At 40.3% G+C, this 227115-nt stretch overlaps 1 protein-coding gene across 2 annotated transcripts; it reads right to left on the reverse strand.

Moving 5' to 3' along the window:
* Positions 1-20079: 20079 nt before the first annotated feature.
* SMCHD1 (structural maintenance of chromosomes flexible hinge domain containing 1) lies at positions 20080-205994 on the reverse strand. 2 transcript variants are annotated; one of them, XM_075213372.1, is made up of 48 exons: positions 205691-205994; positions 204007-204082; positions 200030-200191; positions 185908-185990; positions 185677-185807; positions 185244-185358; positions 181027-181146; positions 170512-170675; positions 170272-170359; positions 158714-158924; positions 149089-149212; positions 146344-146527; positions 141800-141997; positions 132815-132928; positions 130403-130509; positions 130240-130322; positions 129922-130035; positions 125604-125681; positions 123065-123184; positions 121489-121633; positions 119687-119780; positions 117321-117393; positions 115262-115401; positions 109365-109499; positions 101156-101383; positions 97750-97898; positions 94902-94990; positions 94618-94736; positions 94248-94406; positions 93494-93619; positions 83341-83420; positions 72217-72374; positions 57911-58026; positions 52089-52150; positions 49556-49643; positions 49284-49415; positions 48908-49060; positions 47976-48105; positions 45763-45882; positions 43888-43973; positions 43666-43788; positions 34692-34882; positions 29618-29727; positions 28126-28196; positions 26976-27147; positions 24708-24866; positions 22980-23109; positions 20080-21065 (listed from the first exon to the last, which is right to left on the reverse strand). In XM_075213372.1, the coding sequence occupies exons 1-47, from the start codon at positions 205844-205846 to the stop codon at positions 23009-23011; spliced, it is 5937 nt and encodes a 1978-aa protein (XP_075069473.1). In that variant the 5' UTR covers positions 205847-205994; the 3' UTR covers positions 20080-21065; positions 22980-23008. The 2 variants fall into 2 exon arrangements, with proteins under 2 accessions (XP_075069473.1, XP_075069474.1); XM_075213373.1 differs by lacking the exons at positions 170512-170675; positions 185677-185807; positions 185908-185990; ... (1 more) ...; positions 204007-204082; positions 205691-205994 and having other exon boundaries at positions 185244-185330.
* Positions 205995-227115: the final 21121 nt, after the last annotated feature.

Raw genomic sequence — 227115 nt, forward strand, 5'->3', positions numbered from 1 at the left:
ACCCCCCACCTTTGGGTCCTCTAGTGGTCCCTACAGCATGTTAGGCCCTTTACACACACACACACACCAGTCCCTATAGCATTTTAACTATTTACATACACACAAACCAGTCCCTACAGCATTTTAAACATTTATACACACATGTCCCTACATCATTTTAACCATTTACACACACACACACACACACACACACACACCAGACCTTGGGTCAGAGGTGTCTCACAGCGCTGCTCGGTCAGGGTCTCCTAAGTTGTGTGCTCACTCTGGGCCTTCAGAGTTGTGTGCTCAACCCGAGTTCTCCGATTGGTGTCCCCAGTCACCCTGGTGTCCAGTGTAACCTTTATTCCTCCTCTCTCCACTGTAACTGACCCACTCCCTTGTCAGTTCTGGTGCGATTGCGCAATATCTTTCCTGCTCTCGGGGGTCCTGGGATATGTAATCCCAGCTTGTACTGGGTTCTATATTTATTTTTAAGCTCCGCTTGGCGGCATATATTACACTATGTAAAAAGATAAAGGAGGGCAAAAAACTAATATTGTTAAAATGGAGCATAGCACGTAAAACAGAGAGGCGAAACTAATAAGTAGAGGCAGCTAAGGACAAGTGTTGAACATTCCTGATGGCTAAATTCTAAAATATTAACAAATTAGACATGATCCATAAATCGTATTTAGTAACACTGGCATCTGATAACGCAACACAGCTAGGGTCAGTTGTAGCCATTTCTGTCCTCAACCGTTATCTAGATAATAAATGGGGAGATTATTGTTTGAAAATGTTATTCATATTAAATGCTTAGCTGCATGTGGCTTAATGGGCCATTTTTATACAATTGTCTGTGTCTAAAATATTAGTGTGCCAATGTAAGTTGGAGACATAAAGCATAGTTCTTATAATTCTGAGACTGACAATAAGACATAAGTAATATAGAGGACCCCACTACCAAGAGGTTAGTGGAGTATTTATAAATATTTACCTTCAGTTGTGGCCTGTTGCTTTGCAGATGGAGGTCTATCATGTCAACTCCACCCAGTCCCTCAATCTGCACTTGATGGATGCATATTGCCACAGTATTGTTAATTGTTGCTGGGCAACAGTTCTCTTTGGCATGTATGTTGTGCTCTCTCAGTTTATCTTTAAACAGTACTTGAAGTCCTAACATCTTTATTTTATTACTTCTACAGGCCATCTTATGGAAGTCACTGAATTTACTGTCTGTGCAAATTCCATTCAGATAGCCAACTTGCTAGCTGCTGTGAGGTGTCTGATTGCTCTAATGAACTTGTCAACCACATTGTTCACTAGAATGTCCAACTCGTGATAAGATAAGTTCGAATATATATATTTTTTTTTTTTTGCACTAATGGTCGGCTTGATATGCCTAGATGGCTGGCAGAAGTTGATTGGATTACAGGGTTGGGTACGGCTTAGCGATGACGACAATTCCGACAAGTGTCATACCTACCAAAAAAAGCCGATGGCAGAAAAAGACGAACTAAATAGAAGCAGACTTACCTCAGAGATGAAGAGGCAGATGTCTGATGGCACAGCAGGCTGACAGGCAGTGATTCCGACTGGACAGCTCTCCGTTACTTCGGTGTGACGTGTGCACTACTTGCATGAATGGTAATTTAAAGCGGCAATGTCTGTACCTCGCAGGCTAAGTGTTGGTGTTGGTGATGAACAATGCCTTTACCAGCATGATGGAGCACCTTGCCATAAGGCACAAGTGATAAGTGGCTCGGGGATAAAAACATCAAAATTTTGGGTCCATGGCCAGGAAACTCAGTAGACTTTATCCCATTGAGAATTTGTGGTCAATCCTTAAGAGGCGGGTGGACATACAAATTCCCACATATTCTGACAAACTCCAGGCATTGATTAGGCAAAAATGGGCGGCCATCAGTCAGTATGTGGCCCAGAAATTGATTGACAGCATGCCAGGGCGATGTTATGGACTGGAATAATATCAGGCCTAGTGGGCGGTTCCCACGAAGGCCTGTGCACGTGACTCAGCTGATCAGGTTCAGGTCAGGATCATACAATGCTTAAATAATAAGAACACAAGACAATGGGTCTGCTTAATAAGTACTTCAATAAATAAGAACATAAGTACATATCAACACATGATAAACAACAAAGCACGATTGTAATGAGATGTTAGAGATAAGCAGATTGTCATATATAACATTACACCTGGCAGTAATGGAACACAAATGCAACGAAATCACAAGGAAGAAAAGGTTAGTTATTCACAAGGAACAGCAATGCTGCAAATCACAAGGAATATATACATAAAGGACATAAATACAAGTATCAATGAAACAGAGAATATGTATTGCACCCTCTGAGCACAGGAGTCCACGGCTGAATACTAGCAGGGTTCTGTATAACGAGAGTTGGTAGATCGCCACAACAGGACACAGTGAGATGACAATAGGCAACAGAGTTCTTTACCAGCATGGAATAGACGTAGCCACGTCAGAGCGCAGCACTGATGAATACTCAGCAGGTAGTGGGTGCCATGACAAGACACGTAATGGAGGTGACAGCAGGATTCTATGCACAACAGAATATGTTAATTAGCCACGGCAGGGAGTGGCAATGGTTTTGTGCTTGGCAGCGGTCTGTATGCAGCTTGGATGGGGATTAGCTGTGACAAGACATAACACGGATAGACACTAGCAAAGTTCTGTACACAGTAGAGATGATGAGTAATGAAGTTCAGGATACCATAGGGGTCTGGTAATTAGTAGAGATTATCACTATAACATATATGCAAGGTAAGAGTCTGATTACTGCAGTGTGTAGGAATAACAGCGTCAGCGGAACAGCCCGGAAGGTATCAAATAAGTTCTTGTACAGTAGTATAGGTGAGATGGCAGTTCAGTATATCACAATGATGAGAATCTGCCCACTTGGCATAATACACAAAGTCTTGTAAAATGATGCATAGAGATACTTGCAAACAGGAGAATCCCAAAGATAGTGCTACCAGCACTTGGTTGGTGAAGAAGGTTCACCCACAGGGAATATAATTGGAGAGTTCAGGAATACACAAGGATCAGAGAATACACTGGAGTCCATGGAGTTAGGCTAGCAACAAGTTGTACACTGAACAGGTGACAGCACCAGGTTTAAATTGAGCAGGTTGGAATGACCCACAATGTGGATGAGTCATGTGATCCACACATGAATGCAGAGGTATAGGGAAAGGTAACAAACACGGGTAGGATTGTTACAGGCGAAATGCAGAGGTCTTCAAAAAGAAGGGTCTTCACTGCAAATATTGACTCTTTGCATAAACTTAATGTAATTGTCAATAAAAGTCTTTGACACTTATGAAATGCTTGTAATTTTACTTCAGTATACCGTAGCAACATCTGACAAAAAGGTCTAAAAACACTGAAGCAGCAAACTTTGTGAAAACCAATACTTGTGTCATTCTCAATACTTTTGTCCATGACTGTAGTTCATCTAGGCTATACAATTTATGATTTTAGTGGCCATTTTGAATGTAACATAAATGCACATATTCTGTGACAAGGTGACCCATTCAAATGGATAAGGACAATAACATTAGTGAATATTTTATTAAGTGTAGCTATCCATCTGAACGTGGTCACCTTGGTGTCATATTTAGCTTTTCAGACTTTGTAATAAATGGCCATTAAGAGCCACATCTACGGCATAATAATTGTTTAAACCAGAATCCTGTGTATAAGCAAAAAAATACTATTATTGCTAGTGACATTTTTTGTGTGTGTCCCTGCTTTCTTGACCCACATACAAGATGCACATATTTGATTTGCAAGAAGATAGCACATATAATACATAAACATTCCTATGTCCCATGTCATATTTCACTGAAAGGTGCAACAGAAGTCACCTGCCCACATCTTATCCTGTGGTGGTCGACGATGATGTGGAAAATGAGAAACCTCCATAAACTGAGGATGTAGATGCCCCACCACTATGTAATGAGGAGCCCCTCATCCCAGTAGGTGAGGAGTAGCAGGAGTTGTATCTGGCCTTCTCCAACTCTGATATAGAGGTGGTGAGTATGGAGCTGAAGCAGGAGCCACCAGTGCCCTCTGTACAGGTCATTTTTATATAAATAATATATTATATAAGTGTAAGCATTTGTTGTGAAAATTAGTCACATATGATCATATATGTATCACAGCAGGTAATATTGTGTTAATTTGTTTGTCTAAAACATAATCTGAGGTGCTGCCTTATTTATTTAATGGGCACCCCAAATACACATTCATAAACTAAAACTAAGGCATCCATTTTCTACAGCTCATAAGACACAGCTGTAATTCATTCCGTCCGTCCGTCTCCCCCCCCCCTCCCCCCGCTTCCTTGACTTGTAAAGACCCCCACATGTACATAAATAATTCTGACACGCAATTGTCAGTTTACAAACCATTGTGTTTATTCAAGTGTTTGGATGAAAATATTCTGTTAATTGTTTATATGGTTGCCACATAAACTAATATACAAAATGATCTTATTTGTTTCATTGTTATGTTGTTTTCGATTATCTAACCACATAACGGTTGTTGAAAAAAGGGAACAAAGAAGGTGTTGCATTAAGTCAACATTCAAATTCATGCAAAAAATGATTCATGAACTATTTTTAACTATATATAGATATAGAGTAATATATTTATTTTGACTTGCCTGCTTCTCAATAATTCCATACAGTATAGAATATTCTGCCCCATGCGGGAATGTTGCTTTATCCCATATGATAATAAACCAGGCCAAAATAAGTTAGGTCGTCAAATGGCTCTCTGCTATAACATTCATTTTAAAAAAAGGTTTCTTTACACTATGCAATGTTAGAGTAAGTTAAGAGCAAGACATATTTCATGCCCTGGGGCCTGATTCATTAAGGATCTTAACTTAAGAAACTTCTTATTTCAGTCTCCTGGACAAAACCATGTTACAATGCAAGGGGTGCAAATTAGTATTCTGTTTTGCACATAAGTTAAATACTGACTGTTTTTTCATGTAGCACACAAATAATTGATAGCTTATTTGTACACTGAAATTTAAAGTTGATATTTGTGTGCTACATGAAAAAACAGTCAGTATTTAACTTATGTGCAAAACAGAATACTAATTCGCACACCTTTCATTGTAACATGGTTTTGTCCAGGAGACTGAAATAAGAAGTTTCTTAAGTTAAGATCCTTAATGAATCAGGCCCCAGGACATTTGTCTGAGAGGCATGTTGGTGTCAGTAGCTGAGAGGGGGTACTGGCACTGAATTGCTGTTTGGAGGCTTCTGGGGTACCTCTTTGGTAAGTTGGCTCTCAATTTAAAAACGCATATGTATGGCCCAAATATATGGGACTCTCATTGTTTAGAGTAGGACCATCCTATTAGCAAAAGCGTCTTGGCGTGGCGGATGGCTTAAACATACATTTGCAAATGTGTGCAACAAAGACTTTTGCATTTTTATCTACAGTAGAAATGGCAGATCTGTTGCTATCTATAGCAGTGTGCTGGGGGAAAAAATGTTGTGTGTATGTTCCTTGCAGGATAACCCCACCCTTTCAAGCACCTGTTATGGCCTATAAATTGATTTGAGCAGCTTCCACTTTTGTAAGATCCTTAATGAATAAGGCCCTTAGATTGTGACATGATTTATCTTATCATCAACTGGCTACCAATGGAGCCACCTCCAAACGGAACAATTAAAGATCCTGCTCTACCACCGGAGGTCCGTACAGGAGATGTGGGCCAACATAATACAATCAGTAGAAAACCTGTAGTGTTACTTTTTAATTTATTTGTTTTTGTTTTGTTTAAGGGCAGGAATAAATTTTTCTTTTGGTCTATCAGTAAAGTTTGTGGTTAAAAGAACTAAAAATGTGAAAATCTTGTAGTGATTTAGTGTCAGTTTCTCATGGGTAAAAAATTGTAATTGCAAATTTTGGATATATAGTACATAAGATATTTCATCAAAATACTTTTTGGGCTTATAGTGTATTAGGTGATGAACCACTTGGTGTAGTAAGAGAACGATTCCGACACAGTACACAAATCCACAACTCAAACTTAAATAGGGTTAATAGCTTAATTTGTGTAGTGATTAAGAGTTGCATCATAAATTTGTCACGTGCCAAGTGCATAACACAAACTTAAGTATCGTTAATCGCTTACATGTAGTAATTAAGCATTCTCAATTGCATCCTGGAATTTACACAAAAGCACTGCACAAACACAAAGTATGGTTAATTGGTCAGTTGGTACATGTAGTGTAAGCTAATATGAAGTATTGCATTTACACCCTGGCCTGTGTCTCCACACAGGAATATTTTGCGTCGGACGCATATGCAGAGGCAGAAGCAATAGCCGCCCGACACGGAACTTATACATATCTGAGCTGTGCTGACCTGCTCTTATCTTTAGAAATGTCCGGCTCAAAACATTGGGTGTAATGCATCTTTTTTCAGATACAAATTACGTCTGCACGGTTTACAGAAATAGCGTCCAACTCTACACGAGGCCCACAATGTCTAATTTTGCGGTCAGTAGAGTCTGTACAATGTGACTGCCAAACACACACACACACACATATATATATATATATATATATATATATATATATATATATATATATATATATATATATATATATATATATATTCTCAGTTAAATGTAACTAATTCAATATGAAACACAATTACCAATAGCAATATGCAACCATCCCCACAGGATTGGGGGTGGAACAGTAATTTAAATGGAGATTAAAAGATGTCAGTTTTCTTTCTAAATACAAAATGTTTAAATAAGGGGTGTCTACCTTGTTGGATGCGCTAATGATTAAAGTGATATCTTTTATATTTAATTGTATATAGTACTCACATAGAAACATTTGTATAGTAGTTTGAAAACAAGGCATGAAGAGTGAACCCTTTCACATGACTTCTCAGGCAGCAAGATGCCAAGGCCAACCCTTCACACTTGTAATTCAAACACAATAATGTCCCTATTTATCGTATAGAAGGCCAGTTGAAACAGATTGTTTAGATATGGTAGTATAAAATAATACTATTACAGTGTTCTGAGTATACAAAATGCATCAGTAATTCAAACAACAGCTCGAACTTAAAGAAAAAATTTACATTGTAGATATACACATAAGGTAGCTGGTTTTGATGGTAGACATCTGTTATGTCAGCATATCTCTAACATATCCCAGCATTGCATTAAATGTTAGTAAAATAAGTTTTGTTGTATCACAGATAAAGGCTACAAAGTAGATGCAATAGAGGTATAAATGGAACTGGTTCAGGCAATAAATACTCAGTAAATTATTTTATTTAATTGAAGGTGGTCTAACAAATACAGCTATAAATGCTGTTAATAGCACAATTCACTTGTAGGACATATTAGAAAAACAAAATAGTGAATCATTAGTCAAATTTCCTAATCTGCCAAAGCCTCTCAATTTGTACAGCTGAGCATCAAATTCCATTACCATGATGTGTGGCAATCAGATACCAAAGGGACCACAGCTAGTGTCTGACCCTGAATAGGATTGTCGACTTTTCATGTGGGTTCCTTATGTGGTACAAGACCCTCTTTTTGAAGACTGACAGATAAACCCACAAGATGTGAATATTGTCCAGTAGTAATTATTGTAATTTTATTTCTGTTGTGAAGTAATTCTGATATATAAAAATATTTATACTGTCTCTTGTCTTTTTTTTACAGTTGTATAATTTATAGGTTTCTCTCTTATTGCCCTCTCTTTAAGTCAAGGATATTGATCTTAATGTATTTACTCCATCACTGAAATGAAATGGTATTTAAATTCAAAACAATAATATTCCGGTGCTCAGACCTATTAAACATAGGTTCACATTTGACCAATGTTGTACGTTTAACATTATCTGGTCCTCTCTATTGTAGCTAATGACACCTGAGGTCAAAATTAACCAATACAAAAGTAATAATAAAACTGTATATATGTAACAGTGTGCTACTAAGATACCATCAACAACATCCAAAGCGTTAAAGTTCAAATTCAACTTTTATTTACAAGTCATCTGAAATAGAATACAAAAGTTATAACACACAGCAAAATAAAATTAAGATATATCTTAACTTTATTATATTATATATTTATTTATATTTATATTTATTATATATCTTGTCTTTCCTTACCACCCCCTTCCCCTTTCCTACATTTATACAGAAAAATCCAACAACATTGTACTTTTCCCAGCCTGGATTCCAGGATTAGATTCAGATCCAGGCATTACCTGTCAGACGCAGGTTTACTATCTTTCACCATTGAAAAAGTTATTTTGGAAAATGCTCCCTACTCTACGAATATATTTAGTAGCACATGTATAGACTCTATTTTCTAGCTATATAAATTATATGCAATAATGTCATTTTATTTAGAAGTCCAATATTTAATGCCAATTGCTTTTCACTTTATGTTCCTGTTGTTTTCGAAAATAAACAGATTAAAAAAAAAGTTAAAATCTCAATAACACTCTTTGTATTTACAATTAACCTTTAATAAAGGTTAGATTAAGCTACTTTGAAATAGTTACTTATGTCTTTTGTGCTAATGATTAAGTAATTTGAACTGGTCTGCTGAAAATATTATGCAATATTTTGCTGTTATAACCCAATGTTAATACATAAATTGTCATTCATATACTGTACTGTAAGTAAAAATATTGTGGTGTGTTAGCCACAATAACATTCATTACATATGTTCCACTTTGGGAGAGGATCTGCAAAAATGTGCTATAGGGTTACAAAATATATTCATTAAACAAAACATAAGAAATTTGCTATGGCAGAGGTTGCATAGAAGTAAAAATTACTTTTAGATGAACTGGTATTAGCTCCTTACAATATGAGATCAGAAATGTCCTTCTATTTAAAGAAGACATAACATTAACATTGTACTAAGATTTGCTAAACTGAAGTCCAGAGCTTCAAATATGCTGATTTTAAATTGTTTTTCGAATAATGTGATTTCCCACAGACTTGAACCATTAAATTTAAGCTGCACACAGTTATTTGATCACTGAAAATTGTAGTAATTCATCAAATTATAGTAATTACTGCCACACCCAGTGTGTTTTAACAAATTATCTCTAACTTTTAATACAAGTCAGTTTTAAATGTAGCTAGTGCTGGCTTGGGCTGTGCCACAGAAACTGTGGCTATATTACATTTGACACTTGACCCTGGTATACTCTCTTTTGCATCTAAAACAATGCACAATTCATTAATTGCAAATTGCTGCATAAAGAGAGATTATCAAAATATTTTACCTTACAAAAGACAGCACACAAAAATGTCCAAAATAAATACTTCCCCTTTAAAGGCACCTAATCTCGCTCTAATTTCACAAACGAAAAATATTACTATCAATTACCTTGTTTTCTTGTAGCGCTAGCGCCTAAGACAGCGCATGTTAAACAGAACACAGGGAGACTGCTTGGAAACTACATCCCACAGACTGCTTTGGGGTGGGACCGAGAGAGACACGCAGAGGCTGCCAGTGGAAGGAAAACTGTAAAGCTGGCAAAGGAGAGAGAGGAAGTTGAGAGAGAAAATCTGGAAGCCAGAAACCAGAGCCATTGAGAGAGGGAGAATTGGTGAAAGCTGCACTGTGGACCAAGAGTCAGGTTCATTTATCAGAGTCCCAATCAAGGAGAGTAAGGGACTGGAAAAGGATTTTCAGAAGTGTGAGGAGAAGGTCAATTGGAGAAGAGTGGATCAGGATGACACCCTCCATTGCTGAGAGGAGCCATGCTGTAAGCAGCATTTGGAGAACTTTGGAATAAATACTGATTATTTATTGAATTATCTATATGCTGGTCTGATATTTATGGCTACAGTTTAGTTAGACGGGGAATTGTGGGGAGACCCGAAGATATTGCTTTAAAAACCAATTTGCAGGACTGTGTTTTAGTTTCAAAGGCAATAGGCTAAGGGAGAGCCAGCCAGGTATTCTGGGACTGAGATATCTAGAACAAATAGCTTGTTAAATGCAAAGGAGAAGCATTTCACAGAGTAAACAGCAAGTTTAAAGTGTGACATACTCTGGAAGAAAGAAAGCAGTGATGTTTCATCATTATAGCTAATAAGGGTGCTGCCTTTTTGAAGGTTAGAGGGCCGTACCGTGTGGGCCTCTGGAGCCCCTGAAGTACCTCTAGCCTATCACTGTTGTAGGTTTTATAAAATTTGATGTGCAACAAAAATTTCAAATTATTTTTTTACTAGTTAGTTAATTACTAAAAAGCTCACAAACAAATGATAATTTTACACTATTAATTAAAACAATTTATCAAAATAATTTGATTGACAATGTTAAAGCTCTAACCAATGTATTGGATGCAACTTGACACCATGTAACAATGGATACAGATATATTATATGGTTTACTGCTTTACTGACTAGATTGCAAAACATACTATACACAGCATTCACGGATTTCCTTAAAATTAGGAAATGGATGCAAGGAAGTGTTTTTATATATGGTATGTACAGTCTATGACATGCTAATGTCAGAGATTAGTTGTCAGGTATGTAGAGTTGAAATATTTATTGGTGGAGACACATGCTACTATATTTCTGCATCCTTCCTGTCTTAATTTTGATTTTTGAAGATGTTTAATAACAACATGATTGCACAAGGCAAGAAAAATCACTTAATCACCATTAGAAATGATGCAAAAAATCTTTGCAATTTTCTACTGAAAATGCAATTTTCTACTGTTATAAACATTTCAGTATTTGTTAATATGTTTATGCAATTCTGTGCAAAATAACAACCAACAATATGATATACCCACATGGTTTTTTTCTATGCAGCGAGAATGCATAGAAAACAGGTGAATACGTGAAAATTGTGTGGCTGTTAGTTAAGCCTAGTGATGTAACAATTGTCAAGCTGCTATATGCATCATGAAGCAGGGATCCAGTAATGCAGATCCTCTGCATTAAATTTGTAGTGGCTGCTACAAGCCACCAGGGTATGGGCTCTATATTATATACTGGCCACACTGGCTTTGTGTCATGAATCGAAGACCTGTTTACATTACTTGGTGGCATCTTATCACTGTGCATCTCCTCTTCTGTTATAATGCAGCATTCTAAATCCTGGGACAAAGCGTGACCTTGTCATAACTCATGGGTGATAATGTCCAAATATTTTACAGTAAACAGTGCATTGTCCCTTACATATAATCACATTAGCTACAAAACTCAATTCTATGTTTTCAAACACATTATGGCAAAAAAAAGTGATAAGATTTAGAATTACATCATCACAATTCTGTTTTCATAACATCTGTTTTGGAAAAATAGCTGCTCAAAATAGAAATAACATGATTAAATTATATATTTGGGAAGCGCATGCAAAAACTCATGACAAGTTTGTTGCTCCCTCTGAGATCAATGCATTATCAAGGCTAATTTGGAACCCAGCTCATAATTTCTTTTCACTCTTAAGATACATATACTGTTCACTTGCAAAATTCCACATTTTATACAAAGTACATGTTCTACCAACTACAATGGTTTGTTTGATCATTTAACACATTTTTAAAAAAAAATAAAAAAGGTTGAAGTAAAGCACTCCTTTTTATAAACTGTGAGCATATTAGAATTTACATAATATATGTAGGGGCAAGGACCCTAAAAAATACAAAGACTATACATATATATTATACATATATTATATATATGTATGTAATCCTTCAAATTCAAATTAAAGAGCTTTAAACTATTGGCTAGGATGAACCCCAAAAGCAAAAAAATATTAAGTCATACGTCACATTTGACCAGATTTTTCCCACAGGAAGGTACTGCATATTCACATCTAATATGGCATTGTAAACTCTGAGTTACTGATATGAGGTGATATCAGACAAAATGCGATTAGCTAATTAAAGTCTTTGCACACTTTGTGGCAGATTCAATTGCTGGTGATGTGGCCTGCGGACATCGCGCCGCGCACATTGCCGGCAATTACGGTAGAAATCTTGGCTCATTTTCCCTTGCACCTCTATGTGGCGCAAAGAAAAATGAGCGGAGATTTCTGTCATATCTCTGCCGCATGGTGTCTCGCACACGTTCCGGGGACACCTCACAGCAATTTAAATACCCCCTTTGAGGTGAAATGTCAAAGAGCAGAATTCAAAACAGACCCGCATCAAATGCAGATCCACATACTCAACCAAAAGGCAGGTCAAAACCATGTGCAGAAAGCTACAGGTAACCTACAAGTCACAGAAAGCGGGTACTATATACATTTTTTCTTCTGTATAACTTTGATATTAAACAACTAGGCACATGAAACAATTTAGGGTTTAGTGGAATATGGAAAGTGGGATATCATCAACACCACTTCCATTTCAAACAAAATGGATAGCTACAAACCAACATAATATTTATTACTGGAATGAGGACATTAAGTGCATAACCCCATGGAAGCCCTTATAGGTATAGCAAGACATACTGTATGTTACCCTCTATGGCATTGATGAAGATGTTCCCAACTTCAGGGTGGCACCTGCTTTATTTAGAGCTTTTGAAAATGAAATACAATTGTAAATCAGAAACCAGTGTCTGTTGTTGCTGCGCTTAGGTACCCTTGCTTTATACTCCATATATCTTTATTAGAGAAATAAGCGTAAACAAATGCTTGATATTCCAGAGCAAGGTGGTCCCTACTCTTTTAAGGAGAGAAGAACTGACTTTGGTCCATACTATACAATGGGCTGATCATCTGGGAAGAGAGACAAATTACTTGACAGAATCACAACCCATGAATAGGTTTTATGTAGACATCAGGCAGCAAAGTTCTGTGCTGCCTGTTTGGAGTGTCAAATGGAGGCACCAAGAAAGTAACTTGGTCTCTTTAATGGACCCTATAGAGCATCAATATATTTTATTTTAGTGGTGGTAGACTGCACCAGTAGATATCCTGAAGCTTTCCCATTAGGTACTTCAAGTGCTAAACAGGTAGCGTCATGAGGATCTGGATATAATATATATATATATATATATATATATATATATATATATATATATATATATATATATATATATATATATATATATATATATATATATATGTGGGGAAGGGGTAGGATATCTTGTGCAGTTACTGCCTAATTTAAGGTACAGGAGTTCCCGACCTGTGGGTCAGAGTATGTTAGAGGTTTCTGTGACAAAGTTGCTTGTGGAGGTGTTGGAGTTACTGCCTAGGCATATCAGAGTGGAGAAGTAGAACAAAGGTTTACGATGTGCCTTGAATATTGTTCAGGCGAGAAGATGGAGTGGCGGCGGTCTTTGAAGGTTCACTCAGGACATCTCTTTACCATCTGTCCACTGGCCTAGTAGAGCAATTGTATATTGAAGGATTTGCTTAAAAGAGTTGTACAAACAGAATACATAAGCCAAAGTTCTACCATTCCTCCTGTTTGCAGTTCTGAAAGTTCCTCAGGCTTCAACTGACTTTTTCGCTATTTAAATTTGTATATAGCAGGAAGCCACACACCATTCTTCATCTCGAGTGAAAAATGTATTCAGTATGTGTTGAATATGCATAACAGCCTGTATTTAGTTGGTCAAAGAAAAACAAACTGATAAGGTATAACAAGGTTTAGGTAAGGTTGTGTCAAATGACAGCAAAATCTGATCGCTCTACCGCTTCCTTACATAACCAATAACAATAAAATGCAAAAGATTAGAACTTTCCTGTCTCCTTATGGCTGACTTGAAAATACATGCTAAAACACCCAGGGGAGCCAATTTCCAAACTTTAATAAATGGATTCAAACCTTTTAAGAGTTTTTTTTTTCTTGAGTAAGAATTCGGAGACCACTCACAAGAGTCCTGAAAATAAAAGTATATCATAAAGATGGAGAGTCCAGTTTTCCCTGGAAGCCATGATAGGAAACAAACTACATCTATTTCAGGACCCAAATAGCCCTCCCAGGCTTCTGAAACCGACACCTACCTGACTGTCCAAGGAAAAGACCTGTCAAGATCATGTACCCATGAGTGTTAACTAAACATACAGTTCCACTTTGCATTCACAGGTGAACCCAGTTACAAAACAAGTGAACATGAGCAGGTGGCTCATGTCTTAGTTTACCTACAATTCTGTAATTTTAAATTCTTTACACCTTTCCAACAGATTGCATGTCAGACAAGTGGCTATTTTTTTAACAGTGTCCTCTACTCATTCTAGACAAGCTGATTTCCTAATTATCCCATAACTCAGACCATATTTCACAAGACTAATTTGCAGTTCATGCTTCATGACTTAATATTTGATAAACCATATACAGAAGGGCTGTTGGGCTTCGAGCTCTGTAATCCTTGGCAGATATGCAGAATGTTTTCTGGCTTGGACACAGTAATTGATAGTGGCTACATTGGAAACATGGAACTATTTACTGTCCAAATCTAAAAATCCTCTAAATATTTCCCTGTAGTTTCCTTCATTTAGAACTCAGACCTTCCATCAGCATAAACAAATTAGACTTAACAGCATGATATTTAAAGCTCTACTTAGTCTGTGTAAATTGCTGCACATGGTAAGGGATCTGTGCCTTAGGCACGGTCTGCCCTGTGTACGTACGGACCCGCTCCTGCAAGAAGTTACTCACCAGAAAACAAAGTGTGTCTATCCAACTTGTTTCTTGAAGTAGCAAATATGTTAGCAAAAACCAATGGCATGGTGCATGTATTATCATAGAGTTTAGTATGTGTGTTTTCATCATTAACTGGATAGAAATGCCTCAGATAATAAAAGTTTTGCTACATTTATTCATCCCACTTTAAAGTTATAATTGTAAAACTAATGCCTTAAACAATGCAGAAATGTCATTATGTAGTATGCATTAACGAGAATAACTATTTATATTCTAAAAAAACTCAACAAGGTGTGTATATAGAGAATGTTTACAGTGCAAAACAAAAATCTGGTAGTTGCAGTGAGTGTCTGTGTGTGGGAGTGAACAGCATGAGCCCCCCCCCCCCCCAACATAGAGACTAGGCTACGAGAAGCTGGGATGATTACACTATAGCAGGATTACCCGCAGTTTAGGATCTCCCTATCATAATGTCACTCAGTCTAACAGACTGGAAATCAGGAGTACAAAAAAAGTGGGTCCCCTCCCTAGCCATTGGACCCCCACCCCGCCATGACCTCGTACAGCTCTCCCAATAGCCCACAGTATGTATCTTGTGTCTAAGCTTTACAATGTTGGCACATCAACCATGTCTTTCTGTCCTATATAAGTCTGCAAGGCATGCTCTCTTGCTTAAATTTCTTTCTTCAATTTTGGACATTGTTGTTTGTTGCTTTTTTAAAAATAGAATTAGATTGTACACTCTCAACTTTTTTTGGCCAGAATAGTATTCTAATGTCTGTGCCATTCTTCAAGTTTGTTTTGTGCCCTAGGAATTCCAAGTTCATTGTTTTCAATTACCGACTAAATAGGAGGTGGAAAAAATGGTAGGGTTCTTGTTGACTGGTTCCGCCTATTTTGACAAGTCTTCTTATAACATAATTTTCTCCAAAATACGTAACAACTCAGACTGCATTTCAGTACAATCCATTTTACTTCCTCAAAAGCATCTGGAATATCACCTGCGGGAAGAAAGGCTAGCAGCTTGCAAATGTCTGTTTTAAAGCAATTTCGCTGTTTTCTTCATATTCTGTTGCACAACCAGAGGACTTAGCACTTTTACAAATATTTTTTTTACAAATTAAATAAACATTTATGAGTACTGCTTCCAAACGCCTGTTTTAATAATATATCAAAATCGGTCATAATATATTGTGGTGTTAACTCAATATTATAGTCGGCTGCATAATTTTGAAAATCCTGCAAAAATCTCGTGCAACGTTCTTCATTTTTACTTGAAAGTCTCACATACACTAAAGGAACAAGTCTTTGAGTCACCGCATTTGTTACAATCATAGCATGAAGTGTAGTGTTGGACAAGTTTTGAATGTCCCATTCATAATCCAATAAGGCGCTTCTTGCAGTTTGCGGAAATTACTTTCTGTTTGAAAACAAAAAAAATTCTTACATTGCCAAACATTTTGTTTCTTTCAAGGAAATTAATGCCATTTATTTATTTTAAATTGATTTAAATCTAAGGATATAGGCTGTGCAGACATGTCTTCTCTCCGGATCCTCTTGACAACTTTGCTTAAAGGACCTCTGTTAGGCATATATTTTGTAATATATTTATTGTAGGCATTAATGTTTTAACAGCTTCTATAATTTAAGCAGGGGACTGCTGTTTTTTCACACATTTTTTTCATTTGCCCCTTGCATCTGCTATATCACTTTTCTCCTGTCTTGGTACATGATTGTGCATTTTTTCTGATCGTAATCCAAGTTCTGCTCCAACAAGAATTATACTATTTCTTTCTGTACAATGCCAGTACCAAAGATCTCATCTTTCTTTGAGTAAACAGATACCCTTTCAAATTGAGCAACGTATTACCTTGCTGAGTCAGCACATGACAATAAACTTCTTCAGATATTATGATAATCATGGGCAGAGGTGGCCCTAATTTTTGCAGTACCCTAGGCAAAAAAATAAAATAAAAGGAGCCCCATAAAACAATGTCATGTTAAACAAAATAATTTTGAGCTTCAGAGCTCACAGAACAGCCAGGTAGATGGATTGACAGATATATGATAAAAAGATAAGAGATAGATGATAGAACAATGTGAGATAGATATTAGTTACATATTTGTGATATATACAGTATTTACAAGATAGATAGAATATAGACAGATGTGAAATAGAGACAGATAGATCTGTTTGTGTTTACATTTCAGACTTGAGTTTGTGTTGTAAACTTTACATGAGCGGTGTACTAGATCTGAAACATTCACCAAACCATCATCTAAAGCAGGCCTGTCCAACCTGCGGCCCTCCAGATGTTGTGAAACTACAAGTCCCAGCATGCCCTTCCAGCTATCAACAGGTTGTGTATTGGCAAAGCATGCTGGGGCTTGTAGTTTCACAACACCTGGAGGGCCGCAGGTTGGACAGGCCTGATCTAAAGCAGAACACACTGGGAGGGGCAGACTGGAAGAGTCTCTGAACCAATAATGTAATATTACCTGGTTTACCACGCCTACTGGGCAGTGATTGGCTGTGCTGAGCTGCAGCAGCAGAATGTCTTGTGTCTGCCTGTAATGTAATCAATTGCACTAACCCAGAGGTGGACAGCAGAGCAATGCTTACACAATTAGGCCACACATTTTGACTATTGACATTTCAAATGTGTCAATATAAGGTTGTCATTGCGATTGTTGACATTTTGTTTGCGTTGTTTCATACCAGACCCCTGTAAACCTGTGATATTCTTATAGTATTAAAAGTTGATAAAATATCTATATAACACAAAGTGTAAACAAAAATAATTTTTAAATAGGGGTGCTAATGATTAGAATAATAATTAAATTGGGTAGAAACAGCAGTTGCTTCTTAGGAGCTCTGCAACCACCTATATAGTAATTCTAATAAACAACAAGATAGAGATGCTCTGCTTAATTCTACTGTAAATATAAATCATATAAAACTATATTAAAAAATAAATGAGGATAATAGTTTAAATAGTATGAATCATCCAATGGACTGATTTAATACAACACATAAAAATTAATGATCTCAATTTAATTTGATTAGTAAAAAAACTAGATCATAAAATTCACTAAGCTGCAATTGTTACAAACATGTAGCTAAATACATTCTATAATCAAGGATAGTAAAGTTTATTGTCCAGGGGCCCAGAGAACATGAGCCCCATGGATCCTGAAATATAAATATATCAATGATCCTTAGATCAGATCATTTTTAATTGAATTGTAAGAAAACCAAAACATGTGTGGTTGACAAAAGATTAAATACAATCAGATTAAGTCTGAACCAAACAATAATACGATCGAGAATAGTTTTAATCTTAAATGGTCAAATATCTTTGAATTGTGCTTGGCAAAAGTCTAACAATGTTATAATGTGAAGCGATTGGTCTTTCTTAATCTGATAATCTTTATAGAGAAAAAAAAAAAGTGATCATGTCTGCCGAAATTGAAAAATGTATCCAATTTTACAAAAAGCTAATTGTTTATTCTAAAATTTGAAAAAATGATTGTGTCTATGGTAAGCCGTAGTCTATTCACTTATGTCGCCTTATCACTAATTAAAAGATCAAAGTGTCATTATATTAATAATAATGTAATTTTAAAATGTACAAAGTGCGGCTTCTAATGTGTGTTTTTGAGTCCTCTCTCAGAACTCCTACTGGGCAAACTGAGATGCAGAAGGAAAACAAAAACAAAAGCAGAACAAACTAAGAAACCACTTTGTTAGGGTAAAAATACAATGTAAATATAATCCAATGTAATGTAAACGTTATATTTTCATAGCGACAATCACGCTAAAGGCTGCTTGCGTTTGGTGCTAGAATAGAAAACAATAGTGCTACATTAAAAAATGTGACCACTTCTGTAGGTGTAACACACAGCTTAATCACTAACAGGCAAACAAAAGCGGAGTTATTTTGAGTTAGCATATTTATTTAAATGTCAGTTTCCTGTTATACTACCATGGATGTTTTATGAATGCTTTGTCAGAAGAAAAACGATCAGAGCAAATCTGCTCAAAAATTGAACTACAACTTTTTCAAGCTGCATTTTCTCTCATCATACAATACCCCTACAGAAACCAACTGTAGTATTTAGAGCTCAGATAACCAGAAAGTGGTTTCTTTTATTTTTGATTGGAAAAATAAAACATTATATGTCTTGAGCAAAAGCTAATAAAAAAGTCTACTAAAATACTAGGCTACGTACACACTGGATGTTTTTCCACCAATGATAGGGTCCATCACCTCATAAACGACCGCTTGGCCACATATCACGTGTTAGTAGTTGTATACTTACACAATGTACGACAGTCGTTCGTTCCAAAGTGCCGATTGTCATTTCATTTCATTCCAATCCTGCAGTGTGTATGCACTCACGGTCACGATCTCCATAGAGTTTACAGAGTCATGATCTTTTCAGCTGATGTCTGCAATTATCATGCACCGGTGAAGAAACGTAGAGAGTGCTGTAGCTGGATTAATTCGTTTGAAACTAAATATTCAGCCCAGAACGAACGAACAGAGTCACAGAAGTTAACGAAATGCGTAAGAACATGTGGATAGCTATAACAAGGTGGTTTTAATCCCTGTGACAGGAATGAATGGAGTGACTATTGTGATGTCATTCTTTAAATGACTAAAGGACCAGATGAAGAACACAGATCTGAAGGTAAATCGCATGTAGTGTGTAGGCATGAATCGCCTGACCAGTCGTACCTTCAGTTGTAGGCACAGTCATTGTAGATAACAGATTAGTCAGAAAATTCTCCAGTATTTATCTAGCCTTACATTTGCCCTCATCACAAATTCTTATGGGGATGGCAACATATATATGTATGCAATAAAAATCATTTTTAATCATTGGCAGTTTAAAATGATTGCCAATTATTAGATAAGGAGGTCAGCATCTCTGGGCCCAAAAAATGTTGCACTGTATCAATCATAGTGATTATTTATTCCACTTGCAAATATATTCCTTTATTCAACATTATGACGCAAAGTCAATATTTTTTGCTATTCTTGTCAATACTTTTACTATATTAGCACACAGAAATAAGAATGTTGGAGCAGCACAGTGGCTCGATCAGTGTAGAGTTTTTCCCCCCAGATACTTCCCACTGGAGGACAACGGGTTGCTTACTAAAATGGACCCTGTGTTTGTGTTAGGGAATTTATACTGTAAGCTCCAATTGATGTGAGTGATAAATATTCTCTGTTCTCAGTTCTGCATAGTATGGTGGCTCTATATAAATAAATAATAACATTTTTAAAGAAAACTAAGGCCCACTTTACTTCATGTTTTTGGCTATACTTTTGATTTTCAGTTATGGAATATTCAACTTTTTAATCAAACCATGACATTTAATTTAATGAAAAAGAAATGCAAAACATTCAGCTTTAACACTGTTTATTTTTTATTATTCAATCATTCTATTTGAAACTTGAAAAAAAAAAATAATTCTGCAAAAGACATTTGCCTTTGAAAATTAAGACAATGCTTATACCTGGATATTTATTTTCCTATCTGGATATTTATTCTTCTATCAAGACTCCATAACATTTTTATAAAAACAGCACATATTTAACAATGCTACCTGCTGAGAAACTGTATTCATTACTTATTCTTACACTGTAATGCAGAGTATTCCAAAAAATAATAATTGTGAACAAACTTTGAGTATTCTTACCAGGACAGTATTAAGTACTATAATAAAACAATTAACGATTAGTTAAAACAAATGTCCACAAAACAATTTTAAAAAAATTGTAAAACAGAAAAGGAGGAATTGATGTGCTCCTTATACAAAATTAAGGTAACCTTTCAGGTGTTTTCCTAGCGTGAAGAAAATATGCAGACCACACGGCATCATATTGCATATTTTACTGCAACAAACTCCTGCAAGATGATAACTAAAATAAAATGTGTGCGTTTTGAATTCAGTTTATAGGATTAGTCTACCATTGTGGACTGTCAATTCAATGTCTATCTTTCGCTGTCTGACACTAACAGGTTTGAAATAACTGGAGTAGATTATGCTGCAATATGTGCAAGCATGTATGAAGAGGACTGCATGCAATCCTTAGAAGAAAACAGAAGAGTCTTCAGCTGCGGGTAATATTACTGTAAAAGTTAGGCAGGGACTTGTAAATACAAAATAAACACAATATTTATGGTACCCAAAAAAATAAGCTTGTGAACTAAATTATTTTGACGAATACGAAGTTGTTTCTATAGATAGCATAATACAGAAATGTAGAAGCAATGAAACGGACAGTGCTACCAGCACAGGTTAAATCTTTAAATCCTTTTAATTTGATGTTCTCCCTTTGTCTTGTGAGGTGGCACATCCGACTTTTTAATATACTAGTTTTTCAACTGTGGGGGGGAGAAAGATAAAGAATGTAAACTGATGTGTATTCTTATTTTAGGTAATGTAGAAATATTTAAATTACAAGACAAAATTATTTTTTCTTAAGGCAAGATATGGGGGGCAAAAATATTTTGAACAAGACAAAAGGAGGCATGGAGTGATGCACTGCTGCTGATAAAATAAGGCACCAGAATACCTTATTTTATGATTTCCAGATTGCGACAAAAACATTTATGTAGGTCTAGATATCTATAAATGTACTGTCACCACTTTAGTATTTATTATGATCATCTGTATAATAAAAGGAATATTACCGTATACTCCTTGCATATTGTAAGAATATGTGAAGATACCTTACAGATCTGTGTCCTGTATATGAGCACTCAATTTGAGGGGTATTACTTAAATATAAACATAGACCTCCTTGGTGACATCTTTATAATTTAGAACAAAAAGTAAATTGCCCCATATTATTATCAAAATTACATCACAAATTTGGTAATTATAAATTTAAGAAGCACATCAAGATGAACTGAGATGGTGATTATTGTACAACAGTGTAACATACGCATATACTCTCATGTCACCAATGTCAGTCATGTTGGTGCACTAAACTTGAAAGATGACAGCAGCAGGACCAAAGGAAAGCCAGTCACTGCTGTTTGATGAGGCAATGACATCATTTGACCCACTGTTAAGTGCCAGGCAGCAGGAACAATGAGTGGTTGCTGGTTACATAAAAGATGGTGTCTCTGACCCAGTGAAGTGAATAGCATTCAGTACTATAGAGAGAATGGGGACACTGGCTGCTATTCTATAGCGAGTGGACTGGTATGTATAATGTACGTGGGATACTGGCTGGTATGATGGCAGAGGAGGCACTGGTATACTGTGGTGACAATAATGCTTGTCCAATATGTGGAAAGCAGCTGGCCAGTTTGGATAAGCCATAAAGATCAATTGCCTGTATAAAATATTTTTCAGAAAAGCCCTAAAGTTTGCTGATGGTATGCTTGTGGATTGGTAGATTTTTCTGGCTCTTAATATTTGGTCCTGGCTCATAGCCCTGTTTATCCCAGATAACAACTATATTTTATTTAGCATAGCAAGGAATATTAATTTTGTTCATTTTGAATTATATATGAAATTATAAAATCTTTGAAAAACACCACAAACACAATTTCTAAGTTACTACAACACCACATATACATACCTACATTTATACATGTACATTATTGGAGGACATGTACATTATTGGAGGTTTCACCTAGGTGTGTGGGTGATAATACAAAGGATATGTATTTTTCTTATAACATATTGATATTGTATGTTTCACTCTGTTTGGTATAACAAACCTTGGATGTCGGTGAAATCCACAGCCTATATTAGAGCATCTTACCATATACTAACTGTAAGTGCACTGTGGGAAGCCAGCTCTAGTTTTATAAGACAGACTATGTGTCTGCCAACCTCTGGAAGCAAAGAGGTGCAGATGTAGATTGTACAACTACAGCTTCCAGGCAGTTTAACTCAATTTAAAGATTATTTGCATTACAACGGTTCATATGATTAATTTGATGCACTAGTTATAGAAGTTGTTTCACTGGAATGATGTAGTGTTAGTGTGGCCTATTGCTTTCTGAATTTCTTTAACCTATACATGTGTGGTAATTTCATAAATATATGCAGACTACAAAGATGTTCCTGCATTCTGAAATAAAGCAAATCCAGCCCACCAGCATTTACATTGCTTGCCAATGCTATATTTTCATGTAAATGTTCTGCTCCACTGCAGCTGTAGTTTTCACACTAGCAGGCCTTTGTTTTTAGCATAGTGATATCAACTGGTAAGATCCTAGTTGGGAGCTAATAAGGAAAAGAACGGATAATTTAGTAATTGCAAATAGCATACAAAGTACCTTTAGGAGTTGTTCTTGATCTTTTTATGCTATCTTTTTTTTGCACGTTTAGAAGGAATTGGACAGTCAGACATTTTAAGACCATTAGACCTATCTTCCACTCCTGAATCTTGAAGTTTTGGAGTCAAACCTGGAAGACACACTCCATAATTTAAAATACAAATACATGAGTGACGTGGCTGAAAAGGTTCAGTAAGGAAACAATATACTATAGAACAGAGGTGCCCATCCTATTGAACCTCCAGTGGGGTCACAAAATACATTTATGAATGGCAATTATACAATACGTTCTATATGGAATCCCATGAAAATGTTCAGCACCACTGCCACACAAGACAAGAAAAAAAAAACCCAAACAGAACTCCCTCACAAATAAGCTTCATCCTCCTTCAAATAAAACACAGTGTTCAAGATGGCAATAACATTTCTACTGTATGCAATTACACCGTCATTCATACAATATCCATATGATACACTTAAATTTCTGTTAAACCATTAAGACAAATTGAATAAATTGATAATTATACTACACAGCTTCACAATTGTTGAAGCAGCAACACAGAAACTTAAATTTTTCTTTATGACATATATTGCTTTTCTCGGAGAAAAAGGAAATAAATGCATTACTTCTCATCACACAAACATTGCTGTCATAGGAAAGGTTTGGATTCTGGTGCTATCCTGTGCTATTTATAGCACAAGACAGCACCAGAATACCTTATTTTATGATTTCCAGATTGCGACAAAAACATTTATGTAGGTCTAGATATCTATAAATGTACTGTCATCACTTTAGTATTTATTATGATCATCTGTATAATAAAAGGAATATTATACTCCTTGCATATTGTAAGAATATGTGAAGATACCTTACAGGTCTGTGTCCTGTATATGAGCACTCAATTTGAGGGGTATTACTTAAATATAAACATAGACCTCCTTGGTGACATCTTTATAATTTAGAACAAAAAGTAAATTACCCCATATTATTACCAAAACTACATCACAAATTTGGTAATTATAAATTTAAGAAGCACATCAAGATGAACTGAGATGGTGATTATTGTACAACAGTGTAACATATGCATATACTCTCATGTCACCAATGTCAGTCATGTTGGTGCACTAAACTTGAAAGACGATTTTTTTTTTTGCTTTGATAAGTTTGCAAGTTAAATGCAAAATAAATAAATAGATGTGGATAATTCAACGGTCTTTGGCTTTTGGTTTTATGGGTGCTTTGTGCTTGGAGCACTTGTAGTGTATTGGTGCTCTTGAGACATGAACTCTATATTTACATTGCATGTTCTGTGCAGACAACTAGAGAGGATAAGTATTTGAGTTACGAAGGATAAAAACTATGTAGGTGCACAAAGCGCCTGTGTGAAATTAGCCCAATTTATAAAATTCATAAAAGTTTTGTTTGCCAACTCACACAAACAAACAGTCAATGATATTTCTTATCCAAGCCACAATATCTATTGCTGAACCTGTTTATTGTTATGTGGAGATTTTTCTACAGCAAATACTTTTCATTAGCTCCCTCCTCTAAAAAAGGAATTTCTATGTAAAAACTTACAAAAACACAACATCTAATTCAAGTGAAAAATAATTATGATTACTACTAACTACATGTTTACCCGCAACAAACACTTTGCATGGTATTGTATGTGTGTAATCATAAAAACCAGATATATCTCTATGTGGAAGCAAGAGTACAACACATACCCAGTTTTCTTTCAATCTCTTTAAGAGACCTCTCCTGTTCATCAAGCTCTTGTTTTTTCTGCAGCATATCTGGAGAGTTCAATGTCTTCATATGCTTGTTAAGGTCTTGACATACGGACCGAGATCTGGCAACCGCTGCACAGTACTGCTGTAACAGATCTTTATGCAAATCATAATTTTGTCAGCATATACAAGCATGTGCACAGATAGATGATACTTTGAGGAAACAAATGTAACATATGATAAAAGAAAATAGACTGAAATTGTTCCATAATGATTGGACAATATAGTTGTCAAATTGATCAGGCTATTTAGGTATTAAAGCAAAGCAGTATACACACTAGGTCCAGAACCAAAAAAGCACTATAACATAAAATCAACAGTTGAAGTAGAGACCTATAGGTTAGACATGGCAAAAATAGGAAAACTACAGGCTTTTATTTTACTAATGGAAAAACACAATTTACTCTCATAAACATTTGTTTAGAAAGGCCTGGAACCTATTCTTTAGTACTTGGTACATCTACACTTATGGACGGCTCTCCAATTCATGCCATAGGTGTTCCATGGGTTTAATACTGCAGACTGCGATTGCCATGACAAAATGTTCATTTTATTATCTTGCAACCATTCCTTTGCTGCTTTTGAGTCATGTATTCAAAAACACACTTGCGCCCTCTTCCTGCTCCATTCAGCACTGTAGTGGTTTTGTATAGGTATGGCAGGAATATATATGAATAAATATGGAGCAGGGTTTGTCAGCAACATCACAATATGGAAATCATCATTTTTAAGATGCTTTACGCTCACCTAAAGGTGTGGCTGAATGGATGCCAGATCATTAACATACCTTCTCCATTAAAATACCTGCTCCATCTATATATGCAAAAAGATGATCTGATTAAGAAAATAACTATATGTTTCACTTAAGATTTATATAAAAAAAATAAACCCTGCTTACAAATCAGGTATTGTTCATCTTTAAAGCTTCATAAGCAATGAAGTGAAGTAGAACAAGGCTCAGAGATAAGGTACATAGTGTTTAACTAATGATTTTGAAGCTGCATCAGCATGAAAGAGTGAATAAAGATTAGCATTGAGCTATATAGCAGAAACACTATCTGGAAGTTACTTTTATGATGGGATAACATTTTTATAGATTTTGGATAAGACAATGCTGGTCAGTTTGATAGAGCCATAGATTAGGGTTTTTATGTTATCAACCAATCTGATTTGATCACAGATTGGTAACTAATGTGGACTAAGGGCTAGATTTACTAAGCTGCGGGTTTGAAAAAGTGGGGATGTTGCCTATAGCAACCAAACAGATTCTAGCTGTCATTTTGTAGAAGGTACTAAATAAATGAAAGCTAGAATCTGATTGGTTGCCGTAGGCAACATTCCAACTTTTTCAAACCCGCAGCTTAGTAAATCTAGCCCTTAAGAGTGTATTCTCTAATTTTACTGCTTAATTGAGGCCAGTAACCATTAAACTAGTAAAGATAATGTTTTGTACAGTGTGGCATAAGCTGATTGGGGTGCACAGATACTAATTTAGGGAATAAATTATTACCTTTTAGGTCTGTGCAGTGCAGCACAATCTTTAAATGAAGCCTTCAAAGTACTCTGTACATGGAAGTCCTGCAGTGATATAATAGCAGCTGCTACTATAGTATATAAATGTCCGCTGCCATGCTCTTCATGTTATGCGAGCACGAACTCTCATGGCTGATAAGCCAAAAATGGAGCATTCTGTACATGGAAAATTTATGCCATCACAGTCAGGGAAATGGAGGCAGTAGGGACATTTTACAAAGGGGGATTTAAGCAAAAATAATTTAAATTTAGGTTCACCGATCCTTTAAGATATGTTGTCTTCAGTTACTGAGCCTTTCACTTCCACCTGTTTTTCAACAAACATTTTCTGTTTACCGCTTCCTTGCTTACAATGGTAAAATTAATTGCAGAAGTCGTCAGTGTGACAGAAACTAGGAGATAACTTCCTGAATACACTACTGTCCTTGGCCTCTATTTGTTACACTGAAAGTTATATTTTCAAAACTGTGTAAAGGACATGTAAGGAAAGTAAAAATACCTGTGTACCTGCCAATATTACCTTTTTATTTGCAGGGCAGTCTAGGTTTTCAGCATCCACAAAAGGTATGACACTTATTGGAGAAGCGGTGCAGTTTGGCAAGGCTAATTTGTGCCAATTTTTCAAACAGGAATGTTGATAGATATACAAAATAATTAGTGTTTTATACACACCTATTTCAGCAGAAATGATATCATATTCTCGGGGCAGTGGCGCTCCAAACAATATTCCTTTAAGTTTGTCCAAATCAGGAGCTTTATTCTGCAACCCCCCAAACTTTCCATTGCTGCGGATTCTGTCTCCATCCCTGGTCAGTAATGTCGGGCAGTATGAGAACTCAACAAGCTGAGTGGAGCAATTGATTTAAAAAAAAATAAAAAAATATATATATAAGAAAAAAAGTTACTTCAATGCAAATAAAAGTGTTAAAGAGGAGTCTACCTAAAATGTTTATTTACTTATTATAAGCAACAGTATGCCCCTAAACTTTCTCTAATTTGGTTGTATAACGGTTTTCTGTTAATCTATAGATACTTAGGTGTCAGATTCTGCTTTTGACTTTCACACTCTGCCTTGTACTCTGAATGTTGATCTCACTTTTGAGTCACTTTTGCTCTCTCCATTTGGATGCAAGAATGTGAATCGTCAGCACTACATCCTACCCTGTCTATCTATCACCTAATAGCCCAGCTGGGAGAAGGTGAATGTGGCGTGACACGTTAAAGGTGGGAAGCATATGTCCACTGATCTCACTGCAGCCTGTGCTTAACCATGTATTGCAAATGTGCAATATTTTCAAAACAGGTATATAAATTGTACTATGTGATTCGTATAATGGATTTATTTGCTATAAAATAATAGTTTTACTGCATTAAAATACATGCCTCCAGAGTTTGACAGAAATGCAAAATCCAAATTGTAGAATAATGCACTCAAACTGCGGTCAGCTTCTAGCAATGTCGTAATACCCAAGAGGTTTTGTTCACACTAAAGCAATTTTTGAGCAGTTGCAAGTTTTTTTTTGTTTTTTTAAAAATAGAATAAAAAACAGGACAAAATAAAAAAAAGATGATTATTTTTATTTCAAGACATGGAGATGAGGCGAATGTTTGGACTCTCAAGGCTCAGAAAATATATGGGATGGTCTGTAACTTGTATACTAGTATAAACTTTATTTGTTTCTATCTGCAATTAGAGCAATTATAAATAATAATGTTATAATAATAAATAAATAAATAAATGTTTTTGCAGCTGGTTTCCACTTGGTGGTACAGTTAAGCAATCATATGTTATGACAGATCTATGTATGCTGTGAATCCCTACCTGCTTTCTGTATACATTAGCTGCATCTAGGTTATCCAGAATGATTGTATCTCCTAAAAGCATCCCGAAAACTAAAAAAAAAAAAAAAAAAAGAATTGAAAAGAAATTAATTACATTTTGCAAATACCCAGAAAATCAATTTGAAAGTGTGCAATTATTAGTCATATGTCACATAATGGGGATACTTTAAACTAAAAAGTTATTGTCTTGCTTGTTTACATAACTTTAAAATGGTGTAAACAAAAGTGTAGTTAAGTCAAATAAGACTATAAGCACCGTGTTATATATATTCTATGTTTATGCGGCTATTTTATTATACAGTTTTGCGAAAAAACAAAAACAGCATTAATTGAAAAGCCAAAGTAGATGCCTAACTGGAAGGCCTAGCTATTAAGCCCTTTATGACTGCCGTGTTTAGATACATTAATACACAGTGTGATGCCCCAAAGCTTCATACATGGAAGCTAGCAATCAATGACAGCCTTTGGTTCTATTAAAGTTGCCTGTGTGATGCTTTTAAGATAAAATATATTTACCTATATATCCTATCTAAAAAATAGTAAACGCCATCTATAACGTAAAATACAATAAGGTCACAGATGTATAAAATACTCAGATCATGAAGGACTTCATACACATACTGTTCTTCATAAAGTCATGTAAAAATACGTCCTGTCTCTTTCTTGTAGTATTTGATACCTTAGGCACAATTTAAATAAACTTACCAAGACATCCTGCCAGCCCATCTGCGAAGAAAAAATATTTTTTGTAGCTACATGCCCCCTTATGCTCTCTAATTAGAGCGGGTATCGGAAGAAACACAGGAGTAAAAGGGATCAGCACATACGCAAACTCAGGGCAAAGGTGCACTGGAGATCTCAGCTCTTTCTACCATAAGAGTTTTTTTTAAATTATTTTTAATCCTTCTGTGGACACCTGGGTGTAAATGTGTCAAGCTGAGAGTTTTCTGGTGAGTTTGAAAAGTGGAGACGTTGCCTATACCAACCAATCAGATTCTAGCTATGATTTGGTAGAATGTACTAAATAAATGATAACTAGAATCTGATTGTTTTTTCAAACAAGCCGGAAAACTCTCAGCTTGATACATTTACCACCTGGTGGGTAATGTATTTATTTACATTTATGTTCATGCATGGCAATAATTTTGTTTTCAGAGACATCTGAAAGAGAACACTATATGCTATCCAGTTGTTTTCTGGAGCATCACTTTAAATTTTGCTCAAATAGTTTCTGGCACCTCTGAGCCAGCCAATAAGCACAGAGCAAAAATGCTAATGTCCACAGTGGTGGAGATGCCAGTGTATTAAATAATTTAATTAATCATCAGATACCAAGACATGAAAGATAAAAAAAAACCTAGCTTTGAAACCCTTTAATAAAAATGAAAAGATTTCACAATAAATGACTAGCGATAACAGAATAAACAGCAACATTTAGATTACATAAACATACTCAATAAATGCGATTTTACCTATTTGACAATGTTCTTTGTTTTCTGGGAATATCAGGAGATCTCTGGCAAATACTGGATTACCTGTAGCATCAAAGCAGCTCTTTCCATTACGTATGTGTGGTAAAGGCCTTAAAAGAGAGTCAAGATTACTTTATGTTATTAAGTATGGAATCACTGATCATTTGAAATAAAAATATTCAATATAAGATATTGCAAAATCAAACCAGACCAAATACTGCTTAAACCCTTCTTCATTGAGGCCTGTGAGGATTACTGCCCTATAAATATGCCAGCACAATGCCATCTGACTGTACCTCATGATTATTCAATAAGTAAAAACAAACATCTGAATGACCCATGGATGAAGACTAATCAAATGAAACAGATACAACAAGTGGTGAGTGACCTAAAGGTCTACATAAACTACTTGTTGATGTCTGTAAAGCTGTGATAGCCCGGAGAACAAGAGGTCTATTGCATGCAATACTTCTATATGAAAGGAAGAGGATGCTGGGGTTCATGAAGTTTATTTCCCAATACTTAACTCCGGGGCTGAAGATTGCAGAAGTGTCCTGTGCATGTTGATTCATTAACATAGATGATCTCAGTCTTTGTCTTCCCGAATTCTAACAAAAGATCTATACAGTGTGGGAGTAAATTTATGGGAAGACAATGTTTCTCAAATGGCCAGGGTCCATGTAAAATGAGATGTGAAACTTGTATTTAAGAGTCCAGGGGGGGTAAATGTGTCAAGTTGCGAGTTTCCGATGGGTTTGAAAAGTGGAGATGTTGCCTATAGCAACCAATCAGATTCTAGTTATCATTTATTTAGCACATTCAACTAAACGATTTCTAGAATCTGATTTGGTTACTATAGGCAACATCCCCACTTTTCAAACCCGCCGGAAACGCACAGCTTGATACATTTACCCCCAGATGCGTGGAAGCTGTGAGCTGATGTGTGAATCCATCAAAGAGTAAAGTAGAGTACAGAGGGGGGGGGGGGGGGTCGGGATTCAATTGGCTGTGTTACTGTAAAAAGTAACGCAACACCTATATTATGGTAAGAGTGTGCATAATTACCGTTAATATGGTATTTTCAACGACAGCTTTTTACTCATGGTTCCGAGCAGAAGTCTGTGCTAAAATTACTGTATAAACAGTAATCTACCTAGCGCCCTGTTGTATCGGGGGGAATTGAATTCACTCTATGCATTTTACAAGCTGGAGGAAAAAGACCAAGCAGCACACAAATTTCTAAAATCTATTCCAAAAGCACATTCATTCATTCATTCAGAATAAGAAGTTAAAGTAGAAGAAATAAAAGGCAGCTCATTTGGATTTCTTGACAGCTTCTTCAACCCTAGCAGTCAAAGACATAGACAAAGATGATCATGAGATGCAATTGGCTCTAGATCCTGGGTACTTGGCCTACATCAAGTGGCATATTAAATTTTTTTTTGTGGTAGGAGGTTATGTTCATTCACCTGTATAGTGCGGTCTTATGGATGTATATATGTACAGTTGTGGCCAAAAACATTGGCATTCTTCTAACAATTTCCTTTAAACATAAGTTGAAATTAACAACCGTAATTTGATCTCTGTTAATATTACATAACCTTGGTATTGATTCTGTAATTAAATGCTGTATATCCTTTTAAATCAGAAAATAAAAAGAAATTATTGACACCCTAGTCTTAATATTTGATAGTACAGCGTTTGACAGAGTTACTTCAATCAAATGCTTCCTATAGCCATGGATGAGCTTCCTGCACCTCTCTACTGATAGTGGTCTACTCTTTGTGTGTAAACTGTGCTGCAATCTTCAAACAAGTTTTCTCTTGTTTTCGCTTTCCAATGAAGTTAGCTACAGTGCCATGGACATTAAACTTTGTAAGATCATTGCATACAGTGTAAATAGGAACATCAAGGTCTCTAGAGACTGATTTATATTATTAATCATTATAGCACTGATCATTGATCAATGTTGTCAATGATTGACCTCAATCATCTGATCTCCTTAGACAGTTCTCTGGTTTTCTTTCTTTTTTCCCCATTCTCAATGCAGTACACACAGTGACACAAAACATTTATTGATTGAGGTTTATATTGCAGGCACCTGCTACTCTTCACATATGAGTTCAGTTCCAAAGTGAAGGAGAATAACATGCTTGAAATCTAATGCTTTCTAACAACTTCTAAAAAGGTGCCAATAATTTTGTCCGGAACATTAAGGGTTTATGTGTGGAATAAGCTACCGCTTACTAAATATTTCTGCTTTTTGTGTTTTATTCCACTGCAAACCAAAGAAATACATGTGAATACCAAAATATGTTTTAATTTCAACAATTTTCTGGAAGAAATGGTGCATTATTAGAAAGGGTGCCAATATTTTGGCCACAACTGTAGATGCCACAGATCCCCAAACAAATCACTGTTGCTGTGCAGGAAAAGACATGGTGGGGACTGCTCAAATTACTTCACAGGGAACAGTGGGAGCTTGAGTAACAGGTGCCAATGAAGATGCTGGCACATACTACTTCACAGTAGTAGGCCTTGTGAAGTGTTAGCGGATGTGGAATCCCGATTTGTGGTCTGTGCCATTTTAAAAAATCCCCAAAACACAGCTGGGAGCAGCAACTGTGCCTGAGAGGCTCTGGTATTTTTGCTAGTGATAGAAAATGGAGTAGTAGGCAAGTAAGAGGGGAGGAACAGTAAATGTCAAAAGCTTGGGAAACACAGGAGATCGAATCAGGGAGACCCATTTGAGATGTGCAGTGACTAGTTCTCATCTTTAGTCCCAGTCATAATCAAAACTGTCAAATAAACTGCCAGGACTGTGAAGAATATATTTCATATATAGACTTAAAAGGTATAAGGCTTGCACCATATTTTTTTTCTTTTTAGACTTGGCTACAGTAAAGATTGCCGTGCCAACAAATTAGCGGAGGATCTAGCAATAACCCTCAATGCCCCGACCTCCCAGGTAATGCAAATGAGACAGAAAAGCTACAGCATTAATACACTAAAGAGAAGTAGTTCTTCATGTTGTTTTGCCTTTCAGTGAAGAAAAGATACCTCAGTTATCTTCACGAACATAAGCTAAAGTAAGTAAACATATTTTGAAATAGAATTCCACTGATAAATACCTCCTTATCCCATAGCACTCAGGTGCGAGTTTAGATTTCTCATTAATATTACTGAGCAGCAAAGAATGATCACTTTTACAAGCTAAATTTACAGATAGGATTTCATTAGTTAGACTCCCTGCTTAGTTTTAATATGCAAAGTAGGATTTGGATTTGTTATAGAGGGAAGGACACACTCCTAACTGGATCCTGAGGGAATGTACAGTTGCAGACCCAAATAGATCACATATATGAGAGATAATGCACACAAAAATCAACATATACCCATATGAACGAAACAATACAAGAATAGAGCACACTTTGCTACTAATAAATTGATTGAGCAACTTGCCTTTTATTTATATTATCACTAGAATAGACATTCATTGGTGGTTTGCATCTGCCATTTGGTGCGGTCAGTCTAGTGCCTGCTGGGGTACATTCTGGCGACTCTTGCTCCCATTTTAAAATATATTCATATACTGTATGTCACCCAATGTTGGTACTCACACTACTTAGATTCAGGAGCATCCTATTTGCAAACATACCTTATAAAGTAATAGTGGATGGTTTACCATATATTTGTAAGTATCAATTGACAAGTATGTCTTAATTATTAGTTTAAAAGCACATAAGTGGGGCTGTGTAGTGGTGAGGTCTTCTTATCTCCACTTATTGAAATCTTTTTGGATATCATGAGGAATTCAATTTTATTTATCTCCATATTGTATGTTTACATAATAGTGGCAATAAAATAATATTGAAAAGAGAGGAGACAGTTACAAAAGTAAGAAAGTTGGGATGTTTAGGGAACAAATGTGGTTTGTGGATAATTAAGACAACGGTTAAACAACGGAAAATGTGGTAATTGCACTTGAGGGAATATGATGTTAGAAATGATGAACACTAAGTTGATGAGATGTTTGGAATGGTTATATGACAAACATCTATCACTGAATAGGATGAGCATTAGCACTCATAATGTATGAGATAGAAGAGTGTTGTTTCATAATAGAAGATAAAGAATAAAGCTATATTTTAAATATACCTTTATCTCCATATTGTATGTTTACATGAATGATTATTTTGCATGCTTCAGATATTGTGTGTTCACATAAAGAATGATTTATTTTGCATGCTTCACATTGAGACCAATTAGATGAACCACTGTGGTTTAAATTTACTAAACCGTATTATATTTTTGTGCTTTATCCAGTTCTTTATTTCGGGAGAATTATCATTATTTGTGTGGACGTAAAGAATAAAATTATCAAGCAAATAAGAAATATTACACCCGTAAGGAATGTAATGCAATTTTTTTATTAACTGTTATGAAGAACACTTTTGTATTAAATTTGTTTTATTGTGGGGTACAAGAGCCAATTATTTATTACTTTCTTTTCATTGTTCAATTGCACTTGTATGAAATCAGCCTAGTGGGCAGCACGGTGGCTTAGAGGTTAGAACTTCTGCCTCACAGCACTGGGGTCATGAGTTCAATTCATGGCCTTATCTGGGTGGAGCTTGTATGTTCTCGCCGTGTGTTTCTTCCGAGCGCTCTTGTTTCCTCTCACAATCCAAAACATACTAGTAGGTGTTAATTGGCTGCTATCAAATTGACTCTAGTCAGGATTACTTTCTAAACCTTTTTGTCTCGGTAGTGGCAATAAAATAATATTGAAAAGAGGGGAGACAGTTACTAAAGGAAGAAAGTTGGGATGTTTCGGGAACAAATGTGGTTTATGGATAATTAAGAGGGGGTAAAACAAAGGAAAATGTGGTAATTGCACTTGAGGGAATATGATGTTAGAAATGATGAACACTAAGTTGATGAGATGTTTGGAATGGTTATATGACAAGCATCTGTCACTGAATAGGATGAGTATTAGCACTCATAATGTATGAGATAGAAGAGTGTTGTTTCATAATAGAAGATAAAGAATAAAGCTATATTTGAAATATACCTTTCCCAGCTTGGCAGATTCTTCTGATAAATTGAATCCAATGGTAGGACCTGTTGGCGGCCCTGTGTCTCATTATAAATGCGACGAGCTACATCTGTGGTCAATGTCACCACGCAGTCCATGTCACTAGCCAAGTGCCAGGAGATTACTTTTGCTGCTTCATCATCTTCAATGTATGCTAAATGAGCAATCTAAAATAAATAACCATAGAGAAAATGCTAAACACACACTCTTTGCTTGGACAATCCATAAAATCAGAGTAATAGAATCCTCCAATTTTCCTTTTTGTAACCAAAGTTTGTCTAGACAAAGACCTTTACAATTTGTATATCAATGAAAGCAACTGATAAACAAAAGTTTAAAACAGAATGTTCCTTCTCTTTTTCACAGACTTTTAAAGAGATCAGTCATCTGCTCTCCAATCCCCTAGTCCACCCTATAGCATGCACAATGAGTAATGAAGGATATGTATATGGGAAAAATGTTGCGTATGGGACCAGTCCAGAGACATACAAGGAAGTTGTTGATATTGATATAGTGATACATGAAAATGCCATATTGATAATATGGATTAAATAATATTGTAGATTACTATGCTGAGAGAATGATTAATACTGATAGATGTGTAAGATTGTTCGTACTGAGGTTGATGTGATATATGCATTATTGGGAGAAGTGTGATGTGATTACTGGTAGCAGTGATTTGGTACTGACTGTTATGAGAGCAGAGTAATAAAGAAATAGGTTGTTATACTGTAACGCTAGGATATTGCTGCTACAGAAAACAAGCTGAGGTTGATGTGGTGCACACAGGATAATATGGAGGCTGTGTTGAATATAGGATACTATGGGGACTGCGCTGTATATAGAATAACATGGAGTTTGTGATGCAATGCATATGGTATTCAGTGGAAACATTTGGCAGTATTTGAAACTACAAGATACACACACACAAAAGTAAACAGAGTTAACATCAATCATAAACCACCCCCTATTAATGACACCAGTTGGTATGGAAGGGGAGAGGAGGGCTTGAACACGGCTGCTTCTTCTGGCATATCTCAGTCACAGTGAAACAGCAGGCCAAGAAGGAGGTTCTAAAGTTCCCCCTCCCCGGCCCAGTAAAAAAATGTCCAGCCTTCCAAGGGACAGCCCTTTCCACCAAATTAGGGCCTAGTAAGGGATTTACGGTCATAGTAACCCCTGCCTGACCTGGCCCCAGGCTAACGAATAACTGGTCATCTATTTATTTTCTATACATTTTTTTTCCTTTCTTTTTTCACATCAAACAGTGCCAATATAGCAGGGCTACCTACAGATGACAGCTCCCCTTATTCACATACATAGTTTCTTTAAGCTGGAGCCTCACCGCGACTTGTGCTAATAATCTTCCTCCCAGCACTCTGCAGTTACTGAGCATAACTCCTAATCACTACCTGAGATGGCAGTGAAAGGATCCTCCCCGGAAGCAACAGACATTGGGAGCGGGGAAGCGGCATCTGAGGCACGACTCGGCACCTCCGCTCCAGTAAAAATGTTTGCACGTCCAGTAACAGATCCAAAAGTCTCTAGAAGTAAATGGACAATGCCGAAATCTGAACTATTAGGGAAGCCAAATGCAATCCCTTATCCAGACCATCCTGAAGGAACGCAAAAAATCGAGGCACCCTAAAGGAAAAAGCAGGAACGTTTTTCCACTCACACCAGCTGTCGTAAACATAGAGAACTTACAGTACTTTATAACGGTTAACCCATCACGTAATTGTGGAGGATAAGGCCTAAATCATAACTGCAGTGGAAATATAGGATATTAATTGAATCCATTGATACGTTGAACTACTAAAGTGTAAAATGTGAAGGCAGAAAGTCTGTTGTATGTATATTTGATGTCTCTGCACATTCCAGTGTGAGAAGATAGGAATGTCTCCTGGGGCAGCTTCAAAGAGCCCCTGTTGTGAGATATATCCTGGCCTGGGATGGAATTTCGACACCTGAAAAGACTTTTAGGATCCGCTCGCATTGGTGTCTGGCTCACAGGGCCCATGTGCTGACTTGGCTATATGTGATATAAACAAAAATAACTTAAAATATGCCACTTAAAATTAATAAAAGTAGTGATCAACCACATATTCCTCAATAGCATGATGAAGGGCAGCTCATATGTCAAATTAAGAATTCTGCCCCACAGAGAAGTTAAGGAAATGAGTGTAAGCTCTACGAATACACTGTATTTAGACGTGTGGTATCAAAAGATGGACAAATTCATAGGAAATTTATTAATAATAAAATTGAGTCTGTGTGACGCTCCACAAAAAAGTTAGGTGACATAGTAGAATTGGGTAGTAAATCAGACAACATGCAAATGGTGATTGAAAAAAGTATCACAGACCACAACCCCCAGGAGGTGGGAAGGTGTAGAAGTGTCTTTAAAAAGCTGAGACCAGTTACAACAAATTGTCAGTCTTTTGGGAAAATCAATCCACATTGATAAGCTGTCCATCTTCCAAGCCAATTTCCCATGGCACAGATTATGCAACTCATAAGTGAAACTCTGAATGTAACCTCTTTTATTTTAAACTGCTTTGCTTGTGTATGTTATATCAAGTTGTTTATTAATTGTTTTTCTTAATATCTGAATACCATTTACTTTTGTATATTGAATCTATAATTTAATATGTGGCATCCTTGACACTCTAACAAATCTATTAGCCTGTTAAGAATATATCTCGATAAAGTTAACCCTTTGAATGCTGGTGTGTGATTTGTTGATACATTTGATTAACAAGCTTAGTGTACGCTTGCATTTACAATTGTGTAACAGTCTGGAGGTGTGAAGAGTTAACCCTTTGTTTGCTGGTGGGGGCCTTGTTAGCCTGTGGTAGCTCGAAGCCTTGTGTGCCAGTGTGGGACAGTATATTGGGATCCTATTGCCCGTATACAATAGGTGGTGGCAAACCTGAAGTGTGTGGGGTTGCGAGCGCTGTCTAGGGGCGATTCAGTAGGTCTATAACCTGTGTGATAGGTAGAGAGAGACTGCGGGCTGGAATCGTGTGCAACCTCATACTGCAAACACCCAAAGTCACAGCAGCTGGGAGCGTGTTCGTGACACCAGCCAATAAAGATTTCCAGATTCTGTGGTAATTACTGGAGTAATACTACTTCCTAGCCCTGAACAATGTGCGAATAACCTTGTCTGGCAGACCTTTATTTCTTAATATTAACGTCTCAACCTCCAAGTCATCAAGGCCAACCATGCCAGGTCTTGGTGGAAGAAAAGACCCTGGCTGAGCAAATCCTCTTTCAGAGGAAGACGCCATGGCAGTTCTACCACCATGCTGAGAACATCTGTGTACCAGGACATCCGAGGCCATTCAGTAGCCAGCAGAATTACTGCCACCTGCTCGCTCCTAACTTTTTTAGGACCCATGACAACATTGGGATCGGAGGAAACACATACCTCAGACAGAACCGCCAAGGAACCGTCATGCCGTTCATCAAAAATGCCTGAGAGTCCCTGGTCCTTGCACAATACCTGACCACTTTGCAGTTCAACCGAGAGGCCATTAAGTTCATCTCCGGTAGACCCCATTTGTTCACAATCAGGTTGAACACCTCCGGATAGAGGGACCACTCCCCAGATGCATGACATGGAGACTTAAATAGTCTGCCTTCCAATTTTGGACATCTGGGATAAACACTGCCGAAATGATCAGAACCCGCCGTTCTGCCCATTTCATGATTTTAGTTACTCCTAATATTGCCAGTGAACTCTTGTTTCCTCCGTGATGATTGCTATAAGCCAGTGGCATTGAAGGACTGGACCTTGAGAGGCCAGAACCACAGAAGAGCCTGGGCCTGAATTAGCGCATTGAAAATGGCTTTCAGTTCTAAGACGTTTATGGACAGCCGAGCTTCCTGGAGAGACCAGGTGCACTGCAATTGGAGATTGAGAGTGACCGCCCTACAGCTGGAGGGGCTGGCGTCTGTTGTCACCACCATCCAAGTCCCACTTAACCAGGTGGCACCCCTGGCTCAAGTTCCTCGACCGGAGCCACCACAGGAGAGAATGACGAGTTGCTGCTGACAAGCTAAGGGACTGTCCCTCCAATTCAGGATTCAATCTCCACCATTTTGCCAGAATCTCCAATTGAAATTTCCGAGAGTAGAATCTCGCAAAACCGAACCGCTTTGAAACAAGACACAACTTGACCGATCAGTCTAATGAACTGCAGAACTGAGATGGGTGTCAAAGGGAGTAAAGACTTCCCCCTGGAGTTGAAGCGTTCCATTTTTGTCCAGTGGCAGAAACACCTTCTACGCCTCGTGTCAAATAATAGACCAATAAACACCATCTGCTGTGTAGGAAGCATGTTTGATTTCTTTACATTGAAAATCCAGTTGTGCTCCTGTAAGAATTGCCTCGTCAATTGCAGATGAGAGCTCAGCCGATCTACCAAATCTGTTTTCAGCAATAGATCAACCAGGTAGGGGATGATCACTACACCCTGTAACCTTAATTGGGTAGCCATGAAAACCATTACCTTTGTGAACAACCGAGGGAGATGTTGCCAGCCCAAAGAGAAGAGCCCGGAATTGGTAGTGTTCCCAGGTACACCGCAAACCTCAACAGGTTGTGATAAACCTGCCATATCAGTACATGCAGATATGCATCCTTCATTTCCAAGGATGCCAGGAACTAGTCCTTTTCCTTGGAGTTTATAACAACGTATGGACTCCATACGAAACTTTGGAAACCTCAAATGCGTGTTCAGGTTTTTCAAATTTAGCATAGGTCAGACGGACTGATCTGGCTTCTGAATCAGAAAAAGTCGTGAGTAGTAACCCAGTCCCCTTTCCTGTTGTGGGACTGGAACCACCACCCCGGAATCCACCAAAGACTGTATAGCATTTTTCTGGTCCTCCCTTCTGACAGGATCCTGGGAAAGTGGAGTGTTGAGGAAACGCCTGGGTGGCGGTCCTGCCATATCCAGAATGTATCCCCTGGAAACTAGTCCCCTTATCCATGAATCGGTAATGGAATTTACCTACCTGTCGTGAAACCCCAACAAGCGAATCCCCCCACCACCGCTCTCGACGTCTGACAGGGTGGCGAGTCATGCAGACAGCTTTTCAGTCTGCTTGGATGTCGGGCGACGGCCTGTCCAGGCCTTCTGCCTCTCTCCTCAAAGTGCTGAAGGATGGCCTCTGGCAGAAGCAACTCTGAAATTCCCAACATATTGTAAGGAACGAAAATGTTTACCTTTAGCTTTTTGAGTGACCACTGGACTCGTTTGGATTCAGCATCCGCAATCCAGGACTCGGGGAAAAATTTTGCGTGAGATCCCCCCAATTTTCACTTTAACAGCACTAGGCAAACCAGCCAGGGTTGGCGGTACTATAGCAGTGGGACACGCGGCAAGGGTCCCACTGCCATAATGACTAACCAACCCTAGACTGTTCAGCGCTGGGCTGGATTCCCTAGGGAGTGGGGTCCGCCGAAAAAAACGAGCAGGCCCCCCCACTAGAAAGAACCAGCCCAGTGCTGATAGCACTAGGGCTCTTCCTACTACCCCTGGGCTGTGCGTAGTAGGGTAATAACGGCTAAACTAAGTAAAAATAATAAACGGATGCCATTTTGTTTTGTGGAACTACAAGTGCCAGCCAGCCAGGTTGCCCAAAACAGTGTGGGCATGCTGCTGCTTGTATAACTACAAGCACCAGCATACCCACGGCAGCCAGGGCATGTTGGCACTTGGAGAACCACAAGTGCCAACATGCCCTGACATCCCTGGCTTGCTGGGACCTGTAGTTCCACAAACAAAAACGTTAAATAAACACCTTGATAATTACCACATACATTTAATAAAAATAAAAAACCCACAATAAACACAGTAACCTCCCTCATGTACACCATAAACATTTATTAAAAATAATAACACCCAAAATACTCACCGATGAAGTCTTCATTGTGGTCCAAAAGGTCCTTGCTTGTCCCAGTCCCAGATTAATTATACCTTCCAATTGTCCTGCTTGCCCCAGTCCCAGATTAATTATACCTTCCAATTGTCCTGCTTGCCCCAGTCCCAGATTAATTACACCTTCCAAAAGTTTGCCTTAGTGGCCTAAGTCACGACTAAGCACGGCCAGCGAAAGGCGCGTCAGCGTTCCGCTGGATGCACTGCCTTATTTGTTACTTCTATATGGGCATTGATATCGAGACAGGATAGATCTGCTCTATTATGGCCAGAGTTAGTAGAGCATTGATTGACTAGGTATATAGCAATCCACCTCCCATAGCTATATTACTCTACTATTGAGCTTCATTTTTTCAATTTGATGCTAATAACCATGGGAAAGTCTTTGGTGAGAGATACTTAACACAGAATATATTACAGGAGGCTATTTTCCATTTTTTCTAGCAAAATCTCCTTTATTTTTGCTTGGAGATCTATCCTGGTCGTTTAACCCACTATCTGACACAAAAGGCAGTAGTGTGTCCAGCTTGTTTTAATTTAGCATTGCTTTTTATGGATATATCTCTTTTAGATATTTTGCTGTTTTAAATTGAATAATAAAAGTTATATTTTATTTAATCCACTATTAATTTGATACTATCTCCCGCAAGAGCCAGTGTGCACCTATCCATTCTATTTCTGCTTTTTGTATATACGCATCTGTTACCTCAGAAGTAGGTTGCACCCCATAGGACCTATAAATAAGGCTTATTTTTTATGTCCATATTGTGTTTGGTTCATCACTGGTGCGATAGGATTAATTTCCTTCTTTGTCTTTTTCTTTTTGACTTATTTTTGATCACCTGAAACTTAACGTCTGGTTTTAGTCTGGCCTCACCCCAAACTTCCAAAAGTTGAGGAGATGGGGGAAAAAAAACCCCCAAAAAAACAGTCCCTTTCTTTGCTCTTTTGAACATAGAAGTCTTTGTTAGGTCATCATCAGAAATATGAAGCACCTGTATCACCGCGATTAGGTCTTCAATTCTCTGTCTCGTGGCCGGATCTTCCTCCCCCCAAGACATGTCCTGAAACTCCGATTTGGCATAAATTTCACCCTTCTCCTGCAAGTAGGGATCCGTATCAGAGTTTAAGTGTTAAGTGTTTACACTGTATGCCCACACTGGGGGGAGGGGGTTAACATCTTCTCCAGAGAAGATGATACTCTGACTAACTCTTGGACCAATCTCTCCAAATTTGGAGTCCTGGGAGGTTCATTGGAAACCCATGAGGCTTCGGCCAGTAGCGGAGATGACTGACCCAAGGGAAGGGCATCCGAAGACTGCATACTCAAAGAAGAGTACGTAAATGTATCAGCACTTACCAACCCCAAGCGTAGGTTGTCTATCTTAAGCTCCGCAATGGACTGTGCCAGTTCCTTGGCCCATGCAGTTTCCACCAGGTTTATCACCTACCTAGAAGAACACTGACCTAGGCCATCAGACTCACAAGCAGTGCATAGGCCCACCGGGTCTGACTCTCCACCAGCCATCTTTGATTGGCACCTGGAGCAGGTGAAATAATTCACAGGAACAGCTTTGGACTTAGAATCACTCCCTCTTTCTGATATCATGAAAAAGGAAAGAAGCAACCAATATGAAAGACACACTGTAGAGCAATCTATAAAAATAGAGATCTAGCAGTATATTTCTTTCCAGTGTAACAAAATGAGGAAAAACTTGCTCTACATACTTTATACTGTATATCAGAATGGCAGGACAGAGGGAGAAGAATATGGCAAATTAATGCAGAATGTAAAGAATACAAACAGCACAATCACACAGACAGAATATCACAGATCTGATCCAGAGATATCCAACAGTTCTCCCTCCCCAGGGAACACTGTCACAGAATGCAGGAACCTGCAGTGCCTGGGAAACAGAGGGGAGTAATCATTCCTCCCCTTCCTTAGCCAGTCTCTGTGGAATATGACCGCCCATATCTACAGTGAAAACTGGTGAAGACTGCACTCTAGCGACAGCTCCTCACCAGATTTGATGCCACCTATACCTGATCACCTCCATCGCTGTCTGTTCCAGCCGATTAGGAGTCAGTTTTGTAGGCAGGGCATGGACCGCTGCATATCTGTCTCCCCTCCAAACCGGAGACCAGTATCCTGTTGTCACGACCCCCAGGGCAGTCAGCGACAATGTGCTGGTCAGCAGACGGATCCCCGTGCCTCTCTAATAGCAGGTGATCCTTTTCCTGGGGGTCCGCATGATGACGGGGGGCGGCACTAAAGCGGCAAAAGGCGATCTCCCTGTCAGGATCCGCGACACTCACAGTGTGAATGCCGGTAAAAACTAATGAAGCAACAATTTAGTGTAAATTTCATTACAATAGCCACATTGTTAAATAGATGTGTTTGCAGAAAAATTAACTCTCCGAGAGATTTAATTTTTCTGCCTTAATTGGATAATTTACTGGAATACTGCTGGATACTTGAAAATAGGAATTCTGCCTGAAATCACCTGCTGCAAACATTTCTGACTCAGAAAGACTATCGCCATTATCTAACATGTAAGTTGTGAATAATATTCTTTAGCAAGATACGTAATCAAACAAACTGGGAAACACTTATTGTTTCAAATGCTAAACAGTTGCTCAAAGAAGGTAAGCTATTTACAGCCAATTTGTCAAATGACAACAGTCTGTTTCAGAGATTTGAATAGATGCTTTCAATCCTTTTTAAAATAAAAGGAGATATTCCAGTATGAGTACCAAGCATGATTTTTAATTAGGCAAAAACATTAGGTGGAGTTACCCTTTAATAGACATACTGCCATCATATACTGGTCTCTGAAGGAACAACATATGTTTAGAAAAGAAAAACAACATGGAGAAAACAAGCCCTTAAAACACATATTTAAATTATTTGCTAATGGACTTTCATGTTCATTTTATAAGTAGTCGAAAAGATTATAAGAAATAGTCCAAATTACAATCTCCAGGGAAAAACTCACCTTTCCTAGGACATCACTATTGCCCGTTGGGACAGGGGGAAGAGAACATTTCCGCCTGGGCTGATTAAAAAGAGCTTCTGCTTCTGTCCTCTTCTGTTTTATGAGGTTATTACTACATTCTATCTATAAAACAAAACAATATCAGTATTCTATGCTAGTATATATATATAATTCAACGAACAGGTAGTCCAAAATAGCTTGTCGTCAAAGTACAAATGGTACCTGGTTTTTCAGCGGCATCCCAAGTTTTTTCTTATTTAGTTCCTTCCTCAGGTGTGTTTCTTTATCCTTGGCTTCTGCTGATTGACCTAAGCAATTACAACACATTTTTTGACAATTTTAAATCCAAGAATTTAATAAATAAAAAAAAAAAAAAAAAAAAAAAAGGGGGGGGGCTTAATTAGATCACATTACCTTAACCTTTTTGTGTTAACTGAATTTGAAACACTTTTCTCCCAAGCCAATGGGAGGCACAAACTCATTAATGAGTTTAAGTTCCACCTTCAGGAGCAGGGCAGTTGTCAAATCAAATACACACAAAAAAATGTAGGCTTTTGTAACTCCTTCTGAATAACTGTTAGTGCCAAAGAAGAGTCAGTATGTGTTTGTGTAGGTATTTGTATTCCTATACTTGTGGTGACATTGACCTGTTTTACACACCAGTACTGTGGAGACCTCAACCGTAGTGGGGACACAAAATGAGGTTCCCATGAAATGGAATATGTTAGTTGTTGCAGGAGACCCTGCCAATATATCCAGCCACACAATATGGCATGTCTCACATCATTGGCTATCAGTGGAACAGTATGCTTATTTGATTACGTGTCCTTTGCCATGTAATAAAACTGCCATGGTCCTCATTGCACCAGAAGAAAAAGGAGATTGCAGCTTTCCCTGCTTTTTACACATAACAGGAATCAGAGAGAGAGAGAGACTATCACAGCCTTGTCCTAACGAAAGAAAGGTAAGAACAGTGGGCTATGACAAAGCCCAGAGGTCTAAATATGAATATACTCAAAGACATTGGTATTGGCTCCAATTATTGCCTGGAGTGCAGTGGAGACGAGTATGTCCCTGACCCTTCAGAGCAGTGGTTCAGACACCAGCAGTGGTTATGTACACAGAGACTTGTTCTACACACAATTCTCTACCTGATGGAAGCAGAGTCTTCAACACTGAAGGCTGAAATCTGATGCTGTGTCCTTAAAAACTCTTTCCAGAAAAAGTGATAGATCCAAGGCATATAAATAAAAAAACAGTACTGCCTGTACTTTGAGAAACCAGTCATAAAATTAGCCTGGCATATCAAGCATCTTCACCGTAATGAGACTGAATTTGCCAAACTCCTGAATATTCAACATCATACATCAAATACTCAGTAATGCTAAATAATACACAGATTGCAATGCGCTAATTACAAAAGATTAACTTAGTGTTGACACAGACATAGAAATAAGTGAAACTGTTAACAAAACATAAAAACATAGACAAGGGTCTTAGGGTAATATATAAAACCACAATATCTGTTTGCGACAAACCGACATCCATCCATGAACTATTTTATTTCAACATCCATCCACCTCCTTGACATTACAGAAACCTTACCACCTCTGACACTACATCTCCTGCAACTGTCTCATATGTGGCACTCGCCTCAGCTACATTCCCAGACCTGGAAACATACGAAGTGGTGGCGTAGGCATCCTACTTTGCTCTTTTATGTCAACTTCTGTTCAGTGTCTCGCCTCACCTCTGGGATGTACCTCTAACTTCTGTCTATAATACATTCCTTTGCTGCTACCTACTAATGGAATTCCCTACCACACCAGATAAAACTCTCACACAGCCTTCAAATAGTTAAACGTTGGCTGAATACCCATCTCTTTATTAGAGCTTACTCTACTCCCACCTATACTACTCACACTGATACACCCTCACACCACTGTGTCAATCTACACTCAGCCACATTTTCTTCTCTTGGTGGTACCTCATGCAGGAAAGAGTTTATGTCCTTTTAGAACAAAATATATGATGACTTTATGTGATGTGATTAAATCCGATTGAATAAAAATAAAAAATCAATTATGTAACACTTACATTTCATTTCGCTGATGAGCTGATTTGTTGCATCAAACAAACATCTATAAGCCTTAACCGATTTGGATAACTGGTCTTTTTCCTTTGTAAGCTCTGCCATCTGCTGCTGCTTTTTAAAATCTGGAAAAAAAAAAAAAAACATGGTCTGTATCTGTATGTGATGCACTAAGGTATATCAAAAAACAAAAAAATCCAAACATTTGTAACTTTTTAATTATACTTGTGCTATCTTACAACACAAAATTATTTTTCAGAAGATGATTTACTGCACACCACATTTCTGTAGCACAAATTAAAGTATTAACCCTACCACAGACATTTATTTTTATATTTCAGAGTACGAATCCATCACTGACTGACCATGCACCAGAGAAAGACCTTCGAAGGAGCAGCTAAACCTTGTTTGTTGTTTAGATTTCATGTCATTGTTGCCTAAACTAGTGTGAAGTTTCAAATACATACAAAACTAAGTTCCAAGTAGTTATCACAAAACGCATTTATTCATATTTGTCAAAATGATAATTAGCCAAGAAACTGATACAAATTCCTTGGCAATGCAAGTCATAGTAAGTGATGATTACGCTAAAAGAATTATAAGCGTACTACACTTACTAAATACAGATAAGCAATCATCCCGGCTCTGTGCATTTGTAAGTTGCATAACACTATGAAAAGATATCTTTATATAAATATAGGTCAAATATTAATATATGGCATGCGGTTCAAATAAAACAGTAAAACTGTTTACATTGTACTTGGGAACGCTGCGCTAAACCTACACATCTTAAAACAATAACACAAGTATAACAAATAAATATCTCTCTCTATATATCTATCTATAAACACTATAAGGACAAAAGTGTTTGGATGCTTGACCATTACACAAACAGGGACTGAAAAGACATTGTAATATGGAGTTGATCTCTTTTGTAGAGATAACAGCTTCCACTCTTCTTGGAAGGCTTTCTACAAGATGCTGGAGTGTTTCTGTAGGAATTTGTACCCAATCATTCTGTAGAGCATTCATGAGGTGAGGCATTGATGTTGGACGAGAAGGCCTGGCTCGAAATCTCCGTTCCATTTTATTTCAAAGGTGTTCGATGGGGTTGAAGTCAGGGCACTGTGCGGGCCAGTCAAGTTGGAATAGAAAAGGGCCTTCCCCAAACTTTTGCTACAAAACTGGAAGCATAAGCATTGTATGCTGAAGCATTAAGATTGCCCTTCACTGGAGATAAGGGCAAGAACCCTGAAAAACAGCCCCATACCAGTATCCCTCCTCCAAACTTCACAGTTGGCATAATGCAGCCAGGCAAGTAACGTTCTCCTGACATGCGCCAAGCCCAGACTCACCCATCTGACTGCCAAACAGAGAAGAATTATTAGTAACTCAACAGAACACGTTTCCACAGTCCAGTGTGCTTTACACCACTCCATCCGACGGTCTTGGCATTGGTCTTGGCGATGCGAGATTTGCATGCAGCTGCTGGCCATGGAAACCCATTCCGTTAAGGTCCCGCACACTTTTTGTCTTAACGTTAATGCAAGTGGAAGTTCGGAATTCTTCAGCTATGGAATCAGAAGAGCGTTGGCGACTTTTATGCACTATGCGCCTTAGTAGTCATTGACACCACTCTGTGATTTGACGCGGACTTCCGCTTCGTGGCTGAGTTGCTGCTGTTCCTAAATGCTTCCACTCTCTAATAATATCACTTACAGTTGACTGTGGAATATCCAGCAGGGATGAAATTTCAAGAACAGTCTTATTGCAAAGGTAGCATCCTATTACAGTAACACGCTGTAGTCACGCTCAAGTCACTGAGCTCTTCAGAATGGCTTATTTTGTATTACAAATGTTTGCAAATGGAGACTGCATGGTTAAGTGCTTGATTTTATACACCTCTGGCAACAGGTCTGATTGAAACAACTCAAGTCAACAATTAACAGGTGTGGCCAAATACTTTTGTCCATATAGTGTGTGTATGAGAGTGAGAGAGATACACGTGTGTGTGTGTGTGTGAGATTATATATATATATATATATATATATATATATATATATATATATATATATATATATATATATATATATATATATATATATATTTCAGCTATCAATCACTTTATATAGTGATATATATCCTACAACTCTTCACTTGTAAGCAGCCATTAAAATAAAAGCACAATTTGTCAACAAGCATTTACATCTCATATTACCATTGTAAAACATAAACGGAAGACAATATGGTACTATATCCACTGGCTCCAAAGTTTGCGACACTAGCGAGAACATTATCTGATACTCTGTGCTGTCCTTTCCAGGGCTGTTTTTAGCAAGAATAAGGCTCTGTAATTAATAAATATAGTTGTTAAACATAAATAATGCAATTGTGAAAAAATAAAGACGGTGAGTTAAGACGGGTTAGACCATGGATTCAGAGCTTTTGATATGCAGTCTAGCTATGTGCATGCCCTGAACTGTAAAAAATATAATGTGCTGTATAAAAAGAACAAGTCAAGTGTTTGAATCTTGCACCAGTTTGATAGAAACCAGGCATCACTATTCTGTGCTTTTGGGAAACCCTGCTCCTTAAACGATCTGTCAGTCTGTGCCTCCCAGCTTGCCTCCAATTTCCCTCCTTTTATCATGACACTGTACATTACATACAGTCCTTCCCTCACTAACAATCACAAGTAGTCAGGTCACTGTCTCCCTCAAGATCAACACACTAATCTCTTTATGTTGCAATATCTATAGACGCATTATGAAGAAGTATTGCACTTCAAAACACATCATAGGGCACATGTTGGATACTGATCAGCTGTCTTCTACCAGGTTCATAGCTGCATGACAGGGAGTCAAAAGTTACCCAAGGAGTCAAAAGTTACCCAAAGAGTCAAGGGGGACTACCGAAGTGCCCAAAGTCTGCATGATTGAGCAATATTAGAAGTGGATACATTTAATGGTTTTATTATAGCCTACAAAAGGTAAGACAGTTTGAGTTGAACAAAAAAAATACACACACTTTAATTAAATTGCACACAAAACATTTCCAACCAATTATCCAGATTTGAGTGAATATAACCATTTGTTACCAGCATTAAAAGAAAAAAAACAAAAAAAAAAACAACTTATAAATGATGCTCACAGGGATGTCTGCAGATCCATTCTTGAAGGTAAACTCCATACTCTTCTTATTAGACTGAAACTCTGGAATCTCCTTCTCGGCCTCTGTAGTAGATATAATCTTGGCAATGATTTTGCCACTTAAGTAGACACCAGCTAAATTGTTGTGTTCATCCTGAGAATATATAAATCAATATTTAAAAGAAAATCCTTAAATATATAAAAAGGAAAGTAACATTTTATAAATTGCTTTTAGGCAGTTTTTTTGACTTTGTAGTATTTGTGATAATGGCTTCTAATTTAATTTAATCAGGTATAACTGCTGTACAATTACAATTATACTGAGATGGTAAAAAGATTATATAAAGCATAAAAAAAGAAAGGAGGAAAAACTTAACCACAGTCTTGAGCCATAGATTATTGACCAAAGTACGACCAGCTTCTGTTTTTACGTTAGACACAGTTGGGGTGGCAGGCTGTGGCAGCGGAACCAACTTCACAGGCTTATTTGCAACAACATCTATCAAAAACTTAAAAAAACAAAAACACAGAAAAATTAAATGATTTATAACCAAACATTCAATAGCAGATTTCCACATTGCATGAACAGTACAACATCAAATGTGCCAAAATACAAAGAGAAAATAAGTAATTTTAAAGAATGACAAACCTGCTCACTGTAGAGTACATTAGCCTTCTCAGCCATGTACATAAACTGGATACAATACTTTTCCACACGCTCAGGTATCATTTTATCCCTTTAAACGATAACAGTAAAAAATAAAAAAAAAGATTAGAAAAAAATAAAAAAATTGAGGTCTTTGTTAATGTTCTCTAGAAACAGCACATTATGAAGAAAAGTTTTCGTGACATACAGAAGGCCCCTAAATACAAGTGACACAGCCTCCCTGAGCATATGCATCACTTTATGGGCACAGTCCATCCATCTTCAAATAGCTACTGCTAGCAGTATAACAAGGCATGTCACGAAGCACAGGTCATCTCAAGCTGGTTCCACAAACATGACAATGAGTTTAGAGTACACCAATGGCTTCCACAGTCACCTGATCTCAATCCAATAGAGCACCTTTGGGAAGTGGTGGATCAGGAGATTTGCAGCATGAATGTGCAGCCAACAAGTCTGCAGCAACTGCATGATGCTATCATGTCAACATGGACCAGAATCTCTAAGGACTGTTTCCAGCACCTTCGTGAGTCCATACCATGAAGAATTCAGGTTGTTCTAGGGGCAAAGGGAAGTTCTACCCAGAAAAGTCCTAACTAGAAAGGTATACCTAATGCACCTGTGCCAACATTAGGGACACATTTCCTTGACATATATTGCGGTTTTATTTCAAGAAACAGTATAATTATATTGGAGCTATATCTCATAAAATATCTTGGGGGCTAAGAAACATGTGTGTGGAATAATTTAAATATATTTTGCATAAAATTGCATGTCTTGACATTGTAAAACAGGGGCACTTTGCTGCTCAGCAGATGCATGTCACAAGCTCTACAATCTAGACCAATTTTGTTGCGCCACAATCATGGCATGCTTACAAAAAATATGATTTTTACTCACTGTAAAATCCATTTCTCTTACTCCATTGGGGGACACTGCGCACCCTCCCTTGCTCTGTAAATAGTTCTGCTGTGTGAATTGTATGCTTCTATTTATTGCTCTTTACGGCTCCCCCTTCTCATACACTTGGTTAGTCAAAACGGAGGTATCCAGAGGAGAGAAGGGGCATAGTAGGGGAGGGGGGAGGAGAGTGAAGATCAAAGAAGTTGATAAGTGCCTAAACTCCTACATCAAGTACTATATCCCAGATCGATTGTGTTACAGGTTTGATTAACCTAATGTCTCGCAGTGTCCCCCAATGGCAGGAAAGAGAAATTGGTGTTAATGTCACATTTTTTGCATTTTATATAATTATCTTCAGTATATATTAGCCAAGAAGCATTTACATATAAGAACATATATGGCATGACGTAGAGTTGGACTCATTTTACATAAAAATCGAAAAATGTAAGAATAAAACAAACAAAAAAAAAAAACACATAACTAACCGAAGTGTCTGTCCTGTATGGTTAGGATTGAGGTTGAGCCACTACTAACCAATCAGAGTTGTTATGTTTGGTTAGTTACTGACAAGCCAGAGACTTGCCATTTGTGTCAGTAAGCAACATATACAGGTTTTTTATTTTTTCTCATTGGACTGCCAAAAAAACAAGAGAGGAACCCCCAGGATTCAGGTTAGAAATAAAGTGGCGAGTGTGTGGAGTGTTTTTATTTTTAATAAAGAACTTTTTAAATGGAGAGTGTGTTTAGTTTCCTATATTTTTCTTGTTACAGGTACACTACAGGTCCTGATGGGCCCTGGGATGCCATGGTATGTCCGCACTTGTAGAACTGCATGCTGGCAGTTATAGATATGCTGGCACTTTTAGTTCTACAAATGCTAGCATATCCAAACAGTTAAGGCATGCTAGGGCTTGCTGGGACCCGTATTGCACCTGCAAAGAAATGCATATTTAATTATTTCATAACTATTTTCATATTTAACTATTGTTTGTAGAGCCCTATGACTTTCAGCATGGGGCCGGATTTTTACTAGTGGAGGGCCCACATTTTTTTTTTTTTTGCAGGCTTGATTCACCTAGGAAATTCAACCCCATGCTGAACAGGGAAGTGATGGTGGTTGATATTATGACAGGGGGACCACACCCTAGCGAGTCCCATGCTAATGATGATAATCATGAACACTTAGGGATCAGGGGTTGAGCATCTGCAACAGAAACAGAGCCTACTTGCAAGCTATCTTGACCTCTACATAGTTAGCAAGTATATACAGTTAGCAAGTATATACATAAGTATATTCCTTTGCCATACTTGCCCTACACTGAAACGCCCCTTCCTTTCCTCGTTCTGCCTCTCTAAGCTTATGCTTTTCAGTGCGATTGCACATCACGAAAAAAACCTCTACATCAGTGAGAGTTACATACAAAATGCTGAATAAAAGGGATTACATTAAGAATTTCCTCAGTTTTAACATATAGGGACATTTCCAGTGCCAAACATTTCTAGACAAATTTTTAAGACCAAAGACTGTCCTTGGAAATTAGTGACATAAGCAAATCTATGTAATGTTAAAATCTCACATTACAAAAATTATGTATGAAGAATACATTTAACAAACCTGAAATAAAAGCAGTCATCTCTGTCCCCATCTCTTGGTTTATTGCAGTTAAAAACGGTTGCCTGCAAACAAATGAAATTATATTTAATTTAAGGCATGATTTAAGTTGTTATGCCAAGGATATAATTAAAGCAGATTATTTCTATTTTGATATGTTGTACAGAAGATGAACTATATAGTATTGCCTATCCTTAATATTAGAACAATTGCTTAAAATATCATTCAGAATTAGCTCAGATATTTATTTTTTTGTTGTTCATTGTGCTTCAAGTTATGGCTCTCTTAACAGCCATATTTATTTATTTTGAACATTTATCAAAATAATTTTAGACAATATGATTATGGGTTGAGAAATGAATGTGTCTTTATGCTGTAGAATATATACCATATATCTTTGATGCTCTCTGTAGTCATATTAGCCATCTGGATGACGTAGACTACGGGAGTTTGGTCTCACTCTCACAAAGCAACGCTTATCTCAAAGGATCGTTTTGTATTTTTTTTTCTTTACAAAACAAACATGTTTTTCACAAGACGATATGTCTGATCATTGTTTATCAGTCATGTTGTGTCTCATAACAGGAGTTTAGACAGGCATTTTGTCTTTCCCATCCACTGCCAATATTGGATCCTCTCCTACATATCCCTCACTTCCTTTGGGCAGCAAGTAAGATTATGCAGATACAATCTGTAAGTTTTGTTGTCCCTACTTGAAAGGCTTTATTTGTTACACAGAACTTGCTCTCTAGGGCTTGTTTACTAACAATGCATTAATGTGCAAAATTTGCCCTAAACCATGACAACCAGGCATTACTTTCATGGTCTTACTTGCAATAGACATAAAAATTAACTGGTGATTTGTTGCTACAGTCCAAATTTTGCACCTAAATGCAATGTTAGTAAAGTAAGTAAATGCATTGTGTCCCCATTAGGGATGCTCAGGGTCTGTTTTCCAAAAAACGAGCCCCCATCGAACATTGTAAATCTACTCCCTCCTCTCAGCTAGATCCCAACACCTGCAATCTATACTGTCATCATCATCGCCCTCATCAGTGTGTACATCATCCTCACACAATATTAATTCATCCCTGCTTGAATCCACCATTACAGAAGTCTCTGTACTTTGATGTAATTGCTGGTAAAGGCCTTCCTCGTGGAATTTGTAGTTCATTTTCCAGAAGAGCTGTCACGATTTTTGGGCAATTCTTTTAGACCAGACGAAATGTCAAAATGTTGTGCTAACTCATCTGCATCACCACTGGGTCTCTTGGGAAAGCTAGGTTTATTTCCTAGAAGCAGTTGCCAGAGAAACTGAAGGAGGAGACATCGTCATGTCATGTACCACCTGAGCTGTCAATTTGCTCACCAGGAGCTCACTGCATCTCTTGAGATCTGGGTCAGTTGGAAAGAAAAAAGACATAGCTCTTAAACCTAGGATCAAACACAGTCGCCAAAATGTAGTTATTAGATTTCAAGATGTTGATAACTTTGGATCCTGGCGAGGCGAATAAAGTACTTGATCCGACATACTTAGCGGAATTGCTTTGTTTCATCTCCTCCTTCAATTTCTTGAGCTGCTTTTCCAAAAGTCTAATTAGGGGAATCACTTGACTCAAGCTAGCAGTGTTTGAACTCCCTTCACATGTGACTACTTCGAGTGGTTTCAGCACCTTGCACAACACGGAAAGTATTCTTCACTGCACTGGACTAAAGATGTGAAAAAGATGATGTTCATCAAAATGAAGTATAAATTCCACAAGGAAGGCCATTTACCTCCAATTACATCAAAGTACAGAGACTACTGTAATGGTGGATTACAGCGTGGATGAATTAATATTGTGTGAGGATGAGAGTAAGGAGGTGGATGAGGACGACAACAAAATCTTGTCACTGTAGAGTTCATTGAAAGCACTGTTGGTAGCTTGTTTTATGGGGGCCCAAACAAACTAAGCACTTCAGCCACAAAAGCAGCAGTCCTTGCAGCTGAAGTTTGCTTGGTTTGTTAAAATGTACATGTTCTTTTTAATAGCTAACATAAGGGTGGATGGGAAAGCCCAAGGACAATTAGTAACCAGCCAGCTCGCTGCAGTCTAAGGGGGGTATTCAATTGTTAGCGTTAACGCTCTCAAACGAGCGCTCAAAAAATCTTAGCGTTAATACGGTAATTACTGGCGGAATGCGGCGAGCTGAAATTCCGCGAGTAAACTACCGTATTAACGCTTTTCGTGCGCAATATTACCGTATAAACGGTAATATTTTTTGAGCGCTCGTTTTTTAGCGTTAACGCTAACAATTGAATACCCCCCTTAGAGTTCATTGATAGCACTGTTAGCTTAGCTGCCTTAAGTCCATTGGTAGCTTGTTTTGTGAAGGCCCAAACAAACCAAGCACTTCAGCCACAAAAGTGGCACTTCGTGTAGCTAAAGTGCTTGATTTGTTAATCTGTACCTGCTACCCCTTTTGTTTCTGTTTGTTAAACCTTTTTAATATATGGGTGTGTGGGAGGGCCCAAGGACAATTTTATCTTGCACCACATTTCTTTTTTTCCACTGCTGTGTGACAATGTTTTCTAGATGTGCTATGAACAGCTGTGTGTTTGTGCCGTTGCACTGTCGCCTAGTATCCAGCCAGCTCGCTGCAGTCTGCAGATGATTTTTTGTGGTGTTTGGAAGCACAGTGCATAGTACACATCAGGGCACAGATGGTATGTCCACATCTTTTTTCCGCTGCTTGAGCCTTTTCAGCTGTATTAGGCAACAGATATGAAGAGCTAGCACATAGAACTTTCCCACCAGGAACATAGTCTAGGCACCAGTGCTTGTATAAAGTTCTTTCATTTGTATTTTACACCAAGGGTACCACAAAAATCAGTGGATCCTCACAGTCACTAAACCCTAGGTAACTTGGATATACTGTGCGTCTCATAGTGGTCTTGCTCCTCAGCTATAAGGAGCAGCTAGGTCTCACAGGAAGGGCCATTGCTCTAGCCCTTAACACAGAAGACTGTCTGGCAACTTCCCCAAGTTGCAGGACACAGTCTATGCTAGTTTCAGAACGTTCAGTTCACACAGGACATGTCTTGTAGAAATCAGCACTGTTCTGTCAAGGAACACAATACTTATTTACAAGCCTCTTCATCTTAATATATAATCACCTGTATATAAACCAGAGAAGTAGATCTTGCTCTCTAAGTACTAAATACTTCTGTATTAGGAAGACTATCCAAAGTAGCGATTTTTATATGGGTTATCCAGGGTTCGTAACCGGACTCAAAAAGCAATTCAATGGTAATTATTAATAAAGTGACTGAACAGAAGTTGCCTGCTCCCTTTATTCTCAATATAAAGAATAATTGTGCTCTAGTATTCCCTATAAGAAATCGTCATCATCATCACCATTTATTTATATAGCGCCACTAATTCCGCAGGGCTGTACAGAGAGCTCATTCACATCAGTCCCTGCCCCATTGGGGCTTACAGTCTAAATTCCCTAACACACAGACATTATGCCAACTGTGAAGTTTGGAGGTGGAGGAGGGATAATGGTATAGGGCTGTTCTTCAGGGTTTGGACTAGGCCTCTTACCTCCAGTGAAGGGCAATCTTAATGCATACGCATACCAACTTATTTTGGACAATGCAATGCTTTAAACTTTGTGGTAAAAGCTTGGGGAAGGCCCTTTTCTATTCCAACATGACTGTGCCCCAGTGCACAAAGCAAGGACGACAAAGATATGGTTTGATGAGTTCGGTGTGGAAGAACTTGATTGACCCGCACAGAGCCCTGACCTCAAGCTCATCGAACACCTTTGGGATGAACTGGAACAGAGGATTGTGAGCCAGGCCTTCTCATCCAACATCAGTACCTGACCTCATAAATGTTCTACAGAATGAATAGGCACAAATTCCCACAAAAACACTCAAACATCTTGGGGAAAGCCTTCCAACAAGAGTGGAAGCTGTTATCACTGCAAAAGGGGGACTCCATATTAAAAGTATATGTATTTGAATACAATGTCATTACAGTCCCTGTTAGTGTAATGGTCAAGCTTCCGAAAACTTTTGTCCATATAGTCTATCTAACAGCGTGTCCACTATTCCAGTAGTATATTACCTCAAATAAAGTAAAAAAGAAATAATTAGGGATATATAGCTTAACCAATGTGCTGGTTGACTAGTCACTTGAGGAAGAAATAATAATACTCATGCTGGACTAGTGATTATGGACAGCCGTTCATGCCCTGTGGCTCCTTCTTTGTATCTGTGTATGCAGGTAAGTCTAAAGTAATTGCAGGTTGAAATGTATGTAAAAAGCAAACTGATTAATTAATTCTAATACAATAACATTTAAAATCAAATGTATTCTATTTGTAGAAATAATCAGAGATACTTTGAGTATATCACAGAGGAAAGGGTCAACGCAGAATTCAAGGTGTTAGAATAACTGTAAAAGTCATTCATACAGATAATTTCTCTAAGCGTTCCACAGTGGAATGCAGAAGTGTCAGTGTAGGAAATGTAGTTGCTGATGAAATAAAGATACCAATGCATTACAGCTTCAGTTAACAAAGCCTTCATCAGGGATTTTTTTCATTAATACAGAGTGCTTCCTTTCGCACATTTATTTGAATTATCATATGACATTTACATTTATTAGGACATTATTTTCAGGACTGTACAAGTTTGCCTTTACAAGCCAGCGTCGCTTTAAATTTTAGCTGCAAAGTCGCCGATTTCCGGCGAGTTGAAAAAAACGGACTTTCATACATTTACCCCCAGATCTGTCAGTGTGCTTCACCGACTCTCCATCTGGCCGTACTGCTACACCTTATCTGGTCAAATATCGCTGTCATGCACCAACGTGACTACTTTCTAAACGCAAAGGATAAAGGGGCGAGGAATGGACTCTCGATAATGTAGCTCCTACTACTAAGTTCACAACAGAAGTAACTGCCAGATAAATTAAGGATTATAGATGAAGTTGTGATATAATTAAATTAGCCAGAGTTAAATTAATAGATATTCTGAGTTTCTAGGAGACACTAGAGTACATAACTCAAAGAGCAATATTTATAAAACAAGAGTGATTGATGGCAAATATTCTGCAAATCTGGGGAAAACTGTGCAAGTAAGCATCAACATATGTAACAATAGAATGTGTTCTACAAACACAGAAACAATCACAACACTATCCTCAGAAAACACCTCTCAGCACAGCTAATATGCTACTTGGGGACCAGGAAGTAATTATGCCTGTATATGCTGCTAAAGAATTCCAGAGCAAAAACACCAGTTAAAGTGCTTTAGAACACTTTTTAACCTGCACCTACATTTCACATCACTGGTATCATTCTAATGCAAGGATCGCAAACACGATTAATTCAGTAATAAAAAAAAAATGTACACTATCTTTCTTTGCACAGGTTTTATAAGAATTCTGAAAGTGATAGGATTACGCTTTCTGTGTCCATTTCTTTGTCACATCTCATTTTAGCTATATTCTGTCTCCTACGAATATTTCCCTTTGGTCCAGTACTGTATGAATTTCTCTAGCATCCTCAGTTGGAGACACATGCTTTATTGGATTTTAGTCTCTCCCTAGATCATCAGTCTAGTTTTACCTGGGACAGCAGGTGAGAGTAATTCAGAATGAGCACTTTTATAGAGACTGGGTTTATATGTGCTACTATCAAGACAACTAGAAGGGATACAAGTAAAAGGAAGATGAAATTAATCTGAAAGTGGAGTTTATTATTGAAGGAAAGGTACACATACTTTTTCCATTTAAACATACATTAGTCTGTACATATTACTAAGTACTTACAGTAGCTGGAGGCTTTCCTCCAGTGGTTTGAGACTTCCACATTTTCATGGAACAGTTAGCTGGGTTGAGTTTCTTAATGACATCTCCATCTTCAGACAGAATGCTAACCATAAAGTCTAAGTAAGCAGAGAAAAACAAAACTTATTCAGTTTTCTAAAACTGTAAACATATTTTCTAAGCAAGTAAAATAAGGACTACAAATTAAAATGTTTTTACCATAGTATAAAACTAAAATGTAATACAACTGCACTGTATACTGTGATTTATATATTATTTAAGCCAGCAAATTTAGAACAGTGAAGTGATTGTGGGATCACATGTACGGCTTGATTTAGAATTGAAGGAAAACTTGTGTTGACACAAAAACATATCCATACACTTACATTTCTGCAGCTGTATTTTTAGCTGCAAAAATCTTAAGATGTGTGCAACTTTAATTCTAAACTATGGATGTACCCAAAGCAAAAATCACCATATCCACCATCAACAAGAAAAGTGCACTAGCCATACGGGACGTGCAAATATAAGATTCCTAAAAGACATAATTTAAAGATATAAGTCAAAAAAGGACTCCATCCCATTACTGGTACTGAATTTACATTTCAGCGCTGCTTGCTCTGCCTTTCCATGTGCATGTAAGATACATGCAACTGAAAATACAGAGGTAAGTTGTATGCATGCGCAGTACAACAAATTTTATGCAAGCCACATACAAAATTGCATCCATCTCTGGATCAGGCAAAGACAATTACGAAAATTTATGAGGAGTGTCAATAAGAAAGAACAAAACATGACAATTAAAATAAAGGCTTTTCTCTAATATGTTCAAAGATTCTTGTGAGACTCAACTATCCTCACCCCACTAGCATCCTTTTCTCCACACAATCTGCTGGAATTTTTTTCCAACACTCAGAGAGTGCACTAAGTAAGGCGGCCAATGATTTAATCACTGTTAAATAAAAAGGTCACAAATTGGTTCTAATTGTCTGTGACCTGTCTGTTGTATTGGACACAATTAGCAACTTCTTATATAAATCTTTCGTATCCTAGGTCTTCACTGTGCTATTCTGGTTCTCATCCTTACAATCAAACCAGTTCTTTTCCCTGGATCGACTTCTTTTCCACCACCTGTATCAGTTAAAGCACTGAATGGCTAGAACTTCATCATAAATTTGAACCGTTTCGTCCGCTCTTTTTTGAGTACTTCCAGGTTCGACACTTCGCCATGTCTCTGCCCCCCCCAGGAGGCTCTCCGGGCCCCGACCTCCTTTGAGTACATGTGTTTACATTCACCTCTCACCAAAGGGATGATCTCCCTGATCTATAATTGGCTCATAGATTATACTTTCGATACTCCAGGCCGACATGAGCGGAAATGGGAAAATGACTTGGGTCCTCCCCCAGACGACCTATGCTGGGAGGAGGTCAGGGAGGGGATTGCCAAGAGCTCGATCTCCACACTAATTAAGGAAACTGCCTATAAAGTGTACTATAGGTGGTACTATACTCCTGATAAGTTGTCTCGAATGTTTCCTACGGCCACTCCGAGCTGCTGGCGGGAATGTGGCCAGAGAGGTACGATGCTACATATATGGTGGACCTGCCCTCGCATAGTTCCTTTCTGGAACATGGTTCTTACACTCATAAACTCTGTATCAGAACAACAGTAAAGATCCCTGGTCATTCCTTCTCTCTTGCCCTATACCTGATGAGAGTGCGCCTTCTAACAAGCTTATCTCCCACATTCTGGCAGCCGCTAAATCCCTAATAGCAAAGCACTGGAAAGACTCTAGGGCTCCCTCTATGCAGGAGTTACGGTCATACATAAGACATGTCGCAAGCATGGAGAGTAGAACGTGCTACCTCCATGACAAATCATATAACTTCGATAAGGTGTGGGCCCCGTGGTACTTTCTAGAAAGCCGTAGCGGTCTATCCAATACGGCTCCTCCTCCTGCAGATGGAACATAGCTTTTGGGCCGCCTCTGGACCCCCCCAGGCTGGATATGGTGCGCGGCTGGTGTGATGTTATTGCATTAGATATGCTTAATGTTTGTAGACACTCCCTTATATGTTTAAGCTTGGATCTTTAGTGATGGTCCCTAAGACCATGGGGAATGCTGGGAAGTGGGGGTGGGGCGGTGTGCAATGTACCCGGAGTCTGCAAATGGCTGAATAAAGAGCTCAGCAGTGCCCACCCATGCTTCAGTGTCCTGATGAACTGATTTACAAGTATATTAACAAAACATGGTGTCAGAAGTGGGATCAAAGAATCTTAGTACTGGTTGCTCTGTGATGGTCCGTTTCAAGTTTTGCCAACTTTCTTCTTGTTCATGTGACCACATCCACTCATTATTTTCCTATTAGATTGCATTTTAGACTGCTTCATTTTAGAGAATGGTGGTTTGCTTGGCTCTGTTTTCTTCACCACATGTACAGTAGTATCAGATTCCTTGTGTAACTGTTTGGCTTGTAGTCTGGTCATTTCTGCAGATCTGCACATAGTCATTGCCTTGTCTAGTGTTAGGTCTTGCTCTCTCAGCAATCTTTCTCTGAGTCCATTATCAGGTATTCCACAGACAATACGATCTCTAATCAGTGAGTCCTTTAAATCACCAAATTCACAGGTTTTGCTGAGTGATTGCAGTTCTGTAACATACTGATCAAATCCTTCTCCAGACTTCTGATCACAGGTGAAAAACTTATATCTTTCATATGTCACATTTTTCCTTGGCACAAAGTAATCTTCAAACTTTTGCATTATAGAAGATAGCACCATATTTTGCCCTTCAGCAAACTGAAAACTGTTATAAATGTCCAGCACATCCTCTCCTATCACAAGTAGAAGATGAATGCAAATCAGTGTTTACAGAATAAAGAGAACATTTCAAACTACCAACCAGAGATGAAATCATGTCACAATTTGCGGGAGCAAAATGGTTCAGTAAATTGGATGCATCTTCAGGATTCTGGCAGATGAAGCTAGATGAAGCCAGCTCAATGCTGTGTACATTTAATACCCCAGAAGGTCGATACAGATTCCTTCGACTACCATATGGGATATTGTCTGCTCCAGAAGTATATCACAAAAGGATACACATGATTTTTGAACACATTCCAGGTGTTGAAACAATGATGGATGACATTATTGTCTGGGGATCTACAAAAGAAGAACATGATTCTAGGCTCAGTGTTGTTACAAGAACATGAGGATACATGGCAACCGGTAATCTATGCATCAAGAGCATTGACAAGTGCTGAAACAAGATATGCTCAGATAGAAAAAGAACTTCTAGCAATCACATATGCATGTGAGCGATTTCATCAATTTGTGTATGGTCAAGCGTTTACAGTGGAAACTGACCACAAGCCATTGGTAGTCATCATGGCTAAATCGTTACATGACTGTCCCATGAGAATTCAACGAATGCTTATAAGACTACAAAAATATGATGTCCAATTGCTGTACTGTCCTGGTAAATACATGTACATTGCTGACACACTTTCCCGTGCTGTGGACAAAAGTGAAGGTTCCGAAAGTCTGATGGATAAAGAGATAGACGCATATGTTAATTTGATTGTAGCTTCTCTACCTGTGTCTCTTGCAAGACAAGAACAGATAAGAAAAGAAACAGAGACAGACATCACAATGAAAGTGTTACAAGACATCATTCTGAAAGGATGGCCAGCAGAAAAAAATGCGTGCCCACTGTCTATTCATGATTATTGGATGTACCGCACTGACCTTACAGTTGTCAATGGTATTATTTACAAAGGCAATAGAATTGTTATACCTGCACGACTAAGAAAAATTATGCTGTGCAAGATACATGAAGGCCACTTAGGAGAAGAGAAATGTAAACGGAGGGCGCGTGAAGTGATGTATTGGCCAAGAATGAACCAGGACATAGCACAGACAACAGCTACATGTGAACTGTGTCTTATGTACAGACCAAAGCAAAAAGTCGAGCCGCTGAGTCCTCAAGCAGTGCCAGAGAGACCATACCAGAAGGTAGGCGCAGATTTGTTTGATTGTATTGGAAAAACGCACATTGTCGTGACTGATTATTATTCTAATTACCCCGAGGTGCAGACTCTACCTACAACTACTAGTAAAGCCGTAATCAGTTGCATGAAGTCAATCTTTGCAAGGCATGGTGTTCCTATGGAAGTGTTCACCGACAATGGACCTCAGTTTTCCAGCGCTGAATTTAGACAATTTGCTGAAGAGTGGGAATTTGTCCATACAACATCGAGTCCCCACTATCCACAGTCAAATGGGTTGGTGGAAAGTTCAGTAAAAACTGTAAAGAGTCTAATGAAAAAAGCACAAGACGGCAAAGAAGATTTCTACAAAAGTCTTTTAATCTACCGCAGTACACCTTTACAGAATGGACTTTCTCCTGCACAAATGCTGATGGGAAGGAGGATTAGAGCAAATCTTCCGATAAGTGATGAACTACTTAATACGCATAACTCAGCATTGGTGAGACTGAGTAAGGTACGTCAACAGGAGAAACAGAAACTGTACCATGATAGGCGAGCAAAAAGCTTATCTGATCTAAGATCAGGTGACCAAGTCCGTCTCCGAGATCATGAGAAAGGCATTTGGATGCAGAAAGGTATTGTGCAAGCACAAGTAGCACCAAGATCTTATATTGTACGTACAGATCGTGGAACAGAAGTAAGAAGAAATCGGGTCGATTTAAGATCTCAACCCAACCATAGTGATGGCAACACGACTGAAGAATACCCTTCATCTGACATGTATGATGGACTTGATAATGGTGAACAAACCATGATGGAAGAAAGGTCCAACATGGTTGACGAAACACAGACTTTGTGTGAAAGACCCAAAAGAGAAATACGCAGACCTGAGAGACTCATTGAAACGTGTTAGATTATGTTCTTAATGTTATATCGTTGAATTGTTATACTGAAGGATACAGGGCTAATCTTTAAAGAAAAGAAGATGTGATGTTATTGCATTAGATATGCTTAATGTTTGTAGACACTCCCTTATATGTTTAAGCTTGGATCTTTAGTGATGGTCCCTAAGACCATGGGGAATGCTGGGAAGTGGGGGTGGGGCGGTGTGCAATGTACCCGGAGTCTGCAAATGGCTGAATAAAGAGCTCAGCAGTGCCCACCCATGCTTCAGTGTCCTGATGAACTGATTTACAAGTATATTAACAAAACAGCTGGTGAGTAATGTCTGTATGCCACTGCTCTTTCGGGCAGTCATTGTAACTGTGTGTCAAAGCCTTTCCTAGCAATGTTCCAAGTTTGTGTGCCTATTTATTTATTAGCAATATTGTTCATAATATTTGTGCCTTTCTACCCCCCCCCCCTTCCCTTCCCTTCTCACCCTCCCCACCGATAAGGAAGTATAAAACTCAGAGGATACACCTTGAATATTAAGATTTTTTTCTTGTCAAAAATGTTGTCTATACTGTTCCTGTTGTCTCCTCTTTAAATAAAAATTGTAAAAAAAAAAAAAAGCACTGAATGGCTCAGTCCTAGACACAGTCTATTCTCCGGATCTTCCACCATCTGTCTTGACCAGTGTTACTGGAAATTGCTTTATAATGTCATGTCACATTGGATGTCCTCTTTACACCTCAAACTCAATCTTTCAGAAACTGAGCTCATAATCTTTTATCAGCCAACTAAGGCTAGTTACTCAACATACATATTTCTGTCGCTAACATGGTAATAAACCCTACCAAAACAACCCACTGAGTCGCAAACCAAAATTGCTGTGGGATATCATAGACCACTAAGCACTTTTTCCCACCTGCAATCTGGCTGCACAAAAAGAAAATTGTTAGGCACAGGGAATTAAATTAACATAATCTCTACAACCTAGACCTTTAAGGACTGCTAATTATTGAACTTCCTTGAGAGCAGTTCTGCAGTGCATGTTTATACCAAGAGTAAAAAAACAAAAAGTTATGTGTTGAAATGCACCAATTGTCTGCCTAAAAAACAAAATTGTAATTAAAATATCACAGTAAATGCATACTTACCTACTTTCTTCAGCTCCCTTCCGGGAGCCAGCCAGTGGAGGGGGGCGTGAAGGGGCGGGGTGGCCGAAATCGCGTCATTTCGGCCCCGCCCCCTGTGACGTCATGACGCAAATTGCGTCATTTGACAGCGGGGGCGGGGCCAAACGCCGCGATTCACCGGGAATCGCGGCGTTTGGGATCTAATTCTGCCCACTTCACTAGGAAGTGGGGCACTTCCTAGTGAAGTGGGCAGAATTCGGGAGATTGCCACACTCGCCCGGGAGTCCGGGAGACTCTCACAAAATGCGGGAGTCTCCCGGACATTCCGGGAGAGTTGGCAAGTATGAGTAAATGTGACCAGTATTAGTAACAGTGTATTTCTCTTTGGCTTGACCGTGACACCAAAGTAACATCAGACTGAAATTTATCAGATGACATTCGGACACAGACGTAAATTAATCTGCTGACGACACTAAGAGGCACCGATGTAAATTTACTACTCAGCTCATGCTCTCAATAGCCAGCATTGTATAGTTTTGGCACAAACGTGTGAGGCCTGACTGGAAATGGTTGTCACATAGGCAAAATAGCAGGAAAGGCCAGAATAACAGGAAATTTCATTTACCAATCTAATTAAATGGATGGAATGTAGGATGGTTTTTTTCCAGAAATAATAGTAGCTGCGGCTATTGAGCAAATTATATAAGTAGACAAACAAGGAAATACAAGACTTTACCATTTACTAAAATATAACAAAAACAAATATTTTATGTTACAATTTAGTACTAATATTTTGTGGAAGAACAATCCCTCCTATACACGTTGAACCACAATAACTTCATGAGGAAAGGGCAAAGGAATTATTATCTTTCTTTTTTTTTTAAACTTTGTATTTATTGAAGAAACATGTACTTACACAATAACAATAAATATTATAGCATCAGAGAGTAGCGTTTGTTTTAATTTTGATATAAAACTGGGAGGCATGGGGGATGGGGAGGGAACAGGGGTACAGGTACAGTTCAAGGCAACAGTTCAAAATCTATTCCAACAATAATTTATGGGAAGTGCAAAATTGCAGGACATAGGGTAGTAACAAAACATCGAAATTAAATGAAATAGTTCATGAAGGTTCTTGTTCCATACGATCATGAGAAGGACCTGGAAGCGGCTACAGACTTGCACAAATAAGCAGCTACAAGGAGAGAGCTAGAGAGGCCTTGGTGCCCCTACCAGATGGCAGCCTGGGCGGACTTCTCAAAAGCACAGGGGGGCCATATGGCATCAAACTTAGCTTGTTTATCATGTAGGTAATAGGTGATGTTCTCCATGCATGCAAAGTGCCAGATGGAATTTTTGAGGACAGAGAAGGGAGTCCTTGTTGATTCCAATTCTTAGTTATTTGTGTTTTTGCAGCTGTAATTATATGAGATACTAATTTTTTTTGGGAAGTATGGAAGTGTCTTGCTTGAAAAAACTCAAAGAACATGGATCGATGAGGAGAAAATTTGCGAAAGATGCAGTCTAAAGAGGCACAGGTATTTTGTATGTTGACGTCATAAGCAATACCAGCTTGTCTACAGTGTTTAAAATGGGAAGCGGAGAGAGATCCGAGTGGAATTATGGATTGTCCCACAGTGGGATAATGGGGGATATTGTCGTAGATAATTTAAACTGAGATTTACTTGAGTCCCATAGAGACCAGCAGAATTTAAGGGAGAGGATAGAATTTAGTTTAGGGGCTTATGATGTTTAGGTTATCCCCAATTAGAGGCAAGATACTTTGAGTGAATAAGGTTAGTTTCAAGATCCACCCATACAATGGTAGAGGGCGGAGTGAACGGTGCTGCTACTTGGTTCAGGTGAGAGGCCAAACAGTAGACTTTAACACCTGGGAAGCCTCTGTCTTCCCTGTTCATGGGCTTCTTCAGTAAAGACAGAGGTTCTGGGATGTTTACCATTCTAGATAAATTTAAGAAAAGCCGAATGTAAGTCTTTAAATATTGTACTAGAGACTCTGACCGTTAGGGTCTGAAAAAGATACAACAGTTTTGGAATCAAGATAAATTTTATCGCGATTATCCTCTCCAACCATGAAATAACACATCTCCACCATGTAGTCAGGTCCAATATAATTTTATCAATAATTTGGGGGACATTCTCCTGATCTAGACATTCATAGAAAGAACTAAACATATACTCCTAGGTATTTTATTTTACGAGTTTGCCATTTTAGCATGATTTTGGTTTCAAGCTTTTCTTTAATAAGCTGTGGGATGTGTAACAACATGGCCTCCAATTTAGAGAAGTTTATTTTAAATCAAAAGAGACTGTCAAACATATCTATTAGTTCATATAACACAGGAATGAAACCTGGTGTTGTGTGAGAGACAAAAGTACATAATCCACGAATAAGATGATCTTATGTTGCTGGTCACCCACCTCCACTCTATGTATAGATTTGGAGCTTCTGATCAACGATGCAAGGGGCTCCATCACCATGGCGAAGACCGAGGGCAACCCTGCTTAGTCCCATTTGAGGATGGGATAGTATCAGAGAGCAAGCCATTGACTATCACCCTAGCCGCAGGGGAAGAATAGAGAGCAACAACTCCAGTGAGGAGTTCACCTGTCAATCCGAGATATTCTAGGGATAAAATGATCGCCGGCATTTCGTCTTATATTTCATCTGTACAAAATCAATTGCTCTTCTTGTGTTATCCCTGGCCTTAGGCCCTTGGATAAAGCCCACTTCATCATAATGAATCTTTACTGGGAGAATTCTGTTTTAAGCGATTAGCCAAGATCTTAGCACATAATTTAATATCACTGATAAGCAATGATATGGGTCTATAGCTCCCACATTCACAGGGATATTTTATTTCTTGGATTCAAGCATAGATTTAGGGAAGGAAACTCCCTGGAGTACAGCGATGAATACAGAGTGGAGGGAATTATTATCTTTTATTTATATGGTGACAAAAAAGGTCTGCAGCTCCGTACAACACATTTACAGTAGTATATAATAAACAGACAGCAACGATCCATAACACATTACAAAAATATAAAAATAAAATAAAAAGGACAGACATACGGATTAAACAAGTTACAAACACATAACATGACAGTGAGTGAGAGTGATGGTAATGTCCAAAGTTAAGTAGGTTTGGGCTCAAGAAGTAAAGGCTAGGGAAGCAGGCCAAGAGGTACAGAGGGTAATGGAATAGTAGAAGAAGAACACAAGAAAAGAAGGTTCTGTACATGAGAGCTTACATCCAATAGGGAAGGAGAAGACACAAATAGGGTGGGACAGAGTGGGGGAGCGAAGATGATAGCCGAAGAAAAGGAGTTAGGAGGAGGGCTGATAGGCTTGAATAAAGAAGTGAATAAATAAATAAAGAAGGGCACACTTGAAGCCTTGGAGAGTAGAGACTAACCTAAACCAGCATGGGAGATTGTTTCACAGCTGGGGAGCAGGCCAGGCAAAGTACTGGAAGTGGGAGCGGGAAGAGGTAATCAGTGAGGTAGCGAGGCGGCGGTAGATGTAAGAGCGGAGAGGGCAGCCACGAGTGTGGGTAGAAATGTGGTTGGAAAAAGGGCAGCAGCATTCAGGATGGACCTGAGAGCAAGGTTGGAGCTGGGAAGGCCAGAGAGACAGAGGTAACAATAATCAAGGTGATAGCTACCAAAAATCTTAATCATTCTTAAGCTAACATGGTGAGAAAGAATGGATCCTGAATATAGGTGTAGGCAGCAGGAATTGGAGAGGCACTGAATGTCAGGTTTGAAGGAAAAGCTGGAGTCAAGAATAACCCCTAGGCAGCAAACTTGAGGGACAGAAAAGAGGACTGTGTTAAAAAAAGAAAGAGAGGGGAGGGAACACTATAATTCCAGTCTTTGAAATAATAAGTTTAAGAAAGTACTGGAACATCCAAGATACGATGACCGAGAAACAGCAGGAGACATGATACATAATGAAAGGGGAGAGGTTAGGGGAGGAAAGATACATTTGGGTGTCATCGGCATACAGGTGGTTCTTGAGGCCAATTGAGCCGATGAAGTCACCAAGAGAAGAGGTGTAGAGGGAGAAGAGCATGGTACTAAGAACGGCTCATTGGAGAACTCGGGAGGTGGAGTCTGGTATAGATATTGAAAAGGAGCAGATGGTGAGGTAAGAGGAAAACCAGGAGAGGACAGTCACAGATGCCTATAGAGTGCCTTCTCTGCTGCTTTTGGTATCTTTGATGGTATCGAAGGGAGCAGAGAAGTTGACAAGAATATGTATATAAAAAAAAGAAAAAAGAAAAAATGGAATGGGTCAAGGAGGGACTGATGTGAGAGAAAAGAGGCGACACTGTTGTAGACAACCCATACAAGAAGTTTAGAGGCAAAAGGAAGATGCATCATCACTCCTAGCTACATGCGGGTGGAAGCATCCATGTATGGGCAATTATGTTACCGAACACGCATGTTTGCAGAGAGACATGGGAGTCTGGGTCTTCGGTGATATAAGTCGAAGTATAAAATTCAATCCTTCTCTCTGACCACCACTACAGAGAATACTCACTTGCTTCAGAACATTCACAGGTATACTATGCTACATTTACAATTTTACAAAACTCTTATTTCCCTGCAATACACTATGCTGTTTTAACATTACTTTTCCAGAGATTTACGGTGATTCAACCCTGCAATATTCTGATGTAACCATGCCATTTCTTATCTCACAATACCAACCATGAGCTGTAGCTATCTCTCAATAACTCTGCAATACTTCTTATTTATTATCCTTACAATGACTTAAATTCCTCCATGCTTTTATTCATTTACCGCCCCATGTTTTCCCATGCTTTTATAAATCTCTAACCATGCTCATCTCTCTCTCCTTGCCCTTCTATGCTTTTATCTATCTCTATGCATGTTCTCTAAAACACTCTCCCTCACGCTCTCTATCTCCACATACACGGTCACATATGCACTCATGCTCTCAGGCGCCATCACTTTCTCTCTCCCACTGTGTAACTCTTTACTAGAGATAAACTGGAAACTCAGTTTTAAGAGTGGTTTTGTGGTATTGAATAATATCTGACCTGCACAATTACACTGTATCCTATGTAAGGATTTATATCTACCATTTATATCACCTCGAAATTATTACGGTGAAGTAAAATAATTTGTATTTTGTATTTGTTTATGACAACTGAGCTAATTAGTGAATGGGTTGTCTATACTTGTAATACTTGTGGTTGAGTTCATGATTGGTCTGTATTCACATAGCAAATGACACGTAATGGTGGGTTACTTCACGGGTTTAAGATATGTGAGACATAGTATATGCCCAGTCAAACAAAAAAAGTGAGTAAGTTGCTCTCACGGACTTCTAGTTGGGATGCACTAAGTGTAACAGCTGGGACTTCCTGTCTATGGTTGTCGTGGTACAAGACAAACATTTAAGAAAGTTGCATAGAAAAATGTCACTTAAGAATAATTGAGATGTCATGGGTACCGTATTATTTGAGGTGACAAAAATAGAGGAAAAAGCCACTAATTGTATTACACCCAAATAATTACATAAGTTATTAAATCGTCATTAGTGTATTTTGTTTCACTATTAGCCCACCAGTGCATAAATAGTACACCCTTTAACACCTGTCATTGCATTATGCTTTAGGCATTTAATCAACAAAATGCTCAAATGTTACAAGCACATGTGTAATAATAATAATAATAATGATAATAATAATAATAATAATAAATATAAATATATATATATATATATATATATATATATATATATATATATATATATATATATATATATATATATATATATATATATATATATATATATATATATATATATGAGATGCTCCCTGACCCCCGTGTTTTGGTTTTGGATCTGGTTGACGTTCGGGTTTTGGTTTTGCCAAAACTGCCCTTGCGTGTTTTTGTTTTGGATCTGTATTTTTGTAATTTAAAATTGCTAAAATCACATAGTTTTGCTGTTTTTGTTATCCTACATTATTGTTAACCTCACTAACACTAATTTCAACTACTTTGCAGTCAGTTTTGACCACCTCACAGGTAACATTATTATTTTCATACACTTTTGGACCAATAATGCAGCGACCTGGCTGGATGCTAAGTGACAGAGCAATGACTCAAACACACGGCAGTTCCTAGCACATCTAGGACACATTGGCACACAGCAGTGGAAGAAAAGAAAAGGGGTGCAAGATGGAATTGTCCTTGGATCATGAAACCAGTTATGGTTCATTTGATCGCTCCACCTGTTTCTTGGATAAGTGAGGTAATTCTACAGCTAATACATGGCAACGAGCGCTGACCCCCCCGGGATGCGTGCTTTTATCAGGCACACACCAATACAGGGTGCCAGACAATGCACTAAAAAGAGCCATTGTAATTCCCAGAAAAAAAGCCAGTTCATCTGTGAGCTTCGAATCAGCCCCAATTCCCACAAAATTATAATCTAGTTAGGTACCTTTTATGTAGAGTGCAGATTACAAACACAACAAAACACGTGTGGGAGAATGTGGCCTCTAAGAAGCTGACTACTAGACACAAGCTGACTACTAGACACAAAGACATTGCATGGATGGCTATCCAGAGATGTCTGCCTCTCAGGACATTTATGCACTCCCGGAACCTGTGCCGATATGTCCACTGCCCCTTCTGTATCACCAGAAGGGACACAGCACAGCATATTTTTTGGGACTGCCCCACTGCACAGGCACTGTTGGATGCCTTGGAACATGAACAGAAGGACAGTGTGCCCAGAACTTGCCTTTCATACCATTCAGTATTTTATGGATTATTTCCTGGGACCCACATCACTGGGGCAAACCAGGAGGCCTGGAGCCTAATGAACTGCTTTAAGGACGCTATCTGGCTTGCCAGGAATCGCCTCATCTTGAAAAGGGAGAAGATGACCATCCAGGACTGTCGCAGGCTGATCCACAGCCTACTACTAAGAGACTATAACACCTTTGACAGCCCTGAGGAAGAGGAAGATGATTAATTTTCTGTCTCCCCCTTCTCCCCCTGTGTGTCTGTTTATTCAATATAAACACTGTTGAATTTGCCTGCAAATTCAGAAGACAAGCCTACTTGTCTTCCTATTCATCAATGACTCTTAGCAATGGAGCACTCGTCTTTGGGTGTATATTAGACCCTACACTTATTAGTGCAAATTAAGAAAAAAATCCTGCAACGACTTGTAGATTACTACTTCAGCAATGACAAAATGACCAACGCAGATCTTCTATAAGGGCGTATATCAGACCTTACACTTTGTAGTGCAAATTCAGAAAAAAGCCTGCAAGGACTTGTATATTTATAATTTGTATTTCTGCAATGACAGAGAAAGCTCCATTGCTGAATTTAACACTGCTACCACCCTCCTCTTTCTCTTCTATCACTTTGCCTGCCAAACTGCTCTATACTCTGGCCTACCCCTTCTCTGTCCCTCTCTCAAATAGCGCTAGATCGCCATGGAGGGCGGTATTTATAGATTCCAAAACTTGCGAGATCTGGCGACATCACAATGATGTTTTGCCTCGTTTTGGAATCCGAATAGGCGCGAGAGTACCAAGCCGACTCGGTACTCCAAAGTTCGGGTGAGTTCGGTTTTCACGAAACCGAGCCCGCCCATCTCTAATAAATAAATAATTTATATATATATATATATATATATATATATATATATATATATATATATATATATATATATATATATATATATATATATTATAAATGTCTAGTGGCGTGTGTTAGTCTGTCTGTGTGTGGAAAAAATAAAACCAAGCTGCAGCGCCACCTGCTGGGCGGAGTTATACACTGACCTACTAAATTCTTAGTGTGTGTGGGAAAAAAAATTCAGAAAGGGCTGAAATTTGGTATACCAAGATGTTTTTAATTTGTTAATTTAATTTGTTAATTGTTAAAAGTGTTTATAAAAGATTTAAAAAATATATATATATATATTTCTTGAAGGAGAAGTGACAGTTGGGAGTGGTTGGTGGTTGAGGCCTGGGCTACGGTCCAAATACATGACAAGAACCTTTTTAACACCTTTAGTAGCTTGATTTGACTAGAATGCATGAGTATCATGCACGGGTTAACTTATATATATATATATATATATATATATATATATATATATGATAAGTAGTGATCTGCAGTGAATAATAATAATAAGCACAGAAGTCTACTGCATTTCTACTTTATACAATACTAGACAGATGCAGGAGAGATAATTAAAATAACTGATATACTTACCAGGAAAAACATCTCCAGCTGTAAACTGCACACCTTTAGCAAATTCTGCAGAGATGTTGGCGGGTTTATCAGGATCAGGTATAACATTTATCTTTACTGGACGGCTTTCCAAGTTATTCTTATTATGTACAGCTTTACACTGCAAGGAATACACCCCCCTAAAAATAAAGGAATGACATTGCATATTTTAGGAAAAAATAAAACTGATTTAATATTGTTTACTTTTACAGATCATATTTCTTCAATACTATATGCAGGAGGGTTACACTCTATTTTTGATTTATGAGGAGCAGATATTAAATGGATTGGTTTAGTAGTCCAAAGTATAGTTTATACTATGTTGGAATGGAGGTCAACATTTATTAGCACTGAATTAATTTATGCATTTTAAGCCAGTGTTGGACTTTATCAGCAGTTTTATTTTGGTCATAAAAATTGTGACGTTAATGAATCTACGCGATATGCTTTTATTTCATGGTGTGTTATGTAGAAATCAGCCATTATAAAAATTGTCATTCTTTATTTTACTATACATTATTATTAATCTTTATTTATAGGGGTTCGCCACATGATTCCTGCAACGCCTCACAGAGAGCAAACAACAAGATAGTACATAGTATAAGAGTACAATAAAGTAAACAAATAACACTACAACTCACAACACAGCTAGTGATACCCTGGAAAAAAAGCTATAGGTAACGAGAACAGGAAGGGATAGGGCCCTGCTCACTAGAGCACACGATCTAAAAGAAAAGGGGCAGACAAAAGATTGACACATGTGGTGAGATAATGTAAGGGGATCTGAGGACAAGAAGCAAGCGTGGGAACAATGGAGGATGAAAGAAGATGAGGTATACTACATGGCAAAATGGTTAAGTGGAGGACTGGTAGGCTTCTCTAAACAGATTGTTTTTCAATGACCGGTTGAAGTTATACAGGCTAGGGGATAGTCTGATGGAACGAGAAAGATCATTCCAGTTGTGGGGGCCAGCACAAGAGAAATCCTGGATAAGGGAGTGAGATGTGGTTACCAGAGGGGAGGAAAGGCGACTGTCATTGTTCAAAGGGAAGGAGGGAATATGTGTGGAGATGAGGTTGGAAATGTAGGGAGCAGTGGAGTTGGAGAGGGCCTTGTATGCGAGGGTGAAGAGGTTGAAGAGGATTCTGTAGGGGAAGGGGAGCCACCAGTGTAAGGAGCGAGAATGGAGAAGGGGAGGCAAGTAAGGAAAAGGTTGGAGTAGTTGAGATGGGAAATGATCAGTAAGTGGATTTGGTGGCATCCTGGAAGAGGAAGGGTTATATACAGACAATGTTGCAGAGCTGGAAGGAACAGGATTGGGCAAGAGCTTGAATGTGAGGAGCGAAGAGGTGGGAGGGATCAAAAATGAATCTTAGGCAGCAGAGTAGGGGAACAGAATAGTGGTGTTTTCAACAGTGATAGAGAGGACGGGAGAGGAGGAGACTCATGAAGGAGGGAAGACAATGTATTCAGTTTTGGCCATGTTAAGTTTGATAAAGCATAAGGACATCCAGGAGGAGATGGCAGAGTGGCAACTGGATACCCGAGAGAGGAGGGAAGGGGAGAGATCAGGAGATGAGAGGTAGAGTTGAGTGTTCTCAGCATAGAAGTAGTACTGGAGTCCGAAGGAACTAATGAGTTCACCCAGGGAAGAGGCGTACAGACAAATAGCAGAGGGCCAAGGACAGAAACTGTGGGACGCCTACAGGAAGGATAAACAGGGGGAGCGCGACAAGAGTTAGAAACAGAGAAGGTGTGATTCGTGAGGTAGGATGTGAACCACGAAAGGACGGTGCCAGAAAAGCTAATGGTGTGAAAGGTGTGGAGTAGGAGAGGCTGCAGAGAGGTCTAGGAGGGTAAGCAGGGAGAAGTGACCCCTGGATTTTGCCTGAGAGAAGAATGTTGGTGACTTAGGTCAAGACAGTTTCTGCGTAGTGGAGGTAACGTAAAACAGAGAGGATCAAGGAAGGAGTTGTCAGAGAGGTGGGTGCAAAAGAGTGTGTTTAAAGTAGGGATGTGCACCGGCGACTTTTGAGGTCTCGTGTTTTGTGTTTTGGATCCGGATTTTCGTTATTTTTGAGGTTCGGATTTGTCTCGCAAAACACTTGACGAAAGGTCTCGGTTCGGATTTAAGGTATTGGATTCGGATTTTTTTTGAAAAAAACATAAAAAGTTTAAAAATCAAGTTTTTGGGCTTATTTTCACTCCTAGGCTATTATTAACCTCAATAACATTCAATAACAAGCATTTCCACTAATTTACAGTGTATTCTGAACACCTCACAATATAGTTATTAGTCCAAAACGTTGCAACAAGGTATCTTTCTGGACTGCGTAGAGGAGTGGGTCACCACAATATATATTAAAAACCCTGAACTTTTATGATTCGCACCAATAATTGTACCTGGACTGCGTAGAGGAGTGGGTCACCACAATATATTAAAAACCCTGAACTTTTATGAATCGCACCAATAAATGTACCTGGACTGCGTAGAGGAGTGGGTCACCACAATATATATAATAAGAAAACCATCAACTTGTTTGATTCGCACCAATAAATGTACCTGGACTGCGTAGAGGAGTGGGCACTGGGCACCACAATAAAATATATAAAAAACCTTCAACAGGTCTGCATTACACTACACATACGGCTGCTCCTCCATCCTCTCCATCATATACATGTTGGAGTTTTAGCGTGTGACAACCTCTTGTTTTTGATAATGTCAGTGCATTTTGAATATTTTTCAATTTGCCCCACACCACTGAATGTACTTTATCTATGATACGCATCTATCTATCTTGACTGCGTAGTGTGGTGGCCCCGGTACACAATTTGGTACCGGGGCCACAATAAAATAAATACACCCTCCACGTGTCAGAATTCCACCAAACAAGTATCTGGACTGCGTAGTGGGGTGGCCCCGGTACCCAACTTGATACCGGGGCCACAATAAAATAAATACACCCTCCACGTGTCAGAATTCCACCAAACAAGTATCTGGACTGCGTAGTGGGGTGGCCCCGGTACCCAACTTGATACCGGGGCCACAATAAAATAAATACACCCTCCACGTGTCAGAATTCCACCAAACAAGTATCTGGACTGCGTAGTGGGGTGGCCCCGGTACCCAACTTGATACCGGGGCCACAATAAAATAAATACACCCTCCACGTGTCAGAATTCCACCAAACAAGTATCTGGACTGCGTAGTGGGGTGGCCCCGGTACCCAACTTGATACCGGGGCCACAATACCTCCTCCAAACATGCTACAGACAATTCGTCATTGAGATCCCATTAAGTATGTTAAAGACAGACAGGGTCCAAGTGTTATTAGTTGACTTTGTAAAGAAAAAAACTGTCCCTGTTGCACATAGTCGTGCAATGAAGACTTACTTTTTCATTTAAAGGCACGATCTTTCAAGTGTAGTGTTTGTAAGTCTAAGTCATATTATACTTTTGGTAAAATTGGTTTTTTTGGTTCCTCTTTATGTTAATTAATTAGTAATAGAATTAAAGTAGGAAATAGAATTAAATAGAATTAAAGTAGGAAATAGAGTGGTATAGAGTTGTAGTGTGGTATAGATAGAGTGGTCCACACAATATAATAATAAAACCCTCAACTGGTCTGAATTCCACCAAACAAGTATCTTGACTGCGTAGTGTGGTGGCCCCGGTACACAATTTGGTACCGAGGCCACAATATAATTAAAAAACCCTCCACGTGTCGGAATTCCACCAAACAAGTATCTGGACTGCATAGTGGGGTGGCCCCGGTACCCAATTTGATACCGGGGCCACAATACCTCCTCAAAACATGCTCCAGACAATTCGTCATTGACAGACCCCAGACAGACAGGGTCGTAGTGTTATTGTTTGACTTTGTAAACCCAAAAAAATGTCCCTGTTGCACTTGCACATAGTCGTGCAATCAAGACTGACTTTTTCATTTAAAGGCACGATCTTTCAAGTGTCAGAAAGAGAGAGAAGACACAGGAGAGGAGAGTTGTAGCTGGGGACCTGGGGTGGAAGCTCCCAGGCTCCCCCAGCATTGCCTGGAAGTCTGAGCGTGGTGACTGAGCCAGGGCAAGGAATGTGTGCCCTGGATGAGGGGGAGAACTCCATGCCACTATAGTGAACCCAAGAGAGAGGGGGACACTGCACATGGAAGAGGCCCTGGAGTGAGGGCTGCTACAAGAGGCATGGTAGCTGTAGTGTCAGATCCTGAGGCTGAGAGTACACAGAGTGACGTGTCAGAGCACAGGAGACATTATCCCCGCAGAGGAGGGATGAGCTGCAGTTGAGAGGTCTGCTGTTGAAATAGGACATGCACACTTTAACAAACCAATCATTTCAGCGACAGGGCCTACCAAACAACTTTGACTGAAATGATTGGTTTGTTTGGGCCCCCACACCAAAAAAGCTATTCATCTCTCCCTGTACAGACTAAACAGGCTCTACTGAGGCAAGATGTCGTCCTCATCCTCAACCTCTGATTCCTCTCCCCCTACAGTGTGTACTTCCTCCTCATCACACATTATCAATTCGTCCCCGCTGGACTCCACAACCACAGGTCCCTCTGTAGTATCTGGAGGGCAGTGCTGTACTTCATTGAGGAATTGATTATTCATTTTTATAAACATCATTTTTTCAACGTTGTGAGGAAGCAACCTCCTTCGCCGCTCACTGACCAGGTTCCCCGCTGCACTAAAAACTCTTTCCGAGTACACACTGGAGGGGGGACAACTCAGGTAAAATAGAGCCAGTTTGTACAGGGGCTTCCAAACTGCCTTTTTTTCCTGCCAGTAACAATATGGACTGTCTGACATGTCTACTTGGATGGTGTCAGCAAAGTAATCATCCACAATTTTTTCTATTGTGACAGCATCCAATGCAGCGAGAGTAGACATGTCTGCAATGGTTGGCAGGTCCTTCAGATGTTATCAGCATCCCCGCCAGTGCCTCTTTTGGGAAAACTGAGCTTTTTCCTCGCAGCCATAGATGTGGAAGAAAATGAGGGTGGAGCTGTTGGCATGTCACGGTCCTCTTCAGAGGACAATCTCCTGACCAGCAGGTCTTTGCACCGCTGTAGATTTGTGTCCGCCGGAAACAGAGACACAACATACGCTTTAAACCGAGGATCGAGCACGGTGGCCAGAATGTATTCCTCTGACTTTAAAAGAGTGACCACCCTCGGATCCTGGCAAAGCGTACGAAGGGCTACATCCACAAGAGCTACATGCTTGCTGTAATCGCAATGGCTTACCAGCTCCTCCCTCACTTTCTCCAGCTGCTTCTGCAACAGCCTGATCAGGGGAATGACCTGACTCAAGCTGGCAGTGTCGGAACTGACTTCTCGTGTGGCAAGTTCAAATGGCTGCAGAACCTTGCACAACACGGAAATCAGTCTCCACTGCGCTTGACTCAGGCGCATCCCCACTCCTTTGCCTATGTCGTAGGTGGCTGTGTAGGCCTGAATGGCCTTTTGCTGCTCCTCCATCCTCTGCAGCATATAGAGGGTGGAGTTCCAGCGCGTCACAACCTCTTGTTTGAGGTGATGGCAGGGCAGGTTCAAGCTTTTCTGATGTGCCTCTAGTCTGCGGTAGGCACTGGCTGAATGCCGAAAGTGTCCAGCAATTTTGCGGGCCACCGCAAGCATCTCCTGCACACCCCTGTCACTCTTGAGGTAATGCTGCACCACCAAATTAATGGTGTGGGCAAAACATGGGACGTGCTGGAAATTGCCCATATTTAATGCCCGCACAATGTTACTGGCATTGTCTGACACCACAAATCCCCATGAGAGTCTAAGTGGGGTAAGCCACTGGGAGATAATTTCCCTCATTTTCTCTAATATGTTGGCAGCGTTGTGCCTCTTATTAAAGCCTGTAATGCACAATGTTGCCTGCCTTTGCATGAGCAGCCATTTTGTAGATGCTGCTACTGATGCAGCTGTTGCTGTTGCTGCGGAAGGGGATGCATCTACCCAGTGGGCTGTCACAGTCATATAGTCCTTCGTTTGCCCAGAACCACTTGTCCACATGTCCGTGGTTAAGTGGACAGTGGGTACAACCGCATTTTTAAGAGCACTGAGGACACTTGATCGTACTTCTCTGTACATTTTTGGTATCGCCTGCCTAGTGAAGTGGAATCTCGAGGGGATTTGGTACCGGGGACACAATACCTCCATCAACCCTCTAAATCCCACTCCACTGATGGCGGACACCGGGCGCACGTCTAACACCAACATTGCAGTTACAGCCGCAGTTATACGCTTTGCAATAGGGTGACTACTATCGTATTTGGTGGTCATGGCAAACGACTGTTGGACGGTCAATTGTTTGGTGAAAGACTTAGCGGTCTTACGACTTCCCCTCTGGGAAGATGACCGACTAACAGCAGCAACAGCAGCAGTGGCAGTAGTAGGCGTACCGCTGCAGGATTCCTCGGATGAATCCCGTATTGAGGAGGACTCAGTCTGGCTGGTGACTTGGGCTGCAGGACTGAATCTGATGGAGATTGTGGAGGAAGTTGACGAGGAGGGTGTTGCTGGTGTGTATCCAACTGGACCACGGGATTTAGGTGTCCCTGTACCGATGAGGGTCCTAGCCCCAGTTCCTGAACTAACCACTGAACTATGAAGGTTATTCAGGTGACGTATAAGGGAGGATGTTCCTAGGTGGGCAAGATCCTTACCCCTGCTTATTTGAGCTTTACATAAGCTACATATTGCCATACATTGGTTGTCTGGATTTGGATAAAAATAACTCCAGACCGAAGAGGTGCATTTTTTGGTCTTCTGACCAGGCATGACGATGGGCTTTTTCATCCCATGGACATCAGCTGTTTCCCCCCCTGGTGCCTCATTTACAATAACCACATCACCATCCTCATCATCAAGTTCCTCCACAGCGCCAGCTACATCATCAATAGCCTCCTCCCGAGCCACCTCTTCCCGTACAGTGATGGGAAGGTCAGGCTTGACAACCACCAACACGCTTGGACTCGCCTTGGGGATTTGTGATAATTTCTCTTTAGAAGGCAGAGTTGTTTGCTGTTTTGTTGCTGACAGCATAACTCTCTTCAATTTTTTGTAGGGGGGCGGAGGAGGAGGAGGGCTAAGATCCGTGGGTGAAGCTGAACCACTAGTCATGAACACGGGCCAGGGCCTAAGCCGTTCCTTGCCACTCCGTGTCGTAAATGGCATATTGGCAACTTTACGTTTCTCCTCAGATGATTTTAAGTTTCTCTTTTTGCTACTTTTTCTTAACTTGGGCTTTTTGGATTTTACATGCCCGGTACTACGAGATTGGGCATCGGGCTTGGAAGACGACGTTGATGGCATTTCATCGTCTATGTCATGACTAGTGGCAGCAGCTTCAGCATTAGGAGGAAGTGGGTCTTGATCTTTCCCTACTTTATCCTCCAAATTTTTGGTCTCCATTATATGTAGCACAAGATACTGCAGAATGTGTGAACTTGGTAATATTGCAGTACCAATGGACTTATAATGCTGGATTGGTTTTGCAAATTTGGTTATAATTATTATATATTTTTTTTTTTTTTAATTTTTTATTTTTTTTTACTTTTTTTTTATTTTTTACAAACTTGGGAATAATGGGGAAATAACTATGCCCTTAGAAGCACAGAGCACAGGACACAGCACCACTGGACTGAACAGGACACGGCACAGGACCCAGCAGCACTACGGAACTCAGCAGGACAGAGCACAGGACACAGCACCACTGGACTGATACTGCAGAATGTGTAAACTTTGTAATATTGCAGTACCACTGGACTTTTACTGCTGAATGTGTGAACTTGGTAATATTGCAGTACCAATGGACTTATAATGCTGGATTGGTTTTGCAAATTTGGTTATAATTATTATATATTTTTTTTTTTTTTTTAATTTTTTTTTTTTTTTTACTTTTTTTTTATTTTTTACAAACTTGGGAATAATGGGGAAATAACTATGCCCTTAGAAGCACAGAGCACAGGACACAGCACCACTGGACTGAACAGGACACAGCACAGGACCCAGCAGCACCACTGACCTCAGAAGGACAGAGCACAGCACACAGCACCACTGGACTGATACTGCAGAACACAGCACAGCACAGCACAGCACTAAACAGCACAGCACTAAACAGCACAGCACTAAACAGCACAGAACTAAACAGCACAGAACTAAACAGCACAGAACTAAACAGCACAGAGGACCACCTAACACACCCTCCCTCTACCCTGATCAATGCCCGAGTGAAGATGGCGGCGACTAGCGGGGAATTTATAGGATCCGAGTATCGCGAGATCCGACAACGGGATTATGAGTCAGAGCCTCAGTTTCACTTTTGAATTTGGCGCCAATACCCGGATCTGTCTCGGATCCGACTCGGATCCGCAACGTTCGGGTGGGCTCGGATTTCAGAAATCCGAGCGCGCTCATCCCTAGTTTAAAGTGGTAAAAAGACGGCTGTGATTGGGGCAACGTGAAGACGAGAGACTTGAAGGATTGTCTAGCAAAGGGAGAAAGCTGAACTGTAGGATGAGAAAATAAACATGAAATAAAGGCAGTCTGCCAAGGAAAGCGATTCCCTCCAGTGGCATTCGGTAGTACGCGTGCATTTCTGAAGGTACCAGGTAAATTTTGAGTGCTGAGGTTTGGGGTTTAGAGTGGCAAAGGTGGACAGAAGAGGTAGTAGGCCAATTGGCTGCTATTAAATTGACCTTAGCCTCTCTCGCTCTCTGTATGTGTATGTTAGGGAATTTAAGACTGTAAGCTCCAATGAGACAGGGACTGATGTAAGAGTTCTCTTTACATACACATAATACATATATACACACATACATACATACATACATACATACATACATACATACATACATACATAAATATACATGTAAACACGTTGGAATGCCTCTGATGCATATATGATCGTTTCAGGCCAATATGACCAATGGTTAACTCCGTACCAACTGCTGACTTTTGAAGTAATCAGCAATTATTTGGATTTGTGTAATCATCAAATAGTGTTTGCATTACATATGTTTTAAACTGTTCTTGTATGTGGGGATATATAATGACTGATAAACACATATGTACGCATCCGGTGAGCTTGTGAATCAGCTACAAATTAATGGAAATCACTGATACATTTATATAGTGATAACAAAGATATTTGATCCATTTTAGTTTGGTTTATCTTCATTATTGCTTTTAAAGGAGTTAGATGTTATATTTTAAACAGCTGTATAATTGATGATATGGTTGTGTTGGTGAGCTGGAGCTCAAAAAGTACTTAAAAGTCCAACCCAAATATACCACTTGAGAAATTTCAAAAGACTTCAAAGAAATTAGTTATGGTAAACGATTCTATTTATGAGAGTTTGACCACAGTTTACATGGATATTACTCCCACATTGGATCCCGCAGAATGCAAACCTTCACGGCGTGCATTGTCTGTGTGCACACAAGACCGTAAACAAGTTTAGCATTAAAAGAGAATGCAGCACAAATTGTATGTTGATACATTCCAATTTCTTTATCCAATGAAACTAAGGGATATTAATGTTCCTAACAAAGTGGAACGGTTACTGGCTTGGAGGCTAAAACTAACGTTTAATGTTTTTAATGGAGATCATCAAAATGAAATAAGATTGTAAAACATATTCCAGTGTTAAGCAAACATATACCTGCATGGGTTCTTCTCTGCACAAGTGGTATTAGTTTTAGCAAGTATCAATTTAGAACTTGGTCAAATACCTTCCTAACTCATTTGCTATTGTTTGTAAGGTGAATTTAGACTTAAGATCATTCTTTGGTGTTAAAAACATCACAATATTTAATGTAACATTAATTACATTAAGCTTAATTATTTGAGAGCTTATCCTACAGAATGATGTTATTAAACTATATTTCCATAAATAGAGGTAAGGTGTGAGATGTCAGTTTCAACATTATTTTCATAGACCATTTATGTTAAAATAAGCTTACCATAGATTATAAAATGTCATATCAGCAAACACAGATATACAGAGACTTTAGCAGCCAACGGGGGTAGATGTTGGGTAGACTCCCAGAAGAAGCCTAACTTAAAGTGAAACACATAGGGGGACAACATTCATTCATTCATTATTTTCATCTGCAGAGTTCTTCACTCTGGACAGAGGGCAAAATCAGGACTAAGCAAGGAATCAAGTGTTCATCAAAGCCGCTACCAGCATGGTAAAGACAGCTGGCACAATACAACAAGGTGCCCCACAGGAGGTGAAGCGAGTCACCATCCAGGACAATGTAACACAAGAATTATCACGTGCACATGGAGAAGAGACTTGTTTTAACTTTAAATTATGATACTGGATAATATAGGGGGACTAGTGTCGCACACCATCTAAAAGGAATTTAGTCTGAACCATTAAGGGAACCAGGAACTTTTTCACACAAAAGGGTAAATTTATTAAGCTGCGGGTTTGAAAAAGTGGAGGAGATGTTGCCTATAGCAACCAATGAGATTCTAGCTGTCATTTTGTAGAATGTACTAAATAAATGATAACTAGAATCTGGTTGGTTGCTATAGGCAACATCTCCACTTTTTCAAACATGTAGCTTGATAAATTTACAGCAAAGTCTTTTTTAACCTTATACTACAAGGCATATTAATGTCTTGATCTCTAAAGCAATACAGGCAATCACTTGCCAAAGTTTGTAATCTATTGTCTGTTTTACTATTTGATACAATTGTTGAAACATTCTTTGCTACATTTATTTGTTGTCTATGTATGAATGTTGTCGCTTTAAAATATTTTTTTCTTATTATGCTATTATGTCTTTATAGCCTTAATAAATTTTACATAAAACAGATCTATAATTACTGTTTACATAAGTATTTACAACAACATTTAACACCAGTGAATGATAACTGTAGGATATATATAAACACACATTGGTAGTGGGGATCAACATCTACCCCCCGTTGGCTGCTAAATCGAGTACTGAGGCAATCAATTTAAGAGACAGCACTGGTAGTTCTCTTAAATTTTCTAATACAGATATACAGTAAACTATCATCAGAAGTATTTTTATTTTATAAGTTCTCAAACTTACTTTGGTGCAGAAAAAGTAAAAATCCCCAAATTCGCTCTGCCTTCTTCATCTGTTTTTGATTGTTGAGCATGATGAGTTATCTGCAAGATTGAAAAGAAGGCAGATACTGATTACTAAGCGAAAAACACTGAACTCCATTGTTATGAGAAAAAAAAAAAAGATTTAAGCACTTGTTGCTTCCTTTGTAGTATAATAGATTAGATTTTTTTTTAAAACCTACAATTGAGGAAGAAAAGAGGAAAAATAAATCCTACTTAGGTTTTACACAATACACTACTACAGAAATCACTTTCATTTGGTACCAAAGCAGAATAGAGAGCCAAAGAACAGAAAAATCTTCACATAATAAGCCGTGAACAAGCAGACCAGCGAAACGCTAGTCGGTTTCGCTGGTTACATCTCACCAATTTTTGAATCCTAAATGTAGTCCTAATATCATTTGTTCAGAAGCAGACAGATATCCTCACAATCTGTATTTCAAGACATGCCGTTTTAGAGTGAGATCGTATAAGCGCTATACAATACAGCATAAACTAAGGCTATTCATAAGGGGTTAAAACGCCCATATACTGCTTTAGATTTAGATCGTATAAGAGCTATATAACAGAGCATAATCTAAGGTCATCAATAAGGGGCAGAAATACCTACAAGGGTTTATCAATTTAACAGGAACCGTGGAATTAGGATAATAGTTCTATGGAATATGTGTAACTCAGAGTTTAACACGCTGAATAATAAAAAATTTCAATATGCATTCTGAATATAATCTATTTTCTAAGGGACAAGTAAACACACTATGATACAATTCATGTTTAGAACTCAATAATTTATAAACAACATCTTTGTTATTTCTGCGCTCATAAAGAACGGAATTGTTCCTGGACCTGGATACGAGTAGGCGCTGCAATTAATTCATATATAAAATCAATATTGAATATATTTGAGCACTCAAGGCATATGTGTATTTATCATCTGGTGAGTGGATTCACATAAGAAGATAATTTTGAGTGTAAATTGATTACGGATTGAATATGTTTTAAGAAGAGTAATATTCATCACTTCACAGACAGCTTGTCATTGTAATATTATACTATGTTGTATTCTTATATCTTTTTATGACACATCATCATCGTATACAAAATGGAGAAAAAGATCAGAACACTGTGACACATGGATCTACTCTTCATTTTAAATGAAGTATTTTGAATATTTTACTTTATTATATTCACTTGTTACAAGGTGGGATTTGTGAATTTGCACTTTGGTCTACCCTTGTGATTACCATCAACACTGTTTAATAAACCTAGGTGGGATTTGTAATTTTGTATTTTGGTTTACCTATGTTATCACAATCAGTAGCGCTGAATATCCCCTATACATATATTTTTTTCTCTTAATCCTCTGTAGGAAGTTTCCACGTTAGTATGAAGGGGATTCTCTAAGCAGAGTGGCTGACAGACTTGTTCTCCACAGATTGGTGGATTTTTACACAATGGTAGGGACGGACAATGACTTCAACATGTGGAAGGGGCATAAGCAGTCAGAAATTTATTGGGAAGGTAATGGTTAAAGGCCCTGTTATTCAGTGACTTCCTGTTAACCTCTATTCCCACTCACTACATCATGATATTGCTTCTCATGAAATTGTCCCCACTTTCTAGAAGACCAGTAGGGAGGTCACTGGCTCAAAGAAGATCTACACTAATCTCCAGGAATATTTTGCTAGCACTGAAATCATCTGATTGGATACAGGTTATTCTATCTCTGCCCACTTCAAAAATGTGTACAAAAGGACAAGTAGGATATCTAGACAACAGACAGATGTTATGATCCTTGTGAAACACTTATAAAAGCTAAAACTTTAAAATATGGATACAAACGAATTACAGTAAGAACTTGCACTCACGAACAGCAGTGTCAACATAAAATAATTTGCTTGCATGACATTTTCAGTAAGTACAAAGGTAATTCTTCACTGCTCATGTGCAAAACAGCCACATGTTCACACCACCAAACACGATGACCCACATTTGCAGTATATTATATGGTTTAGAGATGATTGGAAAGATTCCATCATAGATGAATAAAAAACAGATTTCAAGATGAATTTTTTTTTTTTATAAAAATGCAGCTTATTTCAGGTAAAAGTTGATTTAAGTACATAGTGTAACACTGAGAAACGGGAAAGTCACAACATGTGGCCAATGAAATAGATCTGTAGACGACACTGCCAATATATTGGGTGCAAGGAGCCAGCAGGCAGTGATGATACATTTGACGGTATTTCTGCAGTGCGATGCATAAATTATATTGACTAAAAGGCTAGGGGTGAGGATACCACCCTTAGCTGGGATGTCAGTTACCCTCTGTGGGATTCAACTCACTCGGGTAGATCAGAATATATCCAAAATAAGACTTTATTATGACAGCACAACACCACAAGACGTTCACAAGTTACAGGGTAAATGGTAGCATGTATCCTCCAGCAGCCTCTTGCAGTCAGCACTCCAAAGTAATAATCTCAGTCTCTTTCAGAGTCTTATCCTCCCGGAATATTACCACTACCGATTAGCAAAACAGTTACTTGCTCACACAGACCCTGTCCTGGTAGGGTTTCCTCCAGCGGCACCACGATGCCTGGCCCAGAGTTCTTTTCGCTGATGTCTTGTACACCAGGATACTCCAAGCTAGAATATCTCCCTTGGCATTCTGCTCTCCCTATATTCTTCGCTGCATACACCGGAAGTAGGGTCAAATGTCTCAAACCTCTCCCTTACAGCAGGGGGTCTCTCAATGGACACTTTAGCTGCTAGACATACTGTCCCTGTTACCTTGATTATACAATGGAATGGCTTGACTCAATTAGCTATTTTGGCTGGATACACTAAAAATGGGGTTACAATATTACATCAGGGAATGACACTGCACGCTTACATGAAACAGGACTTTTGACACATTGTATCAGCAGTGTTACACCATCTGAGTCTGTGATACATTTCGATACAATTCGATACAATAACATTTATACTGATACATATTAATACATTTCCCAATGCTATTTCAGCCAGTATATTACTGTGGAGGCACATTGCATATTATCTAGAAGTTCTAACCTAATTACCTCTCAGATTACCTGTTGACCTAGCTAATTAACATGGGCTGCCAGCTAGTTAACTCAGACATTGTTCTGATTACAAACCAAATCTAAGCTGCACCTCATAACAATGGACATTTGAGACAAATGGTAATTACCTTAGCGAACACAAGCAAAATGACTTCTGCTGTCCTGTTATTTTCACACAGTATGGTAATATTCTTTATATTTCTACTACATACAATATTGCAGATAAGAGCAAGGGCAAAATGTACCTAATAACATGAAATAATAATACACATAATACACCAATACTCTGGAGTATATACTTAGACTGGGCCAAGGATTAAAAAGTACATTAAACCGTGAGAAACGGGTGATGAACACAAAGTTCTCAGTCCAGTAGCACCCCGTTTCCTCACACTAGGTATGCTGATTGACTGATCTTCAAGATAAAGGCAATGATACTTGAATCTACAATGAGAGACAAAGTAGAAGTCTCCAGAAGGAAGGTAAACCAAAATAAATTACTCATTCATTTGGAGGTGACAATAACTCTTAAAAACAGATTAGCTTCAGTCAAGTGCAGAAAGGCTGACAATCTTTCTGATGTAGAAAACCCAAACAGAAGCAAAACCTCATGGGACTAAATCCAGGTTACCGCCCTATTGAGGACTTTTAAGGGTGGAAACAAGATTAATCCATAGAAAGTAACCTATCGAAAGTAAAAAAATAAGAAAAAACTAGGAAACGTAAATCAGCTTCTATGTTTCAATTCAGCCTAAGTGTGTATGGTGTGATGCAGGGGAACATAATATGTATAGTATATGAGGATCTGCTATTTCTTAGCATTTAAGATATCTACAACTAGTTTTCATTTAACAAATGCATTCCTCTCCCTCAAAATAATAGAAACATGAAGTCCCATTTCTAGGACTACTACAGTGACTGGATACCCTCCTTCCCTATCCACAAATGGGAGAAGGAGAACTCAGGAGCTTCTTTGACTTAGAATGAAGATGCTGTACTTCTTGTGAATAATATATATATATGTATAATAAAGAGGTTTAAAAAAATTACTCAGCTTGGTTGTCTAGAGAATGTTGCTTGAGCTGCCTTCCAGGCCACTGAGAGGAAAGCCCTGGGAAACCCACAGTAGCTTCCATGAAACCTGCAGGAGCAAGTGAGTGAGGGGACGCTGGCAGTGTTAGGGCTGCTGCAACTATTCCCCAAGATGGTATTTGAAAGCAGAAGTACCAGACTCCTTTCCTATAGCACCGGACAGATTCAAATGAATCCAGATGGTACGCTGCCACCTGAGGATGCCAGGGAGCAAAGCATCACAGCCATGCTAAAAAGGCTCTAGCTGTAGTACCAGCAGGACTGCCACCCTGGGATCTGGCACCAAGCCTTATAATGTTGATTTTGAAGACCATTAAAGCAGAACCATTGGAAGTCAGGTTGGGCAGAAGATTACATCTTTCAGCCCAGACTTAGAGGAGCTGTGGACCGTTTTTGTGCTGTGACAGAACACCTTTTTCTGCCACTGAAAAGATAAAGCATAAGGCCAACTGAGCTTCATGATGGATCAGAGAATGAGTCAGGACTGGTCAAAGAGAAAAACAGGTGTATAACATTTTCACTACCTTTAAGTGTTGGTGCATGTGAAACAGAATCCACCTGCTGACGCTTAGGGGCATATTCAATTCCGATCCGCGGGATTGCGCCGGAACGGGCCGCGAACCTAATCCGCGGTACCGCAATAACGTGGATTTTCGTTCGCAGCCCATACCGGCAGTAGTGCGCATTTTCCGCGGATCGGAATTGAATATGCCCCTTAGAGCGTTCTTCTAACGTTGAAGCAGCGCTTTACTTCTAGGGACTCTATGGGGCATATTCAATTGTAGTTTTTCTGCGCCGTTATTACGGTAATAGTTAGCTGGATTTCAGCTCGCAGCTCAGGGAGCTGCGAGCTGAAATCCAGCGAGAAAAGTACCGTAACAATGTTTTTTTCACATTATTACCGTAATGACGGTAATAATGAGCGGACCGCGAGATGCTCGGCGGAAACGCCGAGAATTGAATATGCCCCTATGCGTCTGCTAAATTGGAATCCATGGAGGCACTACCGGAACCAGAGAGCTGCAGACAAAACATTGCTGCCTCCACTTTAAACTGCCTGGAGATAGTATCCATGAACTGCAGCAGGGTAGCTGTCCCATACTGGGCCTCTCCCGGGGACAAGGCGCTGGACCGCCAAGGAAATGGAACCCTCTAGTGCAGGTTCCAGCAAATAGAAACTGGAGGTGTTGCAGCATAAGTGTATATATATGTTTTAATACATTTAAACCATATAACAACATTTTATGCACAAGGCACTGTAGCACCAAGATTACCACTGTCACAATACACTACTTTTGCAGCTTTCTACACAGAAGGAAAGGAGGATTGATGGTGTCCGTAAGTACAGGAAAAGGCGGTGCATGGGAAGGAGGCGGCGCTATTGTGGTTCAAGTGGAAGAGGTGTCCATATAATAAATACATTTTTATAACAGTAGGGCATTTTACCAATTACTTTTCAACTTTCAACTTATCCGGCGGTTCCCAAACTGTGCGCCGCGGCTCCCTGGGGTGCCGCGGCGCTGTCACAGGGGTGCCGCGATCGTCTAGGAAAAAAAAGAAAATAGAAAACAGAAACAAAAAAAAAAATCCAGCGCCGGATCCTCCTCCTCACTGACTGCCGGGGGCGTGACCTCATCATGTCCGGCAGTCTCAGTGAGCAGCAGCAGAGAAGACGTCCGGGAAGAAGGTAAGTGAAGGGGGACACTGAGAGACACGCTGAAGGGGACAGATAGGCGCTGAAGGGGACAGATAGACGCTGAAGGGAGACACAGACATGCTGAAGGGGACAGATAGACGCTGAAGGGGACAGATAGACGCTGAAGGGGGCAGATAGACGCTGAAGGGGGCAGAGAGACGCTGAAGGGGGCAGAGAGACGCTGAAGGGGGCAGAGAGACGCTGAAGGGGGCAGAGAGACGCTGAAGGAGGGGGAACAGAGAGACGCTGAAGGAGGGGGAACAGAGAGACGCTGAAGGAGGGGGAACAGAGAGACAGGCTGAAGGAGGGGGACAGAGAGACAGGCTGAAGGAGGGGGACAGAGAGACACTGAAGGAGGGGGATAGAGAGACACTGAAGGAGGGGGATAGAGAGACACTGAAGGAGGGGGACAGAGAGACACTGAAGGAGGGGGACAGAGAGAGACACTGAAGGAGGGGGACAGAGAGAGACACTGAAGGAGGGGGACAGAGAGAGACACTGAAGGAGGGGGACAGAGAGAGACACTGAAGGAGGGGGACAGAGAGAGACACTGAAGGAGGGGGACAGAGAGAGACACTGAAGGAGGGGGACAGAGAGAGACACTGAAGGAGGGGGACAGAGAGAGACACTGAAGGAGGGGGACAGAGAGAGACACTGAAGGAGGGGGACAGAGAGAGACACTGAAGGAGGGGGACAGAGAGAGACACTGAAGGAGGGGGACAGAGAGAGACACTGAAGGAGGGGGACAGAGAGAGACACTGAAGGAGGGGGACAGAGAGAGACACTGAAGGAGGGGGACAGAGAGAGACACTGAAGGAGGGGGACAGAGAGAGACACTGAAGGAGGGGGACAGAGAGAGACACTGAAGGAGGGGGACAGAGAGAGACACTGAAGGAGGGGGACAGAGAGAGACACTGAAGGAGGAGGGCAGAGAGACACTGAAAGAGGAGGGCAGAGAGACGCTGAAGGAGGGGGACAGAGAGACACTGAAGGAGGAGGGCAGAGAGACGCTGAAGGAGGGGGACAGAGAGACACTGAAGGAGGGGGACAGAGAGAGAGACACTGAAGGAGGGGGACAGAGAGAGACACTGAAGGAGGGGGACAGAGAGAGACACTGAAGGAGGGGGACAGAGAGAGAGACACTGAAGGAGGGGGACAGAGAGAGACACTGAAGGAGGGGGACAGAGAGAGACACTGAAGGAGGGGGACAGAGAGAGACACTGAAGGAGGGGGACAGAGAGAGACACTGAAGGAGGGGGACAGAGAGAGACACTGAAGGAGGGGGACAGAGAGAGACACTGAAGGAGGAGGGCAGAGAGACACACTGAAGGAGGAGGGCAGAGAGACACACTGAAGGAGGAGGGCAGAGAGACACTGAAAGAGGAGGGCAGAGAGACGCTGAAGGAAGGGGACAGAGAGAGACTGAAGGAGGAGGGCGGAGAGAGACTGAAGGAGGAGGGCAGAGAGAGACGCTGAAGGAGGGGGACAGAGACGCTGAAGGAGGGGGACAGAGACGCTGAAGGAGGGGGACAGAGAGATGCTGAAGGAGGAGGGCAGAGAGACACTAAAGGAGGGGGATAGATAGAGATGCTGAAGGAGGGGGACCAAGAGAGAGGCTGAAGGGGGGTCAGAGTGAGATGGCGAAGAGGGGGACACAGGGTGTGAGATGGTGAAGAGGGGGACACAGAGTGATATGATAAAGGGGCACAATGTGAAGGGGTCTAAATACATCTTACGTCATTTTGACCCAACTACTTAAAAAACGGGACTACCCAGTAATTATTTTTGCTTAGGGGTGCCTTGGAAAAATTATGGTGACCCTAAGGGTGCCTCGAGCTGAGAAAGTTTGGGAACCACTGAACTAATCTATTCCTGCACAGTTTTCTAATGCAACAAATTTTAAAAATGTACTCAATAGTCTTCATCAAATATTTTGCAAACTTCACCCCGTAAGAACAAAGTAGTTAGTAATGCTGGTACTGCATTCCAATCACCATAGTAACATTTTAATAAATATGTTCTTTGTAAATAAAGAATAAGAAGAAAACACTTCAAAAACTTTTTAGCTTTAAAATAAGGAAGGCTGTTACTAAGTCCTTCAGTGCTAAGGAGTGGTATTTGTCCTGATCACATATGGGTCTCAAAGATGTCAAATTTATACTTACCAGTCCCCAACAGCTATTTCCTTTTAGTGGTCAATAAGAGAGGAGGCGAAGCTTAATGAAGTCATTGTGATATCATTAGGATCTGCTGCCTCACACTGTCTACAGATAAATAATGTGGAGCCAGGGAATAAGAAGAGGGTATTAAAAATTCTCACTTTCTTCTATCCTGGCACCCAGAATCTCAGAGGCACCCTTGTTTAAAATGAGGTGCCTCTTAATAGTTATTATCGGGTGATCACCAGAAAAGGATACCTTACACTATAGAAATTATTAAGAAGTCCATGGGATGAGGGAACAGATGTCGTCCATCTTTGAAAAATATCAGAGATAGTCTTATTAAAAAGTGGGTTACCCCTCTCCCTCTCTTAATACTTATTGTTTGGAGATTACATGCGATCACCCTACAGTTAATAAAACATTAAGAAGATCAGGGATGGGGGAGAGGTATTGTAATGCACAGATCTCCCCTGATCCTGGTACATGGAAATGTGGATTGATGCCAAAGTCAAGAACCATAAACAAATTTCTTGGTGGTGTTTAGAACATACACACATTTGGTTTTAGTTCACTTTCTTGAAATTTCAAATAAACACTTTTGGGCTAGATTTGTTTGCAGTGACATGAGGTGTGAGAATACTACCCTTAGCTGGGATGGCAGTTACCCTCTGTGGGATTCAACTCACTCGGGTAGACCAGAGTATATCCGAAATAAGGCTTTATTATGAGAGCACAACACCACAAGACATTCACAAGATACAGGATAAATGGCAGCATATACCCTCCAGCAGCCTTTTTCAGTCAGCACTCCAAAGTAATAATCTCAGTTTCTTTCAGAGTCTTATCCTCCTGTAATCTTACCACTACCTTTTAGTTAGACAGTTACTATGTCACCCAGTTTGCGAAACTGGCTCACACAGACCCTGTCCTGTTAGGGTTTCCTTCAGCGGCAACACGATGCCTGACCCAAAGTCCTTTTCGCTGATGTCTTGTACACCAGGATCCTCCAAGCTAGAATAGCTCTCTTGGCTTTCTGCTCTCCTATATTCTTGGCTGTATACACAGAGAGTAGGGTCAAATGTTTTAATCTTCCCCCTTACAGCAGGGGTCTATCAGTGGACACTTTAACTGTTAGACATACAGTCTCTGTTACCTTGATTATACAATGGAATGGCTTGACTCAATTAGCTATTTAGCTGGATACACTAAACAAAGTGTAACAATATAACTTCAAGGAATGACACTTCACATTTGCGTGAAACAACAAGACATTTGACATAATGTATCTGCAACATTACACAATTTGAGTCTGTAATACATTTCGATACAATAACATTTATACTGATACATATTAATACATTTCCCAATGCTATTTCAGCCAGTATATTACTGTGGAGGCATATTGCATATCATCTAGAAGTTCTAACCTAATTACCTCTCAGATTACCTGTTGACCAAGCTAATTAACATGGGCTGCCAGCTAACTATGTCAAGTTACTCAGACATTGTTCTGATTACAAACCAGGTCTACACCACACCTCATAACAAAGGGCATTTGAGACAAATGGTAATTACCTTAGCTAACACAAGCAAAATGACTGCTGTCCAGTTATTTTCACACAATACGGAAATATTCTATTACTAATACATACAATGTTGCAGGTAATAGCAAGGGCAAAATTTACCTAATAACATGAAATAATACACATAATACACTGATGCTCTGGTGTTTATACTTAGACTGGGTCAAGGATTAAAAAGTACATCAAACTAACTGTGAGAAACGGGTGATGATTAAAAAGTTCTCAGTCCAGTGTATCACCCCATTCTGTGACATGAGGTGTAAGAAAACTAATGTAATTTCAAAGTTTACTAATCCCATCCCCCACCCTAAAAACCCCAGAAAAGTGGTTAAATTGTACATGAACAATCTGATAACAGGCAGCAAAAAAATGTAAATGGATCCCAAAATAAACATACAGATCAAGACTACACATTTTATAACAAGCACAAGTCATGGAGTAATCTTGCTGACTAATGTAAAAATGTAATTTTTTATTCTAAAAAGACCAAAGTTACCTTCAGAAGATTTTCCTTTAAAAGTGTGACTTTCACATTTGGTTCTGGAGCTGGATTTCCCCATTCATCACAAAGTTGGATAATTAGAGGCTTTTGAGTCTTTTTTCCACAAACAACTGTAACAGACTGATTTATTAAAAATATTAGGTTATTGGATATCTCCTTGTAATCTGCATATATAAAATGTATATTTTATTTTACATCAAAGACATTCATATTCATCAATAAGCAACTCCTTCTCAGTCAATTAATTTTTTCTGCAAAATGTTGACTGTATATAATGTAGGTAATACCTTGGTATCAACTAGGGAAAGGTTTTATATGTAACAATGACAACTAGCCTAATACAATCAAATTATTTGTCTTAATACAAATGTGGTTTTTATTATTTGCTATGTAAGTAACAATATTATTAAAAAGAAAATTGTGTACGACGTAAGGGTTGCACATAGTAAATATGATCTATTCACCTGTATGTTACATTCAGGTGAACCACAGTAGGATGTACAACAAAATCAATAAAGGCTAACTACATAGGGACCTTAAGATAAAAACTTAAATACCCAGTTTGTTTTAAACTAAGAAATCTGGAGAGCTCCATCTGCTCTGCTTTTTGAGACAGTCTTTCTGGTGAGATACATAAAAGCTAAAGCAAATATGGAAATGGGGAGGTTATATATACACTATAGCATGTTGTAAAAATGTTGCTTACAAAAAAATAAAAATAAAAAATAGTGTAGCATTCAAAACTAACCTCAGGCCAGTCTATCACATCAAGTTTACATGGACGTCCAGCGACAAGTCTCAATTTCAAATATGTTGAAAAACTTCTCCAAGCAAAGCATAGCTCTTTATCCTCTAAGGGTCCAACAAAAAACTTTATCCCTTTGACAATCATAGACTGCTTTATTTCCTATATAAAAATAAATAAAAAAAAAAAAATCAGACAGCAACTATGATTGCTGAAAAATACTATTTATTTTTCAAATTTCTTTTGTTCGTCTGTAATTACACAAAACCTGCATATTTTTCACCTGAAACCCACTATTGGGATATAATTATTAACATGTATTTTACATGATACAATTCAAGAGAACATAATAGTAGTGATAAATAATACACACCTGGAAAGTGACTTTTATTTCATTTTTGTCAAGATTAAATCCAGAAACACCAAGGCAATCAAGACATGAAGAGGTCAGTGTTTGTACTTGATTTCCAAACTGGTCTGTCAATATTAATTCTGCAAGTTGCAAACACACACAAGAAACTTGTTGATTACACAGTAAAAATAAACACAAACCTGCTGTTCCAGTGTCTGCACATAGCTGACCCACTTTGATCCAAAGCCACAATTTATCAATAAAAATACATTTTATATTTATTAGTGAAAAAAAGTATTCCTTACCAATTTCACCTATTAGTTCTTCTCCCATGCGGATTACATTCGTCCCTTTTAAAGTGCATTTCAAATTTTTTGGCTCATCAGCAAGAGGTCTAAAATAATGGATAAAAAGCATCCAAATCTAAATATTGATATTAGAAAATATAAATTAGATATATAAAAGTTAGTGCTTCCATGGCTACCCAAAGGCACTTACCTCAAACCTTATATAGGGGAGAGCATATGCCAAGCACAAATTTTTGAGATCCCACTATAATATGTATTTGCATTTTACCAAATAGTGTTTAAAAGCATGCAAAATTACACACATATATGTGACACACACATACATGGGATGTTTTAGAGGTCAGAACTAGATATATACTTATATGCTGCCAACTGACCTGTATATTGGGGCTATTTCTGGACACGACAGTCAGTGGATACCAAACTGTACTCTGAATTGTTTTTCTGTTTTATACTAATTACACCTTACTTATCTTTGCTTCCACCTGATCTTTTCGATATTTACTTACATACAGTCAAGTCCATAAATATTGGGACATCGACACAATTCTCATATTTTGGGATCTATAAACCGTCACAATGGATTTGACATGACTAACAAGATGTGCTTAAACTGTAGACTTTCACCTTTAATTTGAGGGTATTTACATCCAAATCAGGTGAACAGTGTAGGAATTACAATGGTTTCTATATGTGCCTACCACTTTTTAAGGGACCAAAAGTAATGGGACAATCGACTTAAAAGCTATTTCATGGACATGTGTGGGCTATTCCCTCGTTATTTCATCATCAATTAAGCAGGTAAAAGGTCTGGAGTTGATTCTAGGTGTGACATTTGCATTTGGAATCTGTTGCTGTCGACTCTCAATATGAGATCCAAAGAGCTGTCACCATCAGTGAAGCAAGCCATCATTAGGCTGAAAAATCAAAACAAACCCATCAGAGAGGTAGCAAAAACGTTAGGTGTGGCCAAATCAACTGTTTGGAACATTCTTAAAAAGAAAGAACGCACCGGAGAGCTCAGCAACACCAAAAGACCCGGAAGACCACGGAAAACAACTGTGGTGGATGACAGAAGAATTTTTTCCCTGGTGAAGAAAAACACCTTCACAACAGTTGGCCAAATCAAGAACACTCTCCAGGAGGTAGGTGTATATGTGTCAAAGTCAACAATCAAGAGAAGACTTCACAAGAGTGAATATAGAGGGTTCACCACCAGATGTAAACCATTTGTGAGCCACAAAAACAGGAAGACCAGATTAGAGTTTGGCAAACAACATCTAAAAAAGCCATTATCGTTCTGGAACAACATCCTATGGACAGATGAGACAAAGATCAACTTGTACCAGAGTGATGAGAAGAGAAGAGTATTGAGAAGGAAAGGAACTGCTCATGATCCAAAACGGTAGATGGTAGTGTCATGGCGTGGGCATGTATGGCTGCCAATGGAACTGGTTTCATTGTATTTATTGATGATGTGACTGCTGACAAAAGCAGCAGGATGAATTCTGAAGTGTTTCGGGCAATATTATCTGCTCATATTCAGTCAAATGCTTCAGAACTCATTGGACGGCGCTTCACAGTGCAGATGGACAATGACCCGAAGCATACTGCAAAAGCAACCAAAGAGTTTTTTTTAAGGCCAACAAGTGGAATGTTATGCAATGGCCAAGTCAATCACCTGACCTGAATCTGATTGAGCATGCATTTCACTTGATTAAGACAAAACTGAAGGGAAAATGCCCCAAGAACAAGCAGGAACTGAAGACATTTGCAGTAGAGGCCTGGCAGAGCACCACCAGGGATGAAACCCAGCGTCTGGTGATGTCTACGTCACCAGACGAGTTCCAGACTTCAGGCTGTAATTGACTGCAAAGGATTTGCAACAAAGTATTAAAAGTGAAAGTTTGATGTAGGATTGTGTCCTTAAAAAGTGGGAGGAACATATAGAAACCGTTGTAATTCCTACACTGTTCACCTGATTTGGATGTAAATACCCTCAAATTAAAGTTGAAAGTCTGCAGTTAAAGCACATCTTGTTAGTTTCATTTCAAATCCATTGCGGTGGTGTATAGAGCCCAAAATATGAGAATTGTGTCGATGTCCAAATATTTACGGACTTGACTGTACATCGGATGACACAGACAGAAATATAGGCCTGCCTGTGTCCTAACATAGATGCTGAGAATGATGTTGAGTAACAAAGAAATAAATGAGAGAGGGAAAGATCCTAAATAAAGTTTTACCAGAACATTAATTTCAGGTGAATTAAGTTCTATTTTACAGTGTGTCTCTTGATTACTAGGCTATACAAGTGGCGACCATTTATCTGTAGACTAAAATAAACTGAAGACTATATAAAAGTGAACCTACTATGTCTTCTGCATGGGATCAATCTACCACTGTGTGTTTATAGTTATATAAATAGTGTGAAATCTACTAAGAAGTGAAGAGTTCGATTCCCAATCATGGCCTTATCTGTGTGGAGTTTGTATGTTCTCCCCGTGTTTGTGTGGTTTTCCTCCCACAGTCCAAAAAAATACTAGTAGGTAAATTGGCTACTGACAAAATTAACATTAGTTAAGCTCCAATGGGGCAGGGACTGATGTGAATGACAAATATTCTCTCTACAGTGCTGCAAAATTGATGGCGGTATATAAATAAATGGTGATGATGTGGATGATGTAGATACACAAAATACATAGAAATGATCAGTTTAACAAACATTTACATTGTGGTCTGATCACGGATTTATAAAATACCCCAGTCATGAAATAGTTAAACAAAAGAATACCACACATTTTATTAAACTTTTAAAATAAATGTTAAACAAGGTGAAACATACTTGATTGTGAATGCACTCTCCAAAGAAACATTTTCATCATGGAAAGTCACTTGGCAGTATCGAATGTCACTAACTGAAGTAGACACATCAACATCAGGTAAAAGACCTTTTAACAATCTCTCTTTGCTAACATTGGGTGTCCAATTAACCTGTCACAATTGTAGAATGAAAAAGAAGAATGTAAGTTATTTACATGCAATAATATAGATCATTCCACAACCATATTCCAACAAGTTGAAAAGGGAAAAATCATTCATTCTTAGGGGCAGACTCAATTCCACGTGTTGTTCTTTAGAACTCTGGGCACACATTATTTCCGTTACCTCCCCTCGCACTCACAGAGCATCTTCTCCTTAATGACGATACTAACGAGCTCACTAACATAGTTGATGTTATAATACTGAGCATGCTCAGCTTAAGTTATTTTTTATGGAAACTTCTGTCTCCAATATTGCGATAATAATGAATGAACAATGAATGAAATATAATGAATGTGAATAATGACCAATTAATTAAATATAATGAAATGTTTTATATTGGCTGCTTCCTTTATTAGAAATGTATATGTTTGATGATATTTTACATTCCATTGCCTTGCTGACCTAATAAATATTATATTATGTACTGTGGTAGCAAAGTAGATCAGAGTCAAGAAGTCTGGCCACACCTGCCATAAGAACTTGTTGCCCAACCTTACAAGCCTTGATCAGGTGAAGTTTGTCCCTTTTTTAAACAAACCTACACCAAGCAACAGTGAATGGCAGTAATACTCCGCACCACTAATGTGTTGAGTGGCTCTGCATTGAAGATATGCTGAAACAAATAGGCCTGGAACCCATTATGCTCAGATTCATACTCCACAGTGAAAATTAGAATACAGAGCTCCATCCTGATACACCTCAGAACTTGAACACAACTATGCTATCCCCTCTATCCTTTTTGATATGCATCTTAACCCTAAAGCCATTTTAACAAACAACAAAATTTCAGAGTGTTACAAACCAGCTAAACATTACAATGTATTTACATTCAGAGATTTATATTTTCTTACTAAATCAGTAACTTTCCTACCTATTCTCATTTCTGAGTTTTCTAATTTCATCGTTTTGTAAAAATTTTAAAATACATTTCTCCAAATATATCACATTTCCAAAAAGTAATCCAATTGTTAGATTGCTTCTAATTTATGTATTTGGCTAGAAATATTAATTATCTAGGCACACCGATATGCATTTCTGATCGATACTTTAAACAGTTCAAACTCTATGTTACAATGCAAGTCCCATGACTCTTGCACCCCATTCTTTACATTAATTAATTCCAACTTGTGTCAGGTGAGTCCCAGGTCTCCCATGGCTGCTAGTGCTAGGGAAAGACTTGCCTTTAAAAGCTGTGTGCAGGTAAGCCTTAAGCCGGCGGTTCCCAAACTGTGCGCCGCGGCCCCAGGGATGCCGCGGCGCTGTCACTGGGGTGCCGCGGGCCAGTCATAAAAAAAAAGAAAGAGCACATAAACTTACCAATCCGCCGGGCACCGGGACCCAGCAGCCTCCTCTCTCCCGCAGCTGTCACTGAATATCGACGTCAGTGACAGCTGCAGGAGAGGAGGCTGCTGGGTCCCGGTGCCCGGCGGATTGGTAAGTTTATGTGCTCTTTCTTTTTTTTATGGCTGGGAGAAGCGGAGGAGGACAGCGGGGCAGCAGAGGAGGACAGCGGGGCAGCAGAGGAGGACAGCGGGGCAGCAGAGGAGGACAGCGGGGCAGCAGAGGAGGACAGCGGGGCAGCAGAGGAGGACAGCGGGGCAGCAGAGGAGGACAGCGGGGCAGCAGAGGAGGACAGCGGGGCAGCAGAGGAGGACAGCGGGGCAGCAGAGGAGGACAGCGGGGCAGCAGAGGAGGACAGCGGGGCAGCAGAGGAGGGCAGCAGAGGAGGACAGCGGGCAGCAGAGGAGGACAGCAGGCAGCAGAGGAGGACAGCGGGCAGCAGAGGAGGACAGCGGGCAGCAGAGGAGGACAGCGGGCAGCAGAGGAGGACAGCGGGCTGCAGAGGAGGACAGCGGGCTGCAGAGTGACTGAGGGCTGCAGAGTGACTGAGGGCTGCAGAGTGACTGAGGGCTGCAGAGTGACTGAGGGCTGCAGAGTGACTGAGGGCTGCAGAGGGGGGCAGCGTGACAGAGGGCTGCAGAGGGGGCAGAGTGCATGGGGGCAGAGTGCCTGGATGCAGAGGGGGAAGTGTGACAGAGGGCAGATGAGGGGTACAGCGTGACAGAGGGCAGAGGAGGAGGACAGCGTGACAGAGGAGGGGGACAGCATGACAGAGGGGGCAGCATCAGAGGGGGCAGCGTGAGAGGGGGCAGCGTGAGAGGGGGCAGAGTGACTGGATGCAGAGGGGGCAGTGTGTCTGGATGTAGAGGGGGCATTTTTGCATACAACTAAATAAGTATTTCTGTCCTGACCTAAATACTTATTACATTTTTTTGACCCAACTACTTCTAAAACAGGACTGCTCAGTAATTATTTTGGAGGGGTGCCTTGAAAAAATTTGGAGACTCTAAGGGTGCCGTGAACTGAAAAAGTTTGGGAACCACTGCCTTAAGCCCAGATAAAATAGCATAGCATTTGATCATGTTAGGACTGACCAGAATGGGAAGACTTTGGTGTGAGTTGGTCAGCTTAAACATATATTGCAATATGTGGAACTAACATTCCCTGTTTTTTAATATAGAACAGTACTTGATATAGCATTAATTATGTGTTTTGAGAGTGCAGAGTATCCCTGTTTTCTTGTCTATACAATGTGGGCAACCCCCTCTTGCACCCCAGTCTGTACATGGTGAGTGCAGAGGACCTATGTCTGTTTTTGTTTATACAATGTAAGTCCCATGACTCTTGCACCCCATTCTTTACATTAATTAATTCCAACTTGTGTCAGGTGAGTCCCAGGTCTCCCATGGCTGCTAGTGCTAGGGAAAGACTTGCCTTTAAAAGCTGTGTGCAGGTAAGCCTTAAGCCCAGATAAAATAGCATAGCATTTGATCATGTTAGGACTGATCAGAATGGGAAGACTTTGGCGTGAGTTGGTCAGCTTAACATATATTGCAATATGTGGAACTAACATTCCCTGTTTTTAATATAAAACAGTACTTGATATAGCATTAATTATGTGTTTGGAGAGTGCAGAGTATCCCTGTTTTCTTGTCTATACAATGTGGGCAACCCCCTCTTGCACCCCAGTCTGTACATGGTGAGTGCAGAGGACCTATGTCTGTTTTTGTTCAAACTCTATGTTGTCATTGAGAGAAATAACAGCATCTCTTTAGCCACACGAATTCAGCTATTATTCCTTAATATGGTCAAAGCAACTGCTTACTAATAGGGTTAAAAAAAATAATTATAATAATTTGACTTACCTTGATTTTTTCTGCAAGTGCAGGTGTAATGAGGACTTCTCTATCCCCCTCATCATATATTTGAAAAATAAGATTTTGCATGGAGTCTCCTACAATCCACTTAATCTCATCTTTATGTTTAATTTGAATGGCCTTTTCCCCATCCACACTCAGTATCTGAAGTTTTGCAATATTGGTGCTTGGCTGAAGTTTAATAGATTTTTCCACTGCTTTCACTTCCTTGCAACTCTACATTAAAAAAATAGAGGCCATTAACACATGCAAGTTTTCTTTCCCGTTGTTGGATTGCTTGCATTGAAAGAAAACACAAGAGCAGATTATCTGTCTAGTGGATGCCTAAATTTGTCAGCTGAGCTATCACTTTTCAAGATTGACCTTGCAAAGAATAAAACTATTTAAATAATTTTAAATTGTATTTATAGCTGAAAATGTTTCACAACTTTCAGTCTCTTTCTCAAGAGTAAAATAAAAAACTGTCACATATTACTCTTGAGTAAGTGAAAGAGTAATTGTAAAGCTGTGGAATTTCACTAAACCATGTTATTCTCCAGGTATTCTACACTGAGCCTTCTGCAGTTCAAGTAATAAGAGCAGAATGGTATTCCGAATGACTGTTCAATAGAACATAGTTCCCATAAGAGTGGCGAGAACAATTCTACACTGGGTGTCACCATATATTGCTCAATATAATCTGATGAACTGGATATCTGATCATCCCAAAAGGAAAAAAAAAAAAACATTTCTGCACCCTTTCTTCGGTGCATCAAACTTTTGTTGGTATCTAGATGTACCATGGCCTGTGAAGTATTTACTAGGGATGAGCGCACTCGGATTTCTGAAATCCGAGCCCACCCGAACGTTGCGGATCCGAGTCGGATCCGAGACAGATCCGGGTATTGGCGCCAAATTCAAAAGTGAAACTGAGGCTCTGACTCATAATCCCGTTGTCGGATCTCGCGATACTCGGATCCTATAAATTCCCCGCTAGTCGCCGCCATCTTCACTCGGGCATTGATCAGGGTAGAGGGAGGGTGTGTTAGGTGGTCCTCTGTGCTGTTTAGTTCTGTGCTGTTTAGTTCTGTGCTGTTTAGTGCTGTGCTGTTTAGTGCTGTGCTGTTTAGTGCTGTGCTGTTTAGTGCTGTGCTGTTTAGTGCTGTGCTGTGTTCTGCAGTATCAGTCCAGTGGTGCTGTGTGCTGTGCTCTGTCCTTCTGAGGTCAGTGGTGCTGCTGGGTCCTGTGCTGTGTCCTGTTCAGTCCAGTGGTGCTGTGTCCTGTGCTCTGTGCTTCTAAGGGCATAGTTATTTCCCCAATATTCCCCTGTGTTTAAAAAAATAAAAAAAAGTTTTTTTAAAAAATACCAAAAACTACATTAATATTTTTTAATTACCACAAAATTTTCACAACCAATCCTGCAGTATAAGCCCATTGGTACTGCAATATTACCAAGTTCACACATTCAGCAGTAAAAGTCCAGTGGTACTGCAATATTACAAAGTTTACACATTCTGCAGTATCAGTCCAGTGGTGCTGTGTCCTGTGCTCTGTCCTGCTGAGTTCCGTAGTGCTGCTGGGTCCTGTGCCGTGTCCTGTTCAGTCCAGTGGTGCTGTGTCCTGTGCTCTGTGCTTCTAAGGGCATAGTTATTTCCCCATTATTCCCAAGTTTTTAAAAAATAAAAAAAAAGTAAAAAATAATAAAAAATTTAAAAATAAATAAAATATAATAATTATAACCAAATTTGCAAAACCAATCCAGCATTATAAGTCCATTGGTACTGCAATATTACCAAGTTCACACATTCTGCAGTATCAGTCCAGTGGTGCTGTGTCCTGTGCTCTGTCCTGCTGAGTTCCGTAGTGCTGCTGGGTCCTGTGCCGTGTCCTGTTCAGTCCAGTGGTGCTGTGTCCTGTGCTCTGTGCTTCTAAGGGCATAGTTATTTCCCCACTATTCCCAAGTTTTTTTTAAAAAAAAAAAAAGTAAAAAAAAATAAAAAAAAAAAAAATATATAATAATTATAACCAAATTTGCAAAACCAATCCAGCAGTATAAGTCCATTGGTACTGCAATATTACCAAGTTCACACATTCTGCAGTATCTTGTGCTACATATAATGGAGACCAAAAATTTGGAGGATAAAGTAGGGAAAGATCAAGACCCACTTCCTCCTAATGCTGAAGCTGCTGCCACTAGTCATGACATAGACGATGAAATGCCATCAACGTCGTCTTCCAAGCCCGATGCCCAATCTCGTAGTACCGGGCATGTAAAATCCAAAAAGCCCAAGTTAAGAAAAAGTAGCAAAAAGAGAAACTTAAAATCATCTGAGGAGAAACGTAAAGTTGCCAATATGCCATTTACGACACGGAGTGGCAAGGAACGGCTTAGGCCCTGGCCCGTGTTCATGACTAGTGGTTCAGCTTCACCCACGGATCTTAGCCCTCCTCCTCCTCCCCCCCCCTACAAAAAATTGAAGAGAGTTATGCTGTCAGCAACAAAACAGCAAACAACTCTGCCTTCTAAAGAGAAATTATCACAAATCCCCAAGGCGAGTCCAAGGGTGTTGGTGGTTGTCAAGCCTGACCTTCCCATCACTGTACGGGAAGAGGTGGCTCGGGAGGAGGCTATTGATGATGTAGCTGGCGCTGTGGAGGAACTTGATGATGAGGATGGTGATGTGGTTATTGTAAATGAGGCACCAGGGGGGGAAACAGCTGATGTCCATGGGATGAAAAAGCCCATCGTCATGCCTGGTCAGAAGACCAAAAAATGCACCTCTTCGGTCTGGAGTTATTTTTATCCAAATCCAGACAACCAATGTATGGCAATATGTAGCTTATGTAAAGCTCAAATAAGCAGGGGTAAGGATCTTGCCCACCTAGGAACATCCTCCCTTATACGTCACCTGAATAACCTTCATAGTTCAGTGGTTAGTTCAGGAACTGGGGCTAGGACCCTCATCGGTACAGGGACACCTAAATCCCGTGGTCCAGTTGGATACACACCAGCAACACCCTCCTCGTCAACTTCCTTCACAATCTCCATCAGATTCAGTCCTGCAGCCCAAGTCAGCAGCCAGACTGAGTCCTCCTCAATACGGGATTCATCCGAGGAATCCTGCAGCGGTACGCCTACTACTGCCACTGCTGCTGTTGCTGCTGTTAGTCGGTCATCTTCCCAGAGGGGAAGTCGTAAGACCGCTAAGTCTTTCACCAAACAATTGACCGTCCAACAGTCGTTTGCCATGACCACCAAATACGATAGTAGTCACCCTATTGCAAAGCGTATAACTGCGGCTGTAACTGCAATGTTGGTGTTAGACGTGCGCCCGGTGTCCGCCATCAGTGGAGTGGGATTTAGAGGGTTGATGGAGGTATTGTGTCCCCGGTACCAAATCCCCTCGAGATTCCACTTCACTAGGCAGGCGATACCAAAAATGTACAGAGAAGTACGATCAAGTGTCCTCAGTGCTCTTAAAAATGCGGTTGTACCCACTGTCCACTTAACCACGGACATGTGGACAAGTGGTTCTGGGCAAACGAAGGACTATATGACTGTGACAGCCCACTGGGTAGATGCATCCCCTTCCGCAGCAACAGCAACAGCTGCATCAGTAGCAGCATCTACAAAATGGCTGCTCATGCAAAGGCAGGCAACATTGTGCATTACAGGCTTTAATAAGAGGCACAACGCTGACAACATATTAGAGAAAATGAGGGAAATTATCTCCCAGTGGCTTACCCCACTTAGACTCTCATGGGGATTTGTGGTGTCAGACAATGCCAGTAACATTGTGCGGGCATTAAATATGGGCAATTTCCAGCACGTCCCATGTTTTGCCCACACCATTAATTTGGTGGTGCAGCATTACCTCAAGAGTGACAGGGGTGTGCAGGAGATGCTTGCGGTGGCGCGCAAAATTGCTGGACACTTTCGGCATTCAGCCAGTGCCTACCGCAGACTAGAGGCACATCAAAAAAGCTTGAACCTGCCCTGCCATCACCTCAAACAAGAGGTTGTGACGCGCTGGAACTCCACCCTCTATATGCTGCAGAGGATGGAGGAGCAGCAAAAGGCCATTCAGGCCTACACAGCCACCTACGACATAGGCAAAGGAGTGGGGATGCGCCTGAGTCAAGCGCAGTGGAGACTGATTTCCGTGTTGTGCAAGGTTCTGCAGCCATTTGAACTTGCCACACGAGAAGTCAGTTCCGACACTGCCAGCTTGAGTCAGGTCATTCCCCTGATCAGGCTGTTGCAGAAGCAGCTGGAGAAAGTGAGGGAGGAGCTGGTAAGCCATTGCGATTACAGCAAGCATGTAGCTCTTGTGGATGTAGCCCTTCGTACGCTTTGCCAGGATCCGAGGGTGGTCACTCTTTTAAAGTCAGAGGAATACATTCTGGCCACCGTGCTCGATCCTCGGTTTAAAGCGTATGTTGTGTCTCTGTTTCCGGCGGACACAAATCTACAGCGGTGCAAAGACCTGCTGGTCAGGAGATTGTCCTCTGAAGAGGACCGTGACATGCCAACAGCTCCACCCTCATTTTCTTCCACATCTATGGCTGCGAGGAAAAAGCTCAGTTTTCCCAAAAGAGGCACTGGCGGGGATGCTGATAACATCTGGTCCGGACTGAAGGACCTGCCAACCATTGCAGACATGTCTACTCTCGCTGCATTGGATGCTGTCACAATAGAAAAAATTGTGGATGATTACTTTGCTGACACCATCCAAGTAGACATGTCAGACAGTCCATATTGTTACTGGCAGGAAAAAAAGGCAGTTTGGAAGCCCCTGTACAAACTGGCTCTATTTTACCTGAGTTGTCCCCCCTCCAGTGTGTACTCGGAAAGAGTTTTTAGTGCAGCGGGGAACCTGGTCAGTGAGCGGCGAAGGAGGTTGCTTCCTCACAACGTTGAAAAAATGATGTTTATAAAAATGAATAATCAATTCCTCAATGAAGTACAGCACTGCCCTCCAGATACTACAGAGGGACCTGTGGTTGTGGAGTCCAGCGGGGACGAATTGATAATGTGTGATGAGGAGGAAGTACACACTGTAGGGGGAGAGGAATCAGAGGTTGAGGATGAGGACGACATCTTGCCTCAGTAGAGCCTGTTTAGTCTGTACAGGGAGAGATGAATAGCTTTTTTGGTGTGGGGGCCCAAACAAACCAATCATTTCAGTCAAAGTTGTTTGGTAGGCCCTGTCGCTGAAATGATTGGTTTGTTAAAGTGTGCATGTCCTATTTCAACAACAGACCTCTCAACTGCAGCTCATCCCTCCTCTGCGGGGATAATGTCTCCTGTGCTCTGACACGTCACTCTGTGTACTCTCAGCCTCAGGATCTGACACTACAGCTACCATGCCTCTTGTAGCAGCCCTCACTCCAGGGCCTCTTCCATGTGCAGTGTCCCCCTCTCTCTTGGGTTCACTATAGTGGCATGGAGTTCTCCCCCTCATCCAGGGCACACATTCCTTGCCCTGGCTCAGTCACCACGCTCAGACTTCCAGGCAATGCTGGGGGAGCCTGGGAGCTTCCACCCCAGGTCCCCAGCTACAACTCTCCTCTCCTGTGTCTTCTCTCTTTTTCTGACACTTTAAAGATCGTGCCTTTAAATGAAAAAGTCAGTCTTCATTGCACGACTATGTGCAACAGGGACATTTTTTTGGGTTTACAAAGTCAAACAATAACACTACGACCCTGTCTGTCTGGGGTCTGTCAATGACGAATTGTCTGGAGCATGTTTGGAGGAGGTATTGTGGCCCTGGTATCAAATTGGGTACCGGGGCCACCCCACTATGCAGTCCAGATACTTGTTTGGTGGAATTCCGACACGTGGAGGGTTTTTAAATTATATTGTGGCCTCGGTACCAAATTGTGTACCGGGGCCACCACACTACGCAGTCAAGATAGATAGATGCGTATTGCGTATCATAGATAAAGTACATTCAGTGGTGTGGGGCAAATTGAAAAATATTCCAAATGCACTGACATTATCAAAAACAAGAGGTTGTCACACGCTAAAACTCCAACATGTATATGATGGAGAGGATGGAGGAGCAGCCGTATGTGTAGTGTAATGCAGATCTGTTGAAGGTTTTTTATATATTTTATTGTGGTGCCCAGTGCCCACTCCTCTACGCAGTCCAGATACATTTATTGGTGCGAATCATAAAAGTTCAGGGTTTTTAATATATATTGTGGTGACCCACTCCTCTACGCAGTCCAGGTACATTTATTGGTGCGATTCATAAAAGTTCAGGGTTTTTAATATATATTGTGGTGACCCACTCCTCTACGCAGTCCAGGTACATTTATTGGTGCGAATCATAAAAGTTCAGGGTTTTTAATATATATTGTGGTGACCCACTCCTCTACGCAGTCCAGGTACATTTATTGGTGCGAATCATAAAAGTTCAGGGTTTTTAATATATATTGTGGTGACCCACTCCTCTACGCAGTCCAGGTACATTTATTGGTGCGAATCATAAAAGTTCAGGGTTTTTAATAGATATTGTGGTGACCCACTCCTCTACGCAGTCCAGGTACATTTATTGGTGCGAATCATAAAAGTTCAGGGTTTTTAATATATATTGTGGTGACCCACTCCTCTACGCAGTCCAGGTACATTTATTGGTGCGATTCATAAAAGTTCAGGGTTTTTAATATATATTGTGGTGACCCACTCCTCTACGCAGTCCAGGTACATTTATTGGTGCGAATCATAAAAGTTCAGGGTTTTTAATAGATATTGTGGTGACCCACTCCTCTACGCAGTCCAGGTACAATTATTGGTGCGAATCATAAAAGTTCAGGGTTTTTAAGATATTGTGGTGACCCACTCCTCTACGCAGTCCAGGTACAATTATTGGTGCGAATCATAAAAGTTCAGGGTTTTTAATATATTGTGGTGACCCACTCCTCTACGCAGTCCAGGTACAATTATTGGTGCGAATCATAAAAGTTCAGGGTTTTTAAGATATTGTGGTGACCCACTCCTCTACGCAGTCCAGGTACAATTATTGGTGCGAATCATAAAAGTTCAGGGTTTTTAATATATATTGTGGTGACCCACTCCTCTACGCAGTCCAGGTACAATTATTGGTGCGAATCATAAAAGTTCAGGGTTTATAATATATTGTGGTGACCCACTCCTCTACGCAGTCCAGAAAGATACCTTGTTGCAACGTTTTGGACTAATAACTATATTGTGAGGTGTTCAGAATACACTGTAAATTAGTGGAAATGCTTGTTATTGAATGTTATTGAGGTTAATAGCAGCCTAGGAGTGAAAATAAGCCCAAAAACTTGATTTTTAAACTTTTTATGTTTTTTTCAAAAAAAATCCGAATCCAATACCTTAAATCCGAACCGAGACCTTTCGTCAAGTGTTTTGCGAGACAAATCCGAACCTCAAAAATAACGAAAATCCGGATCCAAAACACAAAACACGAGACCTCAAAAGTCGCCGGTGCACATCCCTAGTATTTACTAGCACTGTAAGAACAAAAGAATATGTAGTCCGATGTTTAAAGCAAACAATATATAAATCATTATATGTCGGCATATACATAAATAGGAGAATTTTGTGCACAAAATTGCTATATTAGGATAAGCTCACATGCCAAAATCAAGGCATCTCCTGTAGGTGAGTCCCTAGCATGTGAAACAAATATATAATCATGTTGTCACATTTAAAACCATCTCTGAACCTCCATTTTCTAAAGCATGCAGCACCTCCTTTTAAAGACACATATATATATATATTGAGTAAAACTATGTTAAAATGTATTTATTTTCTCCTTTGGCATCCATGCCTTTTTTCTATTCATTTATTTTTAAGACTATCTACTGCCGATGGCTCCAGCGGACTCGCTGGCATTGCTGATTTAATGTCGACATTTTCACTGTAGCAAATCACAACGTCTGTATTTTATCAATGTTGGGCAAACTGAAATACTGGCATTGTCATGTCGGCAGGATAAGTGTCAGTATTTCTTCCATCGGGATTTCGTACCCAACCCTCTCAAGAATATATTTAAAAAGTTCATTTAGTGTACAAGTCCCTCAATGGCATGTTCTTTTACAGTAAGATTGATTAAAAATCATAAAATGTGGGCACTTTTACTCAAAAAAAAGTTGCATAACCTCTCGGAAACCACTGCTTTAAATAAAATATTTTTATGAGATATTTAATACGGAACATACTTACTGGTATTTCAAATTTGGCCTTCAATGTTTGCATTTTCTTTATGCTTTGAACTCTAATAGGACGCCCTGTCAAAATTCCATTTCCGGTATTGCTGCAATCCAGAATATAGACAGGAAGGTTTGGAGCCCCTGTGAACTATCAAGACAAAAAAAATCAAGTTGTTTGCTTAAAATAGAAAAAATAAGTCAGACTATGTAAAAAAAGGATTTTTATATTACCGATAAATCCCTTTCTCGGAATTCATCTGGGGGACACTGCTACCATGGGGTTGTAGCTGGGGAGTGTGGAGTTGACACTTAACTAGTTAAACTGTGGCTGCTGACAGACTCCTCCCCTCTGCAACCCCCTGCAGCTAGTCAGTGTAATTCTAAAGCCCTCAAGGAGAGGGAGTTGAACAACCAAAAAGCAAACAGCAGAAGAACAGAAGGGAGGGAACGCAGTGTCCCCCAGATGGAATCAGAGAAAGGGATTTATCGTAAGTATAAAAATCCTTTTTTCTCTTTCTTCCTATCTGGGGGACACTGCTACCATGGGGATGTACCAAAGCAGCCCCCAAGGGAGGGACCGTCCTGGATGCCCAGCTCGTAGCACACTACGGTCGAAGCTAGCATCCGATGACGTGAACTAACTGAACTGTTAGCCGAGGTCCCATTCCGCTCAGCCCAGGAAGCCCCCACAGAACTGGTGGAGTGTGCCATAACGTGGGTAGGCACAGTCCGGTCAGCCCTAAGATACGCCTGTGTTATTGTAAAGGTAAGCAATCTAGCAATGATCTGCTTGGAAGCTGGCCAGCTTCGTTTCCGGGAATCAACTAGGACAAAAAGAGTCCGTACGCCGGATGTCTGAAGTTCTTTGGACATAAATACATAATGCCCTGACCACGTCTAAATATTCTAAGGTGAACCTGCGGAAGCATCTTGGAAAACTGGCACCACAATTTCCTGATTAATGTGAAATCCAGAAACTACTTTCGGTAGAAAGGAAGGGACATTCCGAAGCACCGCCCTGTGATCATGGAAGACCAGGAAAGGTTCCCTGTAGGAAAGAGCCCCAAGCTCTGAGACTCGTCTAGCCGATGCTATGGCCAGCAGGACCACCTTCCATGTCAGAAACCTAAGGTCCGCTGACTGTAAGGGTTCAAAAGGAGATTCTTGTAGCATAGATGGTACCAAATTCAAATCCCAGGGTGCCGTGGGAGGAACAAAGGGAGATTGAATGTGCAGGACCCCCTGCAAAAAAGTACGGACTTCCGGAAGGTCCGACAGATCTTCTGGAAGAAGATGGAAAGAGCCGAGACCTAAACCTTTAAGGATCCCAGGTGGAGCCCTACATCAAGACCACTTGCAAGCAAACTTAGCAGCCAGGGCAAATGAAATTTACTTGTATTGTGTGTCCGGTCTTCATACCATTTAATGATGCGCCAGATTCTCTGATAAATGCGGGCTGACACTGGTTTCCAGGCCTGTAGCAGGGTATTCACCACACTGGAGGAACGACCTTTCACCGCCAGAGGCTGGCTTCAACAGTCATGCCGTCAAAGTCAGCCAAGACAGGTTCTGATGCTGAAAAGGACCCTGTAGATAGAGGTCATTGTGAAGAGGCAGATGAAGTCCTTGACCCACTGCAATAAAAAGGATGTCTGCATACCATACTCTGCGGGGCCAATGGGGAGCTACCAGTATAACTGGGAGTCCTCCCTGCTTTACCCGCCGGAGTACTCGGTGAAGCATTGGAATGGGAGGGAAAGGATACCCCAGCCGAAAATTCCAGTGCATTGTCATTATGTCCACCGCCAGTGAGTCCCTTGCTCTTGCCCAGAATCTGGGAACCTGCCGATTGTGTCTGGACGCCATAACATCCAGATCCAGAAGGCCCCACTTCTGGACTAATATCTGAAACACTTCTGGATGGAGCAAACATTCCCCTGGCATTGCTGTGTGGCATTGCATTTCAGTTTAGAATGCCTGGAATGAATATGACCGACAGAGATGGGATGAACTGTTCTGCCCAGGAAAATATCTGGGCTCATATGCCCATTGCCTTTGGACTTCTTGTTCCCCCCATTTGCTGACATATGCCACCGCTGTGGAAATGTCTGATTGCAATCGTACTGAGAATCCCTGAATTAGGGACTGAGCCCCTTTGAGAGCCATTAACATGGTCTTCAACTCAAAGATATTTATTGGAAGGGAACTTTCTTGTTCTGACCAAAGACCCTGAAGGTGCAAATGTAGCGTCACTGCACCCCAGCCCTTTATACTGGCATCCATTGCCAAGATGATCCAGGAGCATGGGGCAAAGGATCTGCCCATGCTTAGGTGTTCTTGACTCTTCCACCATCTGAGAGATAGACGAGCCTCTGGGGACAACAGTATCCTCTGGTGCTCCAAGTGGAGATATGAACCTGACCACTTCTTTAGGAGATCCCCCTGGAAGCATCGCAAGTGAAACCTTCCAAAGGGGATCGTCTCGAAGGTCGAGACCATCTTGCCCAGTAACCTCATGCAAAGAAGCATGGATGGTTTGTAACTGTCTAGGACCTTGGTCACTAGGTCTTGTAGCGAGCAAACCTTGCCCTGTGGAAGGAAAATGTTCTGTCTTCTGGTGTCCATTATAAGACCTAAAAAAATCATCCTCTGGATAGGTATTAACTGTGACTTCTGGACGTTTATCAACCAACTGTTAAGCTGCAGGGTCTCTAAAGTGAGGTGTAAATGCTGACAAAGAAGCTGATCTGAGAGGGCTTTGATCAGCAAGTCGTCGAGATAGGGTACTATACTCAACCCCATAGACCAGAGGCGGGCAGCTATTTCTGCCATGATTTTTGTAAATGCTCTGGTCGCTGTGGCCAGGCCAAAAGGAAGCACCCTGAAATGGTAATGGGCCGCTCCTACCGTGAAGCAGAGCAATGACTGGTGCCCTTACCATATAGGTACATGCAGATATGAGTCCCGAATATCTATGGACGACAGGAATTCTCACTGAACGAAGAGGCTCCATTCGAAACCTGTCTATACTTAGGTGTAGATTTAGAGACTTTAAGTTCAAAATAGGATGGAAGGAACCGTCCGGTTACTGCCGCTGAAAGAAGGGAATCTACACATTGCAACATTGCTTGCCTTCTGTTGTGGTCGAAGGGCAAGGAAGTTGCAAAGAACCGATGAGGGGCCTGACTTAAAAGATAGATCCCTTGCCATGATTCCCTGATTTCCAGGAATCTGGAGAGAATTTTTTTCACTGTTCTGTGAACAGTCGTAGACGCCACACCCCACTCCCGCGGCCGTGAGGAGAGGAGGGTAAAAGTCAGACTGACAGTTTCCCCGGAAGTCTGCCCTGGCGCCTGCTACCAGCTGAGGACCTTCCTCTATGGGAGAGGCCTCTAAACCCAGAAGGCCTACTTCTGCTTGTCTGGCCTCTAAAGGCGGGGCCTCCACAAAAAGGCTGGCGAAAGGAGCTAAACCTCGAAGTACGAGGCTTTATCACATTCACGGGAAGAGAAGTACTCTTCCCCCTGATGCCTGGGAGATAAAGTTATCTAACTCTGGTCCACCAAGTATCGAGTCCGAATAAGGAAGGGCCTCCAAGGCCCTTTTGGATTCTGCATCAGCTTCCCAGGACCGAAGCCTGAGAGTTCTTCTAGCTGCTACTACAGTAGCTGACACAGAAGATGACAAGGATGCTGCATTCTGCGCTGCCTCATACTGATACTCTGCCTTCATGTGTAAAGCCAGGGAAAGAAGGTCCGAATCCTGCAATCCCTCTGCCAGTCGGTCAGCCCACGTTTCCATCGCCTTAGCAACCCATGCAGAAGACAGCACGGGTCTAAAGGAGGCTCCCGCTATACTATAAATGGATTTTAAAAATCCTTCCACTTTACGATCAGTGACATTCTGAAGATTGGTGGTACCCGGAACTGGCAGTGTAGTCTGGCGCACCAGTCGTGCCACCGGTGTATCCACTCTAGGAACCTGTTCCCAGTGTGCTAGGTCATCTGGCTGCAATGGGTACAGGGACAGAAACCTACGTGGAACCACCATTTTGCAATCGGGCTGTGCCAGGCCGATTCAGCAATCTCCCTTAATTCCGGAGAAGGGGGGAAATAAATTACGTTTTATTTAACCTTTTTGAATAACCCGTGGTTAGCTGGTCTAGGCTCGTCAATGTCTACAAGACCTAAGGCCCGCCAATTTGCCAGAACCAGATCCTCAACACCTTGGTTTCTGTTAGTCATCCAGGTCTAAGACCTGTGTCTGGAAATGTGACTCATGCAGAAGTTCCCCGTCCTCCTCTGATGACACCGCAGAGTCAGAGACCGAAAATAGAGGATGGCTCACTTTGTGTCTTTTGTATCTTGACCCCGATGGTCCTGGGTAGTCTAAAAATTGGTTTAATTTATCTATACCGCTAAACAAAGCACTGACCAGGCCGGTTCCCCCTGGGAAAATGCCTGAAGAAGCCAATGAGGATGGAAGGCCACTTGGACCTACACCTGCAATCTCCTCTTGTTGAGACAATACTGCCGCTTGGGATACCCCAACTAACGAGGTAGAAGGGTGTTTCTCTACTAAAGTCTCTTTTGGGCAGCTCAAAAGCTGACCAGAGAGTCTACAGACTGTTGTAAAGACATTGCCCTCTTCAGTTCCTCCATGGCTATAGGAGCCGAAACCTGAGACTGCGCGGCCTGGGACCCCGCGTCACAGCCCACACAGAGGGAGCCCGGATCCTGTTGTCCTATAAAGTAATTTTATTTTACATTTTGAACAATTATAAAACTTAGCTTTGGTAGATTTTCCTTTATCAGACATGATTACTGAATAGGAACAGAAAGTATAGTATACAAACACACAGGTATACATTTACCCCTAAGAATACTACTAATCCCGGACAAAGTCACCAGTAGTATCTTAGATATTTATTTATTTGTAATAACTTAATTATATATGTATACATTTTTAGTGAGTAGAGAACAATACATTCAACATTGTAACTACAACACTATATCTCTTGTAAAACACAGTATACCTCCTCTTATATAGGAAGTATAATGTAATATAAGGATTAAATAATACTTAGCCTATCCAGGTTAATGTATAGCAGGCAGGAGGGAGTCCAGCAGCAGCCAAGTCTGTCCGAGTTTGACTGCAAAAGTTTTCTTCTCCAGCCGATGCTTTGGCCCTGTGGAAGAAACCAATCTGCCGATTAAGACAGGGGGAGCTCTATAATAACTCCTCCCTGTCTGCAGCGTCCAGCGGCCTCCTGACTGCTTATAAGAGTTTGTCTTCGGCGCTTCTCCTATCAAGCCCGCAGACTGCCTCTTCTTAATGCCTTCAAATCATTGTGTACTGTAGCTCCCCCCCCCCTCTGAGGAAGGGACTTGGTAGCTTCCAAGATGGAGGCAGCCATCGCTTCTGGATTGCGGCGCCCTATGCTCCTCAGAGCAGCGCCGGTCCTCAGGAAATGATGTGACCACGTCTTGTGTGCCAGCATCATGCAAAGAAGATAGGCGGTTTCTGTGAGAGCCGCCGCTCTCACTACCTGACAGCGCTGCAGTCCTGTAAGTAAAGCAGCAGTGCTGTCCCCTTCTATCTTGTTTCTACACTATTCTAGTGAAAAAAACGGCCTATACAATAAAATACAAGCAAAATAAAAGTCAGTCCAATTCCTTGGGCACTTAGACTACACTGACTAGCTGCAGAGGGTTGCAGAGGGGTGGAGTCTGTCAGCAACCGCAGTTTAACTAGTTAAGTGCCAACTCCACACTCCCCAGCTACAACCCCATGGTAGCAGTGTCCCACCGAGAGGAAGAAAGAAAAAATTAATAACAAAACACAATTATTTCAATTGATTGTTTAACAGATACAAAAAAGTACTGGAATGCGGACATTTTCTAGACTTACCTTACAATGAACAATTAGCTTGGGCTGAGATGTAACATTTTCTGCCTCATCTAAGATTTCAATGCGAAAGGGAAAAGATGACCCATTGTCAATAATAAGAACTTCAGTATTTGGGGTCACTTTAAGGCATTTTGGTGGCCCTATAAAATAAGTTAAAAACTCAATATATATCTGCAAAACTATGTTTTAAACACAATTTTTACCTTGTTCTTAAATAAATGAAATTACTCTACTTACTGTCACATCAATGTTTTATAACATATTAGAGCACATACATGGAAAATGACATCTACAGCCCTCATTTTATCTATAGGACAGGATACAATTGCCCATACTGTGATAAAATGTTAACTTGATGAAAAAAAAAATCTAGTTTATTTGATTGTACAGATGTATTGTTTCTTATAGAAATGTTATAAGTTGTACACATTTTACATGCTAAAACAAACAGCTTAACACAACAACCCCCTTACATTATTTTGGGGTGTTTTCAGAGTTTTCACTTAGCTGGATTTTAGACCAGGTATCTTGAAAAGTGTACTGGGACGTTCATTTACCAGGAAACTAAACTAGGTACTGTGAAGAATAATTCTATTTTTCAGGATGCAAAAGTTCCTAAATAAATTTCAAATAATGAATTCTGCCTACTTATCTTTTGTTTAATGTATTTTACAACATATAGCTTGCATTTTCTTTACAATTTGGAACATAAAAGAAAGTTAGAAGAGATGATTAGCAGTGCATCTGCATAATATTTAATGTCATTCTACTCAAAAGTGGAATTTCTCCCCTGAGTAAATCATATAAAAGAAATCATAACCCAAGCTGGTTTATATATTCCAGCTTAAGTTTTTATAGAAGCTGTACCTTGTACTGGAAAACTGAAAAATGTCTATTCCTAATCTACATCCACTATAGTGGATTAGACCAGGGGTGTCCAACCTTTTAGCTTCCCTGGGCCACATTGGAAGACTACGAGTTGGTTTGGGCCGCACATAAAATACACTAACGATAGCTGATCATCGAAAAAACCATAGAAAACATAGTTTAACATATTAAACTTACTTGGAAATGAAGTTAGTAAGAGTTAGGAAACCTGTTGCAGAATCATGATTAAAGCAGTAGTCCCATTACCAGCTACAATTTAACTTACCTGCATCTGTCCCTTAGTGGGGTTCAGGGAATTAAATGCCGAAAACTTTTTTTTCCCTCTCTTTCTGCACCCATGAATCATTTTTTTAATTGACCAGTTTGAAATGGTCACCGATATAGGTAGCATCAGGAGGACTAATAGAAATCTACAGAGATTTAAAGATAGGGTGGCGGGAAAAATGGCTCATGGAGCAGCCTCCGATGAGGGTAACAGTGGGTGATATTTTCACCCTACTCAGCACTGCACATTTAAAATGGTTTAAAATATTAAAAATACAATTATCTCTTAATATTTATATTAGATACATACAGAGAACACAGCTAGTTCATAATTGCATGGTGCAGAAAGTCCAAATTCAGAGTAACAACAATAAGATACTGGATAATCTTTCACTGCTGCTGATAGTTCGCGCGGGTGACTCCTCTGTGCTGCGCTACGCAATGGATGTCGGGTGTAATGATGTCACCCCTGACATTCACTGCGAGCGCCACACGGAGGAGGAGACCAGGGAGGGAGCTGGAGCGCCAGCTGACGTGACCGCAAGGTAAGTATTTTCTTTTTTTTTTGCAGGATTTTTTTTTCCAGCGCTGCCCCCTTGCCACAACCAAAGCTCCTGCTGGGCCACATTTACAGGCATGCTGGGCCGCATGCGGGCCGCGGGTTGGACAACCATGGATTAGACCATCAAACCATTCCTTACAATTATTTATAACTGGCAAATAATCTGTAGCACAAATTGCATAGTTACTTTTTAAGCACACAGTCACAACATGTTACAGACATTATTGCATTAAAATAAAGATTAAAATAATAGGTACGAAAACTCAGTGATCAATGGATGGTTCAAGTTGAATTTGAGAAATTTAGTAAAAGGACAGCAAGTCTTAAATCCCAAAACATACAGACCAGGAAACAGCTTTAAATTCACAGTCTGTGAGTCTTCTTTTAAACCAGGCAGAGTCACTTTTAGTGTGAAATTCTGTTGAGAAAAAAGAGCTATGAGACACCAGATATAGCCAGTAAATACAACAATAACTAAAGTGTTTATCTTATACATGGCTTTCCTGGAGAACAAGTACTTCATAATTAGGTCTAACAGTAATAAATAATACTGTGGTGTGTTATGATGAATGTTAGAAACCAGAAATTGTGGTGAATGTAGAACAAACCTTGAGTGTTACATGTATAGATGTAGAATGTGTCAAATTGTTTTTATGGTGGGTAATTCTGAAATCACTGTGTAGCCCATCTAGCACAATTTTTCCTTGTGTAATCTAAACAGTAAACTACGAATACATTTCACTTGCAATTAAAAACATAAAAAATTAAGAACCAGGCAGGAAAAATTTAGTGAAAAATCCTTTAGTGTTAGTGATTGATAGTGAGAGAGTGGGTTATGTTTTTTTTTAGTTATTTTAGCCACTGCCGTTATTTGGGCTATGGCAGATCACGAACAAAAAAAATATATGTATATACTTTTTTAGCATTAAAAAAAAAAAAAAATAATAATAATAATAATAATAGTGAATTAAGATTTTATTCAAATAAAATGAGAAAGAGTGACACAGTTGCCACTCCAGGGGTTCCAATCTTGTTATTTATCACATGCTGTACCAGCAATTTTCAGCATGAGTCCGATAGCTCCTGGGGGTCGTATGCTGTTATTTTTCTACCACCACCCCATAGAGGTAAAAGCCAACTACCCTGGAGATGGATTTGACCATAGCACATATAGTGACCTGGGCTTTACACAAAGTGTTGCTATATTTCTCCTCTAAAGAAATTACTTGTAGGTAATGAAACGCATCAGGATAAAGATTTACACGCTGTTCCACTAAATTGTAAGTTAATTTTATTTTTATTCATTTTTTTAATGACTGACCGGGACCCTTAGAAAACTTACTTTGCAGAAAGCTTGCAAGGATTTCTTATTACAGAATTTCAGCAATAAATTGCGTGAAGTGGAAATATCCTTTGTATTGTGCACATACTTGAAGGAAATAGAACATCTCATTTGCCTACTGGAACAGTATCTGACTTGCGACAGCAAGCGGACGGACGGATTAACCGCATGTCAGGTAATTCAAGTTCTTCATTAATGTGCCATATCTGATTGGAACTGGATTATTATATTCTAATTAAGAATTTTGGATGACTCATCACAAAAGGTGCACATTTGAATATTACATCATCATGCCACGACTTTCCCTAAGAGTCTCTACATGTCATTTTCTTAGTTGAACTCTCATTAGTGGAGATTACCAAATCAAATGAGTTCTTGAGATTTATAATTTTTCAAAGTTACTGGAACAGCGTTGTTATCACACCTTACACTTGTGTTTGTTTTCATCTTGAGCTCACAATCAATAATAATTTTTTGTGTGTGTGTTAAATGTGTATTTTTAAAATACTCATCTATTTAGATGCAAAACTGTTTATGTATAAATACATAAGATCTAATATACCTTTCAGCATTGTGTTTGGCATGATTAAATTTTGATCAGTTGCAGCTCTGTCATTTTTGCTCCTTTGTTTCTAACACATACTTGCCAAGTTGTGCTCCAGGAGATCGGGAGGAGGTGGGAGTAGGGTTCTACGAATCGCACCATTTGGCCCCACCCCCTAAACTGTCATCACATTTCCTGGCCTATTACAGCAGGGAGAGTGGCTCGATGACATGCAAATCGAGTCACTAAGCCGTCCACCCACCATGTAACTATTGAAGTGGGCTAAAACCCAGAGCTTGCCATGCTCTGACTGCAGGAGTTATGGGAGTCTCCTGGACATTCCGGGAGACTAGGCAACTATGCTATAGCATGAGTACCCCTGGCCTTCCTGTCATAGAGGAAACTAGCACAAGCTGTTTAGTGATGTGATTGGCTAAGAAGGGAGCATGCTGCTCCGTTGTGCCTTATTACTATCAGCAACTGTAGTCTGAGCGGTGGAAACTGTCAATGCTATTTTAGCTATCCATCTGTTTTCTGCAAGTGATTGAGTCACAACTGCCAAGACCACAGATGCTGCCAATTCATTCATTCATTTAAGCCAGAACACAAAACACGGTAATTTTAGTAAAAAAAAAAGGCACAGTACACATGTGGTCCATAATTTTCATTCAACCAACATGTGTAGTTTGAGTCTCTCAAAGTAATAAAAACGTATTGCAGGGAATGTCAATAGAAGAACAGAAGAATAATTAAATAAACCTGCTTGAAAACAATCTGTACAATTCATCACATATAGGTTGTGTAATTTATACAGATTACAGTTACCTTCCCCTGGTAGTTCACTTGTCCTCTAACGGTCACACCCATAATACATAATGTTGATATGCTGCTTAGCCTTTCATACTCAAGTGAAAGTTCGCTAGATGAAACAAAACAAATTGTGACGTTAAAAAAAATAAATCACTGAGATTCTTTAAATTATACTTTATTTATTAAATCTAATTTAGAGTTGTGCATTAAGCAAAAGAGTTTAAAGATAATATACACATATGCAAGGCAAAGAGAGGGGAGAAGAAATAAAAAAATAAAATAAAAAAAAACAAAAAAAAAAAACACAGATTGTGAGAAATTACATTCCAAAGAGAAAAATGGAACTAGCGAAATAGAAGTTATGCATTCCATGGAAGTTTTTACAATTCTCATGTATGGTAGACACAAGTGTTTACAAAACTTAAAGATAAGTATATTTAATAAAACATTAATTGTATCACAAGTAAAATTATGTTTTTATATGAATTATACTATAATAAAAGATCAGATTAAATCTTAGGCTTAGAAAAGCCAGACGGGTCTGACATTATCCCTAAACAGAAGAATCTATTTAATCTTTTTCACCTGGATAATGGGCTACCAGATAACATATCACCTTAACTGTATGTCATTTAGCAAAGCTATAAACAAACTTTGATCAAATATCTTATAAAATGTTCAGAAGGTGGGTTACTTGCTAATTAAAAATATAAAAAAATACATCTCTTTATAGGGAATAACATTTTATAATGCAATACATACACACACACGCACATTATATACATATACACACACACACACAGTCAAGTCCATAAATATTGGGACATCGACACAATCTATATATATATATATATATATATATATATATATAGTGCCAGGTAAGTTGCGAGTTATGCAAAATACCTCCACTTGATTTTTTACAAAAGCATTTATTGAAATTATAGCATCAAACAGGCGGCAAGCTTTAAACGAATATACTCATCAGAGCTGTGGTGTGTGAAAATATCCATGTGGGGTCTAAATTATTTACTGAAACGCTTTTCTTTTGGGGTTTCTTTGTGACTCCCCCTCTCTTCTTCTGCACACATTCTTTCTAGGGGGGATGCTACTTTGATATTTTCATTGAACATGTGTCCTCTGTACATGTACCTCGTGTGATTAGTTTGTGTGGAGGGATAAAATATTGCTGTCACTATTCTACTTAATTTTCTTCAAAGCTGCAAATCTGATTTAAAACTAGAGGTCTCACATAGAGGTGACTTTACAATCTTCTGTATATTTCAACACTGTTTAATGGGGACCATTAGGCAGTACTCTATCGTCAGAAGTCCGAAATGTGAAACCAGGTATATATAATTTGTCAATAGCATTAGATATTGTATCAAGCAAGCACATGTGCAGTGCATAGCTTACTAATTAGGAGGAACTATTTAAATACAGCCATAGTACAGAGACACATTGTTATCCCCTTGATGAAGTGTACTTATAATAAGGATGATACAATTAGTGCTTATTTTTGAGGGCCCTGAAACTTGACCTCTACCAATATTGCTGCAAGTATCTATTATTGGATATCCACTTGTTTTTTTTTATCAAAGGGCAAAACAATTGTGGCAGATCCAGATAAGTTTTATCTTTGAATGCACGTTTGTTGTATTTTTTTAGGTTTTGAATAAATTACATGTGCAATACTACATTACTGACTCCCATACTCACTATTTTCTGTAATTCTTCACCATATAAGGATTCAAGATTGAATAGAAAATGAGAGTGTATTTATTAGCACACATCAGATTTACAGCACACAAATAGATTACCTAGCTTCCAGGTCTGGCTTGAGGTCTGTCATGGGCAATGTAGAATGACCATATTCATCATGTACACTTAAAGGGATGTCAAATGGAATCCCAACTCGAATTGTAGTATCCATAGGACCAACAGAAAACTTAAATGGCTTACCCTCTTCAAAAAAGGGAAAAAAAAACACAAAAATGAAGAAACTTATACAAAGAAACTCTCTATTAAAATACTTGATAAAAGCTGCAAACATTGGTATGATGACACAATGAGTAGTGTTGCTGCCTCGCAGCACTGAGGTCGTAAGTTTGATTTCAGACCACGGCCCTATCTGTGTGAGGTTTGTATGTTCTTCCAGTGTTTGTTTGGGTTTCCTCTGGGTTTTCTGGGTCCCTCCCACACTCGAAAAACAAATTTGTATGGTTACTTGGCTGCTGACTAAATTGGACCTTAGTGTCCAAGCAGGGGCAAGCTGGGCGGCATCTGCCCCTCGGGCCGGTCCCATAGTGGGCTACCATGGGCTGAGTCACTGGACCACCTGGCATTTAAAATAGGCTTCTGAGTCAAGTCTTGCCCCCCGGGCTAAAGTTTTCCAGCCCTCCCCTGTGTCCATGTTATGTTAACTCCCAATGGGGCAGGAACTGACGTCAATTACAAATATTCTCTGTACAGCACTGAATAATTTGGTGACGCTAAATATCTAGACGAAAATACTAAATGCAATTGTTGGGAATTATGTATGCATTTTAGCAGTTGCATACATGTATTAACAACACATACATTTTGGTTGCAACTAACAGATTCTGGTCTTAATGGCACTAGTCAATGCAAGCAAATCATTTCTGAGGGGAAAAAAAGGATACTTGCTAAAGGCTGACCTCTATGGATAATGTACTAATAGAGACATGATTGTTACACTTTTCATGAGAGTTACTCAACATAAATCCCTCCGAAAGCAAGGTATAAAATACACTGGGAGTTCACTGAGCAACCATCAAAAAATAACTATGCCAATAGTCTCAAATTTGACATAAAACACCTGAACAATCAAGAAAGTTATAGGAAGTAGAAGGTAGAACCTTTTGTTGTATATGAGAAATGTTGTGATAGAAAAAGTAAACTATTGTAGGCTGAAGTTGCTTCGTAGTTTCAGATGGTGAAAGTGACAGAGAGAAGAATGAATTCTACATTGTAATTTGTAACAGCAGAATGATTGTACAAAAAATATCAGTACAACTGTCAGTAAGCTGAACCTGAACAGAATGTGGGTCAATTAACAAGACAATCCTAAAACACAAAATTAAATCCACAATAGTGTGATTTAAGCAGAAATATATATACATTTTTTTTCATTTGTGAATGGCCACGTTAATGTCCTCACCTCTGACTAAAATCAGCTGTAGAATCCAATTCAACAGTGACTGTACCAGTCAAATAATTATTACAAATTGGAGAATGGTAAATTACTGACAATTATTATGTAATTATAATAGAAATGTCAACATGGGAAGCTAAAAATAAACATGAGCAAATAATGTGGCAGTTATATCGATCAGTGTACTTTATAGGTCACAATAAATAAACAAACATACTCACCCACAATCCTAAACAGGATCTTTTTACATGGCAGAACTTTTCCAGCATATTTGTCAGCATTACTTTCATTTAAAACGACTTGAAGTTTTAAGGTATAATCTCCAAGCTTTGTAATGTTCTCTAAAAATGATGAAATCATTGTAAACATAAACAATATCAAGCAAAAACATAAAACATGCAATTGAATTACTCCTAAGGATCACAATCCTACATCTCCAGACACATTTGTATGTCACAATACCCCCGTCACAAAAATCTATATGAAAATAGGGATTTTTGTACTCTCTTTTCTCCGAGTCCAATGAAGGACACTATAAGCACTGGTGGTATAATGTGTGTCTGGCAGGGGTTTGGACACTTTTAACAACTAACTCCAAAACTCAGGCTGCTTCCCCTCTACACTCTGGAAGTCTGCCGAAATCTTCAGTATTTTTTCAAACAAAGCCCTGAGCACAGAACAAGATGGAAAGGAGAGAACAGTATGCAGAACAGTGAAAAATAAAAAGCAAGAAACGAGAGTGTAAAGGTTGCGTCAGTAGAATTCAGTGGAAGTGAGAAACATAGGTCCAGTGCCCTACCGACCTAGCAGGAAGGCTGAGGTCTTATGCGCTGCAACCCAGGAAGCACCCACCGGCCAGGAAAGATTTGCTGTTTCAGGGACAGGCCCCAAGGTAAGCCTAGCGAGTTACCCAAAGTAGTCCACTTGGCAAGGGTTTGCTAAGAGGCTGGTCAGCCTCGCCTGTAGACATTATACAGAAGAGGTCATCAGTCCTATACATTTAACGGGTTCTATGGGCCTAAGTCCTTAACCACATTCAGAGATTTTTGAGAGCCCTATTTTTCTGGAGAAACACAATGTATCAATTCACATGGAAGCTGGAAACCTTAGGCTACAAAAAAAAGTCTTAGTCCGAAGGGCAGCCCGGTCTTCATGAAAGATGACTTATAAGACAGAGCCCCCAAGCTCTGAGACTCTTTAGCTGTAGCGATAGCCAAAAAGATGGTTGTCTTCCAGGTAAGGAACTTTTAATCCACACAATCCAATGTTTTGATAGCCAGATGATGCAAGGCTATCAGTACCAGGTTAAGATCCCAAAGAGTTACTGGGAGAGGATGTATGGAGGAAGTACATGCATCATTCCCTTTCAGAAAGTCTACACTACCTGTAAAAGTACTAGTTTTATGCGAAAGAAAAGCGATAAGACAGACACCTAAACCATCAAGGAGCTAAATCTCCCATACAGACCCTCCTGCACAAAGAGAAGTAAACAGGTCAATTGAAAATAAGAGGTAGGAAACCCCCTTCTGTTCCCATCGGGAGATGTAGGTCCAGACCCAGTGATAATTCCTGACAAAACAAGAATCTTAAACTTGAGCATCTTCTGAACCACGCTATATGGAAATCTTCTTACGATCATGGCTTCAACAGCCACACAGTTAAAGTCAGCTGAGGTAAATGCCGGAGAAGAAAAGGTCCCTGACTGAGCAGGTCTGGTCTTAGAAACAGACAGATACCACAATGGGCCATCTGTCATGCTGAGAATGTCCGTGTACCTTCTCGTCCAGTTCGGTGCTACCAGAAAATAGGATTTCTATACTTGCGTAAAATCTATTTCTCTTAGTCCATTGGGGGACACCGGGGACATTGGGGTATAGAGTAGGGACAGGGCGAGCTGGCACAATAAAACTTCTGTTAACTAAGCCCTAGCTCCTCCCTCTCTATACCCCACTTCCTGTTTAGCTTCAGTCTAATTTAAGTATCTGCAAACGGGCTGTGTTTGGCTGCACTGAAGCCCAACGGGATTGATAGGGGTATGAATATCTTCCTCTGCAGTTTCAGCTTGTCGGACTATCTGGCTTAAGTCCTGGGAGGCTGATGTTGAGTCTAAAAAGGCTCTTGTGACAATTCCTTTTTCCGGGGGTGTTTAATGGAGTTAGCTTGACTCCATTATCAGTCAAACAACTGGAGGAAATAGCACTTTTCTTCCTGTTAATGCTCCCAAAAAAAAGAATGTCCAGGTTCCGGTCCTTTTGGTGTGCAGGCAGGTCTCGGGGTCAATAGTCCTTGAGCCAATCCTCAGCGCTCCGTGTCCCCCAAAGAAGGATAGAGAAATTCTTTTTTACCTACTTGAGGGCTCATGGAAGCATTGTTACTGGAGGGTACAGGTAACGAGGACAGAAGTCCCAAGGTACCCACATATAGTTTTAAAATATATTGGCTGCCATAGGCAGCCATAAACACTAGCGTCTAGCTTTGCTGGGTAGTTCCTGGATGGTTTCCAGAATATAGGGAGAAGAGGAGCTTGAGTTTTGGAGGTAATTTTTAAAGCAACCAAGCCAGTGTCACCACACTGTATATCCCAGTGTCCCACATGGATGAAAGAGAAGTTATGTTCAGCAGTAGTCAGATTATAAATCTATTAGAACCGATAAAGTTGAAAGAAAACGTGTGTGTATATATATTAATCATGCAGCATTTGTATCAGGAAGTGTAACACTGCTTGGGAACCACTGTTTCAGATGATATTATAGTACTTACCCATTTTTTTAAACCAGTAAGGCCATTTTCCACCATGTTGACTTATATGGGAAATTATTTCTTTATCTCCGCTTGGTGCTTTAACAAAGATGCAGTAACAAAACATTAACACAGAATCAAGTTCTTAAGCATCTTCATAGTAACCTATTTTAACAATAATGTATGCTACTTAATACAAGGCTTTTTTTTTTTTTTTAATAATAAAAAAAAAAAGTTTCTAGCATTCTAACACACAGTAACAATTGATGCATAGGTTTCACATGGGGATATTCATCACATGAAAAAGGAGAAACTATGGGTGGCTTATAAGATGTAAAAGAAAAGTGCCACCATTTTATAAACAAAATATAATTAGTAACAGTCAATTTATTTTAATGCAAAAAAAAAAAATTCTAATAGATTAAATCTTTGAAATGTAATGTCAAAACAAAAAATGTAATTTAAAAGCTCACTTTACATCAAAAAGTATGTTTTGTTTTTACATAACTTACTCTATTTGAAGTAGCATTTTTGGTGTGACATAAAAAAGATCACCATGTTTAGTTAAAAGCATATGTTTAACATTGTGAAATAAAAAAAAAATATTTAAATATGTAATAGACACAGGGCTAGATTTACTAAGCTGCGGGTTTGAAAAAGTGGGGATGTTGCCTATAGCAACCAATCAGATTCTAGCTGTCATTTTGTAGAAGGTATTAAATAAATGAAAGCTAGAATCTGATTGGTTGCTATAGGCAACATCCCCACTTTATCAAACCCGCAGCTTAGTAAATCTAGCCCATAGTTGTTTGCTGGTTTGAATTGCACAATGCAAAAAGTTGTCTCATGCTGCCAAAGTAGTGGCAGCCTTTGCCCATTCTGTAAAGTCCAAGTTCTCATGGATCTTTTCAATTACCGATACCTAGTAAATACACTCTGCTAGAGAGTGTTTCTGACCACTGTTTTATGATAAAGTAGGTAGAATTATTTGTAAAATAGACTATGGGGGTCTATAACAGATAAATATATAAACAAAAGTGCTCTGAAAAGTGTACGTCCTTTAAAACTAGTTTAAAAAGAACACCCTGTTTCAATGTATGAGAAAAGTCAAATAACGTAACAAGAACGGTGAAAATGGTATTTAATTGAATAAGCAAAATTGAATATAATAAAAATAATACAAAAGAGATATCTTTAGAATAAGGAACCTCCTCAGAGAAAAAACAACCATCCAACAAGAACATTAGCAAATGCAATTGTACAATTTGCTGTAATAAAGATAAAAATACCTCTATATTTAAAATGTTACAGTGATTTCCCAAACACTGAATCTATTAAAAGGTAAATCACCAGTTTTCCCAAAATCCAAAAAATAATTCGAACCAGGTGAATCTATAAATTTGGTGTTTCTACAGGTGCATTCTTGACCCCATTGACATAAAGAGAAGCGTTGCTAGCCTTATTGAAATGAACATACACATTGAAATTAATGTGAAAAGCTCTATATATGGTATTTTCCATTGGCAGCCAACTATAATATCTTCTTTTGGGAAAAGGTGTTGCAGTGGTTTTTACATTCTCAGATTTTTCTAACAATAATTTTTTTTTAATTTTTTACCACTATAACCTAATCTATATCACAGATGGCAAATCCTTGCTCTAGGAGTACTGTGGAAGAAATTATCTTGATCCATGTATACATAGAGCATCTCTTTCATGCAAGACACACAAATGATTACTTTGCATCAACCAATGTGTCTAATTGGTAATCAGGCCACTGGGTGCCTACAGGCTCACTGAATTTCTAAGCTGTGGCCAGGTCGTTCAGGAAGAGAATACTATGTGGTGTAGGACTTGGCACCCTGAGTGTGGGAAAGGCATAAGCAATATGTTCATGGCATCTAAGGCATTAATTACATCACTTGTTTTTAACAATCCAGGATTGTACCATGTGGTTATTGTGAAATATTCTATTTGGTACTGTTTTTTAAGTTCCAACTGTGTGTACTATTGTTAGATGCAAGCAGCTCGCACTTAATAATCAGTACAGTGTAAAGCAGGACATTTCTCCCAAATATCCTTGTAGTATGAACAAAGTCCAAGCGGGACAGTCCAAAACAAGACTGAGCGGGACGGTTACACAAAATTGGGACTGCCCCACCAGACTGAGAATAGTTGGCTACCGCTGCCCATGTATTTTGAGAAAGGGATGGGAGGAGTCGGAGAGGAGCCTAGCACTGTCTTAAATGTTAGTCACATCGCTTGCATACACACTGGTAGCGTGAAATATGAACCTCTCTATAAATCCTGCGCTTGTCCATGGCAGAGGCTACTGGTTGTTGTAATAGTATATAATAGCATCATAGATGTAAAGACATCTGAATTATTTAGTGGAGAAAAAGCAGGGTGCTGTAAGACTCTGAGGGGCATATTCAATTGTTAGCGGTTTTCGCAGCGGAAAAAGTATTATCATTATTACGGTAATACTAAGCTGGATTTCAGCTCACAGCTCTCTGAGATGCGAGCTGAAATCCAGCGATAAAAGTACCATAATAACGGCATTTACGTGCACTATTACCGTAATGATGGTAAAAGTGCGCGCGCCGCATTACTTTAGGCAGTAACGCCAAGAATTGAATATGCCCCAAAGAAGCACACCCCAAAAACAAATATAATTATTGCTTTTAAAATCCCAGGTGTTTTAATCTGCAAGCCATTGCTTTAGCACAAGGCCTTCTTACCTCTCTGTCTATATTACCAAGTACTCTTTTATTACAGTGTTTGCACCCAATTGTAAAGCGCTATGAAATTTGCTGGCGCTATATAGATAAATGATGATGAAGGTAGGAAGTGCATATCTACTTACTGTGGTGTCAAAAAGACAATAGGTGCCTTGACAAATGTTGTCTGGGTTCGGATAAAAATATGTCCACATGCAAGAGGAGGATTTTTTGGTCATTTGCCCAAACATGATAATTCACTTATCATGGGCATGAGGTGGTACCACTGGTGACTGACTTACTTTTACACATACATAATTCTCCTCATTATCCTGCCCAAGTACAACAAACTAACATTTTCAGAACCACAACTATCCCCTCATCCTGTTGCACAAACGCAAGTTCCAACGTAGAATCTTCAATTTCTATGTCTAAATCTTTGTCATTACTACTCATCCTCAAAATTTCCAAAAGGTATGCGGCCGATCACTACATTCATTCGGTAAACATCTAGAAAGTCGATAGCATGACATCGACAATTCAAATGTCGATCGTATTATTAGGTCTACAATTCTACTGTAGATAGTATTATATAGTTAGGGCTAGGGATATTATGTCAATCTAAAAATACTGACTATATTCGATGTGTCCCCCTACTAATACGGTCTGTCATTATTGTCAACTTTCCAACCCTGTCTATATTATGGTGTTGACCGTATAAATGTTGATCATGTAACTGAAAATAGGTATCACACCCAGAAAGAGGTAGTAACAAGACCGAATTCCACACTCTCTATCCTTCAATTTTCTCCAACCATTTCAGTTGTGGGGTGGCAGTTGTGAAGGGATCCTTAGAAAATAGACTAAGTGAATATTAATGCTATAAATCGTAATGTAGTAGCAAAAACAGCTCAAATTCACATGATTTTACCTATTTTTCACAATTTATAATTAAATCCAGATCCAAAAGCAAAACCTTTGAAGCTTTAGGGCAAAACCAGAACTAAAACACAAAGAAGTTTTAGAACCCAAACCAAACCAAGGGTGTCTGCACACATCTTTAACAAAGACCAACTTCCACATTTATGAATCATGTACTTAATTGCATTAAAGTATAGTAAAATGGAATTTTACACTTGTCTAGCCAGGATGTTTAATGAACTATTTAATTTGAGCCCTTCAGGTATTTCCATAGCCATCTGCATAAAATGTACTAGGTAGAAGACACATGGATATAGAATAAGCCCATTTTGCTCAGTTCCAAAGTTTGGAACTTCAATCCTGTATATTTTGCCAGTAAAAAGATCCAAACATGCATTTAAAACATACTTGTCAACTCTCCCGGAATGTCCGGGAGACTCCCGCAATTTCGGGTAAGTCTCACAAACTCCCGGGAGAGCATGGTAATCTCCCGCATCTGCCCACTTCACTAGGAACATATATAAACTACCACAGTAAATACAGAGATGAATTTAAAGTCATATTTAACAATCCTAAATAATCCACCAGCTGATTGCAGCCATTCAAAAATGAAGCCATCAATGATAACTACTATGAATACTTGAATGTGATATATGTGAACAGAAATTACTGTATCTTATTACACTTTTCATACTTACAATGCAATAGCACCTTCAACTCCACCAAAAGTTTTTTTGAATTTCCATGACTTGTACCTGGAAGTTTTTGCACAGCTTCTCCCTTCTTGTTCAGAATTTCAACTCGTAATGCTCCTAGGAACAGATCATGCAATGAAATATTAAAAATTGCTTTTATATAAATTTAAGGAGAGGCAGTCACATTAAAGAAACAAGCCATTATGTAACAGAAAAAAAGATCAGTGAACAAACCTTAATTAAAACATGGTGCAAGAGCTGCTAAGAATAGTGCTCAAATTCAGAGGCAACATATGTATAAAGATGTTGGACCACTTTTACCTATAGTAGTTCCTGCTAACTTCTCATCATTTTCCTCCAAAGCATCTCCCTCAGGCCATGTGACAGCCAATGTGTCAGGGAACCTTTATTAAAAAAAAAAAAAAAAAGCTGAAACCAACACTTTCAAACAGAATACAGAATGAGAAAAACTAACATTTCATACCTTGCCATTTCTTCCTCTATATACTTCTTGATAGTAGCCAGCGCTACATTACGATCAAGTTTGGAAATTGGCACATATTTTGTTTCATCGTGCATCTCTTTTGGTTCCTAAAAAAATGCCAATGTTATGAAAGAGGACTGTTATTCCTTGTAATAATAGATTTAACAAACATGAAAAAAAAAAACAGCGCAATAGTTGAAAAATACAAAATCATAAACTGATCAATACTGGCATTTGTAAGAAGTCTAAAAATACAAGAATCACTAGAACCACAATTATTCAGTTGAAAATTAACCACAATGATTAACTAGCAATCATTAATTCTGTTCAGTTCAAAATGTATAGATCTAGTGTAATGTCCACCATTCGCTTTTCAAATAAAAACCCGAAAAATAAAAACCCTTAAATGATCTTCAACAAGTATTTTCAACAAGAACTGCAATTGAAAGGTGCTGCAATATCACAGGTATAATGTCAAAATTGTGTTTTAGATATTATCACAACCATTTCCCCAGTGTAAAAATGAAATTTGCGATTATGTATAACACATGTAGATATTTGTATGAAGATCTGGGGGATAAATTTAATAAACTACGGATTTTGAAAGCTGCTGATATTCGGTGACTCTGCAGGGGAAATTTAAAACAGCAATGTCTTTAAAAAAAACAACTTACCTTTAAAGACATTGCTGTTTTAAATTTCCCCTGCAGAGTCGCAGAATATCGGAGTGTGACAGGATGGACCGCCTATGCCACCCTGTCTGTTGTTACCGGGAACCGGCTGGGCTTACTTTGCCACGATCACTTTCGCTATCCCAAATGCGCCCTCTGACTGCAGTAGGAGGGGCTTGCAAATGCTGCCACCACAGGTGCTGGATCCTCACACATCAAAAGGTATAATTAACATGAAATTAACATGGGTCTTTTCTTCAGACAGCTACAGAATACACATTCCCAAAGAAAGTCACAAAATCCCAAACAAGTAATTTCTCTACTCCAAGATACCCAAAAGACTTCCTCAACAAAGGCTTATTGTATCAGATATATAATGCATTTCCTCTAGCAAAGTTAAAACAAACTAATTTCTTCCCCTGGTCTCAGAAAAAAAAAAAGATATCTCTTTTACCAACATACACACAATATCAAAAATAAGTACATTTGCAATTATATAAACAAGCACCCTGCGCTATTTCCTTTAAATAAATCTATGCCATACGTTATTTATAAGTGATCCAGTCACAATCAGCAATTTACAAAATCCGCAGTTTAATAAATTTAACCCCTGATGTGTGTTCCGAGGTATTTTTTAACACAGTAGTTCAGATGGTTACAATATCGAGTATATTCATGGCTTAGCAGTACAGCTGCAACGCGTTGCCATCTCCTCTTCCACTTTATACACACAAAGCGAAGATGGATACAACCTCTGATTATGTACCTGAACTTCCACATAGCCCAATGCAGACCTCTTTGGGAAGTGTAAAATTATTTCAGTTTAAAAGGTTACAGCACTGAAATTAGTGTACTTGTTTTCGACAATTGGGCAGGACAGCCCAATTAAGTTATTGAAACATTCTGAATAGGAGAAATAAACTTTATACAAAAAAAAAATTGTAGGTAGGATCCTACACCCTTTGGATGCATCACTTTAACCGCAGGGGGAAAAAAAAAGTTTTTAATGAAGTTCTGGCAGATAGTGGTCACTTATCTCAATGCACAAAGTCCATACAAGGAATAAAATATTACCGTTCACTGAATAAAATAGTGTCTTGCACATTTCGTTACCAAGTTATCAACTTCATCAGATGGAGATATTTGACAAAATATTTTCATCGGATGAAGTGAAGTGTCCTATTTTTTACTTTGTTGTGGTTAATTTTCAGCTAAATAAGTTTTGATTGTAGCGACACGTTTTTTATTTTTAGACTTCTTTTAAGTGCCAATATTGATCACAGTCCTCATTATGCTAGAAAACCATCAGGACCATCCTTAGGTAAAGACAGAAGAAAATAATGCATACTCCATTTTCTTTTGTCGATACCTCATTTCAGTATGTGGTCAACGATTAGACAGACATTCATTTGGTCGACATTCAGAAAGTCAAATTCAAATGTTAACAGAATTATTAGGCAGACAATTGAAATGTAGACACTGTTATCAGATCAACAATTCAAATGTAAACAGCATTATATGGTTAGAGTTAGGGATAGAATTATTATTGTCGGCCTAATAATAGTGTATACATTCCAACTATCAACCTAATAATACCGTCAATGTCATTATTGACAACCTACCAACACGTTCAACCATACAAATGTTGATCATGTAACTGTCGAAAATATGTATCACACCCCCACACATTCAGTGTTTTGTGTTTGAGGAACTTGTGTCTTGTTTTCAATAAAATACATACCAAAGCAATAAGAACCTCTCCCCCTGTAGCATACACATCGCCATCATGATTTCCATAGAGGAGAAACTGGACTATGCTTCCATAAACTATAGGCACAGTTTTGATAGTTTTCACCTAAGGACAGAGAAATTGTAACACTACAATGCTGTAGATTAAAACATACTTTGGTGAAAGTATGTGAATCATTTAGAATTAGTCTGTTTTCTTGTACTGAATTGATCTAATCAAAGCTTTATTAATAAAGATAATCTAATTACACAACACACAAATCATGCTTGCTTAAATATTGATTGAAAACAATTAACATCAAAAGTCTCCCAATGGGGTGGGGCGGGGGTGGCTTGGATGCCAATCTATACAGATACACTAATCGAGTGTTCTGCCTGTTTCCGCACATTTTTTTTTTTATTATTTAAATTTTGTGATACTATACATGTTATTGAAGCTTAACAATAATAATATGCTAAAACTATACCCGTGCAGGGATAATAACAGTGTCAAAAAATCAAACACACAATATTTAAGAATCATGTAAATGAGAAAACAATAGGAGTCAAACACTGTATGCAATACAAGAATGAGGAAACTGACATAATAAATTTCATGTGAATTGTCCTTGGTTATCAAGAGTAGTTCTCTTCATAACATAACATATACTGCTCTGCCCATTTCCACCACAATCAAGGTGCACTGAAGATCCCCCATCCCATTGACTAAGGACTTTGTATGTCCATATACCCTTAAACCATCAGGGACTCCTTGGTTCTGTGTCCCACCTCAAAATATCCTGATGGGGAATGAACTCCAGGGGGTATATTTACTAAACTGCGGGATGAAAAAGTGAAGTGCTTATAGCAGTGTTGGCTAACCTGTGACACTCCAGGTGTTGTGAAACTACAAGTCCCAGCATACCCCTTCCAGCAACAAGCTGCTATATATTGTCAAAGCATGCTGGGACTTGTAGTTTCATAAACAGCTGGAGTGTCACAGGTTAGCCAACACTAGCCTATAGCAACCGGATTTTAGTTAGCATTTATTTAGTACATTCTACAAAAGTTAAAATCTGATTGGTTGCTATAGGCAACAACTCAACTTTTTCAAACCTGCAGTTTAGTAAATATACCCCCAGAGCTTGATAGGGGTTTGATACTGCCAAGGCCTGACAAACCTCTCCACAGGGGATAGTCAATGGTGTTCTGCTGGAAGACTAACAGAGACAAGGACCTCAAGACGTTCATTTCTTTCACTGACATTACTGCCCAACAATATACATTCATCCCTGCAAGGGGACCCCAGGGTTCCACCGGTGAAGGTCCATTCTTTAGCCTCCTTATGCCAGGGGACTGAGATCCAGGAGCATCATGCTACAATTCATATCAAAGATGTCAACTATGACAGAGAAACACTAGTAATATCCACTCCTATTTACACTGCATAGAAATTCTACATTGACCAGAATTCTGCTGCCACATACTGGATGACCTGTGAAATTGCAATTGTTTGATATCCTATTACAAGGTCAGATTCCTTAAGACCTGGCGGTTGCAGTTTTGCTAAAAAAATGTATTACTCTGGCTCCTATTTTCTCCCCATTACATCTCTTCCAAATCATACACTTCGAAAACTCCTAAAATAAAGGGGTGTGCCATGCTCCTCCCTCACGTGTTTTAAACTCACATCACACTTCGTGCTGTAGCCCACACCTGCCAGGGCTGTTCATCATCATCATCTATTTATATAGCGCCACTGATTCCGCAGCGCTGTACAGAGAACTCACATCAGTCCCTGCCCATTGGAACTTACAACCTAAATTCCCTAACATACACACACAGACAGACTAGGGTCAATTTGATAGCAGCCAATTAACCTACTAGTATGTTTTTGGAGTGTCGGAGGAAACCAGAGCACACGGAGGAAACCCACGCAAACACAGGGAGAACATACAAACTCCACACAGATAAGGCCATGGTCGGGAATTGAACTCATGACCCCAGTGCTGTGAGGCAGAAGTGCTAACCACTTAGCCACCGTGCTGCCCAGAGCTGCCTGTTCGCACTGGTGGTCAGTGGTCTAACACACACTGCTGGCTGTAGTGCTCACATAGAGCCTGTTCTAATAGGAAAAACAATGGTTTATTTTTCTATTTTAATAGGACTCTCTTGGCAAGTAAAAACTACCAGGTGGAGCACCTGGGAAATAGGTGATGGGGAGAACACTGAGCTCTCATCTATCAGAAGAGGTGAGCTTACAGTTACAGATAATTTCAATTCAGTTCTGAATCCATCCTTGGATAGAACTATCCCTGTAGCCTGTTCCCCAGACAAATCAGATGCCCAAAACACTAAGGGCTAGATTTACTAAGCTGCGGGTTTGAAAAAGTGGAGATGTTGCCTATAGCAACCAATCAGATTCTAGCTTTCATTTATTTAATGCTTTCTCCAAAATGACAGCTAAAATCTGAATGGTTGCTATAGGCAACATCCCCACTTTTTCAAACCCACAGCTTAGTAAATCTAGCCCTAAAGCTCTCTCTGATGTTCTAAAGTTGCATCACCCTTACCATTACTGGAGGGTTAGAGAACCCCTAAATCGGGGAATACACATTTCTCTCCCAGGTCCATTCATCTTATTCCAGAACTGATATAATCCTGCTCAGCCATGACTTGACCCTTAAGGTCCTTTTACCCAGAGATTACTCCATCACCTGGTCAGACCACACTACCATCACGGTGGATATTTCAGATTTCGCCCCCCAGAATCTGCAACCGGGAGTATTAATGAGGGTATCCTTTATAACCCATAAACTATACAAAAAATTAATGACTTACTTGAAGACTATTTCACTATCACTGATACCCCAGAGGTAGCTCCTGGTACTCTATGGGAGGCCCACAAGGCTGTTATCAGGGGCCATTTCAAAGACTTGACCTCTAGGACCAAGAAGGAGAGGATGAACAGGATGATTGAGCTGACTAAACAGCTTCAAGATCTTGAATACCTGCAAAAACAACCTTTAGCCCAGTGGCTGGCTGGCAGGCTTTAGCCCGGGGGAAAAGCAAGCAGCACTGGCCCATAAGTAGCGGTCCTTCCTTAAAAGGTGGTTTTCGGTACAATATATACTGATCAATATAAAAAGAGGCTATTTTAGTGTTGCTTAATCTAGTGATACTTTATTATTATAAATAATAAATTTTAAATTTAAAAATAAATAATGCAACAAAAAAACAGACGTCACTTTATATTGCATTTTATTTTATTTTATTTTATTTTATTTTATATGTTCCTTCTCCCTACACCATTTTTTTTTCTTTTACACATACCTGGCTGATTATAATGGGATTTATCAAAATGCAAAAAGCCCTATATACTAATAGGATTATTTGTTTTAGGGTTAACCTAAACCAAATAATATTAGGGGTGGTACTGGAAGGAGGAGTAGAGCACTAGGTGTCAATCCCACACCCTGGCCCAGAGCTGGGGGGCCAGGGTTTACTTGCGAGAGGGGCTCCCTATGATCTAACATAGTTATCATTTTAGACAAATACACAGGCAATACTGTGTGCCCTACAGTTAGGTGCAGTTCTGCCTTCACGAGCAGTACATGGTGAAGCGGGACATACCTCCTAAGTGTCCTAAGTGAGACAGTCAACCAAATTCGGGACTGACCCACCAGATTCAGCACAGTTGGCAGACTGTCCTGCTCTCAACTACCTGTTGTGGTCAGTTTCACCACTTGTGACTGCTGGTTTCTTAATTCATTTGCTGCTTGTCTGGATCCTGGAGGGTTGGAGGCCCTATTTGGAAAAAAAAATGGGTACATAAAATCTAGAAAACTCCAAACATTCCCAGTGTTAAATTAATAGCACTCACATTTTATAATTATGCCTTCCTCCAGCCCCAATATTAAAATAATAATATTCACATTTGCTGAATAGATCTATTTCCCTCCAACCGACCCGACATTAGATAGCAAACACGTTTAATATATAAACCTATTTAACTCCCTCCAAACAGCCTCACCAATAAATTAAATTGCACCCCACCACCCCAGAAACAAAATAGCACCCATTAAAGAACTATTCCCCTCCTACCTCCCACACTAAATTAAGACCCCACTTCCCTCACACATTGTATTGACATCTCACACACACACACACACACACACACACACACACACACACACACTGTACCGACATCTCACACACACACACACACACTGTACCGACATCTCACTCACACACACACACACACACTGTACCGACATCTCACACACACACTGTACCGACATCTCACACACACACTGTACCAACATCTCACACACACGCTGTACCGACATCTCACACACACACACACGCTGTACCGACATCTCACACACACACTGTACTGGCATCTCACACACACACACACACACACACTGTACAGACATCTCACACACACACACACACACACACTGTACCGACATCTCTCTCACACACAGACACACCCTGTACCGACATCTCACACACAGACACACCCTGTACCGACATCTCACACACAGACACACCCTGTACCGACATCTCACACACAGACACACCCTGTACCGACATCTCACACACAGACACACCCTGTACCGACATCTCACACAGACACACCCTGTGCCGACATCTCACACAGACACACCCTGTACCGACATCTCACACAGACACACCCTGTACCGACATCTCACACAGACACACCCTGTACCGACATCTCACACAGACACACCCTGTACCGACATCTCACAGACACACACTGTACCGACATCTCACACAGACACACTGTACCATCACACACACACACACACACACACACTGTACTGACATCTCTCACACACACACACACACTGTACTGACATCTCACACACACACACTGTACTGACATCTCACACACACACACACTGTACTGACATCTCACACACACACACACACTGTACTGACATCTCACACACACACACACACACACTGTACTGACATCTCACACACACACACACACACACACACTGTGCTGACATCTTACACACACACTGTACTGACATCTTACACACACACACACACACTGTACTGACATCTTACACACACACTGTACTGACATCACACACCTCTAACCTCATCAGCATAGACTCTGGGACCGCTACTAAGTGCCTGTCTGCATTATAGACAGCCAGACATCCCTGCTTCATGTGAGTAACGGCTACCAATTTCATTTTTGCTTGCATTTTTCATCATCACCAACATTTTTATTTTACAACTCTAGACATTATATTTCCTTACATTTTCTTTTTGCGGTTCATATCAATTGTCATTTCATATTTTAGTAGCTTGCAAGTGCACTCTAACTATATTTGCAATCACACTGAGTTTGTAGTGTTATTTACCATTATCATTGTTTTCGGCAGTGTCAATTGATGCATGTTAATTGTTTAACACATCTAAGCTGTCTCGTTCCGGCCGGAGCGTATTGTGGACCTATCCATATTAAATTGATATATCTTTCCTTTACAAGCGCCCAGAACCTGACTATTTTTATACGTATCACACACACACTGTACTGACATCACACACACACACACACACACACACTGTACTGACATCACACACACACACACTGTACTGACATCACACACACACACACACACACTGTACTGACATCACACACACACTGTACTGACATCACACACACACACACTGTACTGACATCACACACACACACACTGTACTGACATCACACACACACACTGTACTGACATCACACACACACACTGTACTGACATCACACACACACACTGTACTGACATCACACACACACACTGTACTGACATCACACACACACACACACACACACACTGTACTGACATCACACACACACACACACACACACTGTACTGACATCACACACACACACACACACTGTACTGACATCACACACACACACTGTACTGACATCACACACACACACTGTACTGACATCTCACACACACACACACTGTACTGACATCTCACACACACACACACTGTACTGACATCACACACACACTGTACTGACATCTTACACACACACACACACACTGTACTGACATCACACACACACACACTGTACTGACATCACACACACACACACTGTACTGACATCACACACACACACACACTGTACTGACATCACACACACACACACACTGTACTGACATCACACACACACACACACTGTACTGACATCACACACACACACACACTGTACTGACATCACACACACACACTGTACTGACATCACACACACACACTGTACTGACATCACACACACACACTGTACTGACATCACACACACACACTGTACTGACATCACACACACACACAGTACTGACATCACACACACACAGTACTGACATCACACACACACACAGTACTGACATCACACACACACACAGTACTGACATCACACACACACACTGTACTGACATCACACACACACACAGTACTGACATCTTACACACACACACACACTGTACTGACATCTTACACACACACACACACTGTACTGACATCACACACACACTGTACTGACATCACACACACACTGTACTGACATCACACACACACACACACTGTACTGACATCACACACACTGTACTGACATCTTACACACACACACACTGTACCGACATCACACACACACACACACACACACACACACTGTACTGACATCTCACACACACACTGTACTGACATCTCACACACACACACTGTACTGACATCTCACACACACACACACACACACACTGTACTGACATCTCACACACACACACACTGTACTGACATCTCACACACACACACACACACTGTACTGACATCTCACACACACACTGTACTGACATCTCACACACACACACACTGTACTGACATCTCACACACACACACACACACACTGTACTGACATCTCACACACACACACTGTACTGACATCTCACACACACACACTGTACTGACATCACACACACTGTACTGACATCACACACACACACACTGTACGGACATCTCACACACACACACACACACACACACACTGTACTGACATCTCACACACGCACACTGTACTGACATCTCACACACACACACGCACACACTGTACCGACATCACACACACACACACTGTACTGACATCTCACACACACACACACACACACACACACACAATACTGACACACACTATACTGACATCTCAACTGACACACACTATACTGACATCTCAACTGACACACACACTACTTACATCACACACACTACTTACATCACACACACACACTTTACCTGGTTTGTCGCACGTATGGAAAAGATCACACATTACCTCTATGATTGACCAGATCTTTTTACAAAGTATGGGTTCCATGGCTATTTAGGGTAGATAGGAATACATTTTTTTCTCCTTTTATGCGCCCTTGAGCGGTCCCATTTTCTCCCATTCTATGGCATTGGGCAAATCCACTAATTTGCACTCCCTAACTATAGGTGACCATTTAACTTAAGAAACACAAATCCTAGTTAAATTTTATTATTATAGATTTAAAAACAGCACACATCTCCTGTAGTCCTATAGAGTAAACAGTGCATATATACTGTAACATTAACACAAACATGGAGACACAATAGGAATGAAAAAGCTAATAAAAAAAAAAAAAAAAAAAGCTCACAAACTGAAAGAAAAAGGCACAGGGACAAGTAATAAAGGAACATGTAAAGTGAGGAGTATTATGTAGCAATGAACATTGAAGCATATACCGTGTTTGCATGGGTTTTTTTTTTTTAACATATGTGCATTGTCTGTAAAGCACTATTATGTTATTATTATTATTATTATTATTATTATTAATAATAATAATAATAATAATAATGACACACCAGCTTCCAAATACAGAATGTTCCTCCCTGCATCAACACTGGTAACCATATATCCATTCTCTTCTTTCACAAATCTCCAATTCTCTCCCATTGCTTTGTGGGACTCTTGATCGGTTTGTAGCAAGGTTACCCATATTCATGAGTTGTTTCATCTCTAATACCATCAACTTCAACTCCCTGGCAGTCATTTAAACATACCTATATCAAAACATTGCCTCTACCACAGCATACTTATATGGAGTTATCTACTTTACAAACATTCCAAGACCTGGTGACAGACAAAATGACAGTGCAAAAATTTCACATCATACCTCTTGGCCATTCTAGGATAGCATTTAATCCCCCCCCCAAAAAAAACCCCCCACTATCGACATTGAATACTGCTCCTACACTTACACAAATATCCGACCATTCCTCATTTGCTGTCCCCCTCTGTAGTTGGAATGGACAGCAATAACTTACATAATAAATTTCTAAGTGTTTACAAATCACCCCGAGAGTTTGCTCTCATGAAATCCACTTCATATGACACTTTATCCAACTCTCCTCAACTTTTAAAATCTTTAGAAAAACCTTAAAAAATAATTCCCAAATACTAATTACATTAAAAGACCACTACCCTGGTCATCTATAACCACTATTTCTATGCCACACTATCTTTCATGAGATACAACAACCATTATCCTTCTACGTTTAGTATTAAGAGTTCTCCAGCATGTTATAAGCTCACATTGGCAGAATCACATTGCCATTGTATGTAGATTGTTTTTCACAATATCAACGTAATGTACAGCGCTGCATAATAATTAAAATATTATACATCATACACCACACAACTCTCTGAACATATTTTATACACCCTTAAAAAGATTCTAATAATGAGACCAAAACTAACTGTCATAATGTATTCTAAATGTTTAATTTTGTGTAGAATACAGAGATTTTCGTCCCTCTTTATGAATTCAGGAAAACTATATTTGTCCAGACCTGCCAAGCAATACAAGTCATTTTGAACATTAGGAATATGCAATGTGCATCATGTTATAAAGCATACGCTTTATTAAAGAGTATAACTTACCAGCTGCCCAGCTTTGTAATGCTTTCCATCCCAATCTACAGACGTGTAAGTTGCCCAAGGAGATTGCATACGTTTTGCGGGAATATCACAACGAACGATTATCTCTTTAAAACCACAAAACTTTATTTGCTTGTCATATCTTTCATGACAGTCTTTTACCCACGATGCAAATTCTCTGTCAATTTTAACTCGCTGCTCCTGTCAAAATAAAAAGAAAAGGATATATAATTTAAAACGTGAATCCTATATTAAAAAGTTAACTAGTGAAATTGTGAAATGGCAAAAATAAGATTAGGTTTATAAGTATGTTGCCAACAATAGATCGAAATTGCATCCATCAAACAAAATCAACTTGTTAAGTCAGAAAGAAAAAAAGCTTTGAAGAAAGTTTAGACATTCACTCCGAAACAAACTTTTTAATACATATGAAAGGTTTGAATAAACAAGTTTCAGAATTGATTTGTCTAGCAGAGGGGAATTTTGTCTGAAAAACTTTATATAAAGTAAGTACATGTTCAAAGGATAATGGTCAGCTATGTTGTTGTGTAAATTGCACGGACATAAGTTTGCAATTACTCTACTGTTACCAACATCTCTTACACAGTGTTATCCAAATTCGACACAATTCTGTAGCACTTTTTTGCTGGAAACATCTATCCTCCTAGTGAATGAAATGCAAAGAACATCTTAATAAATATTCAACAGAAAGAACATTCTAGTGACCTCAATGCACTACAAAAAGCATTCATGTGACCTCAATAGTCCAGCAACCTTCATACAATACAGAAAGCATTATTGTGACTTAAATAAAATGCCTACAGCTTTCCAGTGACTTAAATATAGAGCATTTTAATGACTGAATTACACTACAGAGAGCATCTTATTAAAACAATACACATACAGAAAACAATTTAGTGACCTCTATATAATACAAAGAGCATTATCGTGACCACTAGTTGAAAACACAATATATATTAGTGGCTACTATTCAATGCTATCCCTTTTCTGTAGGCTACTATAAATTGCAGCTCCCCCAAATCTCTGGTGGCTTTACAAAGCACATACCTCAGATCTATGGTGACTTTATATGCATAGCCCCACTCTAATCTCTGGTGGCTTAACTAATGAGAGTCCAAATCTCAGGTGACTTTACAACTTTCTACACTTTCCCGAATCTCTGTTAATGGCAAAAACAGACCTCAAATATTTGGAGATGACCCAAATGAATAACTTACCCATTTTAAGAACATTTGTGGTTGTGCTGGGCTCCGATGTTGTAAATCTTAGTAGACTTAGAATTCTGATTTGTGGATAGCTGGAACTATTCACCAATCAGTGTGTGTGGTACGTCTAGCACCATGACTAGCCAGTGCTAGAACAACACACACCTGACCCGGACAATATCTCCGGAAGCCTTGACATTTGGAAAGAAGGTAACAGACAAGACCATCTCCTCAACATCACTTCAACCAAATAGGCATAAAGCTCATTCACCAGTATATTAAACTCTCAAAGCTATGTCAGGGGTTAAAAATGATCTAGGGCCTCATTCATCCAACATTTCAAATATAGAAAAGTTTGCATCTTCTTCATGGTATAGACAAGTTTTCATTTTTTTCTTGGTAAGCAAAGAAACTTCTTTCCTTAACAGCCTATGAATATTGGTCATGCCTGATAAAGAGAGTGTCCTCCTCTTAGATTTTTCTAAAAAGAAAGTCCGTCTTTTTGAAGCTTTAGCCAGTGTATACTGGTCCAGATAAGACTCCATTTCATTAGAGTAATTTTTAACTCCTGCTACTAGATACAAGACCTTGAATGCATCCCATAACATGGGTGAACACTTTGTCTGTGCATTAAAAAAAAGAAGTAGCCTTTGCATTGTCCTACTAGTTCAGAACCCACCTCCTTAAGCGATCACCAAAATGGATTGAGCTTCCAAAATCTCTCCCTTTGGGTAATGGAATGGGTAATTCAATCAATAACAGTGGTATTTTACCCCAATAATCAAGTGTACTATCCATCAAGACACAAGCAGTAAATCTGTGCTTCCATATATTTAACCCACCATACATTCACTAGTCCCAATTCATAAACAAGCTGCAAAAAATCTGGACCAGAACAGGACTAAGCTTAGGGACAATGCCACCACCTAGGTCAGTGTTTATCGATTACATTAAAGTCGCTCCTGCAAACAGGTGACTCCAGACAAAGTGCTATAAAAGCACTACACTGTTTTAAAAATATCACTGCTGTTGTGCGAGTACATAAATCACAAATATAACCAATGGAGACCAATCTAACAGTGCACAAATGAAAAAGAAACAGAACATGGGATCAATCTGTACCCGTTTCAAGACAAAGCAGAGAAGTTTCCATATTAACATTGATAAGTCCCTTTAGTAAGAGTTCTACACGGCATGATAAGACCATTATTTTTGTTAAGATTTTTGAGATATAAACAGATGATGCAAAGCTCCCTGAACCCGAAATATCCCCAGGAATTATACAATTAGGCTTCAAAATTATATAAAATTACCAGGGGATCTTCAACAATACTCTGAATTCCAGCCCAGACCTGCATAACTATATCCTGGTACAGAAAATGCAAAATAAAGTGACAGTAACAGTACACAAGAGCTTACAAAAAGTTATAAAACAGAAATAGCAAACTATACTAAGCCAAAACTAGTAATCTCAAAGATAGCCTAAACACCAACTAATGTATACCTGCCTCCCTAAAATAATACAGCCTCAAAACATAAGACCCCCAAGTAGTTGTGCTGTCAAAAAATGACTTTTACACTTACCCTACAGTCCTAATGCCCCATAGAGTCGCTTATGAGAGTGTGTGTGTATATGCGTATATGTAGTGGGGGGAAATTAACTCTCAGTGAAAGTGAACTTAGAGTCATGTGCTCTCCATTATAATATATTGCTACTAAACTGTATATAGGTAAATAAATAACTTAAATGACCCAACCTTTTCACAGAAGAACATGCCCAAGCATTGTAGTCAGCAATTAGATCAGGAAAATATAGCTATATAACCATATACATTTTACTTGTATAAAGAAGAGCATAGAGCACCCAGAACAATCAATGTCCATCTTGCTCTTGATCATGCATTCCATGGTCTCTAGGTGTAGGAAAGAAGTGAGACCTGTCATCATCCAACACCCTGGCTGGATATATAATGTAAGGGAGTTGAAGTTGTCTGAGTCTCCACTTGACCATACTAAACTGAGTGCTGCTGTTTTGCACATCCACGAGAAGTCAGGAAGGACCACCAGTGTCATATAGTAAAGGCCTCATTGTTCTGGTCAGCCATAGGTCGATATGTCAATCTTTAGAATGTAGAACTTTAGCAATACAATTTCAAGGAGTGGCCCCTGACAGAGGAACCTGCAATGGGACACAATGCAGCCTTTTCACAGTGAACTGAGCTAAGAAAGCCTCCTTGCCATCCACTTTTCAAAAAATAAATAATATCAGGACTGCATCTTTCAACCCTCTTAGGCAACGCCACAAATCTCAGCCTATTTTGCCTTAATTTACAATCTAAATCGGACGTCTTCTGCTGACCAGAGAGCATGGGTGACACTAGGTTGGCAATTTCCCCCTTCATGTCTGTTGCCGTATCCTCTAGTAGCGATATGCACTGCTATGTCTCACTCACACATTCTCTTGTATTTTGAATACCTTGACGTAGCAGGAACAAATCCAACTGAACTTTGTTCATTTCACCAGTTACTCTTTTCGGAGGAACTGATGGTCTACAGAATTTGCTGCAGAGAAGGCTCACTTTCAATTGGTTGATCTATGGGGTAGGAGTCAACTTAGACTGTGAGGCAGATGGCTGAGGATCCACCAAACTATTTACAGATTATAACCTGCCAAATCTCTGAGCAGCTGCTGTGTTGTGACTGGTGTTGTTCATATCTAGCAGATGACCTGGCAAACTATACTCATCCGATTCAGATCTAAGAATACCGGATAAAACAGCATAAAAGAGCCCATGCCGGCTAATCACTGTCCTTCCCTGTGTATCATTTTTTCACCCACAGTCCTCAATTTTTTGCCCACGTGTGCCAGACCTAAGCAAATACCAGAACACCAGATCTAAGCATGGTGCACAATATTACACCCATAAAAAGCACTTAATAGGGAATGTACAGAATGTCACAACATGTTTCGATGTTTAACCAATGAAAGCACAATAGACAACATACAAACACAACACATCTAAGTATACCAAATACATTTGTCATCTTTCAATGTCTAAACCTTGTCCTCATAAGTCCGCTGAGGGATTCATTCGGAAACCTGCAATATCACCACAAAGAAGGGCAATAAAGAAAAGGAAGGAAGACAAACAAAAACCCCCCAAAAAACCCACCAAATCCTAAAATTTCTTCTTTATTGTCCTGACTCCAAGTGTGAGGTCATAACCCCACTGTCCCCAAAATTGATAAATGAAGACATTACAATTTTAATATCATGCAACACAAAGTTATGAAAAGAAATATCACATACAAACTGCTTACCTGTCCATTTGCTATTCTTGTAAATATTGTATTTTTGTCTTGTAGCTTTAAGCCCAAGTCTAAGAAAGTCAATTTATTTGTGCTCACTTCAAACTTGTCGTTTGTGAATAAAACTCCAGAGATTCTGTTGTAACATTCAATAGGGACAAGTCCTCTTTTTTTAGGTGTAGCACACCAGTCAAAACTAAAAAGAAATCACAAAAATTAGGGGGCGGGCATTAGTTTGACAAGCTACTGAAAATATAAGAAATACTATAACGAATGTAATCAAGTTTTTTTTCACTCAATGGGTAGCTTTACCTTTTGGCATACCTTTTATTGTCATCAATTTTAGAATATATGCACACAATATGCATTTCCCTTTTTAGAGAGAAAATTATTTACATTTTTTTTATTTCGGCAAATAAGGGAAAGAATAGTCAGGGATCAGGGATTCCAATCTCCCACTTCCCTAATGTTCTCCTATTTCTCTCTCCCCCGGTTTATAACTCAACCCTGTAATCTCTATTTGACACCTTATCTGAATATTTCAGAATACCAGTCCATGACCATTTTCTTTTTGTATTCATGTCTACATTCATTTTGTCTGCCTTGTCTGTTCTTGCTTTACGTATGTTCTGTTGTATGTATGTCCTTGTCTTCCCTACTGTACAGTACTGCGGAGAATTGTGGCGCCTTACAAATCAACGATAATAATAATACTAATAATAATTTCTAGGTTTCTCCAACTTACTCTTTCTTGCAGCATAGTCACCATTTTTATGACTGATTCCCCTCATTGACAACTCAACAAACTTTCATCGGGTTAGCATGCAGCACCTTAACACAGACAGCTTCCCCTACTACTCTTCCGCTACGCTCCATAATTGTATCTCTGTGATCCTTCCACACATCTTACTGGCCCACCAGATGCAGACAATAATATAATGATACACAGAATAAAGGTCATATGAGATAAAAGTTAACAATTAAGTGCAAATCAGTGTGGGGACACATTTGTATGACACAATAGAAGTGTAGATGGTTCAACGAAAAGAACCACAAAAGAAAACATCAAAAGCATTTACAAATGGGTACAGTAATCAAATTGCTAGGCTTGTCATAAGTCATATCCAAATGTTTTAGAATGAATAAAACATTATTTTAAATAATAAAAGCCTACTTTTTGGGAATGTAAACAAGTGTGGGCTCACCAAAGATTTTCCCACTCTAGTAATTGTGAACCTAACAAGTTGGATAATTAAATAATAATAAACATTTTAAAAAATATCTTAAAAGAAGTTGAAGTTATGTCAAATATGAACATGTGAACTACATGAATTTCAATGTTAATTAAAAGATGCTTCCAAGATTTACCTTCATTTTTTTAATGTACCATGTATGAATCAATGAATGTAGGTATATATCAGATGATGTATTTCAAGTGGAACATAGCTCAGGCATTCCAGTAAACTTAATAGAGACATGCTTAGAAAATGTAGGTGTCAATAAAAGTCACTGAATACAAACTTTGATGCAGGATTCAGCCTAACACTTAGACCTAATATGTTATAAGAATCAGATTCAGCCATATCAGCCATATGTGTTATCAATTTTAACACATATGGCACAGAATTAGCCTTTCCAGGAGCTAAAATTACTGAGAGGTTTCTACAGTTCAATTTTAATATACAAATCAGATTGATATTATGAAGATTTATTTTTTTATGTGAAAAGATTCAGTAATGAAAGAAATTCTAAAGGATAACTAGTGAATCCCTAGGTATAATACAGTAATTGTCATTTATATCAGGTTAATGACCGATTATTTAAGTGACCAACTTAAATAATAAGAAAAGGTGCTTCAACAAACAATAGACTACTAGGAATCATACAAGTGAAATACTCCTTCCTCTGATACACTCAAAGTCACAGTACTTGCTATAAATTGTTATTTTAATAACCATAGGAACTAATTTTAACCAAAAGTTTTCACTTTAAATAACCCCTGTACTAAAGTCCCTTTCTTGGGTTCAACCATTTGCTCTATATGTAGCACCTCTATTGATCATCTTTCTCGATGCTCAGCTCTCTCCAGAGTTTTGAGATACAACGCATTGGCTCAAAGTAAAAGCCTTAGAGAACTGCTGTGTCAGAACTTCCCAGCTATGGAGCAGCGCCAAAAGGTGACTAGCAGTGGTCTTTGTTGTATGAGCACTGGGATGCTGCTAAACAGAGAGGATAAGGATCCACTAATGCACTATTATTGGGAAGGGATGGAATTCAATACAGGGACTGTTAAAAGTCAAAACCCCTTTAAACCTGTGGCTCTTGAGTGCAAGATACTGCTCAATAACTTAAGAATCTTAATTTTGGGGCATGTATTGTTTAGAGATATAGGGACTGATGCAGAGTTTGTCTCGTAATGGGAGAATTGATAAATAGCATATTTCCGCCGAGGTGCTGTAGACATGTTGCAATGTACCCTTGTCTGCATCAGCAGCATATGCACATGGTTACAACAAGTCATCGAATATATGCCTCCTGAAAGGCGTATAAGCGTATTTACACAATAACGCCGTTACTGTACTTGGCCAATGTTAGAATGCCCCTACACTGCCCCGCCCCACATGTTCAGGTGCAGGTGGGTGAAAGAGTCAGAATTGTGCCCACTTTCTAGGCATGCATACAGCGATTTCACACAAGACACGCTTCTCAAACTGGCGTATGTCACACTCTGCATCAGTCCTAGAGTGACAAGCTTACTCCTGAATTGTGGTATAAGGAATCAGCCTTCCATTCCAGAAACATTCAAAAATTGGCCTTTTTCCTCGAGCTTCCTTCTCCACTATGAAGCAATCATCATCAAGTTCAGTGTCATCATTGTTTCCTAACAACATAACGAGAAATTCAATATGTATTAATCATACAATTTACTTTGAAAATTGCCAACATTGTATTTTAGTGTACCTTTAATGAAGCAATGAAAAAGGATCACATAACAGTATCTTTTTACTTCAAACTAAAATTATCAGCCATATCATACTTTTAATTCTCATGTATTTTTCAAGTCTTCCTATAATTTTTTTTCTGAGGACACAATATTTTCACACACACTGTTAAAAGTGGTCATTCTCATTATTGTGTTTTTTCCATCAATCCCAGGGAAGCTAGTGCCTTTGGCAGTGTTCATATCCTACTATATAAATATTTTCAACTTCAGCTGATGATTCTCATGCCATGTTATGTCATGAATCTCTTCCTTACATTTTACTATTTATTAGGGATGTGCACCGGCGACTTTTGAGGTCTCGTGTTTTGGATCCGGATTTTCGTTATTTTTGGGGTTCGGATTTGTCTCGCAAAACACTTGACGAAAGGTCTCGGTTCGGATTTAAAGTTTTTGGGCTTATTTTCACTCCTAGGCTATTATTAACCTCAATAACATTCAATAACAAGCATTTCCACTAATTTACAGTGTATTCTGAACACCTCACAATATAGTTATTAGTCCAAAACGTTGCAACAAGGTATCTTTCTGGACTGCGTAGAGGAGTGGGTCACCACAATATATATTAAAAACCCTGAACTTTTATGATTCGCACCAATAAATGTACCTGGACTGCGTAGAGGAGTGGGTCACCACAAGATATATTAAAAACCCTGAACTTTTATGATTCGCACCAATAAATGTACCTGGACTGCGTAGAGGAGTGGGTCACCACAATATCTATTAAAAACCCTGAACTTTTATGAATCGCACCAATAAATGTACCTGGACTGCGTATAGGAGTGGGTCACCACAAGATATATTAAAAACCCTGAACTTTTATGATTCGCACCAATAAATGTACCTGGACTGCGTAGAGGAGTGGGTCACCACAATATCTATTAAAAACCCTGAACTTTTATGAATCGCACCAATAAATGTACCTGGACTGCGTATAGGAGCAGGTCACCACAAGATATATTAAAAACCCTGAACTTTTATGATTCGCACCAATAAATGTACCTGGACTGCGTAGAGGAGTGGGTCACCACAATATATCTTAAAAACCCTGAACTTTTATGAATCGCACCAATAAATGTACCTGGACTGCGTAGAGGAGTGGGTCACCACAATATATTAAAAACCCTGAACTTTTATGAATCGCACCAATAAATGTACCTGGACTGCCTAGAGGAGTGGGTCACCACAATATATATTAAAAACCCTGAACTTTTATGATTCGCACCAATAAATGTACCTGGACTGCGTAGAGGAGTGGGTCACCACAAGATATATTAAAAACCCTGAACTTTTATGATTCGCACCAATAAATGTACCTGGACTGCGTAGAGGAGTGGGTCACCACAATATCTATTAAAAACCCTGAACTTTTATGAATCGCACCAATAAATGTACCTGGACTGCGTATAGGAGTGGGTCACCACAAGATATATTAAAAACCCTGAACTTTTATGATTCGCACCAATAAATGTACCTGGACTGCGTAGAGGAGTGGGTCACCACAATATCTATTAAAAACCCTGAACTTTTATGAATCGCACCAATAAATGTACCTGGACTGCGTATAGGAGTGGGTCACCACAAGATCTATTAAAAACCCTGAACTTTTATGAATCGCACCAATAAATGTACCTGGACTGCCTAGAGGAGTGGGCACTGGGCCCCACAATAAAATATATAAAAAACCTTCAACAGGTCTGCATTACACTACACATACGGCTGCTCCTCCATCCTCTCCATCATATACATGTTGGAGTTTTAGCGTGTGACAACCTCTTGTTTTTGATAATGTCAGTGCATTTTGAATATTTTTCAATTTGCCCCACACCACTGAATGAACTTTATCTATGATACGCATCTATCTATCTTGACTGCGTAGTGTGGTGGCCCCGGTACACAATTTGGTACCGAGGCCACAATATAATTAAAAAACCCTCCACGTGTCAGAATTCCACCAAAAAAGGGTATGGACTGCGTAGTGTGGTGGCCCCGGTACACAATTTGGTACCGAGGCCACAATATAATTAAAAAATTGGGCATCAACAGTCAACGTTGTTTAATATCTGATACACCTCTATCTGGACTGCATAGTGGAGTGGCCCCGGTACCCAATTTGGTACCGGGGCCACAATACCTCCTCCAAACATGGTACAGACAATTCGTCATTGAGATCCCATCAAGTATGTTAAAGACAGACAGGGTCGAAGTGTTATTCGTTGACTTTGTAAACCCAAAAAACTGTCCCTGTTGCACATAGTCGTGCAATGAAGACTGACTTTTTCATTTAAAGGCACGATCTTTCAAGTGTAGTGTTTGTAAGTCTAAGTCATATTATACTTTTGGTAAAATTGGTTTATTTTGTTCCTCTTTATGGTAATTAGTCATAGAATTAAAGTATGAAATAGAATTAAAGTATGAAATAGAATTAAAGTATGAAATAGAGTGGTATAGAGTTGTAGTGTGGTATAGATAGAGTGGTCCACACAATATAATAATAAAACCCTCAACTGGTCTGAATTCCACCAAACAAGTATCTGGACTGCGTAGTGTGGTGGCCCCGGTACACAATTTGGTACCGAGGCCACAATATAATTAAAAAATTGGGCATCAACTGTCACCGTTGTTTAATATCTGATACACCTAAATATGGACTGCACAGTGGAGTGGCCCCGGTAGTAAATTTGGTGCCGGGGCCACAATACCTCCTCCAACTTCCAAGTGTAGTGTTTATAAAGACAGACAGCGTCGAAGTGTTATTAGTTGACTTTCTTAACCCTAAAATTGTCCCTGTTGCAAATATTCGTGCAATGGACAGTTACTTTTTTATTGAAAGACTCAAGCTTTCAAGTGTAGTGTTTATAAAATATAAACAACAATACAGTAGTTTTAGAGCACGTCAATACCTCTTGTTTTAAATTATGACACGGCATTTTACTTTTGGTTTAATTTCTTGTATTTTTTTAAATTTGGTTTTACTTTTTGAACATGGCAAACGACTGTTGATTGGTCATATAATGCAAAAAAAAAAGGTCCAAGAAGGAATTGTCCTTGGGCCCTCACACCCACCCTTATGTTGTTTAAATAGGACATGCACACTTTAACAAACCAATCATTTCAGCGACAGGGCCTACCAAACAACTTTGGCTGAAATGATTGGTTTGTTTGGGCCCCCACACCAAAAAAGCTATTCATCTCTCCCTGTACAGACTAAACAGGCTCTACTGAGGCAAGATGTCGTCCTCATCCTCAACCTCTGATTCCTCTCCCCCTACAGTGTGTACTTCCTCCTCATCACACATTATCAATTCGTCCCCGCTGGACTCCACAACCACAGGTCCCTCTGTAGTATCTGGAGGGCAGTGCTGTACTTCATTGAGGAATTGATTATTCATTTTTATAAACATCATTTTTTCAACGTTGTGAGGAAGCAACCTCCTTCGCCGCTCACTGACCAGGTTCCCCGCTGCACTAAAAACTCTTTCCGAGTACACACTGGAGGGGGGCGACTCAGGTAAAATAGAGCCAGTTTGTACAGGGGCTTCCAAACTGCCTTTTTTTCCTGCCAGTAACAATATGGACTGTCTGACATGTCTACTTGGATGGTGTCAGCAAAGTAATCATCCACAATTTTTTCTATTGTGACAGCATCCAATGCAGCGAGAGTAGACATGTCTGCAATGGTTGGCAGGTCCTTCAGTCCGGACCAGATGTTATCAGCATCCCCGCCAGTGCCTCTTTTGGGAAAACTGAGCTTTTTCCTCGCAGCCATAGATGTGGAAGAAAATGAGGGTGGAGCTGTTGGCATGTCACGGTCCTCTTCAGAGGACAATCTCCTGACCAGCAGGTCTTTGCACCGCTGTAGACTTGTGTCCGCCGGAAACAGAGACACAACATACGCTTTAAACCGAGGATCGAGCACGGTGGCCAGAATGTATTCCTCTGACTTTAAAAGAGTGACCACCCTCGGATCCTGGCAAAGCGTACGAAGGGCTACATCCACAAGAGCTACATGCTTGCTGTAATCGCAATGGCTTACCAGCTCCTCCCTCACTTTCTCCAGCTGCTTCTGCAACAGCCTGATCAGGGGAATGACCTGACTCAAGCTGGCAGTGTCGGAACTGACTTCTCGTGTGGCAAGTTCAAATGGCTGCAGAACCTTGCACAACACGGAAATCAGTCTCCACTGCGCTTGACTGAGGCGCATCCCCACTCCTTTGCCTATGTCGTAGGTGGCTGTGTAGGCCTGAATGGCCTTTTGCTGCTCCTCCATCCTCTGCAGCATATAGAGGGTGGAGTTCCAGCGCGTCACAACCTCTTGTTTGAGGTGATGGCAGGGCAGGTTCATGCTTTTTTGATGTGCCTCTAGTCTGCGGTAGGCACTGGCTGAATGCCGAAAGTGTCCAGCAATTTTGCGCGCCACCGCAAGCATCTCCTGCACACCCCTGTCACTCTTGAGGTAATGCTGCACCACCAAATTAATGGTGTGGGCAAAACATGGGACGTGCTGGAAATTGCCCATATTTAATGCCCGCACAATGTTACTGGCATTGTCTCACACCACAAATCCCCATGAGAGTCTAAGTGGGGTAAGCCACTGGGAGATAATTTCCCTCATTTTCTCTAATATGTTGTCAGCGTTGTGCCTCTTATTAAAGCCTGTAATGCACAATGTTGCCTGCCTTTGCATGAGCAGCCATTTTGTAGATGCTGCTACTGATGCAGCTGTTGCTGTTGCTGCGGAAGGGGATGCATCTACCCAGTGGGCTGTCACAGTCATATAGTCCTTCGTTTGCCCAGAACCACTTGTCCACATGTCCGTGGTTAAGTGGACAGTGGGTACAACCGCATTTTTAAGAGCACTGAGGACACTTGATCGTACTTCTCTGTACATTTTTGGTATCGCCTGCCTAGTGAAGTGGAATCTCGAGGGGATTTGGTACCGGGGACACAATACCTCCATCAACCCTCTAAATCCCACTCCACTGATGGCGGACACCGGGCGCACGTCTAACACCAACATTGCAGTTACAGCCGCAGTTATACGCTTTGCAATAGGGTGACTACTATCGTATTTTGTGGTCATGGCAAACGACTGTTGGACGGTCAATTGTTTTGTGAAAGACTTAGCGGTCTTACGACTTCCCCTCTGGGAAGATGACCGACTAACAGCAGCAACAGCAGCAGTGGCAGTAGTAGGCGTACCGCTGCAGGATTCCTCGGATGAATCCCGTATTGAGGAGGACTCAGTCTGGCTGCTGACTTGGGCTGCAGGACTGAATCTGATGGAGATTGTGGAGGAAGTTGACGAGGAGGGTGTTGCTGGTGTGTATCCAACTGGACCACGGGATTTAGGTGTCCCTGTACCGATGAGGGTCCTAGCCCCAGTTCCTGAACTAACCACTGAACTATGAAGGTTATTCAGGTGACGTATAAGGGAGGATGTTCCTAGGTGGGCAAGATCCTTACCCCTGCTTATTTGAGCTTTACATAAGCTACATATGGCCATACATTGGTTGTCTGGATTTGGATAAAAATAACTCCAGACCGAAGAGGTGCATTTTTTGGTCTTCTGACCAGGCATGACGATGGGCTTTTTCATCCCATGGACATCAGCTGTTTCCCCCCCTGGTGCCTCATTTACAATAACCACATCACCATCCTCATCATCAAGTTCCTCCACAGCGCCAGCTACATCATCAATAGCCTCCTCCCGAGCCACCTCTTCCCGTACAGTGATGGGAAGGTCAGGCTTGACAACCACCAACACCCTTGGACTCGCCTTGGGGATTTGTGATAATTTCTCTTTAGAAGGCAGAGTTGTTTGCTGTTTTGTTGCTGACAGCATAACTCTCTTCAATTTTTTGTAGGGGGGGGGAGGAGGAGGAGGGCTAAGATCCGTGGGTGAAGCTGAACCACTAGTCATGAACACGGGCCAGGGCCTAAGCCGTTCCTTGCCACTCCGTGTCGTAAATGGCATATTGGCAACTTTACGTTTCTCCTCAGATGATTTTAAGTTTCTCTTTTTGCTACTTTTTCTTAACTTGGGCTTTTTGGATTTTACATGCCCGCTACTACGAGATTGGGCATCGGGCTTGGAAGACGACGTTGATGGCATTTCATCGTCTATGTCATGACTAGTGGCAGCAGCTTCAGCATTAGGAGGAAGTGGGTCTTGATCTTTCCCTACTTTATCCTCCAAATTTTTGGTCTCCATTATATGTAGCACAAGATACTGCAGAATGTGTGAACTTGGTAATATTGCAGTACCAATGGACTTATACTGCTGGATTGGTTTTGCAAATTTGGTTATAATTATTATATATTTTTTTTTTTTAAATTTTTTATTTTTTTTTACTTTTTTTTTATTTTTAAAAAACTTGGGAATAGTGGGGAAATAACTATGCCCTTAGAAGCACAGAGCACAGGACACAGCACCACTGGACTGAACAGGACACGGCACAGGACCCAGCAGCACTACGGAACTCAGCAGGACAGAGCACAGGACACAGCACCACTGGACTGATACTGCAGAATGTGTGAACTTGGTAATATTGCAGTACCAATGGACTTATACTGCTGGATTGGTTTTGCAAATTTGGTTATAATTATTATATATTTTTTTTTTTTTTTAAATTTTTTATTTTTTTTTACTTTTTTTTTATTTTTTAAAAACTTGGGAATAATGGGGAAATAACTATGCCCTTAGAAGCACAGAGCACAGGACACAGCACCACTGGACTGAACAGGACACGGCACAGGACCCAGCAGCACTACGGAACTCAGCAGGACAGAGCACAGGACACAGCACCACTGGACTGATACTGCAGAGCACAGCACAGCACAGCACAGCACAGCACAGCACAGCACAGCACAGCACAGCACAGCACAGCACAGCACAGCAGACCACCTAACACACCCTCCCTCTACCCTGATCAATGCCCGAGTGAAGATGGCGGCGACTAGCGGGGAATTTATAGGATCCGAGTATCGCGAGATCCGACAACGGGATTATGAGTCAGAGCCTCAGTTTCACATTTGAATTTGGCGCCAATACCCGGATCTGTCTCGGATCCGACTCGGATCCGCAACGTTCGGGTGGGCTCGGATTTCATAAATCCGAGTGCGCTCATCACTACTATTTATCTATGATTTTCTGATCAGTTGGTACTTTTACTACTCTAATTACATACCCCTAAACTCCAGTATCACTGCCAAGCAGTGCACTTTAGTCTGGGGACTGCAACAGAAGGATGGAGAGCACATTGCCTACCTACAGTGTGTGCAGAGGAGGTCATGTGACATGGAAGCCAGTTGCTCCCATTCGGTGTTATTCTCAGTTTTGTTATAAACCAGAGAATAAGTCAGATTGAGAGCTGCTGTCCTGTGACTGCAGGTGAAGGCCATCATGCCGCTGGTGGCCTTCAGGTTGTCCACCACTGGTGTACAGGCTTGCCACAGCGACTCTACTGTGGTTATTTAATGTGGGGGTTGTCTGTTATTTTAGGAGTAAAAGACTGGAGTGGGAATGGTCTACATAACACAAGGGAAATAATGGGTGTAAACAGTGGGGTATCCTAGAAAGAGCATAGAAGTAGCGAGCGATACCATTTTAATAGACTCCTATTCCAAGAAGTGTAGCATGGTATATAGATCACATATTGTGCATTGTTATTAGTGATCATGATTACTTATATGCCATACAGTCAAGTACAGAAATTTAGTGAGTAGTCCTGTTCCGAGATACAGACACGCACTTACACAGGGTAGTTGAGCCGGGAGAAGGAATGACAGTGAAGATAACACCATAATGAATGAAGCTTTACAGTCCCACAAAAAACACTACCTTTCAGTGATAGTAATATATTGAGAGAACATATGCAGGACAGTCAGAGAATCAGTGTAGTATGAACAAAGTAGGAATCAGGAAGCTGCGAATTGCTGCTTGTCTCCAATCTCCTCTTTGCATTTTAACCTTACCCCTGTTACTTGCCCACTCATGCTCGCCTCCTCACCTGTAATATTCTGTAAACATTCAGTTAATCTATTCAATACAGGTTTATAACCAGTCACTTCAAAACTTGGGACACATTGCTGTGTTAGAAGTCAAGACTGATAACAGGATACGCTGAGAGTAGTCACATGCATTAAAAAAAAACATTATCCAAGCATATCTGCTCAACTTGGAACATTTCCCAGAAGCTGCTTATATCCCCTATGGATACATTAAGCAAAATATTTGCAAAACATGAGCATGCTTTAGCTAGTAATATATGTGATGTAATAAATAGAAATAACAATGTAACATCAACATAAAACAATGGTCATGACTTAAGTATATATTTATTTTATCTAAATACATCTGCCTAAGATTAATTTTAACAAAAAGTATTAAAACCCACCTGTCTCAGATTACTAACCCTTCCATATTCTTCCCATCGCAGATGACTTCACAAACAACTTCATTAAAACAATTTTCATCTACTACCAGTGAACCCATCTTCACCTGCAGTCAGCCATTCAAGCAGCACTCGAGCTGACTATTTTAAACACCAGGCTATTATTATGGGTGTAGTACCTATTTACGGTGCTGACTACCCTGACAGATGACAGCACGACATGAGTCCGACTGCAGAGTAGGCCGACCTGCAAAAAGAAGTACTATTTTCGGGGTTAGTGGTGTTCGGGATATTAGGGTTAATCCTAATCCTAACCCTAATATCCCTAACCCCGAAAATAGTACTTACATGTCATAAATGACGGGCAGCTCGATCCATCGCCGCCTTAAAGCCAAGTCGCGCTTGTGGACGACGTCATTTTCGTGAACAGACAACACAGCGAGTCGTCATCTGAAGACATCTGCATTCCGGTAAGTACTTCTTTTTGCAGGTCGGCCTACTCTGCAGTCAGACTTCTCATGCCGTGCTGTCATCTGTCGGGGTAGTCGGTATCGTGAAACTGACTACCACCAATTATTATGATACTACAGGAGCAAACCAGAGTCCTGCATTGTCACTGATTGGCTTGCAGGTGCCCCCGTCCTCCACCCTGTATATATAAAGCAATATGGGAATTTGTTTCCTCAGCTGTATTACACTGCTTAGTTCTGCATAATGAGGAAAAAAAAAGGAAAAGTCTTAAGCTGCTTCTTACGGGTCTGATCTTCTGTAAATCCTGAAAGAAGTGCCAACGTGATGAGAATGTACATAGTATTGTCACTAGGTGCTAACTTTTCTCTCAATGCTTCACTGTTTTAAAAGCTTAGTACTTTTAGTCTTGTAGTCAGTCACTAGATAGTTACTATGTAAGCATTGAAGTCCTTAAATGTATTAATATTTTCATTCAATGCATTGTGAAAAACAAATTTTACATTTTCAGACTTACTTGGAGAGAAGTATGGGTCATCTGGGTAGGTTTCCCGATCATACAAGAATGGATGGTAACGTATGATTCCTTCTACTACACCTTCTCCCTCAACAAGGGCTTTGAATTCAAAGCTTTCGGAGGCTGTTTTGATATACAAAGTCTGCATGTCTTCATCGATCTCTCTAAGGTTAAAAATTCTGGGTTGCTTTCCTTTTTCAACCATATAGATCTGCAAGATATTAAAACATAATATCCATTTACATTTTATTTTTACAATTTTACAACAGAGATGACACAATTTATAGTGCAGGGTGTCCATTTTAGGTCACAGTTTCTTATTTCATCTTTTGAAATGTTCTTACTTCTCCCTCACTCCATTATGTATTCTCCCTCAGTCATTTCAGTCAGCTGTCCTTTCTCCTTCAAAACTTGTTTTTAAAGTCTTTTGAAACAAAAACAATTCTTAATACTGTTTTTTGTGTGTGTGTGTGCGTGTGTTTTTTTTTTTACTTATGAGTCAATCATAACAGTTGTTGGGGCTGGGAAGGGGCATTTGCATGTGCGCTACGTCAGCTTTCTCCACGCTCACATTGCATCTAGATACATGATCCTGTGAGCTCTAGCCACACTTCCATTGTGGTCAAGAATATCTATCTCTTCTTATGCGACTTCACTGTTGATCACGTTAGCTCTGCCAATCTTCCTGTTCAAATCGAGTGAATTATTAAAATTTATTTATAAAAGGTGCCACAGATTCCATAGCGCCTGAAACAGAAGCAAGTAACAAATAGATGAGGTAATACATGTCAGTAGCACAGATTAGTGTAATGCTATGTGGACTCTCACAGAGTGCAGCAAAAGACGTGACAGGATGAATGAGGAACATAAGGTAGAGATGACCCTGCCCGCAAGGGCTTACATTCTAAAGGGAGGGGTGGTGAGAGACAGTAGGACCAACTGGGAGAAACATTTTAGATTTCAGACAAGGAAGAGAAGGTGATGGAGAAAATGGTTAGGAGGTGGTAGGATAGGCGAGCTGGAAAAGGTTAGTTTTGAGTGAGCATTTGAAGGACTGAAGGTTGGGAGGGGGAGGGAGGGAAAGAGTCGAGGGAGAGGGGTAGGGAGTTCCAAAGATATGGGGCAGCACGGCAAAAGTCTTGGAGGTGAGCATGGGAGGAGGTAATGAGAAGTGAATTGAGGTGCAGGTCAGAGGCGGAGTATAGGTATGTACCGCGAGACTAGATCAGAGATGTAAGGGGGAGAAGTGTTGGTAAGGGCTTGTGAGGGTAAGGAGCTTTTAATTAATTTTGAAACGGATAGGGAGCCAATGAAGGGATTTACGCAGAGGAGAAGCAGAAGAGGTGCGGTGGGAGTGGAAGATGAGAATAGCCGTAACTTTCTGTATGGATTGAAGGTCAGATGTGCGAGAACGAGGAAGGCCAGTGAGAAGGAGATAGCAATAGTGGAGATGAGAAATGATGAGTGAATGGACCATGATTTTGTTTGGTTCCTGAGAGAGGAAGGGACAGATTTAAGTAATGTTATGGAGGCAGAAGTGCATGATTTGGTGAGAGACTGGATATGAGGGGTAAAGCTGCGGGCTGAGTCAAGGGTGAATCCAAGGCAGGGGTCTTGGGTGACAGTGGAAAGAGTGACGTTGTCAACCAAGAGGGAGATATTGGGAGGGATAGCAACATTAGCAGGAGGAAAAATGATTTGGAGATGTAGAGTTTGAGGAAGCACTGTAAGATCCAGGTAATTACAGCAGAGAAAGAGCTAGATACCTGGGTTAGGGCGGCAGGAGAAGGGTCAGAGGAAGAAAGATTGACCAGCCAAGGTACCAGGGGTAAAAAAAACCACCTCAGCACAGGCTAGTGACAACATATGGGCTCCTTAGGACACGGCCTGATCACAACACCACACCACTGTTTTTGAGACAGAAACTGGCTGATCACTTAGAAGTCCTACAAACCACATTTACTTCTTGTCTTATTTCACTGGATTTTTACATTTACATTACATGCTTGTCTCTTACACTACTAGAGGAGACCAGGTACCTTGGGGTGTAGTATAGAATCCAGGCATGTGGGCATTTTAAATCTCTAACAGGTGTCCAGAGCTCTAATGACCTCAGTTTATGATTAATCAAACACAACAGAAAAGGAGAGAGCGAGAAATTAATAGAAAAGAAGAGGAAAAAGAACAGTCTCTTGAACAAAAACATAACACAATATTGACACAAAGAGAACCCAGATCATAAAGAGTGGGTGCCCTGTCCCCCAATGGACTAGGAGAAAAGAATTTAATGCAACCATAAAACTCATATTTTCTCAGGTATCCATTGGGGGACACCAGGTACTTTGGGGACGTCCAAAGCTGCCATCACTGAGGCAATGCTCAGAGGAAATTTATAAAACTGGAATCTGTGGATGCAAACACATTAAACTTGTAAAATCTGATGGAAGCCGGCCAGCCCTTCTTGTGTGCATCGTAGAAAAGTAAAAAGGATGCACGTCTGGAGTACTAGGCACATAAGTCCGCAAACCTCTAACCTTATCCAGAGAGGAAAGAGAGCCCCCCTTCCTCTGTACACCTACTTTGACCAGATCCTAATTACAATGGAAATTGGAAATCATCTTAGCTTGGAAGGAAGGTTTGGTCCAAAGAACCGCTCTGTCCTTATGGATATCTAGAACTGGCAAAACAGAAGACAGTCTTCCATGTCAGAAATTTCAGTGTTATAGAGTTCAAAGGGTAAATGCTGTAAAGCATTAAGGACAAAGTTGAGATCCCATGAGGCCACTGGAGGGACATACAAGCTCGTACGTGAAGCCCACTTTGCAAAAAAACAGAGCCAGTCCTTGAAAGAACCCCTCTTGTAAGAACGTAAGTAACCTTGGTAAACAAAAACAAGAGGTAGGAAACCCTTTCCTCTCAAAACAGGATATTATATGTTCTCCAGATTATGTGATAATTTGTTGCCAAAACCGGTTTCCTTGTCCAAATCATAGTTTGCACCACTTGCTCAGGCAAACCCTTTGCTTAAAGGATCATGGCTTCAGTAGCCACATCATTAAAACAAGCAACTCTAAAACTTGGTGTAGAAATGACCCTTGACTTAGAAAATCTGGTCAACCCACTGCCATGGAGAGAATGCTGTACAGGCTAGTCATGGCCAACCTGTAGCTATCAGAATGACCATGATGCCCTCTTTCTTCACCTTCCTCCGGAACCAAAGGGGAACAAGTAAAAAAAACAAAAAAAAAAAACTTAACAAGGAACAGATATTGTGTCTTTGAAGACTGTAAGTGAATCTCTTGCCTGGAAGCAGAAAAGCTCCACATACCCACAATCTAGCAAAAGATCTCCGGATGCAGAGAGCATTCACCAGTGTCAGGAATCTATCTGCTCAGAAAGTCTACCTCCCAATTCTCCACCCCTGGGATGAAGACTGCCAAAGTGTCCTGAACGGTTTCATTTGGCCCACCAAAAGAGACAGTGTATTTCTTGCATGGCTAAAGGACCCTGGTGCCCACCTGGTGACTGAGGTATGTCAGTCTCATGGCAGTGTCTGACCATAGCCCTTTCCTGCAGCAGATGTTCTGCATATCACCTAATTGGAAAGACATAGGTGAAATCTACTCCACATCGAGGAGTTCAAACCGTAACACCTTTGTATTAAATGGGGCAAAATGGCCCACCTCGATAGTCAAAACCATCTTGCCCAGAACTTTCATGCAGAAGAAGACTGAAGTCTATCTGACAGCCGTCTGAGAATCTTACTAATTTTTTGTAAGGCCTGAATCTTGTCAGGCAGGAAGAACACCCTCAAAAAAATCCATTTGGACATCTTGTAGTGCAGAATCCAGCTGTCATTACCTTTAAAATGGGACAAAAGTACTGACAGCGAGTCCACCTTGATTAGAAGATCGTCAAAGTAGGAAATACCGCAAAAGAGCTGCCATGATCTTAGTGAAGACCCTTGATGCCGAGGTAAGACCAAAGGGAAAAGCCCTGAACGGTAATGGTTGGACGGAACAGCAAACCAAAGCCACCAAGAACTCGCCTAATCCCATGCTGTATATCACTGGATCCCAGAATGAAGATGGAATCCTTGAAATCAAAAGCTGGGTATTTAAGGATATCAGGCTGAGAATGGGTCTGAATGAACTAAACAGGTTGCAGCAAACACAAAAATTTTAGAGGGTCCAGAACTGAAAAAAACTACCCCTAAAGGAAACCAGGGTGAATGGTCTTTTGCAGGCAAGACGCTTTGTCCGGTGCTTGGGAAGATCAGTGGTAAAAAAAAACCAAAAAAAACCCTATCTGGGTGAGGATCTGAGGAGATCATATATCCCGATTCACAATTCCTCTCAACCGGGCATCTGTGGTAGAGTGGAACCACTGATCCAATAGAAGATGGGCTTCAACCAGAGTGGATCCTGGGTGAGCAGAATGCCTGTCATCCAGCCTGCTAGTATGTAGGCTTGGTTTCTGGTCACCCAAGCCTGCCTCCTTCTCTGCATACCTCCCATAGGGGTCGAAGATTTGCCTTGGGAATCCTCGTTTTCCCAGAGAATCAAAAGGTAGAAAACCTGGAAACTTTGGACCTTGGAAAATTAACAGGAAGGAAAGCACTACTACCTTCTGCAACCTGACTAATACTATTATCAAGTTCAGGCTCAAACAAAACAGCTCCCAAGAAAGGAAGCTACTTTAGCATTCTCTTGGGCTCCACATAAACCATCCAGGCCTTAAGTCAAAGGGTTGGGCAAGCTGAAACTACCAAGGCCGAGATCCTATCTGCAATCAGCCCCACAACAAGAGCTGAATCCCCAAATCCTCTGTGGTTTGTTGAATTTGGTCCAGCAAAGTGAGTAAGTTTGATCCCGGCCTGCCAGTTAATAAATTATAAGAAAGCTGTTCAGACAAATGTTGCACAGTTTTATTCACCCAAGCCGAGGCTAAAGGAAGTTGCAAAGAGGCTCCATCCTCCACAAAAATGGACTTAAGGATGTCCTCAACCTTATGGTCCTCACCATTATTAAGTGTAGATGTATTGCTAATGGGTAAAGTAATTGTCTTAGACAACCACACAACAGGTGTGTCCACTTTAGGGATTGTTTTCCATTTTTCAATATCCTGACCAGGAAGTAACAAGACTGCAACCTACAGGACACCTGGAACTTCTGGTTTGTCTAATCGATTTTTCAACTGGAAAATGGAGGAAAAGGAAGCGTTCTTTTCGTCTTCCATTTAACCAAAAGTTTCTGCAACCTCAGGGACTGAAGGGACACCCCACCACCTCTGACTCATTCTGCATTTATGCATGGTGGCCCTGGTAGCGCATTCCAACTTTCTAAAGAGGAAAAAACTTTAACCAGGATCTGAAAACAAGTAACCAGACGTATTTTTTGATTGTAAGAGTATCATTATTTCTATAAAAGGTACAAAAAACATACGATATGATACATTAAATTTAAGTGTACATAGTACACCATGAAACATATTCATTCATACTTTTTAGCACAACACAAGGCATAAGGTACAACATATGACATCCTACAGTATACATCAAGTACTGCACTAACCATGCAAACTGCAACGACATAACAGATTCAAATAAGCAATGGATGTGAGGGGACAGTAGATGAGAGGGGTAGAGTGGGGAGATCACAAGCCCAAATCTTTATTGAGAGAGACACAAATAGAGGGAAGGGTGCATAAATTAAGGCAAGACATTAAACATAACTTCAAAAACAGTGATGGGGGAAGGGTTAGAGGAGGAGACACAAGCCAAGAGTAGTGGGAGACAACAAAAAATCATCTTCCTCAGGACTGTCAATGGTGTTATTGTCTCTTAGCAGGCTGTGGATCAGCCTGCGACAGTCCTGGATGGTTATCTGCTCTCTCTTCAAAATGAGGCAATTCCTGGCAAGCCATATGGAGTCATTAAAGCAGTTCATAAGGTGCCAGACCTCCTGGATTGCCCCAATAGTAGAGGAAATAATTAATAATGGTATGAAAGGCAAGTCCTGGGCACATTGTCCTTAAGTTCATTTTCCAAAGCATCCATCAGTGCCTGTGCAGCGGGGCAGTCCCAAAAAATATGCTGAGCTGTTTCCTTTCTGGTGATGCAGAACGGGTAGTGGACATATCTGCACAGGTTCTGGAAGTGCATGAATGTCCAGAAAGGCAAACCCCCCTGGATAGCCACACATGCAATGTCTTCATGTCTATTAGTCAGCCTCTTAGAGGACACATGCTCCCACACGTTTTGCTGCAGCAGGGACAGATTCCATAATGTCTTTAGCTCTGATGAGCTTGTGTTTTTTTTTTGGCTTCCACAAGTCTGGTTTAAGTCCTTCCAGATGGGGCTTCCTCACAAATTGTCCAACATCCAGTATATGTATGTCTATATGTCTGTGTGAGAAGGGGCCAGTATATGTATGTCTGTATGAGAAGGGGCCAGTATATGTATGTCTGTATGTATGAGAAGGTGCCAGTATATGTATGTCTGTATGTATGAGAAGGGGCCAGTATATGTATGTCTGTATGTATGAGAAGGGGCCAGTATATGTATGTCTGTATGTATGAGAAGGGGCCAGTATATGTATGTCTGTATGTATGAGAAGGGGCCAGTATATGTATGTCTGTATGTATGTATGTATGAGAAGGGGCCAGTATATGTATGTCTGTATGTATGTATGTATGAGAAGGGGCCAGTATATGTATGTCTGTATGTATGTATGAGAAGGGGCCAGTATATGTATGTCTGTATGTATGTATGTATGAGAAGGGGCCAGTATATGTATGTCTGTATGTATGTATGAGAAGGGGCCAGTATATGTATGTCTGTATGTATGTATGAGAAGGGGCCAGTATATGTATGTCTGTATGTATGTATGAGAAGGGGCCAGTATATGTATGTCTGTATGTATGTATGAGAAGGGGCCAGTATATGTATGTCTGTATGTATGAGAAGGGGCCAGTATATGTATGTCTGTATGTATGAGAAGGGGCCAGTATATGTATGTCTGTATGTATGAGAAGGGGCCAGTATATGTATGTCTGTATGTATGAGAAGGGGCCAGTATATGTATGTCTGTATGTACGAGAAGGGGCCAGTATATGTATGTCTGTATGTACGAGAAGGGGCCAGTATATGTATGTCTGTATGTACGAGAAGGGGCCAGTATATGTATGTCTGTATGTACGAGAAGGGGCCAGTATATGTATGTCTGTATGTACGAGAAGGGGCCAGTATATGTATGTCTGTATGTACGAGAAGGGGCCAGTATATGTATGTCTGTATGTACGAGAAGGGGCCAGTATATGTATGTCTGTATGTACGAGAAGGGGCCAGTATATGTATGTCTGTATGAGAAGGGGCCAGTATATGTATGTCTGTATGAGAAGGGGCCAGTATATGTATGTCTGTATGAGAAGGGGCCAGTATATGTATGTCTGTATGAGAAGGGGCCAGTATATGTATGTTTGTATGAGAAGGGGCCAGTATATGTATGTCTGTATGAGAAGGGGCCAGTATATGTATGTCTGTATGAGAAGGGGCCAGTATATGAATATATGTATGTCTGTATGAGAAGGGGCCAGTATATGAATGTATGTATGTCTGTATGAGAAGGGGCCAGTATATGAATGTATGTATGTGTGTATGAGAGGGGGCCAGTATATGAATGTATGTATGTATGAGAAGGGGCCAGTATATGAATGTATGTATGTGTGTATGTATGAGAGGGGGCCAGTATATGAATGTATGTATGTGTGTATGTATGAGAGGGGGCCAGTATATGAATGTATGTATGTGTGTATGTATGTATGAGAGGGGGCCAGTATATGAATGTATGTATGTGTGTATGTATGTATGAGAGGGGGCCAGTATATGAATGTATGTATGTGTGTATGTATGTATGAGAGGGGGCCAGTATATGAATGTATGTGTGTGTATGTATGTATGAGAGGGGGCCAGTATATGTATGTCTGTATGTATGAGAAGGGGCCAGTATATGTATGTCTGTATGTACGAGAAGGGGCCAGTATATGTATGTCTGTATGTACGAGAAGGGGCCAGTATATGTATGTCTGTATGTACGAGAAGGGGCCAGTATATGTATGTCTGTATGTACGAGAAGGGGCCAGTATATGTATGTCTGTATGTACGAGAAGGGGCCAGTATATGTATGTCTGTATGTACGAGAAGGGGCCAGTATATGTATGTCTGTATGTACGAGAAGGGGCCAGTATATGTATGTCTGTATGTACGAGAAGGGGCCAGTATATGTATGTCTGTATGAGAAGGGGCCAGTATATGTATGTCTGTATGAGAAGGGGCCAGTATATGTATGTCTGTATGAGAAGGGGCCAGTATATGTATGTCTGTATGAGAAGGGGCCAGTATATGTATGTTTGTATGAGAAGGGGCCAGTATATGTATGTCTGTATGAGAAGGGGCCAGTATATGTATGTCTGTATGAGAAGGGGCCAGTATATGAATATATGTATGTCTGTATGAGAAGGGGCCAGTATATGAATGTATGTATGTCTGTATGAGAAGGGGCCAGTATATGAATGTATGTATGTGTGTATGAGAGGGGGCCAGTATATGAATGTATGTATGTATGAGAAGGGGCCAGTATATGAATGTATGTATGTGTGTATGTATGAGAGGGGGCCAGTATATGAATGTATGTATGTGTGTATGTATGAGAGGGGGCCAGTATATGAATGTATGTATGTGTGTATGTATGTATGAGAGGGGGCCAGTATATGAATGTATGTATGTGTGTATGTATGTATGAGAGGGGGCCAGTATATGAATGTATGTATGTGTGTATGTATGTATGAGAGGGGGCCAGTATATGAATGTATGTGTGTGTATGTATGTATGAGAGGGGGCCAGTATATGAATGAATGTATGTATGTATGTATGTATGTATGTATGTATGTATGTATGTGTGGGGGCCAGTATATGAATGTATGTATGTGAGGGGGCCAGTATATGAATGTATGTATGTGTGTATGAGAGGGGGGCCAGTATATGAATGTATTTATGTATGTATGTATATATGTATGTATGTATGTATGTATGTATGTATGTGTGTATGTTAGTATGTGTGTATGTTAGTATGTGTGTATGTTAGTATGTGTGTATGTATGTGTGTGTGTATGAGAGAGGGCCAGTATATGTATGTATGTGTGAGAAGGGGCCAGTATATAAATGTATGTATGTGTGTGTGAGAGGGAGGGGGGTGTTAATATAATGTGGGGGGTAGGCTATTAATTTAATCGAGGAGTGCAGGTGGGGGCTAATTATTGGGTGCAATTTTATTTGTGGGGTGATGGTGGGGCTATTTAATTAAATAGTGGGTCCTATGAATTTAAGATGGAGTAATTGGACCTTTAATTTAAGGTTGGTGTGTTTTGGGAGCTATTTATTGATTGTGGGCTGTTTGTGGAAACTTAGATCTATTTATTAATTTGTGATTATGTTTTATTTAATGCCTGTGATTGTTGTTGGAAATGGTTATATTTGTTAAATGTAAATGCTATTTAAATTATTGCTGGGGCTGTTTGGAGGGAGGGAAATAGGTCTATATATTAAATGTGTTTGCTATCTAATGTCAGGTTGGTTGGAAAGAAAGATCTATTTAGCAAATGTAAATATTATTATTTTAATGTTGTGGCTGGAGGGAGGCCTAATTATAAAACGTGAGTGCTATTGATTTAACACTGGGACTGGTTGGAGTTTTCTAAATTTAAAGTACCCATTTTTTTTCCAAATAGGGCCTCCAATATTTCAGGATCCAGACAACCAGCAAATGATCTAAAGACACCAGCAGCCACAAGTGGTGACAGTGACAAGAACAGGTAGGAGAGAGCAGGACAGTCTGCCAACTGTCCTGAATCGGGTGGGGCAGTCCCAAATTTGGGTGACTGTCTCGCTTAGGACAGTTGGGAGGTATGTCCCGCTTCACCGTGTACTGCTCGTGAAGGCAGAACTATGTGCACCTAACAGTAGTGCACACAGTATTGCCTGTGTACTTGTCTAAAATGATAACCATGTTACATCATAGGGGGTTACCCTGTCTAAAGTGCCCAGGCCCCCCAGAGCCTTAATCCAGCTCTGGGGGGCATAAAAATATATATATGGATTAAACAACACTACAATAGCCTCTTTTTATATAGATAAATATATATTGTACCAAAATCCACCCTTTAAGGATGGGCCGCTGCTGTGTGCTTGCCCCCCGGGCTGGAATCTGCCAGCCCTCCTCTGGCAATACCCCTGGGTATAAAGGGGCGGAGCTTGTTAGTCAGCTGGGTAAATGACAGTCAATCCTGACCCGTTTCCCCGTTACTAACGGCTTCATCAGAGGGATCACGATTGTTTCTCTGGAGGATCTCCTCGTGGTATCCAGTTTTACATCTATCTCTACTAATTGGCCGCTGAACGAACTAAGTGCAAATCGATCATGGACTGAGCGAAGTAATCTAGTTACCATTTTTGATTGTTGCTGCAAATTTTTGCATGCCAAAGCTGTTCGAGAATTGTTGTACTTTATGGGCCATTGAGATAAACGGATGTTTCCATGATTGTAACTCCAGGTGCACATACAAAAGAACGCTGAATATACTGGCATTGATATTTCAGCCCCAAGCGGGATTTATACCCTGGGTTTCATTATCTACGTGTCAAACAGATATTGCAAATTAGGAAATCCTGTAGTTGGTTTGCAACTAACTACAAAAACTGACCACTGTCAGATTGTGGATGTTCATATTGGAATTCAGTTAAATCACCATGATTACTATGCATACTTATTTAATCTGTTATTGGTGTGTGGTCCTGACCACTTGAAGCTTACCAGTGAAGCATACACATGAATTAATAGAGATAGTCAATTATTGTCATAACGATATTGTCTATTCATACCTTAAGAATATATCTATGTAGTTTGAATGTGTGGTGATTCACCATAATCAGACATGTTCTGACTTGTGGTTATAAAAACTTATTTATCCAGGAGGTTTAGTCAGTTGTGTAAAGCTTACACACAATTGTGTGTTTAACTATTGTTTTAAATTGTTTATCTCTTAATAAATGTTACAGGTGGATTAGCGCTTCTCTATTTTTTTACATATTGTATACATATCATTTGGACAGATTCAGATATCTGCCTGCAGGGAGCAGCAGTCCTCTGTTTTCACAATTAATAATTATAAGATCCTCTAGCACCCGATTTACCTTTTTTATATACTGTAAAGGTGCCTAATTTGTCAGCAATAATACAAGTCTGCATGTACAATATCATTGACACCATTCACTCCAAACAAAATTGTTAACCCATGCACCATATTTGTAAAAAGGAGGAGTTTAGCATATATCCTTTATACCTTAAAAAAAATTAACAGTTATACATAAGTTATTATGTAGCAAAGTTCCAGATAATGTAAGTCACTCAGAATGAAAGGAATACAAAATGAAATATTACATTCTGACATATTAGAGTACTATTTAAGCTATAAATAAAAATTTAAAAATGTATTATGTTTACCTCAATATCAATATGGCAGGCAGGTATGGCTTTGGGTTTGCACAACACATTTCCTCTAGGCCCATGGACATAATAATGGTAGATGTGTCTGAAAAAAAAATTGTGATTACACAGAAAATCATTATATATCCACAACAGAAGACAATTTTAGATCTCCAATATTTATCTTAGAAAAAAATCAAATGTATAAAAACAAATCTCCAAAATAGTTTGGACACATAAACCAATGGTCAAACTTACGCTAATTGTCTGGCCCACAGATGACGAAAATGTTTTAAGTACTGTATGTGCACAGGCTGAACACCAGTTACGATAACTGCTGTAAAGCTATCTTTATCTTTTTCCTCCATTATGAGATTACGCATGTACCGCTCATCTTCTGTGACATGAGAAAAATCAGCTGGCTACAAAATATAACAACAAGTTAAGCATTTTTTTATGATATAAAGTTTGCTTTTACAAAATATTTATTTCAAACTATTTTTTACTTACATTATTTGTGATTTACTAATAAATTATTATTGTTAATTATGTTTCTTTAAACTGAGAAAAAACACTAATGCAAGGTATATAAGGCCACTCCGTTTTCCTTTATTTGTCTTCAGACTTTCCCAAAGCTGTGAAAATTGCTCAGAACAAACCAGATATTCAACTATAACAAAACAAGACATGGGTGGAAAAAAGACTGCCATGGAGGATATAAAGCAAACATAACAAACAGTAATAATTCAATAGTTTTCACTTCCTCTGCCATGGCAGCAGATTCTAAAAATTAATACCAAAGCAGTTACTTCACTGGGTGGGACCCTAATTTATGTCCAAATTTCTTTGATCTTATATACTACAAGGCCAAAAGTATGTGGACACCCCTAAGTGTTCGTTGGACATCTCATTCTAAAATCATGGGCATAAAAATGGAGTTGGTCCCAACTTTGCTGCAATAACTGCATCCACTCCTTTTGGAAAGCTTTCCGCTAGATTTTTGAACATGGCTGCAGGGATTCACATCCATTGAACCACAAGAGCATTAGTGAAGACAGGCACTGATGTTGGGCGATAAGGCCTGACTTGCAGTCGGCATTCCATTTCATCCCAAATATGTTTGATGGGGTTGAGGTCAGGGCTCTGTGGAGGCCAGCAAAGTCCTTCCACACCAAACTGCAAAAAAACATTTTTTTGATAGACGTTGCATAGTGCACAGTGGCACGGTCATGCTGAAACAGGAAAGGGCCTTTCCCAAACTGTTGTCACGAAGTTTGAAACACACAATTCTCCAGAATAGCGATACAGTACGTACCATTAAGATTTATTTTCACTGGAATTAAAAGGCCCAGGCCGAACCATGATAAACAGACTCAAACCATTATTCCTCCTCCTTCACAATTGGCAGTATGCATATTAGGTAAGAATCATTCTTCTGGAATCTGTAAAACCCAGATTCATCCATCAGACTGTCAGATGGTGAAGCATGATTTGTAAAACCAGATAATGTATTTCCACAACTCCAGAGCCCAATGGCGGTTTACACCATCCCAATCGACGTTTGGATTTGTGCATGGTGATCGGCGGATTGTGAACAACTGCTCAGCCATAGATATCCAATCCGTGAGGCTTCTGATGAACAGATATTTTGCCAACATTGCTTCTAGGAGTATTTTGCAACTCTGTAGTTAGTGCTTCAACAAAAGACAGTTGATTATTACAAAATGTCTCATTTATCAGCTGCTGGCCTGTTCTGTGAGCTTGTGGGGCCTACCGCTTTGAGGTTGAGCTGCTGTTGCTCCAAGATGTTTCCACTTCACAATAACAGCACTTCCAGTTAACCACAGCAGCTCTAGCAGGGCACAAATTTGACAAACTGACATGTTGGAAAGGTGGCACCTTATGACATTGCCACGCTGAAAGTCACTAAAGTCTGATATCACCTTGGGAACAAAAAGTAGGAATTGTACAAATATTCAGAAAAGGTTAAACAACCCAGAATACATGAAGCTCCAAAACTCTAAAAAGAGCACCTTCAAGGTAAGAAACAGGGTACATTTCTGCAAACGTTTAAATTGGTCATCCATAAGTATGTACTTTGTTCAGGTGCTGAAGGATACTGAAATACTATGGTTTTTGCTGCCTGCATGAATCTTATGATGCATTCAACCTCTGCTAATTTCTTGCGTAGTAATATCCTCCGATTCAGAAATTGGTACCTTAAAAATGTTGGAGTACACTTTAAATGTGGATGGTTTCTTGCCTTTACAAAAAAAAGGGGAGATATCATAGCTGTTCAGCCTTTGAAAAACATTGTTGTTTCATTAGTCTCCACTCAGTGTCCATGCCAACAATTTCAGGTATTTTGGATGCGGATGTCATACTTCTCTTTGATGCAGAAAAAAAAAAAATCAGACAAACAGGGAGGTACAATGGCTGTGTTACTGTCAAATGGATTTGCGGTACATGGTAGATGCCATGGCTCTGGCAGATTTAGCTGATGGAGTCCATTGAAGCTTCATAGATGAACTCCATTCCATTTCCTGGATAGTCTTCAAAATATCACTTGTTTGGATGTCATTCTGGATGTTAATTTCAAGGTCTTTAGCCTGAATTTAAAAAGACCATCGACGTTGTTGGAATTGCTACAGTCGATTTTAATGCTGCACCTGTGATGACATGAAGCTTCTTTGAGAGGCCTCCCTTTCTTTCTTCCTGTCCATTCCTTCACTCACAGGAGTTAGCATCCTCCAGGGGAATCTTACTTTTGAAAAGTCTGGCAACAAATGTGTGAACCTTAAGAATCTGATTGTATTACAAGGGAAAGGATACAGTAGCCTGGTTAAATTGTCTGGGTGCACACATTGACTGATAAAAATGCCCTTAACTGCCTTTTGGAAATTTAAAAAAAGTTTTGCTCTCACTTTCTTGCTCCCAGAATTAGCAAATATTGCTGGCTCTGTTTTTCAGCCACTTCTTTAATTTCCATTGCTTTATGGATGAATTTGATAAAGCCATCTACCAGATGCAAACTGAAATTGGCCTCTCGTGGAATTTCCCAAGACTCTGCTGGCAAGCTATCAGCTAGATCACACACACATTGTTTTAACTGCAACATGTCATCTTTCGAACCATTTTCCTTTATATCGAGGCTTCTCTGTGAACTGTATATTTTAGACTGCTTTTGCCACATATTCTGTTTACTTATAAAAGGAGTCCGCTAATGCAAGTTTCCTCCATTTGATTAATTCTGCCTTCTGAGAATGTGGCTGACCTTTCTCTCTTTGCCCAAAACTTGAATATAATTTTTTCAAAATGCCTTTCTGGGAAGTGCTGGGCACAAGTAGTTAAAAGCAAAGCTTTACTTTGGGAGGATCTCCAGTATAGGAGGTCTAAATTGAAAGTAGAGAGACAGAAAATTAAAAACTAGCTAACAAAAAAGAAAAAGACATTAGAAGAATGCCTCCCTGGGGCATACCCTGAATTTTGAGATTAAGACTTCTTTAATATATTTTCTTCCATGTTGTAGCACAATCACTTCTCACTTTGATTTCACTCAAATTCTTTATCAGGAGAATTCACAGATGGGTCCGACTTAGCCCAGCGTGCATGGTCACCACTGTTTCAGGATTCATGCGTTCACATACACAAATTTCCTGGTTCTCTCCCTAAAATAAAAATGATTGAAGCTGCCTCCAACGAAGGAAGTCTTTTTCCCCCATTAGGATGGTCCACCTCCACCCCGTTTAATAGTGACTGTACGGTAGTGGTGGGCAAAAGGTGACCTGCTGAGCCTCAACTTGTGACCCCAAAAAGAATAAGAGAATAAGAGTAATGGGAGCATCTGGCTTCCTTGTCAAGTGACCTCCTCTACACAATGCAGGGATGTCACACAGCACAGCCAATCAGATTAGTGGGAGGGGTTAGTGCATTGCATTCTGTGCTACATTCTCCCCTTCCTTCCTATGTGGACTTGACTGTGGAGTTAATTGTGAAGATGTTTGAGGGGAGCAGAGGCCGGTGGGGGAGCTGTGCAGAGATCTGTAAGGAGATCCAAGTGGCAATGGAGCAAATAGAGAGAACTGAGTAGCATGTGGGAGGTATTTGAATACTTATGGGGGTCTGAGAGCATGTGGTGATATTTTGGAGTTGCAGATCTGAGAGACATGTGGGGGAATTGTGGGATGAGTGATGTGGGGTGTTTTAGAAGTTCTTTAAAAATAAACGGTAATGTGCAGCCCTTTTAGAGATTATAGGGCAACACATGCAGCCCTTGAAGAATACTGGGTTGCTCATCACTGTCATGCAGTCTAGAGGGAATTCAGGAAGGAGCCTGGCATCACAAATTACATATCTTCCGATAAGCCCCTCATCATAAACAAAATAAAAAAGGGACAAAAAAACGTGTGCTTGAACTCAAGTAGAGAAGAAAAGACAAGACACAATTTTATGAAAAGGGAGTGGCTTTATATACATCTTACAGAGGAGTTTTCCTTTCGGTCCTAACTCCGCTAGAAAAGAGGAAAGACCCCTAAGTATCTGATACCATGGAGGAGGAAGAGGAAGATATATACTCTGCAGCACAAACAATTAAAGATAAAGGGCATGATTCATTAAGGAACTTAGACAAGAAAGGGGTGAAAATTAGTTTTATACTGTGCACATAAGTTAGACTGTCTTTTTTTTTTCATGTAGCACACAAATATATAAACTTTAAATGTCAGTGTACAAATAAGCTATCAAGTATTTGTGTGCTACATGAAAAACAGCTAGTATTTAATTTATGTGCAAAATAGAAAACTAATTTTCACCCTTTGGATTTTAACATTGTTTTGTCCAGGAGAATTAACTAAGAAATTTCTTGCCTAAGTTCCTTAATGAATCAAACCCAAAATGGTTAAACAATTGGACACTGCTAATTCAGCATACAAAAGAATAAACTGCACTTGACTTTGCAATAGTGTATATGTTTAATATAATGATAACCCAATGATCTGTATTTATTTAAAGGGCTCTTAGAGAGTCCTTCTGTGTTTTATTCATTGGTGCCATATACAGTTCATTAAAACTTTTTTCTTTCTTGCACATTTAAATTGTAGGCCATGCTTTTTTTATTTTGTATAATTATTCTGGTAGAGCCTGAAGAAGAATTTTTTGCAATAGTTTTTAAATATAGTTTGCAGGACTCTTGACATAATTCCGCTGACAAACAATAACTGGGTACTTCCTTATAATGTATAGTTTGAAGCCTTTTTATTTTTTTTGTTTTCCCTTTTAAACTACATTTATACTTCCAGAAAGTAGTTGAGTCTTAACCGAACAGGTCAGAAAGTGCAGTATGGGACCAAAAAGTCTGCCAATTCCAAAGCATCATCCGATCATTATTTTTTAGAAGTCGATCAAATGGATTTAAATAGTCACCTGTTGACCACATCAAACAATTTGCAGACATTAATCAACCACATTAGCTGTGCCATACAGAGTACAATCTTTCATACAAGATAAGGGTCAGTTGCTTATGATTTAGCTATACATACGTATGGTAAAATTGTTCATAGATCTGGCTGATTGGCAAAGGCTAGATCTTATTTTTTTATTATATTTTATTTATATGGCGCCACAAATTGTTTGCGGTTGCCATACACAGAGCATAGGACGTAACAGGACACTGTATACAGGGCAATTAAAAAAAAAAAAAAGTGCAGTAAATTATCAAGCCAGTTGAAAGCAAGTACACTGGACAAGGAGGTATGATTGAAGTCCAGAGCAAAACTGAGCTAGGGGTGTTATAGATAGTCTGAAAGAATGAGGGAGATCGTTCCAAAAAGGGGGGCAGCAGGGATGGGTGAGGCCAATTAGGAGGAGGCTGCAGTAATCAAGATGGGAAATAATCAGGGAGTAGATGAGAGTTTTAGTGGCATAGATGGAGAGAAAGGGACTGATGCGAGCTATATTGCGGAGATGAAGGGAGACAAAGAGACAGAGGATGTGACACCCAAGCATCGAACTTGGGGAAAAAAAGTTGGTATTACCAATAGAGATGGAGAGGATGGGAGGAGGGGGGCACTTGAGGGAAGGAAGACTATATAGTTCAAATTTGGCTATGTTTAAAGAAATTAAGGGACATTCAGGAGGAGATGGCCGAGTGGCATCAAGACATCTTAAAGAGGAGGGAAGGGGAGAGGTCAGGAGAAGAGGGGTAGATTTGAGTGTCATCGGCATAGAGATGATACTGGAGGCTGAAGGAATTGATAAGTTCACCTAGTGGCGTACAAACAAAAGAGCAGAGGGACAAGGACGGAGCTCTGGGGGACTCCAACGGGAAGGGAGAAGGACAGAGAGGAGGAACCAAAAGGTAGAAACGGAGAAACAGCGAAAAGAGTCACCGTTAGAGATAGGAGGGAAACCATGAGAGAACATTGTCAGAAAAGCCAATGGTGTGAAGGGTGTGCAGCAGGAGAGGGTGATCACCTGTGTTGAAGGCTGTAGAGAGGTCCAGGAGAATAAGCAAAGAGTAGTGGCCTTCGGATTTGGCAGAAAAAGAGATTATTCGTGATTTTGAACAGGCCAGTTTCTGTGGAGTGGAGAGGGTGGAATCCAGGTTGGAGAGGATTGAGAAGTGAGTTGTCAGAGAGATGGTAGTAGACAAGTCGTTTGTGCTGTCTAGAAGCAAAAGGGAGGAAAGAGATGGGGCAATATTTGGGTGGTGGGCAAAATTAATTGTTGTTTTGGTTTTGTTTTTTTTTAATAATGAAGCAAATTTTTGAAGGAAAAGATACCATTGGAGAGGATAAGTTAAAGAGGTGGGCAAGGTTTGAGCAGGCAGTAGGTGAGAAGGAATGGGATCAAGAGGTCAGGTTGAGGAAAGTGAGGACATAAGTAGAAAACAGACTTTCACCTGAGATGGGGCGGAAGGAGCACATAGGATGATGGGTGTAGAGCAATGGGATGGGAGAGGCTGGGGGTATAAGAAAAGAGGTAGGAGATTTCGTTTCTGATGGAAGTACTTTTGGAAGTGAATATGTTGGCAAAGTCTGTGGCATTGATGGAGAGTGAAAGGGGAGGAGAGACTTGAAAATGTATTGTCGTTCAGCAGAAGGTGAACATTTTTTAAGGAAGCGGGCAAGTTTAGACTGCCAAGGTTGGGTGTTGGGGCAGCAGAGGGAAATGGTGGTGGAAGGTTGGGACAGGTCAGGGTGGTTAAGGGGGAGAGGATAGTTTCAAAGAAGCAGGAAAGGACAGCAGTGTCAAGATTCTCTCAAGTTAGAGAGTGTGTTTAGGTGAGGGGTGAGGTGGAGGTAAGGGAGGGGTGGACAAGACAGTGGGTGCGGAAAGAGGTCCATTGTGATGGGCCAAAAGATGAGGAAAGAGCAAGAAGCTTGATGGAAGCTAGGTCAGAGAGTTTATCGATGGGGAGTCACCAAGATTGATGGGGGTGAGGTCCGACAAGAGGTAGTTGGTGAGTCAAGCCACAATGTTATCAAGGAATTGGGAGGTGGGTCGAGGGGGAGGTCAAAGACTGCAACATGGAGTTGAACAGGGTAGAAGAGATGTAAAGCGCTACGAAATCTGCTGGCACTATATAAATAAATGTTGATGATGATGATGATGATGAATGAAGTGGACCTCGAAAGAGAACGTAAGGGAAGGCTCAGGAGGGATGACAAGGAAGGTACAAGTGGAGGAAAGGAGGATGCCCACACTGCTACCAGGACTGTCCGGAGTGTGAAAGAAAGGCTGCCATAGGAGAGAGCAGCAGGGGAAGGTATCGGAGGAGGAAGAGAGAGTTAGGTTTACGTTGATGGCAAGGAGGTTGAGAGAGAGTTGAGGGAGAGAAGAGGTAGTGGATAGCTGGTAGTTTATTTCAGATGGATCTGGTGTTCCAAAGGCCACAGGAGCAAGGGAGAGTAGGAAGTAGGAAAAGCAGGGTTAAGGTTCGCTGGGGTGTGCTGGGTCTAGGATGCAGACAACAGGAGAAGGATAGTATGGAAATGGGACGTGAGCAAGGATGCATGTTATGAGGAAAAGGGAAGATGAGAGAGAAATGGAGGTGCTGAAAGAAGGAATAAAAAAAAGGCTTTAGCAAGAGACGGATGAAGGGTAGGGCGTGCTAGGTGAGGGAGCCACAGGGCATGTGGACACAGTAGGGAAGAGGAAGGGTGCAGAGGGAAGTGGAGAGAGGCATCAAGGGAGAAAGTGGGAAATAATTAATATCAGCCAACATGATACTGAGCAAATAGTCTGCAGACAGTAATGACAATAGGATACAGCATACAGTAACTTAAAGTGCGACAAAGGGAACTATACCAGATGCAGCATACGGTTACTTATAGTACAACAATGGGTACAATACCAGCAAGGAGGATATAAATAGTCCATGAGGAAATGGCAGGTGGGATATGATCTCACCTCATGGACTAAGTACAAGAGGGTAAAGTCAATGAGGCGAGTTCACTGATGCGTTCAGGAGGTCTGGGAGAGAGGAGCACAAGGAAAAGACTAGGCCACAGGGTGGCACAGGAAAGGGTAAGCCAGGGACATCAGACGAGAACGAAGTCTTGAGAGGATGGACAGCATTGGTGAAAATTGTACGGAGACATAATGAGCTGGTGTTAGGAGAAGGCTAGTGGATGGAGGCAGGCAGCAGGAGAGAGCCAGAGGAGGGAAACAGCAGAAGGCAGACATTAGGAGCGGATAGGAGCCTGGAGATAAGAGGGGAATGATGTAAGGCATCAGAAGATGTCTGGAGGTAGTATATGTGAAGACCAGGAGGTGGCCATCATGAAGCCGGAAAACAGATGAAGCAGGAGGAATGCATATGTTACATGTCCATCAGTGGAAAGCTTTAGGCCAGGAGGCCAAACAATGCTTAGATTGCTAGAGGATAGTCCAAATGCATCAGAAACTGTTGGCCAGCAAGACAGAATAAGGAGGGTAAAAGTATGAAACAGTGCGTTTTGCAAGTCACCAAATATCGGCGACTTCGCAGGGGGAATTTAAAGAGGAAATGGCTTTTAAAGGCAAGTTTTGCCTTTAAAATCTATGGGCAGGCTGGGCTACCTTGGGCTGGGCCACCTGTTTTTTTTTCCTTTAAAATGTTCTAATAAGATGTTGAGTCGAGTCTTGCCCCCTGGGATAAAATTTGTCAGCCCTGCCCAGGCCATTGCTGCTTTATAGTCCCACTGCAAAGCCACCAATATTCAGTGAGTTGCAAAATGTTCTGTTTCATACATTTCCCCATGGCAGTGGACCCTACATACATATGTTAAAGATGCAGACGAGGACTGACGGGAACTAGGCTGTAGCCACAGCCTCAAGTAGAGGATGAGGGCTGGGAGATGAATCGGAAGTGACACCAGCGTGAGAGCCGAAGGACAAAAGGTTGCAGGAGATGCAAGATAGACTGCTTGTATCGATGAAGAGTCTGGAATCGGGGACAACAGCAAGGCTCAGCAGGTGGCTAGGCCAGAGCCATGGCAGTCAGCAGTCTCGTTGGAAAACGGCTGCATTCATGGAGAAGGCGCCAATGTTGGAGAGGTTGGAGGCTGCATGAGAGCAGAGCCAGTAGGTGAGGAGAGCAGAGCAGAGTTGTTGAAGATGCAGGCGAGGACTTGGCCGGAGCTGTGATCTCAAGTAGAGGATGATGGGGGGGGTGACAAATCAGCTGTTCCCACCAGTGGGAACAGCTCCAACAGCACCAGCGAGAGCTCCGGAGGACAGAAGGAGACAGCCAGTTCACTAATTAATATCTTCTCTCTAATTATTCTAGCTCTCTATCTAAATTGAGTGGAGTAGTCTGAGGCTCCTGTAATACTAATTAAAAAATAACCTATATACAGAACTATTGTGGACTTGCTTGGCAAGCTTTATTCTTTCATATATGTCTCACATGTCACAGCTATTATTGCTAATATTGATGCAGAATTATCAAGTCTTACTTTCCTTTATTGCTCAACTTCTCAACCTATAGGGGCACATCTTTTTAGAAAACATTCTAGATAAAGTAGGCAACATAAAAAGCATGCAAATAAGGTGAATACAAGGCACACAACATGTAGACATGAAAGGAATCACACAAAATACACGTTAAAGGGGGCACAAAGAAAACAGTCTATGATCCCCACATTAGGCAGCTCGACATGGGAGAGCAGGGCAGTGAGTTAACAGATGTGGTGGGGCACATAGTAAATGTATTTAAACAGACTGTGCCCTGATGATTCTACAATGAATACATTTTTGGGTGTGACTCAACCAAGTCACATGCTTATAGTAAACTCCAACTGAATGCAATCCACTTTCCCTCTACTTTCTCATATTTTATTTCCTCTCCATTTAGGTCTCTGTTGCTCTATGTCTTTTGGCTGTAACCATAAAATGTGATATATGTGATTAACTGTTGCTGGAATAATATACATGTCTTGTACTCTCGAAAGCAGTGCTGTACTTTACCATGTGTATTAAATGATCTTGATAAACAAATGGGGAAAACTGTTACGTGAAAGGATAAGAAAACAATCCACTATTTTTCAAGATGATTTGCCTACTGTAAGGGCTTTTACATCAATGGTTGAGATTTGCTTTATATCCAAGAAATCAAAGCTTCTCCTGCTACCCATTCATAAAATAAAATGTGAAGAGGTGTTTAGATGTCAGTGGAGAACAGACAGCTTCCTTATAGCTCTGAACATCTACATATCAACAAGTACAAACAATACTTTAATGCAAAATTCACAAGAAGAAATAATTACAATGTTAACTGGAAAATATTCTTACCTTTCGATTTCTAATATAGCCACTGTAAATAGATTCCTTATTTTTTTCTCTCTTCTCAAAATCTTCTTTTGAAAGCAAAAATTCATGAACATCTTGCGAGTCTGAGGTTTTAGTGATAATCTTAAAAAAAAAATAAACAGCTATATTTTGATTTGCAACCCAAAAAAAAATTGTTAATATGATGAAATTACAATCTTTAGCATCTTTGTCCTAGTGGACAATAACCATTATTTTTGCACTTACCATTAACATACGGTAATTTCTATTTAAGTACAAAGTGAACATAGAACTATGGGGTATAGCCATACTGCTTAGAGTTAAAGGACCACTAGACTTATAACACAATCCGTTAAAAGAAAACTACCAACACAAATCCCATACCTTCAAAAAAATTGACACTTACTTTATAAGTTTTACTGATATCTTTTTTTCCACTAGCTAAAACCATGAGTAGGAGAAGTCAATCCCATCCATAGCTTTAAATAGCAACAGATGGTGTAGAGGACCAACCATAACTATCTAAATATTCTCAGTTCTGGTAAGCTCCAGATTTTATTTATAATATAATATAATATAATATAAAATATATATATATATATATATATATATATATATATATATATATATATACACATACATGCACACATATATAAATATATATATATATATATATATATATATATATATATATATATATATATATATATATTATATAAATGCTTAGTGGCGTCTGTGTGTGTGTGAAAAAAAAACAAAACAAGTTGCAGCGCCACCTGCTGGGCAGAGTTATACACTGACCTACTAAATTCTTAGTGTGTGTGGGGAAAAAAATTCAAAAAGGGCTGAAATTTGGTAGGGCTCAAACTCATTTTCGTGAGGTAATTTTACCTCATGAACACACATGTGTAGAGGCGTGTGTGTGTGTGTGTGTGTGTGTGTAAAAAACTATTTTCTCAGAAAGGGCTCATCCAATTGACCTGAAATTTGGTATACTGACATTATTTGACAAAAAAATTAGAATAGTCAAGTCAGTTAACTTCAATCATCCCCCCTTCCCCCCGTGGGAGGGGTAGTAAAGGCTAAATTTACGAGTTGAGGGGTCAAACTCATTTTCGTGAGGTAATTTTACCTCATGAACACACATTAAAAAGGGCGCTTGCGTCGGGAAGTAATGATCTTCCCCTGAGGAGGCCTGGGCTAGGCCCAAATGCATGACAAGAACCTTTTTAAGACCTTAAGTATCTTGATTTGACTAGAATGCATGAGTATCATGCACGGGTTAACTTGTGTGTATATATATATATATATATATATATATATATATAAATATATATATATATATATATATATATATATATATATATATATATATATATATATATACACACACAGACATACACACACATCATCATCACATATTTATATAGCGCCACTAATTCCGCAGCGCTGTAGAGAGAACTCATTGACATCAGTCTCTGCCCCTTTGAAGCTTACAGTCTAAATTCCCTAATATAGACACACAAACAGACAGACAGAGAGGGAGACAGAGACTAGGGTCAATTTTGATAGCAGCCAATTAACCTACCATTATGTTTTTGGAGTGTGGGAGGAAACCGGAGCACCTGGAGAAAACCCATGCATACACATACTAAATAGAAAGAGTCATAAATCTCAATAATCCATAAACCCTCTCCATACCTGAACAACAAACATGGATGGAAAGCCTGCCGGATTAAGGGACCATACAGAGAAAGAGAATCGTTACCCATCTGAACCTTCACATGGCATCCATAACTGCCATGATCTTTAAGAATACTGGCAGATTGGATGCCTGACCAGGGACAAATCCCAAATCAGTGAAAGTAGCAAACACACTGTCAATCTGAGAAGTCAACAGAGACCTTCCCATATAGGAATCTGTAGGTAGTAATGCTAATCCATGGACACCCTACTGTTTGGTGTAAGGGTAAACTTGAAGGTCAACTTGGACCGAAAAGATCCACCTGACTATGGACTAGGACGAAAAACCTTCGTCCCTTACTCTATTATCCTCAAAAATGTGGGACCCCTACCCGCGATTACAACTGTATCTCCGATTTCTTGGAAGCCAAACACTTAGCAAACTCAACCTGCTTTCCACAAAGTTGCCCTCCATGAAGGAAAAAGGACTGAGCGCTTGAAGTTGGACCTCCTAAATCTTTCAACAGCATGAAGGACCCAACCAGTAGTACAAAGATTCTTATCTGTAGAAATTTGACAGTGAAGCTCTTAGGTTATATTACAAAGGAGACAGCCCTAAAAGGAGAGTCCTACTTTGCCAAATCAATCCTAGGTAAAGGATGGGGTTCTGCCAAGGGAAAGCAACCAAACTGTTCAATACCACAAATCCTGCTATTCTGGATATCTAGTGTCTGTCTCATGATTTGCACTGCAGCCACTGCTCACTGTCCAACTAGGGAAAATCATATGAAACACCTGGAACCTTAAGTTACCTTGCCCCCTAAGAGGAGCATTCAGAGCCACCATGACTGAACAAAAACGGTCGTGGTGTTCTCAAACTAGGCACTGAAGCCTAGTTTGAGATGCGCAATCCAGCATTTTTACTTTGAGGAGGAACCTAAACCAGGCACCAAACAGACAGTGCTCTGCTGCACAGCAAGGCAGATATTTTGAAGGGATCACTTCAGCCTCAGGAAGCCCTGAAGAGTCATTCCACAATTGTATTCACAGTAGAAGCAGTATGAAAGGGACACGCAATCACTTCATAAGGGTGTGTAGTGAGCTGGGTGAGCTTGTCAAAGCCAGGGCCACCAAACTAGCCCACCCTGCTTCTGCCTTATTTTGTAGAGTTAGTCTGCAAGACAAAAACCTTTGCCAAGTTTGGAGGGACTACTCCATCCATAAAACCCACCCTCTATCTAATACTTCCATGGATATGTGGAGCATAGAAAGGGACAGGGCTGATAGCCGTGTCACAGTTCAGATGATAGAGAAATCTATTTTATTCACCAAGGTGGTGCAGTTAGGATAAGGGTACATCCAGCAGTGTTGCATCACAGCTCCTGTTCCTGTGAAAGTGAAACAGAGCTCAGCTGTGCTGGAACCTTCCCCCATTCCAAAGTGATCCAGTGGAGGGAATGCACTAGCAGCTAGACTGCTGCCACGAGGTCTGGCCACTTCTAGTCGGTGAGGGTCTGGTGGCATTAAAACGCTCTTCATCACTCGATAGTCCCATTCGGTGAACTTGTGGGGCCTAATGCTTTGCGACTGACCTGTTGTTGGTACTAGATGTGTTAACTTCTCAATAACAGCACTTTAAGTTTACCAGGGCAGAAATTTTACAAACTCACTTGTTGACCCATTCTACTACTAATGTTTGACTATGAACATTACATGGCTGTATGCACCTATTAGCATTAGAAGTGGCTGAAATGGCCAACATCACTAATTATAAGGGGTGTCCACATACTTTTGGCGATGTAGTATATATTACCTGAGATCTATTTGATTTCACAATCTAAGAGCTGCAAAATAAGAATGACAATATGAAATAAACCCTGCAGTAAAATAGAATGATATTAGAGGTCATCTTGTAGGTTTAAGAATATATAAAAGAAGAAGCCTACAGGCCGTGTACTTTAATACAGGTATTAAAATATGACTGTATTAATACAACATGTAATGGCAATGGAGGTAATGGTAACTTAACCCTCTATAGTGGAAGTACTCACTGACAGCAGTTTAGAAGGTAGGTCACAGGTTAAAATTACACTGTTGATTGACATTAATATGTAATAACATAGTGCCTGTTCCAATAGGAGAAAACAATGGTTTGTTCTATTATAATAGGACTCTGTTGGGCTAGAAGAGCCAGGTGGCAAGTAAAAACAGCCGGTTGGAGCAACTGGGAAAATAGGCGATGGGGAGAACACTTACCCTTTGTCTACAAATTGTGTTAGGATAATCATTTGCAAGAGGAGGTAGAGAAATTACTGTTGAGCATTGCAGGTGAACTCTTAAGTGCAGCCAAAATAAAATGCGCAGTTATGATAAACAATATGAAAAGTCATTCGATCTGCAATTTTTCCTTATAGTAATACTTTCAAAAGCTTGACTAGATATCATTATTTCTAATGTTTATTTTATTGTTATTTTAAATTCTTGCTAAATGTTTTAACATTTTGATAAAAGCAAATATTAGTATCTGGTGTACTTACACGAGTTGAATGACCAATAAAGAAAACAGCCTGCTTCCCCCCAACACCAAAGTAGGAGATATCACTGTTCAGACTGCGTGCAACAGGTAGAGGACGGACATAGCTTGTATCTTCACTAAAAGAAAAAAAAGGACATATTTTCACACATTATCGATAAACTAGAAATAACTTACAAAAATATAAATTAGACTGTGTGTTAGTTTACACATCAAATTAGGTAGGATATATATGAATTATATACTAGCCCACTGAACTCCAAGATCACAATCTTTTTAGTTGGTATACCTTGGATTCTCTTTAATTTTGTATTAATTAAAATTATACCCAAGGTGCTAATCTACTGTCTTTGCACTATACTTTGGAGATATGGAAATTTAAAAAGTTTGCTTTAAAAGAAAAAGAAAATAAGAAAGCAAAAACATTAATATCTAACCTGTAGCCTTCAGGTTTTCTTGTAAACTTTGACAAACGATATACTGCCCAATTTTTAAGTTGCACTGAACTCATTCCTTTTCCATTATCTATAACTGCGACAGCCGGTTTTCCTTGTGTTTCATCAAAAAGCTTTATTTTATTCAAATAAAAGTGGAGAGATTTAGAAACAAAATATATATAAAAAATACAAATGCTGTATATGGGTAACAAAACAATAAAAGCTTCTTACCAGTCTTATCTGTATATTGCGAATGCCAGAATTTTGTGCAGTTGCTGAAAGTGAATTATCTACTAACTCTGCAAGAGCAAAAGCTGTCAACACAATAGAAGAAAGCCATTTGGCAGTATGTTAGTGAGCATGATAAGTTGAGTGACATCTCAATAGAACAAAACAAAGCATTAAAAGAAGCAAATGTAAAAACACAAATTTATATATATAAAAATTGTATTATTATTTCTGAATTCAAGTCAAACTACCAATCATAAATTTACAAACAAACAAACACGGTGTGAGTAATTTGTCAGCATTTAATCTTAAAATTCATCAAGATGTACAGAAAAATGTGCAACAATAAAATTATGAATTAGTCACTTTAAGCTTGATATGTATGCAATGTATACCTTACAATATAAAAGTAATGCACCAGGTTCTACAAATAGAAAGAAGTGCTTGTTTCAATACATTAGATCAAAAGGTTTATGCAATCTTAAGAACTACCAATGGGTGCTCACCAGCTACTGCACGGAGTGCCACTTGTCACGGGTAGATAGTACAATCAAGAACTAAGCATAGCATTACTTTATGCAATTAAGGGGTCATACACTCATTATTTAGATCCATGTCGAGTAGAGCAAGAAGCATTTTTTTTAGGCTTATAAAAATGTATTATATAGTGTTTCACAATTCAATATTCATACCTCCCAGTGTCTGCACTTACTAGTTATTGGGAAGGTGAGCTAGTTTACAGGTATTTGTTGCATGAAGCTGCTCACTGGGCTGGTTCTTGTTAAATCAATTTTTACATGTTTGAGAATCTGCACCTAAATATTGTCAACTGTATATGGTCATTACATCAAATTATGCCAGATGGACCTTTAAGTGACACGCTATTTTACAGGATATTTAAGAGGTATATACCAAAAATACCAATTATTTCCCAATCAACAAAGAGTGATTAAGAGTTAATTTGTTAGTCAATATACATTGCAAATTCAAAATCGTTCCAAAACATATACCATCACTTCATTAAAATTATAACGTTAACAGGCTCTTGCATTAATTTTTCGGCTGCACCACTCCATTCAGAGAACATCTATATTTTAAAATAAGAAATGTCTAAACCAAAGCAATTTCTTTTATTATTCCTATTTGATAAAATCTTTGTAGACATTCTAATCAGGAAAATGAACTACACATACTACATTGAACAGAAAGGTTCTAACTAAGAGAAACTATAGAACGGAGTATTGTTCCACATAATCAATAGTTTATAGTGATGTTTCATGTCATAAGTCATTTTATACTTGATTACTGAATCATAATAATGCATGCAATGTTCGAGAGGAAGCTTCTGGCCTATCTATTCCTGAGTAGACTGTGATTCACACCCAGGTTAGAAGAACCAGGGCTGATGGAGCAGTTTAAAAGGCCACAGTAAAAAGAAAAAACAGTCCAATTTCAGGAGACTGTGCAATCAAAGTCAAAAGGTCTGGATATAGACATCAACCTGTCTGATTTGAAGAGGCTTTAAAAGGTCAAATATACATATAATATCAATAAATTTGCATGAAAAGTCTTAAGACTCTCCTTTAACATGAAAACCTATATAGTCAGAAAATAGAGTGCAAGGCCAAAGTAGAGTCCATCCAGTCCCCAAATATTTTCATACTTCAAAAGGGCATTTTCTGCTAGTACAGACTAAATGTTTGTGCCCCACCATAGCAATGACTAGGTTAAACCAGTTACAGATATGGGGAACAGCGTTAGCCATCCACAATCTGGCTATACTGACCTTGTCCAGCATAAACACATTAATAATACATTGACTCATCACACTATTTACAATATCCTCCAATTTCAAGCCAAAGAGACAGGTGCCCGGAGAATTCTACATAAATGTACTCCCAGTTTTATTGATAAATTAATTACACTGGTCCATAAATGCTTAATTTTAGTGTATTGCCATAAGAGGTGCCAGAAGGAGCCACAAGAGTCTCAACACTAATACACAAGTATTCTGTTCTGGTCTAAACGTAGCCAGTGTATAGGGAGTATGGTATTCTCTATGTAATATATAAATCTGAGTTTTGGGATTTGTGAAGCATTACTCCTCTAGTCCTCATCCTGAAAAGGTAAGAGATCCACCTGCCACTTCTCCCATAACAGTGCTACAGTATCAGTGGCAAATTCATTGATAAATAAGAGTATGTTAGAGAGGTTAGTTTCAAGTTATCTAGAGACTGAAGCAGGGTTTTCATAGGGGCTTAAAGGAAATGACTCCCTGCTCTAATAGCACTCAATTTTATTTTTGCTCTACTTCCGCCCTACACCAAGGAGGAATGAAACTGATCATATTTTCAAAAGAGATGAGGAAGAAAGACTGGCGCCCATTGTAGAACATAAGGAAGTTAGGCTGTATTATCCTTATTTTTATATCATTTTTTGTTTAACCCAAGTGTGAACTATAGATTTAAAAAAAAATCAATTTGGGGCTAAATATTCAGGAATATGTAGTCACTCATGTCATTAGAAATCCAGAAACCTAAAGTACTTAAAGTGGGAGGTCCACTTAAGGGGAAACAGGCTATGGGAGGGGCGCCTAAATCTGAAAATACTTGACTTATCCAAGTTCATTTTTTATCTGAATAGGTAACAAAAAGCATTGACTAGTCGAAGAAGTTTGCCCATGGAGTCATGTGCGTCATATAAAAGGAGCAACATATCATCTGCATAAAAGGCTACCTTGTCCTCCCTATGAGTGGTATTAATGTCTCGAATTGCAGAATTGTTATGAATTAAACAAGGGAGAGGTGCAATGGACAATGTGAATAGGGCAGGAGAAAGAGGGCACCCCTGTTGTGTGCTTCTACCCAATTTAAATGAACGGGACACATAACTTAGATTAAAGGAGTATGGTCCAACATTATACACAGAGCCCATTCCAAATCTTTTCATTAGCTCCCATAGATATAGCCACTTCTTGGAAATTAGAGGCTGCCATTTGTATGAGAGTAATTTCACTAAAATCTTTTTAATAAGTGGAGAGGCGAGAAATAGGCCTACTGGAGTCTAGGCACAAGACTTCTGCAGGATTACAATCAGTGCCTCAGCCATGGAGACAGACAACCTGATAGATTTGAAGAGTGTTGAAGGTGTCAAATAAGTTAGTGACATAAAACGCTCTGTGTTTATACAGTTCCATAGGGAGACCGTCCACACCATACCATTAGGGAAGGTCATTATGCCATTGTATACATCTTCTTGTGTGAAAGAAGAATCCAAAAATAGTCTGTCAGCAGATAATAAAGGGGAGGGCGGGTAAAAGATGACATATAAGTACGGGAGAGATCCATTTCATCATAATGTGCTTGTGAGGTATATACCCCTTTATAGAATTCATGAAAGACCTCAGCTATGGCAGGTATTAAGTAGCATATAACTCCCATTGTCTATAATCACTGGGACAGTAGTACTGGCACTATGTGCGCCAGATAGGCCAGAAAACTCCCAGCCCTATCCGCTTCCATATAACCGCCAAGGTACCAGCAACTACAGTGGTTCAGCACTCCCACCGCCTGTTGAGATCTTTGTCCAATACATTATTGAAGTTGTTGATACAAATGATGGGGGAGTTGGGAAAAGCACTATAAATTCACTACAGCGTTTCAAGACCTCGGTACTATATGGGGGCAGTATATATACAGGTAACAATAATAGTGGGGTAGAATTAATGTTAGCCTTCAGAAACAAAAATCTCCCCTGGGAGTCAATTTGGACATTTTCCAGTACAAAAGGGGAGGCGTTTATGAACTAGAACAGATATACCTGTGGAACTGGATGTGTTGTGAGTAGTATGATACGCCCGGTCAATCCACAGCATTTTAAGAGAGAGAACCTTGCCTACAAATCTGTTTCCAGAAAACATACCAACATACAATATCAGAATCATAATGCTTAACAAACCTGAACACCAAAGAGCGCTTTATTTTACTGCTCAACCCCTTAACATTCCACAAAACAACACAAAGATCTGTGGTTACATAGCGTGCAGGTACCATAAAATGTGATGCACTAATGTGACTGGATCACTGATAAATAACTTTTGGTATAATTGTATTCAAGGAAATAGAGCAGGGCGCTTATTTATATAATTGCACATGCACTTATTTTTGATACTGTGTATATTTTGAGTAAGGAAATCGTTATTTCTGAGACCAGGGTAGAAAAATTTTTTTTTCCTATTTTAACCTTTCTAAAGGAAATGCCTTATTTCTAATGTACATATCTGATACAATGAGCCTTTGTGGATGGGGGTCTTCTGTGTATTGGGATGTGTTTTGTATGGAAGTGTCATTATTTGGGGTTTGTAAGGTTGCTAGTGGAAACCTCCAATTAGGCAGTTGAGGAGGGAGTCTGATAGCAGGAATTGCTAAGTTTTGTGATGAAGTATCAAATGCCTGCTCTGGGGTCATTATTGTGTGGTCTCTTGTCAGAGTGCTCAAACCTTTCTGAACCTTGTAAACCGCATGTGATACAGGACACCACATCGTCTTTAGAATTTCATAAATAAGTGTAAATATTGTTGGCTTTGCAATGCATGCAAATCCATGTTTGTGTAAACACATTGCTTCCGGATTCCAAAAATAGCTTGCGTCCAAACTGTATAAAAGGCACTGGCTTGTATTGAAAAGTTGTTCTTCTGATTTCATCTGACCTGATCACCTGGTACCTTTAACCAGTATGAGAGCAAATAAACATCTTGCTTTAAAGACCTGCTTGTAAACATCTTCAATATTGCTGTATTTCTGTGACCTGCAAATTAGACCCTAAATGTTATCCGTTCCCAGCTGTTTCCAAGGTTGGACCCAGCTTTTCTGGTACCACCGCTCTGCCTGCTACCCTACAGCCCTGGTCAGTGTGATAGGCCAGGGGGGATCCATCCACAGCAACCCTGATCTATAGGAAGAGGTTAGGAGTACCATCCCAGGTACACCAGTAGCAGGGTACACTTGCAGCGTCAGTTACCCAGAAGAACCCCGGTTCTGGATGCCGGACAAGAGTCCAGTGGTGGCAACATTTGTAAGCTCCTCCTACTGCAGCAAGAGGGCACATTTGGGATAACAAAAGGGAACAGTGGCAAAGTAAGCCCACCCAGTTTCCAGCAGCAACAGACAGGGTGGCATAGGCGGTCCATCCTGTCACAACCAACATACAGGAAAAAAAAATTAAACATCCAAACCTGGATCCTAAATATTTCACAAAAACACCTTCCCAAAAAGACTCTCAAGGGGCCAGTGTTAATTTAAAACACAACCAAAAACAAAACAAAAAAAACAAAGGAGGGGGGGTATGTAGCAGACAGCACACACACAAACTGGTAGAAACAGAGAACATCATGTATATGAGAAATACAGTGAGAGAAAATATTAAAGTATGAAACAGGAGCATACGAAACCACTAACGTCCATATGTAAAGAAAGCAGAGGTGAAACTTCCATATACAAGATAGTTGACAATACACAATCTCGGAGAGGATCAGTGAGAAGCGTTACAACCCTGTCAGACAACAGCAGCCTATGGAGAATCAAAAAAGTAAGTGGTGCCATCCACCACTCATAGTCGGGCCAGAAAGAGCATGGACCCCCATCTCCTCCCCTCAGCTCTGCTCCCTCTCTCTTTGGAGGGCTTCTCCCACCTTGGCCATCTCCTCAACCTATCCCTCTTCTCTGGGATCTTCCCTCCTCCTTTAAATAGGCTAGTGTCTGCCATACTCACGAAACCATCCCTTGACCCTAACTCTTTCTCTAATTACCGCCCTATTTTGCTCCTTCCTTTTTTCTCCAAACTTCTCGAACAGGTTGTCTACAACTGTCTCACCACCTTTCTCTCTTCTCACTCACTCTTTGACCAACTCCAATACGGTTTATGCCCCATCCACTCCACCGAAACTGCCCTTCTCTTTGCTAAATCTAAAAGACACTTCTCCCTTCTTATCCTTCTTGACTCTTCTGCTGCTTTCGATACCGTTGACCACACATTCCTTTTGCAAACTCTCATATTAATAAGCCTTCTCCTGTTTTTCCTCTTACCTTACCAACCGCTCCTTCTCAGTCTCTACACCATTGTTCTTTATCTATGGGAGACATCCCACGCCTCCTTCTCCTATCCGAGGCTGCTCCTTCACAAGTCCCGGCTGCCGACTCTCTCATCCATGACTTTTCTCAAATCTGGACTCAGACTAAAGCAGCACTTTCTACTTCTGTGCAACGTCATAAGAGAGAGGCTGACCGTCGTAGGAGAAATTTTCCTGTTTTGAAGGTGGTAGATCGTGTTTGGTTGGCTACTCGCAACCTCCGACTTCGAGTTCCATCTATGAAATTGGCTCCTAAGTTTATAGGTCCTTTTGCTATATCACAAGTCATCAATCCTGTTTCCTACAAGCTTTCATTACCCCCCTCCCTCATATTCCATAACGCCTTCCAGATTTCCTTGCTGAAGCCTCTAATCCTCAACGAATTCTTCAAGGAACCTGTTTCTCCTCCACCTGTCAAGACCTCTCTAGGTGATGAATTCGAGGATGAGAGGATTTTGAAGAGACGTTTCTTCCAGCGCAAACCCCAGTATCTGGTACATTGGAAAGGCTACAGCCCTGAGGAGAGATCCTGGGTTTCGGAGGTCGATCTTCATGCTCCTCCTCTCCTTACTAAATTCCTGAAGAGAACTAATCCTTCTCCGAGAGGCAGGAGGGGAGGGGGTACTGTCAGACGCCGTTCCCGCTGATCCCCTGTCAGACGGGGAACGGACGTCTGACCTCCCGCTTGCTGCCCCGGAGTTCTTCCGGGTTTCTCTATCCTGTCGGGCGCAATCACCCTTTCCTCTGTCCCGTTGCTAAGCAACGGGACGCCGCTGCCTCTGCCAATTGCCGCTTCCTGTGGCCACCAATCAGGTCCTCCTGACCATTATTTAAACCTGACTCTGGCGCCATTAGGATGCCAAAGTAACAGGTCTACTAGCCTGTGTTACTGGTTCCTTTGCTCCTGGTTTCCTGTTGTGACCCCGGCTTGGCGACTATCCCACTATCTGAGTGACCCACATTGTACTTCGACCCCGGCTTGGCGACTCCTCCTTTGGATTTCCCTTAGTACCGTATATTCCCGATTGGTGTGAACCGGGATGGTCTGACCCTTCTACACTACACCGGCAACTGGCTAATAGGACCGCGACCTGCGTACCCTATGCAGCGAAGTTCAAACCTCCTTGCGGGGGTCCCTGGCGAACACCAGCGGTACGTTAGACTCCGCACCTACTAGTTCAGTAGTGCCAATACCGGTTAGTGTTTTGTTCTGTCACATTCCTCAAACGGCCTACGGCCTGACATGTAATCTCTCACTTTGACTACTGTAACCTCCTTCTCTCTGGTCTACCCGATTCTCACCTTGACCCTTTTATCCTCAGTGCTACTGCCCCCCTCATTTTTCTCTCCCAGCACTCTATCTCTGCTGTCCCTCTGCACCAGTACCTATATTGGTTACCTGTGGCCTAAAGAATTAAATTTAAACTCCTCACACTCACCTTCAAAGCTCTCAATCAATTCTCCCCTCCTACATCTCCCACCTCATCTCTACCTACACTGCTTGTTGCCCCTCCTCCGCTCTTCCAGTGACCGCCGCCTCACTATCTCACCGATTTCCTCCTTTCGCGCCCATCTACAGGACTTTGCCTGGGCTGCTCCCAGCTGTGGAACAATCTTTCACGTTCCATCAGGTTACCCTCTACTCTCAAAGACTTCAAGCATGACCTGAAGACTTATGGGAATTCTTGCCCATATTGAATGGTGGCCACAGAAAGCATTAGGAGAAAGAGGTGAAAGGCAACACACTGATAGCTGTCAAGGCCTCAGGAGACGCTATGTAAGGTGGGAACCGAGACCCTGGTGGTGGATTGTACAAGCAATACATTAAGTGCATTGATATGCTCCGAGAGAGACAGGATGGAACTATAGATTCAATATCAGTTAGTTCTATATAGTCCCATATGCACCAGTAGACTGACGCTGGTGAGTCTGAGTGTTGTTGCACTCAGTGAAGGCTGCAGGCTGGCACCGTCTAAAGAGCACTGCCCAGTCAGTGAACTTGGCAGAGAGGTGGGCACATTCACCAGTAATCCTGAAGGCAGGATGGCGCTTGGGACCTCCACAGATGGGAAGGAGACCCACGGATCCTAGGCCTGATGATCAGCCAGCTGATAGGGCAGCACAGCAGTCTTCTTACGACTCCTCTTGCAGGGTGACAGCAAGTAACCAGTGCTGGCCACAGAAAACACTCATAGTGACAGCAAATACTATCTAGGCAAAAAGCCCATCTGCCCAGATTCAAATCGAAAAACATTTTGAGATACTCTTGGATTTTAATATGGTCAACAGTATACACAATTTCTGCACTCTTTTTAAACACTCAGCTATGTACAAATTGCGTTTGGACATGAATCAGGCCCCAGTTGTCTATACACAAAAAGGAAAAGAGAAAAATAAAGTCACAGTTGGGTGAAGAAAGTTGCAACAATAGTTGGATTTACTTTAAAACTGTGCAGGTTAAACACTCTCTGTTCTTTTAAATATACACTGATCAGCCACAACATTAAATCCAGCTGCCGAATATTGTGTAGGCCTTCCCCCTGGTGCCAATCAGAACAGCTCTGCCCCATCCGAGGCATGGACTCCACTAGACCTCTGACAGTGTACTGTGGTATCTGGAACCAAGACATTAGTAATAGATCCTTCAAGTACTGTAGGTTGCAAGGTGGGTCCTCCATGGCTCGGACTTGTTTTTCCAGAATACCCCACAGATGCTCGGACTGAGATTTGGGGAATTTGGAGGCAACACCTTGAAATCTTTGGCATGTTCCTCAAACCATTCCTAAACAATTTTTGCAGTGTGGCAGTGCACATTATGCTGCTGAAAAAGGCCACTGCCGTCAGGAAATACTGTTGCCATGAATGGGTGTACTTGGTCTGCAACAATGTATAAGTAGTAAGTACATGTCAAAGTAACATCCACATCAATGCTAGGACCCAAGGTTTCCTGCTTCTAACACATCAACTTCAAGAACTGACTGTTCACTTGCTGCCTAATATATCCCACCCCTTGACAGGTGCCAATGTAATGAGGTAATCAATGTTATTGACTTCAGTGGTCTTAATGTTGTGGCTAATTAGTGTTTAGTAAATTAATGTTGGGCAGCTAACCCCCTACAAATTAAAAAGTAGATTTAGGGGTATATTTACTAAACTGCAGGTTTGAAAAAGTGGAGATGTTGCCTACAGCAACCAATTAGATTCTAGCTGTCATTTTGTAGAATGTACTAAATAAATGCTAACTAGAATGTGATTGGTTGCTATAGGCAACATTACTAAACTGTGGGTTTGAAAATGTGGAAATGTTGCCTATAGCAACCAATCACATTCTAGTTATCATTTATTTAGTACATTCTACAAAATGACAGCTAGAATCTGATTGGTTAGAATCAAACCCACAGTTTAGTAAATATACAACTTAACATCTGTTTTATGCTCCTTGCGCAACTATTTTATGCAGGTATTCTTTGCAAGCAATTGATAAATTGAATAATTTTGAAAATGGATTTTAAATAAACAGTGATCTACAAATTACTCTATCAGAAATGATAGTCATTTCACTTTATGTCAAACAATTGTTAACCTAAAAAAAGAAGTTGAATGTATGAAAATTGTTTCCAATAGTGATGCTTTGATGTATGTGATACAGCATACTGCTCAGACTACAGCACTGGGCTGCAAGTCAACGGTATTCTGCTCCTTAATGGTTTGCCCATGCCCAATGATCTCCCACAGATGAATCACTAAAGCCCAATCCACACAGGGGTAGCACTGTACCCCTTTCTCTGTGCCCTTCTAATGAACAGATCACTGTTGGGTAGCTAGGCTCCTACGCCACAACTTTCAATTTCTTCTCTACCTCTTCCATGGTCCCTCTTATTTCTAACTTTGAATTTTTTTGTGTGCTTCTGGTGGATGTCTTAGTCACCTTTAATATTGGCGGTTGATAATGCTTAAACCTTACAGTAGCAACATACACATTTGCCATCAACAGCTACAATTGCTATTTCACTCCCTTATGTATCAGGTATTTCCCAAACCTCCTATATTAGGAGCTTATTTGGACAGGGGTTTACCTTCTGTTTCATGTCATTGTATGTAATTTGTTTGTTTAATGATTTCAATGTACAGCACTGGGTAACATGTCAGTTCTTTCAAAATAAAATAATTTTTTTGAGGCTAACACTTGGTGTATGTATCCAATATACAGCTTGCGATTGGGGTGGATATCATTGTGTAATTATCTGATAATATGAGGTAAAGTCTAAACCTTAAAATAAATGTACACAATATATGGATTGCAATAGGCGTTCTCTGTACAATATATGAATTCCAATGGGTGTTATTTCTGTGCAATGTATGGCTAACAAATGTTACTGTACAATATAATGGAAACCATGTGTACAGATGAGACTTTTTATGACGCAACCCCGCATCCCCAAATTGCAGAAGAGTCGTCAGATAGGTCCATAATAATATTTCCCTGTTCACTGGGTGTAGCAGTTACATGAGCAACAGACAAATGGTCCTCCAACTGTAGGTCTGTAATACATGGTTGGTAATGACGGTTAGCATTATCAATTGGGTTACCACTGGTCAGTGTATGGCCAGCAATTGGGGATTTCTTGTGCACAATCCAAACCTAGGAACATAGCTACCAAACATAAGCATGCAAGTTGGATATATAGGCTAGGAATAGGTTGACTCAACCTCTAATTTGTACAGATGGCAACACTTGGGAGTTATGAGGGTGTTGTGTAGGAGCAGAGTCATTTGAGGTGAACGGATGATGAGCTATGCATATTATACTGGTCATCAGATTGTGGGGTTGTGGGGTTGTGCAAAGTACATTGGCTACAAAATGATTGAGTTCTGCCTAGTATATCAATCACCAAATGGTGAGGGCTCTGCCTGGTATACCAGTCAACAGATATAATTTTTCATTAGTTTCACTGGGTGTGTAGCCGAGTGCTGCAGTAACGTCTTCACCATGCTGCGCAAGTGCCCAGTCCGTCAGTGACCCGAAACAGCAACATGGGGTGGGATATCAAGGACATTCCTCCTCTGCTTTTATATGAGGAATGAAGCACTGGTGGAAGAAGAACGAATTACAGGGGTGCATGGTTTCCAAGCGAGAGCTTGTGGGACAGACGTGAATTACATGTGAGGGTGATTGGGAATTAATAATTGTAGAGAAATGAAGGTCAGAATTTGTCTAAAGTAGACCTTATAACACGAGTACACGTATCGCCTAAGAAATTCCATGCTGCTTTGACCATTTCCTTTTTATGCTATAGGCCATTTTATCTCACTCACTGCAACATTGGGGGCATCCAGTAGAGCAGGAGTGATCAGAAAAGGGTACTGTTAATCTATTCAAAAAGTGCACCAGTGATGCAGTTTAATAAAAAAAAAAAATCTAATTCATAGTAGACCCCAACTATAAGCCTATCCTATTTATATGTTATTGATACAGAACCTATTGTTGAGAAAACCATGCACTCCATGTACTGTTTCATAAATGGCTTAGACATTAGTTAAATAAGCTATTGGTGAGGGGAGAAGTTCATTTGACACAGAGCTAATTCAATGTATTGACAGCAGACAGCTTGAAGACGTCCCATGATGTTTAACAGTAGCACACTAAGCATGTTATTTCCAGCAGCCGTTTACTCTCTCATTAATACTCATAGGTATCCAAAAGACAGCTATGCACATTCAGGCATGTAAATAGGTGAATACAAACCAAGCTATCTATATTAATAAGTGTTACAGCCATAACAGTACATGTAAATACGTGTTGTCCACTCAGAGATCCGATGACAAGATTTCTTTAAAAAAAAAAGAAAAAGGAACAAGAAACTCCTCACTTCAGCCTTGTGACACTCAGAAAGGCATTTTGAAAGTTGATTGATTTAAGACGATCCATCTCAGCAAAAGAGAATACGTTTGGATTTATGCTGCCTATCACCAACATTAGAGCCAATGAGTTAATGTCCCAAAAATATGATTCCCGTTGCAAATTAATCCTGTTTGACTAACTAGGACATGAAATCTCTAGTATTTTGTCTATCCCTGACTAACAGTCCACCATTTATGCTATTTGAGCATTTGAGAACAACCAATTATGTTTTGGGATCATTGGAGTTGTGTATGTCAATTGTAGAGGGAGAGCTAATTCATTGGTTGATTCTTACCCTTACTAAAGCTAAAGTGCATCCTATAAAAGAGTCAGTTTACATATATTTCTATTTCCAACAAATATCTTAGCAGAGTTACTGATAAAATCCAATATTAAGTTCACATTTATTGTTCCTTTGCCTTTTGATAACCTTTTGTACATGTGACAGATTTCATCAAATATTTAAATGGCTATTTCACACACAAAAAAAAAAAGGTAATTTGATTAAACTAATGCTACCTTATATTTACAATTTTTTTCATAAACCGTGACGGTCATAATGTAGACCAGAGGCAGAACGAGCTAGTTGTGGGCCCAGGTGCAAAGTTTTGCCCCACACACGCAAAAACAAGTTTCTTTTTGTTTACTTCAAATTTCAAGTATAAGAAATACACATATATAACATATGCCCCGTTCCATACCACAATGTGCACCCCCTGCCTCCATTCCTTTACTTATTGTCGTCGAGAGCCCCAATGCCGTTCACCAGCCACACCAGTGAACGGCCTCTGATGTGTTACATTACATTTTTATAGTCTACAAGCTTCAGGAAAGTGCCAGCAACAGCATTAAGTAACACATCATTTATGAACAAAAGGTAGTCTTTGCTTCTTCAGGCCAAACCATACCATCAGATGGTTTCCTCATGTAGATAGAGCACCAGAAATTTTGCAGCAACGTTAAACTATGGCTAGCCTCTTTTAATAACTCCTTAATGAATCCTTATCCCTATGTATAAACTGATAAACCCCTCCCCCAGCTCGCTATTTTATGTACATGTTATCCAGCTTTCCAATTCATGGGTGCCCTAGGAGGTGAGCCAGCCCATTTAATACACAGAGGTTGCAGGACTAAGAAGCTATCCAATGTGGGCAACCCCTTTAGTACTGCTGTGGAAATTCTGGATATTCATTAAGCATACTATTCTTAAGGCCAATATGACTTTATAAATGGGACCTATTCTTCCACCCTCTATGGCAGATATATAAAGTGTTCTAATAGTAATTTTAAAGCACATCTTTCTTAACAGTTGTTTAGGCCATTTGTCATTTCCAATTCACATGGTCAAATATATTTTTTCAGATACCAAAGTACAAAAAAAAAAATAAAAAAAAAAAATTCTACACTTTCATATCTGGCGTATAATGAAGTCCTCAAATACCGTCAAGACCGGATTTTTTTTGACTGATGCACCAACATCAGTAAAACCTATATGGTGTTGGCGAGTTAAGATACACGTGAAATTTGCTAGCCAATTTCACATGATTTTTATCATGATCGAGCCCATGTTACTTTTATTTACGCAGCTATGTCCAACTGAGGGCATTTGCCAACATCTAAAACATTATTAAACAAATATGCAGTCAACATAATCAAGAACTTTTCTAGACTGGGAAAAGTGCCCTGTTAAGATAAATATACCTCTAGAGAAATGTATGCACTCATCTATGTTTTATTGTATTAATACCATCTCTTCTTTGTAATTGTTTCTGAAACAAATGTTATTCAAAGTTGCACAACATCAAAGCTGCACTATGTGTTGGTTTCATTTGCTCTTAGTGGATTGTACCTATGAAAGGAACCCAAGAACAACAAATAACAGTTAACACTGCAACCTCTCTTTTAAAAGTTAAGATGATATATATTTAAACAGAATGTGTTCATTCTTGTTTTAATTGGTATTTTATAAGAGCTGTGAGGTTACTGGGGTTACCAGCATAATTGTGTTTCTCACTCTAGGCAATGACATTTATAGTGGGTGTAAAATACCTGTGTACCCTTTATTACTGCAGAATATAAAAAAAAAAAATACTTACGCAATGGATTTTGTCCTTCACTAGCATAATACTCATACATTCCACTTTTCACCAATGTATCATAATGAGGTAAAAAACTGATTCTCTCTTTTGTTGCAGAAAGTAGCAGTTGGTCAATTGAATTAAGAAGGTAAAGGGTGATGCCATCTTTAATAATCCCATCTATAAAGAAAGATAAAAATATAATGTAATATTGGTGTTGTCACTATATAACAAGATATGTAATACATCATCTCGTGAAAATACAGAAACAATATGAACTTAAAATTTAAACAGAAAAAAAGCATTTGATGGCAGGCAAGAAACATTTTAGAACCATCAATAGGCTGCACACCCCCTCCCCCTCCCCCCGTTTTGTCAATCCACAATAATTTTAAACCCTATTTGAGAGTTAGCCCTTTTTTTCAGATTTAGTACAGTCTTGTCTACATGTTTAAGTTCACCTACTACATTAGCTGCTACCGTGTGTGTGTGTGTGTGTGTGTGTGTGGTATTCCACCAATCCACTACCCCTTCACATAAAATTAATGCCACAGTTTTAGTGTTTGTTGTCCTGTTTTTATAAGTATTCTCTCTCTCAATGCCTTGTTAAAACACTTTATATATCCAAAAACTTCAATCAACCCCACCCCCCTTTCCTTTCTCTGTTCCAAACTTACCATGTTTAGATTCTTTAAGCTTTCCTGTTAAGTTTTATAATTGAGTATATGCGCCATCTTATGTGCTGTTTGCACAATCTAAATTATATACTTAAGGTATGGTCTCCAGATCTGAGCATGGTATTCCAGGTGGGAGCTGCATACCCCATTACTTTGTTACAATGTTTCCCTACCTTTAAGTGTCCTGAAATACTGACTAAGATTCCTTTCATGTTCAGTAGCTTATATTATAGTGTCATTAACACTACATTTAGTCTTTTTGAAGCTCAAGTGCATAATTTTGTATTGTTTTTATATTAACCTATAGTACTTCAATTTTGACCCTCCCAATAGGCTACTTAGACCAATCACTTAGGTTGTTTCCTTTCACAACCTTCTGTGGGTCTATCCTACTGCATATCTTTATCTGCAAAAAGGCAGACTTTACCTTCAATACTAAAAGTAATCTCACCAGTAAAGATACTGAAGAGCAATTGTCCATGTACCTGCGGTACACCATTGGTAACTTTTCCCTCCTATGAATGAACTCACTTACTACAACTCTAAGCAGTCTATCTTTCAACCAATATCTTATCCATTCAATCCAGTGCAAAGCTTATTAATTCATTTTGAAGTCTTCAATGTAAGATTGTGTCATTGCTAAATTCTAGATATGCTACATCCACAATGATGATATTAGATTTGTTTGGCATAACCTAAACAAAGTAAAACCATGTTTCTTGGGATCTTGCAAATTGCCGAGTTTGATATTTTCTACAATTCTTTCAACTTTTTGTTAATATTCCCACTAACAGTTGCACTGGTCTGTAGTTACTAGCCACTTTTTAACTTCCACTTTTGTGCATTTGCTATTTTCCAGTCCTTTGAAACTACTCCTGTTAAGAGCATCTGTAAACTGTGTTACAAACAGCCTTTTAAAATCTTAGTATCCTTGAATATATTCCATCTGGTCTTTTGCGTTGTCCAACAGTGTTAGAAAACAAACAGAGAATTTTGAGGAGGATTTTGTAACAACACTGGCTACACGAAACTATGGCGACACCCATTTGAAACAGGACAGTAACCTCTTTCAATGATGTGCTCCCCTAGTAGGTATTGTCTAAAAATTGCTTTTTTGCAATTTCAATATAAAAAAAAACAAACAACAACATTTTGTATCTGTCGTGAGAGGAGATATAAGCAGACTAATGGTATTTTCTGAAAATTTAAAGTCTTCTGAAGAGAAATAAACGTCTCCATGCACAAGTAATGGATAATAACGTTCAAATGTGACCAGCCCAAAATAGGCTCAGCACAGGGGTGAGAAGAGCCTCAGAGGTGAAGTGGTTAAAGCAGCATCATGCAGATGATTACCTATCATTCAGCATTAGAAAACAATTTAATAAGTGCTACATCTGTATTTGGATCACTGAAGTCAATATGCTTATGGAATTCAAAGAGGGAAAATAGACATTTACTATTTTACACCAAATAGGCATTGTGAAGAGAGCTCCAAAAAATTCACCAGAATACAAGACTTACTTATCCAAACACCAACTCTAAATCTTGGAGCACCACATGACATAAAGGGTATCGGACCCCATCCATGTACAGCGCTGCGGAATTAGTGGCGCTATATAAATAGAGGATGATGGTGATGATCCATTTATCCCCCTTTCTCTTTACTTATTCTCAAACCCACATCGATCTTTCCCACCTCCAAGCTACCTTCTTATATTCTTGTAAAAATAATCTACAAGCCAAATACAACATATTAATTATATGACATGTAAGCTATATAGTAATAAACATGACCATGTATAAAAGTATTTGGATTATGATTTCCCTTCATATTGGCTATGTGTTCGATTTGCAGCAATATTCTTAAGATATTCTGAATTTCTTCAACAGCATGTTTTAGCCAAAATTGTGTACCGCACATATAGCATCTGACATCAGCTTATTTTAACAATATTTTTTCATACTTAATGCAACATTATTTTTGTTTCAACTACAAACAGGTATTAGGCTTATTAACTTTAGCTTTTAACATTCTAGTGCAAGTTAAACAAGGAAAGCAAGTGCCTGCATTTATGTGCAAAACGCAATGTTGGTTAATGTGTTGCAATGTGTCAAATGATAGAAAATTATGACAAAACTAAATCAGCCAAGATAAAAGATAATGATGATAAGTCACGGACACTACATATAGGTGCAAATAAGCACAATAGTAGAATAGAAAGTTTCCTTTCATGGTCTAACTTGCTCTAAGACCAATGATGTTTAACATGCGGTCTGCAAGGCCAATTGTTTGCATTTGCGCGAAGCAGGACAGATACAGGGAGAAAGGTCACAAAAATACTACAGTAGTATTTATTTCCCAGCTTCCCCTGTATCTGTCCCGCATGTAACGGGTTTCACTGTGGCTGCGAGGTCAATCGGACAGTGAATGAGAATTAATGAGCCTCACTCTGATTTGCTGCTAGATTGTCCCTGTATGCCTGCAGCATTTAGTCCTGTGACAGAGTTCAAGGGATCTGTTTATCGAAGAGAAAAGCCCTAAATCTGTTGAAAACCGGAGTTTTCGCAGATTATACAGCTTCTGTAGATTTATCAGAGCCCCCAGCCGATGATGACCATCTATTGTGGCAGGCTTCCCCTGGAGGTCTCTGCGAAGGCTTTTTAAAATGGACACCAAGTCCCAACTCTGTTCTCCTATCGCTATCTCAGGATTATGACAGCAGGAGGTGATAGCTGAATTAATGCTTACTACTGCAAGCCAGTATATATTTATTGATAAATAGCAACGAGGAAGATTTTGCATATTGCCGCCATCTGAAAATTACACCCCTAAATTTTGCTCTCTGTAAGTATAGAAAAGTAATTTGCAGGACAATGTGTAGCTACAGCTGGTAAAGAAGGGGCAAGAGAAGCAAGCGTAGTACAGGTGAGAAGGCCAGGGTTTGTGTTACTACAGAGGTGAGAGAGGGGGTGGAACGTGTTAAAGGGGAGGGGCATGACTCACTCCCATGTGACAAGACCACACCCATGACTATGCACCATCACAAAGTGGCACACACTTCTGTCCCATAGGGACAATTTTACTTTATTACATTTTACATTTTATATGTTAAAGAAAGTTAAGTTTTATTGTTCCCCATTCCAATGAGTACTACCCCTGAAAGCGGCCCCCAGACCCTGTTCTAGATAACAATAAATCGGCAGTCAGATTTTTATCTATGGTATAGAACAAATTTGGACCTAAACCCTTTGTTGGTAAATAACCCTTCTTTAGTTACAAACAGTAACATTCTCTTAACTATACATATAAACACTTACTAAAGTTTGTGACGGTCACAGTCTTCCTATTTGTTGTTGCGATAATAAACTCTTCACATGTGCTTATGCCAAAAGCCTAACAAGAAATAAAATGAAAAGTTTATAGTACATGATGAATAAGGAGATCTTGTTTCTCTTGAAAATTCCTCAGCTTTACAGATACATCACTGGCCTCTGTGATATTGTCAGTCATAAAAAAAAAAGTAAAAAATTAGTTAACATAATACACAGAAATCTTTTCCAAATGTGCACATAAACAGATATGAATAAAATACATGTCTAATGTTTGCATTCAGACATAAACCTGTTCCAAGACAGCTTTGGACTACTCACTGTTATTTTATAATCCTTTATGGACAAAGCATTAAAAAAAAAAAAAAAAAAAAAAAAGGGACACCTAAAGGTAACTATAACATTATAAATACACAAGAAGATTAGTCAAGGGGGTCTCTACATTAGATAAACCCATGTGTAGCTCCCTTGCTTCCCTACTCTTATTTTATCAGCTCTTCTGGTACCCAATATATGGAAGTTGAAAAGAACTCAAACTTCATGGCAGCTTTAACGCAAAGATAATTTGACACAGGATTGAATGCATAGATGCTGCATTCTTCAGGTCAAAGCTTTGATTTTTTTTTTTACCCTAATGCGCAAGTCCACTAGCACTGAAAACTTGAGTCCAAATGTCATATCTGGGAGAGAGGGTGTATCTTGGTGTGGACAACCACAGTGACTACATGCCTGCGCAATATTATAAACTGCACAATTAACATAATTTTAACCAAAATATAATCGTAATCATTTCTAACTAAATATAATTACTATAATTGGAAAACACAGAATATAGGACAGCAGCACAAAGTGTTTCAGACAATATACATGCAACCTGGGTTACATGGCCACCCAGGTAACTGCAATTTTAAAAACTTGTGGAAATCACTAGAATGACAGAAAATGCTTTAACACTTTCCAACAAAAACATAATATATGAAAGATTATTGATTACAAGCACACATAGTGCCAATGCTAACTTTGGGAGCACCCTAGGTGGCCCCCTTCCACCTCTGGTGTTGCACCCCCATCCTTTCAGCTTTTTACCTTAGCAGAAGAATGGCATCTTCTGCTCCTCCTGGGTGTGAGAGCTCAGCTGTGATTTCATAACTAAGTACCACACCCCCATACCATCAGGCATATGGAGGATCAGCAGCTAGCAGCTTCACAGGTAAAAAGCTGCCAGTTGCTTCTCCTCCATGCCAGCACTGTGTGTGGAGAACTACCAAGTCTGCAAAATCCCTGAATGAATGAAGTTATGTCTCCTAACCACTGGCATCCTCTAGGCAACCACCTAGAATCACATAATGGTAGCACCTGTCCCAAATCTAACCAAGACCCAAGCTCTTACCAATAGAACTATCAAAAGAACTGAAAATGCTCACAAAAGTCGAATGATGCATCTTTCTTCTTATTACACTACCTTACACTACATCACTACACAGACATTCGCACGGAGTCTGGGATTATTTTCAGTCACACTGGATACATGTATTTAGCAATGGAATTCTTCTTTTGTCATGTTTTGTAAACAGCAATGTGTCACCACTCCTATGTCATGTCTCTACCTCAATATTATTATCCCCTGACCTCACTACGTCAGAGGAAATAGCTATAGCCAGCCTTATCCTACCAGACAAATGTTCTGACGAAACTCCTCGAAACCACCTCGCACTTGCAGACTCTTCTCGCACGCCGACTCCTCTAAGCGGCGGTCAAACATGAAGACAGTAAGGGGGTGGCTGCTGTCTCCATTCTGTCCCTCCATACCCTCATGGGTCGCCGCCATGTCCAGTACCCGCACGGCCAGACAGCAGCACACGAGTACCCGGATACTGCTGAGCTGCCCAGATGAACCGACACAAGAAAGCGCTATTCAAGCTCCCCGCACCAGGTTCACGCATGGGCCCGTGACGTCATATCCGCCCCAGCCTCCAGTGTGTGCTCATACGGGGACTAGAAACTGAAACCGAACTACAGCTACACACAAATACCTCCCAAATGCAGCTCTTCCATTATCTATCTGTGGGAATAACTCTGCTCATATTTTCTCCGAAAACGTCCCTTTTTTGGGGGTGGGGGCTTATCTTTAGGTCTGCATTCATTTATTAGATAGCTCTGAAAGTGTCTATCTAACCACTGAATTTGTATTTGCATCACCCTGCATAGTTGGCACCTGTCCCTTATTTCGTCAGTCTCAAGTTTGGAAATATGCCAGTTTAAAATATTTAACCTTATTATATTGTATCACTTCATAAATTACAGGTTTAAGTTGATCTGTTTTGTGTTTACACTTGATATGTTGTAACATTTTCACTGTTTATATATAAATACGTATTATTACTATGTAACACTGAATAACAGATACATGCGTTCTCAACTCTATACCATAAGTGCAAGTTTTCATGATAACCTGGTAAATTAGATAAAGCAATGGAAGTGAAGCTATTGATCACCTCAGCGTGAGAACAATTTAAGAGTAAAGGTATGAACTCGGTTAATCATTAAAAAATAAAAAGGAGAATTTAAGGAAAGTAGATGCATATAAAGCATTCAGAAAACTTGGCTATTGTTAAGCTTAAATCACACCTCTCCCCATTTCTTGACTAGTCATGTCCTATCATGACTATTACCTTTCTCACCATTGGAAATATTCAGAGGTATTCACACACCCTAAAATATTTTCAATATCCTAAAGAAAAATATAAATAACTAGATAGATTTTTTTTTAAATACATTTTTGTTTTTCAAAGCACTGAGCAGTATAACATAGTAGTCTTACATTGAACAAGATTGTAGAAACTTAAGGCTATGTAATTACCACTGTAACGAACACCCCAGCCTGTCTCAGATACAGCAAGCTGAAGAGCTGGTTACGACTGGTGTTACTTTAGTTAATTAACAATGAATACACCTTTTCTGCCACCACAAAGGATTTATTATGGTGTCCTTGCATTCACCAGAACCACTTATTAATGTTTCATACTTAAATCACACACACATGTAGCATGAGCCTCCCTGGGCTTCGTAAATTGACAAAGAATCACAGAGAACACATTAGATTAAATTTATTTAATCTGAAAAATGTATCCAAGGCTTATTTACAAAAATTAATAGCAAAGACATAAAATATGTTTCACAAATGAGTTTCAGAAAATATAATAGGAAATAAAAACCAGAGTCCCTACTTACACGTTCAGGAATGGGCATGTGAGGAGTACACATTGAGAAGAATGACACATTTCAGTCGTTATAGACCCCCTCAAAGAAATGAACATTGTACTACTGATACAAGGGATTTTTAAACCATTTCTTGTTGGCTCTGCCCCACCCACCTTAAGAATTTTATTTTCACTTGAGACCTGGCATTTCACAAGACCTGAGTTCTCACCTCTGCTTGCTTGGCCTGGCTAAGTCTAACTCCTCTGCATACACAAACTACTCATAGATTTTATCTGTCTATGTGCCTGGCTACTTTCACAAGACCATTGACACTCGCCTAGGTCAGACTCAGGTCAGTTAACAAAATACACTTTAAAAGGTTACATAAAATATTCACAGTGTTATACATAAATCCAACAGAAAATAACAATCAGTCATTAGATATACTACATTTCGTCACAACCACTATTCAGACATTTGTTTGGGAAACAAATATAAATATACACTCATTGGCCACTTCAATATGTACATTATGTAAACATTTTTAGTATAGTGTAGGACCCTTCATTTGCCCCCACAACAGCCTGAAATGTTTGTGACATAGATTTATCAGTAGAGATTTTGGTCCATGTTGACATGATAGCATCACACAGTTACTGCAGATTTTCCGGCTGCATATTCCACCACTTGCCAAAAGGGCTCTTTTGAACTGAGATCTGATTACTGTGGAGGCCACTAGAGTATGTTTGTGATGACGTGTGCTTTTTGACATGGTTTTTTATCCTGCTAGACCATTAGAAAATGGGCAGACTATTTCCATATAGGGATGTACATAGTCAACGACACTACTTAGGCAGGCTGTGGCATTAAAATGATGCTCAATTGGCATTAAAGGGCCTAATATATGCCAAGAAAACATTCCAATTGACACAAGGCAGGATGGATCCATGAATTCAGGTTGTTTATGCCAAATTTTGACCCTACCATCTGCATGTCGCAGAAATCGAGATTCTTCATACCAAGCAACGTTTTTCCAGACTTCAATTCTCCAGATTTGGTGAGCCTGTGCCTACTTGTAGCTTCAGTTTCCTGATCTGGTGTGGTGTTCTGCTGCTGTAGTCTAAGCTTTTATGTGCTGTGTGTTTAGAGATGCTCTTCTACATACGACTCTTGTATTGCATGGTTATTTGTGTTACTGTCACCTCTCTGTCAGTGTGAACCAGTCCTGCACATTCCCCTCTGACCTCTCTGAATAAAAGGCATAAAGGCATTGTTGTCCACAGAACTGCCGCTCACTGGATGTTTTTTGTTTTACACATGTTCTATGTAATCTCTAGAGACTGTTGTGCATGAAAATCCCAGGATATAGGCCGTTTCTAAGATACTCAAACCACCCTGTCTGACACTGGCAATCATTCCACAGTCAGAGTCACTTACATCACATTTCTTCTCCATCCTGGGGAAGCCTTTGGTCCCATTTTGCCGGATCAATATACCATTGTCACGGGCACTAGGAGTCTTTACCCAGGGATCACCAGGTGATAGGCTTACCAGAGCAGTATAGGTGGTAATATGGTACTCTGGTAGCAGGGTGATCACGGAACAGGAAATAGCAGATGATGAGATGCTCAGGAAAGTCTATGACTAGCAGCACTGGCAATATGGAGGTAGTAATACACGAGGAACTGTATGGACAAAGGACACGTGAAGGTAGTCAGTGGTCTGCGGTAGCAAGTTGTACCACTGCTATAGTGAGGAGGAATGTCCAACAGAAACAAGGAGGTGATGAGAGTCAGCGGTCTGCGGATAGCAAGTTGTACCGCTGTCTGAGTGAAGGAATGGAATCCAAGTGGAGGTATCCGGGGAGTCAGTGGTCTGCGTTAGCAAGTTGTACCACTGCTATGTGAGAGGATACTGGAACAGGTGAAACTGTAAACAGGGGTCAGTGGTCTGCCACTAGCAAGTTGTACCACTGAATATATATGTGAGGAGGTGCACGGGGAGAGACTGCAACACAATATATACACGGGCACCTTGACTTTGATCCACAGTAATATGCACAATATAAATGTAGAAATGACTGAACAACACTGCCAATATAGAAAGTCTCTTGAAGTAATCCAGCATGAGATAACACAGTCAATGATGGCAATAGACTCAGCGGATAGTACACTCCAGAGGAGAACCAACACAGTCCAGCAAGGTATGCAATACACAGCACAGTCAATGGGAAGTATGCATACCGTGGTTCAGGAGAAGGCAGTCAGACAGGAGTGCAGAGATACCTGAACGGCAGGAGGCCGGCAGGATGCAAAGTCCCTGGATGGGTGAAGCGGTGGTCTAGCAGGTGCAGCGCACAGGTAGGTAGACCAGCAGGGAACACAGGAAGGCGTGGAGAGCGGATCAGCAGTAGATGGATGAGTAGCGCTGAGAAGTAACAGCAGCGGGTCTCTGCGGGAACACGGAGGTAGCCAATAGCAACCAGCAAGTGCAGTAACGATGGGACACCGGAACAGAGTTGAACTGGAACAGTTGATCACGGAGAGTAGCGGGTAGCAATAGTGGCAGCAGACTCAAGGAAACACGGGAGAGTTGACAAGGACTGAAGACTGAAGCGCACAGAGGCAGCGGATAGGAATCAGCTAGCAGTCACGATGATGAAACACAGACGAGTTGCAGGTTGAAGACTGTAGTGCACGGAGGCAGCGGATAGGAATCAGCCAAACAGTCACGATGATGAAACACAGACGAGTTGCAGGTTGAAGCCTGTAGTGCACGGAGGCAGCGGATAGGAATCAGCTGGCAGTCACAATCATGAACAGGTGAGTGGATGTGAATGAAAGACTGTAGTGCACGGAGGCAGCGGATAGGCATCAGCTAACAGTCCCAATGATACATGGTAGAGTTGAAGTGGTTAGAAGACTGTAGTGCACGGAGGCAGCGGATAGGAATCAGCTCACAGTCACGATGATACAGTAGATGGTAAAAGTGGTATGAGAACCACAGTAGTAGAAGTGGTTTGGAAACCACAGAGGTAGAAGTGGTTTGGAAACCACAGGAATCAGCTGGGCTGAATAAACGAGGAAACACAGGAACACCTTCAGAGACTCATGGGGAATGAGACTCCAAGATCAGGCAACGTGGTGTTGACCACAGGTGCTTAATATAGGGAGGTTGCCTGATCTGCCAATTAAGTTAAAGGAACATACACTGGAGGTATAGAAAGGGCTGCGCATGCGCAGTCCCTCAGGATGGAGGACGGCCACGGTTCCTAAATGTCCGGGAAGAAGCACTCACAGTCCGGTGAGTGACAGTACCCCCCCTTTTAAAGGTGGGCACAGAACGACTGGAACCGGGCTTGTCCGGATTTTTGGAATAAAACTTCTTCAGAAGGGCAGGAGCATTAAGATCTTCAGCTTTGATCCATGAACGCTCTTCAGGACCAAAGCCCTTCCAATGAACGAGGAAACGGAGGACTCCTCGTGAAATTTTTGCATCCAATACCTCAGTAATCTCGAAATCCTCCTCCTGATGAACTTGAACTGGCTGCGGTGCTGAGGGAGGAGTCGAGAAACGGTTGATGATGAGAGGTTTGAGCAAGGACACATGGAAGGCATTGGAAATCCGAAGATTCCTAGGAAGAAGAAGTTTAACACATACTGGATTGATAACTTGAATGATCCTATATGGACCAATAAAACGAGGGGCGAATTTCATAGATGGAACCTTCAAACGAATATTTTTGGTAGATAACCAGACACGATCTCCAATTTTTAGTGGTGGAATAGCCCGCCTCTTCTTATCTGCGAAAGACTTATATTTGTTAGATGTCTTCTTTAAACAGGTTTTGACCTGAGACCAGATATTTTTGAAGGTCTGACAAGCAGTCTCCACAGCAGGAACTTGGGTGGGCGGGAGGGCAGGAAATTCCGGAAAAGACGGATGGTGACCGTAGACCACAAAGAATGGAGTTTTGGATGATGACTCATGGTACATGTTGTTATGGGCGAATTCAGCCCAAGGGAGCAATTCTACCCAGTTGTCTTGGTTGGCTGAAGAGAACATCCTAATAAAAGTCTCAAGATCTTGATTGACTCGTTCCGTTTGTCCGTTAGATTGCGGATGGTAAGACGATGAGAGTGCTAATCGTATGCCCAAGGTTTTACAAAGGGCCCGCCAGAATCTGGAAACGAATTGTACTCCTCTATCCGACACAATCTCAGACGGACATCCATGGATGCGGAAGATTTCTTTAATGAAATGTTCAGCCAGAGTAGACGAGGAAGGTAAACCGGACAGAGGGACGAAATGGGCCATCTTCGAAAATCTGTCTACCACTACCCAAATAGTATTGTGATTCTTACTTGGTGGCAAATCAGTAACGAAATCCATACTAATATGGGTCCAAGGCTTGGACGGAATGGGTAGTGGTCGCAGCAACCCTGCTGGAGTTCTGCGGGAGGATTTAAACTGAGAACATAACTCACAGGAAGCAATAAACTCTTTGACGTCTCTCCTCATTGAAGGCCACCAGTAACTACGAGAGAGAATCTCAAAGGTCTTGTGTTCACCGGCGTGTCCAGAAAAACGAGAGGCATGGAACCACGAAAGGATTTTCCTCCTCAGAGTAGGAGGCACAAGGGTCTTCCCAAATGGTAGCATTTTGGTGGATGAAGCAGCCAGAGAAATACATTTGGGGTCTAGAATAGCATGGTTGGGAACCTCTTCTACATCAGAGGACGTCACAAAAGCTCGAGATAGAGCGTCAGCTTTCTTGTTCTTAGCGGCTGGTTTGAAGGTTATAATTAATTCAAAACGGGAAAAGAAAAGAGACCATCTTGCTTGACGAGGGTTCAAGCATTGAGCAGATTGCAAATATGACAAGTTCTTATGATCCGTGAAGATCGTCACCGGATGGCGAGCTCCTTCCAACAAGTATCTCCATTCCTCTAATGCAGCTTTGATGGCCAGCAACTCCTTGTCCCCGATAGTATAATTTTTCTCTGCGGGCAGAAGACCCCGAGAGTAGAAGGCACAAGGATGTAATTTTTGTTGCTCCGAGCGTTGGGAGAGAATAGCTCCTAAGCCCACATTAGAGGCATCTACTTCTAGGAAGAAGGGGAGTGTCACATCAGGCTGTCGCAGAATGGGAGCAGACGAGAAGGACTCTTTGAGGATTTGAAAGGCTTGGAGAGCCTCAGATGACCATTGCTTAGTATTAGCCCCTTTCCGAGTTAGGGCCACAATGGGAGATGCAATGGATGAAAAGTCTTGAATGAAGCGTCTATAGTAATTGGCAAAACCTAAAAAACGCTGGATGGCACGAAGAGTAGTTGGCTGAGGCCAATGTAGTACTGTCACGGCGCTTACCCGTGTCAGCGCCGCTCCCCCGTTCTGGACTGCCGCACTTCCGGGTAGGTCCCGGCGGCAGCTCAGCTGATCTGGGCGGGGAATTCAAATCCCTACTTCAGGACTGCTCTGACACACTGCAGGTGTCAGAGCAACGTGTTTTCCTGTATCTGGCTGCACTTCCTGTGCTTGGACCCTGGTGTTCTCCTCTGTGACTATTGATCTCTGTGTACCGAACCAGCGCTATTCTCCAGACCATTCTTCTGTCTAACCCCTGGTACTGCATAACGGACGGATCTCTGTGTACCGAACCAGCGCTATTCTCCAGACCATTCTTCTGCCTAACCCCTGGTACTGCATAACGGACGGATCTCTGTGTACCGAACCGGCTATTCTGGACTACGCTTCTGCTCCTGGGGCTGTACCGTGGATTGACTCCTGCATCCCGCTAGTCTCTACTCCAGACTACTACCTTCTGAGTATACGGTTAGTGACTTCATTTATCTATACGTCTGTGGGTCTGACCGTGCCGCTACATGTCCATCTCATAGAACTCTCTCCTTACGTCAGTAGGCTAACCTGGGGGCCGCGACCTGCGGTTCTCCGGCAGCAAAACCCACCCTGCCTTGCGGCGGTTCTTGGAGAAGACCGGGAGGGCCGTTAGACTCCGCGCCCTAGGAAGGCCGGCGTAAATACTGACTAAGGTAACCTTGAAACCTAACAGTTTGCTCTGACCCCATATATCTATTTGATGGACGGATCCGGGAACCCCTCAACCAGGGAGTTATTGGAACATTTAGCTACCCGGGTAGAGGAACAGGACAAGAACCAGGCACAGTTGCTTCAGTTTCTTCAGAGCATGTCTGCTCGCCTGGACACACTGCAGGGGGCGGTGTCAGCCCAGGCAGTTCAGGCAGCGGTACCTGATCCACTACCGATTCCCCCCCAACCTGCTTCTGCCCAGGGGGGTGGTGCCGCTCCTCTCCCGGTGAATTCCCAACTTCGCATCCCTAATCCTCCGAAATTCGATGGGGACCCCAAGGCCTGCCGTGGATTTTTAAATCAGTGTGATATCCAGTTCGAACTCCAGCCAGGGAACTTCCCTACTGAAAAAGCTAAAGTAGCGTATATTATCTCGTTACTTACCGGTCAAGCTCTTGCCTGGGCATCTCCCCTATGGGAACACAATGATCCTTCATTACATAACTGTTCCACCTTCCTGGAGGCTTTCAGACACGTCTTTGATGAACCAGGAAGAGTTTCCAGCGCTGCCTCTGGCATCCTTCGTCTGCGTCAAGGCTCCATGACCATAGGCCAGTATGCCCTTCAGTTTCGCACTATGGCGGCTGAGTTACGTTGGAATAATGAGGCCCTGGTAGCAACCTTCTGGCAGGGTTTGACCGACCGCATTAAAGACGAATTGGCAGGTCGTGAACTTCCAACTTCTCTGGATGCTTTGGTCTCTCTATGTAACCAGATCGACATTAGATTCCGTGAACGCTCTCAGGAGAAAGAGAGTTCTCGTCGTTCTCCTTTTCGTCTGGTCCCACGTTTTCAGAGCCCGGTGATGTCTGAGGAGGAGCCCATGCAGTTGGGAAGAGCTCGCCTTTCTCAAGAAGAGAGGGAAAGACGGTTCAAAAATCGTTTATGTCTCTACTGCGGAGAGCCTGGCCATTTGCTAAACAATTGTCTTAAGCGTCCGGGAAACGACCGAACCTAACTAACGATGGAGAGGCCAAGTTAGGTGTACGTATTTCCTCTCCCGTTGATTCTAGTTTTTCTATCCAAGTTCTGTTACAATCCTTTGACAAACAGCTTTCTCTTCCAGCACTCATTGACTCCGGAGCAGCAGGGAATTTCATAAGAGCTGACATAGTGGAGAAGTTGTCCTTACCTACCCTTCCCCTGGATCCCCCGATTGCCATCACAGCCATTGATGGAAAACGTATTAGTGGAGGATCACTCAAGAAACGTACCATCAAGCTCTCTCTTCGTATAGGAGCCCTGCATACTGAATCTATTTCCTTGTTGATCATTCCAGAGGCTATTAATCCCCTCATTCTTGGTCTTCCATGGCTCCAACTTCATTCCCCTACATTAGATTGGCATAAGCCAGAAGTTCTTGCCTGGGGCCCGGCCTGTCATTCTCGTTGCCTTCCCAGAATCAATAAATTCACTAAGAACGAAGCTGCATCATCATTTAAGTCCACTGGTATTCCTCTCCAATACCGTTCATTCTCTGATGTGTTTTGCGAAAAGGAGGCCTCCAAATTACCTCCCCATAGACCATGGGATTGTTCTATTGAGCTTTTACCCGACAAGATACCACCCAGAGGACGCGTTTTTTCGCTATCACTACCAGAGTCCAACTCCATGTCTAAATACATAGAAGAAAACCTAGAAAGAGGCTTTATTCGAAAATCATCCTCTCCTGCAGGAGCCGGTTTTTTTTTCGTTAAAAAGAAAGACGGGGGTCTACGTCCATGTATAGATTATCGTGGGCTGAATGCCATAACGGTGAAGAACAAATATCCGTTACCATTGATTTCAGAGCTATTTGATAGAATAAAAGGTGCAGTTATTTTTTCCAAATTAGACTTGAAGGGTGCCTACAATTTGATCCGTATTAAACAAGGGGATGAATGGAAGACTGCGTTCAATACCCATGATGGACACTTTGAATATTTAGTTATGCCCTTCGGGTTATGTAATGCCCCCGCAGTTTTTCAAAACTTCATCAACGAAATTTTTCAAGATTTTCTCTACCAGTTCGTAGTTATTTACCTGGATGATATCCTGATATTCTCTCCAGACATCGTGTTGCACCGCCATCATGTTTCCTTGGTACTTGAACGCCTTCGGGTACATCAACTGTTTTGTAATTTGGATAAATGCATCTTTGAAAAAAGTCATATTCCCTTTCTTGGACACGTGATCTCTGGATCTGGGCTATGCATGGATCCCGAGAAAATAAAGGCAGTTTCTGAATGGCCTCAGCCGATAGGCCTGAAAGCAATCCAACGTTTCATAGGCTTTGCCAATTACTATCGGCATTTCATTAAAGGCTTTTCCTCGGTGATCGCACCCATTACTGCATTAACCAAGAAAGCTATCAATACTAAACTTTGGCCCCCTGAGGCAGAAAAGGCCTTTTCTTCCCTAAAGAAAGCGTTCACGACAGCTCCCATCCTCCATCAACCAGATCCTACCTTTCCCTTCTTTCTGGAGGTCGATGCCTCCTCGGTGGGAGTGGGGGCCATTTTGTCACAGAAGGACTCTGGTGGAAGATTATCTCCTTGTGGTTTCTTTTCCCGTAAACTTTCTGTTGCCGAGAAGAATTATGGCATCGGAGATAGGGAACTCCTGGCCATCAAATTAGCCTTAGAAGCATGGAGACATCATTTGGAAGGAGCTAGGTTTCCTATCACGATTTTTACAGATCACAAGAACCTTCTATACTTACAAACAGCTTCTTGTTTAAACCCTCGGCAAGCCAGATGGTCCCTGTTTTTCTCCCGGTTTGATATGATCATCACCTTTAGACCAGGATCTAAGAACAAGAAAGCGGATGCTCTTTCTCGATCCTTTGATGCCACTGATACTATAGAGGATACTCCTAAACCCATCCTGGGTTCCAAATGTATACTGGCCACCACCCCTGCTCATCTAGCGATTCCTCCCGGGAAGACCTTTGTTTCTTCTCATCTTCGATCAAGACTCCTCAAGTGGGCTCACGCCTCTCGGTTCTCTGGTCATGCTGGGATCAGGAAGACTCTGGATTTTGTCTCCCGTAATTACTGGTGGCCATCGATTCACTCTGATGTTCGGGAGTTCGTTACGGCTTGTTCCGTCTGCGCTCAGAACAAAGTACCTCGACAAGCCTCCTATGGATTGTTACAGCCTTTACCCATTCCGGATCGTCCATGGAGTCATCTCTCCATGGACTTTATCACTGATTTACCCTCTTCAAGAGGTTTTTCCGTGGTTTGGGTAGTCACAGACCGTTTCTCTCGGGCTGCTCATTTCGTACCTCTAAAAGGCCTCCCATCTGCTCCGGTGCTGGCACAACTTTTTATTAAGGAAATATTTCGTCTCCATGGTTGCCCAGAGATCATCGTTTCAGACCGTGGAACACAGTTTGTTGCAAGATTTTGGAGAGCCTTTTCTCGTGTTTGTGGAATCAAACTGAATTTTTCCTCTGCATACCACCCCCAAAGCAATGGTCTAACGGAGAGGACTAATCAAGAGCTCGAAAAATTCCTCAGATGCTTCATTTCAGCTAAACATGACGACTGGGTTGATTTGTTACCTTGGGCAGAATTTGCTCACAATAATAATTCTCATGACTCTACATCGGTTTCCCCTTTTTTTGCTCTCCAAGGCTTTCATCCTAGAGTTCCTCCTTTTAATGATTTGCCTACATCCGGAATTCCTGCTGTAGATTCCATGTGGTCAGACTTCTCGTCCAGGTGGGGTATAATCAAACGTAACCTACTTCACGCCACTGCCACCAGCAAAAAGGCGTTTGATAAGAAAAGAAGACCTTCCCCATTACTTTCTCCTGGCGATAAGGTATGGCTATCTACGCGGAACCTTCGCCTGTTGGTTCCTTCTAGGAAATTCGCTCCCCGTTTCATTGGACCCTTCAAGATCTTGGAGGTTATTAATCCAGTAGCTTTCAGATTAAAGTTGCCTCCTACTTTAAGGATTCCCAACGTGTTTCACATTTCCCTCCTCAAGCCACTGGTCATTAATAAATTTTCCTCTTCCAAGAGACCTCCTGCCGCTGTCTCTACGCAAGATCATGAATTCGAGGTCAAGGAAATTCTAAATTCTCGTATTTCCAGAGGTTCTCTACAATTCTTGGTTGATTGGAAAGGCTACGGACCAGAGGAGCGTTCATGGATTCCGGCACGTGATCTACATGCTCCAGTACTGTTAAGAAAATTCCATGCCAAATTCCCTCAGAAACCTTATAGGCTGTCCGGTGGCCATCCCTAATGGGGGGGGGTACTGTCACGGCGCTTACCCGTGTCAGCGCCGCTCCCCCGTTCTGGACTGCCGCACTTCCGGGTAGGTCCCGGCGGCAGCTCAGCTGATCTGGGCGGGGAATTCAAATCCCTACTTCAGGACTGCTCTGACACACTGCAGGTGTCAGAGCAACGTGTTTTCCTGTATCTGGCTGCACTTCCTGTGCTTGGACCCTGGTGTTCTCCTCTGTGACTATTGATCTCTGTGTACCGAACCAGCGCTATTCTCCAGACCATTCTTCTGTCTAACCCCTGGTACTGCATAACGGACGGATCTCTGTGTACCGAACCAGCGCTATTCTCCAGACCATTCTTCTGCCTAACCCCTGGTACTGCATAACGGACGGATCTCTGTGTACCGAACCGGCTATTCTGGACTACGCTTCTGCTCCTGGGGCTGTACCGTGGATTGACTCCTGCATCCCGCTAGTCTCTACTCCAGACTACTACCTTCTGAGTATACGGTTAGTGACTTCATTTATCTATACGTCTGTGGGTCTGACCGTGCCGCTACATGTCCATCTCATAGAACTCTCTCCTTACGTCAGTAGGCTAACCTGGGGGCCGCGACCTGCGGTTCTCCGGCAGCAAAACCCACCCTGCCTTGCGGCGGTTCTTGGAGAAGACCGGGAGGGCCGTTAGACTCCGCGCCCTAGGAAGGCCGGCGTAAATACTGACTAAGGTAACCTTGAAACCTAACAAGTACAGCATTTACTTTGTCTGGATCCATCTTCAGGCCAACTCCGGAAACTATATACCCCAAGAATGGAATCTGGGGTAACTCGAATGAACATTTTTCCAATTTACAGAACAACGAGTTTTTCCGTAGTCTGGAGAGGACCTCCGCCACATGTTGGTGATGAGAAGGCAGGTCCTGTGAGAAGATCAATATGTCGTCCAGGTAGACAACGACACATACATATAATAAGTCCCGAAAGATCTCATTGATGAAACCCTGGAAAACAGCGGGGGCATTACACAGCCCGAAGGGCATTACTAAATATTCGTAATGCCCATCTCTGGTGTTAAACGCGGTCTTCCATTCGTCACCGGAACGGATTCTAATTAAATTGTAGGCACCACGAAGATCCAACTTAGTAAATATCCGAGCTCCCTTGATGCGATCAAATAGCTCAGTGATCAGCGGAATGGGATACCGATTCTTGATAGTAATGGCGTTGAGTCCACGAAAATCTATACAAGGGCGTAATGATCCATCCTTCTTTTTGACGAAGAAGAACCCAGCTCCAGCGGGAGAGGTGGAAGGTCGAATGAACCCACGCTGGAGATTCTCCTGTATGTACTCAGATGTGGCTTGAGTTTCAGGTAACGAGAGAGGATAGACCCGACCCCTGGGAGGAGTCTTGCCAGGTAGAAGGTCGATTGGACAATCCCAAGAACGATGAGGAGGAAGACGTTCAGACTGAGCTTTATCAAACACATCGGCAAATGAAGCATACTGAGGAGGGAGTCCCGGGGAGGAAGATGAGATGGAAGATTGCTGTACTTTAAGAGGAATAACTTGAGAGAGACAACGATGGTGACATTCAAACCCCCAAGACGTAACTTGAGGGGTGCGCCAGTCAATCTGGGGAGAGTGACACTGAAGCCATGGAAGGCCTAAGACAATCGGACTTGTCGTAACTGGAAGAATTAAAAACGAAATCTCTTCATGGTGTAGTACACCAATCTGAAGGGTTACTGGAGACGTACTCTGAGTGATGAGACCATTGATGAGGCGTGATCCATCTATAGCCGTCACAGTAATGGGTGTTTTTAAAGTGATCACTGGTAGGGACCATTGATTCACTAGTGATTTAGAAATGAAATTTCCTGCTGCTCCGGAATCAATCAATGCCTGTGACTCAAAGGATTTGGTAGCAAAGGAAATCGTAACATCAAAAGCGCAGACTTTAGATTTCATAGACAATGGAGAGGACTCCAGGGACCCTAACTTCACCTCTCCAGAACTAGTTAGGGCCTGGCATTTCCCGATCTCTTAGGGCAAGAGCTGAGCATATGCGTGGAATCAGCACAATAGATACAGAGTCTATTCTTTACTCTTCGTTTCCTCTCCTCTGAAGATAATTTGGAACGTCCTATCTCCATGGGAATCACAGAGGATGGAGCTGGACGAAATTGAGGATTTAAACGAAGAGGTGCTTTGACAGCCGTTGTTTTCTCAGACTCTCTTTCACGAAATCTCATATCTACACGATGGCAAAGAGAGATCAAATCTTCTAGTGACGAAGGAAGCTCTTGGGTAGTCAGTGCATCTTTAATTTTATCGGAGAGCCCCTGCCAGAAGGCGGCAACTAATGCTTCAGTGTTCCACTGAAGTTCAGAGGCTAAGATCCTAAATTGAATGACATACTGTCCTACTGTATGGGAGCCTTGTCGCAAACGAAGGATGCTGGAAGCAGCGGAGGTCACACGACCTGGTTCATCGAACACACTTCGGAACGTGGAAATGAATTTGGCACTATCTTGTAGAATTGGATCGTTTCTCTCCCACAGAGGGGAGGCCCAAGCCAGGGCTTGTCCAGAAAACAATGAGATAAGATAGGCCACTCTGGAACGATGGGTAGAAAAATTTTGAGGTTGGAGTTCAAAATGGACTGAACATTGGTTAAGGAAACCTCTGCAAGTTTTGGGATCCCCGTCGTATTTTGACGGAGTAGGCAGGTGAAGCGTAGGAACTGTAGACACCTGGGATGGCACTGGGGAAACGGAGGAAAGCACAGGAGCTTCAATATTAGCTGTAACAGTCTGTCCAGATGTTCCTTGGGAGGTTAATGATTGGTAACATTGAAGTAACAGCTGTTGGCGAGCATCCTGTTGCTCCACACGGCTGACCAGATGCTGCAGCATCTCTTTAGCGGTAGGTTCCGTATCTGGGTCTGTCATGGCCTGATCTTACTGTCACGGGCACTAGGAGTCTTTACCCAGGGATCACCAGGTGATAGGCCTACCAGAGCAGTATAGGTGGTAATATGGTACTCTGGTAGCAGGGTGATCACGGAACAGGAAATAGCAGATGATGAGATGCTCAGGAAAGTCTATGACTAGCAGCACTGGCAATATGGAGGTAGTAATACACGAGGAACTGTATGGACAAAGGACACGTGAAGGTAGTCAGTGGTCTGCGGTAGCAAGTTGTACCACTGCTATAGTGAGGAGGAATGTCCAACAGAAACAAGGAGGTGATGAGAGTCAGCGGTCTGCGGATAGCAAGTTGTACCGCTGTCTGAGTGAAGGAATGGAATCCAAGTGGAGGTATCCGGGGAGTCAGTGGTCTGCGTTAGCAAGTTGTACCACTGCTATGTGAGAGGATACTGGAACAGGTGAAACTATAAACAGGGGTCAGTGGTCTGCCACTAGCAAGTTGTACCACTGAATATATATGTGAGGAGGTGCACGGGGAGAGACTGCAACACAATATATACACGGGCACCTTGACTTTGATCCACAGTAATATGCACAATATAAATGTAGAAATGACTGAACAACACTGCCAATATAGAAAGTCTCTTGAAGTAATCCAGCATGAGATAACACAGTCAATGATGGCAATAGACTCAGCGGATAGTACACTCCAGAGGAGAACCAACACAGTCCAGCAAGGTATGCAATACACAGCACAGTCAATGGGAAGTATGCATACCGTGGTTCAGGAGAAGGCAGTCAGACAGGAGTGCAGAGATACCTGAACGGCAGGAGGCCGGCAGGATGCAAAGTCCCTGGATGGGTGAAGCGGTGGTCTAGCAGGTGCAGCGCACAGGTAGGTAGACCAGCAGGGAACACAGGAAGGCGTGGAGAGCGGATCAGCAGTAGATGGATGAGTAGCGCTGAGAAGTAACAGCAGCGGGTCTCTGCGGGAACACGGAGGTAGCCAATAGCAACCAGCAAGTGCAGTAACGATGGGACACCGGAACAGAGTTGAACTGGAACAGTTGATCACGGAGAGTAGCGGGTAGCAATAGTGGCAGCAGACTCAAGGAAACACGGGAGAGTTGACAAGGACTGAAGACTGAAGCGCACAGAGGCAGCGGATAGGAATCAGCTAGCAGTCACGATGATGAAACACAGACGAGTTGCAGGTTGAAGACTGTAGTGCACGGAGGCAGCGGATAGGAATCAGCCAAACAGTCACGATGATGAAACACAGACGAGTTGCAGGTTGAAGCCTGTAGTGCACGGAGGCAGCGGATAGGAATCAGCTGGCAGTCACAATCATGAACAGGTGAGTGGATGTGAATGAAAGACTGTAGTGCACGGAGGCAGCGGATAGGCATCAGCTAACAGTCCCAATGATACATGGTAGAGTTGAAGTGGTTAGAAGACTGTAGTGCACGGAGGCAGCGGATAGGAATCAGCTCACAGTCACGATGATACAGTAGATGGTAGAAGTGGTATGAGAACCACAGTAGTAGAAGTGGTTTGGAAACCACAGAGGTAGAAGTGGTTTGGAAACCACAGGAATCAGCTGGGCTGAATAAACGAGGAAACACAGGAACACCTTCAGAGACTCATGGGGAATGAGACTCCAAGATCAGGCAACGTGGTGTTGACCACAGGTGCTTAATATAGGGAGGTTGCCTGATCTGCCAATTAAGTTAAAGGAACATACACTGGAGGTATAGAAAGGGCTGCGCATGCGCAGTCCCTCAGGATGGAGGACGGCCACGGTTCCTAAATGTCCGGGAAGAAGCACTCACAGTCCGGTGAGTGACAACCATCTCCCTTCTGACAGTAAAGTGTTGACCAAATGCATGCCCACTTGTCTCTCTGGTTCAGGGGATTGCCCATCCTCTGACTCATCACTCTGTAGCTGGACCACTTCTAAAGAAGAATGGATATATAAATGAATGCAATCAAAACTATATATCAGATACAAGATTTCCAAACTATCGTCTGGATCAATGTACGTCTCTTCCAAGAGCCACTAAAAGTTTGCTGATGTTGGCGAGTTAGTTGGTGGGTATCTTCTGAGGTGCTTTAATAATGCCATTGCACTCTGACGATGTGCACAAGGAGGTCTACAAATTGATCTAAGTCTGTGTCGTTTAGTTTGAGAACCTTTGAAAGAGTAGCAACATGCTTCTGAATCTTCATGGTGTTACGAGCCGCCGCGGCTCGCTTCCTGGGCCCTCTGGCGTCCCGGCCGTCACCTTGATGACCGGGATGTCATTTCCAGTTCCTGGCCGGCCGTTGCCAAGGCAACGGTCCGACGCTTCTAATCTGGCGCTGCGTCCCGGCGGTACTAGTGGCCGGGCGCATGCGCGCAATTTAACACAGCCTGTGGGCTGATTAATTTAATTAGTATGGGGGCTGTGTGAGGCTCAGAGCTAGGCTCTGATTGGTGGCTTGTGGTATTTAGGGCAGTGAGGTCTGCAGCCTCACTGCCGGTTATAGCGTTCTGTCCTCAGTTCTGCTCCCTGCTTGTTCTCTCTGTTGGTTACTATTACCTTTGATTGACTACCCGTGTTTTGACCTTTGCTTGTTCCTGGACCGTTGAACCTTCGCTTCTGACCCTGACCCTTTTGCCTGGCAATCACTCCACTCCTGGGTTCTCCTTTAAGTCAGTATACGTTACTTGACCCTCGGTCGGCCCGCAGCCAAGTCTGTCCCCACCACTAGGGGCTCCAGCGAACACCGGGCCTTCAGAGTAGTCCCCGAGTTTCACTGTACTGGCTTAGGAGTTCCTAACACATGGAAGACAGTGTTTTGGGATTTTTAGCTCTACATTCCTGAGCAAAAAGAAGTATACAATTGGAGCCTCTAAAACGTGACAATGCAGCTGGTCTCGCAAAGTTGACATTTTCAGGGGCCACTCCACATTCTTCATGCTTCTCTGCAAGAAGTTCCATTGCACTTTGCATCTCTGGTGTCTGCAGGATTGGAACTTTTCTCCCTTGTTGTCCCAGGATTTCAATCCTTGTCATATGCTGGTGGAGCTTCTACTCAAGCTTTGTGGAGATCCCAAATAACTCTAGAAGAAAAGATAGTTAACTGTATCATGGAATCTTCCCCATTCTTTCTTCAATTGAATAAGATCACATGTGCCAGGTTGACCTGTGCAAGCAATGTCCACAAAAAATACAGGGTGGACAAATTGCTATGGTGTGCCTGCTCTTTGTCATTGACGTACAAGAGCATCTTTTTAACATCTTCGGTGGAAGTTAAGAGCTGAAGCACATTTCACTTTGAATCCTTCAGGTTTTTTTTTGTTTTTTTTAACTATTTATTTTGAAAAACAGCAATCATGTACAGATAAGAATCAACAATTAGTACATTTGCAGGACAAGAGACCAAAACAGAGAACAGTACATGTCATGGGCATAAATCAAAGAAGCTGAAAATATTTGAGTAGCAAATATATAAAATAGCCAGATGTTGTCAATAAACAGGCAGGTAAGTATACAATTGTTATGCAGAATACTCAAAACACTATCACATTTTATATCAATATAGTGTGGGGGAGGGGGGAGGGGGGGGGGGCACTGGTCGCCACCGAGACTGAAAGAAAAAGAGAACATTCTTCCCAATTATCCACACTGTTCCCCAACCATATCCTTCCTTTTTAAGAGTAGGAACAAATAAATAGAAGAGGGGCAATGAGAGTTTCAGAGGAGATTACTGCTTAGATTCCCTGGGAAGGGAAACAACATCGAGAGTCAAGAGTAAGGCCACCTATGAACCTAGGGAGTATATTTAGGAGGAAGGAGATGGTACAGGAGGTAAGGAGTTATAAGTAAAGCCAAGAGGCCCAAACCTGGTGAAATTTATCATCCTTATCATGCAGGTGGTATGTAATCTGTTCCATCCGGGCAATAAACCAGCTATAGGATCGCAGGGCCGCCATAGTGGGTGGATCAACTTGTTTCCAAGACTTAGCTACTAGGCAACGCGCAGCATCCAGGACATGGGAGGCCAATTTTGCAGACTCTCTATCATCCTCAATCAAAGGGTAACAGAGAAGAAAAGACCATGGGTCTTTCCGGACAGGGCATGGAAGGAGGGAGGAGAGGAGGGTCCTAACTCGGTCCCAAAAGGAGGATATTTTAGGGCAGGACCACCAGATATGCAGAAAGGAGCCCAGCTGGCCACAACCCCGCCAACATAATGGAGAACTAGAGGGGAACATTTTAGTGAGTTTGTCAGGTGTATAGTACCACCTATAGTATACTTTATATGCGTTCTCCTTTACCAAAGTGGAGATAGAGCTGGTGGCAACTTGATCCCTTATGATTTCCCAGCAATCCTCCTCTGGGGGGGGCAGATCCCTCTCCCACTCCCTCTCATGCCAACCGCCCGGAGGTAAAATTACATTGAGAATTAAGCAGTAGATAGAGGAAATCATGCCCCTACCCAAGGGTGAGGAGAGACATAGGGATTCAAAGGGAGACCTAAGAGGGGGGAGAGGAGCCCACCCGAGGAGAGAGCCCACAAAGTGTCGTAATTGGAAATACTCGTAGAATTTAGGATGGAGGCTTGGATATTTAGAGCGTAGGTCATCCCAGGAGATAAAGGCCCCCTGAAATAATAGGTCTCCAACAAATCGAACTCCCACAGTGACCCAGGGACTATAGAAGGCAGAGGAGAGCCCAGGAGGAAAGGCAGGGTTACCCCAAAGAGGTAGGACAGTAAGAGAAGACACTGGTATCTTGAGATGGGGTCGGCAGGTCTCCCATATTGCAGCTGAGAATAGAAGGGTAGGGCATTGGGAGGTAAGGGGAGATCTAGTTTGTTTTGAGAGACCCCATATACAGGACAAGATTGGAAAATTAAGATAAGCGGATTCGATGTCAAATCCTTCAGTTTTTAAGGTAGCCGATGAGATCAGTGTGTTCCATTTTGCCTCACAGACCTTCCTTAGGTTGCATGCATTTTCCACTGCAACAGTGCAGCCCTCCATCATTGCTCGGCAATCCACAATTATCAAAATCTTTTGCAAGCCATGGCTAACCTTCAGTGTCAGCAAGAGGGTCTTGAATGTACTGGTTTCATTGTCATAGCCAGCAACCTTCTTTATGGCGTCTACTACATGCAGAAAGTTTGATCGAATGGTAAAGTTTTCCATCTTATGCAAAGGGGTAGCTATTCTGGCATGTAACAGTAGCCTTCCTATTTCTTGAAGTTTCTGATGGATGTACTCATGTTTGCTCTGATCCAACCCAGGTGCATGAAAAAAACTAAGGTTTTTAGAGGTCAACAAGGATACAACAGTTTCAAATTTAAATAAATGATTTTGCACTTCTCCATTAAAAATAAATGATTGTCATGATTGTCATCTGAGCTTTTACACAAGCTTGTGACAATAAGAGTTAGTATGCCATAGGGCATTCCTGCACTCTGCACTATTCTACCCAATGGTCGAAGTATGTGTGTGTGTGTGGGGGGGGTGTATATGGTGGACCATGTTCTGACCTTTATGGTGGCTTATGACAGGGAGAGTCAGGGTCCAATATATTGTAAGATTCCTGTTCTATGCACCCTAAAAGTGGGAGGCATCATTTGACTTCTTCAGAGTTCAAAGCACAACCCCTCCAGTCCTATTGGAAGAGTGAACACACTCTTTATATCTTGCGGAATATGTTTTTCAATGTTTTCTTCTGGGTAGAGAGAACATAGAAATCATTGAATCTTTGCACACTTACATACTGCAAAAGAAGTTATGCAGAAATCTTTTTGTCTAAAATGTGACAGGTCCAACATTATAATTGTTTATTATTTTCTCCAACAGGTGACAAATTTATACATACAGATCTTAAATGTACTGTAGTTCTTACAATGGACAACTGAAGTAGCAAACATCACCAACTTGCCAGTAACGCCTGCCCAAATGATAAACTTTATTTTTAGGGCAAGAGCCTGTTGTAATTATTCTCTTTTTTCCATCTCACTGGTAAACCAAGACATGTATGGTATACAGAGCCGCCATCAGGGAGTACAGTAGTATTAGACCCAATAGCAATATGGGGCCCCACCAGCCCTAGGTCCAAATAGTTTAATTAGGGGAGGGGGGCCTCCGGAGTGAATTAAGAGATTAAGCTGGCTTATTTCTAAGCAACAGCTGCTCCTGAGATATGAGGGGTGGGGGGAGGCCTCTGCACTGAATTAAGGGATATAGCCCCTTTTAGGCAGTACATCCGTCTCCACTCCCAATATGTGGGGGCCCCATGCAGTGTTTGACTGGGGCATGAAGGGCCCACAGGGGGAATACAATGGTAGAGGCCCACCAGAGGAGGTGTGGCCAGCCACTAGAGAGGCGTAACCAAACAACTAGAGGGGGTGTGATAAGCCCACGAAGGACAGCTAGCACCATAGTGTAGTGTATATAAAGAATGCAGTGTATTTATAAAAAGTACACAGTCTTGGCCTGCCCCTTAGATTGAGCAGAACAGAATCACCAAAAATTGTGATTGTCCCACTAGAATCAGAACATTTGATAGACTGCCCTGCTCCCTCCTATCTGATCTTGTCACTTTCACCACCTGTGGCTGCTGGTTTCTTT

Source organism: Mixophyes fleayi, chromosome 5, assembly GCF_038048845.1.
Source record: "Mixophyes fleayi isolate aMixFle1 chromosome 5, aMixFle1.hap1, whole genome shotgun sequence".
In the NCBI taxonomy this organism is placed as follows: Eukaryota; Metazoa; Chordata; class Amphibia; order Anura; family Limnodynastidae; genus Mixophyes; species Mixophyes fleayi.

What these genes read in the sequence shown, in the direction of transcription:
- SMCHD1 (XM_075213372.1), bottom strand. Translation starts at nt 205,846, where the DNA reads ATGGCGGCGACCCATGAGGGTATGGAGGGACAGAATGGAGACAGCAGC. An exon ending in CACTTGCAGAAAAAATCAAG is followed by an intron (nt 97,899 to 101,155) that starts GTAAGTCAAATT and finishes CAATTGTGACAG; the next exon opens with GTTAATTGGACACCCAATGT. An exon ending in TTTACTTTTTCTGCACCAAA is followed by an intron (nt 72,375 to 83,340) that starts GTAAGTTTGAGA and finishes CTTTATTTTTAG; the next exon opens with GGGGGTGTATTCCTTGCAGT.